Below are 225,207 nucleotides of genomic sequence, written 5' to 3'. Positions count from 1 at the left end.
GAGATGCTCAGGGCTGGGCTCACCCCGGGCCCAGGCAGACACTGAATTCATTAAAACGTGGGAGAGGGTTCCTGTTAATTGACCGCGCATTTCAGAACTCTGTCAAACACTGAAAGTCCAGAGATGCCCTAACTCCAACAGACCTGAATCTCTCTGGTTCAGCTTTACCTTCCTCCTTCCCTGTCCCACTCACTGTGCAGCATTGACACCAGGCACAGCCACAAACCCACCCTGGCAAAGCCTGGATCACATTACACATGTGCACAATGCTCATCATTTCTCAATTCCAGCTCATCAAATGGATGAGCTTTAACGTGAGGAAATTGTTCTGTGTGATACAAAACTGCCCAAATTCAAGCCCTTATAAAAGCACCAAACACTACCATAATTTAAAGTGGGCTTTTCAAAGCACTCTCATGTTGCTGGAACACTTCAAATATTTTTACAAGGATGTCAAAGCAGAATATGGTCAAATAGCCTTTTGAAGTAAAAGCAGCAGACATCAAAACATAAATCCCCAGGCTGAGAAAAACACTTGGAGAGTCTTGAAAAGCAACAATCCCAGCTCATCTGCAGCTTGCAGCTTCCTGGAGCAGCAGTGTGTTTGCTGATGGGGTTAAAAGCAGCTTTGGCCCCTGTGGGGGCAGGAGCAGCTCCAGTAAATATCAATGTACACACTGCAGAGCAGCTCCTGGAAATATCAATGTACACACTGCAGAGCAGCTCCTGGAAATATCAATGTACACACTGCAGAGCAGCTCCAGTAAATATCAATGTACACACTGCAGAGCAGCTCCAGTAAATATCAATGTACACACTGCAGAGCAGCTCCAGTAAATATCAATATCCACACTGCAGAGCAGCTCCAGTAAATATCAATATCCACACTGCAGAGCAGCTCCTGTAAATACCAATGTACACACTGCAGAGCAGCTCCTGGAAATATCAATGTACACAGTGCAGAGCAGCTCCTGGAAATATCAATGTACACACTGCAGAGCAGCTCCAGTAAATATCAATGTACACAGTGCAGAGCAGCTCCTGGAAATATCAATGTACACACTGCAGAGCAGCTCCTGGAAATACCAATATCCACACTGCAGAGCAGCTCCAGTAAATATCAATGTACACACTGCAGAGCAGCTCCAGTAAATACCAATATCCACAGTGCAGAGCAGCTCCAGTAAATACCAATATCCACACTGCAGAGCAGCTCCAGTAAATATCAATGTACACACTGCAGAGCAGCTCCAGTAAATACCAATATCCACAGTGCAGAGATCCAGCTGCTGCCAGGGGGTTCCTGCTCCCCATTCCCAGACCTGCTCTGGTGCCGGTGCCCCCCTGGCTGTGCCAGCCTGGCAGCAGCAGGGAGCTCTGCCGGGATTTCCAGGAGTGAGCAAAGGCTGATCCAGCAGCCTGGTGTCCATGGATTTGGAGAAGATGGCTGATTTGGGGTACAAATTCATTTTGTTTGGTTTTGCAGATACCAGTGAGATCTGACAGGAGCTGCTTGCAGTGCTCCAGAGCTGCAGAATGCAGCAGGGAGACATGGCACGATAACATCCCCCTCCAATTTCCTCTTTCATTTCTGTACAATAGCTGGATTTCCTCCTGCCTTCTGCAGAGGAGACTAATGCATCCCTGAAGTTAATAAAATGATATGGGGTCATTTTTATTGAAAGAAAGTTAAACATCTGCTGTGTCTATTGCAGTATATTAAACAATATTTTATTATTCTCACTTCCCTGACATGATTCACGTCCCTGGCAGGCACAGAGCCCCATTGTTTGCTTTTCATATACATGTAGCACTTTAAAATGTGAAATAGAAGCAGGAGATGAAGCCCAGCTGCAGGCACAGAGCGCTCAGGGCAGGGTGCTGAGCTCATCCCTCCCCTGCCAGCCTGGCTGAGACCTGCACAGAGGCTCTGCCCTGCCCTGCCAGCAGCTCCCTGGGTTATCCCAACAGGGGAGACTGCAATGAGGCACTGGAACCACCTCTGGTGCTCCTGCAATGCCCTCGGGATCACACAGAGAACAAAGATTCAGCTGGAGGGCTGAAAATTCTTTAAAAAAAATTCTTAAAAAAAAGAAAGGCATCACTCTGAGAGCGTGAGATTGTCCACAGGCAGTGTGGGAGCAGGAGGGAACACCTGGCACAGGCTGGGCCAGAGGGGAGAGAAAGGGAAAAGGGAAAAGGGAAAAGGGAAAAGGGAAAAGGGAAAAGGGAAAAGGCAAAGGCAAAGTTCAGCTGTGAAACTGGACGTGGAGCTTTGGCGTTCCCAGGCTGGGCTGGGAGCACTCCTGGGGCTCTGGGGGGCTCAGGGCTGTCCCCAGGCTTTGTCTTGGGTTAGGAGATGGGCACAGGGCTGGGCTCAGCCCCTGCCCCCTCTGGGGCTGTGCCAGGGCTGGAAGGAGCTGGAGCAGGGTCAGGGGAGCCAGGGCAGAGCCAGGGCTGGGCTCAGCTGGGCCTGGGGAGCCTTGGGCAGCTGGGGCTGGCAGGGGTGGCACCTCCAGACACTGCAGGGTGTGACAGGGACACCCCTGGCACCTCCAGACACTGCAGGGCGTGACAGGGACACCCCTGGCACCTCCAGACACTGCAGGGTGTGACAGGGACACCCCTGGCACCTCCAGACACTGCAGGGCGTGACAGGGACACCCCTGGCACCTCCAGACACTGCAGGGTGTGACAGGGACACCCCTGGCACCTCCAGACACTGCAGGGTGTGACAGGGACACCCCTGGCACACTCAGACACTGCAGGGTGTGACAGGGACACCCCTGGCACCTCCAGACACTGCAGGGCGTGACAGGGACACCCCTGGCACCTCCAGACACTGCAGGGTGTGACAGGGACACCCCTGGCACCTCCAGACACTGCAGGGTGTGACAGGGACACCCCTGGCACACTCAGACACTGCAGGGTGTGACAGGGACACCCCTGGCACCTCCAGACACTGCTGGGTGTGACAGGGACACCCCTGGCACACTCAGACATTTCTGGGTGTCACAAAGGTGCCCCTGGCACACTCAGCCCCTCCTGGCTCTGCCCAGGGGTGCCCCTGGCACACTCAGACACTGCTGGGTGTCACAAAGGTGCCCCTGGCACACTCAGACACTGCTGGGTGTCACAAAGGTGCCCCTGGCACACTCAGACACTGCAGGGTGTCACAAAGGTGCCCCTGGCACACTCAGCCCCTCCTGGCTCTGCCCAGGGGTGCCCCTGGCACTCCCAGCCCCTGCCCAGCCCCTGCCTGTGCTGCTGGCCCCTGGGCAGCCCCAGGCCATGGGGGCTGTGCCCAAGGGCTCAGGGCACACCCGGGGATGTCCCTGTGCCCCTGGCACTGCCCTGGGGCTGTCCCAGCCCTGAGCCCTCCCTGCAGCCCCTCACAGCACAGTGGTGAAAGCACTGGCAGGGCTGGAGGTGCTCCCCATCACAGGTTATCTCAGTGAGCTGGTTTTACAGCAAACATGGATCTTAGCTGATAAAAACCCTCCTGAATGTGGGTTTCTATATCTTGGGGGTTTTTTGCCCCAATCCAGCAATTTTGATAAAGGGAAAAGAATTAATTTACCTCTGAGATAACAAATTTTATGCTAAATTTCAGCCAGATGGTACAGAAAACAGCTGAGAGATTATGGCCCCCAAACCAGGCTTTAAATAGAAATGATAAGTTGCTATAAAGCTGCCACCAGCACCATTCTAACAATGGAAGAGTTATTTCCCTCATTCACTCTCACATTCCTTATTAATCCTCCTGTTCTTCATTATCCATTTTATTGCACTTCTCCCACTGCTCATTATGTCAGAGGGAAGGGCTGGAGCCTCGGAGAGCCTCAGAAGCAGCAGGATTTCCTGCTTTGCCTTGAAGTTTTCTTCAGAACTCCTGCTTTCCTTCACAGAACACCCTGAGAGGTGCAGCAGCCCGGGCTCAGCAGCAGGAAAAGCTCCTTGGGAGGGGTTGGTGGCACCAGCCCTACTCAGGAGCTGCTGTAGCTCTGCCCAGGTGTCCGTGCCCCAGCCAGGCTGCCCAGCCCCTCTGCGACACCAGAACGTCACTCTAGGGCTCCTTTTCCCCTTTTCCTTTCCTTTCCTCTCCCCTTTTCCTTTCCTTTTTCCTTTCCTCTCCCCTTTTCCTTTCCTTTCCCCTTTTCCTTTCCTTTCCTCTCCCCTTTTCCTTTCCTCTTTCCTTTCCTTTCCCCTTTTCCTTTCCTCTCCTTTCCTTTTTCCTTTCCTTTCCCCTTTTCCTTTCCTCTCCCCTTTTCTTTTCCTCTCCCCTTTTCCTTTCCTCTCCCCTTTTCCTTTCCTCTCCCCTTTTCCTTTCCTTTCCCCTTTCCTTTCCTTTCCCCTTTTCCTTTCCTTTCCCCTTTTCCTTTCCTCTCCCCTTTTCCTTTCCTCTCCCCTTTTCCTTTCCCCTTTTCCTTTCCTTTCCTTTTTCCTTTCCTTTTCTTTCCCCTTTTCCTTTCCTTTCCCCTTTCCCTTTCCTTTTTCCTTTCCTTTCTCCTTTCCCCTTTTCCTTTCCTTTCCCCTTTCCCTTTCCTTTTTCCTTTCCTTTCTCCTTTCCCCTTTTCCTTTCCTTTCTCCTTTCCCCTTTTCCTTTCCTTTCTCCTTTCCCCTTTTCCTTTCCTTTCTCCTTTTCCTTTCCTTTTTCCTTTCCCCTTTTCCTTTCCTTTCCCCTTTCCCTTCTCCTTCCCCCTTTTCCTTTCCTTTCTCCTTTCCCCTTTTCCTTTCCTTTCTCCTTTCCCCTTTTCCTTTCCTTTCTCCTTTTCCTTTCCTTTTTCCTTTCCCCTTTTCCTTTCCTTTCTCCTTTCCCCTTTTCCTTTCCTTTCTCCTTTCCCCTTTTCCTTTCCTTTCTCCTTTTCCTTTCCTTTTTCCTTTCCCCTTTTCCTTTCCTTTCTCCTTTCCCCTTTTCCTTTCCTTTCTCCTTTCCCCTTTTCCTTTCCTTTCTCCTTTTCCTTTCCTTTTTCCTTTCCCCTTTTCCTTTCCTTTCCCCTTTTCCTTTCCCTTCCCAGACTTCCTGACTCATTCCACATTACCCTCATTATTTCAGTGCTCTGTGCTCCCTTGCTCCACTCTCATCTGCTCTGGGTCCAAGGTGTGCTGAAAATGTCTCTTTATTTTCCACTCTGGACTTCCATTATGCACAAAACAACACAGCTCAGTGGAGGAAGTTTGCTGGGATAATTTGTGTCTTTTTATACAAACCGATGATAAAAATTTACCTCCTTGATGTATTTTTCTCCCTTAAACCGTAGTTATGTTTCCTTGAATAGACAAATGCAAGATAAATTCAATTACAGCACAATTTCTCCTGGGGTGAATAACCTTTAGATCAGCTCTGATCTCAGAACACACTCTGAGATAACTCACTGTCCATTCCATTGCTGAAATTGGGGCCACGGCAGTGCCTGCACTTGGCACTGGGAATATCAAATTATTTCTGTTCCCCTTTGCATCCTTGAATGCCGAACAAGCTGGGGAGCTCGGAGAGCAGGGAGCCCAGCAAGGGCTGCTTTTCATGGGGGAAGGAGGAGGTGGTTTCTGAATGAAATGAAATGAAATGAAATGAAACCTCTCAGGAATTCAGGACAATCCAGTACAGCCTGGGGCCAGGCAGCAGATACAGAAATATATATAATTTGTTATATATTATATATATTATATACATATATATATATTTATATATATATAAAATATATTGAAACATATATAAATACCATATATATACAATATGGTCATTACATAAACGAGGTTATATCTCACGTTCAGTGGTCTTGGATGGGGATTCTTGTTTAAGACACAACCTAGACCCGAACTAAAATGCAAACACGGCCCTGAGCCAGGGAAGCACAGAGCGGCCGTGCCCAGGGAGCCCATGGGGATTCTGTTTTCTGCTCTGACACCACGCCCTGGCCACAGCAGCAAGGGCAGGGCAGGATTCCCGAGCCGCTCCTGGGAACACGATAAATGGGATTTAGGAGCATTTCCCAACAGGGCCGTGCGGCACGCCAGGCTGCGAGTGCCACCTCCCGGCTCCCGGCAGCAGCGGGCCCGGTTAACCCCTGCATCCCCGGGTTAACCCCTGCATCCCCGGGTTAACCCCTGCATCCCCGGCAGCAGCGGGAGCTGGCCCGGTTAACCCCTGCATCCCCGGGTTAACCCCTGCATCCCCGGCAGCGGGCCCGGGTTAACCCCTGCATCCCCGGGTTAACCCCTGCATCCCCGGCAGCAGCGGGCCCGGGTTAACCCCTGCATCCCCGGGTTAACCCCTGCATCCCCAGCAGCAGCGGGAGCTGGCCCGGTTAACCCCTGCATCCCCGGGTTAACCCCTGCATCCCCGGCATGGGAGCTGGCCCGGGTTAACCCCTGCATCCCCGGCATGGGAGCTGTCCCGGGTTAACCCCTGCATCCCCGGCAGCAGCGGGAGCTGGCCCGGGTTAACCCCTGCATCCCCGGGTTAACCCCTGCATCCCCGGCACGGGAACTGTCCCGGGTTAACCCCTGCATCCCCGGCACGGGAACTGTCCCGGGTTAACCCCTCCATCCCCGGCACTGTCCCAGGTTAACCCCTCCATCCCCGGCACTGTCCCGGGTTAACCCCTGCATCCCCGGCACTGTCCCGGGTTAACCCCTGCATCCCCTCTCTCCAGCTCACAGCGGCTCCCATTATCAGCCTGGGTTAATTCTCCTTGGGATCCCAGACAGAATTTGAATTGAATTTATTCTAAAGAGCAGGACTCAAATACCTCCAAAGCACAAGTAATGGCATTACACCTGCTAGCTTCCTGGTTTAGGCAAGAAATGACTCATCACTGTTGTTAAGAAGGCGCTTGATGAGAGAAGAGACAAATGGGCCAATGAGGTGATGAGTACCCTCCCTTCGAGGGACTCCCGAGCACAGGGAGGGTTTTATGGCCATGACCTCAGCCAGGAGCTGACATCAGGCCCTGGCTGGGCTCCCTCCGTGTGCCTCAGAGCCTCTCAGCAGGGACACAGCTCGCAGCAATCTGGGTTGCGCAGCCTGAGCTGCTGCTGGACAGCTGCAGGGCCAGCGGACAGCCCCCTGTGGGACAGACAGACAGACAGACAGACAGACACCCACAATCCCGGGATTGCCACATCAGGGTCACCTGGCAGCAGCTGCTACAGGAGCAGGATGATCCAGGGGCTGCTCTTGGTGACACCACGCATCCAATAGGGCTGAGCCCACCACGATGATGGCACTCCATTAATTTAATGTGATATAGCTGCAGGGCCTCCCCATGCATTGTCTGCAGAGATTAATATTCTCCAGCAGAGGCACTTGGGCAAATCAAGGCACCATTTCCCACTGGCACTGCAGCTGTCCAGCAGCCCCACAAGCTGTACCACTCAGTTTGGGAACCAAAACCTTCCCCAGCCTCAGCAAACCCTGAATTAACAGCCCTCGCTGTGCAGACCTCACCCCCAAAGCAGGAATTTCTCAAAAATTATCACTCCAGACCAGGAGAGAGCACAGCAGGCATGGAAATGATGCAAACATTACAGAAAGCAAACTAAGAAAACAACCCACCCTTCACACAGCTGCTCTCTCATTCTTCACCTCTGCCACAAAACCTGTCCACGGCTCTCTGCACCTCCCCTCTCCCCACAAATGCAAATAATGAACTGGTGCCAGTGGCTTTTCCCTGGCACAGGTAAATCTGCAGCCTCAGGGAGCTGGAGGGCAGCTCCAAGCTCCCAGCACTGAGGGAAACACTCAGGGTCTGGCACGGCAGCTCTGGCAATCCTCAGCCAAGGCCCCTGCACTGGGAGGTTGTGGCAGAAGCCCCAAACCCCTGCAAGGTTCCCTCCAGCTGCCCTGGCAGCCAGACAGGGTGCCCAGGTCATGGCAGGGCTGCAATGTGCTCAGCAGGGGCTGCAGCCCGAGCTGCGGCCTCCAGGAACTCAGTTACTGCTCAGATCATTGCAATTCAGGGCAGCAAACCTGGCCCTGGCAGCTCGGGCTCAGAGGGGCTGGGGAGCTGCTGCTCCCACCCCTCCACGGCCCAAAAACCTCCAGACCCAGTTCTGGGGGAAAACCAGGGTAAAGGAGGGACCATCTCTGAAAACAGCTCCAGAAACGTGCAGGATGGCCTGGAGTGCCCAGAGCAGCCCCACAGCAGCCAGGGCAGGGCAGAGGATTGGTTCAGGGTGCCTGCAATTAGCACAGGTGCCTGCAATTAGCACAGGGTGGCTCTGCAACCCAGGGTTCAGCTGAACACCGGGCACTCCCCAAGACTGAGGCTGCCCTTGACACTGCTGCTTCACACCAGGAGCTTTAATTCTCTACAGAAGCATGAAAAGAAGGGGTCTGAGTTTGTCCCAAATAAGTAATCAAGAGGAGATTTATCTGGTAATTTCCATCATTATCTTTGTCTGCTGCTGCATCTCTGCTGACAGCTCTGAAATCTGGCCCAGGAGCATTTCAAAGCACAGCAATCCCTCACTGCCACGGCTGCCTGGGCTGGGAGCTTGGCAAGGAAAGGAGGAGTGGGAGCACTGGGGGTCACTGCCCTGCTCCCAGCACGTGGGGTGCAGCACCAGGAATTCACTGCCTGCTGCTCTCCTTTTTCAGGTCACCTCTCACATTTCATCAGTCTCAAAGTATTTCTAGAGCTGGGGAGGGAAAATAGGGACTGCCCAGCAGCTCAGCCACAGCAGCAGGACCTGGGAGCCAGCACTGGCAGGGGCTCCCATGGGTATGCCCCAGGCTGGCTGCTCCTCATTCCCTTCCCAAAGCCAGGGCAGGATAAACACAGTTTCTCCTGCTGATTCCCACACTTAAACCATAAAACTTCCCCTTCCCTCCAAACAGAACTCAGTAATGAAAAAGAATAAGAGCAGAACTCACTTTTTTCCCCCGAATCCCTCCTGTCCGTGGCTCAGCAGCAGAGGAGCTCCACTGACCTCCACCTGCTCTCTGCTGTGCCACAGGTGCCTCCCATCACAGCCATCCCAGCCCCACCAACCCTGACCTTCAGCCGGCTGCCTGCGCAGGTGGTTGCACTCAGTGCTCTGCTCCAGGCACCAGGGGATCGTGTTCACCCAGCACTGTCACCTGCCAGGACACCTCAGCCCGCTCCCATCTCCACCCACCCTTCACAACTGGCAGTCACCGAGCTCCTCGGATGAAAGGCTCTCTCTCCTCCAGGTGCAAATTGTGATTAATGATTTCTAGCCTGGCTCCTTGACAGAAGATGCACCTTGCACATGTTATCTTTGCAGGATGTTATCTTTGCAGGATGTTATCTCTGCAGGATGTTATCTCTGCACCCTGTTATCTTTGCACCCTGTTATCTTTGCAGCCCTGCACCCTGGCACGGGCAGGTTCCCTCTCCTGCCCAGTGGCTCCAGCAGCTCCCGTGCCCATCTCAGTGTCTCTGCAACCAGGAGCTCCAGAGATGTAAATGCTGCCACTTGACCCCGTGTGTCTCCAATAAATGATGTTCACAGCCCAGAGCTCTCCTCCCTGCTGAGCTGATCGTTTGTGGTGGCTCACTCTGAACAGGGCTGTGACAGAATTTTTGGTTGGTGCAAGACAAACTGAAAAGTTTCAGTATTGGCCTCTGAAGCCCCATGCTCTGTAGCTTCAGACAAATTAAATGTGAAGGCAGGGCTCAGGTTTTTTCCTTTTTTTTTTTCTTTTTTTACTTCCCTCTGCTGTCTTTTCAAATGCAGCCTGTCCTGTGCCCAGAGCCAGGGTTTGGTCACCTTGCTCCTGTCCAGCCAGCAGCCCTGGGGTCCTGGAGGTGCCACCACCCCTTGTGGGTGCACAGGGACACCCTCCTCAAAAATGTCCCTGGAACTGGTACCTTCTGTGCCACCACACCATCATTTCTGCTCCAGTTCTGTGTTTCTGCCTCCTCTGCTGCTGTCTGCTGCAGCTCCACGCTGTAAATGCCTTTTCCACCTCAGGGACACCTGCGTTGTCCTAGGAAGAGCCATGTAATTAATAAATAAATAAATTCATTCGTTCCAGGGGTTGCCCATGCCAGCAGCAGAGTCCTGGAGCTGCTGGTGCTGGTGGAGGCAGGCACTGAGGAAGATGGATTGTGGCACTGCCCTGCCCTGTGCCTGGCTGAGCTGCTCCTGCCATCCATCATCATCACCCGGCGAGAGGAAGGCTCAGAGCAGGGAAAAGCTCCCACACGTCTCTGTCCTCCCTCCAGAAAGGGGCAGAATCCAGGGCAGGGGATGCAGCACTGCACAGAAATGACAGAGGAGCACCCCCTGAGCAAACAGAGGTTAATTTGTCAAGCCGTGTAAAGCATTTTAATTACAATCCATATAACACGTATAAATAAATATTACATTCTTTCAGTCTACAATGCATACTAGGCATACCTTGTTAAAACGTCCATCTATGTTATTGGGTGGCAGGATTGACTTTGTCCAAGTGAAAAAAAAAACCAAGCTACAGAGTTTAGTAATTAAAAAACCCAAACCAAGGAAATTGATGGCGAAGACAGGACGATGCAAGTGCTTCTGGCTAACATAATACTGCTTCCAAAGGCTGGCTCTGCCTCCTCCTTCCAGTGAGGAGAGGCTTGGGAGGACACCGGGTTCCTCTTTGAATGGATTCTGATCTGTGCCCTCCATGACTGTGAACTGGCACTGAGCCAGCACAGTTCTGCCAGTTCACACCACAAATTAAATCTCTATTTTGTATTTATTAAATCTCTATTTTGTATTTGCTTCTGATTTATTACTGCCTTGGTATTTGTTTGTTCAAAATTCAGATTTACAATCTAGTCGAAACTTTTCAGTCTTTGCTGGTCCAATGGCAAAAAAAAAAAAAAAATCTATAAAACAGCTCCAGATATTTCTTGTTCTTGCTTCAGCAATATTTCCCTCCCTCCCTCCCAAGAGTGTGCCCAGAGGCCAGCTCTCCCAGAACAAGGGAATAAACGTTTGGGGCAATCAGGGTCCTTCTGTCCATTCCTCTTCTTGCTTTCAGAGCTTGATGAGAGCTGGGGACACCAGAATAAACAGAAAATGGCAGCACAAAATTATGAATTCATGAACCTGGCAAAAAAAACCAAAACCCAAAACAACCCAACTCCAGGCTGTGCATACTTGGCCTGTGGTGGTCTCAGTTCCAGGAACATTTACAATGCACCAGAGGGGCACTCCCTTTGCTCGGTACTTCTAAAAGCTACCAGAAAACAGCACCTCCTTCCCTTGGTGAAACACAGGAACTTTGGTTGTGGAAATTTAAAACGAGCAACTAAACAAACAACCCCAGCCTGAAAGGAAAATGAAAATTCTTCCAAAGAGAACATCTTTCTAGCCAGGGTGAAATGGAGGCTCAGGCTTTCAGAAGAGACACCATGTGGAAATTATTAGTCAATACTTATCCCCTGAATTCTTTAAATGACAGGAGACTGCTTACAGGTACCTTAGAAACAGAACGTTCTTGTCCCACTGTGAACTTATTGAATTTTAAATTTTCCTGTTTTCAAGATATTTAAAAGAAAAAATACAAGAGGGAAAATGATTCTGTTTCAATTTACAACACAAATGGAAAAGTAAAAATGCAAATACCAGGTAATTTCTTCCTCCTTCACATGTAATGCCAAAGACACATCTTCATTTCAAATGAAGGAATGAAAAGAAATGGCTTGAGTACCAATATAAAAATTCTCCTTGTGGGTCACATGTCCATAACTGTGATGTTTTATTGGAACCAAAACAAGTTATTGTTTGCCTCTTGCTTATTCTTTTCATGCTCTTATATTCTCTCATTTCTTTTTACAGATATTTTTGGTACTGTGAAATATTACTATCGTTATTATTTGTATGACCCATAAAATGAATTTTCACAACCTCATCTTGCCGAGTTCCTCAAATTGGTCATACCATTTCCTTGTTCCTTTCCTTTTGTATTCCACTTCCTAAATCCATGAGTAGCAGAATAACCACTGCGGAAAAAAAAATAAACAAACAACAAAACCCCAACAAAACGAAGTGAAAAACAAAAACAAACCACGGACAGTTTGGCAAATTTCTTTCCCTGATTATAAAAACTGCCTCATTGTTTCTTCTCCTGGCGATCCCTTCCCCTCCCCTTCATCCCAATATATACTGTAGAACTGAAGGCATCAAGGTGTGGTCAAACCCAAAAAAAACACCCCAGCAGGGAGCTACACTTTGTCTTTGAACTTCCCCACGTAGTTTCTGATCTCTTTGGAGTCGCCCAGGTCCATGTCCTGGCACACCCACTTAATGTCATCGTCATTGCTGCCGAGGATGGAGTTGACGGTGGGGCAGCCGTCGTCGGGCGGGATGGTGGTGAACGTGGTGAACTTCACCCGCTTCCTCTTGGACGTGGGCGAGTGCAAAGGCTCCACCTTGTGCTCCTTGCCCAGCCTCCCCCCCGGGTCTGCAGCCCTGTGCAGCTGGCTCTGAGTGTTCTTCTGGGCGCTGCCGTTCAGCAGCTGGTTGCTCTCCTCGGCGCCCGAGCCCCGGTCGATGATGGTGGTGTGCTCGTCCTGCTGGGGCGACGCGTCCGCCGCGTTCTCCAGCAGCTCGGCCTCGTTGCCCAGCCACACCCAGTCGTGGGAGTGCGTCATGGTGCTCTGTCCTTCCACCAGCACCTGCTTGTGGCGGTACTTGAGTGCAAATGTTGCACAGTTGATGAGGAACACCAGGATGGCCAGGCAGAAGACGCCCAGCAGGGCGTACATGCCGATCTCCAGGTCGCTGAGCCCCCGGGGTGTCTGCACCAGGTCGTTGTCCTCCATGCCAGCACCTCCTTTGGGCAGGTCCACCTGGGCGGGGAAGTTGGTGAAGTCAATGGGGATGTTCTGCAGCTGGCTGTCGTCCGACAGCTTGCCGCCGTCCAGGCGGTTGTTTTTGATGACTTTGTTTTTGAGCACGGACTTGGCCGTGGTGCTGGCCTTCCTGAGGGGCCCCTCGGGGTCCCTGTCGGCCGAGGAGCCGCCGTGGTAGCGCCCGTCGTGCCCCGGCTCCGGGCCCTTGTGGCGCCGGTCACTGGCACGGTTCTCGATCTCGTCGGCGTCGTAGTCGCCGCCCGCCTCCGCGTCCGCGTCGTTCTGCCCGAACTTCACCCTGATGCTGCCGCTGCCCACGGCCAGCACGCTCTTCCTCTTGGACTTCTGGCACGCCTCGGAGATCATCATGTCCACCTTGACCAGCGCGCCCTGGCCCTCGCCCTCTGCCGCCACCACGGGCCACCTCAGGGCAGGGCTCTGGTGCACCGAGACCACGGCCTCGTCCAGAGACACCGCCGACAGCCAGAAGTCCTTGGGGTCGTAGATGTCCAGAGGGGTGACAGAGCTGTCACTGAACTGGATCCAGGTGCTCACCACGGCTTCCTGCAAGGACAGGGACATGGTTAAACACAGCCTCCTGCAGGGACAGGGACACGGTCACACACAGGGACATGGTCTGTGTGTACAGCTTCCTGCAAGGACAGGGACATGGTCACACACAGCTTCTGACATGGTCACACACAGCCTCCTGCAAGGACAGGGACATGGTCACACACAGCCTCCTGCAGGGACAGGGACATGGTTAAACACAGGCCTCTGTCACAGACATATTTTATGAAAAAATCCTTTTGACGGGATTTTTTCTCCTGAGAAGCTGAGAGGCCTCAGAAACAAAATGCAAACAATAATTATCTGCTGCTGTGGAATGCAAAAGGGGCATCTTTGATTGGTCCATGTGAGTTGTTTCTACTTGATGACCAATCACAGGTCCAGCTTTGTTGGGACTCTGGTCAGTCACAAGATTTTATTATCATTCCATTCCTTTCTTTGCTAGCCTTCTGAGGAAATCCTTTCTTCTATTCTTTTAGTATACTTTTAACATATCATTTTCTTTTAATATAATATATATCATAAAATAATAAATCAGCCTCCTGAAACATGGAGTCAAGATTCTCATCTCTTCCCTCGTCCTGGGACCCCTGTGAACACCAGCACAAATCAGCCCAGTCTGCTGCAGCCCATCCATCTCCCAGCTGGAGGAAATGGGACTCTGCACTGTTTGAAAACAAACCAAGCCTCGACTGATGGGGCACAAAACTGGCCACATTCGTCACCAAAGGTTCCACTGTTACTCTCCCTGCAAATGTTTTGCACAAGGACATAGAAAATAATTGATATGAGATGTCTTTATTACCCAAGTGCCCATTAGCAAGGTACAATTTTACAAGCTCTGTAAGGAAAGTCATTCCTGTGGTACAAAAGCCAAAAGAGGCAAATCACAGAAATTACCAGAGGCACTTGACAGAACACTTATTTCCCTCATGTAACACATGCACAGGTGCCATGAGGAGCTGTCAAATTAAGGCATAAGGATCTTAGCAGGAGTACGGAGCTACTGCAGGATCTTGGAAATGGCTGGAGTACAAGATTCATCTGAGAGAAAAAACCTCACAGAACAATTGCCATTTTGCTGGAGAAAGGTTTGTTTTAAGCAAAACACACTTTATCCTTGAGATAATTAAAAAGTCCACCAAATTTCTGTGTCAAGAAGAGGAGGACGGGGATTCTGGCATGATGTCTGCAATAAATATACAAATGGCCTGGATTTAATTGGTCTGTCTTTGTGCTCTGCAGGTAGCACTGTCAGAAGTCATCATCAGAAGCAAACACAAAGCCAGAGGTCAGCTCTCTGCCATGTGAAATCCCATCCAGATGACACAGATATTTACTTCCCATCTCAATAGCTTTCTTTGCAGGGCATTTCTTTAATTTTTCATTTGTTCTGTGCCTTGTCTGCGTAGCCAGCAGACGGCCAGGCAGATTGCCAGAGTGCAACTTCCCACAGAAGTGAAGTTCTCTCCTTCCCACACTTCAACCACAAATGGCTCTAATAACTTCACACTTGGGTACATCAGAATAACTGGGCTGGAAAACCAGCACTGGGGAAAAACACTGCCACCCTGTTAATGTCCACTCATAATACAAATCTACAACTTAATATGCTTTTCAATTGGCTGCAATTTGTTATGCTATGGTTATAAACAAAGAGAATTGCTACCCTTCCAGTTGAATTTAAAGCTTTTCAATGAGAACAGCAAGGGGCATTTAGCTGGGCAGAAGGTTGGGCCATACTGAATATTTGATTTCCAAAGCACTATCAGCAAGTACTTGAGGGACTGAAAGAAGAAAAATAAGTTGTGGCACAACAGGAAAGAAGGCAAAGTTCTTGGTGATTCAAATTTACTTCAAAGTGCTGAAACGGAGCCAGGGTAGCTCAGAAGCTGGGAAGGGTGAACTGCATAAGGAAATTAAAACATCTGATCCTTCATTAGAGAAACAACCCTGAAATGAGTGAACAAACACAAAGCTGCAGGGCACAGCTCGAATTTCTATCACAGAAATCTATAGCAGAGCAACCCCGGCCAGAGGAAAGCAAAGGGGTTTTTTAATGGGTATGTGCAGAGAGAAAGGGATTCACCTCCTCAGGCAGTTCAGCATCCTGCTGCCTCCCCTCTCCCCAAAACAAAGGTCAGCCTCATGTGCCATGGGGAAGGCACACTGACTTTGCAGCAGCCCGTGCCAGGGAAAACACCAGCATCACTTCCAGCACATCACCACTGCCTGCCTGTGTGCCCTCCTCTGGAGGGCAGGCTGAGAAAATAAATTCCTGCAGGATTTTGCTCAGGTGGGGCTGGGAATGATGGCACCTGTGCCCCTGCCCAGCTGGGAACAGGCCCAGCTCCACAGCCCTACCACGGGACTCACCTCGCTGAACCCTCCGTGCATTCGGACAAAGTTGCCACCAACTTCAAAGCAACTTTTATTCTTTATGCCACTGCTCTACAAATCTGCATTCCTGGTTTTATGAAGCAGAGACAGAGAAAAATGGGATGGCAGTCAGCTGAAATTTGCAGGCACACTTTGTGATTTACTGTAGGTAACAGAGGCGTGCACTGGCTTAGCCATTATTTTCCACCAGCATTGACATTTTTTATTTCCAGGAGAACGTTTCTTTATAGGAGGAACCAATTTTTTTCACAAAACAACATTGTCATGCCCATACTATGGACAACATTAATTAAAAGGGAAAGAAAACAAATGAGAGAAAGAGGGAGAGAGTTAAAAATCCTGCCAAAATATGTTGTATCAGACCAAATATTCCATTTGGCAAGAGATCATTTCCTCTCATTCACATCATTAAAGGAAAGCCAAAGGCAGGGCAAGGAAGTGAATTTCCCAAATGATTATAAATTCTGAGAAGCTAAAAAGAAAAGAAGAGAGAAAAAGGAAATGATTTAGTGCCATGTCCTTCAAGGAGCTGTTTCTGCAAATCCTGTGTACCACATCAATAAATCCCCTCCAAATCTCTGACAAGGTCCTCCAGTTACTCTCAGAAGATGAAGATGGATTGGAGCCTTCTCACCTGCCAAGCTGCTGCCCCTCATCTCCTGCCCTCAACACTGAGGTGACAAATGCTTGTGCTCTTTAATTACCAAGCACAAACAAAGGGTGGGAGGGATTCTCTTGCTTTCCAGCCTGTATTTCCCTCACTTTTCCTCTCTGACACACACGGAGTGACCACAGGGACACATCAGTGCCAGTGCTCCCCCCAGAGCAGGAGGATCTCAGTGCTGACTGTGCTGTGGGGTCAGAGGATGCTCATCAGGCCATGCTAATGACAGCAAAATCCAGCCCAGAGATGATGAAACTGCTTCCCACAGCCACTGCTGATTACCAGCAGGCTTTCCTTAAGCACATAAAACACTTCATCAAGACATCTTTTGTCCACCCTTTCCCTTGTGCCTTTGCTGCTCTCTTCCCCCATCACAGGTGTATTTTCAGCTCTTGATCTGTGGCAGTTCCACCACCATTCCTGGCCTTGAATTACACTGTGGCTTATCAGTCCAAAGATACCATTTGATAAATCTTGCATAAACTGGTTGCATTTTAGAGAATTCTGCTGCTTAGAAACACAGATCAGGATATTTGATTTTATTCCATGCTCAGAATAAAGTGGCCTTTTAATGGTCTCCATTCACTACAGCACAAATACAAAGTATTTGTGAATAAGCCCTCAATTGCTGGGGTCAGCTGCAAGGGTCCTGGAGTGAGGCAGGACATCAGAGGGAAGAAATGGTTGGCTCTGCAGAAAACAAATACATCCCTCCCTCAATAAAGGCAAAAGAATATTGTTCTCAGCAGCTTCTGCTAGACCAGCTCTGACTGCTCTGTCTGGGGACTTCAGTGCTGGAATGGATTTCCCTGGCAATTTTATCACATGAAATATCAAAGTGTTACATGTGCATTTATTTTTAAGCCTGTGTCTTGTGTAGTAAAAATTGAGCTTGATCGTTATGATGTGGAAATGAAAGCAGCCAAGACTCAGATCTTAATTCAAACCATGCCTGCCCCCACTGTGGGTTCCTCTCCCTCCTTTTTGGCCAATCTGCTCATGTGACATTCCTTTCCAGTGGGAATTTGCTCGAAGGGAAGAATTCAGATTCTTATCCAACAATGTGTCCCTTCTCCCTTTCCCATGCTGCTGAATTCCTCTGTCATTCCTGTGAGCCACTCCATTGCTCTGTCAGCTTAAAGTAGACATAAACACAATTTGGGTGTAACTTCCACTGCCAGGATGGGGCAATGAGCCCACACCACAACAATACTGCTAATATCTGTTATAAGATATAAACACAATTTGGGTGTAATTTCCACTGCCAGGATGGGGCAATGACCCACACCACAATAATACTGCTAATATCTGTTATGAACTGTGAGGGGTCAGAGAATTCTCAGGAAGGCCAGGAGCTGAACCAGACCATGCAGAAGGCAGGGCCAGGACAATGATCCCAGCCTGTTCTGCTGCCCCGGGGTGCTGGGCACCCTCCCCTCCCAGAGAGTGAGAGCAGAGCCAGGGCTGGAGCAGGCACTGCACCTGGGGAACACCAGACCTTGGCTCTGAGAAAGCACCAACACTGCTCTTTATCCCTGGGAAAGTGTCTGCAGCTCCCCAGCAGCACTGAGAGACACTTCAATGCACAGAACTGTTTATTAAAGGCCTTTTTCTTCTTTCTTCACTGACCCATTTCAGTTCATCAGCCCCCATGTACCCTACAGTGACAAAAAAGCTGGGTATGGCTGTGAGTTCCCCTGCAGAGCCAGATGAGCTTTGAGAGTCCTTGAAGCTCACTTAGATCAGAAAACATTTAAACACTGTAGGTTTCCTTTTGTTTACATTTTGGAGAAGCCTTTAGGATGACAATGCTGATTTAACAACCATCAGCAAGCCAAATGGAGCAGCCTTCCTACCTGAGCAGATGGCCTCCAGAAATAGATTACTCACAGCTAGAGTTTCCAAATTTCCAGAAGACACTTCATCTTTGATATTCAGAAGTTGGTCAACCTGTGTCTATTTTTAGGCACCTAAATCACTGATCCACTTTTCAGTGCCAATGAGCTCCCCATTGATTAAAAAAAATACATGGGCTCAGCATCCCTCAAGGTCACCTTGTCACAGCAGGTAATTAGTTGCTCAGCTATAGATAAAGGTATCTAACTTAAAGCATCCAAGGTGAAAAAAAAAGGCTTATCCTCTTTAGAGTGCTTTGTATTTATGGAGAAACTGCCAAATTTTCAGGACTTGTGCTTTGGCTGCTTTGTGCTGTGTGTGCAGACAAGGTGTGGTCATTAGAACTGAGGTAATCCACTCCTTATGGTCACTGAAAGAAAGCCACAGCAAAAGTTCTGCATTTTGTTTTCCAGTTGCATCAGTAAGGTTGCATGAGTTATTTGGGCCTTTTTATAAATTTGCTTGAGAGGAAAAGACACACTTAAATAATGAAGTCCTCACAATGTTCAAGTACAGGCTTAGTCCTGGGCTGTCTCCTTGGAAAAAACCCTCTTTCAAAAGGGCTTGATTTTCAGAAAACACTCAGCATTTGCCTTCAGAATTCCAGCTCAGTCAGGATCTCAGCTGATGCACTCCAAATCATGAGTCACTTCTTGCAAAATTTAGCCACAAACATTCCCACATTTGCATTCATTTTTCTAAGGCAAAGTGACTTAAATGTTACATCCTTCATTCAAGCTGCAATGAAAGGAAAAGATGTCTGTGACTCTATAGGTCACTCCTACAGCATTTCCTTCCACTTATTTCCCAGTGTGAAATCTCTTCCTGTCTTGCTCTTGGTGATGGAGATGCCCTGCTCAGAACCAGGGCCTGACTTCTGCATCAGAAATGTGCCACCCTCAGCAACCTGAGACAGTCCTGCAGAGCAGCAGCAGCTTAAACCACACATTTCACCAAAATTACTTCAGAACTCAGATGCTGGGAGAAATGATTTAAACCCAAACAATGTTCACATGTTTTGACTGTTCTGTATGACTTCCTAACGTGCCAGCTGCAGTGACATGCAGTGACATGTCACACCACATTGCCACGCCATAGACACAGGAGTGGCACAGGGGGCACCCCTGGCACCATCTCCTTAACCTGATGCTAACAAATGTCTCTGCACACTCAGGACAGACCATCCATAAACCTGAGAGGCTGACAGTGGCACTGGGCAGCCTCTCCAGATCCACAGGCCCTTCTCTCTGCAATCAGAGCCACAATTCTTCCAGGGCTGCTGCAGGACTGGTGCTGCTCTGTCCCACAGGACAGGACTGGGTCAGGAGGGCTCCAGTTTTTGTTTTCACAGTCTTTGTCTGAAGACAGTATGCCAGATGTGGTTTCTAAGCCCTGAAGAAGGGTATAAATGGGTTAATTACATAAGATTCTTATGTTTACAGGATGCAACAAATGGAACAGATGGGCACTGTGTCCTTCTAGTTTGGACATTTCCCTGTCACTAAGTTATAAAACAAACTTGATTATTTTTATGTTCCAGAAAATTAGGTAGCAATAATCATGAAAATGGGCCATAAAACTTGACTTGAGATCTCTCCCTATCTATGTGAGAGGAAAAATGGAGTAGCTGTGGACAGATTTAATTGCATGGTCCCCAGTCCCAGCCCTCAGATCAACTGACCAAAGCAGCACGTTCCAGTGCTGGCCCTTGGGTTTATCCCGGGCCAAAGTGACTGCTTGCCTTGATCTGGTGGTGTTCTCCAGTCTGCTTTTCCACAGAGGTTGTGACCTGAGACAAGCTATTTGAAAGACCCCCTTTAGAGAGATGGGAATTTGCTGGCTTAAATAAGATCAGCACATGAACTGGATGATGAATTCCCCAAAATCCACATGAAAAACAAAAGGAGAGATGAGCCTGGCAGTGTGTCGTGGCTCCAGGAGGGAAAAGAAATGGATGCGGCCATCTTCTGCCTTTTACAGCTCTTGAAGATATTAAATTGTGACACACAGAGCTCTGTGCTCTCCAGAATGGGAAATCAAGCAGAGCAGGATCACTGTCCGAAGACTGCCTGTGCAGTGAAAACAACACAGGTTCATTAGGTACAGAAAGTATTGAAACTGGACACAGCATAAACTTCAGTGCACTTAGAACTTTACTGCAGACTGAAGCCCCTATTGAAGGGAAGAAAAGGCAAGGCAGTGCCAGAGTATCTGTAGGGAAAAGCAATTAACATGGACATGGATTACACCTGAAATCTAAATTCTAAACTGGCCATGAATTCTCATCTGTACTTTACACTGATGAAGTCCTGCCCCATCCCAGAGGGCAAACCCAGTGAATTCAGAGGGCACATTACCTGCTTGGGAGTGTGGAGCAGCTCCTGGGCAACGGCTGTGGCCACAATGGCCCTGCTGGTGGCTGCACTGGGCTGCAGGAAGAGAGAAAGCCCAGACACCAGCTGCACCCCAAGGTCTGTGATGGTCACTTTGTCATCCAGCACAGTCACTGTCTTCTCTGCCAGGATGGAGTCAGACAGAGGAGACAAAACCTTCGGAGAAACACAGAAGAATCAATTTAGGAAAAAGCTGATCAATTGATAAAACCTCTCTTAAGGTCATCGTCCCTTCCTGTCTCCAAAGCTTTAGCACAGAAATGAAGAGCACAGGAAAGGCAGTCTGATTTCATTAGCAGGGTCAGAAAACCTGACTGGAGAGGTTATGGCTGAGAACCATCCAAGACTGGGAGCTGTCCTGTCCCAGTTGTGTTATTTGCATTATTTCACCACGAGAGTGGATTTAAAATTCTCTTCTGTTACTCTGTCTTCCCACGTGGATGAGCTCATTAAACCTCCCAACTGCTCCAAAGGGAGGTTACCAGCCTAGGATTTGTCCTTCATCTCTTGGCCTGGAAATTCTGTTCCTCCAGCTTTTTTTGTTTCTGATGGAACATCAAGTCAGTGAAACATCCTTCCCTTAGCTGAAACTAAGGTCCCTGCTGCTCTCTTCAGGAACTACAGAGAGGCAGCTCATGCACATGCTGTCCTCCCCACCTTCCTCACACCCCCACACATCAGCTCTGTCACCCTTTGTGCACTGGTTTGGTCAGGATTCCCACGTGTAGCCCCAGAGATGTCTGAGCTGGGGCATGGCAGGAGGGGCACACAGCCCAGGGCTGTACCTGCATGGTGGTCATCCCCACTTCCCGGCCGACCAGGATCCTGCCCTCCTGCAGCCTGGCAATGTGCGGGTCCTCCAGCTTCATGAAGTCCCTGACCAGGTCAGTGATGTCAAAGTGCCAGTCCGAGCCCAGCAGGTAGCTCAGCTGTCCCCAGGGCCCCGAGTCCTCGGCCACGAACTGGGTGAGCACCCTGACCATGGCGTGCTGGTACTGCAGGGTGCAGCCCCTGCCCCTGCGCTCGTCCTCGTCCTCGTCATCGCTGTCCCGCGTGGGCCTGGGGGCAGGAGAGAGCACAGCATGGAGAAACGGTCTCAAAACGGTCTCAAAACATCACTGAAAATTAACACTGGAGTGCTAGTGGAGAGTGCCCCTCAAACAGAGCCTGGATTTCTGGATTTCTGCGCTATGGATGTCCACCTCTCGTGATGAAGGACCACACTACAGCCCTGTGCCACCTTTTCACCCGTGCTGCCACCTCCCAACACCACCTCTGCCAGGCACCTTACCAGAGTCCCCCACTGTGTTTTGCTGCCCAAGACACACACACGCACAGAAGCAGGAGTCCCACAGCTTTACCAGCTTTATCGTATCTGCAGATGCCCAGTGCAAAGCTGTACCAGTACTGCTGCTCCTCAGGGGAAGAGGCAGCATTTTGGGAGCATTCCTTTTACAAACCACCCAAAAATGCAGCGACTCCAACGCACCTTTTGTTGGAAACCACAGGGACTCGCCAGCCTTTGATCTGGCTGAGCTCAGTGTCGGAAATGTCGATCTGGAGGGGCAGGCGTGGCACCCACACCGTCATCTGCAGGGGGGCACTCAGGTACTGGTAGGTGAAGTTCACCAGAGCGTTCACCTTGCCTTTCATCTCCTTGCCGTTGACAAAAACGTAGTCACACCTGTCAGAAACCTGAGAGGGGGAGGAGAAAAGGTGATCACTGTGGCAGAAGGTGGAGAAAAGGTGATCACTGTGGCAAAAGGTGGAGAAAAGGTCATCACTGTGGCAAAACGAGCTCCAAGTGTCACCCGGGCGGCTCAACCCCGAACAAACAGCAGAGGCTCCCCTCTCTTCATGCATGTTCATGATGGCCTGGTACAGTGGGAGCAGCTGAACACAAACCCCTCCCTGGCTCAGGACACAACGTGCTGGAGATGCCTAAGGGCTGCGTGCTGTTCATGAAGCCTGCAGCTGATTTTCTGCAGTGCAGCGAGCTCCAAACTGATGGCAGGGCTGGGGAATCCTTAATGAGCAAAGCTCCTCCCAGCTTGGTCAAGAGGAACCCAGCAAAGCCAGACTGGGCTCCACAGGGGCAAGCAGCCAGTCAAAGCTCTGCCCTGAATACGACCTCCATCAGGGGTGATGCTGCTTTCAGCACTGGCTCTGCAGTAGATTTCACCCACTGAAGAGTAACAGAAGTCATTTCCTCTGCAATAAACATTATCTGTTTGTAAATGTTTACATTTTGATTAAACCTGTAAAGTATTTCTAAACACTACAGTAGATTTATCATTAATATGTAAATGCTGTCCTGGAATATAAGCAAGCATTATCATAGCCATGTAAGAGTTATATCAGTAATCACTTCTTTAATCAGTGTTGTAATTTACAGACCATTGAGTTTTCTCATTTATTATGTTACTGAGTACTAGTGATAAAATCACTCCTGGATATATAAATCATTAAGAGAGATGCAGATAGTATGAAGTGACTCCATGTGATAAAGTCATTGTCATTTCTATTCCTAAAGGTGTCATAAATGTCTGGGGAAATCCAGTGGCACATTAATCATACATTAAGTGGTGAGCAGTGGGAGCTGTTACATTACTAAATGAGCTGGTATGTCTGCAGAAATTAACAGCAAAGCCAGCAGATCCCAGCTCCTGCTCTTGCTCCCATCCTGTCAGAATTCTATTTCACCCCTAATGAGCGCTGGTAATGGTGGAAATGCATCTCCCACCTGAACATGTATTTATATTATCATCTGCTCCCTTCCACCCATTCCCAACCCCATTTTATTCAAATGAGGACTATCAGCTGGCAGCGCTGGTGTCCCCACACTAACCCAGCAGATGGATGTCCTCTGTGGCCACAGATGCAGGAGCTGAACTGCTCCCACTCTGACACACCACATTTGTATCCTCTCCTGGGTTTTCTGACACACCACATTTGTATCCTCTCCTGGGTTTAGGCACTGATCATATTCTGGTAAAATATTTGATGATTAGATTGCAAAAAGAAACTTCAGAGAACACAATACAAACATTTCTGTGCCTGGCTGCCTCAGAGGGTCATGCTCCAAGAGCTCTGTTGACTGAAGCACTACCACTGCTGCAATACCTGAGCCATCCCTCCCTTCAGGCTCCTCCCTCAGACCACCTGAGGCCACTTTAAAAGCCTGAAGGGGGCAGAAGCACCTTCATTTCAGCACCATGAATGCCATGGCCTATTTTTCCATCCATTAGCTTGAATGGCAATACAGGAACAGGTTTAGTTCACACCAGGCTGTTTCAGAATGTCTGTTTGATCCAATCTAAAAGCACTAAGGTGGAAATAACGTCCCAGACAACTCAGACAACTTGGATCTGCAGTTATTCAGGGCAGGCTTGGCTACACTGCTTGGCTCTGTTCTCCTGGATGGAAACACAGGGCTGGTGGGGACAGCCAAAGGCAACGGCACATGGAGCCATGGAGGAAGGATAGAAAGCAGATTTTTTTTTAAAAATTGTGCCACATTAGAACTCAATTTATTTTTTAATTAAAAGGGTACATTTGTTGAAGAGTTTTTGATAGACAGAAGAGCTTTTCTGTTTTCCTCCAGGCTTTTGCCAGCATTCTGGAAGGACAGGGAGCAGCGCAGGGACAACCTCTCAGCTCTGCCCACTCCAGGCCAAGAAAGTTTCTACCAGTGGCTGGAGACTCTGTGAGCACTGATGTGTCTCTCATCTGCTGTAGTATTTATGCTTTTACTATGAAAACATCCTCCCTCTGAAAGTGCTTTTTATCTCTGCCATCAGAAGAAGTGAGCAATGATGAAGGGAAAGCCTGCTCAGCCACCACCTTTAAGTGATTGGGTTTTTTCTTTCCTGCTTAGCAGATCAGCAAGAAGTTTTGCATTTTAAAGAGTTCTCTGATGCTATTTCAGCAGTTTCTTTCATTATTAAGCTGCATTCAGCTACTTTTCCCTTTTTTCTATTTTCCTAACTTCTTTCTCCAGATTAAAACTGAAATAAAGAAGCAGACAGCAAAGCCAGGGCTAAGCACAATTCCCTGGAGGCTTCCTCTTTGTCTTTTTCCTGGCATTGTATTTTTGTGCCCCCTTGTAACAAAGGCCATTGCCTTTCCAGATGACTTGGACAGATTCTCTCTGCAACAAATCACATTTTATTGAGCTGCCAGAGAAAACTGCTGTCTGGAAATGAAGAGAGTCCCTCCTGGGTGGTACCTGTGGCACTCTGATCTGGGGAGGGAACGTCCCTCACCCCTGGCAAGCACAGATGGGCTGCAGGGAATGTAAAGGACATTTCTGGAACTGTTGCCAGGCCAGTGCAGAACCCCTGGGTCTCCCTGCACTTCCCCATTTCAGATTAAGCTTTGATCCCACCCTGACTCTGTACTGCAGACTGCAAGGAGGGAGCAGGAGCTGCTCGAGGTCACCACAAAGGATGTGACAAGGACAAACAGCCAGACAGGGGCTGCTGGCACCTCTGGAGAACTCTGGGTTTGCCAGGTTAAATCCCACTACAGACTCCTGAGAAATCTCCCTTCAGTTACAGGCAGTTTTGGAAAGACAAATTTCATGTCAAACACAAGCTAGGGCTGCCTTTCAAGGGATGGAGAACTCAAGGTTTGTGCCTGTGGCACACAGGAGTGGAAGAATGGCAACTGTAAAACCTAAAAACAAATGAGTGGTTGCCTCTGTGAGTCTGCTCTAGTCCAAGCTGGTTTATTCTCCCAGTGCTTTTCCCCTCTGGAGATACCAGCCCAGTTCAGAAGGACAGAAAGAGAAGTTTTCAATGCAGCAATCCTGTCAGGTTTATGGAGACTGATCAACTGGGAGGCATCAGTCCATTTTCCAGGTATCTGTGTGGTTTTAGGACTGAGCAGAAATGGGGAGATGAGGTTACAGTGGATGTCCTGCTTGTATTCATCAGGTTCAGAATCTTGCATTTTTGTCTGTAAACCCATTTACCCATTTCTGTTATACCAATGTAAATGTTGCTAACATATTCAAAGGTTACATAAATGTTTAAATATTTATGACAGCACTTCTGTGAGCAGAGAGCTTTTTCCAGTGCCTCTTAAAGGAATCTCAATTTCAGTGAAAAAAAAAATAAATTACAGGATAATCAGCAAAGAATAGTGGTGTTCAGCACTTTTCATCCCTGTGTTCAGCTCAGTGCCATCACTCTGGCACACCAGGAAGGCACCTGGAGCTCATCAGGTCAGGCTCTGGGAGCAGCCACTCATTGCACTAAGGAGCACCAGAATCACTGATTCACCACAGACCAACACATCATTTACAGGAAATATTAGGCTGTGATAATTCCACACACTCTTTTGGATATTCATGCCCTTGCTATAGAATTTCTCCCAAGATTTCTTTTTAACAAGGTGCTCTGTAGAAAGGGAATCATCCTCTATTAAATTCTCCAGGTTTTGAAAGAGACACTCTGTGTGGCTGTCCAGCCTTGATCCCAATTAAACACCATGGTTTCACACAAAGGAAATCCTCTGCTACAGGAACATTAGGCTTCCTAAGAAGGATTTCAATGCCTGGCTGCATAATCCTGAATAATCAGTAACCTAGTGGAAAACTGAAGCTGTCTCAAGGCCCTCAACACTCATTTTTTCAAATTAGACTGTTTAAGTCTGCTAAAAGTTAAAGCATCAGCCCTGAGCTCTTCCATGCTATTATTTACGGCTTTGTGGCAACGTCAGAGCAGCCTTGAGAATGGAAACCTCCATGCCAGGAGCTGCTCAGGGGCTCAGGAGGGGCAGCCAGAGCTGCTCCAGCAGCACAGAGGCAAACACAGCCCTGCAGGCTGGCAAACCTGAGCACTGCAAAGGCTTGGTCTGCTCACATCAGTGCAGGAACAACCCCAAGAGCCCTTTCCACCAGTGATCCCCCCCAAAATGACTCAGTTTGGTGGGATAGCTGAGGAACAATTCCCACTGTGGCACAGGGAGCAGGGCAGCACTGCCTGCATGAGCTGGTTTCAGCTGCACCCCTCAGAATGAGCAGCCTGCAGCTCTCAGAGGCACCCAGGGCTGGGTGCTGGTGGGGCTGGGTGCTGCTGAGAGCTCCACATCACAGACTGGAGCCAGTCCTCAGGACAGGCAACACAGGTCCATCAGTAACACAGATCAGTAACACAGACCCATCAGTAACACAGATCAGTAACAGATCCATCAGTAACACAGACCCATCCCAGAGTGGAGCCAGTCCTCAGGACAGGCAACACAGGTCCATCAGTAACACAGATCCACCAGTAACACAGATCAGTAACACAGAGGATCACGGAGTGAATCTGGTCCTCAGGACAGATAACACAGATCCATCAGTAACACAGATCAGTAACACAGACCCATCAGTAACAAAGACCCATCCCACAGTGGATCCAGATCCATCAGTAACACAGATCCATTGGTAACACAGATCAGTAACAGATCCATCAGTAACACAGACCCATCCCAGAGTGGATCCAGACCTCAGGACAGATAACACAGACCCATCAGTAACACAGATCAGTAACACAGACCCATCCCAGAGTGGAGCCAGTCCTCAGGACAGATAATACAGATCCATCAGTAACACAGATCAGTAACATTGACCCATCCCAGAGTGGATCCAGTCCTCAGGCAAGGCTCCCAGCAATGCCAGCCCAGCCCAGCTGGGAGCCCCAGCCCTGCAGAGCAGAGCTGGGTAACACCAGGGCCATGCTCTGGGTGCAATCTGGGCTCTCTCTGCTGAGCAGGGGCTGCACTTTCAGTATCAGCAGCCAGATTAGCAAAACTAAGCAGAAAGCCCCCAAAGCAAGAGAGCTTTTCTTAGGGCAAAGGCTGCACATTATCTAATCTCATTACAGAGATTTCAGAGGCAGCCTTGCAGAGCAGCAGCAGTACATTTAACTAACTGAATATCATTCACCACGACAGAACTGAGAGAGTGAAAGGGGCACAGAATGCCAGCTGGGACTGGAGGGCATCTATTTGCTCCCAAATGACCAGCTTCTGAGGCTGGACTGTGCTGTGCTGAGCCACAGGAGCTCTCTGCAGCTCGCATTATCACAGAACCCAAAATCTGCCTTGCTCTGTGCACTCTCCAGGCAAGCAATTTCTGGAAATGGGGACAAACAGAGAGCTTGGCTCCTGCTCACTGGGGATGTGGCAGCCCATATTTGCAGCATGGCCCCAGATTTCCTGCTTGGCAAGGCAAGATCCCAGGGTGGAATCGCTTTTAATTCCATCTCACAGTTTGGGCAGTGGTTGTGCATTTCCATCACAGTGTTTGTAACTCCTTAACTCAGTGTGTATGTACAATGCACAGATTCACAGTGAGTAAACTACAACCAGGGGCAGAAAAGCAAAGCAGAATCAAACCATCCTCTCTTCTGACTGCATTCATCAGGTCTGGAGCAAACTGACCATGCTCCCATCACACCTGGCACAACACTGGTGCTGCTTCTCCCATTTCTTTTCCCAGTCTTGGTGTTGGAGCTTTGGAGGTGACTCTGAAGCACTTCCTGTGGAACTTGAGGTGCTGTTGCTGTGATTTTTCACCTGGGCTGCACTGGCTCTCCATCCCCAGGGCAGGCAGAGAGCTGGGTGATGGCACAGGGGAGGGAAGTCTGCAAGGATACAGTTTAGAAGTTTCTTCAGCTGCCCTTGAAACTTCTGCCTATGATGTGATGGCAAGGTATTGACAACTTCCATTGTGAATGTATCCCAGTCCATGCCCATTGTGAGTTGCAGTTTCTACAGAGGCTGGTGCTGCCCATTCCTGACAGAACAGCTCCTGCGGGAGCCCCAGCCACTGCTGCCCTGGTTGTCTGCTGGCATCTGACACAAGGCTGTGGTAAAGCATCATTTCTGTAAAGCTCCTCTCAAGTTCTGCTGCTCTGCTGAATATATTGATCCCAGAAATGACAGCACTATGGCAAGTATGGAGGGGGGCAAGGAGGTGGAGTTTCCATTTGTTATCCTGTTCAGAATATAACATAGCACATTTGCCAGAAGAAAAACCTTCAAAGTCACAGGGCTTCAGAGCAGCAAAACAATGGCATTTCCATGCTGTGACTTTCTCCCCTGCTTTTAAGGTATTCAGTTTGACACAAGTGACTCTGTGTTCACACAGCATCAGAAGGGATGAAGGAGCCAGCAGAGAGCCAGGGAGCTGCCTTGGACTCCCAGAGATGGAGCTGAGGCCTTGGACTCCCAGAGATGGAGCGGCTGCCTTGGACTCCCAGAGATGGAGGAGCTGCCTTGGACTCCCAGAGATGGAGGAGCTGCCTTGGACTCCCAGAGATGGAGGAGCTGCCTTGGACTCCCAGAGATGGAGGAGCTGCCTCTGGACTCACAGAGATGGAGCTGCTGCCTTGGACTCCCAGAGATGGAGCTGAGGCCTTGGACTCACAGAGATGGAGCTGAGGCCTTGGACTCCCAGAGATGGAGGAGCTGCCTCTGGACTCCCAGAGATGGAGCAGCTGCCTCTGGACTCCCAGAGATGGAGGAGCTGCCTTGGACTCACAAAGATGGAGGAGCTGCCTTGGACTCCCAGAGATGGAGGAGCTGCCTCTGGACTCACAAAGATGGAGGAGCTGCCTTGGACTCACAAAGATGGAGCTGCTGCCTCTAGACTCACAAAGATGGAGCTGCCTTGGACTCACAAAGATGGAGCTGCTGCCTTGCACTCACAGAGATGCAGCTGCCTTGGACTCCCAGAGATGGAGGAGCTGCCTTGGACTCCCAGAGATGGAGGAGCTGCCTTGGACTCCCAGAGATGCAGCTGCTGCTGTCCCAGGGCTTTCAGGTTATTTTTGGGAGTGTCAGTGGGAACTGCACTGGCAGCTCCTCAGCTACTGAACACAGACTCAAACCTTCAGGGTAGGGGATTGTCGTGTTCCTCACAGCAGCACCACACCTGTTCTGCAGGAGCCTGAGCAGGGTTTGCTCCTGAGCAAAGAGCACAGAACAGCAGCAAAAGCAGCAAAACCCACCTGAGCTGCAGCAGATGGCAAGGAGCCCCTGCATGCAACTGCAATTGCCATTAATGCATCCAGACAGATGGATCCTATTGGTAAATTCCAGCTTGGCAAAATAAAATTTGGCTTTTGCTTCCTTTTTAGTGCCATAATAAATTTTGTGTTCACTTTTAAAAGGTTGGACCACTGTGTGAAGGTCTAGAGCACTCAAAGGCATTTAAAGTTCGTGAAATCAGCTGTAAATTTGGAAATAAAGACTGGGAACTATGAGACAATAAAAGAAGTAAAAGGAGTAGCAGTCAGCACATTCAAACTGTGCACTGAACTGCCCTGGGACCATGAGGATCACGGGGAAACTCTTACCTGCTATTTGCAGAGAGATCTTAAACTCAAATTTCCACAGGGTTCTGTTACTGAGAACAATGTAATTCAGCCCAACTGAAGTAAAAATTAATATAAATAAGCTTTGAGCTGATGGCCAATTGCTGGGCAGGAGCATTACCTATAAGCTCTTTACATGAACCATACAAAGGAGATTTATTTGCTAACTAAATATTACAGGCCAAGTGCAGACAGGCACTGAGCATCTTCAGCTTCTGGTCTCACTGTCAGGTTTGGCTGAACCCAAATTACCAGAAATTCCACACAATTCAAAGCACACAGTAATATCTGCCTGAACCTCGAGATGATAATATGAGAAATATTGAATAGCTCTCATCAATAACTCCTTTTTCTTTTCCTGAGTTTGTGCTTTAAGGTAATCTACAGGCTTTACATGAGCTGTAAACTCATGCACACAGCCCTTGCACCATGGGCTCTGCCCAAAAGACAAAATTTATGAAGACTGGATTTTATTTTTCAGCAGAAAGGTTACTCCCAACAAGGTCTCTACACCAGGTTTTCACAGAGGAAGGTATTTCTAAAGAATTGAACATAAAAGCTTGATGGAGAATTTCAAAATGAATTAAGGATGAAAGGCCTCTGTGCTCATTTGAAGCTTTCTGAGTGCTTTTTAAAATCTGAACCAATTGAAGATGTCAATTTGCCTTGAACCCCAAACCACTTCCCTACGTAAAGAAAGAAATTTTGTGGAAACAAGAACATTCTAGATGAAAAAAAAAATGAAAAAGCCTTTTTTCCTCTATGATGAGATGAGCAAACCTTTTTGTTCCAAGCACTTAATTGAGCTGTGTTTTTCAGCCAGCTGTATGTTTTACAGCAGTGAGCACTTGTGCCACAGCCACATCCCTCCAGAGGTTCTGCATATACTCCAAACACACAGGAGACACCTTCTCCCACCATCTGAGCAATTTCCAACCAGCCCTGAAGAGAGAGAAATTACACCTGAAAATGTCCCTGGCTGGTACCAATAAATGCTGTGTTAACCTCCAGTCATTTGTTCCACTTCAGCTTCAGAGTGCCCCAGGCAGGGGAGGCTCCTGAAGCCACTCAAAGTGTTCTGATGGTGCACACATCATTGGAAGGAACCCTTTCAGGGCAGGTAAATTATTTCTGCAGGAAGTAGGAGAAGAGCACAGCAAGGCCCCAAGTGCTAATCAAAGGACAGGCTGCTTCAGGAAAACAAGTTCTTCCCAAACAAGTGGCTGGAGAACTGCAGCAGCCCAGGCTGTGGTTATTCCCAGGCTGTTTTCCTTTTTCCTGTGAAATGTGAAAGCCCAGGAGTCACTGGGTGGCAGGAACTTACTTTGATGACGTCCTCCCCGGAGGATTTGCACTCCACAGACTCCGAGATGTCTGTCACAGCACTGTTCTCCTCGATGGACACCACCTTGATGGGCACTGCCACCGTCCTGCCCGTCAGGATGGCCGTGTTCAGGATCTCTGTGTCCTGCACGAAACAAAGCACAGCACAGCCCACATCAGCTCTGCGTGGTCAAAGTATCCCAGCTCACCCCCAGAGAGGGGCAGCCTGGTGAAAGGCAATGGAACCCCAGCACAGCCCACATCAGCTCTGCGTGGTCAAAGTGTCCCAGCTCACCCCCAGAGAGGGGCAGCCTGGTGAAAGGCAATGGAACCCCAGCACTGCTCACATCAATCAGCAAAAGGGGCTGAAAATCTCAGCTCATGCCCAGAGAGCACAGCACTGCTCACATCAGCTCTGGGTGCCTGACGTGCCTCAGCTCACCCCCAGAGAAGTGCAGCCTGGTAAAAGGCAGTGAAATCCCAGCCCTGTTTGATCTGCTGGATGAACACTCAGTGCTGCACTCTGTTCAACAGCACCTTTCTCTAAACTCAGGTCAGGCACAGCCCACAGGTATCTTCTGCTTTTCAGACATGAGGGGTTATTCCCAATATTGACCTTCCAACATGTGATTTCAGAGTTTTTACTAACGTAGACTTGACTGGCAATCACTTCTCAATCCTGCTCTTCATTTATCACTTTCTAATACAAGGGCTTTTACTTCATGAGTGATATCAGCTGCAGGAGAAAGAGGGAAATGCTGTCCAGGAGTGGCACCAAAAGGGGACAGCCTGCTTCCTTCGGGTAAGGATAAAAGAGCCTCCAAAGCAGAAATGAATCCAAGCCCATTGCGGAGACGGGGCCTCTCCGTGAACTTTGTGTCTGGAACTGTTTCAAGATTATTTAATTTCCTCTGATATGGCCAATGAAGCAATGTAAGGAATCCAGAAGGAGTTAGTGATGCTGTTAACTGCAGGGGAAATAACAAGGAAATTTGAAGTCTGAGCTGGGGCTGTGCCATATAAAAGCCTTTCAATGCACCACCGGCCAGGCTAACACTTGGAACTCCTGAACTATGTCAGCATCAATGTATTCCCAAGATTCCCATGCAGGAAAAACTTCAAAGTTTTCTCCAACTGTTCAGCTTTCAATATAAAGTGAATAAAATATTCAGCAAATTCCTCAGCACTGAAGTCATGAGGACTGCAGCCACTGATGTCAACAGCAAAACGGGGCACTGACACTGTTGATACTGTTTTCAATTCAAGCTTAGTGAGTCTGAAATTTAGGTCAGATTTCCTTTTCATCTGGCAACTTGTTATTTCTCAGGTTCTCCTGCAGCTCTCTTAAGAAATCCCATCAAACTTAAAAGGAAATGCTAAAGAGGAATGTTGGCTGTTCTAGAAAGGTAAGAACCCTAAATGATTCCTACTGCAGCACGAGAGATGCCCAGCACTGGGAGGGGACTGGTGCCCACCCAGCCACAGCCCTGAGCAGAGATGGGAACCTTTTGCCTCCCCTGAAAGCAGCCATAACTCATGGCTATTACACAGATTAAGAAATACTGATGTGTAAGCAATTAATATATTACACACCACACTAAAAGCAATTTTCAGCTCTGCCACTTCCCTTCCTCAGGCTCCAAGTGCCCTGTGATAGTTACAACAAACCAGAAAAAGAGACCAAGGAACAAAGCCTGGATTTTATTGTCATTTTTGTTTAGAACTAAAATAGAGAATTGTGTATCCTCCATCCCTGGATGTGGAACAGCCTCATGGCACAACTGCTGCCTGCTCTGTGTTCCCCTCATATTGCTGCAATAAAGCCAAAGGCAATCCAGGGACAATCACCACAAACCTGACAGAAAACTCTGCACAGCACAGGAAACATCCACAGCCCAACTCCCCAAAGGCTGAACTGAAACAGAGCAAATGAAAGGAGTCAAGCAGACTCTGTATGTCTGTCTGTCTGTCCATGAGCACCCGGATTTGCTTCCCTGCATTCTCCCAGCCCCTGAACACCCTCTGACAGGCACAAATCCCATCTTCAAGGACATGTCAAGCACCACCAGGACAATAACTGTTCTCCAGCAGCAGCAGCGTGGGGGCTTCTGGGTCTCATTTTTCAATGCAATATCCTGCCCTGATCGCAGGCTAATTCAGGAGTACACAGACAGCATTCCTAAGAAACTTTCAGAGAGACTACAGATTCATTTAAAATGAAGGCACTTTTCAAAATCACAATATCTTGGCCATTTCCACATTCTTTAATTTTTAAAATCCCCCAAGAACTAATCTACTTTCTGCGCAGGCAGCAAGTAGAGTTTTAAAATGAAATTTATTTTATGTGACAAAAAAATTGGAAGCATCTGATAGCAGTGTTTGGACTTGTTCCCCAAGAAATTCAAAGATGAGGGAAGTAGAGTAAATTGAAAAAACACACAAGGAAGATGCACTGTAAGTCAGCATCAATATCCAGGTCAGAAAGAAGTTCCTGTAAGTGAATTTCAAACTCTAAAAAGACCAGGACTGGCACCTGCACAGCTGAAACAGAGCTACACAGATAATCCTCATGGAAACAAGGGAGACTGGAGCCCTGGCTTTGGAAGCCTCCAACTGTCTTGGCAGCACAATGCCCAAATCCCAACAACATCTGACTCTGCCACTGCAGAGGCTGGGCTGCCTTTCTTGCCTCAAGAACATCTACAAAGTGTTAGGAAGGTTTTTCCTGTTACCAGGGCATCCCTTCCATGGATACAACATGTGAAGGAAATAATTACTATTTAAACGCATTTAATTAACAAATGGTATAATTAAAGAACAAATTTCACTTTAATGATTAGAGGAAAACTCTAGTGGTTAGGCTCAAGGAGGTATCAAAGGAGATATCTGAAAGCAAATTATTGAATTTTGCGTGTAGGAAATTCCTTTAAAATGTATTGACAGAATTTAATGCAAACCCATCACTGTGCAGGAGATCTCTAAGCTCTCCTCCTCGAGCTGCTGTGGAGCTCAGAGCACCACAACGCTGCTCTTGTGCTCTGGCCTGGCCTGGTTCAGGTTTATTTGGATGAAGTCCACTGGCCTCAGCCCTTCCTTCTCCAGCTGCAGCCACTGCCCTGCTCACAGCAAACTCTGCAGGACTGCTTTGCACAATCATCACCTATTTCCTAGCAAGGGGGAAGAATTCCCCAGAGCAAATGTGTTCTAGGCACCCCTAGGGGCTGACTCTGCAGCAATCTCACTTTTTATTCCACCCCTTTTCAGTCAGGGAGCTTGCACTGAGGGCAGTGGGAGCTCTGCACAAAGAGCAAGAACACAAAGTGCTGCTTGGGCTTAGCTGAAGAGCAAACCTGATGTTCATCCAAGCTCTCAGTTGTAAAAAGGCAAGCATTCAGCCATGACTGATTCAGGAACTAATTCAACATTAAATTGTGGCAGAATGAGGAAGCAAAGTGACAGCTGTTTAATTAAACTCTAAATCTGATTAGATGGTGTTATCAAGAGAAATCCATGGGAGCCTGAGGTCATGAGAATGGTCCAGTGTGCAGGCTGGAAATTCTGTGAGTGGAATCTCCCAGGATGATGTTAATTATGGCTCAGCATTCAGATCTGTCCCCCTCACAGCCACAGCACCTCAGCAGTGACAAACCTGTGGCACAGACCTGGAGGACTGACACAAAAATGCCAGTTATGCTTTGATAGGGAGAGTTGCTTGGAGGAGCTTGTGGGAAAGGGCAGCTGGGCACTGTTACCCTTAAAATGAACCCAGCAGTTGTCTCACAGAGCAGCACAGGGGCAGCAAGTGCTGGCTGCTGACAGGGCTGCAGTGGGGACAAAGCCCACCCAGGAGAGCTCCAGGAGCTGGGCTGTGCTCCCACCGAGGCTCCCATCCCTGGGGAGCACTGATGTGTGCCAGAGGAGATGGAGATGCGGGAGATGTGAAGCTGCAAACACCCAGGCAGCCCAGGAGGGGCACTGAGCTGTGCCTCAGCCCCAGAGCAGGCACAGAGCTGCTCTGCACTGCTCTGCACTGCTCTGCAGGCAGCTGTGGGGCTGCTGGGTGAGCACAGTGGGTGTGGGTTCAGTCATTAATGCTCCTGAGATTACAGCTGATTAAGGAAACAACACTGCTAGGCAGCAGACTCTGCTGATCCCCATAATCCCACGATTAACAGTAAATTATACATTGTGCTTTCTGCCAGCTGGGCCCTCTGACACCCCCTCCACAGGCACTGGGTGCAGGAGGGGAAGGAATTCTGCTCTGGAAATTCTCAGCACAGCCTGCAGAAGAGCAGGGATTCCTACAGACCAGGGGGTGGGATGGCTGGGGACCCCTGGGGCAGAGCCAGCCCCTGGCAGCAGTGGGGAAGGGCAGATTTTGTTGGTTGGATTTGGGGCTGCTCTTTCACTTGATTCAGTACCATTGGCCCACCACATCTCAATGCTGCTCTTCATTGATCACTTTCTAATACAAGGGCTGTCACTTCATGAGGGATACCAGCTGCAGGCGAAATGGGGAGATGCTGTCCAAAAGTGACACCAAAAGGGAACAGCCTGCTGCCTTAACAGCATCCTCAGCCCCCAAATGGGGAGAATCCAGGTTCTCCATGGCTGGAGCTTGAATCCAGGTTACTCCATAACTCTGAGGTCCACACAGCCATGGAAAATGTCAGCTAAGGAACAAATGAACTGTGGAGAAAAATCAGGCCATTCCAAATCTACATAAGAAACAGACTTGTGAGTAGAAGTTGCCATTGCTGCAGTCTGTTCCTGACAAGGACAGGAGAACAAAGGAACTCAAAGCTTCCTTTGGATGGTGATTGCCCTGTGAGGAGTCTCCTCTCTGCTAAAGCTTTGCTCAACACAACACCACACAGGGCACAGGAATTAAGGGCAGCACCTGCCCCAAGAACAGGCACAGCCCAAACATCTGCCCTGGGCACACCCAGAGCTGGGGCTGGCACTGCTGCCCCTGCCATGCCCAGCATCTGCCTGAAGCCCCTGATCCTGGGATGGCTCTGGCTCTCCAGGAGCCCTGCACAGGGCCAGGGAGGCTCTGAGAAGTGTTTGGCTCATCCCCAGATCTACTCAGAGCACAAAGAGCCTCAGGTGTTCACCAGGTGTGCTGGGGATGAGCTGATTTGGGTGCTCTGTCCCAGGAAGTCTGGTTTGGGTGATTTGGTTGATTTGGGTGCTCTGTCCCAGGAAGTCTGGTTTGGTTGATTTGGGTGCTCTGTCCCAGGAAGTCTGGTTTGGTGATTTGGGTGCTCTGTCCCAGGAAGTCTGGTTTGGGTGATTTGGTTGATTTGGGTGCTCTGTCCCAGGAAGTCTGGTTTGGGTGATTTGGTTGATTTGGGTGCTCTGTCCCAGGAAGTCTGGTTTGGGTGAGTTGGTTGATTTGGGTGCTCTGTCCCAGGAAGTCTGGTTTGGGTGAGTTGGTTGATTTGGGTGCTCTGTCCCAGGAAGTCTGGTTTGGTTCATTTGGGTGCTCTGTCCCAGGAAGTCTGGTTTGGGTGATTTGGTTGATTTGGGTGCTCTGTCCCAGGAAGTCTGGTTTGGGTGATTTGGGTGCTCTGTCCCAGGAAGTCTGGTTTGGGTGATTTGGTTGATTTGGGTGCTCTGTCCCAGGAAGTCTGGTTTGGTTCATTTGGGTGCTCTGTCCCAGGAAGTCTGGTTTGGTTCATTTGGGTGCTCTGTCCCAGGAAGTCTCCCCACAGGCTCCAGGAGCCCTGCAGAGGGGCAGGGAGGGGATGGGGAGCAGGGACACCAGGCAGGATTCAGCCTCATCCTCCCCACTGCCCAGCAAGGTGACTCTGGCATTTAGAGCCCATCAGGGCTGGGGCCCCTCAGCAGCTCCTCCTGGGCTGGAGCCCTGCCAGGAACACAGGGGCAGCTTCCTGGGGCCAGGAGCAGAGAAAGCAGAGCTGGGGTGGGAATTCTGTGGGCCCTGCACAATCTTCCCTGCAGCTTTTGTGGACAGTGTAATTTATGATCAAGATCTAAGTGTCTCTTCAGAATGGGAACTCAGTGTTCTGCAAATGCAATGCCCTTTTCATCAAGGATCCTGTCTCTGCTTAGTCTCCACATTAAGATAAATCTTAATTACTGGCCCCCTACATTAGCAACAAACCATTCAGTTCTCTTCCCTGCTTGCACAGTTTTCAAATACCCTGCTAGTGGAATTTTGGAGTCCTGATAAATTACACTCTGCAGACAGAGAAGGGGGATGTAGAATACATTAAGAGACAGGGATGCAGAGAAATATCTCTGGATCCTAGGATGACTAATCCCCACTTTCCTTCAGTGAATCCATCCTGTTAGCATCCAGACATGCAGGAGGGAGCATCACCCATGATTACTTTGATTTAGCAGATGCAGACTGTGTTGCTAAATGTAATTCTATCATCTGTCACAAGTGAGCATCCCTTGCAAAGGAAGAAGGGACTGGAGCACCTGAATTGCTTGGTTCTGTCTGCAGGTGGTGCCAGGCAAGGCTGGCACTGCCCAGGTCACCCTGAACCAGGGACAGAGCTCTGGGCTCTGCCCACATCATTGTGACAGCAGGAGTTTTGTAATTGTGAACAAAAAGGTAAAATCATATCAGCATTCCATGTGAAAAGGCCATAAATGGCTCTGGCCAGCAGGGAAAGGAGCAATGGGCACACCCTGGGTTAGGAGCAGGAGGGGCCTTCCCAAAGGGACAAATCCTGAGAAATTCTGCTGTAAATTCTGCTGGGAATGCCCCTCCTGCAGAGGTGATGGGAAAGGAATCATCCTGGCAGACAGAGCGGCTTTCTGCCCCTGCTGAGGGGGGACCAGCAGCCCTTCTCTGACCTCCAGCTCCAGAGCCAGGTGCAATGAAGAACCTTAACAGCCAGCAGGTCCAGAGAGGCAGGAACACAGGACCCAGAACCACAGAAACCAGAACCACAGAACCCAGAACAACAGAGACACAGAACCCAGAACAACAGAGACACAGAACCACAGAGACACAGAACCACAGAGACACAGAAACCAGAACCACAGAACCCAGAACAACAGAGACACAGAACCCAGAACCACAGAACCCAGAACAACAGAGACACAGAACCCAGAACCACAGAACCCAGAACAACAGAGACACAGAACCCAGAACCACAGAACCCAGAACAACAGAGACACAGAAACCAGAACCACAGAACCCAGAACAACAGAGACACAGAACCACAGAAACCAGAACAACAGAACTCAGAACCACAGAAACCAGAACAACAGAGACACAGAACCACAGAGACACAGAAACCAGAACCACAGAACCCAGAACAACAGAGACACAGGACCCAGAACCACAGAACCCAGAACCACACAGACACAGAACCCAGAACAACAGAGACACAGAACCCAGAACCAGAGAACCACAGAAGCCAGAACTACAGAACCACAGAACCACAGAGACACAGAACCACAAAAACCAGAACCACAGAACCCAGAACTCCAGAACCACAGAACTCCAGACCCCAGAACTACAGAACCCCAGAACCCAGAACTACAGAACCACAGAACAATAAACCCCAGAACCCAGAACCACAGAAAACCACAATGCCTCTGAAGCTCCTGTCACTTCTACTTCTGAACAACTGAGAATCAAATTCAGATTTCTTTTAACAAATTGGTTTCAGAAGTAAATATTTACTTCACTGTATTTGTTGTACTAACTTTATCATATGCAGTTCATAAAACCAATTCAAAACTTAATTTTGGAGCTGTATGAGTTTGCCACAGGCACTGAGACTAACCAGGAAATCTTATTTCCTCTCCCTTGTGAAATAAAGATCTAAGCACTTGCATTAATATTTCTACCAGTAAAGTTCCACTGCCTGAATGTGAATTTATTATTTCTCTAAAATCAGCCCCATCCTGGCTCCATGTGTCAGTGCTGAGCAGAGACTGAGGTGAGCACAGGGCACCCAGATCAGCTGATCCCCAGCACACCTGGCTGAGCACCTGAGCATTCTCTGCCTTGCTGGAGCTGTGGCACCAAATCCCATCAGGAACAGCTCAAATGTTAAATAATATTAAATAAAGGAATAAAATTAAATGTGGAAAACCCAAGTATTACACCAAAGCTGCTTTCTGTTGGCTGAACAGCCATGCCAGGATTCCGTGGCCAATCTGCATTTGCAAAGAAAGATGGCATTTCCTGCTGTGTGGAGGAAGAGTCTGGAACTGAAAAGGACTTCAAAGGAAACAATTCTGGAACCCATTAAAACGTAACAAAAACCTTTCAGGACAACTGCAGGAGACAGGAAACAGAATCCCACATTTCATCTTTCTGTAGGCACTTAAAATATAGAATAAGGACATCAAAGTGAGTGGAGAAGATGAGAAGCAGAATTCCTACATTTTATTTCTCCAAGCATATACCTCAACTAAAAAAAGAAAAAAACCCAGATTTTTTTAGAAGAGGGTTATTTGTAACACAGGAAACTACCTGCTCCTCTTTGTGCCATTTCAGTCCTCACTTTCAGTATTTAACTAAATTGACTCAGAAATGAAAGCACTAATATAGGAAACATTATCTAGAGAGAAAAAATTGTAGTTATGGCTGGAAATGTGAGTGATTACCTGAGATATTCCAACTCCAGCACCATAACTGGCTCTTTTTAGCACAGAAAATGGAGACAGATGAAAATGAGTGAAGTGACAGGTTAAAAGCCCTCATTCTGAGCCCAACACACTTGAGAACCATTGCTGCTGCTGCTGCTTCAGAGCACTGCTGCTCATGGATCCAAGTACACTTGCAGGTACTTCTGAGCACACTTACACTTGATAAAACAAGCAGTAAATTGTCCTAAGTTCTCTTGAAAACTTCTGGTTTTATGCAATGATGCAGCGCATAAATGATACACATTTAATTTCTGGCAGATGTATGAAAACACCTGCAATCTGTAGCCATACACTGAATTTTTTATCTGATGAGCACCCTCAGACAAGGGCTTGGGAAACTGAGTGGAGGGAAACACATGAAGAGCATGAACCTGAGGCTGTGAGGGTGATCTGAACTCTGTCACTGAGCTGAAGGAATTTTAAATGCTTCATGCACTTCAAGGATGAAGTCCCAAGGACAATTCCTTGTTTTAAAGAACTGGGGTGCTGCGTGATACAGGGATGGTTTTTATGGCTGATCTGGAGGTTGTGAACTTGCTTTATTTGGGTAGATTAATATGCCATGGATTATTAATGAGCTGCTTTCTCCTTCTAATATGCAGAGCTCATGTCCTACAAGCTCCTGAATCCTCAGTTCTTGGCAATGCACTTGGCTGAAGTCTGGGGATGTCAGAGCCCTGCTCAAACCACAGTGGAAGAGAAGCAGGCAGCTTCTGCTTCAGTATTTCAATTTCATTTAGTCTGGTTTGAAATCAGGAAGAGGAATTTTCTACTTGCTCTTTTCTTATTTTGGCTGTACAGTTTTAATTTTTGATAAGCAAAATCTGTAACAAAACCACCACAAACTCTTGAAAAAGTGGTCCTAAAAATGCAGAAAATAGTCATTATTATTTCCTATCCTTGCACCTAGATTATTTTTCCTCTTCAAATAGTTTATTGATTTCACTGACTTCACAGCAGCTCTACATAAACAAAGCACACAGAGGGCAGGAACAAGATTATTGCATTAATGGGAGCAGATACTGTACAGACATCAGAAACTCACTGTGGTTAAAAAGATGAGAGAGTGACACAGGAAAATTAAATTATTGATCAGACACATGTCTGATAGACTGGTGGGCCTTATAGAAACCAAACCTGGCATACATCTAGAAGGAGGAAAATTAAATATATACAGAATGTATAACCACAGATGCAATTATCTCCCCCTTCCTCAAGCAGAAACATTTTACCTGCAGGGGCTGCTTGTCCAGACCCTGCTGGAGGCTCCTGGCTGGAGAAGCATCCTTGAAAGGGGCTGCTCTGATCATTGTGTAAGTCAGGGATATGACAGACCAAGGCACCAAACCCATTTGTTTAAAGCACCATTTTCTCTGTTAGTGTAACCTGGAGCAATCCCAGTGACCATTAACTTTATCTGAGCATCTCACAGCAACTTCCAGCTCAAAGAGGCCTGAAAAAAGATCAGTGTGCTTGAGAGCTTGGCCTTTTTCCCAGCTCTATTGGATGGCCTAATAAAAGACATCACCTCTAGCGACAAAGCTGGCTTCACTTATGGAATTACTCTGATTTTTACTCCTCAGGGCCAGAACTGCCCTGCCAGCGCTGGAGCAGGGGAGGCAGACCAGCATCCCTGTTCAAGCAGGGAATTTTCCTTCCCACAGAAGCAGCAGTACAGAATGATCCTGTCAGCCAAACCTTGCTCAGGAAATGCACGTCCATGTCCATTGTAAGGATGAGCCAACTGCAGTGGGCCTGAGCCACAGAGCCACAGAGCCCAGGGCAGACAGACACGGGGCTCCCACCCCGCCAGACAATTCCTATTTCTGCTGTCAGAGCTCCCAGGGCTTCATGAGCAGCCCATCCTTTGGATGAGGTAAGGGCAGTGAGGAGGAATGGCTGAGCCTGGAATTTATTTATTCCCACACCGGGCTGGTTCCTGCAGCTCCCAGGCATCCTTACAGCACATGCCTGGGGATACCTGTGCCAGCTGGCACTCCCAGCCCTGCTTTTCCACGCTTCCAATTGACTTCTTGTCCCAGCTCCAGAGAGAGGCTCCTCTGCTGGCCCCACCAAGCAGCAAACTGTGTAAAACTTCCCCAAAAAAGGCACAGAGGAGCCTGGACAAAGTGATGCTGAGGAGCCGGGGCTGAGACGGATGGCTTTGCTTTCTGCTGCTGACACCACCTGAGCAGCAGGAGGCTCCTGCCTTCTGTCAGCTCCCCAAAACCAGAGCTCAAGAGCACAGAGGTTACAGCAAGCCTGGCCCTCAGCCAGCCCAGGGCTGCTCCAGAACACAAGAGGAAGGGAATTCACCTTTAAATCACACAAAGGTGATTTCTGCCCGCACGCTTTTCCCCCGAGCTACGTCCTGGTAAAGTCTGGTTTATGCAAATGGAAATAAAAGTGTTGTGCCAGGGTAAAAAATGTCCACATTAAAGAAGGAAAGGAGCTGAAGTGGCTCTCCCTGGCATGGCACACCGAGAGTGCAGCTCAGTAATGAAGCTCAAGGCTTGAACTGCAAGCAGCAGTTTGGGGGTGGAAGGTGTAAATAAATGTGCAATTCTGCAGAGCCATGACTATGTGAGCACATTATGGGATGCACTAACACTCTGCTGTGCCTCTCAATACTGAATTTACAGGCTAATGCTTCCCTCTGTCATTTCCTCAAACTTCCCGGTGAACTTGAATTATTTTTACACTTATTTAGTTTAAGCAAAACACTCATTCCACAGCCTCCAGAGGACACAGAGCTCTGCTCCTGCAGGCCCTTGGGGAGCAGAGTACAGCACAGTCACTCCTCTGGCACTGACACTCAGCATTCAACAGTCACCTCCTGCAATTAATAAAACTGCACTGTTGCTATTTTTCACTAATAGAGGATTTCCAAAAGCAAATTACAGCCATAAATTACATCATTACAGCCTGCATTATTGTTCTGTGGGGTAACAAATCTTGCAGAAAGACAATCAGCTCTGCTAGAGGAAAAAAAAAATACAGAGGACAAATCAGATGATTGGGACCTGATTAAAATTAATATCAGTGGTGGTTTTTTTTCCATTTGCCTGCTGAAATTCCCTCTCTCATCAGCGTGCTGGTGGTCATGCCACAGTGCTGGAGCATTCAATATTAGGAATGATTTGTTTCTGAGGGCAAAGTCCAGTGCTGGTGTGGATTCCCTCTGCAGTTTAACTGGGGTCTAAGACACCCCACAGCAATGGGGCCATAAGGGCTGGGCTGGGAATTCCCTCAGCACATGGGGTCACACAGACAGCTGGGGCACCTTTTACAGTGGGTTTTTTTTGGTGGTCCAAGCTTTGGTGAGGTTCTGGTACCCGTCTGGTTCTGGGGTTATGGGTGAATCCAATCCCATCCCCACTGCTCCCATCTCCAGCAGAGGAGAGCCAGCAGCACGGTGCCAGCTCTGTCCTCTGCACTGTGCTGAACCCTGCCCTGCCTCTCCTGGGCTTTATCTCCCTCAAGCAGAACCAGGGAGTTCGAAGTGCAGATTCTGAGTGAATTCCATGACAAACATCCCCAGTGATGAGCATCTGTCTGGATAATGAACTGTAAACTGAGAGCAGGGCAAGGCAAACACGCAGCCAGAGCAAATTGAAGGTGAAAAGCTCCTGGGTTTTTAAGGTGTGGGGGCAGTTCATTAAAACACTGAGCCTTATAAAATCATGGTGGTGCTTTAACCCCATGCTCCCTCATTACATCCCATTAGAGTAAGGCCCTTTCTGTTGTCTCCATCGTTTCACTGTCCAAGCTGGAACACCTCAGACCTCATCAACTGGAGTTCAGCCTAAACAATGCACAGTTCTGCTAAGCAAACATTTCACCTGCTGCTGAAGAGTGAGGCCTCCCCCAGAAACACCAGAACTCTCTTTACAGATCAAAATCACCAATGGAAGCTGCCAATGAAGAGAAATCCCTTCTACTTTTGTGTATGGGTCACATCCATCCCACCTCAGCTCAGCTGGCTGAGACACTGCCCTGTCTGCAAACACACCTGGCCTGCCCTGGCAGCTCCTGCTCAGCTGCCACCTCTGGGAGGGACACATTGAGGAGCTGCAGACCATTTACCCTCCAGGGAAAACCACAAAAAATACAATACAATACAATACAATACAATACAATACAATAAAAATAAAATAAAATAAAATAAAATAAAATAAAATAAAATAAAATAAAATAAAATAAAATAAAATAAAATAAGTTTGCCGTCTGGAGTTAGTCTGGAGAGTAAATGTGTATTTACTAGTTAAGTCTACGCAATCATCTGTTAGCTACAGCTAATGAGAAAACTGAGTTTATGGAGAACTGGTGCATTAATTCTAGAGGAGAAGGCATCATCCAGCCATGGAGGCTGCTGAGTGCTGTTCCCTCTCCCAAACAAAGCCATGCCATGTTCTCCCAGCTCCCTGTCCTGCTCCCCAGCCCTGGCAGCAGCAGCAGCTCTGTGCTGCAGGAGTGCAGCCAGACCAGCCCCAGCTGCAGAGCTGCCCATGGCTGAGCTCTGCAAAGCCTGAAAGGCTGCAGATGGATCACCAGTGAGGAACTGCCCTGCCTTCCAACTCCAGCTCTCTGCCAGCTGCAAACCTCTGCAAGCAGCAGCCGCGGGAGCTGCTCTGCTCCTGCTGGCAGCGCCCTCTGCCCTCCTGCATCTGCTCTGGGCTGGGCACAGTCCTGAGCAGCTTCAGCAGCAGGCCAGCCCTGGAGTGTCCTCCTGAGCACAGCTCACTCTGCTGGCTCTGCTGGCACGTGTGGCAGCTGGAATATTGCCTCTGTGCCTGCGTTCAACAACCCGAATTTTCATCAGCTGTCACTTCAAATATTCACTGCTGTTTAAGATGTCTTCTTCTGGTGGGGCAGTACCACAAAGCTGAAGCAGCACTTAAAACAACCCCCAAAACACACCACAAGACAACACAGCCTTGAGACTTCACACATCACACAGTGCAGTGCCAGGAACTGACACAAGTGTCCCCCTGCCAGCCCTGCTGTCCCTCCTTTCCCTTTCAGGGAGCTCAGCTTCTCTGAACCCTGACCCAAGCCCTGACTTGGATCAGCTTGGCTCATTCACAGAATTCTCCAGAGGTTCCTGACACTCCTCCTCCAGCACACCCAGCAGCCAATCATTTACTTTGTGTCTCCCTGTGCATTCTTGTTGTTCTGCAATTTTTTGTTTGCTTGGCGGGATTTGCCTCCTGTCGAGACTAAGGAGCATCTATTAAGCTTCATATTAACATTTCTCAGAGATCTTTAAAAACCTGAAAGTTAGCTGGCCCCACCTCTCCTCAGCATCTTAAAAATCCCAAAGTAATCCATCCCATAGCATTGTCAGACTGGGGGATGCTCAAGAGGAAATTGCACATACTCATAGAAAATGACATTCAGCTTGAACCAATGGAAATACTCATTGCAGCCAGCTGGGACAGCCTTATTGATCCATTCTCATTTCCTGCAAAAGGTAGGGCTGAATGGGGCTGTAGAAAGCAGGAATGCAGTAAATGGAGGGAAGCAGAAGCTGGAGGCAAAGTGCAAGGGCTGTAGAAATGACCTCTGGGACTTCAAAAGGCAGCGTTAAATTGAGCCATTTTGGGTTCTTTATGCTGTCTGCACCTTCTGACCAATTTGAGATCAATGAACAACGGTTTGTCCATGTTTTGCTTTTGTTTCCTGATGGCAGGCAGCACAAAAAGCCAATTCTCCCCAGATAAGGTGAATCAATCTGCACTGCAGGTCCCTGTCCCTGCGTGACATTGGTGCTTTACATGAACAGGCAGGTCCAAGAGTCCTCAGCTGATACCAACAATTTATGCACAGGTAATGCAGTCACATCCCCCTAATCCTGAAGGAAGCAGGGCTGCTCTCCTCTGAGCAGCCTGCACTGGGGGAGTGGGAGGCACAGGAGCATCTCTGTGTGTCCCTTCTCTCCAGGACACTGGAACTCTGCTCTTCCACTCTCACTCTCAAATCTCCTGACTTCAGGTTCTGCTCGGGGCTGCAGAGCTGATCCAAGCTGTCCCAGTCAGTACTATTAATAGAATAACTCCATTTTGCATAAAATAAATTTCCTTACGTCCCAGTATTTATTCCATGTGAGTCATAACCGAGTTATCTGAGACAATACCTGTCAGCTGAAAAGTCTGACACGTGGATGATCCGTTTGTTCATTTGTTTCTTTGTGATAAGCAAATTAGGAAATGGATTTTTCCTTCTGGAAAGCTCCTCTGTGCCTGTTGCCTCCACTTCACCAAAGACTGAAAGATGAACCAGAGTGAGAATTCTGCACTTGTGTGCCCTTGAACTAGATAGAGCTTTATGGTGTGAACTCACACACTGTGCAGGGATGAAAACTCTATTTATTCAGGTCCATATTTTAAAATGGTATTGCAGGGACTTCATTACAATGAAATACCTTAAAAAATCCTTACCTCAGGGAACAGCAGACATAAATGTGTATATAAAACAACAGTGCTTTGGGAGCTAAGGTTTTGATCACCTCTGTTTTAATGGAAAGCCAGTTAACAAGCACACATAAAACTGTCAAAAAGTGGTTTTGGCTGAGTCACAGCTCTGCAGTGGGTCCAGCCCCTGCTCCTGCAGCAGGAGCACCAACACTGTGAGTTCAGAATGCACAGAAACACAAACCAAGCACAACTGAGCAAAGAGCACACGAGGAACTACAGTGCCTGATGAGCAGCTGAGAGTCCCAGCCTCACAGTGATGCTGGCACTGCCAGGTTCCTGTGGGTGCAAACTGGAAACTGGATCAAGCAGCAGCTCACAGGATGTTCTTTCACGGGGAAGGATTCAGTTTGCATCAGTTCCCATCAGCAGATGGATCTGCTGATTTACCCTACACTTGCTCCACTGATCCAAGCCCTACAAGGCCATTTTAAAATTTCAGGTTCAGTTCTTGCTGACAATGTCAATTCTTTAATCTCTTTCAGAATGCCATAGCAACAGTTGCACTAATCTTTTGAAGACCACTTGGTTTTCATCTTACAACTCTTTTTGTAATGTAATCAGGCACAGGGCAATAAAAGATACATGATCTTCCTTGCTTCATAAGTTTGGAATGGCTCACAGGAGACGAGCTCCAGTCCATGGGTCAGAGCAGCCTTTATCTTTGTTCCACCCAAAGCAGGGAAAAGTTTGCTGAGAGACTTTCCAGGGTGTCCCTCAGGGCAGGGCAGGGACCTGAGCAGCCCCCACAGCTGGGACACTGCAGTGTCCTTGGGCAGCTCCTTTTCCTGCTCACTTTTAAAGATGTGCAGAGACAGCTTTGGCTTTGCATGTTTGCAGTTCTACCCTGGAACGCTCCATGCTTAAAATCAACAAAATCTCCTTTCCCCCAGAGGATTACAAACCCCACTTGCTGCTCAACACTGCGATCTCATTTGTGGACACAGCCCCGTGCTGCTGCTCTGCTGGGCAGGCAGATACAGACTGTGACCTGCCTCCCCAGCAGGGCCAGGGTCACCCTCTGTGCTCTCAGGGACTCCTGTTCCTGAGCAGGAGAGCTGCCAGCTCATCAGCTCAGCTGGAGATTAATGCCTGCACGAAGGAAGCACCCTGGCTGGATGTGCAGGGTTAGCTGAGAGAGAAGTGAAAATTCCCTTTATCTACCAGCATCCTGCTAGTAAAGCCAATTGTGCTCTGGTGCTCCATCCAGCTGCATTCTGTTAACACAGTGTATTTTGGCTCTGGGTAAGTGTTATCACAAGGCACAGCAATGAGATAAACACAAGAAAGCTTTGTGAAGAGAAAGGTTTAATGATTTCATTGTTTGAACCCTCTGTTTGAACCCACAGTGCCTACTGGCAATCTGCTGGGAATAAAGGATCTTGCCTTACATGATTTATAAAACACTAAACTCATCCTTTTAGACCTCAGTTCTTACAGGAACCCTTGCAGGCAGATGAATTTTAATGCAGGATAGACACAAGTCTGCAAGAACCCTGAATGCAAGTGCAGAGGCATCACACCCTGACAGGAGATATCAGAACCTCCATTCCCTCAGATATGGAACACAGAGAAGAAGCTGATGAATTCTTTCATGAAAAGAGCAAGAAGACACAAAGTCTGCCAGAAGACACATGCCTGTTGTTTGGCAGTGGAAGGCATCTATCTCAAAATAAAATCTGACCACAAAAATTCTGCTTCGTGCAGGTTCTCCAGTCCTTAGAGGACAGATGCTCCAATAAATATTCCCTGTTCAAGCTGACAGGTAATGAGGACAATTATTTCCCCCTCAGATCTGGAATGCAGTGCAGGCTTTCTGCTGACTTGACAGACTGTGGATCAGGAAATTGCTGGCCATGACCTCATTTGATATGAGCAGCAGTTTCACTCTTCAAAGGGGAAGAATATATTGAAGATTGGGACTTCCAGGAAATAATACTCATCTAATTATCTGCTGAACACTGTTCAAAGAAAAGACTGCCAAAATTTTGCCACCAAGATGATGCACTGGAGGGACAACACTCACAAGAAGCATAGAGCAATGTCTAACTCTTCTTCCAAATCCTGACCAACAGAAAATAAAATGCCTGACTAACAACAGCACAGCTGAAATGCTGGAGAATCCAGTGAAATTCCTTGTTTTCCAAAAACACTGAGCAAAGAGAGCAGATTTTAACCCAACCCATTTACTCACAGGAAAGTCTGCACTTCATGATTCTTAAATGTATTATTGAGGCTATTATTGTTTTCTATTTTTGACCTCAAACCAGAAGTTCTTACACTATTAGGTCATGAAGCAGAAGAATCAGTATCAGCCTCAGCCTACCAAGGACCAAGCAACCTGGCCTTCAGCAGAAGGTCCTTGAGGCCCTCTGGAGTTGCAAGTTCAAGGCAATCAGCAGCAGGAAGAAAAATCTACTGGGTTTTGTGGGAAAAGCCAAGAAATTGAGGGTTTAAACATGAGGGAGATGGTTGAAGAGGCAGCACCCCTTCCTCTGAGCATCCTATCCTTCTGAGCATCCCTTCCCTCTCAGCACCCCTTCCCTCTCATCATCCCTTCCCTCTGAGCATCCCTTCCCTCTCATCATCCCTTCCCTCTGAGCATCCCTTCCCTCTCAGCATCCCTTCCCTCTGAGCATCCCTTCCCTCTGAGCACCCCTTCCCCTGAGCATCCCTCTCCTGTGGGGTCAGTGTAGCACCTGGGTGCTGTGCACAGAGTGAGGATGGTTCCAGAGGCAGTGCCAGGGCAGGGAGCTCTCCCTGCTGAGGCTGAGGCTGGGCTGGGCTGGGCTGGCCCTGCCTGGCTCAGCACGGGGTGGGCACGGGCTGGGAGGGGCTCTTACCATGGCCAGGGGCACGATGCCCACCAGGTCCTTCTGGCAGATGAAGATCTCGGCCAGGGCGGGCTCGGAGGAGCCGTGCTGGGGGTACTCCACCTGCCAGCTGATGGGCTGCGTGCCCGACAGGCTGCTGAAGCTGGCGATCTCAAACTCCAGCTGCACGACCTCGTGGAACAGGCTGGTGCTCCTGGGGACAGCAAACAGAGCCATTACTGGGGCTGCTGAAGGGAACCAGCTAACACTGCCAATGCAGGTGTTTACCTGTGGATATTGCACTTCTACAAGACTTTTTGCAATCTACAACTGCCTCAGAGCACACAAACTGGAATTATCCATAATTACTCCAAGCTTCTGCTATGGGCACTGTGGAGGGATGGAATCCAGCTTGTTATAACACACATTCCATTCCAAGTTCTGTTTGATATTTCAAATATGTTTCACGCTCTGACTGGGATCTGGACTCTGATCAACCAAAGTTAAGGCCAGTGCAGCTCATGCAGGCTGAGGAGCCCAGAATTACTGCAGCCAAAAAGAAAACCAAAGTTTTTTGTAGATGTCCACCACAAAAATCACAGAAATCCTTAGCAATGAAGCTTAGTGTGGGGAAGCCATTAAACAATTAACAGGATTAAACGAAAAAATGACAATTTTAGTCTAACCTTAGAGGTGCTCTCTGGAAATTAAAATCTCAGGCAACTGAGACCAAACAAAGAAAAAATCTGTGGCAGGTAAAATACACCACAAACTCAGTAAGTGAATTTGAAAAACAAATATGAAAAGACATGCTGGAAATGTTTCCCTCGTATTAAATTCATTAACTACACCAGAAATAATAAGAATAGACGAAAGACATTTACTGGACTAGCTGCTGGCTTAATTAAAAAAAAATAAAATAAAAGTTTAAATCCCCTTCATTAGAAATTATCCATCAAATTCCCTGGAACTTTCTAAATGCCTTCCCACAGTGTTAATATTCCACTGAAAATTCCTGCAATCCAATCCTAGCTGAAATGATTTGCAAATGAAGGGAATGACAGGCAACTTCCCAGCTCAGTAACCCAATCCCAGCCTCATCACACCTTTGCCTGCATTCATCACGTAACAGCTTCCATTTTTCCTCTCTTTTTTACATACAATACATGAAGGCCCATTTCTGAGAGAATCCATCAAGAACTGATCATGTACAAAGCACTTAAAATCTCAAGTGCCAGACTTTCTTTCTCCCTCTGAACTGAAATCACCGTTTTCTGCTACTTAAGACATATTCTGTGCTTTACTTTGCATGATTCCTTTGAAAGCAAATGGTTCCCCTGATAATTATTATTTTGATTATGGGTTTTCATTTGGATGGCTCCCTCTGAAAAGTCTTAATACTACCTAATGCTTGAAATTTATTTCCTTGCTGTTTTCTTGCTGTGTCAAAAGAGAGACACTGGAGCACTTTTGTGACAGTGGCACATTTCCTGCCTGCATTTACAGAGTGATTTTGGGCAGTAATGTGATGGATGGATGGGTTTAGCAATTCATAACTCAAGCCCAGCCTATTGCCACTTGAAGAGCTCCTACTAAATAAATCTCACAGCCTGTAAATAGGAGGCAGCTGCAGGAGCTGGGGTTCACACTCCTCTGGGACAGCTCCCAGTGAACACACGCTGCAGGGACCTCGGTCATTTCTGTGCAAACATGAGCACATGCAAAGGCACCTGAATCACCTGAGCTGCAGGGTTCCTTTGGCTGCTACAGGCACCATTATGCCCCAGGTTAATGACACCTGAAATGACATTATTTGCACCATTTCTAGTTCTGATTCTTAGCAGCTGGCAGAGAAAAAGTTTTTCCATGTGATTGACCACCCCAATGCTTTCACTCCCACCAAATGGAGAATAAATCTTTGCACACATCAGAGCTGCTCCAAGAGTTAATGAACTCCAGGAAAGGTCTCCAGATGAAGAGGTTTGCATGCATTTCCCCAGGGATCTCTGAAATTGTGCAGCTTTCCAGCAGAAGCCCCACAGCTCTGCTGGCAGCTGCAGAGAGCTGCAGGTGGGGCCCTGCAGCTGGGGAGGAGCTCATTTCCAGCCAGCCCTGACTCCCAAACCTCCTCTCCCTTTCCCTGCGTGTCCCAGCCCTGCTCCAGGACTCAGCAGGGGCTGGTGACACACCCAGGCCACGTGGAAGGCTGGCCCAGGTAAGGACCAGGTCTGGGTTTTGCCAAGTCCTTCCTAAGCACTGCCCAGAGTTCTGGTGGCACTGGTGAGCACAGCACTGGGCTCTGGAATGGCCTTCAGCATCCTAACACCATCCTGCACCTGAGGTGTGGTTTGATGAGCCATTCTGGGACAGAAATCATTGTTATCAGCTTTTCCAAAACACCTGCCAAGCTGGGATTCCCAGTTCTCCCCAGCACTGGCATCACTGAGCTCTCCTGGCCAGGTGTCCCCTGGCCCATGACAAAGACAGGCTGCTTTAGTGGTGGAGGGCCTTAAAAACGGTACCAAAATTCATCATCAGAGAACTGATTAATGCTAAAGCATTTTTTTTCTGTAAAACATGAGATACAAAAAATGTCAAAAAATGTGCGTGGTGCAAGACAGAGCTTTTCTTGGTGCTCTTCCAGGCTGACCTGCATCACATTCCAGTGCCTGCATCCGTGAGTGAGGCACCCTCCACAGCACAGCAGCCTTGATGCAATGTCACACCATCATCACCTTCCTCCTTCCCTCTTCTCACAGAAGAAACAGAGAGACGAGCAACAGCTGGGAAAGCATCCACTTGAAAAAAAATCTGCCTTCAGAGATGTGTAATGGCTGAGGAAAAAATGCTCCTCCTGAAGCACATTTAATGTTCAGAGCTTGTTCACTGACTGAAACAGCAGCTCCTTAATATCCCACATTTAGGAGTGCTCAGCAGCCGGAACAGCAAGTAATTATAAAACTTTTCTAAAGTACACAGCACGCAGTGATTACAAATGAAGCTTCCTCAAGGAAGAGCTTCCAAGGAATTGCTCCAGGGTGGATAGATGAGTCTAATTTGATTGGATTGAGAGCTCCCCTGGGCCAGGTCGCTCCTTGGATTTATTTGAGTTTACAGAAATGCAAATCATTCAGGGCCAGACTGGAGCAGGTGCCACTCGGGGGAGTGGGGGCTCCTTTGGATGTGCTGAGCAGCCCCTGGCAGGGCGGGTGTGGGGGGCACGGGACATCAGCCAGCAGCTGAGGCTCAGGGGCACGGTGAGGAGATGCTGGTGCTCACAGCTGAGCCTGCAGGTCAGGGATGGGGGATGCACTCCTGGCAGAGGCTGGCAGCAAAGTGCTGCCCCAGGAGAAGGGGCAGAGAGCCCCTGCACGCCTCTGAGCAGCACAGTTTGGGAAAAGAAGGTGGAATGGAAGTGTTCTGCTAATGGAAAGATAATAAAAGATGCATAAAATGCAAAACAGAAGTGACATCAGGAGAAAATGCCATGAAAGTTGCCAGCTGCTGCCAGCTGTGTGGGCAGCACACACCCTTGGCAGATCAGCAGTGCTAACTGCACCAGCACTCTTCACTTTAGAAGATTTTTGAGTATGATATTAAGCATTCCTTTGCAAGTACTTATTGATCATTCAAACCTTCAGTGCCCTGAGAAACATTTACCCTTGGAAGAAGATTTTCCTTCTATTCACATGCAGGACTGGCTCTATCCAAAGCTGTACTTAATTTAATGCAGGGGATTTAAAACCGGGTACAGTGGGTGAACAACCCAGCTAAGCTCACACTGGGGGTAATGCCACAGACAATGAACACAAAACAGATTCTGGTTCCTTCAGGGGTCTGGAGAAAGGGGAGCAACGTGAAACCTGCCCAGGGCTGAGCTGAGGCCAGGGATAGTGACCACTGAGGCCAGCATCAGTGACCACTGAGCCCTGAATTAGTGACCACTGAGGCCAGCATTAGTGACCACTGAGCCTTGAATTAGTGACCACTGAGGCCAGCATCAGTGACCACTGAGGTCAGCATTAGTGACCACTGAGGCCATCATCAGTGACCACAGAGGTCAGCATTAGTGACCACTGAGGCCTGCATCAGTGACCACTGAGGCCATCATTAGTGACCACTGAGCCCTGAATTAGTGACCACTGAGGCCAGCATCAGTGACCACTGAGCCCTGAATTAGTGACCACTGAGGCCAGCATTAGTGACCACTGAGCCTTGAATTAGTGACCACTGAGCCCAACATCAGTGACCACTGAGGCCAGCATTAGTGACCACTGAGGCCAGCATTAGTGACCACTGAGCCCTGCATTAGTGACCACTGAGCCCAACATCAGTGACCAGGCCTGTTCTGCAAAGGTTCCCTGGGGCAGAGGGGCACCAAGGAAAGCACAGAGAGGATGACCAAGGAAAGCACAGAGAGCTCAGCTGCTGCCAGGGCCATCAGCAGACAGAAACCTTTGCTGCATGCCCATCTGCAGGTGTGGCCCAGCAGTCTCTGATGAGAGATTTCACAGTGCTGGGTTATTGCTCCAAGTAATAGAGCAGTTTCCACTCTGAAATGAGTGAATCTGAGCACTGCTACGGGCTAAATCAATAATTTCGATTTATTACAGTGACTCTCAAAAGAGAAATTTTAAAAAGCCTAGATTAAAAACATTTTTTAGCCATCCTTTATTTCAACAGATTTTTACTGAAAGTGCCCAGGGATCCGAGAATACTTCGACCTGCTGGAAATTCAGCAACTCCTTTCTTCTCTAATGCTCTCCAGTCCTGACAGTGACATCTTAATGCAAGATCAGCACTTACCAAATGACATAAAAAATGGAGAAGAGCACAAACCCCACCATCCCCCAGTTACAGTGCACATCTGACTCTTCACTGAAGGGATGAATTGAAGCATGTGCAGGAAAAAGCCATCAGAGGCTGCTGCTGGTCAAACTGGACCCCAGAGCACTCTGTGGGGCAGCTGAGACACAGCTGAGACACCTTGGAGAAGGGCTCAGGGTTTGTGTTCCTGCTCTGCCCACCCTGGAGAAGGGTTTAGGGCTTGTGTTCCTGCTCTGCCCACCCTGGAGAAGGGTTTAGGGTTTGTGTTCCTGCTCTGCCCACCCTGGAGAAGGGTTTAGGGCTTGTGTTCCTGCTCTGCCCACCTTGGAGAAGGGTTTAGGGTTTGTGTTCCTGCTCTGCCCACCTTGGAGAAGGGTTTAGGGTTTGTGTTCCTGCTCTGCCCACCCTGGAGAAGGGTTTAGGGCTTGTGTTCCTGCTCTGCCCACCCTGGAGAAGGGTTTAGGGTTTGTGTTCCTGCTCTGCCCACCCTGGAGAAGGGTTTAGGGCTTGTGTTCCTGCCATTCTGCATCTCCTGCACCTTTTCCTGACCATGGCTGCTGCTGGGGATTTCTGGAAGGAACACACCCTGGGACCAGGCTGAGTCACAGCAATTGAAGGAGAATTAATGGCACAGAATTGGAACTCGATCTGGGAGAGTGTGAGTGAAGGTGACTCTAAAGATCATCGAATGGTTTGGGGGGAAAGGATCCTAAAAATCACTGAGTTCCACTCCCCCTTCAACCAGACCAGGCTGCTGCACCACTGCCCACCTGAAACACTTCTTCACATGGAGCACAAATGCTTAAAAATAAGTTTCTTTCAGCAGGTCCTTACTAAAAGCTGTTACAAAGCAAACCCCCTCAACAAACTGGGGAAAGGATGTGGTAATTACAGAGTAATGCTAACTACTGAAGACAAAATGCAGCTTAAATATCTTATTTTGCAGTATTAACCTAGCTTTTACCTTTAAACCATAAAAACCAGCAGAGGATAAAGAAAAGGATGATCTATTTTGACATTAACAGATAGCGAGGACATAATTTCATGGAAATCCAAGACATTAAAAGTGTTATGAAGTTCTCCAAAGGAAAATATCCAAGGTATAACTGAGCAAACTCTTGATCACCATAACATAATCTCCGTGTGTATCCTCAGGAGGATGATATAATGCTGCACTTGATTTCTTTGTACAGTCCAGATCAGAGTTAGATTACTTAATAAGGTTTCTTGGCTTTCTTGTCATAAACTGTGATATAAAACATTGCTTTTTGATTAAGGTATTTGGACCAGGACAGGAAATCTCATTTCACTTCCCAGCTCTTCCACAGCATCCTTGAACGACCTCAGGCAAGACACGAAGATACAGATCCTTGCAGCTGCAATAAAATCAACAGGCATTAGGCATGGGGGAGCTCCAGAAACCTCTGGTGCCTGTCTGCCCCACCTCACCACCCTGCCATGCTGCCAGGAGCCCAGGATCCAGCTGCCTTCAGCCCCAGCAGGGCTGGCAAACACCTGAAGAGCACTCCTGGTTCAGCTGCTGAGAGCTGCCATGTGGGAGGGTAACTCTCAGCTAATAAATATGCACTGCCTGCACAGAGAGAGCCTAGGGTGGGACATTTCTGTGCCTTTATTTCCCAGGGGAACAAGGTGGAGAATAATTTGTTCTTCCAGTCTCACAAAAAAACAACCCAGTGCCTGGATTCCCTGTCCAAGCCTTGCCTAGAGATGCTAATGTCAGTGATGTTACACTGAGAACAAGCAGCAAAAGTCATCTTGCTAACTGGAGTACAGCAAACCAGAAATGCTCCTCTCCTGGCCAGGCAGAAAGCGAACAAGGCAGGCCCTGAAGGAGGGAGAGCTGACTGGGGATCACAGTAAATCCCCAACCCCTTCCTCCCATGCAGAGCAGGTTTCAGAGTCACTAATCACCAATAAAGGCTGCAGTGAGGACAGCAGGCTCATTAGTCTTCTCTGACACCACATCACACGAGGCACAGGGTAGATGAGATTGATTCTTCCCCGTTCCCAAAGGAATCAGGTGTGCAAGCCTCTGCCTCAGACTGGAAAAGGCTGTGTGCAAACACAGCTCCTGAGCTGCCACCATCTCCCACCACCGCTTCACTCCCCACTCCCCCTGCTCAAGGCACAGGCTGCTAATGTCTTCATTACAATTGCAGAGAACAAAACTCACAGGCAGATTGGTCAAGGAATCACTTTCACAGTGATCCATCACCTCCTCCTGCCTCTGAGAAGGACATTTTCTACTTGGTATTCATTCAGGGCTGGAACCTCTCCAGCAGCACCAGCAGCAAGCAGCATTTTCCTCTTTTGGGGACAGCAAATGTGCAAGCACTGAGAAGCTGCCAAGGGACAGCACTGGAAAGGAGACCCCGAGCAGGTATTTTCAGAGGGACTCACTCCAACCCCAGAGCTTTCAAAGGGAGAAGGGGAGGCAGAATCATCTCATCATCAGCCTTAGATTCCATGGCTCTTGCAGCTTGATAGATGCAGCAAGATGAGATCAAATACCCCAAAGGGGTTTTATCATTCCCATTTAATTGCTGACTTTAACAGCTTGGGAGCAGCCAGTGAAACATTTTCAGAGGCAGGAGAACACCTTTGACAAAGCAGTCCAGATAAGACATTTTTGGCCACAAATATCTTGCACATGTGTTTTACTCCACTTAGAAGCAGCAGTGCCCTGGAAACGATGTAGAACTCCAATTACTAAATCCATTTGTGAGCTGGACAGGCTCAGCCTCCACGTTCAGCCCAGTGACGATCTGGCAGCTGCTGTTGCCATGACCAGTTGATTTCTGTCCCAGCTGGGCCCTGGGGCAGAGCTCTGCCCAGGTGACACAGTGACCAAAGGCAGGGACACAGCCCCGCTGCTGCCTGCTGGGCCCCTGGGCAAGTCACAGCACCAGGCACTCGCTCTGAAACAAACTGAGGATGAAGCTGCATCATGAACCAGGTGGCAAGAAAAATCCCATTTAGATGTAACTGAGTGTGCAGATCAGATGTGGGGTATGCACACCTCATTTACAAGTCAGGTGAATTCAGATTCCAGCTCCTGTAGCTCTTACTGAGTTGGGTTTTTTACGGCCCTGCCACTGTATCTGGTGTTTGGCTCTGTTTAAAACTCCAAAAATATTTGTGCATAAAGGTCCCCATTCCTTCTCAACAGAGAGCCTGCCTGCTGGAAAAACACCTACCAAGTCAACCATCCACAGGCATGTAAAGCCGATAGAATATCTGCATTTCACAGAGGAAATGGATTTAAAGAATGCACACATTTAATGGCTTAGTAAGGAGAAAAGCAGCATTTAAATGATGAATATTGTGGTGAAACAACTAAGAAAGTAACACTCGGGTGAACTGAAGTAGTTTGTCACACTTGCTGGCCATGGACAAAGGGCATGGGCAAGGAGGAGTCAGGTTTGTGGGTGCCAGCCCCAGGCTCCCCCTGTGCACAGCACTGCAGCTTTCCAGGTTCCCTCTGCCAGGGCTGTTTCAGAGCAGAAGCAATGATCACAACTGCTCGATGGCAGCAGACTGAAGAGAGCTCCAGCTCAGCTGCAGAGCTTCTCTGGGTGTTTGTGAAGCTGCCTGAATAGAGAGAAAAAGACCTTGAAATGAGCTGTGTCCTCTGAGAAATAAACCAACAGCTGCAATTTCATCACACAGCAAACCCAGTTCGTGTGCAGTCCCTTGGACTGGGAGCTGCAGGGAATTGAATAATAATACTGTGTTCAGCCCAAAGCTGGAGAATACCAGTCTGGGGAAGGTGAAGAAGTAGTTTTCTTTCTAAAAAGTCAATATAGTTTTGCAACCTTCACTAAGGAGCCCTCTGCAGCATGGGTGTATTCCTCTCCCCCATCTCAGGCTGTATCTCCTGTCTCAGACCCTATTATTCCCCTTATTTGTATTTGCAGAATGAATGTCTGTGTTACTCCTTTAACCCTACTCTTTTGTTGTAAATTCTCTCTAATGTTGTGTGCTGCTCACATGGTCTCTCCCATGCTAAAGTCACGAGCAGAGTGAAGCAGAAACCCAAACCAGTCCTAGCCCAGAGCAGCAGCAGTGGGGTAAATCCTGAGCTCATGGAACTCCCTGTAAATGGGAATGGCACCAGTGGAAACTGGGAGGAGCCAGGTCAGCAGAACTGGATGGGTTTTAAGCTCCCTTGCAACCCAAGCCATTCCATGATTCCACAATTCCCTGTCTGCTTTCCCTGTCTTTTTTCCTTCTTATGAATGGTTAAAACAAAAGAGAATGAGCTGGTGCTAGTGGATGTCCTGGGGAAATCAGACAAAAATGTGACCAACTTCAGGCTGCAGTTATAAACCAGCTCTTATTCAAATTTACAAAAACCACAGGCCCTGGGGCTTTCAGTAGCTGCAGTTCTGGAAGTCTGATGGACAAACCTTTATTTTACAGTTCATAAAGCAAAGCTTAACAACACTGCCTTCCTAATGCCATCCAAAGCTCCTGCTCATTGTAAATTTAAAAAGAAGCTTATTGAAAGTGGAACCAGCATAAATACTGGAGGTAGATCCATTACATTTCATGATACAGTTATCTGGTGGTAGCTCACTCCTCCTGTTCAAGGATAATAAAAGGGAAAATGTCCCCATGACATTCAGTGGCAGAAATGTCATTGCTGAAGTGCCTATGATGTGCAATTAACATTTTTAAGGATTCATTTAAACAGATACTGTCACGGCTGATAGATCTGAGATCACACCAACTATCCACGTTTGGATTTCTGCCTAATTCAGCAGCTCACTAGCAACTTCACCCTCTCACTTCTGGATATTTATATTTTTCTTTCTCCTTATGTCTACCGCATTGAGGCTACTATAAAAATTGGATCATTTTACAGATTTATCATTTTATGATTTATCATTCAAGGCCAGGCTGGATGGGACCTGGAGGAACTGGTCTGATGGAAGGTGCCCCTGCCCAAGGTAAGGGGTTGGAACTGGATGATCTTTAAGGGATCTTTAAGGTCACTTCTGACCCATTCAAGGATTCTCTGACTTCTCCCCCACTCCAACACTAATGTTGTATCACAAGCAGAGTTTTCCTTTTTTAAATGTTCTGCTTTCCACAAACAAGTCGTAATTTTCACAATGAAAAATACTTTGTTTTTCAGAGAACAGTAAGTTGTGGGGCAAGAGCTGTTTGGTGTTAGGGTGGATTAACAAAGAAGTCACAGTGCATTGTGAATGAAGGCACTGTCAGGAGCAGGATGGAGATCCAGGTCTGGACTCTGTTCATGAGGAGAAGCCCTGGATCTTTGCTCCTTGGCATTTGAATCCAAACCTGCTGTTGAACGGAATGGAAAGGCAGGAAAATACAGAAGGAATCTGCTATAGCAGAAAATCTGTCTGTAAGCAGAACGTCCATCAAAGTTTGCAGGGGACTGCAGCTACTCCTGGGGATTTCTCTGGACGTGCGGGTGCTTGTGCTCACAGCTGGAGGCTCCTGCTCAGAGCTGGGGGTGCCATGGCTCTCAAGGCAGGCTGCAGACACTCCACACTGGGAGAACGTGTCCCCAGTACCCCCACAGGACAGATGGAGGGACATGATCCTGATGGTGAATGGCCTGGGAGGAAAGCAAGGGCCTCCTCACTGCCACGACACTTGGAGACAAAGAGCAGCTCTGAAGTGATGCCTCTGACATCTGTGCTTCTGTCCACATCTGCCTTTCCCCCACAGCACCTCCATTAGAAAATTGCCATGTCTCATTTGTTGGGAAACCTCAGTTTCAAATGAGCTAAATCAGGCAAAGCAAGAAAACACAACGGCTGTGGATGGGGCTTTTGGGAGATGCGCTTTCTCCAGAGGTGACTTTCCATTGCTAGGAAAACAATTTCATCTTCTCCTAACCCCCAGGAAGAGGGGCAGGAGTGCTAGGGGGAACCACAGGCTCCATGATATCAGAATTCTCTGTAAACAGCAGCAAGATTTCTATTGCAGAAAGTAATAAACAAGAGCCTAGCACAGAATCCCTCCATGCAGCACAGAATTACACATTTGTCTCACCGCCCAGAGCAAAGATTTCTAACTCTGCTGTGATTTTTTCCAAGCAATCATTGCTGCCTTTTTATGCCCTTCTTTCTATGCCTTTCTGCACTAGATGAGTCAAAACAGGTTTCTATGTAATTATACAAATGACATTTAGGGGACACTGTCCAAAAAAAAAAAAGGAAAAAATATTCTAAAGAACACAAGCCTTCCCTTTGTTATTGAAATCTTCAACAATATTAGTCACCACTGCTGCTCCTTGCTGACTTTGAACACTCTGTTTGATCCCAGGTAGGACTGCACTGATGGGAGTCCAGCTTCCCAGGGCTCTGGGGAAACACAAAGCCAAAATCAGAAGCTCCTCTGGACCTTTCAGTTGCATTTCCACCTTTGCCTGCATGGTAAGAAATTTTCTTACGCTTGTGAATTGTTCCAGCAGGAGAGCAGCAGCAGCAGCAGCAGCAGTGAGAGCACAGCTGTGTGAATGCCACGTGAGAGACAATCCTTGCAGACAAGCACTCAGTATCTGTCAGCCCAGGCTGTCCCTGCTCCCATCTCAGCTGCCAGTGCCAAACACAGCTGGAGGCACAGCAAACCCAAGAATGCTCTCATGGGTCCTTGTTTGACACAGCAGCCTTGCAATATGGAGAAAAGGTTAAACAGGGGGAAGGGTGATGCCAGCCAGCCAGATGGGGTGGTCTTGGAAATGAACAGCACCAATGTAGAGGGGTTTGCCCTCCCAGCCTCCTCCCAGCTCAGATCCTCCCACTGGGTTGGGTTTCCTGGGGTAGCAGCCCGTCAGCTGCCCTGCCTTCAGAGCCATTAGAAAAGGAGTCAACCAGGACACACTGTTGTTCCCCTCAGTGTGAAGCAAACAACCCGTCCTTCCTTTAAACACAGAACCCAGAGTGTGCAGAAAAGATCCATCCTTCCTTTAAACACAGAAACCAGAGTATGCAGCACACAACCCATCCTTCCTTTAAACACAGAAACCTGAGTGTGCAACAAACAATCCATCCTTCCTTTAAATACAGAAACCTGAGTGTGCAGAAACAATCCATCCTTCCTTTAAACACAGAAACCTGAGTGTGCAACAAACAATCCATCCTTCCTTTAAATACAGAAACCTGAGTGTGCAACAAACAATCCATCCTTCCTTTAAATACAGAAACCAGAGTGTGCAGCACACAACCCATCCTTCCTTTAAACACAGAAACCTGAGTGTGCAACAAACAATCCATCCTTCCTTTAAACACAGAAACCTGAGTGTGCAGAAACAATCCATCCTTCCTTTAAACACAGAACCCAGAGTGTGCAGCACACAACGCATCCTTCCTTTCAACACAGAACCCAGAGTGTGCAGAAACAATCCACCTTTCCTTTCAACACAGAACCCAGAGTGTGCCACAATCCATCCATGCAGTAAAGGCTGTGTCAAGTCTCTCCAAAGTCCTGGGCTGCTCAGTGAGTGCTGCTGCCCGCTCCCCTGTGCCTGAGACAGCAGCATGGTGACAGCCCTGAGCCACACTCCTGTGACACTTGGGGCCTGACCTTACTTTGGCTGCAGTCACTGGCGGTTCTGCTTTTGATGTTGATGGCAGTGGGGCCACTGCTCCGGTGTCACCTCTCCTGCACCCCCAGGGGCTCTCTCCAGCAGCACTGTCAGCTTGGAGAAGCCAGGACAATTTGAAAGTATTTCCTAAAGCCCAAGGCAAACCAAGAGATGACCTTTTCCAGCAGCAGAGAGCTGCTCACAGGCTGCTGTTGAATATTCCAGCAGCTCTGTGCTCTGCTCCCACAGATGCCCTGGCTGCTTGGCAGGAGGGTTGGGTTCTCCTGGTTCTCCTTTTGCTGGCCCTCTCCTCACTGAACTGGGCTCCCAGTGAGGCTCTGCTCTGCTGCACACCTTTGTTGCTGCCTCCCCTGGGAGCAGCCTGGGCTGTGCCACCCTTTGTCACCTGGCAAAGGCCAGCACAGGACACAGGAACTCTCTCTCTGCCTGGGGGTTGTTCCACCAGAAACAGAAACTTCCCCTTCCAGATACTCCCAGCTGTGGCTAATGCAGAGATAAAGGCTCAGCAGGGCAATGTGGCACTGGGAGCTGAACCTCCAGGAGTGCTCAGCTCTGCTGCTCTGGGGAGGGCGAGCTGGGCTAAGCCAGCAGGGTCCACACAGGGCACGAATCTCTGCAAACATCCTGCTGTGCCTGCCTGCAGAACGCAGCTTGTACCAGACAGAGAGAGAGAGAGGATTCTCCCGTGCTAGGTGGGAGAATCTTCACAGCCTGTTACACATCCCAAACATGCTCCTATCTACATGACATTCAATCAAAAAGCTTTTTGAAAATGGACAAATGTTTTCTTAATAATTTTTAGCAGCATTGCCAACTCTTCCAAGAATTACTTTTCACTGGGAAGTTGGCTGGCTTTTTTGCAGATAGGATATCTGTGCTATCCAGTTATTTCTATAAAGAGACTTGGCCTTTAGGACTAATTTAAAGGGTTTCCCAAAGCAGATGGAGCTTTTTGAATATAGAAAAAGGGATTTACAGGATTACTCAGCTCCAAGTAGTCAAACATAAAGACAAAATTATGCCTAAGGCGAGTAAGAAATGCTACAGGCTATCAGGGATTGTCTCTTCATCCTCAGTAGATGACATCTAGTGTAAATTGACATTATTTCCGACATCAGTAGATTTTTATTCAATTTTTCTTGTTGATGATGTGGTTCACAGATCACCAACAAGACACTAACTGTCTTGGTGAAGAGGACAGAGAAAGGGAAGAGAAAAACCAGAAAATGTCTAAACTGGCTGTATTAAATTACCAGAGAGTACTCCCATGTTCTACCTGTGCCAGCAGACACAACAAAGGAGCTTCTGGAACCACTGATGTCATTTACTGGCAAGCACAAAACCTTCTGTGACAAGCCAAAGGCTGAGGACATGGACCTTGTGAATGAGTGTGCAGGGGGAAGTGACACAGACACAAACAGGCTGGACAGGCTGAATTCATCCAGCTGAGGCTGTCCCTGCTCCCCTTCCCCACTGCAGTTCTCAAATCCTCCATCAGATTCCCATTACCCTCTGCCAGCCAAGCTCCTGTGACACTGAGCTCAGAGCCTGGGTATTCCCTGCAGGGGGACCCTGCCACAGGGCATCCACAGCACATCTTGTGTGGACTGAAAAACTGCCCCAGGGATCCTCAGCACAGCTTCTGTTTGCTGACAAACTCTGTCCCTTGCTCGCTGCCCCCTGCTCTCCCCTCCCACGCTCTGGAACTGGGAGGAGCAGGCAGCCCCATGAGCTGCTGGCTTCTGGAATATATATATATATATATATATATATATATATATATATATATATATATATATATATATATATATATATATTTATAGATCCTGTGGTGTTCAGAGCCTGTGTCAGAGCCCTTTGTGGGGCCTTGGAGGGGCTGCATGATCTCACTCTGGGCATTTGTCTTGCCTGGCCTCTATTAAGCCTGTCAGGAGAATTGGCTCAATGCAAGAAAAACAGGAGCTCCTTAAAAATGCATTGGCACATCTGAGCTGAACTTCCTTGGGTGAAGAAGTTATAAAAAATGGCTCTGCTGTGAACTTTGGAGTATCAATTTGCTAAAGAGGCAGTGATTTCCCTCTCTGAACAATGCTCTTTGTGGTGTGAAGCCTTAGAAGGCAAGTGCTGTGTGCTAGAAACATTTTCAGAGGTATTGATGTGAAGGACTGGGTGATGCACAATGTCTCAAACCCAAATGAAAGCTGCCCAAATAGCTGCTCCCCAGCAAGCTGAAGTTACAATTTAGATCCTGCACTATATTTATCAATGTTTTCATTTCCAGCAGCATTTCCTGACATTTATGCCAAAAGAAACTTCTGCAAAAGGTCAGCACAGGACTCAGTGTTATTCAGTGTGTGATCTGACAGAGGAGCAGATGACTTGCACTCACACCTGCCCGATCATTCAGTGAACTCACAAACAACAGGTCCTGACCGCTTCCCCAGGCCCAAAGACCATCCTGGGTGAAATCTCCCCCTGCAGGGAGTCAGCACTTTAAACCAAACCTACTCCAAAGCAGGCAGCAGCCGTGGCTTAGACTTTGTCCAGCTGTGTTCCTTCCTTCTTTTCAATACTGCCACAACAGAGCCCTAAGTGGTGTTTCACACTGAGATGGTTTCACCCACCAGGACTCTGGGAGCACACTCACGCTGAACAAACAAGAAGTGAGAAAGGATGCCTGTTAGCTCACTGATAAACTGAAAACTGAGATTTGCCAGATCCAAGCACCTGGAGCCAGCCCCCAGTGCTGTGCTGGAGGGCAAGGGCAGCCCCTTCCTCCCACACCCCCCAAAAAGGGAGCACAGAAATGCGGGGCTGAGCCGAACTCCACCTCCTCCATCCCTCTCTGGTGGCTTTGCTGCAACACTGCACTTGCACTTCCTTTTCCACGAGTACATTTCATTTTATTTTTCCCACATTGCTTCTCAGACTTTCGGGAAATTCCATAATACCACACCAAAAGCTCCCAATAGCAGCCAGAATTGCTTTTATGGCTGTTTAACACAGTGCTGAATTTAAATGGCTAATGTATACGCCTCTCTCACACATGAGTACAAACTGCTGCACAGCAAAACTTTATTTTATCAAATTAAAATGCACTGTAACACGAATTTATTGTATCTTTGCTCATAAGTGGTTTTATGCATTTGATTTTTTTTTAGTCTTTTAGGGTTTTGGCAGTAGATGGAAAGCAATCAAAGTCCCATTTGAAGCAGCCATGTAAGCAATTCTCATTTACACAAGACAATGAAAAATTAATCTAAAATGAGTGTAACTAAGTTTTCATAGAAACAACAAAACCACTCAGACATTATCATTTTCAACAGCTGTTTACTGTCTTCATCTACAAAATCACCTGTCAAATTTTACTATTGCCTCCAGGGGGAATAAAAGCCAAGCCCAAGTGCCTCAGTGAGTTAATAAAATGCTCCACATGTAACACAGACATTGAGGCTCCCTTTCCTGCCATTCTAACACTTAGCAGGCACGATGGAGGTGATGCTCACCACCCCCTCTCCTGCAGGTTTGAATTCCACACGATTAACTGCAGGGAAGATAAATCAGCCATGGCTGGTGGGTGAGGCTGGGTGTTCTCCTCTCAGTCTGCCTCCCGTGCCCACGGGCAAAGCAACATCTGGCACCCCTGGAGAGCTCCAGAACACAGCTTCTGCCCAGGAAATGCAAACACCTGAAGGACCAGAGGGATGTCAGGAACACAGAGCGCTGCTCTAGGGAACTGGGGCTCCTGTCCCAGCCCCAGTTTGTTCCAGCAGTGAGGAGTTTGTTCAGCTGGCAGGGCACGTGGAGCTGGTTCATTCCATGCGATGGGCGTGATGGAAGGGTGCCAAACAAGCACCAGAAGGAAACCAAAGGGCTGATGGCAGTCTGGGCCCCTGGCATGGACTCACCAGGGGACAGCCCAAGCTCCTGCTGGTGGCTGGGGCTGACCCAGGGCAGCAGCCAGGAGAGACAAACACACAGCAGCTGAATTTATTGTCCCTCACATGCAGATTCTCAGGCTGAACGCTCTCAAAGGCTGTCTCAAGTGCTGCTGCTGTCCCTAATTTCAGATTTAGGAGAGGGGAAGGAGTTAATTATTGAAGGGCAGCTACGGGGAGTGGGATGCACGGCTCCTATTGACTTCCTTAATGGTGGTAAAATGTGCAAATCCTGTGGACTGTAGCTGAATTTAAATTACAATGATTACAAAATATAAAGCCTAAAAAAGAGGATTTATACATGAGCAGATTTAGCTGAGACACAGACTCCCTCAAGACCTACATTTTGTTTACATGCAAAGCAGACTGCTCCTCCTGAATGCCTAAATCCTGATGACAATTATTTATCTATCTCAGCACCCTCCTAAGGGGCTCTGACCCATCATTCCTGCTGCTAAATGCCCTGGGGAGTATCTGCTGGTTATGGGTTCATCCCTGTTTTCTGGCCATTGTCCAGCAAGCCACTTTCAGTGCGCAAACAGCCCTGCTCACATGATGCCCCAGCCCATGAGGACACGTTGCTTAAACAGATCCATAACATCAACAACGACTGCAATGCATTTCTCTCGCTGCTTTCAGCCAGGATTTCCATGCACAGCACAGAACTGTTAACCTATTTTGTGTTATCAGACATGGGGGACAGAGAAATGAAGTGACTTGCCCAAGGTCAGGCAGGAGTTCATGGGAGAAATGAGGACACGAACAATGCCCGTGTTTAAAGTGAGTCCTGAGGAGTTTGCAGAGCTCTGCCTGCTGTGTGAGGGAGGCTTTGAGTGCTCTGACGCTGGAATAAAGGGAATCAGTGAGTTATACAGCAGGAACCAAATATTTTTAAAATTATTTGCTTCTACTCTCATGTTAACCAGATCCACCTCACCCAGAAAGTCCAATGATTGTTTAATTAATGTCAAAGCTAAGAAATCATGAAACTGAGGCTGTTCCACACTCCTGCTCCAGCTGCAGGAATAAACTCAAACACCAGCCATTATTCTGAATTCCTTTAGAACAACCAACACGCAGTTACTGATAATGGAATAAAAGAAAAAATGCAGTGCTATCTTTAACAAAAACTAGCAGCAACTGCTCAGCACAAGCCTGCCCTTCCCTGCAGCCCCATGCAGAGCAGCTCCCTGCATTTCCTCTCCTCCTCCATCTCAATCTGCACACAAATTTGCACCAGGAGGTCCCCATGATGTATGTCACCATTTTACACCTCACTTTTGGGCTCTATTTTAAGAAATTTATACTTTGCTTTCACGTTTAAGTCTGTTGCAAGATTCTCGTTGGGATGCAGGTGAAGTTTCCAGAAGTACCTCGCTGCCACATTCCGAAGTGCTGGGGCAGCTCTGGGGTTTTCAAGAACACAAGTTCCTTTCAGGCTGTGATTGCTTTGAAATGCCTCTGCTTTCTCCCAGGCACTGGGAATTCGAGGCCCCAGAAGTTCTGAAAATTCCAATAGGTGTTTGGCTGCTGAAATAACTGCTTTTTTAAATTTAGGTACTACAAACTATAGTCATCCAAGTATTTATGCATTGCTTCACTTGGCACTGCAAAGCCTAAGTGAAACAGATGGCCAGCTCAGGTTTCCAAAAGTGACTCAGATACTCAGGAGCCCAACTCACACAGGAAGTCAATACCAGTTAATCTTCCAAATGTCAAATGGCACTTTTGAAAATAGCACTTTCCATTACCAGCAAGTACCTGAAACTCTGTGCTTTTTAAATGTTTGCTTTGTACCAAGTAACACCCCAGGCTCCACCTGTCTGTCTTTTCGTGTTCAAAGGACAAGTGAGCACTTGGGTAATGCAGTTTGTGCAGGCAAATCAGCCAGTCCTGCAGCACTGAGGCTTTTTTCCTCTAAAGGACACTTGTAGGCAGCAAGCTAAAGGTGGGGAGGAGCGAACTGAAGATTGAAAACACTCAGAATTAGCAGCACAGCCTTCCCCTGCTTGCCACAGCTTTGGCAGTGGAGTGCAGAGGCTGCAAGCACCCCACACCACAGCTCTGACCTCTGGGGTCTCCTCAGTGCCCAGCAGAAATGTATATATATAGTGACAGCAGGGCATTAACCCAGGGCTGGACAGAAGCAGCAGCCAGGACAGAGTGCACAGGGTTAAAGGGAATGTTCTGGATTCAGGAGATCAAGCACTTCCCCCTCTGACCCAACAGACCTGAGCTGGCCCAGGCCAAAGCTCTGCTCGTGATGGGACTTCCCAGGCAGCAGCAATTCCATGATCAGAGGTCACCTGAGAACCTTCCAGCCCTTTCCTGCTGCAAATGGGTAATTAATCAGATCCATGTCCTTCCCAGAAATTGACTGGAGCTGGAAGGGAACTGAGCTGAGTGCTTCTGGTATTTTTAACCTGGCATGTCAAGCAGTGAATAAGGGCCATTATCTCCAGTATATATCTTAGGAGAGGGAGAAGTTAGGGAGGGGATTTCTACCCACATCAGTAAGTCTCAGAGCAAAATGACAGATGAATGTGGAAACTGGCTTAGAGAAGAGACTAGAGGGACACCAGTCCTACAAAAACTTTGAAGGTTAACTTTATACACCTTTAGGAAATTCTGGGAAAGCCTGCAAGTTCCAGACTTGCAAATCTAGAGTTTTCAGGTATCAGCAGAAACAACCTGGGGTTGGGTACCTACATACCTTGGACAAATGTCAAAATGCTGTCACTGGCTGATGGCAATATGGAAATTGTTTCTATAGCCTGGTGAGTAGGAATGCACAGAAGGAAGCCAACACCAGGAATGGCAGACTGCAAGCTATAAAATTATCAGTGCACAGATCTCCCTCTAATAACTTCAATCTTCAGTCTTTGTTTAGCATGCTGCTGTTTTCAGTACAAAAAAGAACCTTATGGCATTAGCCCCAGGAGAAATGTGACTTTCCTTAGAAAAAGAACAACCATTATCCTTTTGTATTCTCTTTGAAGAGCAGTAATTTCAATACTTTCTGTTAAAATATAAGTTACAAGTACTTAGCAAAGAAAGAATGACTGTTGACATTTCTTTCCTGCATCTAATAATCTCTTCCTTTCACTTAAACTATCTTTTTCCCTGTAGAGGATTATTATCATTGAACTCCTTGGAGTCTGACAATAATTGAGATGTTTTGGCTATTGGAGTCAGAAGCTTTAAGATTTTTAAAAGAGCAATACAGAGACATGGAAGAATGAAATTGAAATGCCCAAATCATCTACACTTGATTACAATGAGAGACAGAAAACTTTTAAAGGCTCAGGAGAGGTTTGGTCTCTTCCCTTCCATCCTACTCAGAGCCCTTCCCCTTGCAGCACTCCCTCCAAGCCCGAGCACCTGGTGGCCCAGCTGACTGACCCCTGCTCCTTGTCCTTTGAGATCCTGGCTGCTGGGACAAGGGACACAGGCTCTGGTGAGCCATGCACAGCTCAGGCTGACCTGCACTGCCTCTGAGCTCTGAGCTGAGGAAAAGCCTTGGGACGTGAAACCCCAGCTCTGCCTCAGTGCTCAGAGCAGGTTTGGACCATGAGGAACACGGGCAGGCTGCAGCCAGGGCTCCTTGAGCTCCATAACCAGAGCTGCTCCCTGTCCCTGATCCCATAACCACCCCATAACCACAGCTCCAGAGCTGCTCCCTGTCCCTGATCCCATAACCACCCCATAACCACTGCTCCAGAGCTGCTCCCTGTCCCTGATGCCATAACCACCCCATAACCACTGCTCCAGAGCTGCTCCTTGTCCTTCATCCCATAACCACTGCTCCAGAGCTGCTCCTTGTCCTTCATCCCATAACCACCCCATAACCACTGCTCCAGAGCTGCTCCTCATCCTTCATCCCATACCACCCCATAACCACAGCTCCAGAGCTGCTCCCTGTCCCTGATCCCATAACCACTCCATAACCACTGCTCCAGAGCTGCTCCCTGTCCCTGATCCCATAACCACCCCATAACCACTGCTCCAGAGCTGCTCCCTTGTCTCTGATCCCATAACCACCCCATAACCACTGCTCCAGAGCTGCTCCTCATCCTTCATCCCATACCACCCCATAACCACAGCTCCAGAGCTGCTCCCTGTCCCTGATCCCATAACCACCCCATAACCACTGCTCCAGAGCTGCTCCTTGTCCTTCATCCCATAACCACTGCTCCAGAGCTGCTCCCTGTCCCTGATCCCATAACCACAGCTCCAGAGCTGCTCCCTGTCCCTGATCCCAAAACCACCCCATAACCACTGCTCCAGAGCTGCTCCCTGTCCCTGATCCCATAACTAGTGCTGCTGCTCCTTGCCCTTCATCCCTCACACCCATGCTCATCCTCTCTCCCCAGGGTGTCTCCACCAGGATTTTGGTGCCAGTCTCTCTATGAAAACCAGCAGCACTGACCCAGTGAGAAGGAGGAAACAAAAAGGGGCATCCAAGGGCCACCACTGTGCTCTGTACACATGGAACAAGGGAGTTCTGCTGCTGCTGGGAAGAGGGAGGTGTCTCCAGGGCAGCACAGACCAGGCTGGGGTCCCACAAAAAGGAGCTGGGGGCTACAATCAGCTAAAAGCTCTGGAATGCCAGGGGCAAGAACCTCAGCACTCCAATGCCTTGGAAAATTCCATCTCTCCCTGCTTAAGGTGAAGAACCAGCAGCAGTTATAAAACTGAGGGGTTTACACACTGTCCTGAATCTGATTTCAGCAATATCAGGAATAGGTAGAATAAAAAAGCTAAAGAGAGTAGGAGCTGCTAACAATTAGTGACTAATTACATGTGTAGATGCTTAAATAGCAGCATTTCCAAATCTTGGAGCGTACATACTGTAAATCTTTCATGTAAAGGATTTGCAGAGAAAGGAATCCTCAAACCCTCTTTAACATCTTCAGTGGAACAAAAGATCTTTCTGTACACTCTCTGACATTACTCAGGAAACAGCAAATTATCTGATTCAATTGGCTCATGAGTAAAAGAGCACACAGCAATTAACTCCTTAGAAACCAAATCCCCTTTAAGAGGATTTATTATATTAAAAAATATTAAATACATAATAAAATAAGTAATGCAAGAATTTAGAACTAAGCACCGTCAAATACAGGAAAATATAAGAAAAAACGTAAGATGGAAAAGAAAAATAGTCTTAAATATAAGAAAAAAATTCTCATGCAGGGCTGAGCTACTCAGCAGTCATTACCATTACAAAGGGATGAAGTCTCCAACAATCTAAGTAATCTGTTCAGATAAGTTACCCACCACAGTCCACAAAAGATGTGGCTTCAAAGTAGGCAGGATTAATGGTCTTGCTTCCTGGCAAAATGAAGTCATGCTTGTGTATTTGTGAATAATTTTCCAGAAGGCAGGAACAGCTACAATAGAGCCTGATAAATTCTCCAGCCAGCTGCTCACTCCACATGGGCTGGGGTTTGTCTTGAGTGTCACTGAAACTAAAACTCTGCTCTGTGTCTCACATGTACGCAGGGAACTGAAAACTGGAAACACACAGCAAAGATGGCAAATAATAAAGAATAGAAATGATTTACTGTGCTTTGGTGGTTAAAAAATCTCAACATCTGATGTGTGGGTGATGCCCAAGGAAGGATCCTCCTGCTCATGCACATCCATGGCGTGCCCTTGCTCCAGGGTCAGTGTGTGACCCAAATTAAAGATGTATGTTCCCACAAACACAGAGATGTTCAAGATGATGGACATTCCTCCCTGCACTTCACTAAGGGCTGAATCAGGCTCCAAATTACAAACCTGGTTGCTTCTTTCTACCCTCATAGCTGGGTCTTAACTCCTGCTGCCAATTACAGACACGACTCTTCCAAATCAGTTGCTGAGGTCAGAGCAAAGCCAGGGAAATCAGGAATCCCCTGGGAGCAGATGGTGGTGAGGAGCTCATATTTCCCAACATTTAAGAAGTCAGAGCCTATTTATGCCCAACACGTAAATGCCACTTGCCCTCCATGTCGTGGCTTTGCTCCAAATGAACTCTGCTCTACTCAAAAAAATCCCACTCAGAAAAATCTTGTGGGATTTTTTTCGTTTAATAAACCCACACAAGGAATTAATGTGCGATCCACAGTGAACCACAGCAAATCTCTACTGATTTGCATCACTGGGGGATGTGGCAATTATATCATGCTTGATGATTTTGTGTTTCATCTCACCTCAGCAACTCTACCAGCCCCAGAAATACTGGAGAGAACAGGAGAGGCTGCCTGTCAAAATAATTAACACAGCTTTAATTAACGGAACATGGCAACAATGCCCTTCTTGGGAGGTTCTGGGAGTAGCAAAAGCTGAGTTTCTGGCCAGTTCTGAGTGAGCAAGTCCCCTGCCCTTACCACGACATTGCCAGGTTAACTTTTCCAGGAGTTCTGCTGGGAATTTACCCTGCATTTAAACAATGTGTATCTGTAATGTACAGGAGTTGTACAGCTGGTGAGGAAATCACAGCAGGCATAACCAAACTCTGGAACTGCACACATGCAGCCAGCCAAACTTCCCCAGCAATGAACAGACTCAGCTTTTAAATATTCCTTACCGGTCTCATTAAATCTCTGGGCATTTCTCAAGATAAAAATTGACAAATAGCATCTCCAAGTGGAGAGGCTCGCCATGCTCCTGCACTTTCTCAGACATGACAAAAAATGCCACAGGAAATGATAATCACAAGCAATTAAAGCCTCCAAACCCAAGTGAACAATTGCTAAACTAAGCAGAGAGATCCTGCTCCTTTGGGGATTGTCAGTGGTGCTTGCTGAGCTCTGATTTGGCTGAAATCTTGTTCTAGTGAAGTGCAGCCTGCACATCACACACATCACAGATTCCTCTTGCTCAGTACATTGCAGTGAATGAATTCCATGCCACACAGACACTGTGAATTCTGGCTAAGAGAACAGATGTAAACACTGGAATTCAACGCTAGCCCATCAGTATTGCTTTGGTGGACAGGACACTTGGCTTTCCAAACCGCCTGATGGCATTGCTGAACATGCCAGTCTCATTAAAAATAGTTGACATAGGGATGAATTCAGTGTCTGAGGTCACCTGAGTACTCTGGCAGAGTCATTATTGAATTTCTACCAGTGCGATTACAAAGAGTGCGTGCTCAGTCCATTAATCTGCAGCATGCAAACCAAAAATCAATGGGGTGCTACTTCAAACTCCTTTTTGTAATAATCACCATCATGTATGAGGGTGTACACGTGGGAGGGGGGTGTGGAAGCTGCTGCCACAGCCCTGGATGGAAAAGCGATCACCCGGTTTTCTGAGCTGTCCACCAGAGAGGAGAAAGGAGAGAAAAGTCAAAATTTGTTCTAAACTCGGGCTCAAATTCAGTCTGCAAAGGGACATTTTGCCATTTGTTTCAATGAAGCCAAGGTTTCTTCCCTGGAAACTCCCCTGGAAACTGGGACTTCCAGGGCAGCTGGGAATTGATGTCAATGATGTGAAGCAGCGGGAATGGGGCCGCAGGGACAGCTCTGCTGCCAGGGGGGAGCAGGAGCCCACGGCACCAGCAGCACATCCCAAAATCCCCTCAGCCAGCACCAACTGGTATTCTAACCATCCCTGCTTCACCTGTACAATTTACAACAAGGACTCAGCATTTATGTAATAATTTTCCACCTGTTCCATACAGCAGTCCCTGTTATTACATAACAAAATAAATAGAGATTTTTATCAGTACTTTGAATAGGCAGTAACACATCAAACCAAAGTAACTTTGATTGGAAGAGTAAATCCCAGTAAGCCAGTGCAGAAACAAATGGTTCAGCTGTCCAATATATTATATTTTGTGTAAGGAATGGAAGGGTTTCAGACAAATGGTGGTACTTCACCACTGTTAGCTGGTCAGCTGTGACTGAGCTGACAGAGACACGAGATGGAAAAAATATTTTAAATAATCTAATTGTCTTTTGTGATATTGTAGCCAGCTTTCCAGAGGTCTCTCCTCACCAGTTTAAAGTGTCTTTAGCTCAGAGGAGTTTTGTTATTACAAAATTCCTCAAGCACAGAGGGCTTACATGTGTAAGAAACATATTTCAATTCGCTTCGCCGAACACTTACAAAGTTCTTATTCACTTTATTCTTGAAAGGTTTGGCTTTTGGCACTTTTTCCTAAATTTTCTCCATTCTTTAGTGCCTGACTGATTTATTTCCTGCGCTGTGAAAGTTCCAGAGGAAAGCAGAGTTGCTTGGCAGCGTGATGTGCTATTGCTGAACTCAGCTGTTTGTGGCTCTCAGCAGATGTTTCTGCTTCAAAGGCAGGGGGAGAAAAAAATACACACGCACAAATTCCTCCTCCCCAATCCTGCATCTTTTGTCTCTCATCTTCCACTGCCTCCAAACCACAAGCAAGGCTCCATCACAACAGCTGGTAAGCCATCCAAAGAGTGTCACCCAGAAATAAGGGCTGACCTTGCCCCAGAGCAGATTTAGAGTGCAAGGAGGAAATGAGCAGAAGGTCACACCAGGTTTGGGCCGATCAGAGGATTCTCAGGAGTAATTTCACTGTGAGTTACGGATTACTGACACGGGATTGCTGTGTGCAAGGGGCCAGGAGGCAGCAGGGTGGGGCAGAGGATGCCAGTGGGACTGGCAGCTTTTCCTCCTGCGTGTCCCAGGAGTGCCTCAGAACACCTTCCCCGGCCCAAGTGAAAGCTGAAAAGCAGACTGAGTGTTTGGAGAAATGATTACCTTGTCAGAGAGTCAGAAAAATCCTCTGACCCTGGACATCAGGAGTTACAGTTATTATTGAACCTGTCCATCAGTCTGGATGGATGGAGAGCTGCTGTCCCATTATTCCATGATTGCACATCCATTCTGTTTGTGTGGGCTCTGCTCTATTTACATTATAATGGAATAAAACAATTCATCCAACCTGCCTGGAGAGCAGGGCAGGCACTGGCTGCAGCTCTCAGAAGGCTGGGTTACTGCAGGCACTGGCTGAGCCTCCAGCATTTGGTTTTGATAAGCATGTAAAAAGCTTTTCTAAACGATACAAATTTGCTGTGCAAACAGATTTGATGCTTTCATTTGGGCAAGAAATATGTGAAGAATGCCCTTTCTCTTGGAGCTTCAGCCCTGCTGCTTCTCAACAGACCCAGGGATTCCAAAGTAGATTAAAAAAAAAAAAAAGAACAATCATTGCAACTGAAAGTTCTGTAAAGATCATGGATAGATCTCTAATGCATTTTCTTACTCATCTCTACTAATTAATTTCTTCTCTTAGATAAAAAATCTCATGGGCATGCCTTACTCCTTGGCTAATACTGTTTTAAGTTATGTATGAAGATTACTATAATATTTTTTGAATGGTCAGCACTAAGTCTAACAGTGGTTCTGCTGAAATCCAACAAGAAAATTCCTTTTACCAGCACCCAACAGCTGGCCTTCAAAAAGCTCAGGTGAGCCATGAGGCTCCTCTTCATCCTCCATCCTCCATCCTCAATCCTGCATCCATCCTCCACCCATCCATCCTCAATCCTCCATCCTCCATCCTCAATCCTCCATCCTCCATCCTTCATCCTCAATCCTCCATCTTCAATCCTCCATCCTCCTCCTGGCCTGGGGCTTTGCTGAACACTGCAGACATCCAAAGCACAGAAGAGGAGCCATGAGGCTCCTCTTCATCCTCCATCCTCCATTCTCCATCCATCCTCCATCCATCCTCCATCCATCCTCAATCCTCCATCCTCAATCCTTCATCCTCTATTCTTAATCCTCCATCCTCAATCCTTCATCCTCCATCCTTCATCCTCCATCCTTCATCCTCAATCCTCCATCCATCCTTCATCCTCCATCCTCCATCCTCCTCCTGGCCTGGGGCTCTGCTGAACACTGCTGCCATCCAAAGCACAGAAGAGGAACCATATGAAAGGCTCCTTTGGGAAGGCCCCTTCTGACCCCAGCCTCGTGTGCCCTGGAGCAGACCCAGTTCCAGGCACAGCTGCCTGCTCCCGGTGGGTGTGTGCAGATGTGTCCTGGCACCTCCCCTGCCCACTGCAGACATCTGTGCCCTGTGTGACCTGCAGCAGGCATCCTGCCAAGGAGAACCCTCCCAGTGCAAGGCCAGCAGGCAGAGAGGTTATCTGAGAGATGAGATGAGCAGGGAGGGGAAGGGTGGCTGAAGCAGCAGGTGAAGGCTCAGCTGGAGCAGCTCTGGACAGCCACACACACGTTCCCAGTGGCACTGGAAGCTCCCAGATGCTCAGCACAGGAATGACTCACGCTGGAGGCTCCCAGGGCTGCTCCAGCCACTTGCCAGCAGCCTAAAAGGCTGCACTGGAATGTGCACAATGCTTCAAACAAGGGGCCAGAATTATTGAGCTTGGAGACTTTAATTAAGGTCGTTGAGTCCAAGCACCCTCCCAGCACTGCCCAGTCCATTACCAAAGCACATCCCCAAGCACCACATCCACTTGTTTTTCACATGCTCCCTGGGCAGCCTGTTCCAGTGCCTGACAACCCTTGCAGTGGTGAATTTTTCCTCCTATCCAATCTAAACCTCCCCTGGTGCAATTTGAGGCTTCTCCGCTTGCCCTACCTGAGCACACAACGGGCTCATGTTCAGCCAGCTGCCAGCCAACACCTCCAGGCTCTTCTCCCAATTTCCCCTTGAATTATGGAGCTTCATTCTGCTCAGCTGAGGGCATTTAGCACCTCAGCCTCTTCCTCATCCTTTGTCATGGTGTTTCCCCCACATCCAGTGAAGAATGGAGATTCTCCTGAGCTCTCCTTTGGTTCATATATCTATATACAATGCCTGCTCATATGTGAATTTCTTGTAAATGAATGGAAATAGTTTCTGTTTCAGGGTTTAATGGTGTAAGACATCCATTGCTGGTGTTCCTCCCAGAGTGTCTGTGCAGTTTGTACAGCTCAGTCCCTGCAGACACAGCTGTGACCTCCTGCAGACATGCACAATTTCCCAAGCACCTACAGCAGTGGCATGTGCCATCTCAGCTCTGCTCCTGCCTCAATTATCAGTCAAAAGGATAAACAACTGGCACGAACAAATCCTGACCCACAAGCACAAACCTCTGGGTCCTTGTGAGAACCACGCTCTCTGCTCGGGCTGCAAGGTTTTGAGGTCAGCAGGCACCGCTGCCACTCTGCTGAGCTCTGCAAACCACTGTGACCCAAAACTGCCAGGGCAGGGTGACCCAGATTCTGAAATAATTAATAACATCTTCCCTGCTCAGAATGTGTGACTGCTCCTGTCTGTTCCCATCCTGGGCACAGGCTGGCTATGCTCTGCTGCAGGCAGACACACTCCACATGGCTCACACGTTTCCAAGCCTGACTCATGCTGTACATACACACTTTACTTTTGTTTTTCAATCACAAGGGAATTGATTTCACTGACATCCCTTGGCAGCATATGGTGCTAGCAGACAGAGCAGGGATCTGCACAGAATTGCAGCGGCTTTGTTGCTTTCCTCCACGTGCTAATGATACCAAACACAGCCTGGGAGCATAATTACTGTTTGCATGGGCATGCAGAGACATCCAAACAGGGCTCCAAACCAGCCACAACAACCCCAGCCCAACAGAACGTGCACATGTGGCACATGAGAGGCACTAAGTGGCTGTGACACGGCCTGAAACATCAGCACAACATCTGGAAGCACTCTTCCCCAGCCTGCCTCTCTATCAGACAGATGGCTGCAGAGCTGGAAGCCCACAGGCCTCTCCAAAGGTTCAAGGCCAAGAGGATAAAGTGCTCCATCACAGCAGTTTTCCATTCTGTCAGTGTTTCTAAATCTCTCTGCTCTCCCCCACTCTGTTTCTGTGCCTGGGTGACTCCAGTCCCCCTGTCCAGGGGCACAAATGCCAACCTGAGGGCAGCTTGTTCCAGGACAGCCCAGGTTTGCAGCAGCAAGAGCAGGCAGGCCGAGATCAGACCCACCACAGGATGCTCTGGGGCTCTGGCACAGAAGGCAGCCTAAGAAATTCCCTGAGCCCTCCTTGCTCCCACCTGCTCCTCATCCCCACAGCAAGCCAGAGGTCTGCTGCACTGAAGCTTGGTGTTTTAAAAAGCAAACACCACAAACATCCCTTGCTGTGCCTTGGAACAGCTCTCCTGCCCTGTGGGCAGGCAGGATAAGGTACCCAGAAAGCGGGAGCCCTTCCACGGGGGCTGTTCTCAGCTGAGTGTGGCACCCCACAAATCACACCAGCCTCAGGCTGCACCAAACCAGGCAATACTGAGAGATGGAACTGGGTCCAGGACTGACCAAAAATATCCTTTCTTTGTCTACCCCAAGCACACACAGCAAACCTCCAGAAGCAGAAGCAACAAAGGAAAACAAGCAACCAAGCAGTTGTCTAAGCCTTGTTTTCACTAATCAACACTGTTGTTATCCTCATCAATAGCTGCTCGAGTCTCAGCAGAAACTGCATTATGAGGCACACAAACATTGCTGATTTCAAGCTGTTTGCAGTTACTTGCCATAGTTGCAAAGCCTTTCTGAATAATTTTAAAGTAAACTCTGGCTCCTGGCTTGAGCACCACAAAGTATTTCTTAAAAAAGTAAAGAAGCATGACCCACTTAAATTCTCCAAAGGTAATGGTAAACAATTACTGATGTGATGTATCTAAAATATCTCTTGTGTTCTATTATTTATATAATGTGAAAGGTGTATTAGCTGCTGCTGCATTCAGACTCAAACTGCTTCTTTCAAAGTGCTTGCAGTGTAATTATATCCAACGCTAATGACAGAGAAATGTGCAGGAAAGGAAAAGCTGGAAACAAAAATCAGTATTTTTATTGAGTATTTTATTTACTTGTCTCTAGGGGTGTGAAGGGGAGAGAGTGCAATGGTTCTCCATGGTGCAGCAGGGAGATTTCTGAGCAAACACAGTGGAAAGCTCCTTCTAGTGCATCAATTAACCAACATATTTGTGAGCTGGCTGAGTTAGCTGCAGGGAGGATGAGGCAGTGCTGGTGCTGGAGCTCCAAAGCTGCTCCTCACACCCACCCTGACCTTGGTATAGAGCTGCACATCCCCTCTGTGACCCACCCTGCTGAACCAGCCTGGAAGGGCTGGTGGCAGCACAGAAAATTCCCATAGGGACTCACAGTCCTCCACCACATTAAATTAGCCCAATGGAGTACCTGTGCTCTGTGCAGAGGGCTCCAAGTGACACCCAGAGAGTCAGAAATGCCCATTTCACCATGGGCTTCCCCTCAGGTTTCCCTACCCAGCTCCTCCCTGTACACAAACATTTCACTCAAACCAAGGCTCATCACGCTTTCAGAAGACAGCAACTATTTACATGCACAAGTGAGAGAGGCATTAATTAAAACATTGAGTTTTATTTGCATAATTAGTGCCAAAAATATTTTTATGGGTTAATTAGACTTCATGCAAATTGGATTGAGGAGATTTAATTTGGGGTTTGATAACCTGACTATTATAGTTCTGCAGTTGCAAATCTGCTCAGAGCTACATGCTGTTCTACAGCTACGTCCTCCCTTTCAAACTGGTTTAGTTTTTACTCCTGGCAGCCTCAAATTATGCATTTTTCCTTTCCCTTTGCCAGTCCTGAGGTAGGCTGACCCAGGTCGGATGCCAGGTGCCCACTAAAGCAGCTCCATCTCTCCCTCCTCAGCTGGACAGGGAGGAAAAAATAGAATGAAAGCTGAGGGTTGAGATAAAGACAGGGAGAGATCAGTCACCAAGAGGAAATACACTGACTCAGACCATCAGCTCACCAGGAGCTGCTCACAGCAAGAGGAGTTTCTGCACTTTGCTCATGTCCAATATTTGGGCACAAAATGGAGAAGTTAAAATCTGCCCAGCTTCTCTGTGCCTGAAGGTGTGGTACAAAGCAACAACCAGCCCAGCACCCAGAAAGGATTCCATGGAGCCCAGGTTTGTGGTGACAGCCATCACAGAGCTGGGGCTGTGACCCAAGCACTGTTTGGATCTGCACAGTGGGGAATTCCCTGCATGGGCGAATGTAGAGCACCGTTATGAGAATTCACTGTGATTCCTGAGGAGGGCAATAGGATTTCCACTGAAAATACACAACTTTACTGTGTGCCATGGAAGACAGCCCTGCTGATGGAGCAAGCCCTGTTTCTGTGCTGTGGGACAGCCAGGCCAAGCCCCTGCAAACACAGCACACAGGCAGCAGGCAGTGGCAGCCCAGCTCATCCCCACAGGGCTCTGCCTCAGGCAGTCACCCAGCAGGCCAAGGAAGCTCCTTTGGAACAATCCACTGGCTGGCACAGAGGATTGATTATTCTGTGTTACCCACTGGGAGGTTTGAATTACCCTGCACAGTGGCTCACTGGAAGAACTCTCTGCTTGCTCCATGAACCAGCCCCAGAGGCTGTGCTACGTTCAGAGAAACAAGGTCAAAACTACCAAGCCAGAAAAGGGAAAGGTTCAGTAAAGCCTTGTGAATTCAGAATATTCATACTGCTGCCAAAATGACACCACCCCCAGCCCCTGTGCAGGCCCATTCTATTAATTTTTTCCTTTGAACTGATGAGTTTTATTACCCATTGCAGGTCAGCAGATGGTACCACAGCTACCCTGAGTGCCTCCACGTTTCCAGGCTGCAGCTTTAATAGCTGTGAGCACTGCTGATATGAGCCTTGAGCCCTTCAAGCCCTGAATGGTATCGTGGACATAAAAGAGTTTAATGTGCCGAGAAGAGGAGGTTCCATACCTGTTCCTGGAGCTGGGGGCTATCCTCTGGCACAGGACTGTGGTGGTGGAGTGCTTGCCACCATTGCCCACCTCCTGCTTCACGTCCCACTGCCGCGGGTCGCTGGTCCTCGCGCCCAGGATGTTCACTCCTTTCTTCACCTTTGCTCTGTGGGAAACAGCAATGGGAAAGGGTTACAAGCCTCACTCAGGGGTCTCTGAATGCAGCTCAGGCGCAGGGATCTCAGCAGAGCAGTTTTAAGGTAAGTGTCAGGTGTGCCTCTGATCCAGCAGTAAATAGGAGAGTGATATCATGAATGCACACCTGTGGCAACATCACATTTTCCAGACAGGGCCTTTATATGTTCTGCTGGAGTTAGGAGTCAAACTGAACAGTAGGAAAACCTGCACTCAAGGTCCTTTTTCTCTATTCAGGCAATATTATTTTCCCAAAGAGAAGCTTGTCCCAACACAGAGGACTCTGGCATGTTTGTCTGCATCAAGACAAAGTTGTGCCTCACACAGAGGAATACTCCACTGGAGGCTTTTTAATAACCCATTTTATTCCAGATGAAATCCTTCTAGGTATCAGTGGACAGGTTGTTGCTCCTCTGCCTGACAACTTCCTCTTTCCTGCACATTCCCAAGGAAATTTCTGTCTGAAATCTCCAGCCTGGAGAGAATGCAGCTGTTGGTTAAGACAAGACTCTGTAACCCAGAGATGTTCCTAGAGGATGCAGCTTTCTGCCACTCTCAGTTATCATTCCCTGTGGAAAAGTTAACTGTATTTATCTAGTAATGCTAATAACATCAGCAACAACTGCATGGAAGGTTAATTACAGAACACTTGCTAATTAAAGAGCATTTGTACAAAGGATTCTCAGCAAAGGTGGTTTTGGGTGCAGAATGCTGAGCTGCTGATGCTCAGCTCTATCACAAGGCACCAGGAATGGGGAAGATGAAGAGTTCTGCAGCCCTTCTCTTGTGAAGGCAGCGAGGGCCAGCAGGATGATGAGTATGTGGGGAGGAGGAGGCCACTGAGGAGTCCCCAGCCCTGGGAGCAGCGTGGCCTCATCCGCAGAGGAAGAAGGGAAAGGGCAGCCTGACTCCAACTAACATCAAACATCACAGGTCACCACAGCACAGAGGCTGAACTCAAAATCACAGTTTTCTAAGATATTTATGCAACACAAAACGTTAGTCACTGGGCAGAAATCATCATCCAGCAAGATGCTGGTATCTTCTTGACATTTATGAGGGCTTGGCACCTAAGTTTCTTTAAAAAACTGGTCTTTCTGCATCTTCAGCCAATAAAACACTCAAAAGCTGTCCTTAGCAATGACTGAGAGGACCTGTCTTCTTGCAGTTTTTCAACAAAACGCAATTCATTTAAGGTATTGAAAAAGAAAAGTTGGTGGTTTTTTCTTCCCAGTATAAAAGCATAAAAGATTAATTCTCTCATTTGTATCATGAAACACCATGGAGCTTTAGAGAATGCTGTCTTGCTCTTGCAAAAGTAGCCTGATGAATCTCTTGTGCCTTCAGCTGAATTACTCAGAAGCAGAAACAGAAAGGCAAAGGAAGAATCAAATTCATTCCTGAAGGTTCATTAAAGCTTTAAGTCCCATTAGGTTTTCCAGTGTATTACAGTTCAAATAAATGAACAATAAATAAATGTTTCAGTATTTATAAAACACTCCTGCCAATCTTGAAGCTGTGTAAACCCATCAGTATTTCTATGGCAATCTGTGTTTTAGGAGATCTTTGGATGTATTTTAGGACACTGCAATTTAGCAACTGGAGAGAAGAAAAACCTCATTGTTTATACTTTGTTCAGCTGCTCCTTGAGACAGGCTCTGAAATGACAGAACACCACTCAAAATGAGGCTCCCGTGCTCGGATCTCCAACAGAATTACAGCTCTGTCAGCAGCTGCAAATTGCTCTTTCCACCATGGAGCTTGACACAGTCAATACCTGGGCTCCTGTTAATTAGGATGGACACTGTGGATGGATGGCCAGGGTTAGTGGTCAGATACACTGCCAGAGGACCAGACCATGGCTGCAATGCCATTTTGTTAATTAACTACAGGATGGGGCATTAAGTTGAGTGGTTTGCACATATGCCATTATATAAAGCCCATTAAAAAAAAAATTCCATCCCAGGGCAAAGTAGGTTATGTTTAGTGAGAAAAATCAATGTTGTGATTGCACTTAGGACTGGAATGAGGGTATGAACACCAAAAAGATTGAACTTCCGAAATAAATATGCACAAGCACAATTTGCAACTCTCCCTCTAAAAAGGGCATTGAGTTTTACATAACAAGGTCAATGGATGAATCAGAATTAAGTCAGACAGAACTGAGCCCCACACATTTCCAAATGCAATCTGTACATATGCTACAAATGTTTTCACTCCAATTTTTATTTACTTGGTGTTTGAGTGCTAGCAAGGAAAAGTCTATTTAATTACTTACCAAAGATTTGTTGACCTTGTTGGATGCTTGTGATTAAATATTCATTTTTTAAAATCAATAGTGCCAACTTTGTACATTAAAAATCTGTAAGTTATACTACCTCAATAAACCCCAGGACCAAGGACCTGGAGGCCAAATGACTTGACAGTCTCCTGTATTTACCCAGCTAACCTCACAGTATTTCTAAATCTACTGTGTTTACTTAAGGGTGACAATAAATGGAGAGGACAAACAGCTGATGGGGTTCCCCACTGCAGTTGGGAAGTTCTTTGCTGTTCTTGCTTACCCACAGGTAGATGATTGTCCTCACACAGAGGCTTTTCTGCACAGCTCCACGGCCTGCAAGCTTCCACCAGCCAGAACTCGTCAGCTTGGACTTCCACCCCAAGTGGAGCCAAAATCTTCCCCTACAACATTATTCTAAACAACCTCCTGGGAGTGTCACCAAATCTAAAACTGAAAATGCACAAAACTAAAAATGCACAAAACTAAAAATGCATGGAACTAAAAACGCACAAAGCCCAAGGGCAGCAGCTCGTGCTTTTGAGGGTGATGCTCTGTGAGCTGGAAGTTAAGCCCAGCTTGTGATCTCGTGACAAAAGCAAAGCCTGAATGGAAGCTGGAGCCCAGCCCAGCAGAGCTCAGCTCCAGCCCTCCCTGGGGAAGGGATTCCCTCCCTGAGTGGGCTCCAAGCCCTCTGAGCACATGGCACCCAGAACAAGGGGGGATTTTCTTGCTTGAACTTCTGAGGTTATTAACTCATAGCACAGGAAATCTCTGCCTCAGCTTTGTCTCAAAATAACTGTCTCTCTTTAAATCTCTCCAATGGAGAATTAAAAATCCTGCTGGCAAGCAGAGCAAGCAGCATCTCAAAGATATTACAGAGAGTCTCCAGCAGCTTACCTAGGAATCATTACTTAATTTGTGTTGAGACCAAGTAAAAGCATTTATTTACTCACACAATCACACAGCAAATGTGCAATTTCCAAGCAAATATTTCACTTTCAACTTGAAGCTTTCAGTCATATACAAAGATTTCCATTTAGCACCTCACCTTCCTAACATGTCAAACCCAGAAATGATGCTTCTAATTAATGCATTCTGATCAATTGCAGATGAAAATCTAATTCTTGCATTTCACTATCCTCAAATTACAAGAAATGTCAGCAGTATTTAGATATAATACTGTACAGCTATTAAAGACAGCAACCAAAAGGCAATCGAATCAGCAGCAGCCAGAGCTGGAGATGTGACTTATGACTTAAGCAGCTCAAATTATTGCTTCCTATTTAAATTTAAATGTTAATCTTGCAGAAGTGCTGTGCCATGGAAGAGCTATGCTACCTGCAGCAGTGCTACAGAGAGGGCACAGAGTGCTGAGAGCTCCCACCAGCCCTTCCCAGGCAGGATTCTGCTGAGTGTGCTGGCACCAGAGAGCATCTCCCCTCTCTCTGCAGAAGAACAGACCCAGGGGAGCTGCTCTGCCTGGGTGGGCTGTGCAGGGGAAGGCTCTGGGCAGCACGGGGAGCTGGGCACATCCCCAGCTGTCCTCCTGAGCTGGCACCATCCACAGCAGGGCTGAGCTGTGGCTCGGTGTAGGACCAGCAGCAGTGCCAGTGCCTGGAAATGCAGCAGTGCCAGTGCCTGGAAATGCAGCAGTGCCAGTGCCTGGAAATGCAGCAATGCCTGGAAATGCAGCAGTGCCAGTGCCTGGGAGGGCAGCAGTGCCTGGAAATGCAGCAGTGCCTGGAAATGCAGCAGTGCCAATGCCTGGAGGTGCAGCAGTGCCAGTGCCTGGAAATGCAGCAGTGCCTGGAAATGCAGCAGTGCCAGTGCCTGGAGGTGCAGAACTGGGGGCTGGAGGGGGAACAGGGCCATGCCCTCAGCAGCAGCAGGCACCAGGTACCTCTCACCTGGGCTCACCCTGCACTCCAACCAAAGCTTCCACAGCAGGGCTGCTCTAGAGAGCAAACAGCTAAATCAACACAATTCCTACAAGCAGTGAGCAGCTGCACGGTGTCTGGAGAGTGGTCCAGCCTCTAAGCCCTGTGTTTCCTGCCAGGCTGTTTGCTTTCTGGGCTATTGCCACCCCTGTAAACGCCACACGTCCCCGATGTGGAGCATCCTGCCTGCAGGGCAGGGCACTGCTCTGGGCTCTCCAGCTCACACCTGCTGTCCAGGCAAGGATCCCAAACTCCAGTTCAGGGCCAGCAGCAGCAGCTCAGAGCTGTCCAGGCTGTCCCCGAGGATGCTCCTGCTCCACAGCGATCCCAGCTCGGGCATCCCTCAGCCTGGAGCTTCAGCTGAACAAATGCTGACCCCTTTTGGTCAGCCTCCTCCGAGCCTCGCTGCTTCTCCTGCTCTTGGCTAACTCTCCCTCAGAAGCCCCTGACTTTTGTGGCTGTAAAGGTCAGGTTGTAAGAAATTCCCTCAGTGCCTCCCGAAGCCCAGGGCAGCTCTCCTGGTGGCTCCTTGCTGGACTGCACTTTGCAATTAAGACTCAAAACTTCATGAGTTCTGCCAGAAAAATTTCAGCTTCTTCCTGCCATGATTCACTCCTCTCCTCCTTTGTTCCCAGAGTAAGTCAGGAGATTAAAGGCAGCTGCAGGAACCCATAAAAGCCAGGCAAGAGACTGACCACAGCAATTAAGCAAGATTTGTTTCATTAAGTAAATATTTTCCTGCAGAAATTTTCATTTACAAGCCACAAGCCCACGTCAGCAGGTAAAGACAGCCCCCTCTCAACTGCAGGATTTAGGCACTAAATGGATCAGGTAATGAATTACTGCTAAAAGCAGCAGTTCAGATTTGCTCCCCAACTCAGGAGCTGCTGCAAAGGGCCATCCATGCAGGAATCATCAGCAAAAGCAAAGACCTTGCTGCTCAGAGCAGCCTCTCTGCTTCAGGCATTTCTCTCTCATGGTGTATCCAGAAAAGGCCTTCAGGAAACCACTTTTGTAGAAAAAGAGAAAACAGCCTTTAAAATGTCAAAACAGCTAAACTAGGCACACAGCTCCTGCTCTTCACTCCTTCCAATTTTCCTTTCACTTCCAATAGACCACAAGGTTGGTCCATTTGAAATGACTTTGGAAAAGAGAACACGTCAAAACAAAACAAATGGAAATATTTCACTTTGAAAATGCAGCAATAAAATCCTTTAAGAATCTCCAAATGAGAATGCTCAAGCTTCTTGAATTTAGGGAGCAGCTGAGGCACATTTCAGTGTTTCTGAAACCTCCTCAGTCTGGCAAATTGGACTAAATTCAGCCCAAAACTGCAAATTCTGGTGACTTTCATGTCCATCAAAATGGTACAAATTCTACCATTGCCAGTGAGGAGTCTTGGGATCTAAAATAGCTCAAGGGCTGATCTTCTGCAGTGTTTCTTACATAACTGAAATTCCCTGAGACCCTTAGAAAATCAGCTGTCTCCTATTTCAATAGGAATAGGTGCTTCACATCCCTTAGGAAGCTTTGGAGAGCTCAGCTGCAAGGCACGAGGTGGATGCTGTCAGCTGTATTTTAGATTTATTTTTCTTTTCCAAAAAAGAAATCCAACGTATTTTGGGATGTTCCAGGGACAGAGTTTTTGGGGTTTGGGCTGGTTAACTCTTTGTTAACATTACCAGCCCTCTTGAGGAGTCAGGCATCCCATTATTGAGTTTTAAAAGAAAGGCAAAGAGAGGTGATTTCTGTGAAGTTTGGATAACCCTACTCAAGGCACAGTCAGTCACTGAATCTGACAGATCTTTGGCAAAAGTGCTTTCTGCAGCCCTGAATTTTAATTGCACTAGTTTAAGGGGTTAGGAAAGGGGTGTGAGGAGTGGGGAAATCCTAAAAAAAATCTCTAAACAAAAGCAGGATGGAAGCACACAACACAGAGAATCTGGATTTGTCATCCAAGCTTCGAGGAGAGGCCATGTGAATTTACAAGCTGCTAACATCCTCCCTGCAGCAAAGATAAACCCTGCAAACTCCTGAGCTCAGCCCCTGCCTGCAGAGGAACCCCCAGAGCCCTGCCAGGGCAGCGCTCACACCTGCAGGCAGCTCCTGCAATGCTCCATGAGCTCTCCCTGCCTGGGACAGCTCTGCTCTTCTGGGGACACTCTGGTGACAAACCCAGCTCAAATGATCCGAGCGGCAAGGCAGGAGACAAGGGGGGGGCCAAAAGCAAAATCCTGCACCAAAACCAGCTCCAGCTGAACACACACCTTCCCTTCTTCTGTCCCCAGTCCACAGCCCCAGGAACTGCTGTGCATGGAGCAGCTGGTGCCAAATCCCCCCTCTTCACATGAACTACAGCAGCGTTGGATATTTGTGGGTTTTTAAGCCTCAGCTCCCAGCGCCATTGGCAATGAATCCTCCCAGTTAATAAGAAATGAGGAAGAGGGAAAACTGAAAGCAGAAGTGTTTTCAAGAACATGAATCCCTTTTTTTTCCTTTTTGCAACACCTAAGCCTGGCATTTGAGGATAGAAAAGGCCACTGCTGGGTTGGAAGGATGGAGATCCCCTCCTGCCAAACACTGTCCCAGGCTGGCCAGGAAGGGCTCCTTCCCAGAATTTACAATGCACATGTGAATAACCAGCAGGTTTGCTGATTAAATTATCACATGGAATTTAGGGCAGGGGACAAGGCCAGTGAGTTTAGCCCTCTTTTCACTGCCCTTTACCTTTTATTCATGGAATCAGCACAATATCTGGGTTCACAGGAAATGCAGGGGAATTACAGAGAGGACCAAAGTCCTGCAGAGCCTGAGGGGGGTTTGCAGAGTGCTTTAAAGCCTCTGTTCCCCTCATCCCAAGCACTGGGGATGCCTGACCTCAGCTGACATGGGGACAGTCTGGGTTTGCAGTTCTCCCTTTCCTTAAAGGGTGAATGAGCAGCAAAGCTCTCTTCTGATTAGAAACTCAAACAAACTAATGGCAGAGTGACAGATCCATCTCAGGCACTCTGCAAGCAATGAAAGAAGCTGAAGCATAATCACACGCAGGTAAAATCCCTGGACAGCCTTTGCTGTGGGACCAATATCTGGGTGAATTCACACTCATTTATGGATTCATCACATGGGGAGACACTGGAGAGCTGCTCTGCTGTCACAAAGGCAGCTGGAATAATCTTCCTCACACCAACACATGCCTGCTGAGAGAGGCAGAGGAGACAGAGATGGGTGTTGTGTAAATAAAAACCCCACCAGGGTGAATCCAGAGCACAGATTCAGCTGCACATGCTAAACACAAGCTCATGGATCTATTTTATAGGACCAGGGACACTTTTTAGATAAGTAAATGCTTTGAGATTATATTTCCCTACTACATCCAGTTTCTATTATTACCAGAAAAATCTCTAAGCTGCATATTTGTGACATTCCCCCAGCTGGCAGAGCAACAGCAGTGCTGAGGAAAATACTTACTGTTTGCAGTGGTTATTAGGATTATTACTTAGACCCCAAGTGACTTTCTGAAGTAATCTTCCCATGCAGTCCCTGTGTGGTTTAATCCCATCCTCACTGCCATGAATACAGCTTTGCCAGCAGCCACGGGGCTACAAGGGCTGTGTTTCCTTCTTCCCTTGGGGAAATCATTTTGCTGAGATCAGCTGCTGGAAAGAAGAATGGGCAAAAGTCCTTAAAGCAGTGAGGAGGGGAGGAGTCTTCCACTCCATATATAAAAAAAAAAAAATATATATATATATATATACACATACATCCTCCTGCCCCTCGCTCAGAGGTGCTCAGGGCTGGCCAGGCTGCTGCCCACTCTGGTGTGGGCCCAAGCCAGGCTCCATTTCTGTGCTGCTGTGCCAAGCACCTGCAGACACAGGTGAGAAACACCTGGTTTCTCTCTCCCTCTGGCCGTGCTCCCCAGGTGTGGCTCTGAGGGATGCTCAGCACCATGAGGGTGGTGGTGGTACAGGACCTGCACATTCACTGTGCCAGCCCATTAAATGCCTTAGCAAAGCTCTCCCTGCCTCCTAAGCCATCCACTTCCTCATCTGGAAGGTCTTAGATAAAATGGCCAAGAGTTATGGGGTATACAACAAGGATAGAGAGAAATGACAAGTACAAAGAGAGGAATATGAATAATATACAGAAGAGGCCATTATTCTATGTACCCAGGGAAAGTGTTTCTGCTCCTTACAAAAGGAAGGATTTATCTTCCCCTGATCAAAGGTGACAAAGCCGGAATGTTAATGCTAGAAAAACACAGGGAGGGCAGGAAGAAGGCTGCCAGCAATTTCACTTTGATTTCATCAGCTGATGGTGCAATTATACATTTATTTTTCCTGTGAGCAGCAGACACTTTCACACTCCGAGCACACCAGGAGGAGAGACAAATTACTGAGTCTCACAGATCTTTCTACAGAATTCCACACACGTTTCCCTCAAGCAAGGCACTGATGCTCTCAATCTCATGTCCTTTAGGGCTGACACAGCTCATGGCACTGACATTAAGGGGGCAGGACTGGCCATCAGGTACTGAGTCTACTCCCAGCGACAGGAGTGCCACACAGACATAATTCAGGGCCAGCTCTGAGTCTGCTTTGCTGTGCTTGAAAACCAGGTCAGGCCTCCAGCACCTCGAGCTGCCTGAGAACTCCAGCTCCTGGTCCCTGTGGATCTGCAGGGCTGCATCGCTGGGATGCTGAGGAGCTCTCAGCAGGAGCTGCTGTGCCAGGAACATCACACAGTGACACTGGAACATCACACAGGGACACTGGAACATCACACAGTGACACTGAAACATCACACAGTGACACTGGAACATCACACAGTGACACTGGAATATCACACAGTGACACTGGAACATCACACAGTGACACTGGAACATCACACAGTGACACTGAAACATCACACAGGGACACTGGAACATCACACAGTGACACTGGAATATGAACATCACACAGTGACACTGAAACATCACACAGGGACACTGGAACATCACACAGTGACACTGAAACATCACACAGGGACACTGGAACATCACACAGGGACACTGGAACATCACACAGAGGCACTGGAACATCACACAGGGACACTGAAACATCACACAGTGACACTGGAATATCACACAGTGACACTGGAACATCACACAGGGACACTGGAATATCACACAGTGACACTGGAACATGAAGATCACACAGAGGCACTGGAACATCACACAGAGGCTCTGGAACATGCACCCCTGCTCTGTGCACTGCTGGGTGTAATGCCAATGTAGCCATGTCACTGTGGGCCCATTTTCAGCTCTCACAGAGGTGACAAGGCAACCCACAGCAGACCAGAGCTTGGACCATGTCATTATTATCAGCAGGAACAGCAGCCTCCAGAGGAAAGCTGGGAGCTCTGCTGTGCTGTCACACCAATGCATTATTACAGAGTTTATACCCCAGAAGGGTTTGTTGAAGGGAGGAGAAAGGGAAAAATTCACATCATAAATTGCCAGAAGAGCCCTGATCTTGTTTGGATCAAACTACTCAAGCTCCAGGTATTACCTATTCACACATGGAGCTGAAAATTCACCCCAGTCCCAGAGACCTGTTGTTTCTGTCACTGGCAGGGAGAGACAGTGCTGATTTCCAACACAAAGCAGCAGTAAATTGAATAAATATCAAGAGCAGATCTGCCATGAGTTAATATGCAGAGCGTGTGCCAGCCTTGCAATGAGCCCACATCACCATGGTGTCATCCTGAGCCACCCACAGCAGTGTCCCAGTGCACAGGATCACCCCTGACTTCATTTTATGTCATAGGCTACAAGGACGTTTTACGCCTTATTAGGAAATTTTAAGGCCACCCTTTCAGCATATAAAAAATAATAAAATGTGTAATTGCTGTTATGGAAAAGTAGCAGTGGAACTTAGCTGAAAAAAATCAAAGTGAACACTTGGAGTGTTTTATTTGGAGTCCTTTGGAGTAAGAGCTTCAGCTGGGTGTGACAATTTCAGACACTCACCCCAGGGGTGTCTGACCAGAGGTACCTGAGATCCAGGGCTGTTCTGAAGGGCTGCCTCCCTCAGCCAGCCCAAATCCAGCTACTGAACCATGCTTTTAGTTGTCATCTAATTTAGTCTTTCACTACCAACCCACTCTCTCAATCCAATTTTCCTAATTTTTAAGAACCTTTGCCCTCCTTATCCCATTAGATTAGGGATTCTAAAAAAAAAGGTTTTACTGCAAGTGATGCAGAAAACAAACACTGCCTGTACCACGTGCTTTTACTGCTTCCTCCCTCCTCAAAGTGATAACTTTGTACATTAGCCCCTAACAACTCTTTAGTGCTTTGGAGTGTATTTGAAAATGTGAAATTTGCTTATTTGGGCTTTTTAGCAGAGCCCTCCTTGCTGGAATCTCCCAGCCTCTGTTTGCAAGGGTGGCGTTCGGAGGAGCAGTGGCCCATTTTTTATTTTTCATTTTGATTTCCACCTCTGCTGTTCACACGGCCGAGGGCCCTGGGGTGAATCCATCTCCCCAGCGCACGTCAGATCCTCCCGGGTTTGTCCTGAGCTCCTGGTGGGAATCAGGAGCTGAGCTGAGCCGAGGGGAACGGGGGCTCAGAGGCAATAAATCCATCACAGCACTGGGGACAGGGGAGATTTCCCTGCCAGTGACCAGGCACAGGGCTGAGAACTGGGGGTTATGAAATCATTGCTGCATCACAGAGGGTTTAAAGGAACAAAATTGCATTTCTGCGTTTGTATGAAAACTTCTGCGAGGGAAGAAAAGCAGAGATTGGGTTTGTACTCCCCTGGCTGAGCACTGAGTGTATTTCAATGAGGAGGATTTGCCCTCTATCTACATGCAAAAAGAGGCTGCAGTAAACAACATGAACCTTCTGAAATCCTGGAGTCACCTTGCACAGGCAGAGTGGGGCTGATCTGTGCTGCTGTGCTGAGATTTCCATACTGCAATGGAAGACACAGACACGGCCCAGGGGCTCACAGCTGAAAAATAACAGCACCTTTTCATCTGGAATCTCAGCAAATTCAATGGAGGAGCTATTGATGGAAAACCAACTTAGAACCTCACATTTCTCTTTTTTTTTTCCAGGGCAGGGCTGCACTTTAAGTCGCTGGCTTTATTAATGGAATAAGTGCATTTGTCTCTTGCAGGCCTGAAAAATAAAGCACTGAGCAGTAACATATGGAATATGCCTTAGGCAAGAGACTTTCTTCTGGTATTGCTATTTTTCTAATAAAATTGAAATCATGGCATGAGTGCACATGTTCTTGTAGCATGTTTCACAGGGGGTGGTCTGAAATAGATGCACCCAAAAACAACAGGCTTTTATTTTTTATAAAATTGGTCATTTCATCAGTTCAAAACACAGTGATCTGGGATCCCCGATCTCATGGATGGAAGGAAATAAAAAAGAACTCCGTAAGTTCTTCTCTTTTGAGTTTATCCTTCAAATTCTTGGGGCAATTTCCTCTGTAAATATAAAATAAGGGCTCAAGAGATCATTTTATAACGTGAAGTCACAGTCACAGTCCTCCTGCCATCCCTCAGCTGTAGCAGAGGATGCTCCTATTAAAATAATAAATGAGACTGAAGTTCTGAGGAAATGGTGAGTGTTCAGAGCACCACTGATGGTAAAAAGCAAGGCAGGAGCTGCCTTAAAATCCTACAAATTGCACTGAGCTTGTCTGCAGGCAGGATAAAGAACTGAGGCGTGTCGGGCTGGGTTTTGGCTGCAGCAGGGCACAGGCAGAGGAGCAGAGCCCAGCCTAGGAGCACACATCTTATGGAGAGTGGATCGATTTAGAGCTGGTACCTCTCCAGCCTTTGAACCTTTTTGCTCAGGTTCTCCCGTGCTTCAGGCAGTTTTCTGTCTGAATCCCCGTTCCCCAGGCAGTCCCCGCCCTGCCTCGGGGCTGTCTCACCCTCCTCTCAGCGCTGTTAGGCAGGAGCTTTAGGGCAGAGCAGTGAGAAGCACTCCAAGTACAAAAAGCACAGAGCAGCCTCAGGCACTGAGATTACCTTTACACTGGAACTTCTTTGATGCCAGGTCCTGGACAAGAAATGCAGTTGACTTATGCTCAGTAAAAATTGATGTTTCCTCCCACGCTCATCCCAGTATCAAGCTAAGTCTAAAACTGAGAACAACCTGGAAAAAAATAACCGCACTAAAAGGCCGTGGCATGCAAGAGGGTTTTCTCCTCTTGAAAACACTCATTCAGTGGGTCTGCCTGGTTAAAATACTGCCCAAGCAAACAGCTTCATTTCCATGCAGTCTGGTTTTATTCCAGACTCACATGTCAGCAGCTCCAAAGGTAAGAGGCCCCTGGTTTGCTGTTTCACACGTAGGGGGTGGCTGATGGAAAACCCAGGCACCAGAGAGAGAACTGGGAGTCTCTGAAACACTCTGGAACAGGAATGTCTGTAACAAACAGCCTGATACAACATCAAACCACCCAGAACTGCAGAGCACATCACTGTCTCTTAAATTAGCTCTTCTCTTACCATTTTTTGCCTCGTTTTTCCCCATTGGCTGTAATAAAATACAGAAAAGTGATATCCTCCCCCTTTTCTACTGGTGGTATCAGATTCCTCAGGAAACATTAACATGGAACCTATTTGCTGGTTCCCACCAGGAGCTTGTGTTTGTGCCATTTGTGTATGTGGGAAAGGGGGCACCTTCTGCAGAACCACTGGAACCAGCAAACATGAGCTGCAAAGCATGAAAAACTCTACCCTGTGAGTGTTCTGACAGCAGAAGCTGTTTTACATCAGCTCCACATTCCACAGGTACACATCAGTGTCTGAAAGGACCATGCAGATCCTCTGAATGGGAAACAGAAATAGAATTAAATAAATGGAGAGGGCAATGAGCGACAAAATTTAACAAGCCAGGCTAGGATTAATGTCCTGTTCCCTTCCAGGACCTGGGTAATGAATCAGATTTTACACCTCCAGTTTCCAGCAATGTCTGCAGAGATAAAGTAATGGAATGTCCATTACCCTGGCCTAAGATTGGCATATTCTCATCAAATGCTTTGTGATTGCATAAATAGCGTGGAACAAGGGAAAATCAGGAGCACACAGCACACAGCAAACCTCCACAGACACCTCATTTTTTTCTATTCAGCAGGAAGCAGCAATGCAAGCAGAGCTGGAGGCATTTGTGCATTTCAGCATTCCTGTCTTACCTGAAGGTGCTTGATAAATCCAATGCATATAAATAAAAATGAGAGGGGTTGGAGTACAGGCAGTTCCTGGTGCTGATGCTGCCTTTTCATGGTTCTAATCCAAATATGATCCATATGAATATTATTTCTAGCTGATTATCCAAGGTGCAGCCCTTGCAGGCAGGAAAAGTGTTGTTGTTAATGATGCAAGGTGTGCTGACACTGCTCTGGAGAGGGCAGGGAGCTCAGAAGGGTTGGCTCACCCAAGGTCACAGGGTCTGAATGGCAAATAATGATTTCCTCCCCTCTGCTGAGGTGGACACCATGAAATCCAGTGTTACCAGGTGGCTGCTCTGTACATCTGAGCTGGGTGTCTCCACTGACAGCAGGAAGGGTCTCCTGTTACTGAGCTCCCCAAGCAAAGATCACAGAACAAGTCAGTGACAGAGCAGAAGCAACACCAGTTCAGCCATGAAATGCCTGTGTGAGATATTATTGATTAAACTTAAAGTTTTCCTCCATCACACTCCACAGCCACGTAAGCAGATGAAGAATTCCAGGGCAGAGGCACTTCCCAGACCCTCTGTGCAATCCCAAACACAAACAAACAGTGAAAGCTGAGCTTCCTGACAGCTTTATCTGTCCAGAACATTCACCTGTTGGTTTTGGTTACAACTGATACTGACACAGTAATTTCCACTCTTATTTTGCAAGCTGTTCAATTTACAAAGCTGTCAGTCCTTCGTGACACCTGTGGCACCCTTTATAAGAACATTTTTAATGTGTCAACATCAAATATTCTGTGAATATGGTTGGATGATGCAGCATCTCCAAAACAGCTTCAGAACTCAGGCATTTCCCTGTCCATTCCAGGATGGGATAAGCTCAATGGATGGCACAGATCTGCAGTAGAACAAACCCAGCCTGTTTTGTTCCTGATGTGACTTTAACTCACCTACAGTGAAATTCACTGCCTTGCACACCCCCAGGCTGAAGCCTATTCACCATTTAAGTCCTCAAAATAGGATTAGGGGATTTAAGAAGCACAGGAGCTTTGCATTTTCCATCCACTTTCTTAATGATTTTTTCTGCATTAGTGGGAGCAGCACTGCAGCCAAGCAGTGAAATTTCTCAACAGGGCTGTGTCAAGGCTTTGGAGAAGACAGTTCCAACCACAGAGAATGAACAACCTCCCCAGAGCTGAGCAGCCAAATATTGTTTGCTTTAGTGCTGAAACAAGGTTTGAGCTCAGGTGCACAGAAGTGAAAAATAAGCAATGATTTTTTTCCCCATCTTTTCTTTATTATAAAAGAATTTTAGCAGGATGTTTTTGAGTTGATACTCAAAGCCAGTCTTGAATGGCTTAGTACACACTATTCTTTAAACAGGCCTGACTTAGAAGCAGTTCTTGACATTCTCAACAACCCAGGGAAAGATTTTTAAGACGGCAAAATGAACAGCCCACATTAATTAGCAGCTATTTACTCCTTTTAATAAGAAAACACGTAAGAATGAAAACTGGAAGTCACCCCATCATCCCAGGCCATGTGAATCTCAGACACTCTGCATCACAAAAGTTTCCAACTCTTTCCTGGCACCTTCTGCAGGCTGTGGGCAGGCTTTTATCTGAGATCTGAACACCATGTAGCAGCATTAGCTAATTAGATCTCTTGCAACTCCTATCGTATCAGAAGCACTTAGAAGAGAGATAAAGGCAGGATTAAACCACAGAGCCAGGTCTCATGAGACACGCAGTGAGCTCCAGCACAGGCTGCCTGCACAGCCCCCGAACTCCTCCTGCTCTCAGCAGCTCCAGCCCTGCAGCTCCTCCAGCTCTCACAGACAGGGCTCATGTTCTGTGCTGCTGCATGCCCAGGGGCTCCAGTCACAACCAAACACCAGAGAAACGGGCAGGAGGGGAAATTCCTACCTGCCCACCAGGGAGACAAATCCCAAACACTGGTGCTGCAGCCTGCCCAGAGATAAACGGCTTTGTCTCAGCTGCCCAGGAGGAATGCAGAGGGAACCCCCATGTCCTCCACCTGCGGGCACCAAAAGGTCCACGAAGCCTTGGACCTGCCAGACACAGAAAAATCACCCCTGAAACACCTCCTGACCCAGCTGTTACTGCTGCAAACCCTGCACAGACAGAGGGACTGCTGCTTTGGGGTGCAGGAGAGCTCCAGGGCATGGGCACAGCCCCCAGGCTACTTAAAAATGAAATCCCAAATCCCGATCCTGCACTACAAAGTAGTCACTTGTCCCCATTGGAAGCTGCCTGGGTTGATAGACAATGCTATTCCCCCAGTCACAGCACATTTCACATCCCCTTTGCCTGGATGGGAGAGCTGAAATGGGAACTGGCTGCCATCAGTGGCCATCCAAGGGATTGTGGGAGCCTTTGGAGCAACAGAGGTGTTTTAAAAACCACAGGGATGCATCTGAGCCAAGCAGCTGTGACTGCTGCTGGATGCACGGGGGGATTGTTGGGGTGTCTGTGCAGGGCCAAGGGCTGCACTGGCTGATCCCTGGGGGTCCCTTCCAGCCCAGGACATTCTGGGAGTTCACCTGAGCTGCCAGCACTCACACAATTAAATCTCCTCCCCAGGGCTGCTGAGTGCTGGCACGGGAGCAGCACAGCAAGCAGAGAGCAGCTGGCTACCAGAGATGGATCCTACATCCAATCCTCGAGTGCAAGCCCAGCTTACTGCCATTATTGCACGTTTTTAGAACGGTCAGAACCACTCTTTCAGGAATTAAATGTGAGTGCAAGCTGGTGCCGTTAATTTGCAGCTCACTGAAGATGAGCAGAGCGGAGCAGGGAAGGCACAGCTCGCGATGGAAGCGCCCCAGCCCTGCTATGCCTGCACGGCAGGCTTGAGGAGAAAGCAGAGTAAATGCAGAAGGAGCATAAGGAGGTCTAGGCTGGGAAGCAGACATATGCCTGGCTCTCATTAGAGTTCCTGGGAGATGTAAGCAAGCATCTGTCAGGAGAAGCAGACCCTGTGAAAAAGCAGGGATATAAAATCCCAGATCGCCTCAGAGAGGCAATAAAAACAGTATGGGAAATTGATACCAATCCAGAGTAATTGTTCAAAGGTAACTGCTTCAAGGACTCTTAGGATGCTTGTAAAGGTTTCTCAACTGATAAAAAAGGAGCAGCATTTTCAGGATGGGATAATTTAAAGCACAATTCAGCACAGCTGTGCAGGAAAACAGGGCAGGGATGAGCGTGTGTTTGCTGACCTCCCAATGGAAACCTGAAGGAAACCACTCTTGCTAATGAGATATTATGATATTTATTTTTGCACAAAGCATTTTCAATCTGAAAATCCATTCAATGCCTTTAAAACTCAATAGTTAAACACCAAAAAGTAAATTTGCAGGTCTCATATTGCCAACTTTGAGCGCAGGGAGGCACCAACTGGCCCCACCAATGACATTTTCAGAGCTTTATGCAAGAGAGGTTCAGCATCTCCACTGATCCAAGTGCTGCAATGAAAGCAGGGCTTGGCACCTGTACAGCTCAAGAACACTCATCTTTGATCACACAGGTGAGGGAAGGCACACTGAGAGCTGGAGCCAAGGACCGGCAACAAGGTGTGCTGCTAAAGCTTAAAAGAATATATTCAATTTTTAATCAGAAGTTACTGTAATAATGCTTAAAAAAAATTGGAAATAACGTTTTTTTTTTGCAGAGTGTAGACCCTTCTGAATTCTGCTATACTCTTGGAAAATGTATTGTCACCTGAAAAGCAGTTTTATAGGTCTGTTTTATAGGTTAGATATAAAATAATTCCTAGCTTCTGGAGATTTAAATTTAAGATATTATTTTTCCCTTGAAAGCATTAATTTTCTTCTGAATAATTTCTTAAGCTATTCAAGTGTTTCCAAATTTTGCTCTGTTATTAAAAATAGATCATTTAGCCTAATTTTTACTTTAATCACAACAGAATCGGGCCAGGTGTCTACACCTTTATTTGATAAATGTCTTGCTCCTAAATGAGAATATATAAATATTAGCAGGAACCAACATAGCAACTATTTATATTGAAAAAGAAGGAGTAAATATCATGGGCTAAAACATCCCTCCCTGGGAAGGAACACTAATGCTGAAGGCATAAAACATGCAAGGGATCTTTTCCAGCGTGTTTATTTACAATAATATAATTGTCACATTTACAATATTTACAATTTACAGTTATTTACAATAATATAATTGTCACATTTCTTTGTTTGTGCTGCCTTTGAATTTCCTGAAATCACTGCTGGAAAGGGTTAAAGCCAAGAAGGTCACTCCAATCCCCCAAGCTCAGCATCAATGACTCCAAGAAATGGAGCACACCTGTAAATGACAGAGCTTACCCAAGCTCCAGCCACCCAGAGTGGCCAAAACTCCAATTTTCCTCTGTGGCCAACCACAAAGGATGGGGGAATCAAGAGCATTCCTGTCAGCAGAACAGCCAGGACTTTGCAGGGAGACAAAATCTTTTCATTTTCCTGCTGCAAAGGGAGATTTTTATGTGCTGGAAACGTTGGGTTTTAGACAGAACTCCTTAAAGTTAGGAACACAGAATGCCAGGGAGAAGACACTGAGCTCATTAAACCTTTATGGGCACTTTAAATCCTATTGACAAGAAGTGATAGAGATTAAAAGGAAGGATAGAAATGTGGCAGCCAAGAGCCATTGTACAGAGAGGGAAAGCAGGAAAGGGTCAGAATTATCTGCAGAAGTCCCTGGTCATTCCTGGTCTGACCTAACTTGCTGATCCACTTCTACATTAATTGGCAAAAGAAAAGATGATGCACTAAGATAGATAGTCCTTAAGTGATCCATATTTTATTCCAGTTAGCTTTATGCTCTCTAATTGATTTTGTACATCCATTCTCACATTCCCCTTCAACCTTCTCCAGGTCCCTTTTTTAATTAATTCTCATTCTTTCCCCAGCAGCACAGAACAACCCAAGGTCAGGGACCCCCCTCCTGTCCCCTCCTCTCAGAGGGTCACCACTGAACCCTGAGCAGGCTGCTCAGGGCTGCTGCATTTTGAAATCCTTCAATTCTACAATTCTAGATCAAAAAACATCAATTCTACAAGCTGAGCTCCCTGTTCCATCCTTCCTCCTCTCCAGGCCACACACAAGCCAGGGGTGCCCTGTTTTCCTCACAGAGGATATTGCACAGGAAAAGAACTTTTCCCATGTTTTTTTCCCTCACAGAGGCTGTTGCACAGGGAAAGAACTTCCAGAACTCTGCTGCAACAGCCACATTTTCTTACCTCTGCCAGGTGTTAAATTCCTACAGACACAGCAATGCAGGTGAATCAGGAAAACCCAGTGACACCAACCTCAGGAAATCCTGATGGGGACTCTCAGCCCCCCTGGCACATCCTGAACACTTTGCATTTGTATTTGAAACATGGTTTCAAAAACCTGGAAACCTCCAAAGCAGCATTGTAGGTAAATAAATTCCTTGCCTGCACCCAAGACATCTGATCATGGACTGTGTTTAAAAAGTGAGGGCTGAGGTGGAGATCAGCTTTGTGACTCTCTAGATGAATCATTGTGGTGTCCATTTCTGAAATGAAATCAAGCAGTAGCACATCAGTGCTGTCTCCCAGACATGAACTGAAATATTTGAGTATCCCTGGGAAGGCAATTTTTTTCTTGACTCAACACTTGGCCATCTAACCTTGAAATGCTAGATGTTGTAAATATGATATAGAGCTGCTATAAAAGTGGGAGAAAGTGTCTGAAACTCAAAATGAGGAGGCAGTGGGAGGAGGATTTCCCCCACCTGATTGCTATATCATTCTGCTACTTAAAAATGAAATCCCAAATCCCGATCCTGCACTACAAGTAGTCATTTGTGCCTATTGAAAGCTGCCTGGGTTGACAGATAATGCTATTCCCCCAGTCACAGCACATTTCACATCCCCTTTGCCTGGATGGGAGAGCTGAAATGGGAACTGGCTGCCATCAGTGGCCATCCAATGGATTGTGGGAGCCTTTGGAGCAACAGAGGTGTTTTACAAACCACAGGGATGCATCTGAGCCAAGCAGAAATTCACAGTTTGGGATTCTTCATTCACACTCGGTACCACCAGGGTATTGCTGCAGCATAATCAATAATCAATGCCCCAGTGCTGGTGCTGCTCACTGAGACACTGCTGCAGCTCCTGCACTGGGCCTTCCTCCCCTTGCTGAGGGCTCAGCCTGAAAGGGAATCAGCTGCAGGTAACGCAGAAGTGAAATAAAAACTACACACTGCCCTGGGAGGAGAATTTGCTCTTTCAAATGTCAACAGAATTGCTAAGGTTTCCTCCTACTGAGGAAACCCAAAGATTCAGAACCACACAGCCTTAATGAGATTCAAATGCTCGTGAATTTTTGTAATATAATGTATTTATTCTCCTGCTCAGTCGCCAAGAGCTGCCTCTTCCTTCCCTCCCTGCTCTGCTATCACAAACAGCTGAATGCTGGAAGCAAAGGGAGGAAACCAGCCCAGAAACCTGCCCTGAGTTTTTACAAAGTGGTTTTATAGCCAGAGAGATCCAAAGCCCAGCTTCAAAAGAGTCCTCAGGGAGCAATGCAGACGATCTGGATTTGCACAACTGCACTTTCAGTTAACCTCATTAATACAGAATTATCTTGGTGGAAACACTAAAGGCTGATACAGAAATCTATGGAATTTCAGAAAAGAAAATCCATTCTGTTTCCAACTAAAGATTCTCTCCATGGAGGGCAGGGACAAATGTAGATGAAGCAGGACAAAAAAAAAAAAAAAAAAAAGCAAAAAAAAAGCGGAAACTTTCAAGTACCCTACCTCAAAGGCAGGAACATGACTCACTTTTAATGTCAAAACTGCTTTACTTTCTAAGCTTCTCCCGCTTCTCCCAGTTTTCAGTTCTGCTCTTGCCCATCACCCAGCACACCTGGCTCTCTTACAAACTGCACCCATTTCTCTGCTCTCTGGCACAGCAGAATCACTGCAGATTCTTCACTGCACAAGCCCAGGGTAATTCTCAGCTTCCAAATAAACTGCTATTATATAAATAAATAATACACTTTGCTACATAAACTGAATTTTCAAAATGTATTGTAATAGAAGATAATAAATAATAAAAAAATAAACCACATGATTGGTTTATTCCAAAATGCTCTCTTTATTCAACTCTCCTTAATTTTTTTTCCCATCCTTTTCTTTTTATACTGACCCAGAAGCACAGACATGTGTCAGGCATAAGATGACTCTGGTTACTTGTACAACAGAGTCTTGAACCAGCCAGAGCCAAGAGCCAACACTCAGACACCTCCAAAAAAAGGGAAGATAATCAAAGCAACCTGTGGGTCACTCCCAGAGCAAGATAAGCCATGTATTACAACACCAGCCTGCCTAAGTCTGCTTGTTGGGAAATCAAAGCTCGCTGGGAATCACAGGCTGCTCAAAAAAGGAGCAGAGAAATCCCTTCTGAGACACTCTGCCCTTTGACCAGGTGTCCTTAACTGCACTGTCCATCAGGAGGTGAGGAGCAGATAGAAAGCTTAGTGGGAAATGGTTTAGCAAACAGAATGGCCAGTGAGCCAAGCACGAGAGGCAGCAGGAAAGCCAACATCAATTTGAGAAAGGCTCTTTTACTGCCACGCTATCAAACCCAGGAAGAGCAACTGCAATCTGTAATCCTTGGCCTAACTCCAAAGCAGCAACCTCAGATTAGCCATAACAGTGACTTTATACGGCCCTTATCATATGGCCCTTATCACCACACTCACCAGCAGATTCAGTCCCATCGAACAGTTCAGTGCTGCCACAGCCACTGAGAAACCCATGGTGAATAAAGGGGCTGGAGATTTGCTCATCGTCACACGGAGCTCAGCAGCAAAACAGAAACATGACCTGAACTGCCAGATTTCAGGGAGGTGCAGGTGCCTTCCTCCCCTCCTCTCTGAGCGCACAGCAGAGGACAGAGGGGCTGCACCCCAGCTGCAGTGCCTGGGTGGTTGGGTCTTGCTGGGTGTTTCCTACAGGAGGCAGCTGCAGTTCAAGTTTCGCAGATTTAATCCAGCTACAGCTGTTTGTAGCTTTTGATCAGTTCTAAGTGGACAGAAATCCAAGGTGGAAAGCAACAACCCTGCTGTATTTCTAGGGCTCTGCTTGCTTCTCGGTGGGTTTAGAATTTTGCCTGAACTTATGGCTTTCAACGGAGAGGTCCCAGCTGAGAGGAGCCGAGGTCCCTTCCAAACCCAAACCATTCTGTGATTCTGTGATTTAATCTCTGGAGTCGTGCTCCAGAGCTGAGATCCATGAACACGCAGAGGTGACTGTGTGCTGCTCAATCCAGCCCTTAAACAGGAATTTTTAAAGCTGCATCCAAAACTAAAGCCAAACTGCTTAACCTCTGATTTTCCTACCTGACCTTCAAAGCTGATAAAAGCATTCCCTGAAAAGGAATAAAGCCATTAGGGAGCCAGGAAATGCTCTATCTCCATCTCAGGACTCTCATCCAAAAGCCTGCATTATGTTTTTCCTCCTCCTTTGTGCCAGTTTGGTAATGTCATTAAGGGATGGTCTCACTGGCTCAAGTGTGGCCACAGCACAAAACAGCAGAGACTTGTCCTGCCTTCCAAAAGAAGAAAATCCATGTGTGAGACACATAAATAAGATGACATTGACCTGAAGACTCAAAGAGAAACTTTGAGGAGATTTTGCCAGCATAATTGTGTTGAAATAATTACGCTTGGATTTCTTTCATGCATAAGGAGCAAGAAAATTCTGTTACAGAGTGCTTGCATGGTAGCACCTTGACACAAAAATACACAAAACACACACTGCTGTGAGTGACCTCAGGGCCAAATTCCATCTGCACCTCCTCCCTGGAGAGGGGTCCTCACCCTCATTGCAGTTCAACCTTAAACACAAAATGAGCACACTTGGTTGGCTCTCATGAAGATTTTGGAAATCCTGTCCCTCCCACCCAAGGACAGTTGGTTCCCCCCACACCTGGAAGCCCTTTGCAACAAGAAGTGACTGGGAAAAAGCCTCAGCACAGGAGAGTGTGGGATCAGCAGGAACACAACTGCAGAAATGCTGCTTCCCCAGGAGGATCCTTCAAGCCATGAAAAGAACTCCCCGCATTTCTAAAGGATATTAAAAAGGAAAAGCTCAGAAATAAAACTTTGTGAATAATTGGTTTGGGGGTTGCTGGTCAGACTAAACCACTAAGAGAGGTAAAATTATTACTGTCAACATAAAATGGTTTTGGAGGTTGCTATTTACCAGAAAGCAGGAAAAAACGTTACTGGATGAAATGATTTTTTTTTCATAAATTGAAAGGCCTTGTTTCATTTTGAGGTTGTTCAGCTCTTTCTTAAATTAAAATTTGACATATTAATTTCTTTGGCTGCCTCAAAGTTGTACTCTTCACTGAACACATCATTTTGCCAAGAATTTCAGCCAAACTCAGCTCCTAATAATCCAGAGCTATAAACACCACAACAATGGAGTTTTTTCCATTAGTGGAAAGAGGGAGCCATACAGCATTTCATGGAAATAGGATTGGAGGCAAGAGCAGAACTGTTTCTAGAACTGCTGTTACAGAAAGGATTTTGAGAAGATAAAAGAATGACACTAAAACATCACCTCTGAAAAGGAGCAAGAAAGAGTTTTTAATCCACTGTAGCCACTGAGGGTTTAGATTACACTGCACCTAAAAATCAGCCTCTATCACAAGAATGGGACATTTTAAAATGCTCAGAGCAAAAGCCTCTCTCCTGATGCTCTCTGTACTTCTATCATACATCATTTATCTATTCAAATGGCCCACCCATCTCTCATAATATTCATGAAAATCATAAAGCAGAGAGTTCAGACTTTTTTTACATTTTCTGTTCTCATTTATAACTCCAGCCTCCTTTTTTTTGCTTCTGTAGTAGACCATGAACTGTCCAAGCAGTGCTATTGCAAAATGATAAATACTTGAAGCTGGCATTATGTATCAGCCTTTGTTACAAACAGAGGAGTTCTCTGTGACTGTGCAATCCAGGGTGTGCAAGCGAGCAGGCACAGCCATTTGTTCAGTTTGAAGATGTTAATAGAATATTCATACCTCATATCTTTTATGTTGATGGAGTATGAACTAATCAAATTTTCATATTAGCTGTGCTCTATGAAACAAAACTAGTCCTTAGACACATTAATTTCTAGCTGGGACTTTGCCACTCTGAAAACATCAGATTCTCAGGCCAAACACTTTGGTTGTCAGGATGTTGCCATAAAATGAAGTTCTGATTGTGTTTTCAGCCAGGTTAGAGATTGTGCATATACATTATACAGTTTCTGAAGCTTTTCTGCTGCATTCAGAAGTTACACATGATCCTACTCTGTCCTTCTAAAAGGCAGCATCTCTTTCATCTTAGTGTTTACACCCCTTGCAGATGGGATTTCTGCTTTGATGATTGAATTATTTTTGTTTATATTTTGATGACTTGACTAATCATAGACTGACTGTTGTAGGCTGAATGTTGGCAAAATTCAGCTCAAAATTTTCTTTTGCTGGCCTATAATTAGAAGCACTGGTGGCAACGCGCAGGTTGGTCTCTGCCACATCTGTCATTTCTGCTGGAAATTCCCACTTGCTTCTGTATTGTGGGTTTTTGCAATGACATTTTAGAGCATATTCCTACTTTAAAAATTTTAAGAGCTTTTCAAATGATTTCTGGGCAAAGTGAGAATTAGTTCTAGGCAGAGGAACAGCACTGACCATTTGGGGCATGGTACAAAATCCTATTGCTCACAGAAGGAAAGCAATTGTTTCAATGAGTGAGAAAAAGGCCTGACTTTTCTATCTGCATCATCCTGGTAAAGATACAGAAGCAGGTTTGAGTTCTGACCTTACAGAGCTTTTACTGCTTCAGTAGCAATTTTGCAAGATGTTCAACTCCTTCCCTTAGAGCACCTTTAGTTGAGCTCACAAATCACACCAAGACCTACCCAGATTTTTATTGCAACAATTAAACACCCACTGGCGTTTAACAAAGATCCAGTTTTAGGAAGACATGGGTTCTCATTCTGTTTGGATACCTTATAAGCCCTCTTCAGGCACCTCAAAGGTGATTTTCTGAAATACTGATCCGTGGTCAGTTAATTAACAGAACCTGCACCCATCAACCCTCCACAGAGGGTGACAGATGGGAATAAGCACACTGTCCAGGGTAAGAACAGGAAAAATGGTTTAAATAATGGAAAAATAAATGTTACACATACGTATAAATATATATATATATATAGTGTGAAATAATTTTTGACGCTAAAAGATTTCACAAAAGTATCGACAAACTGCAACATAGGGAAAAGTCCGAGATAAGGGAAAGCTGCTCTGGTTCTGGGTTCCCTTTAGCATGTCTGATTTTACAAAGGAGAGAAATGGGTCTGAAGCATCCTCTGAGACTGCTCTGGGTGTGCTTTGCAGTTTCCCCCACCTCAGTGCCCAGAGAGGGCCATGGCTCCCTCTGGCCCTGCGAGGTCATGCTAAAATCCACAAATGTCCTCCCTTACTGTGCTATTCACACCGTGGATTTTTAAGGATGCTTTTAGCCCTCGGGAAGAGAAGCAGGAAGGGGCCGACAATGGGATCTGATGTGGCTCCCCCTGTGAGTGACAGAGTCATTTGTCTTTTGTTCCTATGAAAATCACTGCACAGAGGCACCGTGCGGTGGGCGGCCAATTAAGATGTCAATAAAAGTAAATACACTTAAAGAGGTCATGGCCATGCATTATGCAACGAGAAAAAAACAAAAGGTTTATATTTGTATCATGCTAATTAAATTGACGCGGGTATTGCAAATCATTTTGTTTCACCTGGAGCTGTAATTAAGTGACACCACTTAATGAGAAGGAGCCAGTGCTGATTGAACATGCCTCTGTGCTGAGGCTGCCCTGACAATGAAGGATGTTTCTGTTTACATCTCCCATCATTTCCCATTCCCAAATGCCAACGTCTTTCCAGTGAGGCAAACACCGTTTTTAAAAATAAACAATCATTTGTAATTTTGGGCAGCCTTTAACCCAGCTTTTCTGCATGAGAACAACAATAAATAATGTAAGCACTCTACAGTATTATTTCCCCTAAGGACAGATTTTTAAAAGTAAAACATTGAAGTAATGAACACAGAAATTGAAGTTTTAATTGTCTTTCCAGCAGGATTTATTTAATCTGGATCTACTGGGTCAAATTCCGTTCTCTTTCCTGGTGATTTTAGCAGGATTATTCCACATTTAGAGCAGATTTGTACATGGGTTTGGCTGCAGAACTTCTACAAGAAATCGGGATAATGAGAAACTCCAAACTATTTCTGTGAGGAGCTTATATAATATAGAGAGAGGAGACAGGGAGGTACTGACACAGCTCAGTGTCACTTTGTATTGGAGCTGCTCACCTGAGCTCAGAGCACTCCCTGAGCTCACGGGTGTGCGAACCCATAAATTGAGAGGGTTTTGGGAAAGCTGCAAAAGGCAGAATTGTGATTAGAGCTAAGCAGTAGCCATGAGATTGGGCAGCAGAAAATTATGTAAGATGTAGAAAAGCAAGGACAAACAGAACAATGGTCTGTGTATTAATGCTTGTCTAGAATAACTCCCTAAGCTACAGAAAAGTTTATCTAGCGAGACATTAGGAAGTTCTTAGCTTAATAATGGAGATCTGTGTGTTGTGTTTTAAGGCTCACAAGCAGGTATTGTATTTGAAATAAGCGAGCATTGTTTAACCAAAGGTACCTGTGCTTACAGTGGTTGGATAGAACTACTGTCAATGTGCTTTTGCTTTGTGGGATTGGTCAGAAAACTTTTAAAGTGAGTTGTAACATGAAGTTCTTGGTCTGCTGCCTGGGATGTGAGCTGCTGGCATCTTCCCATTGTCATAAGCATGCAATGAGGCTGATGCTGGAAAATCAAACAGCTCAAGGCAGTTCCCAGCAGTCCTGTCCTGATTGTGATTTGTGCACGGACCCCAGCCGGGGATAACGGGGAGGGGCTGCAGCAGCTCCCGCTGGTCCCTCCTGGCACCTGGGAGTGGCAGCTGGGAGCAGGAGGGGTGGCAGGGCCACAAGGCAGGAACCAGCCTTCCAAGGACGGTGCCAGCAGCAGCCACCTGTCCTTAATCTGCACAGCCCAAGCTGGCAGAGCTCTGTTACTCCGGTGCATTTAGTGGGCTCTGCAGATCCCATAAATATTTTCCTGCCCAAACAGGCTCCCCACATTAATTATGATGGGATTGCTTTGCTAGGCACACGGGAGCGCTGCCAGCATCCCAGAATTTGGCATCTCGGTCTTGGTGCTGAGAACAACTCAAATGTGAGATGGAACTTTAATGCCTGCTGGATCTTTCAAGTGCACCATCAAATCTGGATCTCCAATTTATTCTTTTTTTAAAATACTTTCAAACTTGAAAGTGAATTCAGTGCTTTCAGAAGAGCAGGATAAATAGAAATGCTCTGAGCCAGGAACACTGTTGGCAGGGTCTGTGAAAACTCTTTCACCCATTTCTGTGAGAAAGATACTATTTTTATCCTGGGCTGTCCTTAAAAAAGATCATCCTTCAGGTTTACTGTGTAACACACTCAGAACAAGACTGGGAAGGGAGTCTGACAGATTTTAAATTATTATGGAGATTGTATTTCCCAAGCAAAATGTAGGCATATCTGGAGAGAAGTCAGAGCGCTAGAAAAGGCTCATTAGAATGTTTCACCCTCTTTATCCTCACTCCTGGAGGTAGCTCAGAATCTCTTAATATCCCTGTGTTAGCAGGAATGAATATTCTTAAATCCATCCTCAGCTCTAAGGCCAAACCCCAACACTGACAACACGAAACTTTATGATTGTTCTGGCATCAAGGTGTAGCTGAAGTGAATGAAAATGAGACCCAACTGTAAGCAACCCAAAGAGTGGATTCACTCCTAGGAGGAAAACTGATTCTATTATTCAGTGTCATAAAAATTCTAGCACAGAAATACTTGAGCCATTTGGGACTCAGAGCTCAGGAGACTTCAAGGTTTTAGAACCAAAGTCCAGCACCCACCAAGTTCGAAACAGAAAACCAGGTCTGCACACAAAGATTGCCTCTGTGGCAGATGAATCTTTCAGCTTGAGTTTAGCTGTGAAGAAATATTTAAAGAACATATTCCTTCTGGGTAAAGAAGCCCAACAGTGGAAGAGATTTTTATCTCAATGTGTGTAAAACACAATCTGTGCATATTTACTGCCTTATCAGTCACCCAAAATCACAGATATAGCCCTGTAAAAATAACAAAATTAGACTTCAGGACCCACAGCACAGCCCCACACCTGGTTTAACTTGATTAAGAGTCATTTGATAATTGACTCCCAGGCACTGTGAGGAGTCAGAAGGGGGATTCAGGCAGTTCATCACCTGGGGCTGGGCAGGACAGTCAGTGTCTGAGAGCTGCCCTGGCACCTCCTGCTCAGAATTCTGCAGCCATCCATCCTCAGGGCAGATGTCTGCTCTCTGCAAACCCCTCAGCAAACTGGCCAACAGCCAAATCCCCTGCTCCTCCTCTCCCTCCCTGGTCTTTGGGCTGCGGAGAGAAAGGAAACAAAGCCAAACAAAGCCTGGCAATTGTCCCCGTGTTTGTCACTGCTGTCTCTTGTTTCGGCTGTTAGAAGTGCTGCAACGTGCACGAAAAGGCAAGAGCAGCATCAGCACGGAGGGGAAGGCAAGAGCTTTGACCCGTAAACCCCAATCCCAGCCTAGAGCTATCCCAGGTGCTGGGCAGCACGCTGAGAGCAGCCAGGGACAGTGGGAGGTGTCCCTGGCCCAGGGGCTGCAGCTGGGTGAGCTCTCGAGTCCCTCCCAGCCCAGGGTGTGACTCTGTGACCCAAAGGGCCTGGCTGAAGAACAGGCACCAGACCTGAGCACGCACATCAGGAGCCTGGCACACCCATCTGTGTGTCTGTACACACACACTGACTGCTGCCAGCAGGGTCACAGAGCAGGGCCCGGAGCTGGGAGGCTCTGCCTGAGCCAGGAGCGCGCCCAGCTCCTGCACCAAGGCTCTCAAAGGTTTCCATCAATCCTGCTGGCTGCAAGCCCTTGGGGACAGGCCCCATGGGTGCTTGAAATGCACTTAACTTGATTAGGTCTCACTGGATTGTTTGCTTTGCAGCCACCCTGTGTTAGTGGAGTACCAGCCTGGCCAGCTCTCAGGAGCTCCTTTACTGATCCCCACTCCCATCCTGAAGGTGGTGAAGCTCCCACTGACATCAGGGAGAGCTCTTTGCCTGGCTGAGAGATGAGTGTGCCATATGTTTATTTAAAAATAAACAAAGGGAACTGAATCAAAGAGAGTGGTGGGGGATTGGAAGCACCATTTGGGGGAAAAAAGGAAAATTAAAAACTGCTTTATTCCAGCCCAGGGAAGGCTCTGGGACTAGAAGGGTTCAGTGATTAGGGGCTGATTTGACTTCACCCTATTCCTTCTTCAAATTTCAGCTCTGCTAATGGATATTTTTTTGGAAAGCATAGCCAGAGAGGATTCCTGAGTTATGGCTACCCATATGTTTTCTGTAAGAGCCAACCAGTTTTAATAACCGCTTTCAATAACTACAAACCTCGGGTGGTTTCAGGCACCCCACAGAAAGGTTTTACAGTACAGGCCATCACCAGTGTCCCACTCCTGCTCACCTTTGCTCAGACACCAGAACCCTGACAAAGATTTCTCTTCATCCCCTTGTCCTTGTTTCTCTTTCTAAAAAAGCAGTAACAACATCTTTTTATTACCAAACCCTTCAAAGCTTCAAACACAGCCAACAGAGGAAAACAAAACAAAAAACCCAAAAAACTACAAAAGGCAGGGATTAGAAGTCCCACAGCTGAAACTAATAGAGACCATATTTATGTAAGTATGTGTACTTAAGTGTTTCAGGTTTAGGATAAGACACCCTTTGCCAAAAATGTGGCAGCTATATTTGCTAGTCTCTATGGGAAATGTTATAAAGAATCAAAAGCAAACAAATTTTCCTTTCAAATAAACTTGACCTGTATGTTTCAGACATGTGTTTCCCTTTGAATCCCTGTCCCCCTTTGATGGTGTCACATACTTTCCCCTCTTTAAGAGCAAATAGTTTGTTGTTATAGCAATTCTTTCCCACAACTCTACCCTGAGAGCCCCCCTGGTTTCCAAACCTTGGGAGTCCTCCTTGCTTGGCCACAGCTTCTCCAGGGATGCCCCAGCCTGTGCCATGGTCCTGCAGGCAAACTCTGCCTCCTGCCCTGCTGTCACTGCAGCTGGGGAAAAATAACCCAGGGCCAGGTATCTCAGGGTAGAGGAAATCAGCATTCACTGGGGAACTGCTGTGATCTCCTGCCCTGCTATGTCCTCCCTTCTTGCACTCATTGATGCCCTTTTTACCCCAAAGCAATTTGTGTGGAATTAGCTCTTGCCTTCCTCCTCTAGCTCAGAGGAGAATTGTTTAAGATATCTGAAAAAAAACCAACCCTTGTTTCACTGCAGCTTACACAGCTTTTACAACATTCCCGTTAGTTTAGAAATGAACACCACCCAGCCTAACACGCTGGGCAGCAGGCTGTCAAAGCACCACACTGGACTGGCCAGCAGGACTGAGTGAGAATATAAATAACTCCCAGTAATCTCTGGATACTGGTCTTCTGGATAACATACACTAAAGGAAACAACCCTAGCCAGTCTGCTCTGCAGGGTGGAGCAGTCAGCTCTCATGAGAACTTCACCTTGCAAAACAATTGAGGGAGGACCTTTCAAATCAGTTCCATGTGTCATCTAAAAGCTAAACCTATTTAATTTCTTGTACAGGCCAGAGGCTGCCAGAGCAACCTGTCTGATTGCTCATCTCCTCACTTTCCCCATCCATCCATCCATGGGGAACAAGTGTCTCTCATTCAGCCACTGCACAGGGACTCAGAATCAGCTCCGAGCTTGGGGAATGCCATCCCAAGGAAAGGCTGGGGATGGGAACCACCAGCAGCCCTGCAAAAAGGGAGCACTGCCCTTTGTTAGCTCTGCTACATCTGCCCTCTGCTTGTAGCACCTTCCCTGAGGCTCAGCACTTGTCAAAGCATTTCCTACTTGATACAACATATAAAATAATATAATTCAATTTATATATTTCATTTCTATTATATTCATATTGTACACAGAAATACCTTAAAAGCAGGCTCGCTGCCCAGTGAGATACTCTTGGTCTCTAACAAATTTTCACTCAATAAGCAAAAAACCCCAGAAAAAGCTCCCTGATAAATGTGCCTGTTCACAGGGCTTTCACTAGCTGAGTTCACAATGACAGATGAAAGCTTCAGATCCATTTTTTGTTTTCAATAAAAATCTTGTTTAACAGCGTAATGAATATTCATGTTTTTGGCACAGCTCCAGATTAAGCAAGAAGAGCCAACTCAAACAAGAAAACAACAGGGTGCACTGGATTTTGGACACTAAACCACACACTTAGGGAAAGGTATAAATCTCAAGTTCTAGTACAACCAACTTACTCACTTACATAAATGCACCTGTATCCGAATGAAAAACTTAATTGAAATGAAAATTGGGGAAAAAAAAATTCTGACGATTAAGCACAATCAGCTTTACCCACCAGGACAGCACCACTCATTTGGAAGCTTACAAGAAACTTTTCTCTAAGGGTGCTTTAAGCCTTACAAACACACTAGGAAGATGTTAAAAAGCATAAATGGCCAGATTTTAAGACTTTCCTATGAAAATCAATCCAGATTCCAATTTTCTCCAAAATACCCATCTGAAATGAATTCTCACTCATGGCTCTTTCTGCTCTGAATAACAAAGCTCTAATAGAGCACAGAGAATAGCTGGTTTTCTTTTTTTTTTTCTTTTTTTTTCAGCCACTAAGAACATGCTCAGATTGAGTTAAACTCATTTTGTGTTTCTTATTTTTCTATCCTTTTGGTGTTTCTGGAAAAGGCAAATAAAAGGTAAAACCAGTTATCCACTAAACAAACACTTAAGTACGCTTCAGACTGGCAATTGGGAATTTCAATAGAACCGACTGATTTTCTTACATTTGGAAAGACTCAATTACCACAATCCTCCTGTCCTTTTTTCCCCTTTTCTTTCATGTTGCTGAATCAGTTGAGTATTTGGTGAAAAGGCAATCAAATCTAACCAGTCCAGGAGGCCCATTAAGCAGCATTTAAATAATTATCAAAGCAACATTCCTTATCCTTTTAGATGTTTTCTGAGCAGAGAAGGACACGTGGATGTTTCACCTGCTTTTGCTGTTAAATTTCCTCTCTGAACAGGCAGGACTTAGCTAAGAACACACCCAGGAATGAGCAGCAGTGGGTACAGGGAGGCAGGTGTAATTACACACACAACAGGACAATCGCTGCCTCTGAACAAGCACAGCTCCCCAGAACAGGGAGTTCTCAAACCTTTCCCATTGCAGGAATTGCTCTTGCATCCAGCTGAGATCTGGCCATGACTCACCCTCATTTAGGGAGATGAGAACAGAGCTGTTAAGGGATGAGGAGAGAGAGTGGCTCTTACCTAACACATCTCCTGTACAGGACAGGACATCCCCAAAACTCCACCCTCTGCTCCTGCTTTACTGGCATTTAAAGGAGTGCCCCCAAAGCAGGATCAGTTCTATTTAAACCACAGCAAACTCTGGGATCAAAATAACCCTGCAGAGGCACAAGAGCATCACCCTATCAACCAGGGGAGCACTCAGACCCTTCCCACAATTGTCACTGCACGTCCCCACCTGCAGGGTGAGGCAGTTCAGAAAGCACAGTCTTGATTTAGGGAGGGCTGCACACAGGGCACAGAGTTCTGCAGGAAAACCTCAGTGCAGAACTGGGGCTCAGCCCTGCAAACACTGCTCTCCATGCACAGCATCTTTAATGCCAGCACTCCAGCAAAATGCTCTGTCAGAATAAACTCTGTAGGTTTTAGAGCAAGGTGCCACAGAGTCATTTCCTCCTGGGAAACCCCTGAAGAGTTAGCAGAGAAGAACCTAAGAGGTGTAAAGATGTTTAATGAGGTTCCATCTAAAATCATGCAGAATGTAACACAGAATATGCAAGCTTCTTCTTATTGTAGATAATGATTAGATTTTAATCATTTCTTTTTAATTTGTTTTTTACTCTAAGATGAAAAGATAATTGCCACACTTATCAGATAATTGTGACAGGGAGCAGGGAAAACCCTAGAAAACACTTGCAGAAAGATTTTTCCCTTCAAGAAGAGCCAGACCTCAGAGCTGTCCCTGGCAGGGATGTCTCAGGGCTGTGGGGACTCAAAGCAAGCTGCCCATGCTGGGAGGAACTGGGAACACTTTATTCTGCATCACTCCCAGAGGATGGAGCAAACTGGGTAGCAGAACCTCGTGGAGGGGACTTAGGCTACTGCAGTTTTGTAGAGCTTTTCATGAGACATTTGGGGGTTTTAAGGCAACAAAACAGAAGTACTAGCACAGGGAAAGAACCTCTACTCCCTTCATTAGTGCTCACAAAAAGGTTGGGAGGGATTTTGAACGACTGCCAGAAGTTCATGGGATCAATTCCACTTCAAAATGGAGCTGTTTAAGAGCAAAACCAAAGTTCACATGCCTCATCTGCTGTTAGAGCCCGTTCCCCCACAGCACTTCCCAACTCCCAGCCAGGGACTGTTTCCACCCTGAAGAGTCTGAAATCTAATTAAACACGGGCAGGAATAAAAGCAGAGCTGAAGTAGCTGACATAAAATTCTGTGTGTGCTGAAAGGTGACACCAGTTCCCCACCAGGGCAGGAGCCCTGCCGGTTACTGCTCTCCACCCAGCACAATCATGACATACTTGCACAGCTCTGGCATCCATTAGGTGTGCACAGTGAATAAAAAGGACATGTTGTGGTGGGGTTTATGTCAATGTTTTCTTTGAGTAAGAAATAAAGCAGCAGTTACCATAGCAATGGACAGAGAGCCCATCAGGCCTTGCTATGAAAATTAAAGAATGCAGGCTGGAGATGACAGCACAGCCCCACTTCAGTAACACAAAGAGGGGATGAGGCATATTAATTTCTGCACAACTATTCAAGATTCCTTTAAAGATCTCTCAGAAGATATTAACATTACCCAGCTGTCACTATCTACAACCAAGTGATAAAATCTTCATTCAGCTCTCTCAATATTTCTGCCCAGTACAAATTACAGTAGCATTGTCTCAGAGAGATAAGAGAAAAATTCTTCAGCAGTACCCTTGAGTCTGGAGAAGGGAGGTTACACATCATCCTCACGTGCTGTGCCCAGGCTGGATTGTCACCTGCAGTATCCTGGCTGAACAGGGCTCTGAACAGGGGGGTTTGGGGCACTGACAGGCACCAGGAAAGGCAGAGTTCCTGTGCTTTGGGGCACTGACAGCACCAGAAAAGGCACTGGGGAGTTGTTCCTGTGCTTTAGGGCACTGACAGCACCAGGAAAGGCACTGGAGGGGTTCCTGTGCTTTAGGGCACTGATAGCACCAGAAAAGGCAGAGTTCCTGTGCTTTGGGGCACTGACAGCACCAGGAAAGGCACTGGGGGGGTTGTTCCTGTGCTTTGGGGCACTGACAGCACCAGGAAAGGCACTGGGGGAGTTGTTCCTGTGCTTTGGGGCACTGACAGGCACCAGGAAAGGCACTGGGGGAGTTGTTCCTGTGCTTTAGGGCACTGACAGCACCAGGAAAGGCACTGGGGTTGTTCCTGTGCTTTGGGGCACTGACAGCACCAGGAAAGGCAGAGTTCCTGTGCTTTGGGGCACTGACAGCACCAGAAAAGGCACTGGGGGAGTTGTTCCTGTGCTTTGGGGCACTGACAGCACCAGGAAAGGCACTGGGGGAGTTGTTCCTGTGCTTTAGGGCACTGACAGCACCAGGAAAGGCACTGGGGGAGTTGTTCCTGTGCTTTAGGGCACTGACAGCACCAGGAAAGGCACTGGGGGGGTTCCTGCACTTTGGGGCACTGACAGCACCAGGAAAGGCACTGGGAAGCTCCTGGGAGGGCAGGGTCACCCAGCTCAGCCCTGAGGGACCTGAGCCCCAAGGTGCTGGGGCTTCCCTTAGAGGCTCCTTCCACCTGGAATCACCACTCTCATGGATCCTGAGGACAGCAGGACCCTCCCACAAACCCAAGTCCAGTCCCAAGGACCCAAAGCCACCTCCTTGAACACTACTGGGATGTCACCTGCAGGGCTGTGACACTCCTGTCCCCATGGCTGGCTTGTGACACACTCCCTGCTCTTCCTTGTGTTTGCCCTGAGCCTCTGCTCGGGCCAGCTCTGTTCTATTCACAAATGAACCACAGCTTTAAAACCAGCCTTTTATCATCTTCTGTCTCAAACCCCAACATTACAAGGGTACATTGTCCACAGTCATCATCACACAACCAACAGTGACCAAGTACATACCCAAAAAATGGTTTTGTCGTTCCTTTCTACTGGAAAACTGTAATCAGGCTGCTATAGAAGGGAAAATCAGAGGCTGCTGCTAATGTGGCCTGTCATGGATGTCTGGAATCCAGAGGAATAAAAAGTAGCCTAAAGCCTGTGAATATCCTCATTACTTTCCACAGGACTAAATTTGGGCCCGTTCCTAAGTGACAGGCTCCTGCTGAGGGCTGGTGCTTCCTTTCCACAGGAAGAATTCTCAATGCAATCAGAGCTTTTTCTAAGCTAGACATAACCTCAAGCAGAAAAATATTTTGGTTGCTACTGGTGGTATCCGTAGGACCTGCAGAGAGCAGGCACAGGAGTGACTCAGTGACTCCAGCAATTACCATCACAGCACCTCATTTCTTAAAAGCTGTAGTCAAGCTCACAGCCCTGAGCAAGCAGCCATGCAACCCATAGGAAAATTCAGATTCCTCAAAATAGGAATGTCCAATATGCCAAATGAGGAACCCCTGAGGCTGGTCAGTCACATTTTTGTCTCAGTGATCACCTGCAGGGCTGAACTTCTATCCCAGCACTCCTGGGGTGAATGGAAGATGAACCATGACTTTATGGTCTGGTCTGTCAGACACTCTTTTATCTGCAAAACCAAGCTGTGATTCATGACCCACAACTATTTATGTGTTCTGGTTCACAACTAATCAGGGAGGTTGAGGAAGCAAGCTCTGCATTTTGGAAAGTGCCACATATTCCCCTTAATGAGCCTGTCTGTCTTGTACAAAGAGCTCGCTCTGGTGGCACTTTGGAAATGAAGGGTTACATCTGAGAGCCAGAGCTTGGATGAAAAAGGGATTCTTTTAAGCAGCCTGACAGCTGGAAATGCAGAGGGCTATGTCTGAAGTGCTGCCCCCCATTTTTCTCTCCTCCCAAGACCCAGGCTGTTCCTCAAGCCCTCCTCTCTCTAGCCTTGCTGATCTCAGCAGCACTATGAAAACCTAACACGGTGTCACTGGAGATGATTAGGCTGTTAGTGTAAATTAACCCCCTGGCAGCTTTGCTAATACACACACTTTGTAACACACCAGGAACCAGGCAAACAAACAAAAAAAAATTGCTGAATTTCCTTTTAACCCAGTCTCATCTCAACCATGAATTAATCAGCTCTTCTGTGCGTCCAAAGTCTGTAAAAATGCAGCTTGCTTTTCAAGAGAATACTAAACACAACAACACACACCTCCCTCAAGAGACAGCACACCTGGGCAGGGTGGGATTTCAAGGAAACACACCCAAGGGGGTCCCAAAGGAAATGGTGGCAAAACTTGGAGTCAAACATTCTATAATTTACAGGAAAACTCAGCATTCTGAGTGCAGAGTGGTGCAGAGCAGCTCTTCCCAAGATCCTGGTGCCTTCTGTGGGAGTTTTAACTGTGAAGTGCCACAAGAACATATCAACAATGTGATTTCTTTGTGCCTGTGCTGTCATGAGTGAGGAGCAGCATTCTGCCAGAACAGAAACTTCAATCAATCTGACACTTTCTGTCTTAAATAATAAGCCCCACGAGCACCAATAAAACAACAAACCCATCAGATTTTACAGCTCTGCTGGCGCTCTTGGATTTCCCCCCATTCATCCTTGCACCCCAGATCCTCCTCCCTGCAAGCTCTGAGCTGGGGCTGCTGCTGTCCCCCCTGTATGACTCCAGCAAGTCACTCCTGCTTCTGCAGCCCGAGCAGATGCACGAAGGTGTCAAAGCCTCAGTTTTTCTCGGGGATGCTCGTTTCCATTCAGACCCAGAGGCTCACACACTTCCCTGCTTCCAGCGGGCCTGGAACCCAACAGCTTGTCAGATAATGACACTGAGGATTCCCGGGGGATCCCCCGATGCAGCAGATCACAGCCTTGTTCCAGACAGCCACAGAACATCCTCTTGATTCGATGGAACTCCCAGCAGAGCGGGATTTCCCTCCTCTCTGCTGGCTCGGGAGGACTGGGGTTTACGCCGTGTGATCTCCTAACGAGCCACCATTGTCACTAATTAGGCAGGGAACCAGGGATTTAATTAACGCTTGTAACTCGAGTCACACGAGTGGCTAACAGTCTAAACAGGAATGAATGAGCAGCGGTGCCTTGTCCCGCTGCAGGCAGCACCGGGGGCAGCCAGCGGTGCCACAGCTGGAGGGACGGCAAGGGCAGCACCGCACACCGGGGGTTTATCTGCACACCTCGCTGCGAATCCCTGCACCCCAACACCTCCTGCCAGCAGGGAAGGCAGCCTTGGCTCCAGCACCAGGAGCCGGAACTCTCTGATTTCCTGCTCTCCCCTTCACGGCCAATCCCTACAACTGCCCCCATCCATTTCCTCCACTGCTCCAATCAACACATTAGGAAAAGTTTTCCAACACACAAGCCTGAAGTGCAAACATCCAAATCCATTTTATATTGCGTGTGCATATATACACACACACACAATATATGTATATATATACACTCACAATATAGGCGTATATATACACATATATACACTAAGTTTATATTTGTATTTATTTATATATAGTTATGTACATTTATCTACAGGTCTATATCTTTATGTATATTTATGTACAGTTATATATACATAACTGTATATATACTATTATATATACTAACTATATATATACTATAACTATACATAACTATTTATATTTATATATAAATATATATATTTATATATAAATGTCTATATATAGTTCAGGTTTATTTACAGTTCCATGGGGATAGTCTGGGACCCAGCTCAGAATATATTTATAAATATACATATATTCACTATATATAGTTATATGTGTGTGTATATATATACAACATTTATATATGTATTTATTTATATATTTATGTATAGTTATATGTATTTATATATAGTTATAGATAGTGTATGTGTATTTATACATAGTAGTGTGTGTATATATATTTATATATAAATATTGATATGTAGTTCAGGTTTGTTTACAGCTCCATGGAGATAGCCCTGGAGCCAGCTCAGAGCACCCACAGCCCCTCACTTTGGGAGCACCTGCTTCCACATTGCGCAAGTGCTGCCCCGCCAGTTTAGTTAATCCCTGCCCACTTCTGAGTGACAGAATTCCACTGCACAGGAGCTGACCGAGGTGTGCAGGTGATGTTCTCCCAAGGGAGACTCTAACCTGAGGTCTCCATGGATTTCAACAGCAACTGAGCTTCCCTGCCCAGCTCCTGCTCTCAGCAGGGTCTGGGGCCTCCTCCTGGCTGCAAAGCTGTGCTTCACCAACCTGGTCAATCAGCAAATGATTTCCAAAGCACAGACACAGAATCAGCCTTCCAACAATAAATCCATAGGTTATTCTCAGAGGTAATGAGTACATTTTGTTGGATAATTGTTCAAAAGGTTTCTCAGGCTCCACAGTTTTTCAGAGGCATTTAAAGAGTCAGGGGAGAGTGCCTGTTTCCTCTTTTCTAGGTAGCTTCAATTTCAAGTTAATAATTAGTTCTTTTTAAAACTTTATTAAACCAGACTGCCGCTGCCACAGTGAGCTCTTTCCTCCTTCCCTTGCTCTGGTGAGAAGCACCTTCCTCAGATGTTTAAAGGACATCCTCCTCCCCAGCTTAGCAGTTCTGAGAACGAGTCATTAGTTTGGAGGACCCAGCTGCCTCTGGTGTGACACCAATGTCCCTGAAAAGTGCCTGCTAAGGGCTAATGAAATTAAACTGGAGCGCATGCCACTCTCTCAAAATAGCATTAACACGTTCCCTTCTTTGAAGAAGTATTTTTTACATCACAAATGCTTTTTAAAGCTACACTGGGAAATATTCCCCCTTCAGTGTGTCACTTCTCCAGTAAATGGTAATTAGGAGTGCTCCAGCAGACTGCCCCCATTGCTTACTGGAGCAGAACATCCAAGCTGATGGCACCACTGCTATGAATCTACTTGGGAGAAATCTCAACAAAGCACTGCAAGGTGCTGCTGTACCTCAGCACTTGCTAAAGACATAATCCCCCAGTGTACTTCAATAACCTGCTCCACTGTGGATGTGCAACTGAATTGTTACTAATCATTCTACAGAAGGGAAAATAAAACAAACAAAAAAAATCAGTTCAGATGTAAAGTTCCACTAGGCTGAACACCAGACAGTGAAGTATATAAACCTCTGTCAACAAAATATATAAAACCCCTTCAAGTCATAATTCACACCTCTGGGCATTTTTGCAGAGCAACTCTGGACTAGCACCTGGCTCTAGGGGCCCTATCAATGCCATAAAGCAACTCAATTTTCCAATTAAAATACACCCTGAAATTATGAGATTCCAACTCCTGTCCCTTCAGATGCCACCTGAAATGCTTTCATGCAGTGAAATGACTCTTAAATATTTAAGCAGTGCAAAGCTGCATAGGACACGTAAAATGCTTTGTTGCAATTCTTGCCATTTGGAGATGGACATGTACACCCAGAAGAGCATCCTACCAAACTCTTCTGTCTCTCTTCATTTCACTCCAAGCTCTGCTGGTTTTAAATATGAATCAGTGTAAAAAAAAACCAAACAAACAAACAAACAACCACCCTTCACCTCAGAGCTTAAAAACTGCATTCCATTTACTGTGGAAAATAGATCCTTGGGATAATGCATCCCAAACTCTGGGTTAACACAAAACTTTGAGTGATTCCAGCTCTGGTTTAGGTTTGCATGTTTTGGTATCTTCAGCTTCAGGATGTCACTTGTGTTTGCCATGATGCCACCACACTGCAGTGTCAAGATCTAATGAACCAACAATTAAGTACAGAACTCAGGGTAGTAAATGTTATTTCATCATATGGTAAGATGAAAATGTCACTATCTAAAAGCAAACAGTAGCTGCTTGAAAATGTTACTATTTTTGGTTATTTTTGGTGCAGCTGAGGGCAGTGCCAAGCTCCTGGGAGAGGTTTATTCCCTAGGGAGGCTCAAACAGGTCTTTCATGCACAACAGGCAGAGTTAGTGTTGAAGATGCCCCTTTTTCATGACCAGTGCCTCCAAAGTGGCTTTTTATATTGAGATTCCCAAGCACTTACACAGATGCTATGACCATAACAACCTTTCCTACCTCTGGTGCTGCTCTTCACATGCAGCCTCCTCCAGGTCCTTCAGCTGCTGCCAGCAGCACCCAACACAGCCCTGCTGTCAATACTCATTAGGCACTGACATGTGAGAGCTGTCCTAGCTCATGGGTTTAATGGCCTTCCTCACTGCATTTATCCTTATCCAATTTGTAGATTTATTATTACTCCTCATTATCCATTGTGTTGGGTTGATTTGTTTGCTGGACACTGATTACACCCTAGATGCCTCCAGGTGCAGCGAGCTGCACTGCAAAATCTCTAATGAGAAGCCTGAAGGGAAGGAAAAGCCTCTCCTGTGTTACACCTCTTTTCTCTAATCAGGATGTAACAACTTCATCCCCTTTCTCTTCACTTCTCCCGCTCGATAGCTCCTGTAAATCAGGTTATCTGCTGGTTCAGCACCTTGCAGAGTGCCTCAGAGCTGATCTGCTGCCCAGGGACAGGCAGCACCCAGCACTCCCACCCGTCTGCTCAGCCCTGTGCTGGGCACGGCTCTGCCCAGCCAAACGTAGCACAACCTGGCATGAGGAACAGCTGGCAGGGTCCTGTCGTGGTGAGCACCTGGAGAAGTATTTTGAGCTCCAAAAACGTGGCACAACCTGGCATGAGGAACAGCTGGCAGGGTCCTGTCATGGTGAGCACGTGGAGAAGCATCTCCAGCTCCAGAACACACAGCAGTGCACACAGGAGAACCTTTTCAGAGCTGCCTGGTGCCTTCAGCTCACCCCTCCCCAGCCTCCTCCTCACCTTCAAGCACCCCAGCATCACATCCAGTTATGGAACTTCTGGAAGTCAACCCCACAAGAATGCTTTCCTTTCAGTTTGCTTATGATGCTTTCCCTTTCCTGCAGCTTGGCAGGTGTGAGGGTTCATGAAAGCAGTCAGGAACAGGGTCATGCCCTAATGATTTTGCTTCTAATCCTCACAGACAACACACCCAAAATGATTCTCACATTAGAGAAGAGGGCAACAGCACTTGGAGAGGTGACAATCAGCCCTGGTAGCTTTGCCAAAGCCAGTGGTAACAATTTGTGGCAGCTCTGGGAAGGACACAAGACCTCAATGATCTTCATTTTTAAAATTGCTGGGTTTTTTCATTTCCTTTCCTCTACTGATGCTTCTTTCCTTCCGTTCATACTTTACCAGCTGCTAGAGGTAACAGCAATTTTCCTTACTGTACATCAAGCAGGCAATTCATCTCTCTTTTGGGAGCCCAGAAATCCAGTGGTAGGAAAGCAGGGCAATATTTTCCTCCCCCTTCTCTATTCCTTCAGCTCTTTCATCAAGATTTTCCCATTCATATTGTTGTTGGTAACATAAGGCAAACCTGAAACCCTTTATGAGAGAAAATCAAAGTCCTGCAGCAAAAGGGCTGAACACTCCCAAGGGTGATGCTGACCAACTGCTGGCATTTTCTGGTTTTGCAGATAGAAAATGCCTGTGAAGACCCACCAGAGGTGACACAGCAGGACAGGAACAGGACCTACAACCTCTCAGGATGGTTTGGACTGTTCCCACCACAGTCTTGTGCTTACTGGGTGCAGGAAAGGAGGAGCTGTGTTTATCCACACGGTGCTCCTATGGCATTAACGCACTGCCCTGCACCACCCACCTCACCCCTGCCACACCAGCCATCCTCCTGACTTTACTGGTGCTCCTGGGCTGATAAATGCACAGTTACAATACCAGGATGCTGAATGAAGACACAATTTAAGAACATGATAAACTCATGTACACAGTACCAGGATGCTGAATGAAGACAAAATTTAAGGGCACGGATAAGTTCGCACATACGGTACCAGGATGCTGAATCAAGACCACTTAAGAACACAGATAAATTCACACATACAGTACCAGGATGCTGAATCAAGACTATTTAAGAACACAGATAAATTCACACATACAGTACCAGGATGCTGAATCAAGACTATTTAAGAACACAGATAAATTCACACATACAGTACCAGGATGCTGAATCAAGACTATTTAAGAACACAGATAAATTCACATATACAGTACCAGGATGCTGAATTAAGACAATTTAAGGACACTGATAAATTAACAGATACAGTACCAGGATTCTGAATGAAGACACAATTTAAGACCACGCTTTCAACTTGCCATGATTTGTGGCTATGAGGTCATTGAGACCAGTCTGCTTCCCTTTTGCCAAAAAAGATTTGTAGCTATTATTTCCCCCCCCCAAGCAATGATCACATGCTGTTTGCTTCAGCTCTGCATGTTGCAATACCTCAATGAATAATATACAAGGAGCAGAAAATAAACAAGCCCACTGTGCCCGGGGATAACGTGTGGTGTGTTTTTCTTTAGGATGATTAAATGTGAGTGCATGTCATAGGATGTAGGGCTTGCTGTGCTGGGAGCCCAGGAGGATGAGAGCACACAGCTCTCTCCAGGCAGGCAAATGGCCAGGGAGAAGGTTAAGGGGGCCCCCAGGCAGGCCCAGCATATGCACTGCTATTCCCTGGCTGCTCTGCTCTCTGGGCTCTCTCTCCCCAGACACAGACACTCCACGGGTTCCTGGCTCACACCCCACCCCTTCCACACCTCAAAGTTGCTCCGAAGACATCAGATTGCCACCACAGAATGGGAAGCTCCATTCTTTGCCAGCCTTTCACCAGCCCTCTGCTGATGCCTTCAGTTTTAGCTTTCATATTTTTTTTTACATTCTGTACTGCCTTAATGTGTAACTCTGAACGCCATATAAAGTGTTAGCAAGCTCTCCTCACAGTTCAGTAGACAGAACAACCCTTTTCCAGCCCCAGAACCAACCTGTGTCAGCCTGTGCATTCCAGATAAATGTTCCCAAAACTAAAGGCAGTCCTCTCTCTGTACACAACAGCGAGTCACACAGGCAGCTTCCAACATCCCCCATTCCCATCCCTGTCTCCTGCACCTCTCAGCCAGACTCATTTCTGAGCAAAGAAACACAGCCCCAGATTTCAACAAGCTTGTTGCTCTTCAACTCGCTTTTCAGGAAAATAAAGACAGTGACATGGACCTTCAGAGAGTGATCCCCACTCCCATTCACCCAACAAACACCCAGCTCACTGCCTCTGGATTTCTTCTTTCACCACAGCTATGTTTGTTATGTGCAAAAGTATTCTGTTTCTACTACTTTGTGTAAAGGGATTTTCAATAGAAGGGAAGTAACAACATCAGAAAATACTTCTAGCACAGAGGTTTCACTCAGTAAACAGGTGTCTGGGAGATTATCTCGCCAATTTAACCAAAGCTGCAAACACCACAACGGTTCTGGGATGACTAAAATCCCCCTTTTTTCAAATAAAAGCCTTTTATCTGCCAAGCAACACTTCCTGTTCTAAAGGCTATTCTCCTCGGTGGTTGTCAACTATGTATTAATCTAATTCATATAAGCCTTAGAAATAAATTCTTTCATGTGCAGAATCTTTTGGGAAACTGATTCCCTGAGGCTTTAGAGAGCAATTGTTGCTTATCACCGTGGAAATTTCCACTGAATTTAAAGCCTGGTAACAAGTTAAAAAAAGATACATCAAATTCTTCAGTGATTAACAAGTTTCCCAGTCTTTGTCATCCTCAAAGGATTTTCATCTGATCGGTAGGGAAACGGCTAAAAATGAAAATAAAAGGGAAGTGATCTGACCCAGTAAGGCAGCTCCTGTGTTCCCACTCCTGTCCAAAATAATGGCACTCACTTCTAACAGTCCCTTACAGGCAGCAGCAATATCAAACACCTTGGGCTTTATTTAAAGGACAAATGTGCTGCCAAAGACAAACACCGCTTAACTGCAAGTGGATAGTTAAACCCTCCCTACAGAGCTCTCCTAACAAAACCACTCTGTGTGTGGGAGAGGCAAGCTCTGCCAGAGCACTTACAGAAAAGCGGGTAATTGAAGTTTTTCTACATTCAAACTCCATGCCTGCGCAATAAAAACCTGATTTTAAAAGCGCCATAAAGCAGAGAAGTTTCCTGATGCCTGGCTGTCTGTCACAGCACAGAAACAGCCCTGCTAAAGCAGCACTTTTGTACCTTGCTGCACACCGTGGGCCTGTGATAAACGGCACTGCAGACATGCTGAAAACCTCCCTGTGACCGGGGCTTTCAATCCTCCTCACAGCGTGCAAAGAGGAAAATAAGGTATTTCAGTGACTAGGAGCAACCTTCAGTGGGGATCAGCTTCAAATCAGCCGAGATCCATCCCACACCCCCAACGTCTTTGTGCGCCAGAACCACGCCCGGCCAACCTCCTTACCTGAGGATGAACTGATCCACGGTGGAATTGTTGGCAATTGTCACGTAAACATTCACAACCTCGCCTTGCTTGACGGGCTTGGAGGGCAGCCACACCACAACGTTGCTGTCCAGCCGCAGCTCCGTGAGCTGGGAGGCCTCCTGGCCACGGTAGAGGCTGACAGAGCCAATCCTCTGCAGGTGGGACATGCTTTCATCCACACCATCCTTCCCGGGCCGGATGGCGTTGCCCTTGCGGAGATCCTCGGCCGTGCACTCGCCCTTCTCGTCCCCGGGCTGCACCGTGTAGTAAAGCTCCACAGGGCTCCCCTCCAGCTGCTCCGCTGGCTTCTTCCGGCCCGTGAGCACCGTGGGAGGGTTGAACCAGCTGGGCAGCAGCTCCAGCTGCGCCACGCAGAGCCCCAGGTCCCCCCGCAGGCGGCAGCTGCCGCGCACCTCGCGCGTCTCGCGGAAGGCGAACACGCGCAGGCAGGGCAGCCGCTCCGCGGGGCTGTACTCGTCCCAGTCCCTGCCCACGATGTAGAACAGCACCTGCACCCGGGGCTTGCTCAGGTAGATCTTGCTGCTCAGGATGTAGGCCTGCAGCTTCCAGTTGTAGGTGAACTTGTTGGCGGATCCAAAAGAGCTGGAAGTCAGCAGGAGGTCCTGGGGCACTGCTTGCTCCACCGAGAAGGGTCCGTAGCTGGCGTTTAACACGGGCGGCCTCTTGGCTTTGTAGGGGAAGAAGGACTCCACCCTGGACTGCAAACTGGAATTTCTCATGAAGTCCTGGTTGGCTTCTTTGAGGAAGAAAGACGTCTCGGCGTTGAAGAGCCGGTAGCTCACAGGTAGGTACGTTGGTAATGAAGAAAATCGCTGATTATTGTCCAAGACCCCTCGGCACTCTGTCACTAATAAAAGAAAAGGTGAGTTAGACCAAGTCTGCTTATGGAGTCAAAGGGACACTGAGCACAACTTCAGTGTTTAGTTAGGGACAGGCATTATTCCATGCAAAGAACATTGACATGTTTAGATATAGATAATTCTTTTCTGTACTATGTTTGCAAAAGAAAATAAAATGCAGCATGTTGGGAGAGCCCAATGACCAACAGCCCCAGGGCTGCCAGTCACCAGCCCTGCAGGATCAAAGGGAGCTTCCCTTCCAGGTGCAAAGAAACTGCTTTTCTCAGGACACACACACACACACAAAACCATTTCACTCTCTCTGTCAGTAACCTTGCTCTTGTATTATTGTTCCTGGTACTAGAGTCCACATCTCTGTGGTAAAAATTTCCTACGTTCTTTAAATGCAGATGGACATCACAACCCAGAAGTATTTCAGCAAGTACAAATATCTAAGATGCACACAGAGAGAACCAGCATGTGCTGGCCAATTTCAAGTTTCAGCTGAACATCAGATCCCTTTTGATCTAAATGTTTTCCTGTTAAAATTAACAACAAATTGCTGAAAAGCAAAATGTATTGTCTAAATTAGGGTAGATAACAGTGGAGAAGAGTTCAAATACACGTTGATTATGTCATACAGCTTACAACCCCTCTCCTTAACCCCTGCTGAAGGGATTTGCCACAGATACAAAAGGTAAGTGCATCTAGTGCTGGACTTCCTGAGTATTGAAAAAACAGAGCTTGCCCTCAGCTGAGGGCTCTAAGGGAATCCCAGCAGAATGAGGAGTTAAGGTTCTGTGTAGGTTCAGCTTTTTAAAGAATAAAAGTAACCACAAGGACAACACAGAATGCAGAGATTCATCTGGACCTCAGAACACCTGAGGATCCCAAAACAGCCCACAGAGACACTGCTTTACCACCTCCCTCACAAAGGGCTGCAGCCTGGGGAGTTCTGCAAGTCACATTTGCTGCCCTGGCATGTCTGGCTGCTAACGTGCTAATTATGCAGTCAGATTTAATTAAATGTTTTCAAGTAAGGAGTAAACAATCGATACCTGTCGTGACACCAAATGGCTGCTGACAGACAGCCCCACTGCAGTCCTGTGGAGTGTGCAGTGCCAGAGTGCAGGGAATGAAGAGCTTGGGGAGGCAGGTGTGAGGTAACTAAGAAAAGAAGGAGACAAATGTAGAGGAGGGGGAAATCAGAACTCTCAAAGGACAGCAGCCATAAATTTGAAATAAGGAGTTGTGTTCACTCATGTTTAATTCATGAACCACCATGGAACTGTTCTCCTAACTGAGCAAACTGCCATGACTGGACAGAAATTTAAACAAATCAAAATGAAAAGGTAAAAAAAGGAAGAGAAACAGTGAATTAGCAGCACAACACCCTCTCTGTCAGGCAGAATCACATTTAAAACATAAAACATCAGTTTAGCCCACTGTTACAGCCCTGCAAGTCTCCAGTCCTTGGCACACAGTTCAATTCTGCTGGAAAAGATGTTACAAATGCCACCTCCTGAGCTGATTGATTTCCCTCACCTGAGTCTGTCAGGATTCCATCCCCAGGTAGTCTAACACTTCTGAAAGGAACACAAGGGAGATCCACTTTGGACCACGGACCTTTCAAGGGAAGAGGAAAAACCTACAGATTTCTTTGGAGCTTCCTCTCCAAGCCCCTTCACCCACCCTGGATGAGCCTGCTGGGATGTGCTCACCTCCCTGCAGCCCTGTGCAAAAAGCAGCCACCGACATCCTCTGGGACAGATGCCACCATGGTTTTCAATGAAAACACCTGGCTTGCTGGACAAGAATTCCTTGGGGGCCAGTTTGGCTCCTGAGTCTGACTCGGTGACTGGTGAGAATTTCTTTCTTAGGTGTCCTGCTGCTCAGCCGTGCTGCCAGAGGGCAGGGCTGGGCTTAGGGGAGGCACAGGAACTCTTGGTGAAGGAAAGCATGAACTGGTTTAAGCTCACAAGTTTTCTGAAAGGTTTTTCCACGACCAGGGATTCTCCAGACACGGCCCCACTGCTCCTGAGGGAATCCCTGCCTTCCACAGGAGCCACACAAATCAGAAACAAACTCAGCAGGCTGCAGAGATGAGTGAAGTCCTGTGATTCCAAAGGGTTGCTGGTCAGGATCTAAGCTAGAGGCTTAGCAGCTGTTTTTGTGCAATTCCCAGGACTTTTGCTGCAGCACATTACCCTCAGACAGACAGTGGGCTCATTTTTGCAGGCACTTCATTTATCCTGGGTTAGTCACATGCATGAGGTATGCAGGACTTGGCCCAATATTAAGAAAAAACAGTCATGCAACTTCTGCCTTAAGAAGCTGAACACAAACAGCAAAACCCATGTGGCCAGACTGACAGCAGAAAGGAAAAAAGCCTCACTTTTTTTTTTTATTGCAGTCAAAAGATTTCCACCCACTTTCATACCATACGTAATGGATTCCTATATTTCTATACTGAAGGCTGTACTTTAGACAATTTATTTAAGCACTTTAAGCCTTTTACTGATAAAATTGGTAGCTAAAATTGTCCATTTTATTTTTAGAATACCAACACCATGCATCAGCAACTGCAGGCCATCACTTAAGGGACTTGTTCTATTCTCTTCATCTCTACCCAATAACTTTCACATCCTGGTATAATTAATTACCTGCATTTCCAGAGAACACTTTTGTATGCTTAATCAGCTCCGTTTCAAAGTTCTTTAATTTATCAGAGAATCTATTTAAACAAGATGCCATGGGTTTTCCTGAGTTTCACAGCACAAGTTATTATTTTAAATAACCATTAAGCGGTGTTTACTTTTTCGACCTGAAAAACTAACTTTTAAAAAGCAGCTCTGCCTGTCAGTGCTTTCAGGTGCTCCGGAACAGATTTCTGCATTTTAAAATGCTTTACACCCCTTTCCATCACCCAACAGGAGTCACAGCTGCCCAGAGATGAAGTCCTGCATGGAAAAGGTTAACAACCATCAAACAAAGCCAGTACTAGCCAAGAACAAAAGCAAAGGCTTACAATTAATTATTTCTTCTTTGTAACAGCCTGGTGACTTTTTAATCCTTCTTCTGGCATCATATGCCTGTGCAGCACTTCATCTGAACCCAAGCAGGCATCTGCTAAGCACATCACTGGCTCCAGTGTGACAGAGCAGCTCAAATTCCTGCAACCCAGTGAGCTCATTGGATGGGAAACAGTGGCTTCTGATCTGTAGTATTATTATTAGTTCTTGGATTTCAGCATAAGAGGAATTTTCTTTGGGGGTATTTCACGTGGAGCTGGATTCACTGGAACAGTCATAAAAGCTTAATATCTTGGAGTTGTTATTTTATGAGGTTGGTTTGAAGTGACTTTCTGTTGGGCAGGGAATGAAGGGTTTAGCTCGTGGGTGGGAGATTACTGGCCAATGGCCACAGATCTTCAGTGCCTGACGCTGGATGAGCCACTCAGCCTTCAAGGCAACCATCTGCCTGTGCCCTCAGTCAGGAGGTTCTGGGCCAGGGAAGCCGGTGAGGAGCAGAAGACACGTGCCCATGCAAAGGGGGAGTGATGTGAGAAGCCTTCCTGCACCTTGTCCGGCCCTCAGAGGCACATTTATAATTGTCCTTGCAGGACACAGGCCAGGGGAAAAGAGCTGAAGAGATTCCAGTGCCTGTGTGTCCTCCTGGAACCCCAGCACAGCTGCAGCTCCCACCAAGAATTCTGTAACTTTTAAGGCAGGATCTTCTCCCTCCTTTTTCCAACCACCTTTCCTCTATTCCTGAACCTAGCTATCATTGAATGCTGCACCACACTGATTTTAATTTTTGTTCCACTTCCATGCCACCAGAGTTTTAAGAAATAAACCCCACCTAATGTTATTCACAGCACCACCATCACCTAAAACCCTGCAAATGCTGTAAATTATCATCCCTGTTCCTTCCATGGACACCCATTCCCACCTGCCCCTGCACCCAGATGAGCCTCTGACACAAACCATGCCCTCACAAAATCCCAACCTTGGATTCTCTTCTGACTCCATCTTCCCCTACAAACCTGTCCTGCTCCTGCAGAGCAAATCACATATTCCAGCTCAGGAACTGCACAGCAGAATGGAAATAGGGAAGATTCACTTCAATCAGCACAAATGTTTCCTTCACCCAAAATGTCAACAGCTCTGTTTGCTGGTTCATTTTCCCTTAATTTTCTGTGCCAGCACCACACTCAGTCACATTTAAGGACTTCACAGCGTATGAAATCTTTGTAGCAATGTTTTGCTCAGAACTAGAGCTCAGCAAATACATTCACTTAGACCTCAGGATGACCTTAGCTGTGCTCTCATCCCCTCCAAGCTCCCTTTTCTTGCCTTCTAGAAATAGGAGGCTTTGCTGATGGAAAGGCTGAGTGGAATCTTAAACCAAACAAGCTCAGATTGAGGATACGGAACAGATTTTGGACTGTGAGGTTGATAAAATACAGCAACAAAGGGAGCAGAGGCTCAGCCATGTCTTCATGTCCAGACTGATTCCCCCCTGATAGGCACAGCTCAGACTCTCACTCCCCTCTGGCTTGAAAGCTGCAGCTCTGTGAGCATTCCTAACATCAGCTGGGGCAGGGGACCTGCAGGAGCCCCAGCTCCTCCCGGGTGCCCACCAGAGCTGCCTCCCCACCCTCTGAGCGACCACAGGGACTCTGGGACCAATTGCACACAGGCAATGTCAAGTGTCAAATGCTTATGATGACCAATTTGTCAAGTTAAAAATAAGCTCTGCAAACGAATCTGGCCAAGAAATCCACAGAGCAAACATGTGAGGGAAATTGCAGCCTATTACCCAATGTTCTGTGAGCACCTGGTGAGGGCAATTTCATCAAACAAAATTAATGCTAACAAAATTATTTTAGGAGGTTTTTTTTAATCCAGATTCCCTAAACTGCAAGCTGAAGTCCAAGGATAGGTTTGTACCTGCAGGGTTTTGCAGACTGACCTGAAATGAGATATTCCTATTCACATCCATGGGAGTAGGGAGTCTGGTTGCTTACCAGACATATTTTAATCCCAGATATAGACACAGTCTTATTTAGCCTAGATCAGAGTTCAAAGATTTTTTGGGAGACATTATATTATAATCAGTTATTGTGAACAAATTTCCTATTTTATTTCAGTGGGAGATATTAACTTCATTCATTCAGTATATTGTTAAATGAAAAACTGCAATAATATTCTATTAAATAGACTTCTCTCACATTTTGAGAGTATATCCTTAATGAATTTATCCTTTGTACATTCCCACAGATCAAACCTGCACTGAAGTCCTACAGCCAGTCCTGGATTTAGTACAGAAGTGAACATTTGCCCCATTCTTCTCCAGCAGAGGCAGCACAGTGGCATTTCAGAGCTGTCAGAACACGACAAGCACCTAAAGCAAGGACTGAACAAAGGTACACCAGCAACCTCTGCACTCCTTGAAAACACAGAACAATGGCATGGCCACCAAAACTAAACGATGGGAATGCCAAGGGGATAAAAAGCATTTCAAACAGAGCATGGCCAGATGCTAGAGCTCATTGCCAGGGAACTGCCCCAGAGTTAACAGGGTGACGATCACTGAGTGCAGCCCGGCCAGAGCACTGCCATTAAGCACATGTAAAACTCCTTGTTACAGCTGCATCGATTAGAAGCCAGGATTAGACCTCTGCATTCTAAAGCCTTATCCAACATCTGTCAGGTTGTTCCATTTTCCTCAGGATTACCAACACAACAGACACGTGTATAAACCACAAATAGCTGCTTGTGAGGCACAGCCTTTTCACCAACAGGAAAGGGAAGCTTTAAAGTCTATTTTGGAAACACAGAACTCTCAGAAAACTGCACATCAGAAAGGCATTTCCAATATTTTAATAACAGCCTCCAATGCTTTTTGCAGCTCTGTACATGCCCCCCTTTGGCTGCCAAAATACCAAGATATCCTTTTATTACAGGCCTGTCTTCTCTCTGACCCGCTACTCACAGAGCTCTGTTAGTCAAAGGCTGCCTGGCATTCAGGACTGAAATCTATAAATGGTTTTCTCAGACTGGCTGATGACCTTAAGAGTCTGTAAAACAACAGTGTACATGCAAAGGTCAGTGAAGATTTCCAGAATCATTCCCCCTCCCAGGGCTGCCATTCCCAATTGTCTCCACTGCCGAGGCCATCTGACCTATTTAAGCCACTTTGCTGCGTGGAATCAAAGGATAAATACCTGGAACCTCCAATTTCCACTGATGAAAGCTTTTGTTAAGAGAAAAGGTTTGGAAAACTTCTATACAGACACTGTTCAGGTTTTGTGCTGGCCAGAGGCTGTAAATGTCAGAGTCCTGTGAGCAGCACACGGTGGGCAAAATGTCACACGCTGGCCTTTGAGGCAAGCAGGGCTGCAGGGATTGTGGCACACCCCATGGATCCTGCTGGCCCCATTGTGGCACACCCCATTGTGGCACACCCCATGGATCCTGCTGGCCCCACTGTGGCACACCCCATGGATCCTGCTGGCCCCATTGTGGCACACCCCATTGTGGCACACCCCGTGGATCCTGCTGGCCCCATTGTGGCACACCCCATTGTGGCACACCCCATGCATCCTGCTGGCCCCATTGTGGCACACCCCATGGATCCTGCAGCCACCCATTGTGCACACCCCATTGTGGCACACCCCATGGATCCTGCTGGCCCCATTGTGGCACACCCCATGCATCCTGCTGGCCCCATTGTGGCACACCCCGTGCATCCTGCTGGCCCCACTGTGGCACATCCCATGCATCCTGCTGGCCCCACTGTGGCACACCCCATGGATCCTGCTGGCCCCATTGTGGCACACCCCACTGTGGCACACCCCATGGATCCTGCTGGCCCCATTGTGGCACACCCCACTGTGGCACACCCCATGGATCCTGCTGGCCCCACTGTGGCACACCCCATGGATCCTGCTGGCCCCATTGTGGCACACCCCATGCATCCTGCAGCCATCCATTGTGCCAGCACAGCAAGGACAAAGCAAAGAGGACCTCAGCCTGTCCTGTCTGATAGCTGGAGAGAAGAGGAGCATTTAGGACACTGGAGTTCATTGCCAGCTCCATCACAGACTCATGGCAGGCACAGGAAACCTCTGCAGCCCCGGTTCTCTGGCAGGGAAATGGAAATGAGAGCAGCCATCGTTCAGTTTGACTGACCTGCGAGTCAAAACCACGTGGAGTTCATCACACAAAAGGCCAAGTAAAACATTGTCTGTCTGGGGGGGTTTCTGGGCTTTAAAGCAAGCAGAAACAACCCAGTGGCAGTCCCAGAAAGGGGGGAAAGCAGACAGTGGGGTCAGTATTTTCTACCTTCAGCAGCACCTTTTCAGAGACCTGGACTGCTCATCCACTGAAGAAATCTAATTTTCATGGCAGTACAATTCTATGAAACACATTTCTCTGCAGGGGATGTATCAAATTTAGCCTTACAGGATGGCTCACCAAAGCCTGCCCAACATTTTAAAGTTTGGCCAGAATGCCATAATGATTGAAATACACGAATATCACAGTTAGTTGGGTTTGGGTTTTTTTGAAGTTCTCAAGTGTCATAAAAATGGGAACATGCAAGATGTAAGTTACAAACTTGAACAAGTTCTGGCCTTGGCAATGAATCAATTCCTTGTCCTGTATCTCCTTCTCCAGTTTTTAATAGCTCAGTGCTTTGCTCTGCTGTTTAAGTCCCTGTCAGATGCTGATAGGCACTCACTCCTCTGTTTAGACACTGAATTGCTTTGCACAGCTCCTTGTTTAAAGAGAGATTAGAGTCCTAGAGCCTGAATGGGGCAATTTGCTCAGCACTCTTGACTGCCACGAAAACCAACAAGAACCAAGAGCACCAAAGAGCTCAGACCTGCACAGGCTGAAGCTTTCAGCTGCAGAAGTGTAGGAGGACACAGAGGACCCAGGAAATGAATCACAATGTTTCTCCCCTTACCATCCAGAAAGAAAAAGAGCATTTTTGTCTTGCAAACAGGTACTAATGAAAAATAAAGCCAGCCAGCAACATGAACAACAGGACTTTATCTCACCTAAAGGACTTTATGTCACATATCCCAGACTGAGACCCAGCCTGCACTGGGCTCTGCATTACACAGGTACAAGGGACATTACTCAAAGAGCCAGGTAGAACCTGGCAGTGAGCAATGCCAAGGCTGAAAAGCAAAAAGGGGTTTCTTGCAATCAGACCTGAGCCAGGCTTTCCCTGGGCTCTGTAATACACTTGTAGCACACATCTTGATACCTTCCTAACTGGAACTCACTTCTCAGGGCTGGTATTGCCAGGGTCCTGGGCTCTGCTGGGAATAAACCCCTTCTGACCTCTCATCCCACCTCAGCAACTCAACACCCAACAGCTGCAATCATTTTTCCCATTACCCAGGCAGGGAACTGAGGCAGTGAAGCTGAGTTTTCCAGAAGGTTCTACCAAAGCCAAGCACAGAAAGGAGCAGGAGCAGGGACAGGGCACTGCGTGGGCAGCAGGGGAAAGCACCAGGGCACGGAAGGTAAGAGGATGCAAGAGCCTTGCTGCTGATGGATGGGACTTGGCAAGGCAAGGCAAGGCAGCAAATGCTGCCAAGATTAGACTTTAGTCTGTCAGCTTTTCCGAGTGGGAACCAAGAGCCTCAACCTCCGCTGCCTGGCGGCTCCTGGAATCTGCAAATTCGGTGTAAAACATCTAAATCATGGAGAATAAAAGGCCCTGGAAATACTGACTTGGATCAGCATTCACTGTTGCAGAATTCCACTCTCAGGAAAGCCTCACCACTGGTATAAATCAATAAAGTTTCATAGAAGACAGAAAAACCACCATGTGCTATACCAGCAATGGCCCACCACCAAAAATATCTTTTAATTGCTTCTTGAAAAAAAAAAAGTTTATTATTTATGTGAAAATTTAATTTAAGAGCAAAGCAGCCAGTTATCCTTCTTTCCTTTCCCCTCTTCTTCATGAAGGAATTTGGAACACTAACAGATGCAATGCATGCACATTTTTAATACTTGCATGTATTAAACAGTTGCTTGTATGCAAACTGTGATTTAAACCATGCCAGGATATCCCAATATCCTGACTACAACCCTGCTAATCATCTCCATTTCAAAGATGCAATGAGGATTTATGAGAAGATTAATTGAGAAAGGAGGCTGAGGGGGTGGGGGACAGCCCTGCCTGTTGGGGAAATGAACTCAGCATCACCTTTAACCTCCAAGCAATTCTTTGTCACAGAGCACAAAGCAACTCATCATTCCAGAGGAGCAGCAGGACAGAAACCAAGCGGAAATTTATCTGGTTAAACACCTCCTTTCCCAGGGATTAATCAAAAGGGATGGCTGGAGCGCTGGTGTCTTTGTGCTCCCAGCACCTCCAAGGGCTGTGTTTAAAGAGCCCTGGCTGCTGCTAAGAGAGCAAAGGCCACTGTGGCTCCTGGGGTGAGCAGCTACTCCCCAGACCCCAAATTCTGGCTCTCAAGTATCCTGTCCTGGCTCAGAAGCTTTGTGGGAGCAGCCCAGCTCTCCCCTGGGTTTGGTGAGCCCTGGTACTGAGGAGCAGAGGCAGGAGGGAAGGGGCTCCTCAAACCCCAGCCTCAGCCCTTCTGGCACCCCCTCTTCCCACCTCACCCACACCAGAAACCTGAGCGGGGCCAGAAATGCCAGGGAGAACAAAGTGCTTGTGGTGTTGGCAGTGAGAAGGGGAAAGGCAAAACTACAAAAGGGAAAATGAGATCCAGAAGAGGGAATCTTCCAGAGGAACACAAGCAGACCTGACAGAATGCTAAATCACAGTGAGAAAATGCAGCAGAAGAATGATGAACACGTGGTTTTAATTCTGTTTTTAAGGCAGAGAAATGATTGAGAAGTCTCTCTCTAAAGTCTCTTTTATTTGCTCTAATGCCTTGCTATAACCTGCCCAGGAAGGGCCAAACCAAAACACTCCATCAGTGCCATCCCTGAGGAAAGTGCCTGGGAGAACACTTCTGGCAATTCCAGCTCTGGAATGAGGAGGCAGAAGCCAATGGGACCAAGTCCTGCTTCCCAAGATGATGTTTACACAAAAGGAGCACATTCAGAAGCCAGAGATAAAGGCTTGCCTCAGATGAAGACAAGAACCTGGATCCATTTATGTTCAAAGCAGAGCCTGCTGCAGCTTCAGGGAGGGCATTAATGCCAGAGGCAAAGCTGTGCAGCTCTCAAGGTACATCAGAGTAATTCTCTATTTTCTGGGGTGGGTGGAAAGCAGAATCCTACCTTCCTGCTGCTTCTCAAGCGTCCTTAAAGTCATTGGCAAAGACAAATGACAACGATGGATGCCAGTTTGTTATGCTGAGCACCACAGAACTGCACAGAGCAAATGACTTGCACCATCTTTTTAAGAGGTTGAATGTGTCGTGCTCCTAAAGTGCTGTTGTGCTCAAGAATCACTGAGAGCTCCCTGCAAATCAATGCAATAGAGCCCTGCTATACATTTTGTAAGCCCTATTTTTATCCTTTCCTAATATAACTTCCAAACCTTCCTCCTCCCCCACGTCCCTGCCACAGATCCCTACTTCACACAGCTAAAAACACACAGTGCCTCCTACAATTTTTCCAACATGTGCAGTCCTTAACAACAAATTTAATTTCTTCCTTTCTTTGAAGCTCATTTTCATTCAGCCTGGCTCCAAAGGGAAATTAATGAGGGCTCACTGAATGTGTTTACATAAGATCTCCTGCAAATTTCTGTTATTAAGCATTAGGAGTGTTTTTATCTGCCCTCTAAGGGACGGATGTGTCTGGCCAGAGATGTCTCAATGCAATGTCTGCTGTCCCCTCACCCCAGCAGCACTCACACCCTGCTGGCTTTGCTGCAGCCACAGCAGCTCTGCTGCCAGAGCCTGGAGCAGGGGCTGGGGTGAAGCTGAATTACAGCTGATTTCACCAGGAGTTCACTGCCAGCAAGGGGCTGGCACGCCAAGGCACAGCCAGGGCTGAGGGGGCTGTGGGGCCAGGCTGTCCCCATTGTCACCTGGCTGTGACTCCGTGCCCAGGGCCAGGCAGAGCTGTGGCACTGCTGTGCTGACACAAACCCTGCCCAGGGCCAGGCAGAGCTGTGGCACTGCTGTGCTGACACAAACCCTGCCCAGGGCCAGGCAGAGCTGTGGCACTGCTGTGCTGACACAAACCCTGCCCAGGGCCAGGCAGAGCTGTGGCACTGCTGTGCTGACACAAACCCTGCCCAGGGCCAGGCAGAGCTGTGGCACTGCTGTGCTGACACAAACCCTGCCCACATACCCACTGCGATCCACACTGAGCCAAGCTGGACCCCAGCTGCTCATCCCCAGCAGCCTCTCTGCTGCAGGAATTCCATCACTGATGTGAATTTCAGTTCCTGGTGGACTCCACAACCACTTCTTGGTCTGTGATATTCGATAGAGGCTTTGAACAGAAGGTTTTTTTTCTAACTCCATTCTCAATGGCACAAAAGAAATAATACAGTTCTTTGTGTAACAGCAGTAAGTGTGTACCATCACAAGGAAATTGCTGCATGCACAAGCACAGGTAAAACATGTATTTGTGCATACACTCACAACCACAGCTCGTTCCTGCAGGATAAACTGTGAATGCAGCTCTTGAACTGTCTCCAGACTGACACATGGTGCCTGAGCTGGGCACAGGCTGGTACCTTCTCCCTGCTCCAAGTGTGCTGTGCTGCTGTCAGACACCTGGCTGCAGTGACCCTGTGCTCCAGCATGGCTGCTGGAGCTAGACAACAGGATTTCAGCAGTGGTTAAAGGTGCCTGTGGCTTCTGGGCAGGCAGGAGCAAAGGAAACCCTTCTGCTGGAAGAGGGGTTCGATAGAATTCAGGCTGTCTCCACTCCTGCAGTTCAGTCTCCTTCGTTAGCCAACAAAGCAATGACTCCATGACAAGAAAAGGAAACTCATCATCCTGACCAGCTTCCAGTGCCTCTCCTGCAGCTCCTTTTGGCTCCACGTCTCCCCAGGTAACCCTTGCCAGCTAAGGCAGAGTGCTACAAGAGCCATTACATCATCCACATTCAAGAACCAAAACTTCCATAGGGATCATTTTTCCTTCAATAAAGAAATAAAAAGCTAATGCCACCCTGAATTCCCAAAGTGCTGTATTAGCACTCTTGTCAGCTGTAGGGCTTTTGGACTGCTATACACGCATTTTTTTCCCTTTATAAGTCTGTTTGAACCTGCCTGCATTTCAGTTTGCTAAAGCTGTTTAGCCAAGTATGAAGTCCATTCATGGCCAGCTGTAATGAACGTCACAGGCTGTAACCCAAGCAGGCAGTGGTGCCTGTTTGCTGGAGACTCTCATTCAAAAAACCAAAGAGAACAAGAGTAGTTTTAGAGATGCTGTAAATGCTGAGCTGCTTGCTCTGAAAACTAATGCAGAGCCTTGTTCTCTGTGCAGACAAGGCCTCCGAGTGAGGGGGGTGTGGGAGGGAAGCCTTGTTTACACCAGGCTCCTCTGAGCTAACAACTTTAAAGGCAATATCAAGCATCGATTTAGAAGACAGACAGAAGCACCTTCTACCCTTGCTGGAGACAGAGCAGACTATGGAAAGCTCCTGCCCTCTGGGCTGCACGGTAAAGAGCAGAGCACGTCTCTTCTCGGTATAAATTTAAAGGGAGGACCTACAATATGGAGAAATCTTCAAAGGCCAGTCAGGTTTCCAGTCCAACAACCCTGCCAAGTGTTCCTTTAATCCTTTATTTACCAGTAAATCTGCCTCTCTGTTCAGCAGGCTTTTACTGGGATTGGGTTTCAGCCTGCAACCCAAAAGCTGTAAGCATATGCTCTGTAGCCCTAATGAGAAACTCAATCTATTAATGAGCAGACCTTCTCCACAGGACCAGGTCTTGGCAACATGAGTCAGTTCCTGAACTTTCACCTCCTGCTTGGCAGCACACCAGACTAACTCCACATCTCTCAGCTGGCTTACATTATCAGCTCATTATTAACATACATCAGGGCCAGATCTCTTTTACATGCACCCAGCAAACAGGAAACTACACAAGGGGAGGGCTCCTCATTTTTGTCTGACTCTGGAGCTCATAAAAATGACTAATTAGAACAAGCTCTAGCAGAGGCACTCTGCAGATCACACATTCCCTCTGAACCTCAGTCCTGACTGGGATCAACACCCTGGGATGCCCTGGCAGCCCCTGGCTGGCTGCAGTAACCAGCCCCAGAGCCTTGCAGCCCTTACCAGAGGCAGAGGTGTGCTGCTCTCCTCACTCTGGAGTCAAGAGACCAGAACTGAGGGAACAAACAGCATGTCCAACATCCCACAAAGTCACAGAGAGCCGAGTTCCTGCCATCAGCTCCCTGCAGCAGGGAGAGCTGTGGGAGCTTTGCAGCCCCTTTCAAAGGACACTGCAGTGTGCTGTAGCTCTGCAGGCCTGCCTGGCTCAGAGCGCTGCTTTGAAGTGGCCTGGGAGCCCCCAGCAGTGTACACAGCACTTGGGGAAATGTCCCAGGCCATCTCTCATGGAGCACAGCAGAGGGTTCCTGGCACACACTGAGCACTGCCCTCAATGACACACAGCTATCTGTCGTGATGGTGTCACTGTGTTTTCCTCCTTACACGACCAGTATTTACTTTTGCCCTCTAGTGCCCTCTCCTCAGCTGTCATCCTTCAGCTCAGAAAACAGAAAAACCCCAATCTCTCCTCCAGATGCCTGGTTCAGATCTCAGATGCAGTCCAGCCAGGCAGCAGAGGAAAGCTGCACAGCCTGGTAACTGCTCCCATCTCATCTGAGCACAGATGCCAGCACAGCCAGTGCCCACATCAGAAAATGCAGATGGAGACACAGTCAAGGAGCAGGAAAGGTCAGCAGAGCCTGCTCTGCTCAGACAGGAGGCTGTTGGTGATGTGGATCAAACTGAAGCTGTTGCACAGCATTCTGTACCTGCCCTCACCCCAGCTGAAGCTACATTTATCCTCTGGATGCAGAAAATTCACACCCATTCTGAAACACCCTTTCAGGCAAACCAGACTTAACACCAATCAATACAAAATCTGGCAACATCTCAGAGCCTACACCAGCCCCTAATTTTCTTTGGCTGCTCAAAAGGTAGCAATTTATATCCCTTTTTCTAAAAAAAAAAAAAATTAGCCGTGGTTAGAATTACTTTTCAGAGCTGATCTCATTTCATAACTCGCCTCCTATTCAGACGGAATTTATGCGCAGATGCTCGGAGCCAAAAATCTGTTCTCATTTAATCCCCAGCAGAACAGGTAAAGAGCAAAGCTACTCCAGCCAGGTTGGTGCCTCGCTGCTCCAGCCTCCCCTCTCCCAGCAGCAGGCACAAGGAGCTCCCAGCTGCTCCAAGGGGCTCCCGTCAGCTCTGCTCCTCTGAGAGCTCTCATGCTGGTAACTAGAGGGGAACTAAAGGCAAAATATTCCTACAGGACCAAGACCTGTCCAATGCAAAAGAGCTGGAAATAAATTTTTAGCTATTTTAAATGCACTGTCTTTCTCAAACTGCAGGTCAGAAACCAGCAGAGATCAAGAGGCAAGGGATCCTTTGTGGAAGCAGTGGTGATGAGAAAAACCAGAGTATTTCAGATCAACTGGTCAAGAATAACCTATAGGACTCCTCACTGTAGTTATACCAAGATGATAAAACTCTGAATTCAGATGAAGGTTTGTTACCCAAAATAAGCCAATCCCACAACAGAGGCACCATATCTGTCATTCTCCTAGGGATGCCGAGTTACCTTAGGCCACTCATTTCTAATAGGCAGAATCTAAAGTAAAATCACTAAAAGTTCTTTTGCAGAAAGAAACGCCTGGAGCTTTAACTAGTGCTCAAAAATGCCTTGGGGTCTTTGAAAGGGTGATTATATAATGGAGAGTGATAGTACTCAAATTATAAAACCAAAACATATTAAGGTATACCAATATATTAATGGTTGACTCAAGCAATGGGAAAATGTATATTTAAATGTATTTTCATTATTTGTTCACATAGCTCCACATAGATTCTAGCAATAGCACAGGTGCTGGAAGAAGAGACAGAAATTTGTTAGGTATTTGATACCAGTCTCACTGCAAATAGGTGACAAATTTCATTCTCAGTAATATTTACAGAAGGCAAAGAAAGTCCAACTCATCTTAAAAATAACTGTGTGATAGCATCTCAGTCACAGCAATGGACTTACTCCTTCTGGCTTTCTTGGGACTGACTGAAAATCTGGGCAGGAGAAATTAAATTTTCTAATGTATAAAGCTTTATGTTCTTATCACAGAAAATAATCTGGATTCCAGCAGCAATTCAAACGTTTTCCTCAAGTAGGCAGATGTAACTCCTGCCCCCTTGGTGGGCCCCTACAGCTGAGAACTGAACCAGCCCCTTAAACTGAAATACCTGCACAGCCAACCTGATTTGTGATGCTCAGGTCCCTCAGGTCTCAGCAAAATTAGCCCCATTAAGAAACAAAGCACAGTCTGGTGCCCACATATGGATTTAGCAATTTCCCTTTATGTTAGCCAATTAGAAAACACTGGCTCTTTTCCTTTCCCAAGTGCTTTCAAATTAATGAGGAGAGAAAGAAAAAAAAAAAACAAAAACAAAAGACGTAGCAAAGGCTGAACAAAGATTGGTACTTGATAGAATTTGCATGTAAATCCTCCAAGATTCAATTTTAAGTAGAAGCAAACAAGCAAAATATTTACTGCTCAGCATTTCACAACCACACCAACCTTATCTTGCATTTAAAGGCTTTAGAGGCTCTTAGAGGACTGTTCTGTGGTGATTTCAGCCCGAGGCTGTGAGCAGTGCTGCTGATGAGCCACCAGACCCAATTATTAAAATGATCTGCCCCGAGAGCAGAGCAGGGCCAGGGAGGGGCTGAGTCTGAGGTGCTGCTCTGTCTCCAGCCCATCTCACCTTCCCTCACCCACAAACCCGCCCAGCCCGCTCCTCAAACACTGATGGCAGCTGCCAGAGCTCCCTGTGGACTTCCAGCAGAATTCTGTTTTCTGGGAGTTTCTCCCAGCCTCAGCCACGGCCAGCAGAGCTGATTCATCCTCCCTGGCCATCCCATCCATCTGGAGCACAGGAGAACCCTGGCTCCTGTCAGTGCTGCCTCACACCATGTCCCTGCTCAGAGCAGACCCACTGAACACTGCTGCCAAAGCTCTCTGCTGGAGATGTTTGAATTTGATGTGGGCTAGAAATATTTCCTAGGAGTTTTAGCTTCATTTCCTCTCAGAGAAACTCCTCTCCCCCTTTTCCTTCAAGCTTATATACTTGAATTACCATATCTCCTTAAGCAGCAAAAAGCAATAACTTCACCAGATCCAGGAAATATTAGTGGCATTATTAATGTAAATAAAGGATTTTTCATAGCACTTTTAAAGTTATTACCACAAGAGCATAAATAAACCTCACTGATGGAATATTAGTATTTTCTGTTAGTGGGAATCAGTTGTATGATACAGTCAAGTAGGGAACTTCTTGGGCAGATTTAATTCCCATAACCACCAAATAACCACATGAACAACTTTGTCCTGTTAAATCTCCTTCTCTTTTGCATTTTTCCATTCATTTCCTTCCAGCCTCAACACTGTCCCCAACTCAAAAAGCTTCAACTGAACCATAACGAGCCTCACAATAAAGCACCTCCAGAACTAAAGAAGACAAATGAACATTCTGCCTCTTAAAGCTGCATTTCTCATTAGAAATGCTGCCAGTTGAAGCAAACCTTGAAAGGTGAGCACAGGCTAATGGGCAGAGAAGTAAGATAGAAGTTGGCACACCTAGATTTGACTCCTAGTCTCTAGATTATTCACCAAAACACTAAATACTGGCTGTTTTCAATCTCATTTAAGAACTAACTACCTGCACTCAGGACCACATTCCTCACACAAAGCAGGATGAAACTCTTAATGGATGACATGGAGCAAATAAGAATTTTCTGCTATCATGAGATAACCATCCTGCTGATCCCAGCTCCAGTTCCACTTCCAGCATGCTGCAGGGAAGGATCTGAGACCATTCCCTCAGTCCTTCCTTCCCACCTGAAAAACAGGCACTGTCTGCAGGAAATGGTGGGATCTGAGCATTTCCCCCAGTTCATCTTTCCTCCTAAACCCCCTCAAATCCCACATGTTACAGAAATCCTCATTTCCATCTCCCAGAATTCCTTTGCACCTACTATGAAAGCACCCTGAAACACTCGGGGGAGCGAAGCAAAACAGCTGATAAAAATCCTGATTAAAGCAGCATGGTCCCATGGTGGGTCTGGATTTCTGCAGGGTTTTGTAACTGCAGATACGAGGGGGATTACTGGGTGTGTCAGACCTTACCAGACCTGGCAGTTAAGAGCAAAGGAAAAGGATTCAAGAAGCAAAAAGCTGCTTCAGGAAAAATGAAAGACAGCCCCCTGAGTGAAGAGAAGGAACTTGCAGCACACCTCTCCTTGTGTGAGGCTGAAAAAGGCACATGAAATGGATAATATTTATTTCTCTCTTTTACAGTATTTCTGCCAAAAGTGCTGACAAATAGGTGCTATTTCCTTACAATAATTCCTATAATAATGAGAAATCCCAGGCAGCCTCAACTCTAGATGGCGTTGGCAGCTCCTCTTAGAATCCATGAACTTGCTCCAAGGTATCCAACTCCTGGAGACAGAGCCTGATCTGGGGTCTTACTGCAGACAGACAGAACTATTCCTACTGAACGGATCAGAGAACTGGAGAACTCTGTTTAGCGACTCCAAAAGTGATTGGATAGTTAAAAATATCTATTTGTGGATATAATTGTAATTCTCAACAAAACAAAGACCTGAACGTCTATTAACTATCAGAAACTATTTCTGTTTCTGCTGAGAACAATGATGCCAGGAGGCATGAGCTGTGGCAGTAGCTCATACCACACAGGCACAGGTTAAATGCCACCATTTCCCTGCCCTGATTTCACAATTTGAGTGAACTGCAAACTGCTCAAACAGTGCATTTGCACATTTCATTCTGTGACTGAGCTGATTCACCCAAACATTTCTGGATTCCCCAGAAATACCAAGGTTCCCCAAATACTAAACCCAAAGAGCTGCCAAACAAGAGCCTGAATTAGCTCTCACCTGCACTTCTAGCAAGGTGATGTTGTTTAGGAGGTGCAGTCATGGATCTCATCTTTGGCAGGGCCATAACTTCCACAGCTCTGCACTGAGCAGGAATCATTTATTTCCTCAAGGCACCTTGGATTTCCCATCTGAGTACTCCTCAGTCCTAAAAGGAGCACCAGCATTTGCAGAGGGTCCCCCTGTGCTGCCTGAGCCCTGTGTGCAGCAGGAGCTCAGGACACAAGGGGAAAAGGTGGCTGCTGTTCCAGCCTCTGGAATCAGTCAGGGAGCACTCAGATGCCTCAGCCACATCACATACACGGTAAGCTTAAATCCAACATTTTAGAAAGTGGAGATGGGAAACAAAATGTAAATATCCTCCCACTCTGGCCATGACAGGGACTGCTCTGAATTTATTACTGCCCTGCTGCCACAGTTTTTCCTTGTGGAGAGTCAGTTCAGTGGCAAGCAGCTCCCAGCACCAGCCAGGACTGGCACACACGCTCTGGGAGACCCAGGGCAGATGCCAAGGGAGGGCTGGTGGCCTCAGGATCTCCCAAAGTACATCCTGAACTTCCAGAAGGAAGAGATAAACCAGCCCCAGGTAACACCTGGCCACTCAGGTGAGCATGACCAACACCTGGTGACCTTTCCTTTCTGACTGAGGGGAGCTCTGCAATTCTCAGCTCAGCAGTGCCACTGATGCAACATTAAAATGCTGCTTAAGTCTGCTCCTGTGACAACTCTTTATTTCAAATGATTGTTTATGAAATTTAATAGCAGCAGCTCATTCCTGGGTGATGGTGTCTGACACAGAACACTTAAAGTGAAATGTGAGTGGCATTTTTGTATGGCTCCTGTACTGAATATCATCACAGCCCCAGTTAATTAAAAGTGCAGATGAACTGTCATTAGGTCTGTATGAGTTAATTGGCCTTCTCAGGGGCCAAAATTAAAGCTACAACACATCTAGGGTGCAGACTTTCAGGCTGAACTTGCATTACCACATTTGAAGTCTGAAGGCAGGCAGAACCCAGAGGCAGCAATTCTGAGACTCAGCCTACAGGGCTCTAGAAATTTGCTCGTTTCTCTCCTTTTTAGCTTGTAGGCTGAGCTTTTGTGCAAATCTGGCCCTGGGGTTTAGGCAAAATTTGGTCCCTAGTGTAAACTCCTCATTTTACAGCTGGAAGTTGCTGTCAGTAGTTTTCCCAACAAGCCAGGAGCCTCCTTGCCATAAATAAAGAACCTGATAGGTTTTTTTAACCTTTTTATTACTAGCCTTACCTAAGTTTGCTGTATCACTATTCATTTACTGGTTCACACAAAGTGAGCTCAAAAATACCATAAATTCTTTGCCCAGAACCTAACATCCAAGCCTGAAACTTTTTTCCTTGGAAACAGCTTGGTTATTCAAGTCTGGTAAAAAATTTGCATTTCTTGTTCCTAACCTAGATGAGAAGCATAAAACCATCTACATGAAAAAGGCTGAGAAAAAAAAAAAAGCCCTCCAGTAGCAATAAACAGACCCCAACCTATTGCAAAGTATGAAAAACTGGCTGCAACAGAATGTGACTGTAAAACGGTCATGTTGTTATGCAGACTCAATAGCTCATTTAAAAAGAGTGCCCAAGCCTTCCCTGCCTTCCCTCCTCTAGACTTTTTGTCCTTCTGCAAATACGAATCTCTCAAAAGTTATATTCACGAGAAAAATCACTAAATCACTACTGCAACAGCTCGGGGCCTGGGCAAATATTGGGATCTCAGAGCAATTACAGACATGAAGACAGTTAACTGCTGAACACAGTATTTATGGCAGTTAATTGATTACAAGCTACTTTAAAAAGCAAAGCTGAGATCAAACTTCTTGTCCTTTCTGAAGCGTATTTTCTCTTCAGCGAGGTGCCTGAGAGAGCCCCACTGCAGCCTGAATGGAAGCTGCACAGAATGTCACCTACTTGCTGCTATTTTCCCTGCGAGTTTAATACATCCACCCACCCCTAAATCCACTTGGCTCAATTCATTCATTTACTTTTAGTTTTGCCTTTAAGCGTCTCTCTAGATGTCTGAAAAGAAAGAGATAAAGCAATTACTTGATTTCATCCTTGGGATTTCAGCTCTCAGCCTCGGCATGGTGCCTCTTTAGTGCTTGATGAGTGTCTAAATTCTCCCCAGATTAAAGAGGGTTGTCTTCTCTCTCCATGCATTATACACACGGAAGAGAAAAGGAAAATCAAAGGGGTCCAAACTTCTGTGGGTGGAAATTTGGTTTCTTTCTGCTCTGGAAAGGCTGTGCCAACTTACACACGACTAAGATCTATCTCAAACTATTTTTCAAGCAGATATATCCATTTAAACATGCTATATAAACCCTGAGCTGTGATTTTAGAATGAATTCCATAACAAACAGCCTCTTTCAAAGTTGTAAATATGGTCACACTGAGTCAGCTTCTAGAATGAGCTCCCCAGGAGGGTTTGAGTCTGTGCCCCAGAGATCACTGCCCACAAACTGGAAGAAGAGGAATGGTTTGCTCAATACACAAAGTAGGGCTGAGCACAGGAAAATAATTAGAGAAAGCTACTGTGGTAGTTCTTGGGTTTATTTCTGTCTGGAAGTCCTTGAATAATGATCCCAAACACAGCACCAGTGATTACTGTTTCCCAGTGATTAATCAGCAGCAAACTCGTTGTCTTTTCTCTTCTTCATCATCTCCCTGAGAACAGTGGGAAGCTGAGCAGTGGCTTTTGGAAATGAAGCATTTTGTTCAGCTGCTCCCTATGAAGCCCACATGGGGGCCATACATTTCAGACTTGAGCCTCTCTTTCCCAGCCAAAACCCTTAATCTGCGAATTATTTGTACAAATGGGAATGGAAAAGAATTTGCCCTCTTTTCCCCCGATCCCTTCAGAGCCTGTGCTTTTAAGGCAGCCTTTAGCAGCCTTCCTTTTCTGCTTGGTAAAATGTGTGCAACAAATGCACAGAGCCGAGGTGTGGGAGGGAAGCTCCCAGCCAAGAGCCCCCTGGACAAATTCCAGCCTCACCAGAGAGATCAGAGCTGACCCTGCAGCTATTGTCAGATCTCTCTCCATCAGAGGACTGTGGCTTCTAGGAAATATTGAGGTGCCCAAACTTCCAGGGCCCGATGGGACTGGTCCAAAGGACTCCCTAATTTATACTGAATTTTTATTTAGCAGTAAATTCAAAAGTTTTTCCTTTTCTGTGACTTATAAGTACCCAGGGTACTTATCCTGCAATAGCTATCATTAACATTTTAACCTGGTAACAAGGAATCAAATATATCTACATAGGTAAAGAGTAAGCAGTAATCCACTTTGTGATAATATTCTGTCACATCAAAGCTTGCTTTTCCCATATTTTCAGATTTTGCTGCAAATAATTTTACCTCTCTTCTAGAAAGCCCACAAATGAAATAAATGAGATTGTGCACAAAGATTGATCCAAGTGATAGAAATGCAGCAACTAAATATGAATATATAAAAAAATGCAGAAATGCTAAGTCTCCCATTTTATGTAATGAGGACTTTAAATGAACTGACACTGCTTTTCTTCAATGGATAATCTCCTTTTATCAACTAGGAAGAATCTTACTGATGGTACACCAAGATGCACTGAGCAGACTTTCATTACAGAAGCTGGGGACACAGTTCTAACATCATTTCTACTCAGAAACAGCTTCAGCTCATACTTCCAAGGCCTTTGCTCTCACTAGCAAGAAATCTCACTGCTGGGAGCCCTGAAGTGTTTTCTGAACGGCTGTTAAACTCCAGCTCTAAAATCCTTATCTGCAAAACGGTCTCAGACAGACAGAGCCAGACCTGTCAGAGCTCAGCCCTGCTTTGATTCTCCAGGTACAAACACATCACCAAAATAACAGAGAAGCAAACGTTATCCTAACCCCACATCTCTGACAAGAACATTCCAAAAGGCTGACATTTAGTACTCTGCTCACTGCTAAATCACACCTTGAACAGAACAGGCACAAAGTTAATACCAAACAGCAAGAAATGCAGGCCTGGACCTTATGAAGGAAAAGACAGGATATGGATTTCAAGAATGAGAGCTGTGAGAGAAGTCTGAGAATCATTTCCAGCTCCACAGTGCAATGTTACCTGATGTTTGCCATTTCTGACAATAGTGCCTGCAGTTAACACATTCCAGCTGGGAAGCAGTACTAGCCTGATGGTAAAAAAACTCAGCCTTTGATGCCCTGATGAAACAAAGCTTGGATTTTTTCCTGGATTTGCAAACCCCCTTTGTGGAGCACTGTTAGGGACTGTAATCAGTCAGCCCTTTTGGCCATTCCCAGCTGGGACAGAGCTATGTGGCCACAGAGTAACTCCCCTTTTATGTCTGGAAATGCAAAACCAATAAAGGTGCAATCTATGGCTTAAAAAAAACATGGAAAAGCAATGGGTTTAAACTGTATTCCTAAAATAATAGCTGGTGCTCTAGTTCAGCATCTCTGGCACTGAACTATTTCAAGGGGGGGGAAATAAATTTCCTTTATAATACCCATATTAACTGCCTCAAAAATATTCAGAGGTCTTTTCTATTGTAACTTGAAAGGCACATCTCAACTTGCTCCTCGTGTCCCTGAAACTGTGACCAGAAGTGCAGAACTCCCATCAGCTGTTGACACGGTTTTGTTTCCTCTAAAGACCCACATAAAAACTGATAGCAAACCTCAGAGCTTCTCTCCCTTCCTGACATAACTTGACCAGAGAATTCCAAGGGGTCAGACCACACAGATGCACGAATCACGTTTGATCCTGGTTTATAGAAGTCAATGGAGTCGTAGCACAGATGGCCTTTAAATCTCCTGTGACCTGGAGGACTGATCAAATGCACTGCTTGCAGCACACTGGGGGCTCTTTCACCACTGTCACCAGAATATTTTAATCTTGGACGTGCTTATTTCAAAGCACCCTTCTGAGGCTGCATTATCCCTTCTTGAGCCAGCTGAACACAGAGTGGTTTGCCCAAGGTTGCACAGCCTGTGCTGAGCAGGGACATTATCTGCATCTCCTAATTTTACATTTACAAATGGAACAGCAGCAGAGCAAGATACAAGGGTTTTCTTACTCACAGTAGTCAATCCTTAATCATAAAACTTGCTCATGAGCATCACACAGAACTATCTAAAGACTGTGATCATGAGTCTACAGACACTCAACAGCACAGAATTATTTATGTTTTTAACAGAAGAGCCCATAGGAACTCATCACAGCTTTTACTTAATACAGTTTTAGCAAGGACTGCTCCCAGCTCTCTAAGTTTAAAACCTCAGATTCTGGTTTTTTGATGCTCATTTTAGGACTAAGTGAATAAAAATTCATATTAATGAGGTAAAAATGTTACTGTAGATCATGAAATTCAGCCAAAATGAGAATTAACCTAAGAAAGATCAGAAACTGAAAGTCACAAACTCAAAGCCACAAACTCAGATCAGATGCTTTTATACCTTAAGGGCAGTCCAAGCTGGAAATCTGTGATGAAACTCAAAACTGGGAAAGCCCTCTGTGCTGTTGCCAACACAGTCAAGAGAAGAAAAAGCTACAGAAACTATTGTGCATTTTAAATAGAAAGAATATCATGGTTCTGGAATTGTATCAGTATCCAAACCTTCAGAAAGGACAGGGCATGTGAAAGCTGCTGAACAGAAGACAAAATAAAACTAAAAAAGAGGGGATGGGAGAAACTGAAAACGTCATAAAGGAGATAAACTCAACTACAGATGAGAATTATTTTGTCTTCCCCTCCCAGTTTTAGGCATAAAGGCAGGCCCAGCAGCTTTCAGTGGAACTAGGTGATTATCTCTGCTAGCCCCTTTGGAAAATTCCACCTCCATAAATTCCACCCCCACCTTCTCTACACGCTCATCTACACCAAAGATTTTTCCTCCTTTCGTCTCTGCACTGAAGACAGAACATATTCCTGAACTGCCCTCACCCCATCTTCTACTTCACTGAAAGCAGACACACACAAAAAAAAAAAAACTCAGTTTAGTTTTCCCTTTTTTAAATCCACATCTTTGCTCCCTGCTCTCAGCAATGGGAAACAGATTCAGCCAGCCTTAAAACACTATCTCAGCAACAAAGCATGCAATGTGCTCCATCTCATCTCTCCACTCCAACTGAGTTTACAGCAGTGGGTGGTTTTCAAACCTAACATTTGATCAAAATGAAAAACCGGGCATTCCTTTCACCCCATGACAGGCAGGCTGATATAAATCACAGCCTTCCCAGCAAGGGCTCTTCCACAGACAATGAGTTGTGGCAGTGCCTCAAAGCTCAGCCCCAGCCATTGTAAGAGAAAGTTTCAGGTTTTTAAAGCAGGCCTGGGCTTTTTACAACAGTACTAAAACCAAAAGAAGGGGAGAATTTATGGTGTGGTTGTTTGAGGGGCAAGGAAGGTGTCTCCCCTTCAGGAGCTCTATTTGCAGTGCATTGCTCTGGGTAGGTTTGTGCCAGTGCCTGCTTTTAATTTTTAGTATTTCAGTAGCATTGAAATCTCCAAACTGGGGCAGCCTCACATTTTACACTCATACACATTTACCCACACACTGAAGTTCATTCGTTGTCCCCTCACTGTTTCATCAGGGAAAAGAACCTCTTCCTTAACTCTGGAGAAAAGCTCTTGGATGTATCTGCCCAAGGAAAGGATGGTGCCAGCCATCCTCTGGCTCTGATTTAGGAACACAAACAGTGCAGGTAAGCACCAAGCAGCAGCTGTTGAATTCACGTGTGTGTGCACAGCACTCCAGAGTGTGATCAAAGCAGAGCTGATCCCATCCCCAGCCTGCTGCTGCTCCTTGCTAACCCAGTAACCTATTACAAATGCCCTCCAGCCTCAACCATTTTAAGCCTGGACTTCAAAAGATCAGCTTATCCCTTAGGGCTGAGCTAAGTGACAGGTGGGGGGCAGGAGGGAGCCCCTGCCCTCCCTGCAGCCTGTAAGGGGTGCAGGGCTGCACAGCTGGCTGGGCACACCGGGGAATTGGCTGCATTCCTGGGCATCTGAACCTGCAGAGCTGGGACACCTCAGGAGCTCCCTGCTGCTGCTCCTGCCCTGCTCTGGGCAGCAGGAGCTGTGCTCACAGGAAGCTGTGCCATGCAGAGGTGAGAAATCTCAATTCATCTGCCTTTAGGGACCTGCTCAGCTGGTCCTGGTGCTAGAGAGATGCCCTCTCAAACCCTCAGGGAGCACAGCAAGTGTTGACAGGGTGCCCATCCCAAAAATCTGCTGCAGAGCACTGAGCCTTGCTAACAGCCAGGAGTAGCAGGAATACAGCACAGTAAAAGAGCAAGGAAAAGGCTGAGAGCTTAATGAGCACTGAGGGAACAGGAGCTCCGTGTGAAGAGGTTTGAGAGGCATCCACATCCACATCAGGGTTTGCCCATCCGCTATCACAAAGTCAGGAACCACTGCAAGGGACACCATGGCACAAAGACAGACTCCAGAGCAGATCCTGAGCCTTCCCTGCATGTGACACAAGTCACACCTGGTCAGGTATTCTTCAGCACGAAGGAGACTCAAACTGACCTTCCCATCTATATTCCCTTCCTGTAAAAAGGGAGTATTAGGGCAGGGCAACTGTTGGAAACCTCCACACACCAAGCTGTTTATCCATACTGAGGTTTTTAATATTCTTTTCTATTAATGAAACTTTTTTCTCCCCAAGAAATTGCATAACTGAGCTTGAACTTTGCTAACTAAGCAGTGGCAGGGTTTATTCCAGCAACAGAGCAGTTGTTTCCCTCAGCTGTGAGCACACTCCCTCTGCCTCACCACTCTGCTGATGGCATTGCTGTTCAAAGAACACATTCTCATGCAGTGTAAGAACATGAGATGCAACAGCCAGGAAAATAAGCCTATTAATTACCTAATGAATGTAAAGTGTTGTTGCTCTGAGAGTCTGCTGTACAATCACATTTTCTGCCTCAGAAATATAAAAATCTAGATAAAAACAAGCAAAATTATTTACTCAAAATCCAGATTATGGGGTGGGAGAAGCAAGTCAAAATTATAGGGAAACCAATTAGTCTGTCATTAGAAAGAGGTGCACACAAAGCTGGCTCTGAAAGCCTGTTCCTGTTTCCAGATATGAGTTTGGATTGCTGTGGCACACAACTACCCAAAGCAGGCCACTGCTTTAAATTCAACAGTCAATTTGGCAGTACCAGAACTTTCCAGTCACTGAACTTCAGCTGAGTGTCAGTTCTGTGAATGGTAACTAAGGCAGGAACATGAGCACAAGTCTTGGAGCAGTGAGCTCCGAGTCCTGCAGCTGTGCTGGAGTTACTGTGGGACCCCAGAACATCACTCATGTGTCACTGCACATCACCAGACGTGTCTGAGAGCCCATTGCTCAGAGATGGGAAATCAGCACAACAGAGGAGGAGAGCAGGAGAATAATAACTTGGGCATATGACAAAATCAGCTGGTAATTGAAATTCTGTGACTGTCAGCATTTTAAAACTTACACAACAAATACACCAGGCTCCCTGAAAAGTCAGCACAGTGAGGTAAGAGAAAAAACAATAATCTTCTGTACTCAGCTTTAACTACATTTCAAAGTAATATCTCCTTTCTCCTATCATGCCAATACAATGTGGAGTGGGAACTGATGCTCACACACAGCACCAGGCCTTCAGCTTATTTCCAGTGCTAACTTTAAATAACAATGCATGAATGGCCAAAGTGCCTGGTTTATAGCATCCTCCCTTTCAGCCTCTCCCTTGTCTCAGTTCGTTTCCCCGTGGCACGCTTTGTTCTTAAAGCAGTCTTAACCACTCATACATCAAAATATTTAATCAACATTTCTCAGTCAGGAAATAATCCTGCTTTAGACCGATTCAGTGGGAGACTCTGCAGTGGATTCAACCTAAAAAAAAGGGTCAGAATGCATTTCCGAGGGTGCTTTAGAAAAATCAATGCTGACATGTTTTTAATGAAAATCAATAAGTGACATTAGATAATGAAACAAACATGCAGCAGCACCACAGCCAGGCCATTTAGACAATCAGCTTGGGAAGGATTCAGCGAGGTGAGCGCTTGAGCGTGCCGCCAACGCGGGCTTCAATAAAGCGCTGCTTTTTGTTTGTTTTAATGAGAATCTCCAAATCTGTTTCCTGTGAACAATGCCTCGAGGGCTCCCAGTTTCCCCCCCGTGCCCGTTCCCCAGTGCGTGCAGCTCCAGGGAGATCAGCCTGAGGAGCAGGGCCTGGTCCTGGGGACAGTGTCCCGCTTTGGGAGCCGCTGACCCGTGCAGCCGCCGCCAATGCTTTGACAAGCTGTGCTGCAGCCCCAGCGGGGAACACTGAGCCATTAAAAGCTGGAGTTGTGAAACTCTTTACAAGAGGCCTGTCCCTTCTCAGAGTAATTAATTCTTTGACTGCCACACTGAGATGCAATGAATGAACACATACTCTCGGGAGGAACAGCTATGCTAATGCGGAGGAGCCGCAGACAAAGAGTCCGAGGGCTCGCTGGAGCTGGTGAGACTCAGTGCAAACTCCCCGTGCCATACACATGCCTGAAAACCAACACAGCTCGGGGGAACCCAGCTCACAGCCCAACACTTACCACAGACACGGGTGTTGACACTTGCATATTCCTTACCTGCACCCTGCAGGAGCCACCCACACCTCCTGCACACCTGGAACAGTCTTTGGGCCATTCCCAAAGCCCGGGATGCTGGCAGGTGCCACCAGGATGTGATCCCAGTGGGAGCCAGCACAGCCCCCAGCCCTGCTTGAGGAACATTGCTGTGGGACTCTGCACAGCACAGCTGCTCCCACAAGCTTTTCCTGCAGGGCAAGAGGAATCCCACTCACCTGGGCTCCGCACATTTGGTTAGGATTTGCTAAGTCACCCTCAATACCAAACAGCCCCTGAAGTCAATCAGTGTCTTCTTGGCTCTGACTGTACCTGTGCCAAACCTTGTGTTCTGTTTGCAAGATTTCAAATCACAGCTCAAATGGAAAAAAACCAAACAACGTCATAGCAGAAAATCATTTGAGGAAAAAGAATAAAAAACTAACGGCCCACTTGCAAAAGTTACTGATAAGAACAGAGGAACAAGGGCTCATTATTAAACGACACTAAGAATGTGATGGCTGCAAGAATAGAACTTTCCACCTTGAGATACACGGCAAACCCTTATCTCTGTTCTATGTGACTCACAGCTTAAAAAAAAAAGAAAGAAAACAAAATGGAAACAAACAGCTGAAACATTACTGAAACAGAAGCAGTTCTAGTCAGTTCCACTGTTTTAAATCCCACTGCTCGAAAACTAACAAGGAAACAAACAAACAAACAATTCCCCCAGTGGTTTGAAACATTCACGCTTTCCAGGAAAGCTGGCAAATTGAGCAAAGCCCAGCACAGTGGAGGAAGCCTTGCAGGTCTCCAGGCAAACTTGCAATATCTGGGGGCAGGTTTGAACAAAAGCCTACCCAGGGAGTCAACAAGAGCCCTGCAAGATTCATGACAAAGTCAGACATGGTGTTCTGGCTCCTGGCTGGCCAGAAGGCTGTGACATTAACACATGCTTCATTACAGCAGAATCACAGCCGGCTCATTCAGGGCTGCAGAAATTAGGGATGGTACACATCAAACGTGTTTTCCCAGGAAAACACAGGGCCTCCAGCCCAGCCCTAGAAAGTCACTAATTACGGTGCAGAACCTATTTACATTCACAGAATACAACTTCTGTTTGGCAGCTCTTTGTCTTGATTTTTTCCACTGCAAAGGATTTCAAAGTCATCTTCCTGACAAGAAGCAATTGAATATTTTTTCATATTCCAGCAGAAATTCGAACAGAATCAAGATCTAAAAATACAAAGTAATAGAAATGAATTTAATATTTTCTCTTAGCAAGCATACAATGATGTTTTATTAGCAGGATAAATTACTTTACATCTCATAAGCAAGGGCTGCTACACTGAATTACTGTTGCAATTCAGACAGTTACTTGCAATCAATCAAAGAAGATTTTAAGTCGCAGCTATTTAATGGCTAATTCCTCAAAACACAAAATAGCTGAGGTCCTGCAATTAGTCTCCTACAGAAGGAAAGTAAAGAAGATGTCACAAAGCAAGTAAATGAAAGTAAAACAACCCAAAGATCTTGGGGGGAAAAGGGGAACTTCTTTAGCATTAATAGAACAGTGTTAGAATAGTTCTTACAAGTACAATATTCTATATTGATTTCTTGTGAAACTCTAGTGGTAAAATATGCTTTTCAGTATGATGAAGCACGCAGCAATCTCATTTTGCAGGTTAGCAGGCATTTGAAGGGTTTTTACTGAAAACAGGTTCAAGTCACCAGAACTGGAGAACATAACTGTACGAATGTCTCCATTCTCTTAACCACTATTTATAGCAAATTACAATATTTAAATAACCAGCACCAATGCTTTTCCCACTTAGAAATACATTTAAAATACCCAGCTTTGAAGCATCTTCCTTATTAACAGTCTTTATACAACATCACATTCTCAACTGGCATAAGTCAAAGGGCTTCTTCAATATTAACAGAGATTCCACATTCCTCTGCCCCAGCTAAACTTTTGTGGCATTTTAATAATATCCAGATTTTAGAGAAGATACAGATAAATGAGGCAGTGTCTCAGTAACATACATCTCTCATTCTCCCCTTCCTTCTGAAAAGAACTAAGTCAGGTTTTGATGGGATCCCAGTGTTTGCAGTGAGCTCACGAGCTCATTTCTGAGCTCCCAAACTCCCCCAGCTCCTGCTCCCTGTAACGCGAGCTGGGCTGGCTCCTCACGGACAAAGGCGGGATAAAAAGTGTTGAGGGTACAAATCCAGGTGTTTCCAGGATTGCTCACATGTGAAAGCAGCACTCTTCTTTCAGCTCAGTAAAGGTGAGGTGAGAAGGGGGCAGTCGATGAGGGATGGTCGAACTGGAGGAAATTACACCAAAGGAAGCAATACGGGAGGAGCTGAAGGAGGGCTCAAAACCAACACATTGTCTAAAGCCTTCCAGAGTGAGCCACAGAGAGGAATTAACATGCATGAGGATGAAGAAATACACTAAGTTTATCGTGTGAGATGACATTCTCATGAGAAATAGCAGATCTTACACCAGTTTCTCTTCCACGTGGGCAGTTCTGTCCCAAAACCTGCTCTCCCAAGGTGATGAACCTGAGGAATCCCCAGAAGCAGGCAGCACATTTTCTAAGTGGCTGCCTCAGCTGGACGGATGGACGGCTGCCTCTCCCCCAGGACAGCACTGAGGGCTCTGGAGCCCTCCTGCCTTCCCTGGCAATCTGTCACCAGGCTGAGCAGCAACCTGCCCACTGCTCATCCCACAGGCTACAGAGCAGGGCACCAGTGAGCACACAACCCCGAGGGAACATCCCCCACGGGCACAATGAGCGGGAGGCAGGCAGAGAAGCAGCTCATCAAAATATTTTTATAAATATATTTACACTTTTTTTTTTTTTTTTGCATGGAAGGAATAGTCAGGAACACAGTTTGATACTTCTAAAGAAGTCCCAAAGCAAACAGCTAAATGAATGCTCTAGTTTCTGTGACATGCTGCATCTTGATTGCTGCAGAGGTAAAATGAAACCTCATCCTCTTACAAAAGGTAAGAATAATGACTTTTATAGCAAAAGTACCCACTGTGACAGAATGCTCCATTTTCAGTTTAGGTTTTACTTTATTTTCAAGTACCAAGTGGGGAACAGCCAAATTACAATAAATCTTAATGCAAAGCATCAGCTGAATCTTGCTCCTCGCCTTTGGGCCCAAGTGTCATTCTGACTCTCTCTGGGACCCAGGATTCCTGAAGTCAGACTCCCCTTAGAGCTCACAGCCTTCCACCATCACCTCCAAAGCTCCACAGACTCCTCCAGCTTTACCATTTGCCACCTTGGTGATAAATTCCAAGCGATTTTACCAAGCAGTAGCAATTATTTCATTGCACAAGAATGATTTATAGAAAGAACTTGAGCAGGGGAGAGGGAGAAGTGAAAAAGATTCTCCCTCTTCCCTCCTTCTCCTGAATCACAATTCCACTTCATGAAAGATCAAGAGGGACCTTCTATGCCAATCTGTACTATCGAAAGTATAATGAAAAAGTCAGTCACTTCCTCAGTTACTGTGAGGGAATGCAAGTGAATTCCACAAAGGAACAACTGAAAGCAATCAGATTCACTTTCTGCACAGCTGGGAGAAAAGCAATGCTCTTACTTAAGAAAAAAAGGATTAAAAACCAACTTAAATTTGCTTTCTTCAGAACCATCAATCCCTTTGAATGAAGGGAGCCCACCTTTCAACTACAAATTTGCAGAAGTAGTGAATCACCACAGCAAATGCTGTGCCCTTCAAAGCTATAATAAAAAGTCCTCTAAGGCTTTTCTCCAGGGGTGGAACTCCCTCCACATCCTGAACAATCAGCATCCTCCTTTATGCAGCTACAGCAGTGCCCTTGTTTGCTTGCTGTGGCTGGCAGAGGTCACCAGAGCACACATGGCTAACCAGCAGCTCACTTTATAACCTGTCTCAGGGCCACAGCCACTAGATTAATTTTCTTGCAAGCGACATTTGAGAGACTCCTCCCACACATCAGCTGAATGGGTCTGAGCAGCCCATTCTTGGGGAAAGCATCTCCACGCTGAGTCTGCCCAAGCTGTCCTTCTGAACAACTCCAGGAGTGCTCCTGCGAGGGCTGACACTTCTAGACCTGGCAGGACACAAAGCCAGGGCAGGAGACACCCATCAGGAAGGGCTGCGTGGGCAGAAGGCAAATAGCTGCCCTGTTGGGCTGCTCCTGGTGCAGTTACACACCAGCAGAGCAAGGGCCAAAGAGGAAAATACATCTACTGATCAAGGGCCAACAAGGAAAACACATCTACTGATCAAGGGCCAACAAGGAAAACACATCTACTGATCAAGGGCCAACAAGGAAAACACATCTACTGATCAAGGGCCAACAAGGAAAACACATCTACTGATCAAGGGCCAACAAGGAAAACACATCTACTGATCAAGGGCCAACAAGGAAAACACATCTACTGATCAAGGGCCAACAAGGAAAACACATCTACTGATCAAGGGCCAACAAGGAAAACACATCTACTGATCAAGGGCCAACAAGGAAAACACATCTACTGATCAAGGGCCAACAAGGAAAACACATCTACTGATCAAGGGCCAACAAGGAAAACACATCTACTGATCAATTCAGCAGCCCTCACTGGCAATGAGGGAGACCTGATCTGGGCTGGCAGCATTTGCCAGCTGTGCCACCCAGCCCAGCCCTGCAGCAAGCCTGGGTAGCCCAGCACACAGCAATGGTGCTACAAAGCAAGAATACACATCTTCCCCTGGAGCTGCACCACTGCCCAGCCCTCCAGGCACCAGCTTCTGAAAGGGGGGTGAAGAGCAGTGCCATGACCAGAACTCACCTGGCAAAGACAAAATTCACAGCTCAGCTGCACATGAACTGTGAAAAACCCTGATGAGACACTCCAAGGGAACAGAGTGGAACAAGTCAGTCCTTCCCACCCAAATTCTGCCTTCCCTACCACACCATGCCTGACAGGACTGTAAAAAGTTCATTCCGGGCTCAGTGAGCTTCTCACCTTGACTGAACGAACAGTTCCTAGTTACAGACTGCCACAGATGGCAAACGGGATCAGGAGAAGAGCGGCACTCAGCAGTCACTGCTGAAGAAGGGGATGATGTCCTGTGTGCCACCAGGATGCCCTGCCTCCCCCATTCCCATGGACCTGGCAGTATTCCACAGCTGCTCACCAACTCTGCAATCCGAGGGGGGAGAGGTGAAAAGGGAAAGGGTGAAAGGGAGATGCAGAATTACTTTTCCATTCAAATGTGAAAATCCAGAGATATGCATGGGTACAAGTAAGGGCAGAATAAAGCCTTAAATATTTAGTCTTCTTTGAAGCTTTCACACTAATCACTTAAGCCAACACAACATCTTAAAAATCTCTGGCATTATCCAAAGCCTTTCTGTTAAGCCAGTTCTAAGGATACAATCAGTTCCTCTCCTGCCCTGACATCACACAAAGCGACTCAGGCAGCAGTTAATAAATCTAAGCCCCTGTGACAGATTTCATCTTCCACGGGGAAAAAAAAGCTGCAGAGGAAACCAAAAAATAAAAGAGGATCTGAGGGAAAAATCTATTCATTGATCAGGGGAAGGAGAATGCTAAATTCAGCTGGCAAACAGCAGCCTGGCAAAGGAGCCATCGAGACGCTCCCGAGTGCGCTGGCACAGCTTGTCCTGGGTCCCCTCAGCAGCCCCAGCAGAGGAGCTGCAGGTTTTAAATGCACCCATCCAGCACTGCAGAACTCAGAGCCAGTTTTCTGATGCACTGAAAACAGCACTCTCCTCTGCAAATCCAGACTTGCATCCTGAAATTCCTCAGTGCCCAAAGTGTGCCAAATGACCAGCTCCTCTGTAATCGGCATTTTGTACAGGAGGAATGCTCACCTCCTGCAGCAGAGCCAGTCTCACAGTGGGAGAGGTGGTCACTTTCTTTTCATTGATCCCTCTGAAACAATTTACATTATTCCCACATCTTCAAAAAATACTTAAAAGCCATAAAATTAAAGCAGCCTTTCTCCTATTCTACAGAGGAGTGTACACAAACTCAAGCACAGACTTGCTGAAGAGTGGAAGGGGTTAAAATCTGTGGAGAATGAGAGAAAAAGGCTAAAAAGCACTACTGCAGTTAATGTTAAAAACACTAATTTCAGTCCATTTGCGCATTCACAGGCATTCTGGTTTGAATTTCTTCAGTGAAACCAGATGTCTGCAGTGATCACCAGAATGCACAGACTACAGCATAATCAGCTTGTCCTGGGCACAAGTTCCAGCACATCCAAAGAAACTGGGGACTCTCAGAGAGGAAGCAGTTAATGCAATAACCTGGTGATTGCTCAGAAACACAGCTCTCAGGGAGGGAAAAGGAATTGGGAGGGGGAGGGAAAAGGACAACAGCAGTGATGAATCCTGAGCAGAGCCTGACTCCGAACACAACTGTGAAAAAAGCACATAATCAAGAGACAAAAAGCCTCCCAGGGAATGAATGTGTCTGGTTGCTCTGTCATTGCATATAATCAAATAGATGTTATAATAGTGAGGCAGCACGTTACAGAGACAGCTGTAATAATCAGAGCTTTAACAGGCTCCAACACAAAACCCTACAACATGGCAGTGTCACGATCATCTTCACTCTCAAGCTGTCCAACTGAGAAGAGAGGTTGTGCTTTTATTAGCTTATATTAGCACACCACTTATCTAGTTTCTAAAAGCAGAATTAAAACCTTCTGCCATGTGCTGACACCTGGCTGCTGTCCAAGCCCGTACTTCATTTAGCATTATCACTGAAAAACGGGAGGCTTAGGCGATCCTGGAGGGAGATGGGAGGACAGACGGCTGCCCACTGCTGTCAGCTCGCTCCATGGGCTCACTTCTCCAGCCTCCAGGAACCTGCCAGAAATCACAGCAAGCAAAACTGAGCTCCCTAACTTCACCAATTCAGGCTACTGGATCCCTTTTTCTGCCCCCAAAAGCTGATCCCAGCATCAATTGAGAGCGAACAGCCTGGATGCAGATGTGATCTCAGTGAGGAATTTTCTGTGCCTGACACAAGGTTTGTGCACAAACACCGTCCCTACTGATGCACTCCCTGATTTCAGGGAACAAGAGGAGCATTTTCTGGAAATGTGAGTCCAACACACCAGCTTTGCATGAAGTTTCTGACACCATTTCCCACAGCTGACTCCTCCTGCCCCACTGCTCCAATGCTATTCCTAGCACAGAGGATTTTCCAGCTCCATCCCAGGTCCAAGCAGTGACACGATGGCCACTGCTCTCTCCAGGCAGTGCTGAGTGCATTCCTTCACTGCCAGGCAATGGTTTCTAACTCCCAAAGCCCCTTTTTTTTTTGTAACCACACCTTATCTGCTCCATTACTAAATCCCCTTTTCCCTATATTCCCAAGAACATTGGGATACAGTGGCAGAGCAAAGCTGCAGAAGAATTACCTTTTAACTAATTTGTGAGCCTCCAGCTGCCCTGTTCTCCCATTCCAGAAGCTCCCTGAACCTTGCCAGAACAGCAGTGTTTGACATGCTAAACCCAAGTAGAGGACAAATATGAATATGGTGATTTGCTCATTGAGCTGCATACATAATCATTAGAAAAGTAATGAACAAAGAACACAGCAGGCCAGAAAAAAAGAGATTGAGCAGGCAGGGTCATGTATTTCAGCAAAGCTTCCTACCTGTTTATTAATTAATTGAGACAGCTTTCCATAAACCTTATAGCAACAGGGGCTCCCATTTATTCCAGGTGAGCACAGTTTAACTGTGGAAGATCTCTACCCGGGAGGAAGCGGTTTTGAGATCAAGAAAGAAAAAACCAAAAAGGAAATCAAGAGTTTGAAGGGAAGAAAAAGTTAAGAAAAAGATCATCATAGCCTCTCAAACACATAATGGTCCTGCAGCAGGGGGAGGAGATGTCTCCCCCTCTCAGCTCTAGGTTATCTGAGCTGCTGGATACAAGTCCACGGAGCCAGCACTCTGCAGTGGCCATTCCCACACCCTCAGACACTCAAGCAGGACCTACAAAGCACATCCACCCCAACACCTCTTTCCATCAGGAATGCCCTTCCTGGAGAAAAGAAGGATAATAATAGCCAGGACTTACAGTTTATCATTCTTCTGACAGTCAGAAAGTAAGCTTGAAGTGAACTCCTTTCATCCCTTCCCACCCTTTCTCTCTGCTCTTGCTCTGTCTGGTGCACGGGGGTAATTAAAGTATTTTACTGCCTGACTGACAGCCCAGTGCCCCACGAGCCGCAGGCGAGTAAAGGGCACGCATATTCCACAAGGAATGTAAACAGAGCCATGGCAAAATAGTCAGCAGTCACCTCCAGCAGCATTCCTAAAAATCAAGGAACACTCCGCAGAACTTCCCTTCCCTCCCTCCATTGATGTTTTATATTAAAAATCAAACCCAGTCTCAAGTGAACAAAGATAAGAGCATGAACGTTCTTATTTTGCTCCGAGCATTCAATTTGCTAACGCATTTTAGCTGAAATTCCTGCTTAGTCACGCCTGACACAATCCAGTCTTTTAGGCAAACATTCCCTCCATTCTGTGTGCTATGGCTGCCAGCCAGCTTTCAGTTGATGTACCCAGGGCTTTCTGCTGGTGTCCAAGCACAGCGAGATCTCTCAAACCTGCTCCCACACAGCACTGCCACCCCTGCATATGCTCTCCCTTCAGAGACAAAGCAGATGCAGATTTATGTATGGGCAGGTCTGAATAGTGCATATTAATTTCAGAGATATCAAACAGAAAAACTTCTAAGTCAGGTTATACACAGGAAATAACTGCATGTCCTGAAACAAATAAATCTTTCTGCAAACAGCCAAAGGACATTGTTCTTCACCCTGGAATTAAAGCTTTGTTGTAGGTATATTTAAATGAAAAGCTTTGTCTCTATGGAAAAACACCAATAGGAAGAAAATGATAATTTGTTGAACAAAACACAAACCCAAACAATTTCCAAGTCTCCTACAAAAGGAAAGTGAAAAAGAAGGACAGACCCAAAGCTTCTGATTAAAAGTCAGGCTCAGAAATTCTGACACTGAACACATTGTTCAGCTGCATTTCCTTCTCAGATGACTTCTTTAAAGTCCAGTGAGTTTTCTTTAAGTTCCCAGACAAGATTTTTATCAAAAAAGAGAAAAGATGCCCAGTGTTTTGGCCAAGTACCTGACCATTGTTCTCACTACCAGGTCCTGCCTAACTCAGCCTTGAAATTCAGGACAAGAATCTGCTAAAGCAAAGTGCAGAGAGCAAGAAAAGAGGAAATCAAGATTTCCCTGTTACCTGAAGCAGTGCTCTTTGGATGCTGGCAGGCAAAGCAGCTTCCAAACAAGCTCCAAGGCAGGAAGGGGAACCAGCCCAGCTCACAAGCAGCTCTCACTGCTGCTGAGGTGAGGGGTAAGGCACAAAGAAGGTAATTCCACCGGAGTCCATAAAAGCTGGCAAAGAACTGCCTGCCTTTCAGGGCACCAGGCTGCTCGGCTGCTGCTGGTACAACCCAGCCATGCCCTGTCCTCCTCAGCCCCAGGAAGAATCATCCCATCCCTGTGCTCCTCCTGGGCTATGCTGAGGTTTCTTGAGCCTGAAGCTGCGAGCGGATCGAGTTTCCTCAAGTTGAAGGAGGACTGAGAATGTCTCTGAACATTCATTCAAATTTCTCTTCTCTTCTGATAGCAGCAACTCCTCTCTTCAATTGTGCCTGCTCAAGGTTTCTCCAGAAATGCAGGAGAACAGAGCCTGCTCTGGAAATTGTTAATTGTTCCCCAAAATATCAGGAATTTCTGAGTGTGTTTTTTTAAGATAGTTGGTCTGTTGCCTCAGCCCTAATTACATTTTTCATGTCAATTAATTAAAACCATGCTAAACGAAATGCCAGTTTTTATTTAAAGTTTAGGGGAAAAAATCATGGGATACAATTAGATGTTACCAGACATGATCTCAGCAGGTTTTCAATTATTCTATGGATAATACAACCCTAATTCAATACAAAGCTGTAATTAAGAATGTAATTAACTTGTGGCATTCTACTGATGTCATACACCACAAGAACACATAACAGTGCAGAATCCTTAATGGATTGCTCTTTTTCATCGAGGATGAATTAGGCACATAAAAATAATTTATTGTGGGAGCTTGGCCAACATAATGGCCACATCCAAAACACAAAGCACAAAACCAGCTCTGTCCTGTCAAGGACGATCTGGCCAGAACCCAAACCTGCAGCTGCTACCCTGGCATGGAATAGGTGGGTTTGCCTTCAGAGCCAGGTGGAGCTGGGTCTGCAGGGCTGGACAGGAGCACAGCACCTCAGCCAGGTGCCTGCTGCAGTCTGGAGCTGGGCTGCTCTCTGTGCACAGCACACAGGGCTGCAGGGACCACAGCTGCAGTAAAAACCTGCAGTTCAGGCTGGGTTTTATCCCATCTCCGTGCTATCACACCACTTCAACTTCACAGAAACCCTCCAGGCCACTTCTGCTTATTAAAGGAAGGTTTCTGAAGCACAGACTGCTCTGCTGGGCTGTCTGAACCAAAGACTGCTGTTCTCAGTTACAATTATTTGAGCACCACCATTCCCTTAGATTTTTTAGTTTATAACATTTAAGGGAGGAAAAAGAATAAGGTACATTTCCTGAGGAAACCAAAACAGGTCCCAGAAGAAAGCCCTCAGAACTACAAATAACAGCTCCGTTCGCACTGTAAAAAGAACCTACAAAATATTTACTTTTCTTTCAAGTAAACCCTCTTGCAAGAAGGATAGGCGGATAAAAGCTTGATTTATCAGCTAAAGAACCTCCTGCACTATAGTTCAGTGGTGATGTGTCAGTAAACAGATGAAAATATCATCAGGTAAGGCACTGACAGGCACTCTAGGAAGCATCAAGGAACTCTAGAGCCATTGAACAGACTTCTGAGACTTTAAAAGAGGACATTTCTTTTTTTCTTTCTCTCTAAACACTTAGTATTTCCCTTCCTTTAAAATAAATTAATTAATGGAGTGTCTTATGCCTATTTCTGCTACTTGCTGAAGGAAATTACCACTTGACATTCAAATAAAGTTTCATTCTGTAAGCTGACTGTAAGGAGCTTCATTCAATGGACAACATAATTCTCAAAGCATTAACCACGACACTCAGAAAAAATTGTAAGTGGATTTTCTCAGCTTCACTGTCAATAGATTAATTAGCAGGAATATTTATAAAGATCTTAAAGAAATCCTGACTTTTGTGGTTGAAGCCCAGAAAAAATTTAAATTTAAACCTAAAAAACACATCAGATCAAAAACTGGGGGAGGTTCTTGTAGTATTTTTCTCAACCACACAGGTCAGTGCCATTCCTGACCTTCAACCTGCTCAGCCTTTTCTGCGAGGTGTTGAAACCTCATTCCCTGACAGCTTTTAGCAAAGAGCTTTTAGGGGATTCTACAACATCTGAATTCTGGTGGGGGGAAAAATATCTCTTCTGCATGCAGTGTGCAAAAAGGGAATGGCAGCTCCTCCTGACGCTGCTCAGAGCACACACAGCAAGCCAGAGGGGGCCACTTGATTCATTTATAGGAAAATCTTACTCTGGGATTGCTTTTTTCTTGCCCTCTGCTCAGAGAGCCAAAGAAGTCAACAAGCCACAGGTTTTCCTTCCCACACCCTGGGTTGTTGGTAAATTTTCAAAGCATGCACAGATCCAAGCTCTTTGCACTTGGGTCCACCACCTCCTCCTCCAGGTCAGCCAGGGATGCCAACACCCCTCCATGATGGATCCCATCCTCCACTTCATGTTCTTTGTTTCCTCACAACTTCCCTGTCTGTGCTGAGCTCTCAGGCAGTGAAGGGGACACAGCCCAACCCATCCTCTACCAACCAGCACAATAATCACTGAACATCACCAGTGTAAAAATGTTCTCGAGCTCTCCCAGCCACAGAGAGTTTTCTCCTCCGAGCAGTTATCACATACAGACACACTCAACAGCTACCAGACATAGCTCTTTTCATTTTCTAAAGTATCACTCCAGTAAACTTGAACCAGATGTTGTTTTTATGTATTTTGCTAATGCTATCAGTTTTAAATCAAAATGGAACTGACTAAATTCATGGTCTTAGTTAACAGCAAAGCTCCTTTGAATCACAAGATGTCTCTTTCAGATCAAAGTGGCACAGAAAGAGTCTGAGTTCAAATTTATTCTCATGTATCCAGGGTCTTTCTTTAGGATTCTTACCCTTTTTCCACAGCTCAAGATGTTGGCACTTCATGAATCAATCTCAAAGGATATTAAAAGCAGCAGGAATAGCCTACAATGAGCCAGAAGGTTCCTTCACAAAAAAAGAATGTTAAGTTTGCCAAGGAAAGCACTAAAAAAGTAATAAGGAAATCCAGACTTAAACTTAATTCATCCCCACATACATATGCATAAAGATCCAGCCTTTAATGACAATTTATTTCTTCCAGAGTACTTGTGAGCAAGGCTGACAGCACAGACAGCTGCTCACCATTTCTTTATCATTATGTATAACCCCATGCAGTCATTCAAGACACAATATTCAAGTGTTGCACTGAATTATGAACATTCTGATAAACTTTTTAGGCAGCTTATCATAGTACTATACAGCACACTTCAGAAATATTATTACATTTACTTACACAGCCCTTTGCTTGAACAGAATTTTCCATGATTTTAAAAGGCTGAACTGCAGCACAGCAAAATTAGCAGCTACACTCTCAGAAGCATCTGCTAATACAGATGCCTAATTAGAAAACCTGTGGCCTCATTTTCTGCAGGATTCACTATTAGTGCAAGTTCTGATCAAATCTCCTGCTTACATTGGGGACAGCTATAAGAAATCAAAGCAGAACAGAAATGTGCCTTTTTTCCTCCAGCACAGCCCTGTGCAGCAGGAACACGAACCAAAACAATTCCCCAGAGCGTTACTGAACTTCTTTGTCCTTCTACAGTCCCTGCTCCTCATGAGACACAAGTTAACCTGCAAACTTACCCAGCACTCTGGCTACAGCAAGGGAAGGTAACAGAAGGATTCAGAAAACAGTCCTGAACACCAATGGAAATTGCAGAGAGGAAATCCAAGATGCCTAGAAGAGATATCCCCTGCCTGTCCTCCTTCTGTGGCTTGCATGTGGCTCCTAAGAACAAGGCTGTGGGCTTTGAAGGGCTGCTAGGGACGTGTTCTAGGATGCTGCCCCAATACTGAGGGTGCAGAGCAGGGACAGCCCCACCACTGATTCCCAGAGCTGCTCCAGAGGCCAAGAACAAGGCTGTGGGCTTTGAAGGGCTGCTAGGGACGTGTTCTAGGATGCTGCCCCCAAGGTTGAGTGTGCAGAGCAGGGACAGCCCCACCACTGATTCCCAGAGTGACAGAGCTGCTCACAGGGCTCAGCACAGCCCCACCAGCCCCACACCTCCAGCTCCTGGAGCAAACAGAGCCCAAGCCTGCAGACAATACCCTCCTTCAGCCCAAAAACTGGGATTTTTTCCCAGGAAGCTATCCATCCTGTGTGCAAAATGAGACAGCAGGCCTGTGGGTAAGCACCTGTTCCTTAACCCTTGGTGTGCCCTGAGTGCTTCCTCCTCCCTGGAGAAGGAGGCACTGAGAGCTCTGCTGCTCTCCCCCTGCACACTGGGCCCAGCACGGCTCACAGAGAGGAGCAAACCCAGCAAAACCCACCTGCAGCTCTGCCATCCCACAAGCAGACTGCTCCCCAGAGACAGGATTCCAGAATAATGCTGCTGCACCATCTCAATTCTGCATTAAGAGCAGACTAAACCCAATTTTCTGACTCGAGAAGTCTGGCATCTTTGAATAGATTTTGTGTGGAATTTGACCAAAAGCTTCAAAATATTTTCATCCCCCTTTTTATGTGCCTTTTTGTAATGCAGGGACATGTTTGCAGGAGTTATCTGCAGTCATGAATCTTACTTAGTAAAAATGAATGCTAGCATTCATACATCATCACTTCAGAAAGAGAGATTAAGGAAAACACCATCTATCTTTGCCTCCAAAAGTGAAAATCACAGGATTTAACCCAACTAGTGCTGCTCCTGGAAATGATTCTAGCTGGCTGGAGCTCAGGATTCTCCAGCTGCCTTTGTTCTCAGAAACAACTGAACCACTTCACAGAGACTCTTCTGAATCAATCAGAAAACACAGAGCAGGAAAAACCTCAGCTAAAACTGCTTGAGCTCGAGACAGTCCCATTTTAAAAGAAATACAGTGCAAAGTGTTGCACAGTTACTCTGTCACTTTCTGATCATGGGTATCTGCCACTTTTTAGATAGAAAAATGGGATTAGGCTCATTTTTAAACTCTCAATTCAGACCAAAACCCTCTCAGTTTTACTGCACTTCCCTGGCTTCTTTCTCAACATAACACCTATCCACCAGGAAATATCACATATGCAATGAATTAGACCACAGTCCTTTCATCTCAAACTGCTTTGAAATGTCACTTAGTAAACCCAGTGGAGTTTGTTTTCCCAATGAAAATAGATTTCTCCACTAAATCTTCACATCGGGAATGTACCATGTGGTTTGCATTTTCTGTTCCTCAAAACAGTTTCCCAAAAGCTCACACTGTTTGATTTCATTTTCAGTCAAGGGAGTTAAAACCTGAAATCTGGTGAGACAAATTAAAAATTATAAAAGGGGGGGTTGAGGTGGGGATCTGTATAGTCTATACTTATGGAAAGTGCTATTTACTTTTGTGTTGCTTTAGCATAGTAAATTCCATTATAAATCCAAGTATTTTTCTTCAATAACAACCAGAAATTTAACAAAAGCAGAGGCTGGAAACTCCCACCTTGTTTTCTAAGAAGGTTTGATAACTTAGAGTAATATTTGGATAACCAAATGCACAAAACAGAGCACAGGTAACAGAAAAGGGAGATTTTCACCCCAAATTGATGCCCATAAATATGAACTTACTCTGTAGATGGAAGAAGGAAAGTCCTTTGGGAGTCAAAACATCCCATCAATGTGAATTATCCTCTGGAAGCATTCCTTACTCCTCTGTGATCACTGGAGCAGAGAGCAGTTCAGGATCTTAACTTTATCTACAAGTCTGTGCGATGGATTCCCAAAAAGTGCTGCCCACTCCCCAGGAGCTACAGCCCCTCATGCTCACTGAGAAATAATTCGTTTAATAAAGTTCACCTGTGATTTGAGCTCTGCCGTTACCAACACCTGTGCACGGTTAAACTGTTCCCACCAGTGCAGGACACAGAAAACACTTCCAGGTGCAGCCCCAAGAGCAAATCCCATCCCTCTAAAGCAGATATCTGCATTTGGGAACTCCAACCACCCTCCTGAGCAAATCCCATCCCTCTAAAGCAGATATCTGCATTTGGGAACTCAAACCACCCTCCTGAGCAAATCCCGTCCCTCTAAAGCAGATATCTGCATTTGGGAACTCCAACCACCCTCCTGAGCAAATCCTGTCCCTCTGAAGCAGATATCTGCATTTGGGAACTCAAACCACCCTCCTGAGCAAATCCCGTCCCTCTAAAGCAGATATCTGCATTTGGGAACTCCAACCACCCTCCTGAGCAAAGGCCATCCCTCTAAAGCAGATATCTGCATTTGGGAACTCCAACCACCCTCCTGAGCAAATCCTGTCCCTCTGAAGCAGATATCTGCATTTGGGAACTCCAACCACCCTCCTGAGCAAAGGCCATTCCCTCTGAAGCAGATATCTGCATTTGGGAACTCCAACCACCCTCCTGAGCAAATCCCGTCCCTCTAAAGCAGATATCTGCATTTGGGAACTCCAACCACCCTCCTGAGCAAATCCTGTCCCTCTGAAGCAGATATCTGCATTTGGGAACTCAAACCACCCTCCTGAGCAAATCCCGTCCCTCTAAAGCAGATATCTGCATTTGGGAACTCCAACCACCCTCCTGAGCAAAGGCCATTCCCTCTGAAGCAGATATCTGCATTTGGGAACTCAAACCACCCTCCTGAGCAAATCCTGTCCCTCTAAAGCAGATATCTGCATTTGGGAACTCCAACCACCCTCCTGAGCAAATCCTGTCCCTCTAAAGCATATATCTGCATTTGGGAACTCCAACCACCCTCCTGAGCAAAGGCCATTCCCTCTGAAGCAGATATCTGCATTTGGGAACTCAAACCACCCTCCTGAGCAAATCCCGTCCCTCTAAAGCAGATATCTGCATTTGGGAACTCAAACCACCCTCCTGAGCAAAGGCCATTCCCTTGAGCACCAGTAACAATAACTTGGGCCAGTACATTGACCCAAAACTGAGTTTTCGGTCCCAATTCCCAGTAAGAACCAAGCCACCCAAACTCTCCAGTCCAGCAATGAAAACACTGTGCTTCCTTCCCACCCTCCCTGGGTATCACCCCCTGTGTCAGCTGGAGAGAGCACTGACACTCAGGAGTTCTCAGCATCAGGTGGAGCCAGAAACCAGCACAGGAACTATTTATTATTTGAGCAAGTCATTGACGAAATGTGCAACTGCTGTGCTGATAAACTCCAGAGCAAAATTCCACCAAAACTGAGCTTCTCTCTACATCCAGAAATTGTGCCAGGCTACAGCATTTCTGACACAGGGCAGAGCAAGGAAAATTCCGGTTACATTTTATTTCTTTAGAGGTGAAAACCACATAAGTAATCACGGATAAATGCATTTAAAATGCCCCTACTTGTAACAGCCAAATAATTTGCATTAAATGCCCTTTAATAAGCCGAACAAATGGACTCAGATTGTTTCAAACATCCTCTTATGAAGGATAATGAAATAGTTCTATTTGAACTGCACCTATCACTTATAAAGAGAATAATTATCACTAAAAGAGAGAAATTTCCAAAATCACTTTAATTCTGACACAGTCTAGCAGTGCCAAATGATACCTGACATCCTGAACTTTCCCCTCTTCCAACAAAGGAATACATAAATGCTGGGGTGGGGGAAGAAATCGTTGTAAACTATGAACTGTCTGTGAATAACACTATGAATAAATGACACATCAAATCCAGTTTTCTTCATTGGAAGGGAAATTGCATGGAAAACAAGGTGGGCTGAAGGCATTTACCAGGCAACCACGACTTGTTAGATAAATAAACTCTGCCAGCCAACAGCTTGTGCCAGTGTCTTGGCAGGTCTTATGTACAGGTTCTAACATTAAAATCTCATCTTTAATTTTAGAAAAGTCCACAGTCATAAAATAATGAACCAGCAAAAGTCAAGAGAAACTAACAACAAGCCCTGGAGAGCCATGGCTGCAATCTGACACACCCTTATTAAAGGGAAAAAGAAGGGAGGAGGCGCAAGAGGCACAACGCACAAAAAAGGTCAGAACATTGCTAAAGTCTAAATGGGCTTGGAAGCACTGCTGAATTGATTTGCTCTGTAAAGCTGAGAGAGGCAATTCAGGGCCTAGATCAGGATCCAAATTTTAGAGACATTCAGAACTGTGGATTCAATTCCAATTGACGCATCTCAGCAGCTGACAAAGGTGGATCTTTTGCCTCTTCTCAAAACAAAAACAAAAACAAATCAATGTTAAGTTCTGTTCAAAGGAACCATTTGCATTTTGTGACTTTCCTGAACAATATTGCCTAAAGGCATGATTTTTTTACCTCAAACCAGTTCTGACATGACTGCACTACAGGATCATGTTTAAATGTCATCTGATGATTCCTATTAAAGCGCCACCGTTTCATCGCTACAGCTAATTTCATTCTAAATGAATTTTCAAAACCAAGACTAAAGTTCAATGGAAGCCTGAAGCTTTGAGGACTTGTGAAGCTTTGAGCCTGAACTAGAGCGATATCCAACTTTAATCCGTGAAATAGCCAAGGCAACAGACGAATCTCTGCTGCTTTGAATAAAGCTATAATGCAATAAAGACCTTCCAGATGGACCTTGCACCATAGGTGTTTCCACATTTGTCTTTCAAGACCAGTCAGCACCACCCTTTCATCTCCAGACTCCTGGTGACACTCCAAAGGAAAAAGGAGAATATTCTAATTCCATTATGTCGCATACAATTGGAAAAATTCCTTTTACCAGCTTGCTGACATTTCAAAGCACAACACATCAGCTTATGGAATCAATATGAAAATGTAACTAATGGGCACCTGCAGTGAATTGTTGAACACTATCATGTGATCCTGATCTTTTATCAGACTGGGGTTATTCCTCAGTAAAAATATAACAGCAATAATTCACAGTACTCCCCAGTCAGCTGCAGGTACTGTTGTAAAAAGAACTTGCAATTTACCCCAAAGTAAAAAATATTTTTCCTATCCACATTACGATAACAAAAGGTAATCAAGTGCTGCAGTCATTTCCCTTTTACAGATGAACAAATGAAATCTGACAGGTGACCTCAGCATTCACATCTGCACATACAGCTGGGGAGAGAATTACAGAAAATAGGTAACACCACTTGGAATTGCTTGCTCTTCCCTCTTCTCCTGTGATGGAATGACAAGGGAGCGTGTTCAACACATATACAGGGAAGAGAGTTCCCTGTTCCTGAATTCCTTTAGTAGATTTCTCTCCAGAATTATCAAGGGTGTAATTATGAAAAAGAGAAGCACAAAGACTTTTGATACAGTTAGAGCTCAGTAACATCTGTCATAAAACACTGGTTTTTTGAGCACCTATTAAAGACAGAAAATATAGCAATTAGTCACTCTGCCAAATAAAACACAACTTCTTATTTTTAACTGTTAAAACAAGGCCATCTAAAAGCCAAAGATTTGAAGACACAGCAGGATGGACCTGCTGAGGAGAGACCCAGTCAAGAAGGATGCCAAGCTCAAGCAGTGTCACATCAGCTTTTCCAGGGGACAGAGGCTTTGCACTCAGCTGAGGCAGGTGCAGCTCTCCTTGGCTGCTGGTGCCAAAGCCTGTCACACACAAAGTCACCCAACAAGCATCTCTCAGCACAGACACTGCCCAGAAAATGAGGGGCCCTTTCTGTCTAGCTGTACCACCCATCTGCTGTATGGGTCGAGCCTAAACCCCAAATTACAGCTGTGCACAAAGAGAAGCATCTTCTCCATCTACACAGCTCAATGCTGCACACCTGCAGCCATGAAATATCAAAGTTCACATCCCACCAAAAGAGCAGAGACAGAGAAAGCCTAGATTAGGCTCATCATTAAAAATGTGCGAATGCAAGGAATAACAACAAAGTATGCTATGAAGTATGACAAAGCTGTAATACAAGTTGATGCTCTGCAAGATTTTACATAAATCTGTAGCAAAACTGAAGCCCTCATGAGTTTTTAGGATGATATTATTCTAAGTAGGTATCCACCCCTCACTAAGGGGCAGCCAAATTCAATCTGTCTCTTCCCCCAGGTTCTGATCAGTGAAAATTAACAGGTGTTCAGAAGTCAATGCTATATTAACTTCCCCACAGTAGTTATTTATTCTATTTGGTACCCTTTATTTCATGCCAGCAGAGTGAGAGGTCATTTGATTCCACAGTGCAAAAATCAAACATTCTGGCTGTTTCCAGAGAGATATGAAATTAGAAAGTAAAAAAACCACCACTTCAAGTCGTGAAAAAATGATTTAAAGAAAAAAGATGGATAAGGCATAACTGCTGTCTCCAGCACACACCCACAGCACCAACCCAGCGATGGCTGGAAATGAGTGCATGAATCAAACACACTTTAGCAGCCCAGCAAATACAGGCCACTGGTCAGGCTTCAGTCTCCACACGAGTGTGATGGCCTTGCACAATGACTGACAGGGGAATTCAGCTCAGACAGCAGGAATTAAAACTGCTAATTAAGCCCCAAAGCAGCAGGGCCTGACTCCACGCCCACCGAGGGAGGTTTCACCTGGCTACAGGGGGAACTGGAGCAGGAGACACCACAGAAGGTCCGGGCCCACCTGTCCTGCTCTGCTTCTCCCCCAGCACTGCTCCAGGAGAGCATCCTGGAGGGACAGGGCATGGAAAACACAAGGATGGGCACTGCCCTGCCCCAGCCCTGCTGCAGAGAGCACCTGGAGCTGCCAGGAGGGCAGAGCTCACCCTGGCAGGCACATGCCCAGGGCACAGCAATCTCTGCAGCTTCTAGCTCCAAGGACACATCGACCCTTTCCAACACTGCTAACTTGACATCCCACCAAATCACCCACGACTCCCCAGTCTCCTCCTGGCGTGTTTCATCAGGGTATCAGTGCTCCCCAAACAAGAGACCAGCAACTATTTTTAAACAAAGGAAAATCCAGAGTTTCTACCCCCCTGCCCCCCTCCATGAGCTCTGTTCTTGTAAACCACTGAATTCTTGGCTGAAGTTCTGGAAAAGAAAAAAACTTATTCAATCTGAGGCAGATGCTTGGCACAGAATCCTTTAGCTGAAACAGTTAATGGTTGGGGAATTTATAAGAAACTAAAACCAAACTCTCCTAATGACAACTCTGTTAGAAGTAGTGCTATTAATCCTGTTTGAAGTAATAGTGCAAGAAACTCAGGGTTTGGGGTTTTTTGTTTGTTGTGGGGGCGGTGATAGTGTGTGTTTGGTTTGAGCTCAGGAAAACAGGTTTATCTTATGCATCAAAAAGCACATTCTACCTGCATGAGGAAATGGCAGTATATTAATGTAAGCCTCACTTTTATTTGTTCAACACGTCACAGAACCAGCAAAATGAGAAAAAACTCCACCCGACAGAGAAATCAAAGTTGCATCGTTTACAGAGCGCCTCTCATGTTCTCTAACCTCTCAGTGTTTAATATCCTGCAGTGGATATATGATGTAAGCAACTCCCAGAACAATCCCTTTTTTTTTCCTGGAGTGTCCCAGGGATAAATTAAAGCCATACCACTGCAACTGCTGGGCTGCAGGACCCAGCTCAGCCCTGCTCTCCCTCCCCCCTTCCTGCTTATTCAAGCAGTAAGTTGATCCCAAGGTGATACAAACTCACCATTCTTTTTTTTTTTTTTTAAATAAAAAAAGTGTATTTTATGTGCTTTATCTCCCCTGAAGCAGTTTCCAGAGGAATTAGAGGCACACCAGGGCTGGCACACAAAAAGAGGGTAGCTCATTTTGGGAGAGGGCAGAAACCTGGCGGCATCAATTTCCATTGGCTCAGGCTGGTAAGGAACAGCACCCCCAGGCAATACAACTGGTTAGAAAATGGAATTTCACAAGGACAGAAATGAACATTTCAAAAGTTAACTTTCACTCTTAATCAAGAGGAAAAATTAAATGGTTACACAGAGTTACAATGCTTTTCAGAAGTTGCTTGGAATGACAAGTCTTTTCATCACAGCTCATTTTTGTAACAGCAATACAATTCAAAATTACAGAAAAACACGAACAGAATATCTGTCAGTTTATATCTGAATACATCTACTTGAAGTCAAAATGGTCACTTGATGTGTAACAGTTCACCAAAAATAGAGAATCATCTAAGTAAATTGACCTCACCCATGACACTTGTAGCATCAGTGGATGGCAAAATCAGGTTAAATTCTTGCAGCAATGTACAATAAAAGCGTCCACTTAAGGGGACTCGTCTGGCTGCTCACATCTGTCAAGCTGCTGAAACTGCACAGTTGTAAGAGCAGGCTTTGCTAATGACAGTGGCACTACAACTCGCATGATCTCTGTTATTCAAGCAAAAAAAAAGTGCCAGCAAAGGCTGTCTGCAAGCACAAAGGTACTGACCCAAGATGTCAGCCTGCAACAGGAAGACATTAGCACATTTCTGAAGTGTAATGGGAAAGAACCACTTAGTCCCAATGTACTCCCCTAACGAAAAGTTCACTTAATTGACCAGGGCTGCAGAGCTGCCAGTAATTTTAGTGATGGGGATGACACTTTGTTTATGGAATCCAAGCTCTGCAGATTAATATGCTTTAGACTAGCAAGGAAAATAGAAGAGTACACTCACTGGGTAATTTCACTAGATACAGCTGAAAAGAAAAATGCTGACCTGAGGCTGTGTATTGACCCAAAAAAATGTGAACAAATAGATAAAGAGAGAGTATTTCCATTTGCTAACTAAAACACAGGCACTGCTGGGCTGAAATGATTTCCAGAGCGAGATGCATCCGCAGCTTTTAGCAGATACCTCTGAGTGAGGAGACTGCAGAAGCTATGAACTTTGAATGCACCATTTGTCCGTCCCTGTTTCAAAGGGGTCACATCTGTCACTAGAGCCTGAGCCAGTCCACAGAACACAAAACAGTACAACTGCTTGAAGAGCTGAACACTGTGAAACTGTTTTGCCAGGGTACTGAGTCTGTAAGGAAGGCTGAATAAAATATAAAGGACTCAGGCCTCTAAGAGCAAGTCAGGACAAGAGTTTGAACTAGACAAAAACAACTTTTCTGGCCAGAAAGTTATTGCTAATGACTATGAAGGACAGGCAAGTGAAATTTCAGCCAAATACCTTAAGCTAACACCTTACAGCATCCCAAAATATTGCCTGCATTTTTATCACTGGACTGTTTAGGTTATAAACAAACCAAAAAGTCCCACTGGACAAGGTGGCCAAACCGGGGCCAAGTCTTTCAGCAAAGTGGCAACCACAGCGGGTAAGAAGGAGACAAAGAGCAAAAAGATTGCCAAAAGTAGAAAGGCAGCGGTAATCCTGGCAGCAGAGAGCAGGTACAAGCCCTGCTAACGCCTCCCTCACACCAAACCCGCCTCCTTTGTGCGGGCAGCTCTCCCTGCTGCACGGGAAATGTCCCCTCCAGGCTGATGGACAGGTGTGACTGGAAGCCACCCAAAACACGCATTTGCTTTCCCCAGCATCCTCAGTTCACCTTTTTAATGTCCCTATTGGATGGTTTTCCATTACTGCCTTTACACCCCAGTTGTCTCAACTTGTTGCCATTTTAACATCTTTTATCATAATATGCTTTTTGTCTCTCTGGGAATAGCTGGGACACTTCTAGTGCAGCCTGCCAGATATGAACCACTGCCAAAATCTCGCTGTGGCAGCACAAACTTGCATGCAGCTTATGAGTAAATAAACAAAAATTTACCAAAGCCCTGGAGAAAACTGGGATTCTGCACAGAAATCTCTAACACCTCCCTCATGGCATGGTCACACCCTGAAGATTGCAGGCTTTAATTTACTTTTTTTGTCACTTAACTGTCTCGGATAGACACAACCTTAACCACACCTGGGAACAAAAGCTCTGGAAGATTTACTGCAGAGGGGCGTTCCCTTGAGAACTCTAACCAGGAAAGTTTGTATTCCAAAACTTTTGGCAAATTTGCCATCATTCAGAATTCTGGCTATTCCTTACACGCCACCTTTTCAGTAGTGCTGAACTTCTGCTTTGTCATTAGAGTTTGAAAACACAGAACTAAATCCCAATTCACAAGAAAACCCCATCCCTTCATCCCAAAGAAGAGAATTTGTCAATGCTTACTAACATTTGGCCATTTAAGAAAACATAACATTGTGCTGTTTAGAACTTAATTTTACACAGATATTTAGTTCTGCAATTCAAGAGGCAGACACACATTTATGCATTAGAAAAGCGATTACAGGGATGATATTTTATATCACAGTCATGCACTTAGAAGCAGCTTTGAACAGCCATTTGTAGTACAACTGCTGGGTGTTTTACTAGGTAAGTACAGTGTCTAATAAACTTTGATCTACTACCAAATATGAAAACAAAGTAAAGTGGAATATTAATAGCACTATCTCCATTTTGAAAGGGTTCTATCCAGAAGAGAGATTAGCCACTTATAAAAACTCCATGCAGCTATAATTTAACATAATGCAAGCTCTTGCTGTGCTCTTGGCTGGCACTAACGTGATGAAATTGAGAAAAAGGAAATTTATGAAGTTTTCCATAACAGTAGGGTATGCCACGCTACTGAACTTCCAAAATAAGATACAAAAAATCCTTGCTGCTTGATTAATTTAAAATCAGAAAGAAAGAATAGTGAAAATAAAGAGCCTCACTCAGTGTCCACTGCAGTGTAACAAAAACCAGGATGTACTGCAGGGTTGTGGGAGGCAGAAGGGCAGAGCAGAACCCTGGCAGGTGCTGTGCCAACCTATGCATGCACAGCTGTGTTTGCATTTGGGCTCAAACACTGTTCCTGCACCTAAAATCCTGCTAACTCCACGCACCTTCAGCAACTGCTCCTGTTCAACACTTTCTTGCACTTAGAGATGCTTGTGCAAACAAATCAGTTCTCTGGCTGGGCATCCTTAAACGCTTTTTTAGGGCTCAGTGTACTCGCAGTTTCTGTGAGCCCTGTTCTAGCTCACTGCTAATAGGAAAATGAAGATCCCCACTTATCCATCCATTACAAAACGAAGCAAATCTGTACATGTGCGTTCACATTTCGCCCTGCCTCAGAAAAGCTATTAAAATAAATAAATAATCTTCCTTCAAGCTCATGAATACCTCCTATAGGCTATAAAGGGGCTTAAGCACATGCATTAGCACTTTGCTGAAAAGAGGTCATTTCCTGAAAGGAATATATATACACTTGGGATTTACTTATGTAAATACAATTTCTCACACATCCTCTCCACCTAAGGAGCAGCCATCCAATAATTGGTATGTAAAACATGTGCTTGCACCTAAATGCAAGAGCACTTTTGCACGCTGACTTTTATACATCCTGCTCTGACTAGAGGCATGGCTTAAATTAAATGCCAAGCTTCTTTCTTGAGATTGAATGAATTAACATTACTGGCCAGATAATAACCCCAGCATAATGGCGCACTGAGGCCTAAGGCAACATTTCGTGAGAATTTTCTTAGAAATTCAAGCCTGATAGGAGATGCTAATGAGTTTAGAGAAGTAAATATGGCTCTTTAAATAGCAAACGACAACTTGTCTATAACAGTAAGTTTCTCAGCACATTTACAAACGTTTTTGCTTGCGAGCTATAAAGTGACTTTCATTTAGTTGGACTTTAGCTCTCAAGAACAATCACTATCCTCACACGCCAACAAAGAGAGCGCAAATACACGAGGGGAGCGCAAATGAAACGCTCATTAAGGCGCCACAGGAAACTATACAAACACCTTATTTAATAAGTTTAATTAAGTGGCTCTTTTCTAAATCATACAGTGCCCAACAATGCTCAGGCCAATTCCCCGCTCAGAACCTCTGCCTCTCTTCCCTGAAGGAAAGTAATATTTTGTCTTTTCCTCTGACAGAGCAGAGCCCCGGGGCCCCCAGCAGCAGCTGCTGGCAATGCCTGGCTGGGGCACCATTCCTGCATGGCTGAGGCAGGTCCAGCAGGGCTTCAGGAGCTGTTGTTTATAAACTCTGCCTGTAGCACTTTCTCCTGCCTTCATGAAGAATCATAACCTATTTCTGTTGTACAAATGCTTTCCTAAAGGAGCGCCCATACACTGGTGCCTAACTCAGCATATGAAGGATGAGGATCCATTGCAGAGGATGGAAGCACTGGTGACCATCAAAGCAGCCCCACACCACGCCAGGCACTCTTCACAAACCTTAATCCCGGGCAGTCTCTGAAGGTGAGCACGAGGCTGATCTAATTCTCACCTCCAGGCTACAGCAATCAGAACAGAAACCTGCATTTTAGGCTCCTCACATCGGCACTTTCAGAGCGTGTCAAGTCACCGGGCTGTCCATTAATTTTAATGCACGTTGAAATGACCGGCATTAAGAGGCCATGCAATTTTCTGCCGAGTACTTTGTTTTCCCTGCCGAATGGGGTGGGAAAAGTCCTTTTATGAATTGCTCCTGATTCCGCTCTTGCTTCACCCTTGAGATATTCCTTTCTATGAATTGCTCCTGATTCCGCTCCTGCTTCACCCTTGAGATATTCCTGTATCTCTCACGGCTGCCTCCACAATCAACTGCCCTGGGAGAGAGGTTGGCAGCGCTGGACCGAGCTAAACAATGAAGAGTCTTTTAGGAGTAATCTTCTTACGACAGTCAAAGAGCAACACTAATACCAGCAGGATAAAGGGCAAAATTATGTTTTTATTCCTAGGAATGGCAACAACAGCAGGCATCGCAGATAGCTTAGGAAGTTTCCACACCCTCCCAACCCAGACGAGGAGGAGGGCACGGTTTAATAAAGCATCCACAACCATCATGTTTCGTCTGAGCAAGAAAACAAGAAGTGTTGAGACACGGCAGTCACCTACGATTCTGCACAGAAATCTCCCTTGGGAGCATGCACTGTCTGCATCCCTGAGCCACTTCAGAAGAGATTTGCCTTTGTCAAAGGAACTCTCTCATCACAGAAGTTCAGCGATGAGAAAAACCAGCACATCATTCAAATGACCCCTCCGCTAAGCCAAACCTGTTCCTCAGCTGTCCCTTTAATCAAGATAACAAGCATCTTGTCCAACCCAGGTGACAGCCCTTCCATCCAGGCTCCGGAGCTAACACCGCACCATTCCAATAGAATTTAAAGGACGCTATTCCCAAACACTGTCACCGTGCCGCTCCTGGAGCTTTCACCGCTGCCCAAATTCCGCCCCAAGCCGGCGCTGGGACACCCCCTCCCACAGAGACGCTCCTTTAACATAACGCAGTAATTAACAAGCATCTGTAAAATCATCATTGTTAAGCACGAAAGTAAACTTTGCCCGTTTCTCCTCTTAGACAAACGCAAGCTCGCAAGGTTTCCCACCATTCACACAACCGGCGAGAGAGAAAGCAGCAGAGAGAGGCAGCGGCAGGACTGAAAGGAAAAGGCAGGAGGAAGAGGAGGAAGGGGCAGCTTAGTTCACACGGCTGACAAGATCAACTGGTGCCCGCGCCGCTTACCTCCGCAGAGCAGCGCTCCGAGCAGCAGCCGGGCCGCCCGCGCCATGCCGAGGGGCGGCCGAGGGGCGGCCGAGGCTCCGGGCCGCGTCCCGCGGGGCTGCGGGGCTGCTCCGCCGTTAGCTCTGCGCGCCCGCCGCCCGCGCCATCGCTCCGCGCCCGCAGCGCCCTCAGCGCCGCTCCGCGCTCACCCCGCCGGAGCCCATGGCGGCTGCCCCGGCCGGCACCGCTGACGCTCCCCGGACAAAACTTTTGAAGCGGCTGAGCAAAGGGAGGGGAAGATGCGAGAAGCGGCGCGGCTGGAGCGTCCCCACGGCCGCTGTCCAGCTGCGCTGGCCCCGAGCGCCCTCCGCCGCTTTCCCCGCCCGTGTGAGGGGCCGCGGCGCGCTCAGACACTTTTCCCTGGGAGGAGGGAGGGAGGGAGGGAAGGAGGGGGGGATGGATGAAGGGAGGGGGCACCGCCGAGCCCCACCCTCAGGGGCGTGAGGGGACGGGGACTCGCGGCTGAGGCAGCGATGGAGCGGGACCCGCGGCCGATGCGCTGAGACAGCGGCGAAGGGCGAAGGGCTCGCAGGGCTGAGAGGGGCTCCGGGCAGCGGCCCTGGCAGCCAGGGGAGCCCGGGAGCGGAGCGAGGGACGGAGCGGTCCGGCCCCGGCCTCACCGCGGCGCTCCCGCTGCCTCCGCTCCTGCTGGGCAGCGGCGCTCGGGAAAAACTGCGAACTGCAGGAAAAGAGCCCTGCCAAAAGATGAGAATGCCCTGTGTGCGTTCCTCTCCGGGCAGAGGAAAACCCACCGCGGAACACCTGGGCCCGCCCGGGTTTGCCCCACTTGTGTTTCCCCACCTGTGTTTCACCAGGCCCCGCCACCGCCTCCTCACTCTCTTGTTTTCCTTTTATACACGTTCTCAATCCCATCTTCCAAACATAATTCACAGGCAGCTGTTTCATCCCTATTCCTTTAGTTTTGATGCTTTCCCCTGGGCATCTTGGATAGCTGGAGTCTCTTTCCTCCTTGTGGCAAAATAAAATGTAAATATTTGTGGCCCAACAGTAAACACACTTTCAATGATATTTACTACAGCTGTAGCACACAGCAAGCAAGGGGCAGGTTGTTATCAAAGTAGTGAGTATTTGAAATATACTAAGTGCAGTATTTGAAATATATACTAAAGGTGGTATTTAAAATATACTAAGGGGTTTTTTCTCTGCTTAGGAAAAAACCCTTAGTATATTTCAAATACCGCCCTTAGTATATTTCCACAAACCCTCCACGAACACTCTGTGACAAAGCAACACCTTTAAATGGTGGCTTATTCCCAATCTGCTGGTTTTATCCTGAGAAATCAGGCTCTGATCCTTCAGGCAAATGCAGCCATTCCCCTGTAGCTGGCCAAAATCAGTGAGGTTCTATCTGTAGTCAGTTCCTGAAAAAGATGTCAAAGTTTGTTAGTAGATATTAGCCTAAAAAAAATGAGTAAAGCATCTTTTGGCAGATTCTAAAAAGCCTATTGTTTGTGCAAGACATTATCCTGGTTTGATAAGCCAAGTCAGGAAAGAGTTCCCTAGCACAAAGATTTCCAGGGAGGAACTGCAGAGAACTTTGTCAGGAGTATGCTTTGTGCTGTCATGGTTTACATGATTTTATTGTCAGTAGCAGCTAATTCAAATGTGGAAAAAGCAAAAAGAGGATATCATAAGGATGAAATTTCAATGTAATTTTTCCCACAAGAGTATAAAGAAGCGTTTCTCATTGAAAAACTCATTCAAACATGTGTAACTGCTTTAGTGTCTTCTGCTTGATTGTAGATTTCACTAGACACTACAAATACTTGTTGGATGAGTTTAAATATAAGAATCCAGCACTTGACAGTAAAACACAGCAGCTATCAAACATTTATTTCCTGTATCTTAAATTTGTAGATAATGTAGACAATTCAACTCATTTATAAGAAAAAGCAGCCACGGTGCCAAGAAATGCTATTTTTTTCCAAGGCAACTTTCACTAAGGGACCAAAACCCAATCCTATAATATTCATAGTTCATAAACTACCAACATCTGTCTTCTTTGAATTGCGGAAAAAAAAAAAACCAGTCTGATGTAAATTAGATGGAACATGAGATTATTCAGAAGTACTGACAGGCAGTAGAGGTCCTGTTTATCGAGTCTGAGCTGGAGCCTGTGTGTTACTTGTATGAGAACAAAGTTTTGCAAGTTGCACCTTGAGTCCATGGATAAGAGGCAGAAGTCAAGTAACAGGTGAAAAAATGGTAAAGAAGTCTGGACAGAATAGGTTTTGCTACAACTGTTCTTACTCCTGTGAAATTTGATTTCATCTCCTTCTAGGTACAGCAGTTCAGGACCAGAATTTTCAGTACCGGCTCTTCCTAAGATGATTTGTTTGGGCATTTTCAACTGAAGGACTTAAGTACACAAATCACACTCAAAGAACCCAGATTAATTTATTTCTTAATGCATTTATAATGAAAATATGGCTTGCTGTGAATAGTTTATGACAACAACTCAATTAGCACCAAACACAGAGCAGTGTGTCTGAAGGCAGAGGACGGTATATAAGGAGTCCTAAAAAAGGAAACTGTAACACTAAATAATACAGAAAATGTCATTACCTACCTTTGATACAGTCCAAATTATGTCTCTAAACATTAATCAAAGCCATTCAAATTATCTCTAATCCTGAACAGGTTTGGATTTTGTGATGTTTGATTGCTCCAGAGTAAGTTTGTACGTTTAAAGTGAAATTTTGACATTTTATTAATGGTGATTATTGTGCTGCTTCTCACATTATTCAGCTGAAGGTTAGTTTGGAGAATCTATAGAACATCAGAATGTCAGGAATTTGTTTTGAAGTCTTTATGGGCTCTCATGACTTTAAATAGACAAAACCAAAACTTTCAGTCTTACATGTAGCATATTCCCTGCAAAAACTGTAAGGAAATAAGGATCACGCTCAGAAGCAGGGAGAGTGATTGCACTAAAGTTGGCCTCCTAAGGTCAGTCAGCCTCTAAAAATGTTCAAATGTACCATATAATGTACTTTAGACTGAAAATGCAGCCTTTGAGGGCTCTCAGCTCCCTCTCTATATTTTGCCAGCCACGATGTTGAAATCACGTGCCAATTCACTGACCCAATGCTAACAAATGAAAGCAGAAAGAAAAACCCATCAAATCAAAGCTCCTATTTCCATGTGCAGGTAGCAATTGCCAGAGGAACCCTCCAACCCCTGTGCAGGCATTGGGGTGTTTTGTATTTTGTCATGCAGAAATTCTGTTCATCAAATATATCTCACCAGCATTTCTCAGGTGAAAACATGATCATATACTTGGAGAAGGAGCATTTTGTGTAGGTGATTGAGCATGATAGTAGGTACTATAGCCATCCAAATTGCTATTTTTTTGTTAGGGAATACAAAAGCTATATAGTTGTCTTGTTCTGTGCATGTGATGGATAATGTTCATCAGAAAATGGAAAAATAATTGAAGTATAAGACTGTACACAATCTTCTTAATATGAAAATGTGGGGGGTTTAAGGCAAAAATTGACTAAAATTTGTGCTGAGTAGACTTTCAATATTAAAATATTAACCAATATTAAAAGAAATTCAGAAACCTGTCAACCAACCCTAGGACTGGACTGGCAGCAGAAGTGTGTCAGAGGGAATAACCTGACAGAAGTTCAGAGCGCAGGAGTTGGGACTGGGATGTTCCCACAGCTTAGCACTCCTGACATACCTGAGTGCAAAAGACATTGCAGTCTGCAATGGTGAATCTAATAACCCTGGAATGGAAAGTGGTTCCTGCTCAGTACCCTGTCACTCAGGCAGAGTTCAGCACCCTGGATCTGTGTGAGAGGGTTTGGAGTGATCCCAGCTCTGGCTGTGACCCCAGCACTGTCTGTGATCCCAGCTCTGGCTGTGACCCCAGCACTGGGTGCTCCTCCAAGGCCCGTGGAGCTGCTGCTGCTCACCTTGAGCTTGCCATGCACTGCACTCCTGGCACTGCATCATCCCAGGGATTCTGGCTTTGCTGTCACCTTAAACAAGGTCCCTCAGTGTCCTCAGATGTGAAATGTGCTAATGACACCACGTGCTCTGGGGATGGATGCAGAGAGGGAAGAGCTGCACGTATATTCTGCTATTCTTTAAATTGGTCAGACTGGGTGAGTATCTGTCTGTCTCATTTAATGTAGCTTTCTGCTCTCTCATGGAATTATTCATTATTATAATAACTCATTCTCTTTAAATACAGAATTTGAAATCCTTAGAATGTGACTGTGGCCAGTTCACTGCAAGTGTGCATACAGAAATCACATCCTGTGTTGTCCCATCTATACAGGATTCCAAAAGGAAGAACAGGAGAAGGATGCACCCCAAATTCTGCCAGAGATCTGAAGTCACATAAAGGAATAGAGTGCAAAAATACTCAACACTCGGTTTTATGCCATCCCTGTGCCTGGGTGCATTATCATCTCTCTTCTGCCTTCTGTGCTTTGTTTGCAGTTAGGAGTATTGCCATTTAAAGTGATTTTATTATACTCCAGTGTCAGCATCTATCCTTGTAATAGAGATATCACTTGTATCTCTCACAGTTACTCACTGGTGCTGGATGCAGACAGCATGGCCTGGCTTTGTATTCAGCACATCTGAAAGGGGTTTTTCTACCACAGGGCCTGGCATTGTCCCTCTTTGGCTGACAAATGTTTTTAACAAGGGCTGGGGATCACAAGGTACCAATATTTGCCAAGGGAATCAGTTCACCTGATCTTTCTTCGTACACCATAGGTATCTACTGTATGCATCAAAAATTTGGGGTGCCACAGGTGGTTACCTTCAGCTTGAGGAGTGAAGAGGTGGCTTTTTGGACCAGAAGACCACTCCTCAAAATGCAACTGACCACACAAAAACCCAGTAATATCAAAATCACTGAGACCAGAGGGATTAAATTGTGGCCTTCCATCCTACCATTCAACACAGCTACCAAAAAACCCACACTTGCAGTAAATACTCAATTACCAGTAACATTTGGGACTATGAGCTTCCAAAATTTCATCATTTGAGGACAGCAAATGCAACAGAATTTGGACAGAGCCAAGAATGAGTATTTATTTCCATATAGCAAATACTTACTGAAGTTCTGCTGGCAGTATTTTTTTCAATCTGTAATTATTCTCCTCTCTGTTTCTTTGTCTTATCCAAGTGTTATAGCCTGGGACTATATACTCTTGGGAAGGACCATGCTGCAATAATTATGAGCTCTAGATTCTATTGCAATGGAATTCCATAACCCACTAAGTCTGTGCCCTACACAGCACTTTTCATTTGTGTATTCTCAGTATTTATATATATGAATGACCTTTGGAATGATTCACCCACAAGTGTTTCTGATCCCTCTTACTCCTTCTCTTCTTGTTTACATAAAGTAAAATAAATTAAGATCTGTTGATAAGCTTTAAGTATGAATACCATGAGGCACTCTGGGATATTTTCTGCAATGGGAATTAGTATCCTGCTTTCAGCTTTAAGACAATTAGTTATCTTCCTGTGTACTTACTCTAGAAACAAAATATCTGTCAGATACAATATTTTCGAAGGTGTTTGTCACCTCCGTGCTGCATATTTGGATTTGCCTGCAAACCTTTGGAATACTCAAGCCCCACGTGTTGCAGGCTGCACTGACAAAGGAGAGCCGCTTCCAAGTGCTGTGCCCAGGATAAATTGCTAATCCGGGGGAGCCCCTGACACCGAGCTGGAGTTCAGCCAGTGCCTCCAACAAGTGCTAACAATTACCGGTCCCTGGAGCTGCACCCAGGGATGCACGGAACGGAGCTGGGCTCTGGGACTGGATCCTCGGGCAGGACAACCGAGGCACAGCCGCAGGAGCCAGGAGAAGCCTCCTGTAAGGCGGATTTAAGCCGAGCCGCTCGGAGACTGGGCTTGCCGGGAGACTCCCGGCTTGGACCGCGGCGCTGGATTCCGAGGATGGCTTCCCGGGATGGATGCGGCTCCCGGGAGGGATTCTGGGGATGCGGTCCCGGCCGACCGCGGGGGTGGATTCTGGGGATGCGGTCCCGGGCTGGATCCCAGGGATGGATTCTGGGGATGCGGTCCCGGCCGACCGCGGGGGTGGATTCTGGGGATGCGTTCCCGGCATTAATGCGGCTCCCGGGCTGGATCCTGAGGATGCGTTCCCGGGCTGGATCCTGGCGATGCGTTCCTGGGTTGGATCCTGGGGATGCGTCCCCAGCCTGGATCCGATCCCCGGGCTGGGTTCGCAGCGCTCGCAGCTCCCCCTAGCGCAGGAGGAGCGCCGTGGTTGCGGCAGCGCTCCGGGAGCGCCGCGCCCCGGCCGGGCGGCACCGCCGCACCGCTCCGTACCGCATCCCCGCTCCGCATCCCCGCACCGCATCCCCGCACTGCATCCCCGCTCCGCATCCCCGCACCGCATCCCCGCACCGCATCCCCGTACTCCGTACCGCATCCCCGCTCCGCATCCCCGCTCCGCATCCCCGCACCGCATCCCCGCGTCCCCGCCCCGCAACGCATCCCCGCACCGCATCCCCGCTCCGCATCCCCGCTCCGCATCCCCGCGTCCCCGCACCGCATCCCCGTACTCCGTACCGCATCCCCGCTCCGCATCCCCGCACCGCATCCCCGCACCGCATCCCCGCACCGCTCCGTACCGCATCCCCGCACCGCTCCGTACCGCATCCCCGCACCGCATCCCTGCATCCCCGCATCCCCGCTCCACATTCCCACATCCCCGCACCGCATCCCCGTACTCCGCACCGCTCCACATCCCCACACCGCATCCCCGCACCGCTCCACATCCCTGCACCCCGCTCCGCATCCCCGCACTCTCCGCACCGCTCCACATCCCCGCACCGCATCCCCGCACCGCATTCCCGCTCCGCATCCCCGCATCCCCGCACCCCATCCCCGTACTCCGCACCGCTCCACATCCCCGCTCCGCATGCCCGCACCCCGGCCCGCACCCCGCGCTCATCCCGCGCCGTTCCTCGGCCACAAGCAGCGCATTTTCCCTGCCTAATGAACGGAACGCGCCGCTTCTGCCGGGGCACTGTCGGGCTTTGATGCGCTACAATTAGAAGAGGTTCTCATTTAATTACCCAGCGTAATAGGACCTGAAATGCTGAAATTCAATCTTTCACGTAACTGCTGCTTTTCAGCAGCCCTCTGGGCTGATGAGGATAATGTTACAAACTAATGCATATTATTTATAAAGAAAACGTTGCAAAACAAATGCAGTCTTAGAAGGGTATAATGCTTCAAATTGCTTTAATAGCTGTTTGATTACTGTGGCCAATAACTGTTGTAAATCAGTGAAGAGGCAATTAGATAGTCCTAGTTAGAAATTAATAATAGTCTAGCAAGGAGCAGGAACTTTTAGATGTTACTTCTGCCTGGTTTTATTTTTTTCCCCAATCAAATGAAGGAAATTTGCAACAAACAGATTTTAAATGGCACTTTAGATACAGCTGTCTTTTAATAATAAGAGTGCTGAGTCTTGCCTGTCATAGGGCAGATTAAAAAAACCTGAAACAAAAAACCACACAAACAACCAGAACTAGAGGAGTATTAGGAAAACACTTTAGGCATCTAATGGGTTAGGATAGCCATCTAAACAGGTTTTGAGAAACACGTGCACATGCTGCAGGAATTGTTTTGTTGCAGCCTCTTGGCTCTTCTGAAGGTCCTAAAGACTTCCTTTAATATTAGGATTTATGTATTTACTTTCCAAAACTCCCTCCAAGTGCCAAAGTCATATCACAAAATGATGCATTTGCTGAACTAAGCCCTACCTTATGACTGTCTCCAGGGGATAACAAATCTGCAATTTCAGTTCACTATGCAGTGTCCAGTGCTCAGGCATTTTGTTATACATTAATTAATTAGTAGGCCTGAAACAGGCTACAAAGTTGTTCTACCAGGGCATTCAGTTCTCAGCAGAAATGCTGGAATCACCCCAGATATGACTCTTGGTGTCTCAGGGCTTGTGTTAGATGGCCTCCAGAGGCCTCTTTCAATCTAAAACACTCTGCAGTTCTGTTCTCTATGGGAACCTGAAAATCACTGTTACATTATGAGGAGGAAAAGAAGAAGAAAAGAGTGATGACTGTCCATGCTGAGCTCTCCATAAATATGTCTCCAGACTAATTTACATGAAATTACCAGTGCACAAACAGAAGTAACCTGGATGAATTTTCATTTACAAGTGTCACCAATGCTACAGAGATCACTGGCAGTGAGAGTAGGACATTAAAGTGAAGGATGACCTCAAGGCAAGAAGTGTTAGAGAAGGTTGTGGATCAATGGATAGCTGTCAGCCCAGAATGTTTCTTGCAGGAACCACCACCACTGTTACTATAATGAGAATTTTAATTAGAAATGAAAGGCAATATGAGTCTACAGATGAGCCAGAGACTATTAGTTATGTTCCCATTAAATATTTGTGGTCTGAAGAGCACAGTTTGGCAGGCTGTGACATGCAGAGTGATGATGTAAACTTCAGAACATCCCCAGGGACCGACAGGAGCTCCTGAGGGGGTGTGTAAGTCTGCCTGCTCTTCCCTCCTCAGTAACATACACCAGGTTCTGTGGTTCCAAAAAGCAGCTCAGTTTCTGAAGTGATGTGTTTTATTTAGATTGAACAAGATCAAGGCAGAGAGCTCTCCACAGAACTGTTCTGTCGCTGCTTGCTGCTTTTTTGAACATCTTTGCAGACAGAAGTTGGTAGAAGAGGAACTTGAAGATGCCCAAAAAAGAAGTAGACTGAACCTGGAGGTGTGTGGATAATCTCTGCTGCTCTGGGCTCCATCGTGTGCTGGCAGCCCAGGAAGCCAACTTTGTCCTGGGCTGCTCCAAAATCAGTGTGGGAAAAGATCCAGGGAGGGGATTGTGCCCCTGTGCCCTGCTCAGGTGATTTCCCACCTGCAGAGCTGCCCCAGGCCTGGCCCAGCCCAGGGAGCAGCTGGAGCTGCTGGAGCCAGGCCAGAGGAGGCTCCAGGATGAGCAGAGGGATGGAGCAGCTCTGCTGGGAGGAAAGGCTGGCACAGCTGGGAATGGTCACCTGCACAGGAGAAGGACTTGGGATGACCTGAGTGCAACCTGAAGTACCTGAAGGAGCCACAGGAAACATGGAGAGAGAATCCTCACAGGAGCCTGGAGTGACAAGAGGGAATGGATTGGATCTGCAAGAGGGCAGATTTAGATCACACATTACAAAATAGTTCCTCCCTCAGAGGGGGGGCAGCCCTGGCACAGGTGCCCAGAGCAGCTGGGGCTGCCCCTGCATCCCTGGCAGTGCCCAAGGCCAGGCTGGACACTGGGGCTGGCAGCACCTGGGACAGTGGGAGGTGTCCCTGCTCATGGCAGGGGTGGCACTGGGTGGGATTTGGGGTCCCTTCCAACCCAAAGCATTCTCTGATGCATTCCACAAATTTTAGGGCTTCTAATCAATAGTTTAACAGGGCCATATGTGAAGCAGACAGACTTGTTTAACTCTTGAGTGTCAAAGATAAATCACACTATCAGAACAGGAGGACTTTGTCTGAAGTACCAAGATGGAAACTTGGCATTTTAGACTGAGAGTTATCTTTCCATTGAATGATGGCTCACACATTTAGTGCCAGGAATAGATTGTACATGAAGTCATTTTTGTCTGCTAACACAAAAAACAGCTTTAGAAAGACTCCTGGAGGAACTTTTATAAGTTTTCTTGATTTTACTGTGCTTACAAATTTAGACTTAAGGCTGACATCATGATTTTTATAATATCAGGAGTGCTGTTCCTCACTGGCCCTGCCAAATGGAGAGGTAGAAAGGGAGAGATTGTCCAAATTTCCACAACTACATTCAAGCATGCATGAACTTAAAGCACAACTCTTCCATGAGACAACCTTGCATTTTCCCTAAGTGTAGGGAAAGAACAGTCAACAGTTAAATTATTGCTCTCGGTAGAGATGATTAAATGGCATAAATAATGAACAATAATGGAAAGGTAAATCAAGAATTTCATTAATTTTTATATTAATGTTAGGCCAAAGAGATATTCAATAGAATTGCAATACAGCAATTTTTAAATTGCCCTTATGAAGAGAGGCAATGTCTGTGGAACTCCTTCCCACAGACACCAGCAGTGGAAGTTATCAGCAGTGTTATAAAAGTACAGGAAATTTATATTGACAACGTCTGAAATTACAACAGTAGCATTTTCAGGAAATTTAAAAGCTCTCATTCATCAGAGTATTAACCACCTTTTAACCAAATAAATTAAGGAACTCTATTTCAGGGGAAATTATCTTGTAACAATACACTGCATTAATCTGAATCCCTTACTGCCACTGCTTCTAAGAGGGTTGAACATGAGGCCTTTTGCTACTCAATTCTAATTTTATTATGAGGCTTCATTTAAAGCTACATGTGACAGCATGCAAGAATACTTTGATTCTAATGTCAATACAATAGAAGCATTTTTATTAAGAATGTATTTTGATTGACACTTTTCTTCTCTAGAGTATTTATAATAATATTTATTATCTGTTATATTGTTATGCATTATTTTAATAGTATTTTATTATGAAATCATTACATTGCATTGGCACCTGCAGGTTGCCATGCCATGTCTGTCCAAGGCAGGGTACAAAGTGTCTCTGATAAGTCTGGATACAAAAGCTTGCAATCAGCAGTGTAGGAATTGAACTTCGCTGTAATTTTCTGCTAAGAAGACTTGTGCTGTTCTTTCAAAACAATCATTGTTCTGATTTCAAATATCAACTGCATTTTCTTCTCCAGAACACAATGACTTCCATCCAGAGGAAGGAAATAACTGCATACTCACAACCTGTCTGTAAATGACATGTCAATGACTTTTGTGCAGGACTTTCTCTGTTCTGTGGGATGGTTTTGCTTGCCAGAACAGCAAGGAGATGGTTTTAATGCCCCTTTCTTGCTTTCTTTCTTGCTTTCTTGCTTTCTTTCTCCTAGGAAGGTAACAGTCCCAATCTTGTTCTCAAAAACATCCATAAAATCCACCTCCTGACCTGCAAGAACAGTCTGAAGTGTTCACCATCTTCTAGAATGTCAGCCTGAAGACATTTGCCATTTATTTCACAAAAGCTTTTCCTGTTCTTTCCTTCTGATGGTGACAATGATTTAAATATCACATTCAGCTGAGTTTCCTATTCTCACTTCTTGGATGGGGAAACTAAGCCAGATGTTGATCTTGCTGATTTATTGCTGTGCCACCATACTCTGTACCAGCTCCACTGCTTTCTTCACCTCCTCCCTGCATGTCTCTCCTGGTTCTCTTCCACTGAGCTCCCCACCAAAATGATCCAGCTCACACCAGCCATTGGGAAAAAAAATAATAAAAAAATAAAGGAGTTGATAGGTGATAAATTCAATCAGTTCAGTGAAGATTCCAAACAAGCAGCATAGCCAGGGCAGGGGAGGCAGCTGGGAGCAGATGAGAGGGCAGAAGCTGAGGGGAAGGAAGGAGAAGCAGGTCTGTCCCTTTTGGGGACAGCAGGTTGTTGGGCTGTGGAGTGAAGCAGGTCTGTCCCTTTTGGGGACAGCAGGTTGTTGGGCTGTGGAGTGAAGCAGGTCTGTCCCTTTTGGGGACAGCAGGTTGTTGGGCTGTGGAGTGAAGCAGGTCTGTCCCTTTTGGGGACAGCAGGTTGTTGGGCTGTGGAGTGAAGCAGGTCTGTCCCTTTTGGGGACAGCAGGTTGTTGGGCTGTGGAGCTGCACCCCGAGGAACGAGGAGAAGCCACCAGAGTCCAGCCTCCAGCTGCTGCAATGGACTGACACAGCTTTTGGCAGCAGTGCATCAGCAGTTCACACTCACAGCAGAGCAAATCAGGATATTAGCTGGCTCTTTTTCCCCCCATGGTTCCTGTTCTTTTCCTAATGTCAGAGTTAAGTGAGAGAAATGTTTTCATCTGTCCTAATTGGAGTCAGAACAGTCTCAGCTGAGACAGGAGAAGTTTCCCCTTTGGAGGGATCTCTTTACTGCGCCTACCAGGTGCCTGCTCGTTCCTCTTCTGATCATGCCAATGTTTTACTTCAACTTTTATAAACAAACATTTGCCTTGGATAATGCAAAGGAGCGCTGGGGTATTCTGAGGGCACATTCCAGCCCTAGAGCCGCTGTGAAAGGCCCCATTTCCAAGGTCAAGAGGCATCTCCTCTTTAACCCGAGCAGCAGAGGCTGAGCCCGGCCATTGAAAAGGCCATTGTCCCTCTCCAGGGCTGCGGGGCTGAGCTGATGGAGCAGCAATCGGAGCAGGTGGCTGTGCCACCTCCCAGGGGTGCCGGCTGTGTCTGGCCCCGTTGGGAGCTCCAAGGAAAGCCCCGAGGGGTTCTTAGAGCGCAGCAAGGCCCAGCCCGGCGGGTTTGTGCCGTTCGCACGGCAGAGGGCCCCGTCGCACAGCTCCGCACAAACAATGGCGCTGCTGAAGGCGCCTCCCTTTCCCCGGCCTCGCAGAGCGATTCTGAGCAGCTCCAGGCTTGCTTGTATTTGTCAATAGGCACTTGTTTTCTGTCATGTTGGGAGCAGCAGCCATTAGCAAAATGATGAGCAAATGCAGGTTTATTGTAGTAAAATTCATTGCTTTGTTGAACAAATAGTATCTTCTGACTGAGGGGGTTCTAACAAGCTTCTGTAATAATTCATGTCATCTTTTGCACCCGTGCAGGATGTGCAGTGCATTACAAAGCCAGAATGTGATATTGCTCCGTCTTACCCCACTCAGAAAAAGATACAAAAAGATCCACGGTTTTGGAGCAACAGAGTGACAAATAAAAATGGGCTGGAACGGCCACCAAAACACTTTTACAGAGAGCTGTGCAAACAGATGCAGAAATCACATGGTATCCAAAGAGTTCTTGCCCCCAGAGCAAGTCAAACAATCTGAAAATACCAGTGCTGGAAATCTGCTACTATGGGACAAAGTAAAAATGAAGCTTCCTTTGAAACTTTAAATATCTTTTTGACACAGTGAGTGTCAGACTTCATTAAAAATAAAGTGACTCATTACAGTCTTTGGCTACTGAGGAAAAGGACAAAAACAATTTCATTATTGCATTGAGAAATTATTTAACATCTTTACACTGATGCTTTTCCACTTCTAAAGATGCTAGTTTGGGATCTAAGAAAATGAGATTACTAATAGGTTAATATCTATCCTGTATGAATGGATATGGTGAGAATATTGTTGAATTTTACTAAAATGTCTTTTGTTGTTGTTATACTGTGATTAATGGTCTTGATCAGACTGAGGTTCCACTTCAGCTGGCAGATTCCAACTTGAGAATACAGCCTAGTTAAAAATGCAAAAAGTAAAGGAGAAGCAGGGAAGTAAAACACCTTCTCCAGCCCCCTGGTGTGTCAGGTAAATGGTCCTGGTTCCACATGCAAGGATGCAGCCAAAAGCCTGGCTTGCCTTCCTGGAGCTAAGATGAGTGGAGGTCTGAGAAAACCTTGTGTTGTTCTTGGGGAATGCGAGGTTGTGAGTGTGCACCAGTTTGGGATTGGAAATACCTTCTCATCACCCTGGAGAGCAGATGGTTTGCTCAGACCTTTTGGAGAAGAGGTGGTTGCTGGAGAGAAGTCTTCAAATGCTGACATGGAATTTGTGTGCTAAGGACTGAAAACTCCTGCATCAATGGATGGGAGACTTTGCACTGACTTTCAAACACAGTGGGTCAGGTCTGGAACTGAGGCATCAAAACTGTCCCTCCAATAAACTGAATGCGTGTCCAAGCTGATAAGCATCTGGATTCTAACACACTTTTCATCATGCAAATGTGAATAGCAAGACACAGACATTTGCAGATGGAAATAAATAGATTCCAGGCCATTATTTGTTAAACCTTTGCTCACAACATTGCAGCTTAGCTGCTTTTATACAGAACTACAGCTGCAGGGAGGCCAGAAGAATTCAGCAATCAGAAAACATAAGAACAGTGATTTCCAAAACATCCCTCTAGATGCCCATTTTACTCATTTTCTCCCTTGTATCTTCCACTACCAAGAGCAGCAGCAGGCTTGGATTGGATTCCTCCCACAATCTCTAGAGAAAGATAGACCAGTAAAACCATTATGAGCATCCTTTCTCCATTTTTCTAAAGCTGAGCTGTTAGTGGTTTCTGAGGTCAAATATCCACAAACAGCCCTTTGCTTGCCTGGGCCACTGCTGTTCCCTTTCTTCCCCAGCTTCAGTCCTGGATATGGGAAGGATCCAAAGGATCCCTTCCAGATGAAGCAAACAAACTCACTCTTCCCTCATTCCCTCCTTTCTAGGCCTGGCACCTTTCTTGCCAGTTCCTCAATGTGGTTTTTTGGATGTGGATTCTCTTTCCGGGTCAGCAGCCTTTGCCCAAAGTTCATCACAAACAAAAACCACTTTCTTTTATTGTGCTGCATGGATCTTGAATCAGTTTTCCTGGAAAACTGATATTTACAGATAATTCCACTTAGACAGAAAATGCTGCTGACCTCTGTATTATCTCTGGAAGTGCTTTTGCACTTAGAAATGCTTTAGAGATATCACAGCTTTGGTATTATCTGAAGTTTCTAGTCACTCTGGAAAAGACATTTAATTTTCAAATACAGAAATCACCTTTTAAAAAAGTAATGAATTGCCAGAGATGTGGATAATGTCTGAGATGTCAGAGCACAGAGTTATTCAGTCCCCACACTGAGGGCTCACAAGCCAACAGCTCAGGCAAGCACTGACTGTACCAGTTTAAGGATCTCCCCTGCCTTCTCCAATCCTACAGCTGTCCACAGATGGGAGCCCTGGAAAATCATAGTGCAGAGTGCAGTGACACTGGTGGGATGTGAATGAGAAAAGAAACACCTAAAAATGGTGCACTGCCTTAAAAAATACATCTTAGCCATCAGGAAAGAGGCCCGTGATCCTTTGTGCTTCAAAGGCATGATGATAAATCTCATTTCTTAAGGGTTGCACATGAGTATCTTATGGATACCAGGGACAACAGGTCAGGGAATTGCAAAAAAAAGGAACAAAAAAGCAGCAAAATAAGGAATTACTGTTATGAGTCATTAAACAAAATTCTAGTTATATTTTATGTATTGTTGAATAAAGAGCTCATTGCAATTTATTAAAGTATCATCATTACCTGATAAACCATGTTAGAAGAGGATGGATTTATTATTGTTCCCTCACAACTAAAAGGTTAACACCCTTCTAACTGTAAAATAACACATTTTCAGCTGATGGAAGCATTTAATAGAGCTGGCAAAAATGTCCTTGATATTTATTAATAGACCATTACTATTTTCTAGGCCCAGCTTTTAAAATCTTCAGGCGTGTGCATGAGATTTAAAGCTTTTCTCAATTAATTTTTCTTGAAATTAGTCTAGCTGCTTGTGTGAACTGCTTGAGTGTCAACAGTTCCCAACCAGGGTTTATTTCATTTGTTGGGGTTTTTATAATGGAAATCAGCTACAGCCTGTATCTTTTAGTTAATAGAGCACATTTTGAGGGAGCACAGACATCTCCTGGTAGTATGAAAGAGTTTAAGAGCAAAGTGTGATGAAATATGCATATTCTTTCTCTAGAAGGAAGAAAGAAGGCAAAGAAGCTTTGTCTGGAAGGATTCAGATGCGTGTCCTTCATTGCTTGAGCCTTTTCTCCCACAGCCTTCTTTAGAGACTGAGAGATGAAAGTTGGATCTCTTTGAACACGAACACCTTCAAGTTAAACACGATTATTTGGTATTTAGTAGAAGAAGTTAATGAACTCTGGCTAGTACATTCCTCACATGTCTTCACTGGAAGCACTTGCAATATCCCCCAGTATATCCAGAGAAAGTACTACAGGTGTTCAAAGGAAACTGCTTTCCACTCGTGCTTTTGTATGTAAATTAAATTGCCCGAGCCATTAACACATCGGAGATGGTCGTTGGAAGCTGCAAATATTATTTTACTCCCATTGGCGTTTCACTGAAGCCTTTCAGACATTTAAAACTCTGAGTCTGGATACTGTGTTTAAAATTCTATCCTGAATTATGAAAATCTCTGTTTCCCAGGGACTCTACATTCTTCTATCACTGCAGCAGTGCTATCCATAATTAAAACAAGTGGATATTTGCTGGAGGCAGAGCTAGAGGTAGAACATCTGATAGAGACCCTGCATTAAGCATGACGTGATCTGGTATCCATTTGGAGGGAGCTAATTAAATGTGGGAGAGCTGTAACTGAAGTGAGGAGGTGAGAAAACCCTACAAACTAAACAGAAGCTGCTATTTAAATGTTTGCACTTTAGAAATGCTTGGATGTCTTGTGTTCTATTTTCTTTCCTGCAGGGCCTTATATAACCACCACCATGACAACAGTTAAGTAAATTCTTCCAGTGTCTCAAGCAAAATAACTGAATGTCACATTTCAGCTCTTCTAGCCCTCTTCCTTTCCAGTCATGGACCACAGAAATCTCTGAAAAAATGTTGGTTTATATCAGCTGCTGGAGCCAGGAATGTATTTACGTACCATTAATGTAAAGTTACCTGTAGATATTACCTGGAACTGGAAATTAGTCCTAAAAAGGAAGTTCACACCTGTCCCCAAACAGGGGAGAATACTGCAGAAGTCATTTGGGGGCCTGCTGAAATGAGATATTTTGTCTGCATACTCTAAGATTGTTCTGTGATCTGCTAATCCCTCATGGGTTTCTGGTACCTCAGAACAAAGGTGTTGCATTAGATGGAGCCCAGCTGAGGAGACATCAGTTGGTATAGGGAGAACACCAAGAAGCCTAAAAAAGCTGTTTTGGAGAAGATAGAGCCTTGCAGAGTAGTTTTGGAGGGGCATGAGGCCCAGGACAGGCTAGGAGTGTTTCATACACCTCAGGCAGATCTCTATTTGAAATCCTGGGGATTTCCTTTTCCTTAGCCTGTGAAATACATTACTTTTATTTTTTTTCCTGAAGCCATCTCTGTAAGAGAGATGTTCTGCTGGAGTTCCTCCCCGTGGCAAGTCCATGTTCTGTCCTCTTTACCCAAGCCCAGGGGTGCTGAGGGCTGAGCCCAAGCACTGAGGAAGGTTCAGACAATTGTTGCATAACGAATGTGCTCAATCCACAGAGGGCAGGAGACATGTCAGACCTGAGATGCTCTGTTAGACCAAAACTGGAGTGAAAAGTGAATTAGTGAGATCAGAAAGCCATTTCCCTCCTGGCTAACCTCCATGAGGATGACAGGAGTTTGTCATTCACTCAGCCTGCTGTCCCAGCCTGATGGACAGGGAAGGACACATTTATCAAAGAAGGGACACGTTTAATCAGTTCGTGCCATGCTCCACACTTGATGGAGTGCTTTAACATCGTGGTGCTACATAGTCACACCCACTTGAATAATAATTAGTGAATAATTCATTTTCCACTGTGCTAGCCACAAAAAAATCAATGAGCCTTGATGTGCAATAAAATAGAGGCATAAAAGGCCATATAAAAGTTTCAGAAAGGGGGCTGATCCTGGATTTGCTGAAGGCAATGGCAAAAAAATTGCAAATACGTAATAAAATCCTGAGTCCCATAACCAAAAACCCCACAGTAGCTTGTAAAAGGCAAACCTAACCAGAATATCAGAAATACTTGAATCTCTTTAACTGAAATATACTGAGTAGATCTCATAAGAAAACCTGAAAATGGGCAATTGGTAAAGATGACTGGATACCTTTTTTCATTTATATTTTATTGTTTGAGTAATAACTTTAGTCTCAGGGCAGGAGAGATTTAGCTCTTTTGTACTTTTCTCCAAACCACAAGTGAATTTCACCTGTGGGAGAACGAATGATTGACTTTGTGAAATTATTTTTCATGAGCAGCTCATTCCAAAACTCCCAGTCTCCTGTCTCAAGCTTCATTAGATAGGAGCAGAGCCTACCTGTGACTTTTGCACTTTTTTACACCAATAACCTGCACTTTCAAAATATTTACAAACCATCCGGCTCATTTTTAATTTCAATCAGGCCAAATACGTGGAAATAACTTACGTTTCTTGTAACGAAATTATCTAGAAAAGCAGCAGTGACAAAATGAGCTTATCTTGTTAGAGATCCACTAATGCCTTCTTCACACCTGAAGGTAACTGCAAATTGCTGTCCTTGCTTAGATTGTGGTTGGTGTTTTCAGGGTGCCCGAGCACTTTCTTTGAACTTTCCTCCATGGAGTTTTTGAGTGAATATAGTTGATTTTCAGGAGGGCAAGAAGGCTGGTCGGATGTTTGAAAACTCGGCCGTGATCTTTGTTCTTTATGAGCCGGTGTTCTCTGGCCACGCCTGAACTTGGATGTGAGAAGGGAAGGACTGAGCTCAATCTTCACAACTGCATCCAAGGAAAGGATCCGGCAAATCCCTGATCCCGATTTAACAGAACTGTTGGGACACTTGCAGGAAATTTACTCATTGATGACTTGTTGGATTATGGCTTTAGAACAATTTTTCACTGGCTCAAGTAAAAGAATCTTTCAAGATCCTTATAAGAATATTTCAGGAGGTACCAGAGTTTCACCAGACGCATTTGTATGCAGAGGAAAGAAAACAGAAGGTTTTTTATTCTGGATCAGACCTAGTGGAAATCATTGAGCACTCCCCCATACCTCTCTGTCTTCATAATAATATTTGGAGCAGCATGAGGCCCAGGACAGGCTAGAAGTGTTTTATACACCTCTGTTGTTTTATACAACTCTGACTTCATAAGAAGGAAGACGAAACAGGTGTTGGAGAAAAAGAAAACTCGTTTTTCTCATCAGGAACACATTTCCCATTCCTGTTCTTAGTGTTTGCATGTCCAATTCAGTATTGCTCCCTGCCGGCATGGACGGAGTTAAATCAAAGCAGCCTGTCGAGTTATTAAAGGAGCAAAGAGGAAATGACACAGATAAGGGTAACTTCAGATAGGTGGCTTCAAAGGAGCGGGGCGGTGACGGCTGGGTCATCACTGCAGGAACGCTAACGAGGGGACCCTGGCCAGGGCTGAGTGCAGGATCAAAGCAGCCCGAACCCTCCAAGAGCTGCACGAGGGAGGGAGCTCGGGCTGAGCCAGGAGAGCCTTCCCAGAACGTGTCGGTTCCCGAGCTGACAGGCTGGGAAGGCTCACAGACAGACAGAATGTCCTGCGAGCGATGGAGCTGCTCCCCTGGCAGAGCCTGAGCTGGCTTTATGTGAATTACAGACTGTGCAAGCTTAGACTGTGAACACGCTTATCAAAGAAAACCATTATTTTCTCTATTAACACCTGGGCCTGCACTCTTTGTTTCCCTGAGTCAGTGGACGGACAGTATTTCGCTGGTGGGTGGGCGCGATTGGAAAGTTTCTAATGAGGTTTTTTTAGCAGAGCTCCTGCTTCGGGGACCGAAGCCCGGCTGAGAGCACGGAAGGGGCGCCCGTGGCTGCCCAGGAGCTGATCCCAGCCACGCCAGGGAGCGCTGCCCAATTCCTGCTCGGGAAGCCGAGCACCCTGGGCTTGGCCCTGCTGTAAGGACACGGCCTTGGCCAGGGACAGCGTCCAGCAGCGTCGGGAGGTTTCCAGTGCTGATGCGGCAAGATGGGCTTGAGCAGATCGCTGGGCGGGAAAGGCTCCCGCAGCAAGGGCTGCTGGCAGTCCAGCACTGATGTAGAGTGTGGATTGTTGGGCACACGAGTTTATTTTGTCCAAGGTACTTCACCTTTTTTGTACTTTTTTCTCTCGTGTTCATCTCAAAATAGCTAAGACATGGGTGAAAATAAAAGATTACTGTGAGCACCTCCCCAAAAGCCAGATGATGGCATGGAAGGATAGCAAGGATGTGGATGTTCAGTGGGCCATTTTGGCAAAGCTTTGCTACTTTAATTTCATATTTATTCTATTATTATATATTCACACATACCTTCAGCTAGAAGGAGGCAAACAGTGTTTTTTGCAGAGAAAGAAATCTCTCTGGAGAATTGTTAATCAGACCACAGAGATGGGCCGTGGCACTTGGAAGCCATCCGGGTGTTAAACTCCTCTCCCTTTGTGCTGCCATCCCAGCTCACTGGGGATCAGCAGAGTCCTTCCCAGCCTAGCCCTGCCTGCAGCACACACAGACCTGCAGCTCCTGCTGCTGACACACGGCCGTGCCCTGCGGTGAAAAATGCAGCTGCTCTCTCCATGATCCGAATGCAGCCCAGCCTGCTGGGCCCAGGGAGCACTGGGTGCAGTTCTGCCAACGCAGCACATGGCACAAGGCAAACAAAAGAGCATCGAAGGACATCAGAATGCAGGAAATCGTTTTTCCCACTTGTTGTGTTATTGCTTTCTTCTTTTTAGACTTTGCTCATATGTATGCTCGTCTTTCGAGAATCCCAAGTACGACTGTTGTAATTACACAGCCAATCTGAGATCAGATAAAACAATCACCAGTGATTCAGTCATTATTGCACGATTTTTTTTTAAAAAAGCTGTTGTCTAGTATACTGAATTGCGCCGTTAGAGATGCAGCTGCTTTCCTTGATAGCAGACCTTCCTTCTATAGATCTCTTTCTCTCTGGAAGCTTTTTGTGACTCTAAATTAATGCATCATTTTTCCAAGCAGGTTCTTCTCTATCATGGAATTGTTTTAGTATTGTTATTATAAGCTTCCATAGAGATAACATTTTTAATAGCCTGTTCTATTTTAGCTCCATAGCCCATGCCTCAGTTCTATCAGAAAATGGTCTGCAGAGCCACCAGGGTATAGGAATCTGATTAAAAAACTTGGTGCACTGCCTTTTTAGAAAGGATCTTTGTGTTCTCCACAGCAGAGGAATATGAGCTATGCAGTGAGGTTACAATACACAAGACTAATTCAAAATCTCAATGACTACTCACTTATTCACACAGCCACCCCTAGGGAGAATAATTGAGCAAAGTGGTTATAGGTAGTCTTATGATAACATCTTTGCATTCCTGCAATGCCTTTCTTGCCAAGATATTTTACAAGCAGATACAACCCAAGGGTTGTAGAAATAAAAATTACTTTAGCGCAAATTATGCTGCTTTCAGTGGTACAAGTCAGGATTTAATTTTTCCTTCTGATTTTTTTTTTCAGGCTTTATCAAAGACTTGACATTGTTTATCCTGAGGTCCCTTTTCTGATTGACAGATGGCTATGGCTATAAGGAGACACAAATTGGATTAAATCAATTCTTCACTGTGGGAAATAAAGTCCATTGTCTTAGATTCTGACCTTCTACGCTAATTTCTGAGAGATGTAAAATAAAAGGTTTAAAATTCCGTATGCTAATCACACCTTACACATTCTTATGAAGATCTAATTATAGTACAATTACCATCGATTTTCTAAAAAAAGCTCCAGTCTATTGCAATATCATACTGTCCAAAAAGTATTAAAAACTTGGGCACTGTATTAGAACACTTTTAAGTGCTGGCATGTTGGCCTTCATCATTACATGCACAAGCTATTGCCTAAGTGAGCCAGTGACTGAATAATAACTTGTTTAATAATCTTTTGTCAACTGTAGTATCTCATCTGGAGGGTTATCATAATAAAGACAGTAATTGTTTCTTCAAAGTAGCCATTAGAGAATTCTGTAACCACTACCATTCTAATTAGAGCATTCAAGATTAATTTCAAGAGCAGCGTTCCCTGAGAATTCAGTCACAGGAGACACTCATTTAGAAAGAGATGAAGTTGTTGGCCATATATGTGTGTGTATATATATATATATATATATATGTATATATCTGCTGGTCCTCATTAGCTGGGATACTACACGCTCTTAGTAAAGCAGAATACTGTAGAAAGTAGAGAGGAATAAAATACTGAACTCACTTTCCCAAGGTCATTGATCTTCCTGGGAACTGAAGAGTGATCTCCTCCTTAGCATTGTCTGATGCCCAAAAAACTTCTTTGTATTCTGAGAGCACCTGGGCTGCAGGTGCACCCTTGGAAGCAGCCAAGAGTGAGAGACAGGGAGCCTCTCCAGAAGTATCTGGTACAGACTGATCACAAACCTCCTTAACTTCTTCAGGCTGATTTGCACAGGTAATGTCACAGTTCCCAGGTTGTCCTCATGCAGCCCAAGTTTGATTGCAAGCAAAAAGATGCAAATCAGCCTCCTTGTGAAAGCAAAGCAAACCCTGAATTCATTGGATGTGGACAAGCGTGGGATCACAGAGAAAGAGACCGATGGCATCATTTGTTCATGGTGGGAGCTGGGACAGGGCAGTGGCAATGCCAGGCACGAGGGGTTCCCACTGTGCTCATTTCTGTGTGCTAATTTCTTTACCTGCAGCACTTAGCAGGGTGAGAAAAGCACTGGGAGACAGCAGATGCTGCTGCTGGAGATGCTCTGCTGCTCCTGATGCCCTGCTGAGGTGGCAGCTTGCTCTTGGAGGAAAGCTCATGGCCAGCTGTGAGGGATTCAGCTTTGGAAGCTGAATTAACAAGTCTGCTCTGAACTGCTCAGGGACAGGACTCTCCTGAATGGAGTGGTGGCCTAGGAGCCCAATTAAATCCCTGATTTAATTCCTTCAGATTCCAGTGAATTTAAGGGAAGCTGGGATCCATGTCTGGACCTGAAGCTGAGGGAAAGAGACCTTTCTGCTTAGCCAGAACCACCTGGTGTGATCCAGGACAATGTCAAGGGTCCAGAAACCAAAGTGAGTTCCAAAGGCTGCAGAACTTGCTGCCTCCTACCAGTGAGCAGTCCAAAAGCTTTCCTGTAAAGACACTTATGAACTCTATTCCAGAGAAAGGAGTGGTGGTGTATCAGCAGGTGGATGAGCTAAATACACAGGGATCCCCTTCTGGGAGCTGGCAAATTGTGCTTTCTCATGCATGAAGGTGTTCATATTGCTGCTCACAATCCAGCACATTTAAAACATCCTGATTCTTCTCAACAGCTCTCGATTTTCATTTGAAATGCAGAAGACATGCACACTAGAGCTACATTAAATTTGCTACATGTGCTGTGCTGATATGCTGTCAGGTCCCATTGCCTGAATAATAATCCCTTTTTTGATGTGTGAAATTTTACATTTCAATCAGAGGGTCTTATTTTTCATTGCCAAATTCCTCTATGACCAAAGCTTTCACAGTGTTCTTTTTATGTTTTAGTTAAACCCACATTTACCTTACACTTTACCTGTTTCTTGCTTACTCCCCCACACCTCTGCAAGCAGCTGCAATTCTAATACATCCAGTGAGACGATTTATCAGCTGAAGAGGACACTGACAAAAATAGCATTGTACCTCTCTAGAACTGTTATCTTGGGGTAGGTGAGCCACTTCAGCCAACTCAGTACCAACAGGAAAGCAATGGTGTCCATAACATTTTGATTTCAACTTCTTGCTAGTCTAGAAATGGAAATATCCTCTCAGGGAACGTGAGGTTTTTGTTTGGTTTTTTTGGGGTTTTTTGGGTTTTTGTTTTTGGGGGTTTTTTGTTGGGTTTTTTGGGTTGGATTTTTTTTAAAGCCAGTAAATGAACCATAGATGAGAAAAAAATCTAAAATTTCAGAAATGCTGAAAAACAATACAATCATGGTGTTATGTAACTTCTTTCCACTATCTGATCTCTCAGGATAGCAGGAAATAGGAGATATAGTTGAAGATGATTCATCACATGCCCTAAACAGATGTTCCTCAATTTGAAACATATCATCCCAGCCAGGGAAATGGAGCTGTGGTGGATGTCAGGGCTGTTACATTTGCCTGACAGATACTCCACGCTCTGCAATAACATTACTGCTAATGAGAGTCTACTGCTGATGTGCAGTTCTTTGTTTTGCTGTTGATGTAGAGCAGTCAGGTCTGCTTGGTGCATCCATTAGCAATAAAGCCCTGTGTGTGTGTGTGTGGTATTTCTAAATTGAATTATAATGCAAAACACAGGCGCCATCCTCACTTCATTTTTCAAGCCTTGCCTGTGCAGTCTCAAAACCAGCAGTTAATAAAGCAAGTTCCTCTGCTCCATAGAGTTAAACCACCTGATTTCTTTCCCCTGAGGAGAACAGCTTCCTGTGGCTGCCCTTGGAGCAGAGCTGGAGCTGCAGCCCCGAGCACAGCCCAGCCTTTGAGTGTGGCTGTCCCAGGCTGGTGCCTGGGGCCAGCACAGCTGGGGCTGGGGCCAGCAGCCACTGGCATCTCCCACAGCTCCAAGGGTTTCTTGCTGGGGATTCCCAATGGTAGTGCCAATCTTCATGTGCTCCTCTATGGAGTGCTGGAGGGGCTTTCCATGTGTCGTGGTTTAGGGCAAATTTGGAGGAGAATTTCAAAATTAGGGCTCCTCCAGTAAGCAAACCCACACAGCCCCTTCCCCCAACTGGTTCGGGAAGGATTCCTCGGAGAGGAGTGGAAAGAACCTGTTTATTTAACAGGCACAGCACCCCCAGCACACAAAATGAACAATACCGGATGGCACCGCTCTGAAAAAGATGACAAATTCAGAAAGTCTCTCTGGGGGTGGTCACTTTGTTCTCAGTCCCTCTGGCGCTGGGGCAGCTGCTGCAGGCCACAAGGTGCAAACTCTCGGTGTTTCCCAGGTCCCAGTCCGGAGCAGGTTCAAAATGATCAGAAAAAGGAAAGGAGAAACAGTCCAGGAAGAAATTGGACAGTTTAGCTGAACTAGCTAATGAGCAAAAGCAAGCAGAAGCGAAGCAAGCAAGAGCGAGAGAGCAAAGCGAAAAGCAAAAGCAGCAAAAGCAAAAGCTGCAGTCTCTGTGTCCCGCCAGGCTGATAAGAAAACCAAAACAAAACATTCCCTCTTCAGAGCCAGTCTTAAAGGTACAGAACATAATATCCAACATTCACAGAACACATGAATGGGGATACAAGCATCATAACGTCACCCTAGGACACCGTGTCTCCTCAACAGGCTTCTACCTCTGCTCTAAAACCAAAGCCCTGCCTGATGAAGGTGAGGTGCCTGTTTGCCCAGCACACAGGATGTCGAGCCTGGCTGCTGGACAGCTCCAGCGTGCTGAGATTCGCTGAGATTCACCGAGAGCACAGCTGGCCACAACCAGGGCACTTTGAACCCGAGACTGGAGATTTCTACTGAAAAATGCTAACAGGGGTTTCATGAGGATAAAAGACAGGGACCACAGAGGAGCTTGTCTTTCGTTGCCTGATGGGCAAGGTTTGGTGAACGCTTTGTTTTCCTGTTTGCTGTTAAATTCTCAGGCTGAGAATTGTGTGAAAGCACTGATAAAATTCTCTGCTCCTTATTGACAGAGAGTTAGGGATCAAAATTGCCATTTACCAGTTGGTTGTATCTCCCATGTGTAGTTCTGTAGTACACATAGCTGCAGTTAGAGAACTGGCAGAGTAGGAAATTTTGACTTTATTTAGGATTATTTGCCTTTCAAGGCATTATTAATAGGTTTGGGGGTTTTGTTCTGTTTTTGGTTTTATTTGCTTTTGTTTGTTTTTTCTGTAGTGGTTCTTTATGGGAATAATTACAAATCTTCCTGAGAGATGCCTTCGAAGAATTTCTCCTTATTTCTGTGGGAGGTAAAAGGGTGGGAAAACAATCATCAAAGATTATTCCATTTGGCCAGTCATTTACCATTGGAAACAGATTTCTACTGGTTAGCAAGATCAACTTCTATTGTGAATATAATATAAAGGGGCCTGACAGCCACAGAAAATTTGAAGGACACATAATTGGCATAAAGTTCCTCCTTTAACAGCAGATAAATGCATGGAGAGCAGCCTGGAGGCAGGGGCTGCGTTGTTTTACCCAGGCAGAGCAGTTTGCTCTCTCACAGGGGCTCTGATCACTTGTAAGTGCAGAGGGGCTGATTTGCTGAACACAACCCCATTTGCTGAACACACTGATGGCAACCCCAAAGCGAGCCCTGAGGGGCTGCAGCTGCCAGATCAGCCTGGGAGGGGGGAAATGTCCCTGGTGAGCTGCACCCTCCGTGCTGGGGCCACTCACCTGTGCCCTGAAGGGGTTAAAGCAGGACACACAGACCTGCACATCCAGAGCATCTGAAATGGAAATCACTCCATGCTGCTCCTGGAGACTCAAAACCCTCCTGGAAGACCTCAAATAGGGTTAAAACGGAGCTGAGGGGGGAAAAAAATAAATAAACCCTTCTTTGTTTTTCTTGCCGTAAAAGGAACTTCAACAGATCAAGGAGTAAAATCTGAAAACGGCTGCTTGACAGTTTAACATAAACAATTCCAGTGATGAAAGCACAATATGGGGATAATTATCTGTTCAAATAAATCTGATTGATGCTAATGAGCATTTGAACAATTCATCAAGCAGCCAAGGGTTTTTTCTGTCCAATTTTCTTTGGTAAGCAGAAGTGGCACATCCAAACCTTTTACTAAGTACAGCATCTCCCTCTGTATCTTCCCATCTTCTACAGAGGACCCTTTTCCAAGAAGGTGCTGCATCTCCAGCAGGAAGGACACTGAATTTATTCCCACAGAACATTCCAAATATTGCCCTTGGCGCAGCGAATTTGAGCTGCCGGAGCTGAAATCGGGGTCAGCCATGGCCCAGTGCTTCCCCCTGGTGCTGCAGTTTGCAGAGGTGGTGGGGAGGGACTGCAGAGCCCCAGGGGTTGGTCCTGTTGGTGGGGCAGTCCCCTGTGCCCATGCAGTCATTTTGGAGCTGGGAGGAATCTCACAACCAGTGGCCTCTGTCTCTTCCTTCACCCCGTCCTGCTCTGCTCTGTTTTCCATTCACTTGCCCTCTTGCAAGTGGTCGGTGAATTCTTCCTCAGAAAATGTCCACAGCCACGAAAGGAAAAGCTGGATTTGTCCTCAAATCCAGAACGTATTGAACAGCTCAACCACTGACTCTGAAACATGAGAGGGAGTGCTGAGAAGAAAATATGCTGTCATGGGAGGGTACTCCTAATATCTGTCATTTAAATACAGCAACCAGGAGAAAATCCAGAATGCACTGGATGTCGCTCAGATTTAAATTGTGTTTAGCTGCCTATTGCAAATATCAGACTATTTAATTCTGTTTGCCCATCTCCTAATAAATTATCTTTGAAACTCTCAGTTCCAGAGCTCATGGCAACTGATTGCTCAGGAATTTGTGCCCAACGTTGTTTTCCCCTTCTTCTCTTTTAGTCAGACAAAATAGAAATTTTAACTAGGCAGTCCAAGGCAGATAAACAATAACAATTACTGAGGGACAGTTGGCATAGGGGTATGACAGAAAGTGTGGCAAAAATTCACAGAATATCCAAACTCCCAATGAAGTGCTGTGAATATCCAGCACACAGCGATAAGGACTGGCCTGCACATGATTTCTTAGCCAGGAGGGGGCTGAATTCATGGTTGTACCTTCCCAGCATCACTGTGAGTCCTCACCCAGCACTGGGATTGCCTTGTCCTGTGCATCCCAGGCAGTGCAACCTCACTTCCCTGCAATCTCTACCCAGCCTGGGCTCCTGCCTTCAAGGGAACTGGTATTTCTCTGTCCTTCACAGCACATTTGTGTCTTATTTTTCATTCTAAGATGCCTAATATTCTCAAAAATTCTTAGGAGCAAATGCCTCCAGCGTGCATGGATCTTCCTGAATACTAATGAGTCTTCTGACATGTGTTCCTCATGTTAAAGAGTGATTTTGGCCATTGGTAAACACTACTTACATGAGGAAGTAAAAAGAATTCTTTCTAGAGAATCATTCAATTAACTCACGTGTCCACTTCAGCTGGTTGATCTGCAGTGAATAAACAGGGGTGTTATGTTTGAATGAATGTCTGTGCCTCCTGCCAGTGCAAATCCACTTATCTCCCAGCACTTGGACATACACTTCAGCCCCATATATTTAGACTGCATGAAGCTTTGTTGCTGTTTTTTTTTCAAACGTGCTCTTTCAGGAAGCAAAACCATCCAGCACTTCCCTGAACAGTCCCTGAGCCTTCCAAGGGAATTGAGATGAGATTGTGGCAGCAAAGCCCCCCTTTGATGCTCAGCTCTGGCCTGGAGCAGAGGGGAGGATTCCCCATAAGCAGCACAGGGAGCGGGGCCAAACCACGGCCTGGGGGAGTCCCTCAGCTGAGGGATGTGCTCTGCCTGCCTGCACCCAGCTGGAAGAGCTCCTGTGTGTCTGTAGAGATGCACAGAGGTGTTTTCCACTCCATTTTTCACTCTGTTTCTCAGGGGACACAAAGCCAGAGTCCTGGCAGAGGGGTGGATTTCCCAGCGCACAGCTGTGGGGTTTGCCAGCTGCTGCAGAAGGATGCATTAAGAACCTTCAAAGTGTATCCAGCTTCATCCAGTTCCCAGAGAGAAAGTTAAAAGCTCTCATGGCTCGGCAGATGAGACTTTTCCCTCTCTCTGGTGAAGCCAGGACAAGGCCCCAGTGGTTTAATGTGTTTAGAATTGGATATAGATTTTTTAGGAACTGGATATAGATTTTTAAAAGAAGCTCAGAAGATTTAATTCTTGCCATCTCCTTGGTCATAAGGAGCTATTTATTACAAAAGAAAGATGAAAGATATTTAATTGAACTCTGAATTAATTTCAAAATACATTCTTTTCTTTACATGAAAAGCAATTTTTTGTGTATCCATGTTTCACACATACATTCCAGAAAACTGGCTTTCATGGGGGCTCAGGCTCTGGAGCTGCTGTGCTGTAATGATTTTTGGTTACACAGAAACCCCACTTGCTATAACCAATAATGAAAGCACATAATGGAAAAATGGTTCAAACCCATTTCTTTAAAAAGCCAGCAAAACCTTAATAACAACTTAAAATCTGTTGAGGTAAGTTCTTGAGATTTGGAAGTGCTTGCTGTAAACAATTTTTCTCAGTATCTCACCCTGGAGGTCCAATTTGTTATTATTAAACATACTGAGGTATTCTTGTTAAGAGTAGGACTAAAAATAACCTCTCAGCTTGTATTGCACTGGTATTTTTAGGTCTAAGGATTTATTCCTCCTATCAATTGGTGCTTTGTACTAATTAATTTTCAGTGGCAACTTCATTTTCTCCTCTGTGGCTCGATTCCAAAGAAATTTTGTTTTGACAGATTTCGTGTGTTCTGTTCTCAATCATTACAGCATGGGGAAAAAAAAAAGTTCTGCTGTAAAAAGAGCAATGTATTTGTTAATCAGCTGTTCCTCATTTGTCAGGAAAAAAAATAATCCAAAGAACTGAGGTAAAGTCAGTTTAAAAACTGGGGACCCAGTAAATGGCCAAATCTCCACGGTGGTTGGGTAAGAATTGCTCAGATAGAGAAAAAAAACCCTGTAGTTATTCCAAAAGATTTCATGTTAAGGTTGATTTTCGGTATCAGAAATATGAATCCATGCAAACATAGCCATTACTGAAAAACTGGTGCTATTCCCTGTGATACTCATTGGTTTGTTTGGGACATTCTTGGTGCTGCTGGGCTGCATGGAGTAAAGATAGGTCCAGGTGGGATTGGTTGGTCCAGTTGGGACTGACTGGTCCATGTGGACTGACTGGTCCAGATGGGATTGACTGGTCCTTGTGGGATTGACTGGTCCAGATGGGATTGACTGGTCCTTGTGGGATTGACTGGTCCAGGTGGGATTGGTTGGTCCATGTGGGATTGACTGGTCCTTGTGGGATTGACTGGTCCAGTTGGGACTGACTGGTCCAGGTGGGATTGACTGGTCCTTGTGGGATTGACTGGTCCATATGGGATTGACTGGTCCTTGTGGGATTGACTGGTCCAGATGGGATTGACTGGTCCATGTGGGATTGGTTGGTCCATGTGGGATTGGTTGGTCCATATGGGATTGACTGGTCCTTGTGGGATTGACTGGTCCAGATGGGATTGACTGGTCCAAGTGGGATTGGTTGGTCCATGTGGGATTGGTTGGTCCAGTTGGGACTGACTGGTCCATGTGGATTGACTGGTCCAGGTGGGATTGACTGGTCCAAGTGGATTGACTGGTCCTTGTGGATTGACTGGTCCATATGGGATTGACTGGTCCAGGTGGGATTGGTTGCTCCAGGTGGGATTCCCTGCCTCTCCCTTCCCCTGGGCTGTTTGAGGTGTCCCTCTCATGGCACAGCACCTGCCTCAGAGTGGATCCCTCGGAGTGGATCCCTCAGAGTGGATCCCTCGGAGTCCCCAGAGCATTCCCAGGAGCCCTGGAGGCAGTGGGGAGTTGCCCTGGGGACACCAGGTGACCCTGGGTCCTCTCCTGGTGTCTGTGGGACTGGTGGGAAGCATTCCAGAAGAGAGGCTGGGACCCACAGGCTGGCCTGTTGTGTGCACGGAGCAGAGCAGGATGCAGTCAGAGGCTGGGGGAGCTCCTGCAGGTGCTTGCTCTGAAGTGTTGACAGCTCTGCAGGAGTGAAGGACCAGACTGAAATGTGTCACCGTCTTCCGCCTCCCACGGCCGCCTGTGGGAGGCTGGAGCACGTCAGGATTTGGTGGCCTATTTTCTGTGCTCCTCCAATGGCTGGGAGGAACAGCCCTGCTTTGCTACTGCCTTTGTCGAGCTCTCAGTGGATCTAAGGGCAGCTGCCAACGGGGACAGCTCCCCACAGTGTCTGAGGGGCAGGGGTGAAGTTATTTCTCACACTTGGGGTTGTGGAGCCACCCTCCAGCCCCCTTCTGCTGAGCCCCAGAAGCTCTGAGCCTCAGCTTGGAGCAGATGGCTCCTGAGAAGCTGTCAGTGCTTCTGTCAGTCAGAGGAGGTCAGGGAGGGTACAGGAGGGACAGAGGAGCTCTGGTGGCAGTACATATGTGCTCTCACTCTAGGGCTTGCACTGAGTAAATAAGTCTCCATCCTTCTTTTTCTGTTCTTTGAATATTCCTCCCTGCAGGGAGCTTCATTCCCCAGTCTGGCAGTCTGGAAACAAAAGAAAGACTTTAATAGCTCCTGGCTTCTAATCTCAGGGCAGGCAGAAAACTTCATTGTGACCTCGAGCAAATTATTTAAACTCTTAACATCAAGTTCACCTCTATTCATGCTCTCTGCAACCTCAATGTCATTATACTGAGAACTTAATTTGTTCTACATTCCCTCATATGTAATCCCAAGAGCAGTGTTTGTCTTTCTCATAAGCATTTTGCAAGGAAAGATTCCTTTTCTGGTTTTGCTACAAGTCTGTATTTTGAAGTATTACAGGAGCTGTGGACTGTGTCCATCCTGAGGTTTTGTCTTCAGTATTTGGGGTGGGATCATGGATGAAAATACAGACACAATCATAGACTTATAGAGAAAAAGGTTCCCTGCATGCTGTATGTCCCACATGGAAAGGAGAAGGCCTGCTACCTCAGCACAGCTTTCTGCTCACCTGTAATTTCCTGCTTTCATGAGTCTCTTCACTTTCCAGGCTCCAGGTGCCTTCTGGACCCTCCCAGTCTCCTGGCCAAGGGCCGTGCTGACAGCAGAGGGAGAGGCATCTCCTCCTGGTGAGCTGCAAAGCTGCTTTCTCTCCTTGGTTTTCAAGCATTCCGTTCCAAAGGTGAAGGGTCTGCCCCTGGCATGGAGAGGGACCCTTCCCATCTCCTGGGACAGGAGCTGCTGTCCCAGCCCAGCAGCCCCACAGCTCAGGAGGGGAGCAGGCAGGTCCTGCTGCAGCAGCTCCCTGTGCCCCCTGTGTTTTCAGCTCCTGCCTTATTCAGGTTTCCGCTCCTGATGAGCTGGGAAAAGCTTACAGACAGTGGCTATAGGCCCCTTGCCTCTAACACTTGCCCTACAAGATTGTATGATGCTTAAAAAATACAAACTGTGCTTCCAGGCCACAAGGATTTGCCTCTAAGATAAAGGATGTAAGTGCATTTGGCCTGAAAAGGGGCAAAAAGCACATTTTTGTGTTGGTTTTGCCATGAGGTGTTCACGGGTAAGCTGATGCTTGGGCCCTGGAAAAGCAACAGTTTTTGTGCAGTTTGTGCTTGGTTGGCTGGAGTGCTGCAAACAAGGGCTACTGTGCGTTTAGATTGCACAATCTTGTGTCTATCCAGGCCTGCTTGTTTAAAAAAGAATCAAGATCAGAAATCCTGAACCACAGCAAACAGAAATTCTCCTTAGGATTGTGCTTGAAGTGGAGAGATCAAAACCCTGGAGTGGGTAAACAGAAGCTTGTTGTGCTGATGGCTTTTGCTAAGTCGTATTTCTCCTGAATAAATTGACAGCAACTTGAGACATTCTACTGGGACTCCACTTGCATTTCTGAAGTATCACCTAAGCAGTAGCTCAGGCTTGCTTTATTTAATGCTTTTCCCAGAAGAAATATGGCAATATCTGAAGCCTGGGTTTCTTTGGTGAAGTATCATTTTCTCTCTCTCTCTTTCATTCGATGCAGCTATTTAAATCTCCCACTCCATGTTTCTTTTGTAGAGGAATTTAGGACAGGCACTTGCTCCCGCTCTTGCACAAATATGAGTTTTCCCAGCTAAAGTATTTTCATATTGTCACAAATTTGGGGGGTTTTAAGAGTATATTACAGGCCAAGTGGCTTTACAGAACGGACAGCATGAGTGCAGAACTCCCTCAGCTAAGGTCAGCTCGTGTCTCCCGATGTCCCTTGTGCTGGGACAAGGATTGGTGGCACTGCTCAAGTTGCTGTGGCTGGGGGCACATCCTGAGGTTCTGGCTGTGCTTGCAGGGTCAGTGCCATGCTCTGCTCTGCTGGGAGCTGGGCAAAGCCCCAAGCAGGGCTGAGGGGCTGCAGAAACCCCAGGCACGGGAGGAGAGACACCCTGCAATCCCTGCTCATCGCACGGAGAGCTTCTCACAGCCCAGGGGTGGCAGGGGTACAGGGGGCTCAAGGACAGGGGCAGGAGGGGGGGAGGCAAAGGGGGGGATGGATTGGGGTCGTTTTCTTCTTCAGATGTCTTTTAAAAAGGGAGGAAAGGGGAAAATGGAGGGAACTGAGTTCAGCAAGGTGGCCCCTGCTCCTGAGAGCCCAGGCTGCTGTTTCAGGGCTGGCACTGCAGGTCAGGAGAGGATCATTGCCTCTGTGTTGGACATTCTTTGCTCGGCCAAGCAGCAAACAGAGCCCTCAGGGCATTTATCCCCGAGGGAAGAGAGGAATAAAAACCCAGCTCTGCTTCCTTCAGCGCTGTGTTTCAGGCTCCTCGCTGCACCAGCAAGTGTCACTATGGGCTTTGCTATGCAGCAGGGGAGGGAAGGAGTTTCACAGCACAGGGAAACCCTCATCCTGATCAGGATGTGCCTCGGTTCAGTGACCCTGCACTCCCTCTCCACGGCTCCATTGGCAAGGTGACCTGAAATTATTTGTTAAACCTCTCACTCTGGAGACGTTTTATTGGTAGAATCATGTGACAAGATCGAATTGGTTTTTTTTCCTCATGGGAATGATTCCTGCTTGTAATAATCAAGGTTTCATTTTAGGACAGTCTACTTGGTAAGCCATGCTCTTCAGTCCAGCTTGTCAGATTTTCAGATTTGGATTTGGGAGTGGAAGTTCATTGGGGTACATTGCTACTTCTTCAGACAAGAAAATGAAATATTTATTAATTTAGAAAAAGGAGTGAAGTGAAATCTGTGACTGTAATTTTATTTCTCCTCTTCTTTTTCAATGTTGTTGAATATTTTGGCAGCATTTTCAATGTATTTAATATTGGATGGGGAAGTGTGAAAATGGAAATGCATCGGGGAAATGGAAAAACACCAACATTCCTGTTACTGAAACAAAACTAAATTATTATGACAAATATTATCATGAATATGGAAAGGAAGCAAGATTGTATTTTCTTCTCCGACTGCCTAACCACAGTTTTGTGTTCCACAAAAAGAAAATTCAGTCACATGCCTGTGACACTGAAATGTTAAGCTCTTAAATATTATCTGCAGGAGACATAAAATTCATTAAAGATACTACTAATAAAAACTTCTTCCTTCCCTACATAAATACCTAAATATTTATTTTTAACCCTTTGTACCCAGCTGATTTAGGACATTACAAAATCACAGAAATTACACAAAATTTCATTCATCTGTGTGTAGAATTGGTGTTTTGGGTGAAATCCTCACCATGCTGGAGTGAATCCCCAAGGTTTCTCATCAAGCTGGGATTCCACACTTTATTTCAGAGTCATGTGCTCTGCACCTTTTCCCAAATCTCCAGGAGTGCTGCAGGAGGTGTGGGAGGGATGTCAGCAGGGGTGGGCAGTGGCTCTGGAACAGGAACAAACACTCACTCCCAGCGAGGTTTGGGATGCACAAACCACAAACCCGAGCTCCTTGCCACAGCTGGAATCGCCTTTGTCCAGGGAATTCTGGCTCTGAGGGGCTGGGGGCTGGCTTTGAGACTGGCAGCACCTCAGGGAAGTGCAGGAATGCATCCATGCCTCTATTAACTCATTCCTGCTGCAGCCTGAGCTGATGCAATCCTGCCTTGGCTAAGCACACTACAGAGGGACATTGGCAACAGGAAGAATGACTAACTTCAGGGAGGAGAATTAGAATTGTTTGACCTTTCATAGTCTCTTTTCATCAGCTCTACAGAAAAGAATATCATAGCTCAAAGCTCTTGTTCCCTCAGGTTTCTTTCACTTTAATAACATTCCTGCATGGATGTAATAAAAGTCTCTTTTTTCATGAGCTCGTTTTTCTCCCTTTATTTCTGCTTGCCATTCTTGACTTCACAGATCATGACCAGGACAATAGTAAAAATCTCAGACAGTGCTGGAGGAGGCAGCACTTTTGTCTTAGCCACCAAGTTTCCCATTTCCATTGTTCATTACAATGTGCCTCATAAAACATTTGATATTACAGATTCAGAGGGTCAGCTGGTGAGGTGGCTTTGGAGGAACACCTGGAGTAATCCTCAATAATCAAACCCTGCTTGTTACTACGCTAAGCTTACAAGCTTTGCTAAGCCATGGAGCCCTTTTCATAATCTGGCTGCTCTTCTTCTGGAACAAAATGTTGTCACAAAGAGCTGTTCATTTGTAACAGGTATAATGAAACGTGAATTTGTTGACTTTATGATCAGCTTATGGAACTCATTTCCACAGGAGGTCATCAAATTTTGTCTGCTTGTACTATTAGAGAAAAAATCTTGGTTAAAGAGGGCTCCTCCAAACACACATTCTTTTAGTTCTTCCCTATCCACTGTAGGCAGCTGTTTGCTCTCTGCCCCCTGAAGTTTCCCTCAGCACTGTCTGTGCTCATGCTTTGAAAGAGAGGAGATAAAATCATTAGGCTCTGTCTAACCCCTGAGACTGCAGTGATTTTAACCTGGTTTCTTCTAGGGCAGCTCTAACGTGAGGGGATCTCTGCTGAAGGACCTGATCTTTTGGGCTGGTGGAACTGAATGTGTTTAAAAGCAACTTCAGGCACATTTCTCTCAGGAAGGAGATGCAATGCTGGTACAAATATGTGTAGCATGATTCCTGGGTCACAGGGCTTTTGTGCCCACCCTGCTCCTGATGTTTTTGTGCTCAAGCCTTGCTGTCCATGCTGGGCTGCAGGAGGAGTATCAGGGCATTTCTCATTTCTTACCATGACATTTTCACAGTGCTTGATCTTTGAAGAGCTGCAGGAAGTGAAGCTGTGTCTGTGCCCTACCCTGTGCCCTGGCGTCCCTGCCCAGCCCTGCCCTGCCCTTCCTGCCCCATGGATGTCAGGGATGTTCTTCCATCACCCACGCTGCCGTGGGGAGGGCTCAGGGTGAAGGAGGCAGACAGAGAGGACGGAGCTGGGTGATCTTTTCTTCTTTTCTTGCGGAATGCACCAAGGTTGGTTCAAACCATGTGGTTCTCTGCAAGGCCCAGCTGGGGCCTGCTGCCCCGGGGCACAGGCAGGAGAGCTGCCACTGGCGCTGCCCTCAGGGCTGAGCTCTGTAACCTGGGCCAGCCATGCCCAAAGCTGGGAAACTTCTCTCTAGTCACAGCTCCCTTTAGTGGAGGGCTTTTTCTGCTTTGATTGTGGTATTGTTTTTCTTTCCTTTCAGAGGCCTCGCTTTACAGCACTGAGAGCCAACCACGTCTGGGACTATTTGGAAGCCTTTAGATGTTTCAGAGCATAATGGAATAGATTCCTAAAACCTTGCCTGGTGTATCTGGAGGAGTGGGACAGTTTTGACACCTGTGTCTTGCACAGGATAACACACAGGCACCAGCACCTGGAAAAAGAAAGATGTGAGCTCAGCTGACGCTTCCCTCACTCAGTGAGCAAATGCTGCTCAGCAGACAGAATATGTGAAAACCAACCCCATCTCACAGGAGCTTGTAGTGCTTAAATCCCTAATAGAAACATAAACTGTGGTCATAAAGAAATATTGTACCAAAATTAAACAAATATTCTTAAAATACACAGGCATTATGGCATGTCCTCTGGAGTGTAATAGCACATGTGGTTTCATAGCTGGAGCCTTTTTTACTTACAAATTGATACTTCACAAGATGTTTTAGTCATCTTTCACATCCAAAGCAACATTCTGCCATTTGGTTCTTAGGAATCTCTGTAATAAACACATGAGCAGCTCATTAAGTCTCACTAAACACTTCTGTGTTAGCTAAGAGTTATTTCATATTTTAAACAGATAAATGGGCCCAGCATGCCTAAACAACTTGCAGATGATAATCCATCATGCCAGCTGCTTGGTGTAAGCACTCAGGGTGGCAAGTGCTCCCCTTGCAGGTCTGAGGATGCTGCTGGGTTTTCAGAACAGGAACAAGTTCCTTTTTTAACCCCAAGCCCAAGGAGCATCGAGTAAATCTCGTGTTTAACTGTGCTGGTTTCCTTTGCCCAGTTCTCAAGGGACTGTGGCACATACAGTAAATTACTGCAAGAAGAAATCTCCACCAAGGTAACAGGTGCCAAATAAAATATATTAGTCAATAAAAAAACTATTAGAAAGCAAGTCCTTTTAATGTGATTTACAAGAGGCTGAAGTTACAAAGCAGCAAATGGAAGGAAAGAAAATTACACCATGAGCAGTAAAGAGGATGGCAGTTCTTGTGGTAGATACTGGAAAATAAAGGAAAAACTCTAAGCAGGCATTGGCCATGGCCTGCTAACATTCATTCCCAAAGGAAAGAGTCCAGAATTTGAAAGGGAGATGGCAGAGAGATTTATTTATTGTGGTCAAAGCTCAAGTACAGAGGCCATGCTCTGATCACCTTGCCCTGCTTCCCACTGCACTGTGTGATCAGGGAGGCTCCTGTGGAGGAAGTTATTGTTTGGTGTGGACAAAACCACGGGAAGAGAGAAAGTGATCAATTAATAACAACTTCTGACAGGACAAATTAACAGTGCCTTGGAGCTCACTGCTGCTGAGGAGCTGCTGCTGGTGCTGGGGGACCTCAGCTCCACACAATGGGGTCTCTTGACCCCTGAGAAAAGAGGGGTTCAGCTGAGAAAAGAGGGGTTCAGCTGAGGAAAGAGGAGTTCTGCTGAGGAAAGAGGGGTTCAGCTGAGAAAATAGGGGTTCAGCTGAGGAAAGAGGGGCTCTGTTCAGAAAAGAGGAGTTCTGTGGAGGAAAGAGGGGTTCAGCTGAGGAAAGAAGGGTTCTGTTCAGAAAAGAGGGATTCTGTTGAGGAAAGGGAGGTTCTGCTGGGGAAAGAGGGGCTCTGTTCAGAAAAGAGGGGTTCAGCTGAGGAAAGAAGGGTTCTGTTCAGAAAAGAGGGGTTCAGCTGAGGAAAGAAGGGTTCTGTTCAGAAAAGAGGGGTTCTGCTGAGGAAAGAGGGGTTCATCTGAGGAAAGAGGGGTTCTATTGAGCAAACAAGGGTTCTGTTGAGGAAAGAAGGGTTCTGTTGAGCAAAGAGTGGTTCTATTCTCCCTGGGCTGAGGGCTGGCTGTGAAAACCCCCTTTTGCCACAGGTTCCCCACCTGAGGACTGGGAAATCCCTTTGCCGTGGTGAGAGCCAGCGACAGGAGTTATGTAATGGGTCGGTGTTTTTAAAGAAGGAAAACATGATTATTATTTTCAGGATCTGTAATAAATCCAAACACGGAATGCTAATGTTGACAAAAGAGATTTCTGCTGCTATGAAGCAAAGGCTGTTTGCACAGCAGCTCAGAAGCAGGAATTCTCCCTGAGGTGATGCTGAATAAAGCATGTGCATAAGTACTGTGTTAGTTTAGCTCCTGGTCTGTGGTGGATCTGAGTGCCCTCATAAATTCACATCAGAAAAAAAAAAAAAAGAAAGAAAGAAAGAAAAAAAGAAAAATAAAGGAAAAAAAGAAATGGGAATGCTGCTTTGAAACAATTTGTCTAAACAATGTTCTATGATTGTGTGTGAAGGCTGGGGGGTGGCAGGAGAAAAGGAAGGCAAAAACTCTGTCAGATTCTTTAAACAGCCCACTCTGTATTCTGGGAAGGCCAATTCAACTCCTGCATTCTGAATTAGTGCCCTGCTACTTGAAGCAGCAATAGCAGGGCTTGCTGCAAAGGCAGGCAGCAGAAAATCACTAATCTGTGCACTGAACTGCTTCTCCATATTACATGCTGTGTCATTTTGTAGTGTGGCAAAACACTGCCAGAGCTACACTTCATAATTAAGTGATTATTTTACACACATCTGCATTATAGAGTCTGTCTGTCGTTACATGACTGATATTCTGATGGCTCGAATTTATTTTAGAGCCAGGTTGGTGTTAGGATATTACAGGTGTGAAGATAAAATTTGCTGTTGTGCATGTTTCCCTTAAAATCTCCTAAAGCTAATCAGTTTATCTTTGAGGAGAGATACACCTGGCAGTGACACAAACAAAAACAAACAACAAAAATAAAAGAGAAAAGATATTTTCTGTGGAAGTAGATGCATAATGGAACTGTGCCTCCTCTGTGATCTGATGTGCTCTCTCCTGGCTGTTGCCTCAGCTGAGTTTCAGAGTTTTCTTCACGAGCCAGTGGGGCTTAGAAGGGACGTGGAAGAGTTGCCTCAACTGCTGAGCAGAGAGGAGGCTCTGAAAGCCAAAATCTGCTGCCAAGCTGAAGTCAAACAGGTCTAGGGTGACAAAGTGCCAGCTCCTGCGGCTGCATGGGATGCATCGCTCCATAAAAATGAGCCTGTCCGTTCTGAGAATGCATTAATGGGTCTGAGCTCACCAAAGGAAAGGTCAGCTCTCTGTGGCTGCCTGCAGTGAAATCTGCACTGACCATCCTCCTATGTTCTGTCCTCCAGGAGATGTGTCCAAGGATGGAAAAACAGACCTGCCCTGGAAGAGGTGGTGCCCATTAGGATGGTTTGGCTGAGAAACTCAAGGGTGGATTGAAAAGCCTGACAAGAAAAGTGAGTACAATAACTGAAGTATTTTTAGACAAAAATGTCTTGGGAAACCATTTTTGAAAAGTGGAATAATCTGCCTCCTAGAAAGTGCAATTAAAGTCATAACATTTAGCATCATCAGCTACTTATTCCCTATAGTTCAAATTTCACATATTGCACCAATTTGCAGAGTTGTGTCTCCTATACAGAGCAAAAACAATATGCAAAATATTTTCTGATTGTGAAGGAGGGTTGAGATGATGTTAAAATAACATGTAAATAGGGTGAAAGATGTCTGCCAGATGATTTTTATATCTGATCACAATTCCCAGTAGAGAAAGCAGAACTGAGTACCAAAATACCATTTAATTTCAGGCAAGCATTTGCTTAAACATGCCTCAATTTTCTTGGAAGGGTTTCTTCTTCCATTCAGTGATCCCAAAGGAATGGAGGGTTAGTTTTGTGAATAAATCTGCAAACCCAGTTGAAATTGATACTAGTTCTTCTTAAATGTCAGTTTTCTTGCCCTGAATAGGCATGCAGAATTGAGATTTGTAGTAGTGTAGCTGGGAAAGAATTTTTGGAAAAACCAGAAGAGCCATAGGGAGGATTCAAGAGAGAGGGGGTCTGTATGTCTGCACTGAGTTTGGCTGTCCAGGGTGCAAAGTCTCTGTGAATAACTCTAAGTCTGAAGAACAGGGTGAAGCACAGGAGTGTGGAAAATACTGGGCAAATTTGAGATTCTGAAGAGTAGGTAAGGAATGAAATGAAATGAAATGAAATGAAATAAATCAGCAGAGCAACTGCTCTGATGTTGCCATTGGTGGAGTAAAGCACGTGTAAATCTGGTAAATCAAACACATTGCACAAAGCATGGACTGGCAAACTCAGTGTTTGATGGGGAATTACCCCTGCCTTGGGCACAGTTTGGTAGAGAGGCAGTGCTTCTCATGTGTCTGAGGAAGCAAACCAGCCTAGAGAGGGCCTTTTTGGGCCCTGAAGAATGGTAAAACTGTGGCACTGCCAGGACAATCTGGAGCCCAGGCTGGCTCCTCTCAGAAACACTCTGAAGGAGCTAGAAATGATTCTCACAAAGCACCTGCCTTGCCTGTGCTGCCCCTCTGCCCTGCAGCCTCAGAGGGACTGCACAAACAAGCACGTGCAGCCACGGTCATGTTTGCAAACAACCCCCAGGGCTTCTCAGCTGGTCATTGTGGTCATTTATTGCCTGCTGGCATAAGGAAAAGCAAAGTCAACCACCTCAGCTCAGCTTTGATATCCTCGTTTCACCTTCAGGCAGGGGGAGGTGTGACACAGCAGGTGTTTGTACACTGCTGGCATTTACCATTAGAAATGGTAAAAGGAGGATGGAAAAGTACTGTGGTGTCTTGTTGGAGCTGCAGCCAGATGAGAAATCAGGCAGGAACTCTGCATGACAGGGAGGAATCGACCTCCCTTGGACTGTTGCTGTCAGAGGGTGCCCAGTCCAGGCATTTCCATTCATTCTGCTCTGTGCTGTGTTAGTTCTTAGGTCTGTGCTCTGTCAGCCCGGTGTGTGGGTTATTCCTGGAGTTCACACTGGGGAGAGCTGTCTTTAGCAGGTCTTGCATTGTATAAATAGGCTGGTTACCTCAGCCTTGTCCTTGCCAAGCCTGGCAGGAGCCTTGTGCGTGTCACTGCCAGCACTTCAGCATCAGTTTGCACCTGAAAGTACAGCAGGACCCCAGAAAATATAAAAGTGCAACTGGCACGAGATGCTTTGAGCAATAACCCAAATGATGTATTGATGTACAGGTGTGAGAGAGAGCTGGGAGGGAATAGAAATCCATGGCAAAAATTGGTCTTTATCTGCCCTGTGCTGAGCTATGAAAAATCCAGCCTTGCAGCCAAATTGGATCCAGTTCAGGGATTGTTTAAATGAGCCAGCTCTCTGATGGTGCTGGCTGAGAAAACTACGGAGGTATTATCTGTGTCGGCTGTACAGCAAGAACAAAGACAAATAAAAATTGCATTTGCAGGCTCTGCTGGCCTCCGTGGTGTGGGACAGCAATAACCCATGGAAACACAGCAGCATGGGTCACCTCACAGTGATTCACTCCCAAAATAAAGGAGCATCCTCCTGTAAGCCAAAGAACATTTTCCTGAGGGAATTGAGGGGATCAATAATGTCCCTTTGAAAACCTTTTCATTGCCAAGGGAAGAAAAATTAACTCTTGATGGTTTGGAGTTACTGACGGGCTGAGCTCACCATGGCCATGGCTGAAGGTGGGTGGAACCTCACAGCTGCATTCCCAATCCTAGAAGAGCAAAATTGGTTCTAAGCAAGCTGTACTGGAGATAACTGGGATTTGGGAGCTGGAAACATCCAGGCTGCAGAGACATTCTGTGATTTCTGCTGATTCCCAGGTTTGCTTGCCATTCCCAAGATATTTCTGTTGAAAGAGAAAATTCTTCTACACTGCCTTGTAAGAACATTATGAGGCTTAAATAGCATTCATGAACATGTTGTGAGGATTATATATGTTTGAAAATTCCATTAGAAAAAGAAATCTACATGTGAATTGCTAAGTAATATAAATCCGTTTAACTGAATTTTAGACTAAAGTGATATACTTAATATTTACAATGATTTTCAACAGGAAAATCCATAAAATATATATGAGAGATATTTACTTTCCGGCTCCACTTGTTTAAGAAATATTTGGTACACTCTATTTTGATTTCTGATTGAGATGTATGATTTTGAAAGGAACTAAAATTTTCAGGCCAGCGTTCCAGACCTCTGGGAATTCCTAATGTAAATTCATGAATTAAGATGACAAGGAATTAAACAGGTTATCCAGACTAGGCTTGTAATACAAAGCTATTTCATTAATATAAAAGCTTCTTTCAACCCTGGAATGACCGACCAACCTGTTTCATGGCAAGCTGCTGGTTCTTTCTCCGTGGCTCAGTTTTAGCAGTGTCACCACACGTCTGCCAGAGCAGCAGGTCAGTGACAGCCAGGCTGGCTCACAGCTAGCAGCAGCAATAATGCAGTTCCTGCAGCAGCAATAATGTGGTTCCTGCAGCAGCAACAATGCCGTTCCTGCAGCAGCAATAATGCGGTTCCTGCAGCAGCAATAATGCGGTTCCTGCAGCAGCAATAATGCGGTTCCTGCAGCAGCAATAATGCTAAAACTGGAAATGCAGCGATGTCTGTGCAGATATCTGGGATTGTCCAGCCACAGCTTTGGTGGCTGGAAGGTTCTGGGTGATCCCCAAAGTTGGTGTGGACAGCATCCCAGCCACAGGTCTGCAGGGAGAGCAAATCCTTGGGAAAGGTGGCAAAAGTTCTGAAATTGTATCTATAATTTGGGCAAAATTTGAGATATGATCCCTTTTGGCTTGGCAGCTCTGGATTAGAGTTTCTTTGCAGTGTCGATTTAAAAACCCTATTTTGCCCCAGATGTCAGGGCACTGAGAGCACCAGTACAGACCCTGCCCAGCCTCACCTGGAATCTTTCCTAGCAGGCTGCAATAAAGCAGCTGTTATCTAATGTGACATCAGGAGTGTTCCAAGGTGCTGAGTGATGTCTGTGCATGTGATGTATGTGCATAAATCCATTAGCACTAATGGCAGCTAATGGGCACAGCCTCCTAGAAGAGAAGAGGCTATTCCTCTGTGTCAGACACTAATAAAAATGACATTTCAATTTGGATGTCCAACCTTCAATTCAGGCAGCAAGTGCTTCAGATGAGTTTTTGACAGCTACAGTGCCATAATTAACTTGAGGCTGAAATGGAATTGTTGATGCTATTTCAGCTGCTTATTCCCATGATGGAGGGCCCCCTTCCCTCCTGTGACTTTAGGGGGAACAGATTCCCTTGCATTTAGGAGTTTTGTTTTGCTGGCCTGCAGAGTATTACAGAGGCATTTCCATCAGCTCAAAGGCTCCCTCAATGTGCATAAACACAAACATATCTCCAACACACAATGGGTTGGAGGCACCTTCAAGCTCATCTTGTTCCTACCCCCCTGCCATGGCAGGGACACCTCCCACTGTCCCTGGCTGCTCCAAGCCTCATCCAACCCATCCTTGGGCACTGCCAGGGACCAGGGGCAGCCTCAGCTGCTCTGGGCACCCTGTGCCAGGGCCTGCCCTCCCTCTGAGTAAAGTATTTCTGTCTAATATCTCACCTAACCCTGCCTCCTTTAGCTTAAAGCCACAATGCCACCGGCATGCTGCGCTCTTGGGGCCCCATGGATGCATTGTGCCAGTGTCCTCAGTGCAAGGCAGGGTGCCCTGGATGTCCCCTGGTGCCACTGGAACCTGCCCAGGATCCTGCCCAGCCTCCTCTGACTGCCTCCTGTGTCCTGAATCACCTGGCAGGGAGCAGGGAGGAGGGCAGTGCCCATCTGGAACTCAGGGTGCTGTGTGAGCCATCTGACTAGCTGATTTAGGGCTCCAGATCTTTACACTGAAATATTTGTCTGGCAATTCATCTTTCTTTTTAATTTCCTGAGAAGTTCTCTTAAAGGATATTGCCTCATAAGAAAAGAAAAAAATGAAGATTTATTAACAACCGAAGCAGATTGCACATATCCTGTTTAACTTGCCTGGATGTTTCTCTGACCTTTGCTGGTTCTGTTTGCCTAGGAGAGTTCTGTGGGATGCCAGCTCTTCCAGGTCACACCATCTGTATCAGCCTTTCAGCTTATGGGGGCGTTTGGGGTGTGATTGCGTTGAACCACAGCTGCCACTCAGACAGCAGAAATATCATCTGACAAACCTGACATGTGGCCTGGAGGAGCTCCTCAGTTTTGTGGTGCTCTTTATGGATTTGATTGTTTCAGCATTCATGGCAGTAATTCTCAGTCACTTTGATTTCGATTATTTGAGCACTCATGACACTAATTTTTCACAGCGTCCTCAGTAAAACCTGTCAGGGCTTCTAAGGTTCTAAATGTGGCATTTCCATAAGAAAGCTCAGCTCAGGGATATCAGTTCTGCCACTGCCCTGAGGGCTGGGACAGCCCAGGCACAGACAGAGGGTTATTTTAGGGGTATCCCAGGGTTATTTTAGGGCTATGGGTGAGAGGTTTGTGATCAGCTCTGAGTGAGTCCCTGCCCCTGTGTCCTGCTCATGCTGAGCAGTGCTGAGATCCTGGGACACTTCCACGGAGGAGGATGAAGCTCTGGCGCAGGATAACCAGACCTGCAGGCTGTGGACCCAGCAGCATCACCCTGCACCAGTTTACCTTCCTTTTGAAATGCAGAATGGCCTTGCTCAGAAAGCTGTGCTTGGCAGGTGCCCTGAGCTGTTCCTCTGCTGGAGACACTGATGTGGGTGAATGTTAGCTGGTCATGAAGTTGATAGTTAAATATGGAGATTTGTGCTCAGTTAGCTTTTACATCCTCACTGGGCTTGGCTGGGCATGTTTCAGGCTGGGGTTATATGTGAAGATTTTAATCTGTGCCATAAATTCACCATCATGATAGAGCTGCTGGAATAACTGCAGGAGGGGAGGCAAGGCTGAAAGGAGAGAGTTCCCTGTGTGCTGCTTCCATTCCTGCTGTTGTTCCATCCAGTGTCCATCCCAATGGCTGTGTTAGGGGAGGAAGTATTCCTCAGAGTGAATTAAGTGGATATAATCTAATCCTTAGTGTTTTTTTAATGTCTGACGGATTTGAAGAAAGATTTTCAATTATGATACCAGATGTCTAGGGCTAGAGCAGTGGTTGATGTAAATCAGTGTAGCTCTGTTAATTATGGACTGAATGGAATTTCATTTTAAACGAGCATCACCCTTTGTACCAGGGAGTGAATCCAGCTGTGAGATAAGTCACATTCAGACAGTAGGGATGCTGTTTCTCCAGTCTAAG

General features: G+C 46.3%; 2 protein-coding genes across 2 annotated transcripts; one reads left to right on the top strand and one right to left on the bottom strand.

Moving 5' to 3' along the window:
• Window positions 1-10,272: 10,272 nt before the first annotated feature.
• TMEM132C (transmembrane protein 132C) lies at window positions 10,273-180,271 on the bottom strand. The gene is made up of 9 exons (XM_066562430.1): window positions 180,167-180,271; window positions 124,804-125,692; window positions 80,440-80,586; window positions 49,377-49,560; window positions 31,416-31,559; window positions 22,213-22,418; window positions 21,509-21,782; window positions 20,688-20,879; window positions 10,273-13,364 (listed from the first exon to the last, which is right to left on the bottom strand). Exons 1-9 carry the CDS (start codon window positions 180,210-180,212, stop codon window positions 12,171-12,173), a joined length of 3,276 nt encoding a protein of 1,091 aa, XP_066418527.1. The 5' UTR covers window positions 180,213-180,271; the 3' UTR covers window positions 10,273-12,170.
• Window positions 180,272-186,387: 6,116 nt separating this feature from the next.
• LOC136564491 (uncharacterized) lies at window positions 186,388-187,287 on the top strand. The gene has a single exon (XM_066562478.1). The coding sequence runs from the start codon at window positions 186,388-186,390 to the stop codon at window positions 187,285-187,287; it is 900 nt and encodes a 299-aa protein (XP_066418575.1).
• The last annotated feature ends 37,920 nt before the right edge of the window (window positions 187,288-225,207 follow it).

The sequence above is a fragment of the Molothrus aeneus genome, chromosome 18 (assembly GCF_037042795.1).
Source record: "Molothrus aeneus isolate 106 chromosome 18, BPBGC_Maene_1.0, whole genome shotgun sequence".
Taxonomy (NCBI): Eukaryota; Metazoa; Chordata; class Aves; order Passeriformes; family Icteridae; genus Molothrus; species Molothrus aeneus.
The sequence above is the reverse complement of the archived record's forward strand: the minus strand, read 5'-3'. Positions and strand labels throughout refer to the sequence as shown.

Excerpts from the sequence above, each read along its gene's own strand:
- TMEM132C (XM_066562430.1), bottom strand. The coding sequence starts at position 180,212 with ATGGCGCGGGCGGCCCGGCTGCTGCTCGGAGCGCTGCTCTGCGGAG. Across the intron at positions 80,587-124,803 it reads GTGGATCAGTTCATCCTCAG|AGCAAAGGTGAAGAAAGGAG; the intron begins GTAAGGAGGTTG and ends TGTTTCCCACAG. Across the intron at positions 13,365-20,687 it reads TGCTCCACACTCCCAAGCAG|GAAGCCGTGGTGAGCACCTG; the intron begins GTAATGTGCCCT and ends CTGTCCTTGCAG.
- LOC136564491 (XM_066562478.1), top strand. The coding sequence starts at position 186,388 with ATGCGTTCCTGGGTTGGATCCTGGGGATGCGTCCCCAGCCTGGATCCG.